This window comes from Plectropomus leopardus, chromosome 10, assembly GCF_008729295.1.
Source record: "Plectropomus leopardus isolate mb chromosome 10, YSFRI_Pleo_2.0, whole genome shotgun sequence".
NCBI classification, from domain to species: Eukaryota; Metazoa; Chordata; class Actinopteri; order Perciformes; family Serranidae; genus Plectropomus; species Plectropomus leopardus.
Window position 1 is genome coordinate 23,158,570 of NC_056472.1, and position 237,115 is coordinate 23,395,684.

At 38.9% G+C, this 237,115-nt stretch overlaps 15 protein-coding genes across 20 annotated transcripts in view; 5 read left to right on the forward strand and 10 right to left on the reverse strand.

Moving 5' to 3' along the window:
• Positions 1 to 22,842: 22,842 nt before the first annotated feature.
• Positions 22,843 to 29,850, reverse strand: tmem182a (transmembrane protein 182a). 2 transcript variants are annotated; one of them, XM_042495071.1, is made up of 6 exons: positions 29,465 to 29,850; positions 26,892 to 27,015; positions 25,624 to 25,722; positions 25,395 to 25,532; positions 24,353 to 24,613; positions 22,843 to 23,077 (listed from the first exon to the last, which is right to left on the reverse strand). In XM_042495071.1, the coding sequence occupies exons 1-5, from the start codon at positions 29,621 to 29,623 to the stop codon at positions 24,387 to 24,389; spliced, it is 747 nt and encodes a 248-aa protein (XP_042351005.1). In that variant the 5' UTR covers positions 29,624 to 29,850; the 3' UTR covers positions 22,843 to 23,077; positions 24,353 to 24,386. The 2 variants fall into 2 exon arrangements, with proteins under 2 accessions (XP_042351005.1, XP_042351004.1); XM_042495070.1 differs by having other exon boundaries at positions 22,843 to 24,613.
• A 2,940-nt stretch (positions 29,851 to 32,790) lies between these two features.
• Positions 32,791 to 41,094, forward strand: mfsd9 (major facilitator superfamily domain containing 9). The gene is made up of 6 exons (XM_042494674.1): positions 32,791 to 33,131; positions 35,292 to 35,379; positions 36,488 to 36,531; positions 37,549 to 37,678; positions 38,235 to 38,444; positions 38,523 to 41,094. Exons 1-6 carry the CDS (start codon positions 33,045 to 33,047, stop codon positions 39,380 to 39,382), a joined length of 1,419 nt encoding a protein of 472 aa, XP_042350608.1. The 5' UTR covers positions 32,791 to 33,044; the 3' UTR covers positions 39,383 to 41,094.
• An 877-nt stretch (positions 41,095 to 41,971) lies between these two features.
• On the reverse strand, positions 41,972 to 57,536 carry slc9a2 (solute carrier family 9 member 2). The gene is made up of 13 exons (XM_042494321.1): positions 57,005 to 57,536; positions 56,108 to 56,322; positions 55,777 to 56,025; positions 52,601 to 52,851; positions 52,291 to 52,508; positions 50,963 to 51,162; positions 50,352 to 50,441; positions 50,200 to 50,270; positions 47,662 to 47,829; positions 47,442 to 47,547; positions 44,560 to 44,676; positions 44,256 to 44,343; positions 41,972 to 43,045 (listed from the first exon to the last, which is right to left on the reverse strand). Exons 1-13 carry the CDS (start codon positions 57,267 to 57,269, stop codon positions 42,624 to 42,626), a joined length of 2,460 nt encoding a protein of 819 aa, XP_042350255.1. The 5' UTR covers positions 57,270 to 57,536; the 3' UTR covers positions 41,972 to 42,623.
• A 1,072-nt stretch (positions 57,537 to 58,608) lies between these two features.
• inpp4aa (inositol polyphosphate-4-phosphatase type I Aa) lies at positions 58,609 to 81,238 on the forward strand. Its single transcript, XM_042494322.1, has 24 exons — positions 58,609 to 58,687; positions 66,414 to 66,657; positions 66,762 to 66,806; positions 67,825 to 67,943; positions 68,024 to 68,140; positions 68,266 to 68,345; positions 68,449 to 68,566; positions 69,575 to 69,665; positions 69,783 to 69,930; positions 71,945 to 72,075; positions 72,973 to 73,077; positions 73,465 to 73,573; positions 73,678 to 73,695; positions 73,814 to 74,000; positions 75,460 to 75,741; positions 75,834 to 75,981; positions 76,403 to 76,444; positions 77,443 to 77,615; positions 77,738 to 77,861; positions 78,349 to 78,616; positions 79,565 to 79,662; positions 79,761 to 79,873; positions 80,501 to 80,655; positions 80,741 to 81,238. The coding sequence occupies exons 2-24, from the start codon at positions 66,558 to 66,560 to the stop codon at positions 80,871 to 80,873; spliced, it is 2,904 nt and encodes a 967-aa protein (XP_042350256.1). The 5' UTR covers positions 58,609 to 58,687; positions 66,414 to 66,557; the 3' UTR covers positions 80,874 to 81,238.
• A 4,222-nt stretch (positions 81,239 to 85,460) lies between these two features.
• si:dkey-4e7.3 (uncharacterized protein LOC402865 homolog) lies at positions 85,461 to 92,768 on the forward strand. Its single transcript, XM_042494570.1, has 7 exons — positions 85,461 to 85,528; positions 87,439 to 87,533; positions 87,738 to 87,925; positions 89,080 to 89,259; positions 89,335 to 89,446; positions 90,452 to 90,588; positions 91,896 to 92,768. Exons 1-7 carry the CDS (start codon positions 85,467 to 85,469, stop codon positions 92,241 to 92,243), a joined length of 1,122 nt encoding a protein of 373 aa, XP_042350504.1. The 5' UTR covers positions 85,461 to 85,466; the 3' UTR covers positions 92,244 to 92,768.
• Positions 92,769 to 92,858: 90 nt separating this feature from the next.
• LOC121948987 (cytochrome c oxidase assembly factor 5) lies at positions 92,859 to 94,601 on the reverse strand. Its single transcript, XM_042494571.1, has 3 exons — positions 94,378 to 94,601; positions 93,567 to 93,650; positions 92,859 to 92,946 (listed from the first exon to the last, which is right to left on the reverse strand). Exons 1-3 carry the CDS (start codon positions 94,477 to 94,479, stop codon positions 92,905 to 92,907), a joined length of 228 nt encoding a protein of 75 aa, XP_042350505.1. The 5' UTR covers positions 94,480 to 94,601; the 3' UTR covers positions 92,859 to 92,904.
• A 1,290-nt stretch (positions 94,602 to 95,891) lies between these two features.
• mgat4a (alpha-1,3-mannosyl-glycoprotein 4-beta-N-acetylglucosaminyltransferase A) lies at positions 95,892 to 139,084 on the reverse strand. Its single transcript, XM_042494458.1, has 16 exons — positions 138,327 to 139,084; positions 118,851 to 119,018; positions 117,667 to 117,807; positions 109,169 to 109,302; positions 109,004 to 109,050; positions 108,096 to 108,209; positions 106,982 to 107,057; positions 105,015 to 105,129; positions 103,713 to 103,843; positions 103,518 to 103,625; positions 103,350 to 103,424; positions 102,182 to 102,300; positions 99,649 to 99,727; positions 99,273 to 99,333; positions 97,798 to 97,910; positions 95,892 to 97,679 (listed from the first exon to the last, which is right to left on the reverse strand). The coding sequence occupies exons 1-16, from the start codon at positions 138,418 to 138,420 to the stop codon at positions 97,653 to 97,655; spliced, it is 1,602 nt and encodes a 533-aa protein (XP_042350392.1). The 5' UTR covers positions 138,421 to 139,084; the 3' UTR covers positions 95,892 to 97,652.
• A 1,308-nt stretch (positions 139,085 to 140,392) lies between these two features.
• creg2 (cellular repressor of E1A-stimulated genes 2) lies at positions 140,393 to 144,926 on the reverse strand. Its single transcript, XM_042495006.1, has 4 exons — positions 144,432 to 144,926; positions 142,466 to 142,635; positions 141,040 to 141,153; positions 140,393 to 140,944 (listed from the first exon to the last, which is right to left on the reverse strand). Exons 1-4 carry the CDS (start codon positions 144,849 to 144,851, stop codon positions 140,803 to 140,805), a joined length of 846 nt encoding a protein of 281 aa, XP_042350940.1. The 5' UTR covers positions 144,852 to 144,926; the 3' UTR covers positions 140,393 to 140,802.
• A 1,289-nt stretch (positions 144,927 to 146,215) lies between these two features.
• Positions 146,216 to 156,189, reverse strand: cracdla (cracd like a). Of its 2 annotated transcripts, XM_042495141.1 has the most exons (10): positions 156,159 to 156,189; positions 153,336 to 153,395; positions 152,981 to 153,125; positions 152,754 to 152,889; positions 152,109 to 152,249; positions 150,180 to 150,416; positions 149,153 to 150,086; positions 148,065 to 148,978; positions 146,639 to 146,759; positions 146,216 to 146,550 (listed from the first exon to the last, which is right to left on the reverse strand). In XM_042495141.1, exons 2-10 carry the CDS (start codon positions 153,382 to 153,384, stop codon positions 146,354 to 146,356), a joined length of 2,874 nt encoding a protein of 957 aa, XP_042351075.1. In that variant the 5' UTR covers positions 153,385 to 153,395; positions 156,159 to 156,189; the 3' UTR covers positions 146,216 to 146,353. The 2 variants fall into 2 exon arrangements, with proteins under 2 accessions (XP_042351075.1, XP_042351076.1); XM_042495142.1 differs by lacking the exon at positions 146,216 to 146,550 and having other exon boundaries at positions 146,655 to 146,759; positions 148,058 to 148,978.
• Positions 156,190 to 158,915: 2,726 nt separating this feature from the next.
• On the reverse strand, positions 158,916 to 164,956 carry mitd1 (MIT, microtubule interacting and transport, domain containing 1). The gene is made up of 8 exons (XM_042494605.1): positions 164,939 to 164,956; positions 162,930 to 163,106; positions 162,752 to 162,853; positions 161,842 to 161,978; positions 160,965 to 161,051; positions 160,271 to 160,383; positions 160,101 to 160,161; positions 158,916 to 160,014 (listed from the first exon to the last, which is right to left on the reverse strand). The coding sequence occupies exons 2-8, from the start codon at positions 163,072 to 163,074 to the stop codon at positions 159,919 to 159,921; spliced, it is 741 nt and encodes a 246-aa protein (XP_042350539.1). The 5' UTR covers positions 163,075 to 163,106; positions 164,939 to 164,956; the 3' UTR covers positions 158,916 to 159,918.
• On the forward strand, positions 163,393 to 166,204 carry mrpl30 (mitochondrial ribosomal protein L30). Its single transcript, XM_042494607.1, has 5 exons — positions 163,393 to 163,684; positions 164,702 to 164,788; positions 165,077 to 165,223; positions 165,605 to 165,678; positions 165,862 to 166,204. Exons 1-5 carry the CDS (start codon positions 163,643 to 163,645, stop codon positions 165,992 to 165,994), a joined length of 483 nt encoding a protein of 160 aa, XP_042350541.1. The 5' UTR covers positions 163,393 to 163,642; the 3' UTR covers positions 165,995 to 166,204.
• A 1,353-nt stretch (positions 166,205 to 167,557) lies between these two features.
• txndc9 (thioredoxin domain containing 9) lies at positions 167,558 to 172,363 on the reverse strand. Its single transcript, XM_042494790.1, has 5 exons — positions 172,295 to 172,363; positions 170,595 to 170,801; positions 169,829 to 169,947; positions 168,765 to 169,019; positions 167,558 to 168,227 (listed from the first exon to the last, which is right to left on the reverse strand). The coding sequence occupies exons 2-5, from the start codon at positions 170,766 to 170,768 to the stop codon at positions 168,107 to 168,109; spliced, it is 669 nt and encodes a 222-aa protein (XP_042350724.1). The 5' UTR covers positions 170,769 to 170,801; positions 172,295 to 172,363; the 3' UTR covers positions 167,558 to 168,106.
• A 1,529-nt stretch (positions 172,364 to 173,892) lies between these two features.
• Positions 173,893 to 190,977, reverse strand: rev1 (REV1 DNA directed polymerase). 3 transcript variants are annotated; one of them, XM_042494499.1, is made up of 22 exons: positions 190,692 to 190,977; positions 189,142 to 189,217; positions 187,923 to 188,055; positions 186,657 to 186,825; positions 185,827 to 186,339; positions 184,058 to 184,899; positions 183,005 to 183,103; positions 182,783 to 182,899; positions 181,993 to 182,110; positions 181,775 to 181,903; positions 181,271 to 181,425; positions 181,065 to 181,184; positions 180,754 to 180,974; positions 179,828 to 180,000; positions 179,490 to 179,707; positions 179,215 to 179,408; positions 178,859 to 179,131; positions 177,924 to 178,023; positions 177,599 to 177,804; positions 177,371 to 177,521; positions 177,165 to 177,267; positions 173,893 to 176,627 (listed from the first exon to the last, which is right to left on the reverse strand). In XM_042494499.1, the coding sequence occupies exons 2-22, from the start codon at positions 189,205 to 189,207 to the stop codon at positions 176,516 to 176,518; spliced, it is 4,212 nt and encodes a 1,403-aa protein (XP_042350433.1). In that variant the 5' UTR covers positions 189,208 to 189,217; positions 190,692 to 190,977; the 3' UTR covers positions 173,893 to 176,515. The 3 variants fall into 3 exon arrangements, with proteins under 3 accessions (XP_042350433.1, XP_042350432.1, XP_042350431.1); XM_042494498.1 differs by having other exon boundaries at positions 177,599 to 177,807; XM_042494497.1 differs by having other exon boundaries at positions 177,599 to 177,807; positions 179,215 to 179,707.
• Positions 190,978 to 194,603: 3,626 nt separating this feature from the next.
• On the reverse strand, positions 194,604 to 218,791 carry aff3 (AF4/FMR2 family, member 3). The gene is given in 21 exon segments (XM_042494082.1): positions 194,604 to 195,439; positions 196,042 to 196,071; positions 196,074 to 196,246; positions 196,357 to 196,406; positions 196,521 to 196,614; positions 196,721 to 196,792; positions 196,898 to 197,034; positions 198,779 to 198,842; positions 198,966 to 199,069; positions 199,159 to 199,315; positions 199,436 to 199,563; positions 200,560 to 202,500; positions 206,600 to 206,704; positions 206,707 to 206,791; positions 206,940 to 206,974; positions 207,883 to 207,934; positions 209,279 to 209,336; positions 209,442 to 209,475; positions 211,104 to 211,178; positions 215,884 to 215,928; positions 218,269 to 218,791. Coding segments are annotated over 21 exon segments (3,633 nt in total). The 5' UTR covers positions 218,341 to 218,791; the 3' UTR covers positions 194,604 to 195,317.
• A 5,211-nt stretch (positions 218,792 to 224,002) lies between these two features.
• arhgef7a (Rho guanine nucleotide exchange factor (GEF) 7a) overlaps positions 224,003 to 237,115 on the forward strand; it is a 35,175-nt gene continuing 22,062 nt past the window's right edge. Inside the window, exons 1-4 of one of the 2 annotated variants that reach the window (XM_042494084.1) lie at positions 224,003 to 224,081; positions 225,204 to 225,621; positions 225,713 to 225,960; positions 231,744 to 231,827. In XM_042494084.1, the coding sequence (XP_042350018.1) occupies positions 225,796 to 225,960; positions 231,744 to 231,827 (249 nt within the window). In that variant the 5' untranslated portion in view covers positions 224,003 to 224,081; positions 225,204 to 225,621; positions 225,713 to 225,795. Of the gene's footprint in view, positions 224,082 to 225,203; positions 225,961 to 231,743; positions 231,828 to 237,115 lie in introns of both variants that reach the window. The other variant, XM_042494083.1, reaches the window with a different exon arrangement.

Consider the following 237,115-nt stretch of genomic DNA (forward strand, 5'->3'; position numbering starts at 1 on the left):
ATTGCGATGATGCTCTCTCGATATGATTGATGTCAAGTGGATGTCTGGGCTCCTTTCAGTTTATGTTTGTGTGCTAAGCTGCTGGTTGTTTTTTTCTTTTCTGGTTTAAAGCGTCTTCTGGTTGTCAAATTCTGGTCTCGTGCCACCTAACTACAATGTTGCCGTATTATCTGATATATTTTCATTCTAAAAGGCAGCTGAATTACTCTGGTTATTACCAATATGTCACAAAGGACCATTTTACAACTTAAAGCTATGTTCAATATTTTTAAGTTAACAGTGGATCACAAAAGTGTCCCTAGGCAAGAAGATCGTTAATTTTTTTATATTGATACCATTATTGAGACTCCTTAACAATCTGAGTCTTTATTGATAGCATTATCGATACTACTTCTATTATTTGGTGGAAAGACTACGTGACATATTTTTTATTTTAATATTTTGATTTAAACATTTACTTTGAAAATCTTGACATCGGTAGCTTTAATTATGTATTATAATTAATTATTCAATTTATTTATGTTATGTTATCAGACCCATGGGACTCGATAACAGTATCAATAAGCTCAAATGTTATCAATTTAGAGGGTTTTGCCAGGTTAGTTTCACAACCCAACCCCTCGACATAAGATCTGCAACCAGAAATGAAACTTCAGATTCCATAATAACAATATATAGTTCGAATAGTTTGGTTAAGAAGCATGTTTAAAATAATATTTTTTGGACATTTGATACATATGAAACTAACATATATTAATATAAAGATAATTAAAAAATACCACTTAATATACAGAGCTAAGACCTAAGTTTGTTACACTCCGTGTTTGATGGCTGACTCAAACTGAACAGCCAACACTAATAGTAACATGGTGCAAAAGAGAAAGATTGCCAAAGTCAGAGGATTAAGAAATCAAATTATTCAAATTCTATTTATTTGAAACAGCATCGTGTCACCTGGCCAAAACAAACATGTCAGACTATAATAACGAGTTAAAGCCATTCAAATTGGACCCATTTGTAATGTGGAAGGGGGTTTATTTTAAAATAACATGTGCTGGTCAGTGACTTCAGTGCAGTCTGGAGTGTGTGTGTGAGTAATTTTTAAACCCCACCCAGTAATAATTACAGCCACAACTCTGCTTTACTGTGAACCTGCTGGTCATCCTGTTATTTAAATCTCTCCAAAGCAACATCTTTGTTTCAAAGTGGGTCTCTTTTTGATTTTTTTCAGCATGAAGAGATGCTTGGTCGTCTACTTTTTCATAGGATAGGATAGGAAAGAATGGGATGGAATAGGACAGGATATAGGCATCATATGACCCTACAAAACCTCATCAAATTGGCTACTGCCGTGTCAGACCACTTTTGGCTAGTCCTGCAGAATTTCTATAATAGACCACAATCTGTAGTTTCTCGATGGTTAAAATGTCTTAGATGAGTTAAATTACTGAGCAGCACAGTGGATATTTCATTTTCAACTTCCCCCTGTAATCCAGTCCAATTAGGGCAAAAGTCTAAAAATGTATTTCTGAGATGGATCAGTCTTATTTTTTTGTAACAGTCTGCAATGATTAGTAGCCCTCCATCACTTTTTATCTAGTTTCTTGTCCTCTCCTGTTAGCTCCCCTCATTCTCACCGCTTGTTGCTATCATGACCCTCCTTCCATCCTCTGCAGCTTTCTCTGTGACATGGGACATTTAGACAAACTGAAGCTATGTTGTTTGGACAGTGTTTCCTATTAAATGGCCCTTCCTTTATATTCACACATGGTGCATTTCCAGTCCCAGAGCAATTATACACATGACTACACTTGGAGCTAAAGGAACAGGCTGAATCTTTATCACCAGCCAAAGAGCAGCAGCTCTGTGACTCCTACTGAGCAGTCAGCCTTCTGCGCTTGTGTCTGCACTCCCAGTCAAAGGAGAGGGAATATTGTTTTGTTCTAATCAAATGACCAGAGCTCAGACAAGTTACAATAGAACTTAATAAGCATTTTGCATTCTTTGCAAAATCACTCTACTGAAAGCTGAGATAATAATTCACTATAAACTTGAAGTTAATTTTAACCGTGTACGCAGTAACATCACCTTACAGCTCTGCATAAAAGACATAGAGTGACACTGACAAGAGAACAACAGAGAGACGAGTCTTGACACCACGTTTGTTTCAGCCGCTGTTCTAGTAGCTACTGTTACTCAGAGCAAACTCATTAAATGTATATTATGCAGGATTTTCCTACAATTTTAAATGTAAAGACTCATGCAAAAGTAACCCCCCTCAATCACTACTTGTGACCCACTAGAAGTGCGTGGCGGTATATTTATCTACAAAGACTTTCCTGTATTTTCTTCTCATTTTCTTTTTATTTGGCTGTGTTCGGTGCGCTCCTGGACACAGCACTCAAGTAATTAAAAGGTAGCGAGCAGGCGCCAAACCATAGGCAGCATGTATCCAAGACGAAGCCATGAAAATCGTGAACACATTGCTGAAAACGTGCAAACAAAACAAGGCGAAGTGCAAATCGGGATTGACCCTCACTATTTGCTGGTATTACAGTTTACAATCAGTAAATAACAACCTTTTTAAAAATTTTATACATGTTCCTTGAGTTTCCTATCCATATTCTAAGATAGATGACCATCTACTAGCAGCAGCCCCTCAACTCTCTCATGCGCGTGCATCTTATGTTGGGCTGTTGACTTTTAATGTAAGCTGTGATGTGACATCGTCATCACGTCAGGTCAAAGGTCGAAGGTCAGGGTTAGTTCACAGGTCAGCGTAACTTGGGAAAAGATTTGCGAGAGATCTAATCAACTGTGTCGACATTTTGCGAAAGACTATTATATTGCCAGAACACTTTTTGAGCTGCTTTTTAGATTCATACAATGTTATGGATGTGAGAACTTCCATTAGCAATCAGGATGGAGTGTTATGGTAACTAATGTTACTGATGGAGCAGACAGTCAGACGATCAGACAGACGTAACCCTTTTCGTGCTGCTTTTATTCACAATACAAAAATATGTACCTGCATTATCCCTGAAATGTTACCACTTGAAGATGGAAATTGGCAGTCCAGATTTTCCTGATCCGTACTCACACATGATCTCATACAGATAGGGATAGACTGCATGTATGTAAGGGGCTTTAGTCTTGTTAAAATATCACCATTCATGTCTAGACAAAATGAATGATTAGTTTGACATACTGTTGAGTAAGGTTATGTTAAATTTTAGTAGTTTGCATTTATACAAATTCCAATATCATTTTGAGTGAGATTTCCTAACTTCTGAGGGCTCACTGAGTCATCACTCACTCCTGATGGCCTGCGTTTAAGTGCTCATTTAAGTGCTCAACATTATTACAAAGTTAAATTAACAATGGGACACCAATGACTTGCTGGCCCTTTATTTGCCTTTTGCATTAGGTTACTACGAACTTGAAAACGTAACTCCAGAAACGCCTAAAAATATCCAAACGTGCTTCAGCAGCCACGTTGTCCATCTTTCTTATTCCCTCTCCAGTCAGAATATCACTGAATGGTCTCCAAATCAAAGAGCCTTTCAGGACAAGGACAAACACTGAAATGAGTGGCATCCTCCTTTAACAGACATTCCTTTCTGATATTTCCAGGTCTAAGCAGTGTCAGAAAATCTGGCAGCAGCTAAGATGAAGGCACGGCGTTTGAAGATGAGGAAAGACGTTTGAACCTGCACCCTCCTCTCAGTGTCCCAGTGGGGAGTGTATAAGGCAAGTCATGTATTATTTACAGTCTGAGCTTCCTTTGTGCTTGATCAGGGCTTGATTGAGAGAGGCTGTGACTGGTGGTTTCTTACCGTGTGTAACAATCTGAATGTCTGCAAGGCAAGGACGGTGAACTTGTAACCTCCACAGAACTCGGTCAATATACCTGCAATAAAAGCAAAGTTCAGTAAACATGTTACATTCCACTGTTTTCATGTGCACAGACGGATCATGTCGCCCAAAACACATTACTGTAGTGCATTAAGTTATTGGACAGCTATGGGAGTACCTGCTCTCCTTGTGGAGTTGTTTCAAGCACTAATAGACTAGAGCACATGATTATTGGTAATGTGTCAAGACCACAGGGAGCTATGTTTTAGCCAACCACTAATTAAAGTAGAAACTCCAAGCGGTCTGTTCAGCAAACGAGCCATAGCTGATATGCTCTTTAAGTCATTAGCAGCTCTGCTTCGTAGCCACAGCAGCTTGTTAGCAGAAGAGGGGCTCATAATCCCAAGACAAGACGCTCTGGTGCTTGTGGAGCAGTTACTTCAGTTCAAAGTGGAGTATCAGTTTAGTTTATAAGGTGTGTAATTGTTGTATCAGACTAAATTATTATAAGCATCATATTTACAGCGCTGTTTATGGTGTCATGATGAAACAAGGTGAGAAAGGACTGTGAAACTACCAAGCATTTTTGCATTAACAGATGAGACTTCATGAACCTGATTTGAATAGAAATTTATAAATTCAGCCTTGTTGCCTCTAATCAGTGAACCCTGAATTTGCTCTCCAGCATCAAACACAAATTTATCCCGCAACAAGCCCCTCTGAACATTAAGAAAAATACACTCCTCTTCAAGAGATTTGTTGACACATTGCACTACACAGTGTAGACATCCGCCAGGAAAATTGAAATTCTAAATGTGGATCGTTTAGCACCAACAGCACACACTGCATTGCCTAATGTTCGGGACACGCTGAGCTGTAACCTCTCAAAGACTCTCAAGTCTTGTGTACCTTTTACTGCATGTTTATCTACCCCTGGTTGGTTTAAATAAAAAAAGGGAAATCAATAAGGGAAAATGGCTTTTACCTCGAGTCACGTCAACAGCGTTCTGCATGAAGTGCACTTAAAATACAAAGATGTTGCATCCTCATCCCTGAAATATTTTGTATGCCTTGTGTCAATACTGTTTTGTCAAATAAACTTTTTTAATGTGTTTATCTTTTAGGCCCCGTCTACACACATACAGACATTTTTTGTAAACAGATATTTTCCCCAATATTTTGGCTTCTCGCCTGCATGCAAATGCAGTTCGAGGTCACTAAAACTGATATCTTTTTAAAAGCCCTAAGAGGAGCAGAATTTTCAAAACTCTTTTTACTTTGCATCTTTATGGACATTTGAAACTGAGCATTTCAGAAACAATGGCGTAATTTCCTCAACTCGTGCATGCCTGTTGTTGCTCTGCGTAAAGCCCATACACTTGAAACAACAACAATAATGGCAGACTACCAGTTTAGTAACAGTTTGTAAGCACTGATTCTTCTTATGACTATTTCTTACTTAAACTTAGTATTGTTGATGGACGTATCTGCTGCACCCAATGTTTTTGCTCAACCTCAGTATCCGCGGTTTAAAGTCCGCCAGACATGACTATTTTGAATCAGACCCGAGCGAACCAGCAGATGGTAGAATACTTTCCAAACTGGGATTGTTGTCAATGAGGAGTGGAAGGAAAACCTTCAAATGTCGAGAGCATCACTTGTATTTTTGATTGAGCTCCTTTTAGCTCATATTAAACACTAATAAATAGTGATGAGATCTCTAGCGGGTGTTCTGAAAAAGATAATGGTAGCCTGTATACTTCACTGCCTTTGTGACAAGGGGGAACTGCTGAAGACAGCTAACGCCAGTGAGAGTTTGGGGTCGGTTTTGCATTTCAATAGTTACTTAATCATAACAAATTTAATTATATAGTACCTTTTAAACCAAAGTGCTTTGACAAGCAAAGCAAAAGCAGAAATGGGATACTTGGCAATATAACATCAGAAAGTCAAGAACTCTGTATGGACACAAGTGGGACAAAATTAGGCTAAAGTTAAGACAAAATTTAAACAAGCAGAAATAACGCAGGATGCAAAATGTCAATATCAATTAATACAAATAAAAAGACCAAAAACAAATAAGCAATTCCAGCAATAACACCACAAAATGAAAGGAAATAAAATATAGAAAACATAAAGATAAAAAAAAGACATCATATAAGAGCAAGTCTATAAAAATGGGTTTTAGAGGTGATTTAAAAGAAGTCACTGAATCCCGCAGCCTTTTCTCCTCAGGCAGGTCGTTCCAAAGCCAAGGGGCATTTCAGTGTGTACGGAGATATTTTGTAAAACAAATAAAATCTTTGTGACAAGGGGAGACTGCTGAAGACAGCTGGCACAGTGAACCCTTTGGGGTTGTTTTTGCATTCTAGTGTGAAACGAGATATTTTGTAAAACAAAGGAATCCTTTGTGACGAAGGCAGACTGCTGTACACAACCAATACAGGAGAGTGTTCGGGATCGTTTTTGCGTTACAGTGTTGGAGATATTTTACAAAACGAAGGAAACCTTTATGGCGAGGAGAGACTGCTGAACACGACTAACCACAGCATGCGTTTGGGGTCGTTTTTGCATTCTAGTGTGATGAGATATTGGGTCAAAAGAAGCAAACCTTTATGATGAGGGGAGACTGCTGGAGAAAGCTAATGCCAGCGAGAGTTTGCAGACATTTCTGTGTTCTAATGTGGATGGAGATATTGGATAAAACCAATTAAAACTTGGTGATACATACATATATATATTTAAGCAGGTAAAAGACTCATTGAGATTTAAAATCTCTTCTCCAAGAGTGACCTGGCCAAGAGGGCAGCTTAAAACAAAGTTTTAAAGAGCGAGCACAATCTCCAGGTGATGAAGGGAGACTGGTGAAAACAGCTAACGCCAGTGAGCATTTCTGGACGTTTTTGCTCTCTACTGTGGACAGAGACATATTGTAAAAACGAAGATCGGGTAGACAGAACTATTTTTTAAAACAGAAATTATTTCAAAATTATCTGGATTCAAAAATATCCCCATACATGTAGGCAGGGCCTTTGTTTCAGGGGCATGATCAGCTCAGGCCTTTCCAAGTGCAGTTTGGATGTTCTGCATGTGATGCAGGTTTGGTTAATTGGCGACTCTAAATTGCCTGCAGGTGTGAATTAAAGCATGAAAGTCAAGTGTCAGTTTATGGATTTTTTTTAGTATTCGTTTTTAAAAAGTATATTCCTTTATTACAAACACAGTCAGTAGTTCACTACCAGACTTCTGTAACCCATTACTTATTTCTGCTGGAGGCTAGTGGCTCAAGGCTACATTAGCTGCTACTAGCATAATATTCCCCCATTAACTGAACTGTCAAGAGTCCTTTGCTGAAGCCTTGGCTATTTCAGTTGTATGATTTCCTTTAATAATAAATACACATTTAAACAGATTTTAAAAAAAACAGGAAATTGGATGTCTTTGGAAATTGGATGTCATCAATGTCTTTGGGTTTGTAGTAATTGTTTTCTTCAAACCATTTTTTGAATATTGACGCTTATGTTTGGACACGAGAGGAGGCCCTCAGTGTTAAGAGCAGAGCAAAGCAGAGAGTCTTTAGATGTAGGATGGAGTACAAAGGTTGGAGGTCAAACTCTGCAATCTGTCCCTAAGAATCAGCTGAACTGTGGTCTGAAGAAATAATTGTAATAACTAAACAAATCCATTCAATTTAAAGAGATGCATTTAGATGGAAACCTCATTTCAAATAAGCTCATAAAGTTGTTTTAATTCCTTTTTACAATAACTCACAGACAATAAGTGAACCAAGCAAAAGTGCTATGAATGGACAAAGGATGCCATATCAGGCAGGCTGCATTTGAATAACAAATATGAACAAAAAAACAGGTTAACCTTCAAGCTACAGTGTACATTGATTCACTGTTAAATATGCATTCAGAAGATTTATTGTCCTGCGTCGATAGCTCTGTGAAGTTGGACAAACGCCACCAAAAGACGGTTTATCCTGCTCCCCCCGCCCCTTCTCCCTTGTCAACGCTCGGATCTACAATCAAGATAATCCATCATTGTGGCACATAATGCAAAAAAAGATATTAAACTCACTCTGAGAAAATGTATTCCCAGGGACTGAAATGAGAATAAAATGCCGCTTAAGCATTTAGTGAAGGTTAAAAAAGGAGAAGACTGCAGTTGATGCACATTCAAACCTGACAATCAGGATAAATATTCATTCATATTCTGATGGGCTTTAACTCCATTAAAATGCTTATTTACTGAAACTGGTGCCAAAAGTGTATAAATTTGTTCTAAATAAATGACATGTTGCAATGGAGAAAGACATGCAAATCATTAATGTAATAATGCAGAAAAAACTTAATCCTTCTGTTATAATGTCAGTCAGTGTGCAATGGCTTAAAAAATGTGACAATGATAAATAAAACATGCACCCAAATCGTTACATGTTGCAGTCTATATCTTGGCATGATGATTAACCTGAGCAAAATACACAGAAACAGATCACATATCCTAACATTTTAAACTTTTTTCATTCTTAAAATACATGAATTTTAGAGCAACATTAAAGGCTGCTAAAACAAGAAGATGCTACAAGCAACAGGAACATGATGAGGGAACAGATGGCAAGGCAGGAAAGGAAGAGTTCAAACAAGAAGAGATGACGAGAGGCGAGAAAAGTCAGACGCAGATTGAGAATCTCTTCACAGCAAATACACATCATACTGGCTAGTATGTTTTCAGACAGATGTTGCTATATTCAACACCTTTTACAGAAGTGTGATCATTAAAAAAAAAAAAAAAAAAAAAAAGTCTTTAGTCTGTTCATGTATAAAATTTTGCTCAGCAGGGTGGAAGAAGCAGGATTTGGACCATCACATCACACCAAACTGCTTCATCAAATGTGTATTAATTAAATTATTTTATGTGAGTTAGCAGGGTGACAAACACCATGGATTCAACAGCAGAAGAATAATCTCAGAGAGCTTCTGTACAAAGATAGATTTTACAAAAATGAAATGGAAGAATCTAATTTGTACTGAAAGGTGCAAAGACAACTAAAATTTCAGATCTTACAAACTAGCTAGATGGCGTGTTACATAACAACAGGCCTGTAACAGGGCAAATCATTTCCAAATCACACTGTGAAAACCCTCCTCATTTATCCAATGTGTGTGTGCAGATGCCAAGTCCTGCTCAGAAGCCTGTCGCTAAGGGCAACCCGTTCAGCCCCTCTGTCTGCCGAACAGATGCCCCTTTGCTCGTCCCACAGGCTCAGATGTCGCCATGCCAACAAGCAGGTGTCCTGTGTGCCGATGGGCAAGAAACTGGCATGACATCTTCTGCTTAGGACCGGACCGGGGTTACACACAGGCCAATACAAACAGAACACCAAAGCAACTAAATCCATTTACCATCCTGAAGAGTCTAAGGTCAAATTTGCTGTTTGGTGCACACCAGTGTGTTGATTCTCAGTGGGATCAGCAGCCACTTTTACATGGCGGGGAGTCATTTCATTGAATCTCATAACAAACTTTAAATTTTATAGGCCCACAGAACTTTTTCCATCTCTGCATGCAAATATGCAGTGACACACATATGACAGTATTTGTGGGTCCTCCTTTGAGCTCCAATTAGTGAGGTTTTGAGGATGAAAATTAAAAGATCCACAATTAAACCTTAAATAGGCTTCAATATAATCTTGAGTCATGACACGCATTTTGCTATATTTTCATTGCCTGAAAATGACTCAATGAGGATGCACCACAACCTGCAACATTTCTGTTAAAAAAAACGTTGTTTTTCTTTTTTTTGCTTCTGTGCATTTTGTCAGAGCTGAACACAGTCGCAGGGTCTACTGGCTCTTTCCAGTGAGAGAAAAATCCCCTGCTGTGGACTTATATTGCTTCTAGAAAGCAAAAGCAGCGACAGAACATTCAACTTCATTGAAGGATATTTCAAGAAATGAGATGTTACTGAATAGTGCCCACAACAGTGGTTGAATAACAGTTGATCTTGTGCAAAAACACCACAACTTGAAACATGCGAAAACAAGAATCTAATCAATTATCAATGTAAAAGGCCTCCAAAGGCCTTCAAATACAGTTATTTAAGAACTTATTTTATCCTGCAGTAATAATAGTACTTTTATTTTTTAGATTTGAGGGGGAACAAGGGGGGAACTATCATCCGCCTTGTTAGCAAAATTAACAAAATGCGTCAAAATACCATCCCTCAGGTCAAGACCGAGACCTATAAAATCAATATATAGTTCAGAATTATTACATTTTAACAAAGTAATTCTACTTTTACCACCTCTGCATTTTAGTACAGATTTAGCAGACCAGGAAACAGACAAATTGCATGCATTAAATCATCTCACGTGATGCTACTCAATTAAAATCTGTGAATTACTGAAAGCATTTCGACTTGAGTGAGTGAATTGAACATCGGGAAGACAAGACGAGAGAAAACAAAGAAATAAGAAAAGTGATTTCACATTGCATGCTCTAAAAAGAAAAAATAGGAAAGTGAAATGAGAACACTTTATCTAGAGTGGACACTCTTAGGTGTTTATTCTTTCCACAGGCAGTTCAAACCCATAGTATGTTCCTATACGAAGTATGTGAAATGCAGTATGCCAAAAATACCAGGATGTCCTACTACATCCGGCCGCATTTTGCATTATGCAAGCCAGCATGCTTTTCTGGCTATTCTTACCCACAATCCTCTGCGCAGCTGCAGCTTCGTTAGATCTTGACAGCTGGGTGACAGCTGACAGAAGCGCCACTGATGAATGACAGTGCATTCAAGGGACTGATGACTAATCACATGGTAATAATAGAAATATATACTGTTTCAGTAAATCAGACGCAGACACCTTTTAGTCAAAATCATCAAGAATTTTGCTTGGTTTTGTATTTTCAATTCCCCCTTGAAGCATGACAGAAAAACTAAGTTTCATCACAAGTGCAATGTAACACGGTGTGAGTAATATTATTATTTTGGGCAATTTTTGCCCTCATTTTGACTTGACAGTTATAGCATGAAAGGGGAAGAGAGAGGGGATGACATGCAGCAGAGAACAGAGGTTGGACTTGAACCTGCAGCTGCTACAGCAAGGACATAGCCTTTGAACATGGGCCCGCTCAACCAGGTTAGCCACTGGGCGCCCCCGGGCTGAGTAATAGTTAAACTAGTGCTGTCCCCAGAAGTAAATGTTGGCATTGTAAACTTCTGCAACCATGAATATGTTACATTTGTGCATTCATGCAAATCATGTCAATGCTTCGAAATTCTAAATTGACATATGAACTGACTTTGTCATCCCGGGATGGAGGGGATGATGGAGGGGATGGTGGAGGGGATGGTGGAGGGGATGGTGGAGGGGATGGTGGATGGCTTGACACCTGCCAAGCTACAGACAGTTGCTGCCGACCAACAAACAACAAAACCATCTGTTTTTTAGTGAATCCTCGCTGCCTTTCCAGTGGAAAATGTGGGTGTTTTTGCAACCCGTTACTGTGTTTCCACTGTTGATCACGCCATAAAAGCGGGTGTTTATTGACAAAATATCGTTACTGCAACATGAAACGATTTGGTTGCAGGTACTTGATATTTTCCTTACCACTACCAAGTGTTATTTTTGCCTAAACCTAACAACATATTAACCACAGAGTTGTTGAAACGTAAATTGATTAAAAATTGAATCATCTAAAAATAATAAGCAGATTTACTGATGATAAAAATATATAGTTGCGTCAGCCCTATAGTTTGGTATATTATTATTAGCAAAATAGATAAATAGATTTCTCTACAGTTTCGTTTACACTGTATGTCCGAGTCAGTTAGTTGGTAAATCTGCTTTAGGACAAACACAAATAATGTCACAGACCTGAAAAATGAGTTTCCTTTTGCCTTATATCAGCATTTAGTGTCTGGGTTTCTGAGGTCTTAGCAACTGAAAAATTAAATGAAGGACAAAACAAAGACGCTTGTTTATGAAAAAGCATTGCTGTTTCTGCAAAAAAAACTACACTGATGTTTTACTGATGAGTTGCAAAGATCCAGCACTTAATTAAAAGTTTTCTTTAACTGTATCTGAACAATAACTGTAATGGTTTGTACAAATTATTCTAGAAAGAGCATGTAACATTGAAACTCTGTATTGTTTTTACATGCGCAAATTCAAATCCTTAGTATGTAAATCTTAAACATCAGCGCACCAGTCATCCTTAATGTGCGCTTGTGGCTCCAAGAAAATGGTGTCTGTGATTATTCATATCATTCAGAGGAGTGATTAAATATTCCTTATACCCTCAGAGCAGCGAAACAAATGAACCACGGCTACGTTCTAACAGGAGCTGACAGATCTTTTAAATAATGTTTATTTATCATCGGTAACATTTACCAGCCTGCGTATGGTCCCTCTGGCATGCGACTTCCACTGCCTGAAGCCCGGCAGCATCTCCTCAGCTGGCATTTCCTTTTTACTTTGTAAAACTTTGCAGAACTTTGCGGCATGTTTATTGAGGCGTTTCTTCTCTTCAGTTCATCTTCAGATATAAAGAAGAAAGAGAAGGAGAGAGGGTGAAATGAAGGAAGGAGAAACGCCAAAGATGTTTTACACAAGCAGGGGAGAGGGAAGGAAAGTGAGGGAAAAAAAACAGATTTAACAGAAAAGTGGAGTGTAGCATTTCCCTTGTTTTATATAAAGAAGCCCCCAAAGTTTAAATTATTACAATCGAGATCAACCAAACACATGATTAATGACTGATAAAAAAAAGATATATTTTACAACTAAGTAATGGAAATATAAGTGCAATCTAAATTGCAATTCAAACGTATAAATTAATAAATGAATATATGAAAATATTCATCTATTATCTGCATGGAGATACATTATTCACCGCTTTCTCCCTTCCCCAACATCCAAGCTACGGATATCATTATACTTCAATTAATACAAAGTCTACTCTTACCATTGCAAAACCAAACACCACACACTCTCCGCACAAGATTTTACTTTCAAGGAATGTCAGCCCTACTTGGGGTCAAAGGTATAATTTTGCAAGTTAAACCAGTATAAAAGCACAGCAGCAGCCACCGGATGAGGACACACATGAAGCCCGTTGGTGAAGAAAAAGGATTGTAACGTCACCCTTGCTAACTTTAGGCTTTAATCGGAAACTTCAAGCAAGAAGAGGATTGTTTGTCAAGAAAGCTGCTGCTAAATTTCAAAGGAAATCAGCAGGTAAAACATTCAGTCTGTGTCTGAACAGACTATTTGTTTCTGTTCTGCAGTATATTTTCTCTTGCCTTATGTGTCTTTTAATTTGACATAGAGTCTGTTTTTGTATGAATGCCTGAGAACTGTCAGATTAAACAGTGTTTTCAGTGATTGTGCTTAAACTACTAAAGCTAGAACCCTGTAAAATTGACCTTTTATTTTGTAGTTTTATTCTTCTTTTTCACTTGTTTCCTTATTTTACTCATCTCCTAATCAAAGCCATGTTCCTGCAGTGTACAGACAATCTCTACAAACAGAAAGATTCCCTGTCCTTGCTGTATATTCATGTCTAAATCTCAGCACAAGAAGTCTGGTCAAGACGTTGTAACTTTAGCGAGATGTCACCTACACTAACATGCAGCCGATGTGACTCTAATGTCTGTACAGATGTAGTTCAAGTGTTAATAATAGGCCCACATTTGCTTTGCTGTAATTTCAATACATAATACATAATTTTCATAAATGTTACTCTAATGAAGTGAGGTTGCATACGAAGCAACTCTTATGAATACACATGAAGAGTGAAACAAAGAGAGTAGAAATCATTTGAATGGTTACATTAGAATTGTATATTGTTTTTCTATTAAATATGGTAAACAGTGCTTGTGCCTGTTTATTTTGTAGAATCCGTTAATGCACGCTGACATGCTTTAAGACTAACAGATATGACAGTGCCCTCTTGTAAAATGGCATTAATAAACATGCGTAACATTAAAACAAGACTTAGGGTTTGTGGCTCAGCAGAATGGAACAACGTTTTTATTGAGCCGTTGAGACTCGCTGGATGGAGAACTAGAGGTTTAAAGCTGCGTGAAGTGAACCTATGGGCAAGATATTAAAAATGAAGTCAAACGTATTAGTTTTTAGTCAAATGGTGAATTTTCTGTATTATAAATTAATGAATTCTTGAATGTATAAAACAAAAAGAAATAAAAAAAACACTATTTCAGAACAGACAAAAAGCTTAATCAACGTGATATACTGTTCTTTTGAAAATTATTGAAAGCTTAAAATGGTGGTGCAAATATTACAAACAATTGTTTGTGCTTTATTTAAATGCATTTCATAAACTGTTGTTTATTGTGAGGGTTTTTTTTTTTCGAATTAATCTTTTTATTAGAAGATGAGCTTTTCACGGTTTTGATCCTAAGTAAAGTTCTTTGATTATGGGAAGCTGTTTGAGAACTGTGCACCACAGATAATTATTATTATACAGGGTTTTTTTCTTGGCCTGTGCTTTTATTTTTTAATGATTCTTTTCATTTATTATCATTATTTTTTTATTATTCAATTTTTTTTATCTTTGCATTTTTTCAAATCTTTTGCCTTTACAGCACTTTGAATAATCTTTGTGTATGATAAGGTGCTATATAAATAAACATTTCTTTCTTTACATCTAGTCAGTGCCTACTTTATAAGGCACAACTATCTTTATAAAGTTTCTAATGCTTGTTTTTTTGCTTACATTGGCTGAAATGTATAAATTAATTTGTATGTGTATTGTTGGACTCATAGTTGACGGTGATGTAGAACTGGACTTAATTTTATCAAGAGGTGTTTCTTATTTTAAAGCAAAGAACAGCTCTAATTATAACACCAGTGCCAACATATAATTTACACCTTTATGACAGTGACAAAAAAGGTGAACAACAACAGCTGTATTGTATTGTGTTAGACTTTACGGGTGTACCTAATTAAGTGAGTACTGAAGAAAATTACAGACAAGTATAGTTAACATTTTAAACTTCTAAAATGATTACAGAGCAAAGTAAGAGAAAAATAATAAAATGTGAAACATACTACATTTAGGAGTATGTAATGTCACATTTCAGCCTGACATTTTGTCTCATTTTGTAAAATAAATGTGAGGACTGACTTTCTGTTCAGACGGGGACAGATTCGGTACAGAAAAACCAACTGGCTTTGAAGCCCTGATGCCTGCTTCTCTAACGCCCTGTGTTACAACACTGCATAAGAAATGATATGCAAGAGGTATATTTGAATATTCATGACCGAATCCATCGGCTGTTTGTACTGTGGCATTAATTAATTGCTCGAGGGGAAGCTATACCAAATAAGAAGCTGAAAGTAGTCTGCTGAAAACACGGCAATCCCAGGAAAGAATTTAAAAGTGAGAAATTTTTAACTAGTGGGTGCTAACACAGTATGGATCTTTCGAACAGCATGGGACGTATGTACTGAAAGATTTTACTAATTTATTTAACACTAATAATTTAGGTGACAAAGACAAAACTCTGAGCTGAAACCATCTCTGATAAGTGAATGAAATCTCTTTTTGTTTAGGATTTGTGGACATATATGTTCCATTAAAAATGTATGAATATTCAAGAGGAAAGATGGTTGAAGAGTCCCAATCATCTCCTACACAGTTGCTCTGGCAGTTAAAAGAGGGCCGCTGAGAGGAGTTTCACTGTGAAAGACATTAGCATGCCTTTGAAACAAGAGACCTTGAGTATGAACAAGGGCTATCCATACACACTTTGGAATGTAATTTATATGCACAAACTGAGGTGTGAGGCCAGAGGATGTTAGAGGGGCAGAGAGGATCCACTCAGTACAGGTGTAACTTTCACCGGCTAACAATGTAATACCCGTTTTTATACTACCGGTGCCTCTTTACACATCAGTGAGTTCCTCTGAACTTACAGACTCTGCTGGAACTGAAAAGATAATACACCAGGTATATAGATAATTGGATGCTCTGCTTGCACGTTGTTATATTTCCTTTATGATCCTGAAGAATCGTGTTTCCTCATCAAAGAGATTTTGTTCAACGTTTCAAGCCGAGCGCCAATAAAAGTGTTGATTTTTCAGCTGTTTGTTTGACGACCCGAGTTACTTTTTGTGCCACTGCCACCGGTGACCTATGTGCTCAACTCTCTGAATTATGCATGGTGATTATACGACGTAGTCCTCTGAATTGTAAATTCTTACAATTATACAGCCCATTGTCTATTCATTATTTCAAAACGAATGGGAAATTATGTAAAACTATCTCTAAAGAGGAAAGCAGCGTGTAATATGACTTGCCATATTGTTCATGCAATTCAAATACTTTGCTTTTTCTGAGAGTTGAAAGTAATCAGATTTGGATGAAATCTGACTTGCATGTCATGTGGGATTATGATACATTTGGAAGATAAGCTATGATAACTACACTACGTGCCATGAGGTGAGAGCACTCAGGCAAAGAGTGTTTTCCAATTAACTTGAACCTCCCTCAAGGTTAAATATACAAGTGTTGACTAAGAGTCGAACTTATCTTCTTTTCTCGACCAGACGAGTGAAGGACTTTGACATGTCTTGCAGCGTCTCTGAGGACTTTATCTAATTCATTCACACAAGGAGCACATACAGTATACATACTGTGTATTTACATAGATGCCAAAGTTACTATTATCATATATATTTGTTTCATCTGTAAATAGCCAAAAAGGTATTTTTCTCTAGTTTAAGGTCACGCAGTGTCCGTTTAAAACATGAATGTTCTGTGGGATTGCCTGTGGGATTGCTTCTTGAAGCTTTCTGGAAAACCGCTCATACAAACTCCTTCACACTCAACACAGCGCTCTCTTGACTCCTGAGCAATACACCTGGGCCTCAAACAGCGATGGATTTAATATGATGTTTAGATATGAACAATATTGAATTATGTTGTTTTTCTAACTTACTGTACCCTGAAAAAAATGTACGAAAAACCCCCAAAGCACTTAAAACCAAAACTACATTAACCTGACACAGACATTTTACTGGTTGTGCTGTAGAATAAGGTTTTACACACAAAATATAACAATTTAAATATGATGCATTCATTAATCTCAAATATCAAACAATATATTAGAATTGAAAGTCCACCTTAAATAATTAACGTTCTACTCTGTCTGTACTTTTATTTTATGTCTTCGTGTCACTTTTTCTAACTTCTTTTGTCTGTTTATATGTCCCTGCACTTGCCTTCACTTGTTTTGTTATCACTGCATTTCACAATAAAGAAAGTTTAAAATAAAAAACCAAGAAACAGGCTGCAATAACTTGTGGCATTTGTGCACCACCAATTTACATCTACTGAAAGTGTTTGTTTATCCACTAACAGGCTCAGATTGTTATTATAAGTGTCTGACAATATCACAGAAGGGATCCCTAAGGAGACAGACCTTTTTGTTGATGAGCAAGATTATTTTTGTCAAACCAAAAAAAGGCACAATATTGCAATCGCCAAATCCACCAGACTCCTTTTTAAAGAAAACTAATTTTAGCATGGATCATATTTTGACATATATCCTGGTGAATTTAGTGTTTATTTCAACCAAACCAGAGTTGATAGTTATTGAAACAGTGGGAGAGGAACCAAGATTTCTTTAGTGTGTTTTATTTTGTTTCTGTTGACCTTGACTGAAGAGTGCTTTACAGTGATAAAGTAAAAAATACTGTTTATTTAAATGATGCCTGGTGGCTTTGGTGAGAGCAATTTCAGAGCTGTTGCTGGTTAAACAAAAGGCCTGTTGCTGTAGGGATCCTTTCCATAATGTTGTCAGATACTTAACATAACAATCTGAGCCTGTCGGTGAAAGAAAAACACACTTTTAATGAAAGGAAATGAAAAATGGTTACACTGCAGCCTGTTTCACTGCTGTCGGCTGCAGCAGTTTTTCTCAATCCTGGCCCAATTTCTAAACTGTTGTTCCCATTAGTCACTTTTGCACAAACCATCAGAAAATAGGGTCCAGGTTGAAAAATACTTAAGTTACCAGTTTAGTAAATGTGCTGCACATTGTGCTGATACCTTTAAATAAAAATGTTAATGCAGGACTAAAATGACATTATTGTTTTACTATTAATAGTTAACAGTTTTCCTTCATAAAAAAAGAGTTTTGAGCACTTCTCCTACCACTGCCAATACCAACACTCCCAGTTTGAGAGAGGGTGAAAAGTAGGGATGCCCAATAATTATCTGGACCAATAATTATTGGTAATGGGAATTATGATGTCATACCTATAATGACATTTTTCTAATAAGCATACATTTCTTTGATTCTGCCCGTTTTGCCCATAGTTTTGCTCCGGCAGTACAACACACACTGCATTATGCTGCGCATGATGTCAGCCTGCTGCGCCTGCTACATCAGTCGAAAACATGTCATCGCAGTCAGCAGCAGGGTTTCCCCCATTGTCTCTTTTTCTTTCTTTTTTTTTTTAACTCTTCACCGCCATTGACAATATTTTCCTTCAATCTGTGTTTTCACTGTAGTGTATGGGGTTCTGAGGCCCTCCTGCTGCTGCACAGAGCACCGTTTGCTTGTTTATTCAAGTTATTCAAAGTTTACTCATATTAAATGCATTGCATGTCCAAATCGCACCAATATTAACACTGCACTGATATGCAAAGGGCACACATACTCGCAGAAATTGATTTAGTTTGCTTTGGTTAGAAATGGCTGTTAGTCCCAGCACACATTTTTGAGCTTTACAACGATATTGTACGTACCCACACTCACCACAAATCCTGCAATGAAACTCTGCAAGCAGCCCCCTTGTCTGGACTCAAAGGTGCATTTGCTCTCAGGGGCCCCAAACTCTGAAACAGCCTGTCTGTTGTAACTGTCTTGCTAACTCGCCACTAAATCTCTAATAAAATCTACTTTTTATATACTTGTTTTTCTGCATTGGTTGGTCTTTTTGCAGTTTGCAACTTGTCAAGACCCCCCCACTCAAAAATGTGTTGTACCCACTGTTGGATGTTTGACCTTCACTGTGCATAATGATATATGTGCAATTTGACACTAGAAGGCTTATTTTATATTCATCTGTTTCTCTGTGCTCACATTCAGCATCGCATGTATGTGCGAACAAAATTTTGTACAAAAAGTTTACAATATTACGCACATCCAGATAATGAACACTAAGTGCTGGACAAGAGATCATTCAAGAGACAAAAAAGACAGAGTCTGCACATTAGACTATGCTCTAGTAATAATATTTAACTGAATTACCACTGTGCAGGATTTTGTGACATCACAACTAGTTTTGAAACCAGTTGTAGTTCAATATGCAACTAGTACAAGAATTACGTGGAAACTTTAACCTCCAGCTCACAAGACTTTTCTGTGACGACAGGAAACTTCTTGTGTACAGCATCTTAACTTCTGAAATTAACAATAGGCCTCTTTGCATATTCATAGATGCTGTATTTGCAATAAGGTATTAGGTGTTAGTGTCATTCTATCATTTTTAATGGGGCAACTGGACTATTTTGTAGAAAAAGCCTATCAGATTGTTGTTGAAAGCAGAGTATTTATGTGTCTTAAAATATCTCTGGAGGCAAACTTTAGCTCCTGCTTTGTATCCTCAATATAGTGATTCCTATTTAAATTTTGGTTTAAAAAGTGCATACAATTAAAGGTTATCCCTTCAAAAATGTGTTTTCCTCATGTTTATGTCCACCAAACTATCTGACCTTGACCTCTGACTTTTTTATCTGCAAAATTTGTCATTAAAGAAGTGCTGTCACAATCCTCTACTAAAGGGAGAGATGTCCCTGCACTTCCTTCAAATCTGCCATTACAATGTACAAAGCGCAAACTAGATTAGGTGCGAGACTAATACGAAAAACAATCACAGTATGACATATGTAACAGGTATTGACTGAGGAACAGATTTAAACACAACCCCTTAAACCTGCAGCGCAGTGCAGTGCAGAGTTAGCATTAGCATGGTGAAAGTTTTGACACTAAACATGGTAGTGTGTGTATGTGTTGGGGTGTAAACTGGACACCGGAGCTTCCTTCACTATCTACTAAAAACCCAATGCAGCCGATATTATTGCATGTTTAACAAACACTGACACCGTGTCAACCACTGCCAGTTACAAGCTAACAAGCTAACAAACAAAACAAACAAATAAAAGATGCTAACTCCACTTACCATTCTGATACATCTGTCAGTCAGCGATTTAGGAGCACAATGGACTAGTCCACTGAAGCTCGGTCCGACTGAGGCTCAAACGTGTTTGGTTAAATCAATCCGATATTTCTTCCGATGCTAACGTTAGCCATGTTGATGCGCACCGCTCCTTTGCCGGTCAAACTAGCGCGAGCAGAGCGCGTGCGGAGCTGTAGAAAGCGGAAAGCGAAATCCGGCGCGAGCAACATTAGTGGGCGGGGCAAAGCGCTTCCGGGCAAAGTTTTTGTTTTTAGTTTTGTTTAATTACTTTTTTATGTGGGAGGAAAAATATTTTTAAAAGATTTTTCTAGAGAGGTATCTTTACATACTTAAAAATATGTCTGGAGGGGGACGAGTTTTTTTTTGTTCATTTTATTATAATATGTTACGTTGGGGCTTCTTTTTGCTATAGACATGAGGGGTCTGGATTAGGTTATAATGAGAGAAACTTGGCAAGTGTAATACATTGATTGTGTCTCTTTTACTATGTTGTGTTCTGTTTCACCCTGATATATTCTGTTGTGTTCTATTTTTGTGTTGTATGCTGTTACGTTTTGTTTTGACCTATTCTTTTTAATTCTATTCTGTTCTGTTCTGTTTAGTCCTGCTCTATTCTGTTACATTCTATTTTTATTGTTCTATTCTGCTTTTTTTTTCTATTGTATTCCATTCTGCATTGTTCTGCTCTGTTTTGTCCTGTTCTAGTCTGTTCTGTTCCATTCTGTCACGTTCTACTTTTCTGATCTTTTCTGTTGTATTCTATTATGTCCTGTTCTGTTATGTCAGTGTTCTGTTCTGTCATATTGTGTTATTGTCTGCTCTGTTCTATTCTGTTCGCAGACTGTCTTCACACGTGTCACGTTGATTAATTTCTGCACAATCTCTTTTAGTCTATACATAAAAGTGAAGAGATTTTAGTTATTATGAAGTGCAGCGTCTTGCATGGCTTTGCTTTGGCTGCATTATGAACACACTATAAGGACCTGCAGTGAGACCGCTGCTTCCTGTCCCTCCTCCTCCTCCTCCTCCTCCTCTGGAAGTGTTACCCTCTCATCCTCTATCTCCCCTCATCCGCTATTCTCCTCCTCACCTCCTGCTGCACTCCATCCCTCTGCTGAGCACAGGTATTTGTTTAGGAATCTCTCGGTGGAAATTATACTCCATCTCCGGCGCTCCCTATCAACACACAATTATCATGGGCAATCATGCAGAACAGTGCTGAATTCAGCTGGGAGTCTGATGACATTACTGACTGCAAGGCCGGGCTTCTTCTGGAGGTAGCCTGCGCCACACCTGCATTAAACCCCTCTCTCTCTCTCTCTCCTTCTCTCTGTCTCCCTCTCTCTCACACACACTCTCACTTGGATATGGATTGAGAAATGATTCAACTCTTTTTTCTTTTTAAATCTTATTAGGATTTCATTTAAACCAGGAAGTCCACTAGATAAGAAATCTCTTTCCTCAGGGAGACTTGGATGAAAGGACCACTCCAACCTGACACAGGACAAATCCTGTGATCTTATCTTACAATTTATTAGCATCTGCCAACCTCTGTGGCCTCTCCCTGTGACCTGCAGTGATGTACCTCGGTGTAGCTTCTCGTACGCCTGAGCTAAAGTTTGGTATGGATTCTCTCTCAAAGTGTGGACCGCAATTTGAAATTTTAGGAATTTGGAAGTGTGAATCTCCATCCTAAGTGTCTTCTGTAAAAAGGCAAAGTCAATCTCACAAAGTAATCAATGCCTTACATTGTGTCGCTTCCTCCTGCATTCTGAGGCAAAGCACAGATGCATTTCCCTATGTATGATAAGCATATTATAAAGCTCGAAAGGCACAGAGTTGATACAGACACATGAGAATTCGACACAGGAGTCCATTCAGATCCTGATCAAATGCTCCATTCATGAGTGAAATTACCATCCGTCTGTCAGCCAAGGTGTGAATTCTTTCATCTACAGATCCTACCTCTGAAGTTGTGATTAAATGCATAACACCACATACACTCCACATAGACTTGAGATAAGCAAAATAGGGTTTCTGCCTCTCAGTTTGTGGGTTAATGTGTAAATCAAGTGAGACTGCAGTGCCCTCTTGTGGTGCTTCAATTGAATGTTTTGTATTTTCCGCAGACCCTTATTACTATAATAACTGTATCTGCATGCAAGAATCCATTTATTATGTGTGCAAAACATGTACTCCTGATTGGTCACTGCTGTTAGTCTGATATCTCTATAACTACACAGGCTGAATTATGATGGTGCTTTGACTGACTCACTTTTTGTCACCACAGTTCACATTGTTACACACCTGAAACCTGAACTTAAGAGCGCATATGCTTTCACAGTTCTCTGATTTTGTTACAATAAAAAAAATGCTAAACTAAGCTGACCTTCACCTTCATGTCCTTTTATTGGCAAGCATAACAGAGAAAAAACATTACAGACAGAGATTATGTTACGTCAGAATCTTACATTTAACATCATCACAGGAAAAAACAGACGACAAAAAATGCAACATTAGACATTAAACAGATACTGTACATCAGCTCAACATAAAAAGTCAATCATGCTTAAATCTCCATGTATAAACAGAATAAACTGTGCTGGTCAAACAGAACATACAACAGCACAGTTTTAGGTTATGTACAGAAACAGTAAAATAATGCTGAAGAGAAAGCAAAAAAAGCATGATACAATCAGTTAAATATGAATATTTTATTATATTACTGAATGAGACTGATTATATTCTATGATTTTTTTTGTTGTTGTAAAAAAAAAGACAAAAACAACAATGAATCGACCCCAACAATAAATGTCAGTGTGGCCTAAGTGTGATATAAATTCTTTCTCTGTGATATTGCTGCACATTGTTGTTGAGTGATATGTTTCTTTACCACGTTTCTGCAAACCATGGATACATTTGGACATTATTTTGCAGCAGATACGCTGAAACTTTCCATTTCTCAATTAAGCAGTAGAGCTGTGGACACAAAAACAACTTGGTTACCATAAGGAAAAGATTGTGTTTTAGCTTAAAACATCCACATTTGGTGGCATAAAGCTGCTGGAAAAGCAGGGACAGGTCAATGAAAAACATTCAAGTTCAGTGGCTCAAAAGGCAGTGGGAAATGTTGCAATGGTTCACTAAAACACCCAGGTTTGGTGCCACAGATGCCGTCTTAAATGCTGCAAAAAGTAACAAAACAACAACTGGTGTTTGTTGCACTTGAACAGTCAAGGTGATACACAGGTTATAGATAATGTCACTTTAGAAACATTAATATGGTATGTATGAAATGTGCAAATGTATCATATTCATGGTTTGCAAAAGTATACAATGCAAACATTTTCCTCTGGCGTTCAGGCTGCATAAATACTTGACAGAATACCAAATGTAACCAATATTAATGTGCAGCTAAAAATGTGCTACTTACTCCCCTTTGAGTGAAGCTTGCTAAAAACGACAGCGTCCAGTTATTTCACAAAATGATTTAATCATTTTTTTAAATGATTGTTTATATTCATGATCTGCTTTGAATATGGGCTTGGAGCTGAGTGACACAGAGTTGAAAGGTTTTGGTTTTTGTCTTTTCATTGGATTTGTTGACACTAACAAAAAAAATGTAGAATATCATCAACTTTAAATAACTCAGAGAAAGTTGCTGGTCAGGCTTTCTTCCCAAAATTACTGACTACAATCACAGTATATACAGAATATATAAATTACCATGCCAAGTTATAAACTGTTCACTATGCACCATTTTAGATTCCTTTTATAAACACTAGTCAAAGCAGAATATGCATTTTTAACTCTTTAGCATATTGGCAAGCTAATAAAAATACTTCAATTAACATAATTTTTCCGATTAACATTTACTGGTGATTGTGAATTTCATGAGCACACACTCATGACCCTCACAACCATCAACACACAAGATTCAAACAACAGTGTTGTGACCACAGGTATTTTTACTGTCAGTGGTCAGGCTTGTTGAGAACAGCACAGAACTATATGTAACATAGCTCAAATAAAAGTAGCTCAGGCTGGAGTGACTATGATGCTATTTCTGAACTAAACAATGGCTGCAATGTTTTCATCCTGGACCAAAGAGTTCAAGACCTTCCGATCATTTAAACCACAGAGCTTCCATATAGTTTCTACAGAGTCCTACTTTTAAATGACAGACAAAATGGGGAATATGCCAAAGGTCTGGTGGTAAAAAAAAAAAAAAAAGAAAAAAGAAAACGCTCATACCTCCTCTCTTCCTCGAACCTGCTGCCAGTTAAAGTCAGTGGTAATGGATCTGGATGGTTTGGCCAATGAGGAGGAAGAGAAGGCCGGCCAGGAGGCAGAAGAAGATGCCAACAGGGGCAAACATAAAGGACAGACCATAGTTGAGGGACAGCTGGAAGCCTGGACACACTGTAGAGCGCTGATGGTTGATGTAGGCATCCACCACATCCAACACCTGTACCCACAGGACGTACATCACCACCACACAGAGCAGGAAAAGACCTGGAGCAGAGACGAGCAGCAGAGGAAAAGGGATGATGACTGAATATTTAATGGTAAGTAAAAAGCAGGATAATGGAAAATAACTCAAGAAAAGTACAAATACCTCAAAATGGTATGTAAGTACAGTGCTTAAAGGTCAAGCGTGTAGGATTAAGTGGCATCTAGTGGTGAGGTTTTAGATTGCAACCTACCGAAACTTCTCCCATGTGCCAAGTGTACAGGAAAATTGCGGTAGCTGATGCAAAAATATGAAAACACAAAAATGTAAATAGCCCTATCTCAAGCCAGCGTTTGGTTTGTCCATTAGGGGCTACTGTAGAAATAACATGGTTGACTCAGTGGATGAGGACCCACATCGTGTGTAGATATAAATGGCTTATTCTAAGTCTAGGTGCTATTTGGTAAGCGACTTTATTGAGTTTCTTGACGACATTTCACCTCTCATCTGAGAGGCTTCTTCTTGGTCTTGTCAGGAGTGTTAAGCAATAACACCCAACGAGTCTGTTTGAAGTGATGAAGCCTCTTGGATAAGAGGTGAAACGCCATCAAGAAACTCAAGCAAGTCCAGTTGCATTGGATATAGCACTTAGGATCACCATGACCTGGATGACTGAGAATCCTCACCAACATACGACTCATTCTAAGGTAATAAAAACACAACAATTCTTATTTTTCTATTAATATCTAATTAAATTTCCATCAATGTATCTCCCTAAATCCTCCACACTTGGACCTTTAAGGTTAATTTTCACCACCAGATTTAAGCATTTAAAAACCTCACCAGATGCCAGGAAAAGTCCACCGCCTGCTTTATATAAACGGTGGCTGGCAAACGGAGCAGCGCAAATGATGAAGAACCCAGCGAGCACCACAGCTGCGACACCAATGAGCATAAAGATGCTCCAGAAGCCTCTGTAGACTGGACAATAGAAATTTTAGCAAAGTGTTATATCACTGAAGAACTCAAACAGTAGAAAGAGGCAAGCCTAAATAAATAAACAGACACTTACTTATGGCTGTATCATACTCTGTGGCATTGTGGGTCTGATGAGATATGGGGAACGGGAAGAGGTAGGCATGCATGCACACTTTTGAGTGAGGCTGATTCGCTGAAAAGAAAGAAGAAATCAACACAGAAAATCAATTTAACTTAAGCTCACAAGTAAACAAACACAGTTGGCTATTAGAGGACACCACTTAAAAAATGCAAGTTACAGACTCTGACCACAGTCCCTTTGTACATTTTGGCAAGTCTCCCACAAATTGGGATCTAAATAAATTTGACAGCCACTGAAAAAGTTATGATTATTTTTCTCTCATGCTTTTATAATCTTTCCCACTCTCTTCTCTTCCACCATGTGAAATTCCACAGACCCTCACAAGGTCCCTTCAGTGCCAGAGGCTTTTTCTGACAATGACTCACCATTCAAAATCATAAAATAGACGACGCACAATCACCTGACAAACTACCAGAATAACATCACATGGCCTCTAAAAAAGTCACATGAAGGGGTTTTCCCCATCATGGCATTATAAGAGTTTGTTTTTTATTCACAGACTCATTAGACAAATCAGCAAATCACAGTCTGATTTTTCTTTTGGAGCAGAGTCAGAGTGCTGCAGTGTGACTGCATGAAAGGGTTACACTGGAGCACAGTGGTTTCCTGCACTGAACTATCAACATTTTCCGAAGACAGAGACCATTAAAGAGAGATTAGACACATGGTTAAATATATTAATGTTTGATTGGTGTTAGAACTCTGAATGCAATAATGCCACTTTCAAATCCCACCCTTAGTCTATTTGGATTCCTGTCAATGAAGTTCTCTTACAATTTTTGGATAAGATTTCTAAATGGGAATCAGACCTCACTGGAGTCAAATGACACAATCTACGACAACATACTGTAGCCTGCATTTCTCTGTCTGTGAATGACTTTTTGGCAAAAAAGGGAATATATATTTGTTTATGCATAGCCCATATAACCTATAAAACATAAAATATTTCAATTTTTGATGTAATAACTACTCTTTATCTCTAATTTCCTTACTCTGCCTTAATTCCATGTGCAAGCACAGTTTTTAGCAAGAGAAAGGGTTGCCCCTTACTTTTATCTAATTTCTTTACATTGGGTTTAAATAAGGTGAGGAAAAAAAAAAAAAATAGAAATCCAATTTGTTGTTTTTTCTATTAATCCCATCTTTTTAGATATAAAACAGTGGAAACATTGACAAATGACAAAGGGTTTACCACTGGAAGAACATCATGTGTTACTTACTGAACCAGAGCTTCCACATCAGGTCGTCATCACCCATGTTGCCTCCAAACGAACACTTCCAGAAAAAACCTTCATGGTACAGAGTGATGTCTCCAGTGTCCTGCTGCACCACCACATCTCCACGCTGAAAGAAAAAATCAAAGTAAGGTTGCAACGGTATGAGTTTTTTACTGCACGATAACTGTCACAGAAAATACCTTGTTATCACAGAATATGGTATTACATAAATAATTTTTATTATAATTAGTCACAATGACCCTTAAAAGAATGAAAACATAACAGTTGTTTTGGTTCAACAAATGCTTTATACTACTTAAAACTATGTTTTTATTGGAAGTATGTGTAAAAAGTCTGACAGTGGAGGAGGAAATATCACGGAAAGCAAATGTACACGGTAGGATAACCTTCAATTTTAATACCACAGTATATCTTTGAATCTGTGTGTGCTGCAACACTAAATCAAAGACAGAATACTGGCTTATTATTAAATATATATATATATTATACTTATATACAGGCTGCGGAGTAGGGTTTGTATAAGCCTAATTATGTTAGCACTCCAAGTTATATGTTGATGTAATTAAAGCCTGAGAGCTGTCACAGGATCATGTGAGGCAGGTGTGCAGTGTGTTGCCACAGAGCAGCTGCATCGTCAGGTCAAAGGTCGAGCTGAGCCAGCACCTCTAACCTCATGCAGGTTTGGTGCCGAGCGAGCATGCAGGCGGAGGGGGCTCCCATTCAGGAAACAGTCATCAGTGGTGGACCCTATTTTTTGCATGAGAGCTAAAAGATGCATCCTTAATTGCCTGTTGTGTCATCCATAAAGCTGAGAAATGACAGCAGAGGTTGCAGGATGTGAAGCTGGACCATTTCAAGTCGAAGTTAATCTAATCAGGGGTTGTTTTATTTTGAAATCAGCTTTTGAAGACATGTTGAAGAATGACAGTGGCTCCCAACCTTGGGTGGGCGGGGGCGGGGGGTGGTGGTGTGTGTGTGTGTGTGTGTGTGTGTGTGTGTAATTGTGTGTGTGTGTGTGTGTGTGGGGGGGGGGGGGGTCGTTTGGTGTTTTTTTCATTTCAGGCCTCAAAAAATACTTGGGAAGGTGAAATCATTTTGGTTGTCTGATAAGCCTATGATAAGAGAGAGTAGAAGCAGATTCGAGCCAAAAAAGGTTAGAACAAGTGCTGGAGGATGTTGAAAGCACTACTAAACTGCAGTGGTGTGGACTCAGGTCACATGCCTTAGACTCAAATCCAACTTAAGTAACACATTTCATGACTTTAGTCTTGTCTTGACAAAATCAAATACTTTTGCAACTTGACTTGGACTTTAACACCAATGACTTGTGACTTCAGTTGGACTTGAGCCTTTTTGATTTTGAAAATACTCGATACCTTCCCCCAAAGATTAAAAAATATGTTATTTTAAAAAGTGTCCCGCAATTAATTTCCCCTCATTCATGAATCAACTAACATTAACACTACTTATTCCCAGCAAGTTGACACTTAATTTCCCAGATCTACTTTTTTTGAACCAGTTCGAAAGCATCCAATCAAGGCGCAGGAGAGAACAATACGTGACTTTACTGGAAGCCAGTTGGAGCAAAGTATAGCAAAGGGGGCAAACATTTTGCTTGTGCAAAAAAGTATAGGCGGTCAACAAAATATGAAATGATAATACGCAACAACATCTATCACTTTTTAACAAATAGGTGCAAATTTTTTAAAATACTCATCATTTTTGATCTAGCATTAAATGACCTTACATTTGGTAAAGAGCACAAGTCTAGGACTTGGGACTAGACTAGAGACTTGCCTGTCTTGATTTGGGACTTGAATGCAAGGACTTGTGACTTACTTGTGACTTGCAGAACGATGACTTGGTGCCACCTCTGCTAAACTGTCCACTAAAGAATTAAATGAATTTTGATTGGATCCTGCACATTTTCACACTTCTTGCTCCGTTATTTGTGGTATAATCGCTCTGAAAATAGTATTTGTCCAGAATTACGAAGATTAAATAAATGAATTGTATTACTACTTATACTCCACACACCATTTTGGTTTTATTGTGGTGATATTATGTTGCAATTCCAGTATCAGTGCCCACTATGAGAAGCAAAGTATGTTCTTGTCGGTGTTATTTAATACAGGACCATCCCTCTGGGACTACTGGTATTTGTATGTCTATCACAGGGGCACAAGCTATGTCTCAATCACTGCATAGCTGCACACACACAACATTAAACAGTGTCTGATTGCAGGGATGCCTCTCCACCCTGCAGCTCATCTACTGAAAGAATGATTGGAGCAACTGATTTCTAAAATAGAAGTGACTTTAAAGATCCACCATTAGACCTTATACGTTACGAATGCAACTTCACAACACACCATTTAAAGCTCAGTCGCAAAATAATAGAAATACTGCCTGCAGCCTTAGAACAGCTGACCTCATTTCACTTTCTTGGGTTATAAATATGAACATTTTTAAAACACATCATAAGTGATAATCGAGAGATATTAAAGTTTGATATCTGAACCTTCTGCTTGATCTGTCTGAAGTCCAGCACCCACCTCTACAGTCACACCGCCCAGGTCAACAGATCCGTTAGAGTTTGGGGGGCAGCTCTCTGAGGCCAGCAGCCAGTAATCAGTTCCAAAAGAGAGGAGAATGAACACAGCTGCCAACGCCCCGAAGAGCCCTGCAAAACACAACGCCACACTAAGCTTCATGGTCCAGGATTGACCAGGCACTCGGCTACTGGATGCCCACACTCAGTCTGACTTTCCCCTCCAACTACAGTGAGCACATGTGACAACCAGAGGCAGAAACAGTCGCTCCTTTTGCACTCAAGTATATCCACTGTCAGATGTGTTCCAGCTGGTTTGTGTTGTTGCTAGATCTCGTCTTCTGTCCCTCTGTCTGTGTTATGGGAGGACAAGGTTGAGCACATGACTCCTCTGGACCCTTCTGGGGTCTGCTGTCAGCCCACCACCCCCCACACCCCGGGCTATTTTTGGGGTCTGACTGAAGGCGGCTGCTTCACTCCACTGTTGGGTTTGAGTGTGTGGAGCAGTTGGAGAGTATGAAGGGAGGGGATCAACGCAGAAATAACCGGTGGCAACTGGACACCCACCGTCTGCACGGGAATGTCAGGGCAGGGTGAGACTGAAAGGACAGAAAACGAGTGGAGTATCCCACAACACCCTGGCCAAAGCTGCTGGACAACTTGCATGTAAACACTCACACTGGGATCATTTCCTGTAAATGGGGGAGATGAGTTACTGTAAATGCACCTTTACAGTCATTTCACTCTCTAAGATCACAGAGACAATTATTAGCCGAAGCTTTATGAACAATTAAATTTGCCATTATGGAATTAATACTACTATTTCTTTTTTAAAAAAAAGCTGAACACTTTAGAAGTGATTCTCGGAAAGAAAATCAAATGTATAACACAAAAACAACAGTATTCCACATTTTAAAATATTATGTTTATCCCTTTGAAACTTGAGCAAAATGGTTTGATTTTCTGCAAAAACAGAGGGTGAAGACAACAAGCAACATGGCCCAAAAATTAGCAAAAAAAAATTTTTTTTTAAAAGTTACACGAAAATAACCTAAAGAAAATGTGTGTGTGTGTGTGTGTATGTGTGTGCGCATGTGCACACACACACACACACACACACACACACACACACACACACACACACACACACACACTATTTTTTGGTGACATAATTCTGAATATTAAATTATTATAATTATAAACGGAATTCGCTCAACATTTTGCTGATAATCTTCCCTTTTTTTCTTTTTTTTTTTCAAAAAAAAGACTTTTAGGTAAGAATTATTGCAAATGTTGGGACATTTCTTGCCAGATTGGTCATTGCCTTTTTGCCTCATGTTTTCAAAAGAAATCAAATTAATGTGCTCAGTTTTCAAATGGTCAGGTAGACTGTTAAAGACATCTGAACATAGCAAAAGAAAACTGATGTCTATCAGGTTTTAAAGGGTTAAACTGTAAATTAGCATGTCAGTTTACTGTAATTGTCTTGACAACGATAACTATTTAGACATTTAGGCATTAATATGAGGCAATTTACATACCATAAATATCAGTTACTCACGTTAAAACAAACAGGTTTAATGAAGATACTGATACTGTGGTCAGTAACAGTGAGTGTGATCTGAGGGGAAGCTCTGCTGGTTTATTAGCATCTGAGGGGCACATTTAGCAGTGAACCTACATATAGACACTGTCAAATTTACACACTGATGTGAGCGGGGCCACCCTCAGGCAAGAGCACTCCACCCACATCCATAAGTGTGTGTGTGTGTGTGTGTGTGTGTGTGTGTGTGTGTTCATTTTTATTTTATCAGACTGGATTTTTCTAAACTGTGTAATAAATATGTTTGTCATTCTAGGTAGTACATTGTTGCAGCACCGTATCTAATAAGTTACTTTAAAATCCGCCTTAAATTCTTTGCAGTGTGCAGTTTATGTGTAATCTGTTGCATGTTGCATTTTGTCCAGCAGGTGGTGGAAAAGCACCTGCAATCTCAGACATTCAATTGTTAAAATTGAAAACAAAATCCTCATGTAAACTAGGTTATGTGAGTATAACAGTTGTGAGTTATTAATGAGAACAAGACAAGCACTTCAATCATGTGATTAAAAATATTTCTTTTAATTAATATGTTTAATTTGTATTCATTAAAAGCTATTAAACCCAATCATGAGCGTGAGCTGCCATCTCTTGGTATTTGTCATTTAACTTATAGATATATTTTACAGATAAACAATAGTACATGATCTAAAGTGTACAATAATAAAAGAGTGCTGATAACATATTCAACATTATATACAAATATTTATTTAAAAAAAATCCCTAAAATTAAGTTAGCAACAAGTTATATTTCATGTAATTTTTATTTAATTTATTTTTTATTTCTTTTTTAGTGCTTTTGTATACCTTGTTTAGTTTAAAATACTTGTATAAAATATGTGTTTATACATTTTCTTTGTGTCTAATGTGGAGAGGGTTTCAGTTGCATTTAATTTTGCATTCCTGGATTATAAAATGACAATGAAGCTGAGCATCAAACTTTAAAAAGTACTTATGATAATTATACCTTAAACTTTCAGGAATAAGCTTAGTCCCAATTAAACGTCCCTTGTAGTAGCCCTGGTGTGGTGGCACATTTTGACAAATAAAGGCCTGTCTCAATTAGAAGTCTGGTCTGGTTGCCATGCAGTTCACAATTCTTAGAATTATATATTCCGAATTATTTTACAGAATTATTATAATTTTTAAGATTTTTTTCCCAGGACATTTCTTACTTTGTTTTGTGTTTGTGTTTGTTTTTTACTCTATCAATTATGTTTTTTTGTTTGATTTTTTGTGGGGTTTTTTGGCAAATTTTCAGGTAATTTTTTCGTACTTGGGTCATTTCTTCTTTTGTTGCTCAGGACCTTCTTCCCATGTTTTTCTTAAATTTTGTTCTCTGTTTTGTTATTTTTAAGTCAATTTGTGAAGGTTTCAAAGGGTTTAATAAATAATCTGATTCTATTTTCCATCTTTGTTTTTTAAATAAAAGCCCATCCCATAGATAAGCCTGTTGTGGTCAATGACTTAAATTATAATTTAGTTATAATAATAGCCTGGGCTATTAATCTTAGTTTTACGGTAATGATAATAATAAAACTAATAATAATAGAACTAGAAGATAATTCATGTCATCTGTTTATAATAAATTAATACAATAGTTTAAATCCAAGTCTATTTATGATTTTTTTGCCCTCTTTTATTTATGAATAAGAATTTCCTGATTCAGTTCTGTGACGTCAGCGGACGATACCAACTGTGAAAGTAGCTACGGGTGGAGGGGACGTGGTGTCGACCAGACAACATGACAGCTCAACATCTAAGAAATCAACCACGACTCAAATAGTCAGCCTCATCGCAGAGCGGATGTTATCTCTTTTAAACTCGCCACTTCTTACACCCTCTTATTTTGTGCAGACGGTTAACCGAGCAGTTTCTGCCCCCCCTGCCTGTGACACCTCCACCGGGGACGGAGCCGTGCTCTCTGTTTGGAGCGGATGAGCGCTTCCGCCTCGGCTGCAGTCGTACTGTCACACCGTGGAGGATGAACGACCACAAATGTAGCAATTTATTTCAGAAACCAAGAGGAAGGACGAAGATTATACGATGTATCTACGTGGTGGGCTTCATGGTGAGTAGCTAACGGGGTCCTGAATGAGTGCGCCGTTACGTCATGTTTTGGTAACTGAAAATGATGATGGAAACACATTTCACCATTCAGAGATTAGACATGTGAGTCAGGTTCAAACTAAAGGCTGCAAATGTTTACCCATCTTCAGGGTGTGTGCAGGTGATTTTACATATAAGTGTTTGCTAATCATTTTAATTTCACAAAGCAGGACTTGTAATTGTATAATAGACTTTAGATTCAAATGTACGAGCGTTTAAATTAACCTTAACATTTTTTATTAACTGCTTATTGGATATTTTCCCACATGTATTGGTGTCTTTAGCAGCAAAGACATACGTGTCATGGCCTTTAACCTAAATCTTTTCTTTGCACACACCCCTTTAACTATCACCTGTCAGACTAACATGAAACAAGATATTAAACCTTAAAGCATTGTTTCTAAAATGTTATACTTGGTCTTAAAACGATATTAAAACGCTCTAAAATGTGTTTAAATTTGATATCTGCAGACATAGATTTTCTATGATAGCTACTGTACTGTAAAACATTTATGTAGCATTACGTACAGTATAATATACTTTACGAAAAATGTATAATTTAAGTATAAGGTCAGTATAAAATCCCCACAAATGATCAAACAAAAGTATTTTACTATTGTGGCTTTTGTAAAGTCTTGTCTTTTTATAGATAGCTGATATTGGATCTGGAAGTACATCAGAACACTCTCTGGCCACTCAAAATTAAAATAAATGAGTGCTATCGATACAGAAATACAATTGTTCTGTGTTTGTATTTTGAAATAGATCGCCCTAAATTAGTCAGGTGTGTAACTACTAAATAAGGGAGCTGTTATTGAACAAAGCAGATTGCTCTGACACCTTTAAGTGTGTTGAGGACCCGTCTTCAAAGCATCACTGTCAGCAAAATCTGTTACAAAGTGGACTGGTATGTCCTTGAATTTAAGTACATGGGGAAACCTCATGCTATAGCATTTAAACAGTTAATTGAAGGTTAACAAGTTGTCTTGCTCAGAGAGCTAACTTTATGATTAAGCCTAGCTGAATGAATGATCATCGGCTCAAAGTTGACTAAAAGAAGCCAGTTCAGATTTTTTCAAACTGCTGAGGACAGCTCTGAAACTGACCGTTGAGCAATTGGTGTAACAAGTAGTGTCAGAACACAGTATGAGCTGCTGTGTGACTTCAATCAAGAGTTTGGCAAGAGTGGCACCCGTCACAGCAACGCAGATAAACAGGATGAGCTGCAGTTATCCTTAAACTTTGTGTTTGGACACAATGGTTTTATGTGTTCCCCCCAGTTCAAAGGTTTCTGATTAATCCTGATCATGATATCAGTGTTCCCATATAAAGCCATAGAGGAGTGGAACAAGCTCCCCACAGATCTGAAAACTAGGGGTCGACAGACTATCGGCCTGGGGTTCGTTATATTCCAAATTTTAAATATTGACAGAAAAACTTTCATTTTTATTGTTAATGCATATTGGTTCCAAATTTCGGTTATCAGTCTCATGAACAACTCATAATTGGTGAATTAAGAAGCTAAAAAATGGATTCTGAGAAACCAGACGTGCCAGCATCAAATCAGTTAGGGAGGTAGTTTAGTTTCCACATCTCTTCTACAACTTTTAATCGCACTGTATGTTCTGATGTGCACTACACTGGGCACAGAGGGCTGGGCAGGTGAAGGTGGTGGGATTGGAAACGTTTTAGCATCTAGAGCTCTATTTTAATTGTTTTAACTGTTGCTGTATTTATTTATTGTCTCCTGTACCTCGTAGGTATGAATTAATACACACATTGCGTTAGTGTGTTTTCTTGTAGTATCGGGGCGGTTAGAAATAGGAACAGGGACACGGGTGCTACTATGTTATTATATTGTATTGTGTACCTCCTTATTGCATTTTGTACTGTTGTAATGCTCTTTATAATAATGTCTCTGTGTGCCACGTTATGTTTACCTGCCCTTCCTAATGTTTATTGTACTTATCTATCGTACTGCAGATGGAAATTAGCTAAAAGCAATATCTGGTGCAATACATCTCTTCTCAATCTGAGATTATTGTCCATTGTGCATGTCCCTGACAAATAAACAATACAAAATTCCTGAATTATTTCTCATTCACGTCCTTGTTTTCTGTAGGACTTGTTTGGGGTGAGCATGATCATCCCGCTGCTGAGCCACCACGTCAAAGCTCTCGGAGCAAGTCCCACTGTGGCCGGTGTTGTGGGTGAGTTATAATCTATTTATCAAATATACACAAAAATTAGACAGCAAGCTGACAGTTAACAGAGTTAACCAGGACAGAGGGGCAGACAATAAAAAGTTCTATAATTTTTTAAAGAGAATGAACTTATGAGGACACATAACACAGCGTTTGCAATGTGCACCAATAGGCTTCGGCAGTATCTGTTTTTACAGTAAATGGACTCGCTATGTAGTGTCTTTCTAGTCTTTAATTCACTCAAAGCGTTTTTGCACTACTTTCACATTCACGTGGCAACCATACAAGGTGCCACCCACTAATCAGTTTAACATTCATCAGGAGCAATTTGGGGTTCAGTATCTTGACCAACAACACTTCAACAATTGATAGAATAAACTCAAAATGTTAAAAAAGATAGTATTTCTACATCTATTTTTAGTATTAAACACAATAATACGACCATGCACCCTCTGCACTCAAGTCTTTCTTTCAGCAAACTAAGACTAGCTTAATGGCCTTTTTATCTCATCATAAACACACTTCATTAGAACTTGACAAAAAACTTAAAAAAAACACCCAAACTGTCTTAGTTAACTGTTCCAACAATCACCAACTCTCGTTTGTTTGAAATAAAGCTTAATGCACTGGGTTATCTGTGAAAATATGCTGCCTCTATCAATGTTTCCCAGGCTGTCTCTCTTTGATGTTGCTGGCCAGCTTTTTACTAAACCTGCGACATCATCCCCAACATTCGTATTCGCCATTTTACTCAGCTCAGCGGCCTGTTCCACCAGTGGAGACTGACCTCTGATGACACGAAATTGTGATTCACATTTTGTACCATTTTGTGTCATTTTTTCAAGTAAACAGTTAACGAAGTAGCAGGAAAACGATGGAGAGATATATTGACGATAGAGAATAATACGCTGATGTAGCCCTAGTAAATATAAAGCTGTAAAGGAATGTGCTCCCAAGCTTTAAATTAGGTTTGACTTACTGTATACTGTGTGTGTAATGAGCAAAAATGCCCCATTGTCCTGTGCTGTAATTGTTGGTATTTTTACTGTTTCGTCTGAACACACACAGTGTCCGTCTTATGTTATATCTTACAAATGTGAACTGATTTTTGCAGGATCTACATATGGGATCTTACAGCTCTTCTCAAGCACATTAGTGGTAAGTATTAACTTTGTTTCTCTCTGAAAAAAAACTGGAACTCCTTCTCTTTCTCTAACGTCCATTCAGCCTCTCCTTCCTGACAAGGCATGCTCACAGTTAGTGGCCAAAGTGGTTGCATTCCACGTTATCTCTGGTATTTCATGAAAACAATAAACACTGGCTGTTTTAGGTTGGTCGTGGTCGCACAATACACCCAGTCTGTGCACATTCACACACGCAAGCTACTTTCAGATTGCTGCAGATGCACAAAAATTACTCTTGACACATTAATTCAGTTTTTCCATTTAACGCCCTCTGACTTAACACCTAGAAGACGTTTATCAGCAATCTAATCTTAGGATGAAAAATCAAATCCTTGATTATCAAAGCAATGTCTAAACTGTTTGGAAACTACTCAAAAATGCAAAGTACTCTGCAATCAAGCATCTAAAGCAAGATTCTCTACATCTAAAGCAAGATTCTCAGCTTTCCATGTCTCTCTGCTGCCGCCCGCAGCTCCTGAAAATTGATTTAATTCTCAGGGGTCATGCTACAAATTTAACAGATAAGGAGTCATCTGTTAGTTTCCACGTGCAGAACGCCTGAATCCTGATCAACGTAAGGTTACGTGAACAGCTGCATTTCTATGATAATCCCACCAGGCTGCACCCAGAACACACAGCAAACTCAATTGGTCGTAATGTCATTATTTCATCAAGTGTGTGAGTGTGTGTATGTGCGCGCGTGTTTGTGCGTGTATGTGTGAGACTGAGAGAGAGGGCGAGAATCTGCTAACAACTTGTATTAACAGCCTGGTCTGCTTGGTTTAGAGAAAACTAGGGTTTTGGGAATTTCTCCGTTTGTTGGGATTTGTCTTAGATCCCAGATCAGTGAATTAGGATTGAAGTTTAGGCCGCAACTCAACCTGTACAAAGATCCATAATCTCTCCTCGAAATATCTTTTCTTTTTTTTTAACGGAATTGAAATTTAGTCTTTGTGGTTGAGTGTCATTACCTTTTTTGTGTGATCGGCAGGGCAGCTGGAGTGATGTGGTGGGACGGCGGTACTCTCTGCTGACCTGTCTGCTGCTGAGCGCTCTGGGCTATGGCCTGCTCGGGATGTCCACCAGCATCGCTTTGTTTGTCCTCGCACGGATACCTGTGGGTACGTCCCATACTAAAGGCCTCTGCAACAAAAGAAATTTCGACATTTCATGTTAGGAAATCATCTGTACACACTCGCCATACTGCAGTGACACCTTTGCAAATGTCCACATGGGGGATATGCCATTATTATTTTGCTTTTAACATTTTTGTATACAGCACTATAGGAACATGAATTGAGAATATTTTCTTTTTCAGAATGAATGCAAAAAATGGCACATTATGTGCATATAAACATCAGTGTTTATATCAGTGTATGTCAGTGTTTATGTTGTCAGTTAAAAAGGACTTGTTTACAACTAGCAGCACTGCTGCACGGCATAGCTTTAAATTAGTTTAGTTTAAAAGATAGATAGACCTGCCAATCACTATATAACAGAGTGACACCACACAAATGTAACTTCTCTTCTGTGGCTTCGGCAGGCTGGACACTATCGTAGCACGTTACTGCCTTTCTGGTTTAAGACTGAATTGCAACTACAGAGAACATAGAGCTATAGAGAAAAAAATCAGTCATCTTCTCCTTCTCACTGTGCATTGACTGTTTTCTGTCTCAGGGCTGTTCAAGCACTCCCTGTCCATCTGCAGAGCCCTGCTGTCTGACCTGGTCTCTGAGTCAGAGCGTCCTCTGGTGATGGGACACTTCAATGCAGCCTCCAGTGTTGGTTTCATCCTGGGTCCTGTAGTGGGCGGCTACCTCACGGAGCACGAAGGCGGTTTTTATACCTCCTCCTTCACCTGTGCATTCATCTTCCTCACTAATGCAGGTAGGCAGAAAATGGAGAAAAATAACTGATTAAATATTATCTGAAATATTATCCAACGTCATATGTTTGTGATTCCAGGGCTTGTGTGGATGTTACCATGGTGCGAGACGCTAACTCACTGTAACGACACTAACTCCAGCAACGGCAACGAAAGTTGTCATGACACCAGCTGCAGTAAGCCGATTAGCAATGGCTCTCATATGAAAAGTCGCCATCCGGTGTTGGCGGCAGAGACTTCTCCAGCCTGCAGAGCTGAAGGGAAGCATCAAGGTGGATTCAGATGGAGGGAGGTGTCTCTGCACCAGTGTGCCTGGAGACAGCTGTCCTCAGTGGGCTCCAAAATCCATATGGTGGCCTCCTCTGACATGTGGGACCTCTTCATGGTGCGTCTTCTGATGGCTATAGCTATCATGCTTTATTACAGTAACTTCTCTTTGGCGATGGAGGAGCGTTTCTCGCTTAAACCAAAGGTGACCGGTTATCTGATCAGCTACAGCAGCACGCTAGGGGCCCTGGCTGGGTTCCTGGTGGGGCCCGTTACCAAGCTCTACGGGAACTACATGCCTACTCTGCTGCTCCACTCCACAATTCTCACCGGGTTACTTATTTTCTTGTATGCGTCAGCACCCACTGTGTCGCAGGTGCTGCTCACCTCCACCTTCTTTGCCATTTCCACCACTATTGGACGGACATGTATCACAGACCTGGAGCTGCAGAGAGGGGGAGTTCAGGCCAGCGGGACTCTGATCGGAGCTGGGCAGTCGGTTACAGCCGTCGGTCGAGTCCTGGCCCCTCTACTGTCTGGTCTGGCCCAGGAGTTCAGCCCCTGTGGTCCTCCCAGTCTGGGAGTGGTTTTAGCAGTTGCAGCTGTGGGTTTGCTGTTCATCAGGATCCCCAAATGGGATGGGAGAGGAATGACAAAAAAAGCAACTGAATGAGTTAAAAATCAATGCAAATACACACAAAGAAGTGCTCTTATTTGTATGAGGCCAGCTGTGAAGATAAAACAGCAGACTTACAGCGGGAACGATGTTTCCTTCTCAAATGCCTCTGACAAACTGTAGCTGTGACGACGTCACAGGGTCAAAATGACCCGTTACAACCAGCACTGCAGTCCTTCTGTCAGGAGGTGCAGCTTCAAAAATCCAGTAAAGTGTAATGAAGTCAGGGCTTCCCTCTGTGCTGATGCTTGATCAGACAGAAACATAAGGGCCTTGTGTCGGCACAACACTCGGGGCGGCTTGGAGAGAATGCACACTTTTATTTGTAATGTAATTTTTTAAAACCACTATGATGTTCAGAGTCCCTGAGGTTAATATCAACTAGTGACGGGCAAAGCAGTTCTTTGAAATATCATGACTCACTTGAATTGAATTCCTTAGATGATTGATTCACCGCCCCGTTCAGTGCTTGCCAGAGCTCTGACTGTGCGTAGTCCCACTCGCTGAACTGAAGCTCGCTGAACTGAAGCTCGCTGAACGTCCTGTTCAGATCGCTTATTAGTGATCTGAGAACGTAGGATTTATCTTCAAAAAGATATCGTTTGCACACTTAAAGCTGAAGTCTTACCCTATTATGTATTACACATATATTTTATCGATACCTTATTTTTAAATAATACACGTGGTTCTACTTTCTACTTCGGGACTTCAAGACATAAGGAGTTGGGAAAAGGCCGGGCTAAAGCAACTTACTCAGGGTTCAGACTGGACGCTGAAGTGCAGCAAAACTGAAGGATTTTCCATGACGCGCTGCCCGCTTCCTTTCGAAGCCCATATTAGAAAGTTGGGCAGTTCACACAGGGCATGCTGCGGCCCTGATTTCTACCGCTCGCAATCTGCAGCGATAATCTGGACATTTGGTCTTTTTTTTTTACCGGTAGTCATGAGCAAATCAGACAAGGATATGATATAAATAATCTGATTATGATAAATGATAAAAACAGGCATCCAGTGCTTCCACATATCTGTCAGGTGTGTCTAAACAGAGGGCGAGACAGACTAGTAGACACACAAAGACACACAAGCAAATAAAAACAGAGCTCTACATGTGATTAGAAGAGCAGAGAAGCAGAATCACTTGCTGACCAAATGTGGTTCTGGTGTGAACGGCCAGGCGGCTGCACTGCAGTTGACATATCAGGGTACTTTCACATCCAGAGAAAACATGGCAGCAGGCTTAGCCATCCTTTTTTTCATATTGCAGGTCATATTGCACCACACACAACAAACCTCAAAAGGTGACAATATTTGAAAGATTAAAAAAAAAAACAAAAAACTGATTTATAGTCTCTGCACATTCGCTATTTTAAGGATGGGATTCAGTTCAGCACATTCACCCAAAAGATGAGTTCTTTTGCAAACGACACAAGACAAAGTGTGATACACTGTAAGTCAAAATAACCACTACTGCTTTTACCTTTTATTTTTATCTTAGGGTACGTTTAAATGGAGATATTAAGAAATTAGTCTTTGGTTTTAGGTTAAGTTTCATTTGTATACTGAGCACCACTGTTTTTAAATACCCAACCACTACCAGGTGAAGAAGGAAGATTGTATAAATTTGTGCTAAGATGTCAGTGAATCTATGACGTACATGCCAGATTCAAGCCAAAAATCACAAAGAATAAAGTTTTGTACATGAGTCTTGACTTTTGAGTTGTATATGAAATAACTGCTGCAGTTTAGATGTTGCGTTCATCTCTGTCATATGTAGCTTTCATCTTCTCCTCCTCTTTGGCCAGCACCTTCAGTGCCACATTTCTAAACTTACATAGTATTTAGAGATATTCTGATACTATTTTTCCTTCCAAATACAGATTCAGATTCCTAGACTTGCCAGATTAAATTAAAATTAAATGCCATGTCATAATTTAGTTGACTTAGGACATGGCATTTAATTTGACGATTTGCTAATGGATAAAATTACACTATTTTATCGGAAATGTATTTTTTTTGCCGCTCTAAAACAATAGTTGCCTCAGGCTGTGCAACTTTCTGTGCAGGCTACTGTTTTAGAGCGTCAAAGAAACATTTATCAACAGGTGAACTTGAACTTATTTTATTCAACTGAAATTATTTTAACCCTTTAAAACTTGATCAAGTTGTCTTATTTTCTTTTAAAACACATTGGAAGAAGGCAATGAGCAACATAAGAAGAAATGACCCAAAAATTAGCAAGAAATTGGCAGAAGTTAGCCCAATAAAGAACCCGAAAAAGTGCTTCAAAATTGTTGTAATTATGCATCACAATTTTAAATGTTATTCTGATCATTTTAAATCCGGTTTTCCAAAAAATATCCCTAGCTTTCTAGAAATCTATTTCTAGATCTCTGCTCATTGCCTTATTTGCCTCTGTTTTTGAAAGAAATCACACCAATTTGTTCAGTGTTCAAATGTTTAAATTCTTGTGAAAGGTGTTTGAATGCAGCACATTAATAGAATATCAGAGCCAGCATTTGAGGCTGTATCAGAAGTATTTAGATGCTACTATTTTCGGCATCGGAACGACTCTGACTGCATCCATGGTTTGACTGAGAAAGCTTATTAGCTTTCAAAAACAGAAAATTTATTACAGAAAAAGAAAAAATTAAATTAAATGGTTCATCAGATTTTTGAGGTCCATCAATGTAACAGACATACAAAACACCTCTGGTTTGTCCTAAGAGTTCTTTGTAATGCGCAGCAATAGTTCCTCATGTTAAACCGATATGACCTATATACAAATCCTCAAACATTAAACTGTCTCACACAAAAAGCAAAAAGTAAAAAAAAGTATAATATTTACACCTAAAGACAAATAATTACTAAATTAAAATAGTTTAAATCACACTGTCTTTAAAAGTCCTCTGAAATGATAGAAAATATTAAAATCTCATTGATGTGTATGGGTAACTACATATTTAAAAATTGGCAGAATGACTCACAGTCCATGAACAGGTCCTTCACTAGAGTGCACTGTGCTTTTGATGCGGCCGACACCTCTGACATCCAGGTAGTTTACTGTGCACTCTGGGCTCATTTTGGAGGATGCTTCACCTCTTAATAGAAATGAACGGACTTCCAATGTTAATTTAATTTTTCTTTAAGTAAATGCATAGAATGATTGTGTGCATTGACCCTGGAGCTCCTCCAGTTCCTGAGACGCAGTCCAGCTGCCTTTGAAAGCCCAAAGACACCTCTAATTCTTCTTTGGGTTCCACTGCGGCCGCCTGAGCAGCGGGTTTCGTGTTGCGTTGTCTCTCGGCTCAGCAGCCCAGGCTGGAGGAGGAGACGAAGGCTGCTGCTGCTCCTCCTCTGCTTCATGATGCCCGTTTCTGAAATTATCAGCTGAGCTGCTGTTATTGTCAGCAAAGGGGTGGAGGTGATGGCGAGGAGAAGGAATGTGGGAATCACTCGAGAAGGAGTTTGTTCTGGGCTTGCCACGCCCTGAACTGTTTCTGTCTTCCCCTTTACTTTCATTCAAGACATCAACAGAGGGTGCCTCTGTCAGGGTGTCCAGCCTACGGAGAGGCATCATGGCTCTGGAGGAGGAGCGTGCCGGCTGGCCAAAACGAGAGCGTCTGGAGGGGTAGGCACACTCTGACATTGTTTCTTGATCATCTGGGACAGGTGAAGAAAATGGTAAAATTTTAAAGTAATGATGAAGTGAAGCCATAGCATCAAAACTGAGTAAACAGTAGAAAGGAGTGATGTTTGAGCGTTGCTTGGACAGAGATGGTTATTATTTGTGGCTGAGATGACAAGAAGGACCAGAGGTTACCAACAGTCACACTAGAAAAGGGGCAAAATTGCAAGTCCACCCAGGTGTGATGTTTCCATTGCTGCTGTTCAGAGCTGCAGCTGATAAATACCAATGTCATCTGTCCAGGTAAGAATGCAAATTGTTACCTTTCCCACTAAAGACACAAGCCAGATGTTACTGTGTACTGTGTTTTTTCCCTCCAGTGGAAAATAGGCTCTAAATACAAATGTCAACCTCATGGTGGCGCTAGAGGTAAAGTCAGTTGATCACCAAAGTCAATAGGCTTCATCCTCAGAGGACCATAAATGCTTGCACAGAATTTCACACAAATCCATCCTCTGGTTGTTGAGATATCTCAGTCTGGACCAAAGTGGTGGATTGACAGACAAACTGCCATCGCAAGAGCCATACAGCAAACATGGGTAACAAGTTGAGTCTTGGGTTTTTCTATCATAATCCTTTTCCAAAACACGAATCAGGTTCTGTTACAGATCCTGCAACTAATTTTGAAACATCAAAGGCATTTTAGGAAAAAAAGGATTGGTCTGGAGCCCGGGTATGTCATATTCTGCAGGTTGTAAAGAGAGGATGAAGAAGGTGATAATGGATGGGTCTTTGACGGATGGTCTTGTTGACAGTTGATCCATGCTTGGTTTTTGGATAAAAACAAATCTTTGTAATAAAAGCTTGCAGGTTATCGATGCAATCCAGCGTTTGCTACAACTGTTTACTTCAGTTCTGCATTGTGCAACGCCCTCCACTGATGATGCATCCTGGTGTAAACACGGGCTGGTTTGCAAGATAACACTAAGGCTCCAAGAATCCTGAATGGAGCCGTTGCAAAAACAAGAGCTAATTTTTATGGTAAAGAGATATCTGTGTAAAAATATACTGGAGATGCAATGACGAGCCATGACAAGTCTGTAAGATTTGCTCAAAATTGTGGGAAAAAACTAACAAGTGAACCTTGCTTTTAAGATGTTTATTGCAAACATAAATCTATTTAAAGGGAAATTAAAGGGGAAAGCATTATATTAAGGGGTTATAAAAGTAGTTTGAGAGGCTTACCTGTATAGTTCTGCCTAACAGGAAGGAATTTTGAGTCCAGACTTTGCCCAGCAGGAAGAGAGAAGTATTTGTGGGATTTGGTCACCGCCTGAGAATAAAAGATTAGAATAAAACAGCAGATAGGATAAAGAGGAAAGGAGATAATAAAGAATGAGGGATAAAGAAAGTGACCTTTGTGTTTAAATTCAGACACTTTAGCATAATTAACCTGCTTCTCACAAGATTCAACTCTTCACTCAACTCTGCAAAACTCATGTAATACCTTGAGTCAATACCAGCCACAGTATAAAAGCTTTCTGCTTACCGATGACTGAAAGCTGCCAGGTCGGAGGCTGCGGCGGATGCTGGCATGGCGTCTTATCAGGATCTCTCTGGTGTGGCTGTCGTTTGGCAGAGCGTGCTTACTAGTGTAAGCCACAGTCTGGTTCAAGAAAACAAAAAGATACATAATTAAACAGCAGATTTGGACTCTTCAAGTGTATAGATTCGATTATTATGCACATGAAATTACATTTGAAATTCACAGGTTGCAGACAACTATATGTTTTTTTTTTTGTATTACAATCTATTGTGTAAATTATGGAAAAGTTTAAAGATTAAGTTGAAGCAATGTTCAAACATGAACTAATTTAAAAAGATGTACAAGGATATGATTTTCATGAGGTACATGGGCGAAGAAGGGATTTGACAATCAGCAGGTGTTTATAGGGATTATTGTCTAATTATTAATTTTTGTACTATTTAGTATTATTAACTTTTTCTATCACCCTCTTTTACTGTAAACACCAATGTAAATATGTTTACAAAGTTATTAATGGTCTGTATAGTTTATAGTTTATATAATTTAAGAAAATTATATTTATTTAAAAATGGAAGTAAGTCAATTATTTTTTAATAACTGATGGAGAAGGGGTGGGATTTAACAAGTTTGCACTTTTTCCCACTCCTTTTCAGACATGTCTGTATGTTTGTGTATGTTTACATGTTCATTCTTCCCTTTCCTTTTTTTTACTTAGCAAAATAAATTTCAATTCAGTTTGAATAGGCGGCCAGAGTGGTTTCACCTGAAGGAAACCTCAACTAAATGACAAAAAATTAAAAAGCTTTCAGATGAGACGGCATTCTTTACAGCTCAGATTACTCAACCAAAACCGGCCACACCTGTCTGAGCTGAAAGGGTCCGCGTCTCTGTTTGGCCTTTATGAGCCGCCACACTAACCTCTTTAATGCAACGTACCCATCAACAAAGATCTGTCTGTCTTAAAACAAACATTTCTAACTCTATAAAGGTTGCCATTGTTCTTTAGAGAAACATCTCATGTCAACAAAATGCTCACAAGAGGTCAACATGATCTAATATTCTGCTCTGTTGACATTATAATTTGATAAGATAAGATGAAATGAGATTTGGATTCTACTGTTATAACGAGCCACTTAAATAAAAACGCACAATGCACGCTTTTCTTAATATGCAACAAAACGTGTGAGTTAAAAAGGAAACACAAGATAAGTCTGGCAAATGAATTGCTTGGGATGTAAAATCTTAAAACCAATAACATCACAGACTGAAGGTGACGCAGAGTGTGTGTAAGAGAGTTATAGAGGGGCTATTGAGATAATCGGACAATTTGTCTTCCCAAGAACAGAAGCACATGCTCTCTATTTGTCCACACATCAAAGCGTCTCTGTGGGTGATGTCGTGTTGCTAATGGAAAAGTACTGCCGGCCGCAGTCTGTGGCGATGCAAAACAGCTCTGAGTTTCAGTGCTGCTGTGATTGCGTCATTGTGTGAGTAAGGCGTCACAAGAAATGTGTGTTTCCAGTTTATCAAACTGGGTGAAAAATAAGGTTTGGTCACCTTTGATGATTTCAGAAAAATAATTCAAACACAGAATTTTAGGTAAAAGAATTTGATGCTGCTTTTTGTGCTTTTAAGCTGCTATTTTGTTTTCATGATTAAAACAAAGGATAACACAACTATTGTATTTGGAAAATAGAGATGCAGGTGACTTCATTTTAGAGGCTGGAAGGTGTTCAGCTTTGTAAAGGATCATGTGAGACTGGGCTGCTGACGATCCATCGAGGCAAGAGTTCAAATTTCACACGACTGTATGTACTGTAAGCAGCTGAAAGTTTACTAAAACAACAGTGAAATGCAAATTCATGAAGACTGGAGGTGGCTGTCTGCCTTTGTTAAACCAAACAGTGCCTCTGTATGCAAAGTGGTTGTCCTTATCTGCTGCATCAGGGGTGGAAGAAGTAGTTAGATCCATTACTTAAGTACAAGTACCAACACAACGATGTAAAGAACTTTATTACACATCAACATTGTGCATTACTAATACTTAGGGACAGTTCACCCCAAAATCAAAAATGCACATTTCTTGTCTTACCTGTAGTGCTATTTATCAGTCTAGACTGTTCTGGTGTGAGTTGCTGAGTGTTGGAGATACTGGCCATAAAGATGTCTGCCCTCTCTCCAATATAACAGAACTAAATGGTACTCAGCTTGCGGTGTTCAAAGCGCCGAATTAATGAATTTGAAAAACTCAAAAGCAATTAAGGAAACATGCATGCACTGTAAAGCTCACCCAGAACCACCAAGTTAGCTAACTTTACAGCTTATCTGAGGAGGATGTCATTAATGTTTACGTCCAGCACTGTCACGAGCACGAGCCTCTCATCCATGAGCAGATGCGATAATTACGACAAGAAGAGAAGTTCTTTTGCTTAAATTTGTATTCAATTTTTTTCTCCTAATCTTTGCTGTTTTTGTGACACATTGGATAATTTTACCTCTGTAAGACTCAAACAGTTATTTAAATAAAACAATGTAAGGAGTTTAGTGAGGAAATGTATTTTTGGTTGACTCGACAACTCATCGACACCTGAAACTTGATAACGAGGCCAGAGTAGTTGAGGAAATTTCTGATCATATGCTTTTTGGGGTTAAAATTGTAGTGCAGTAAAAAATACAATTTTTTTCTCTGACATCTAGTGATGTAAAAGTATAAAGCAGCACTGCATGGATGTACTCAAGTAAAGTACAATTACCGTGAAATTGTATTGAAGTATGGTACTAAAATTAAAGGTACTTAGTTACCCTCCACGACTTGATGATGCATGATAAGAGAAGGAAAGCAGGATGGTGTGCACACAGCTGTAATCCGTTATTAAAAATCTCACCCGTTGCCTGATCTTGTACATGTTCTTGGACAGGATGTCGTGCATGTTCTTCAGGTCAGTAGCCAGGAACTTCTTCTTAGGTTTAGCAGCACTTTTCTTTTCCTCACTAAAAGACAGATATTCAGAGAAAACAAATTACTTTCTCTGCCTCTTTGATATACACAGACAATAAGGAGCCGGTGTCATCGTCAGAGACACAGAGAGACAGGATGTTTCATACTAGAGAGAGACGATGGACGGAGCAGCACTGATGTCTCCAGACACCGTGTCCAGGATCTCCATGGCGTTCTGCAGCTCCAGCTTCTTATACAGCGCAACAATACTGGACTCGGCCCTGTTATCTCGGATCAGTATCCTCCGCAGGATTCGATTGTTGAACTTCATAAACCTGGAGTAGAGAAACAGGGGATCAAACTGGTTAGTTTGTGTGAAATAGAGTTATCAGAGATCTAAACCAGCAATGTGTTTGTAATGAAGGTCATTGAGTGCAACCAGCAGGGCTTATTCATGTGTTTGGAAGTCTAATAAACAAGAGAATAAAATACATCAGGCTCTGGCCACACAAACAGTATTTCAAAATATGATCAAATCAAATATTATATATGTTTATGTGCAATTTTGGGACTTTTTGTGGCTATTTTTGTCTCATTCTCATTATAGCTGCTGTTTATCTCAGTGTATACAGTGTTTTTGAATTTGTAAAAGTTATTTATCTGCATTAAATTTGTTTGTTTTTGTAGTTTGTAAAGGGCTGTAATCCTACAGCCAACAGGTGCCTTCCCTGATGACGTCTGTATTGTAGCAATCTGCACTTTTTGCTTATTTCGAAGACTTTTGCATTCAGTCTAGTTTTCAGTGATTAAATAAATGATCAGTACGAGTGTTTGGCTGTTTGTAAGTTTAACAACATAATTCTGCTGTCCTAAAATGCAGAGGCTGTGTTTAAAAAGGCCTCTTTTTCTTTTTCTTTTTTTTTTTTTTTTTTTTTACCAAATATGAGTTAATACTCAAATACTCTTGAATCTTAAAGCCAGGTAAACCCATGCAATGTGCCGGAGGAATGACCCCAAACAAGCATTTCACTGCTCTCTTTATTTTAACACATCTTTTTTCACAGCAGGTTCTGACCTGTTAAATCAAACTTAAAACCTGCATTCTTGAGGAACCTGTCTCACAAGACAAGAATGACGAGTGTGTAAACAAAAAGCTACGAGGAAGAGAAGGAAACTGGAGTAGTAGAAGAGGCCTGGGATAAAGGGGGGTGAGCAAAGGAGATTAAAAGATTAAAGTGTGTGCCATCACATATAAAAATGTTGAAATAAATATATTCACATCAAATTATATCATACAGCATAAGCTTTGTATGTAAACAAACTGTTTAACATAGTTCATCAACTCAAAGAGTTTTTATCCCACATGGTTATGGGCCCTGTAATGCAGATTTCATACAAGATTACATTACTGCGTATCTTTTCTGTTTGTTTATTTCATACTCCAAAAACAAAAGATATTGTGTACTGTATGTATTTCAATAACACAATTTTAAACTGCACTAAATGTGTGTACAGTATATGGGGCATACACTATACTCTATAGAATATTGCATGTTTGCAATGAAAACTACACTTCCTATAAATTTCAGCAAAGGACTGTTGAGGAAGCTGCTGTGTAGATATACACAAAAACTACCATTCACATTCACATCAAATGAAAAGATAAAATCTAAAGAATATAACAAAGAGAATGGAGAAATACAAATATGTCAACACAAGTGCCTTACGCCTACTTGCTGTGACGCAAACACTGACTGGATTTATAAACACTGGGTTGGGTTCATAGCAACTGCCATTTATTTGAAGTGAATTATCAGTGTGTTTTTGATGCCCACAGAAACTTTACTTAATAAACATAAACACATTTCAAACCTTAATTGGGTTTTTCACAAAAAAAAGATGAGGAAATGTTAACATTTCCAAGTAAAGTATTGAAAATTGAATGTTTTTTTTCGCTAATGATAGCGTTTTCCACAGTCATTAACTTACAAAAAACAGTTACTAGCTGCAGCAGGTTCAATGACAATGCATCAAAACACAAAAATACTAGAATACTGTTGCAATGTTACATATTAATGTAGGATCCAAAATAGGAAATACCAGTAAGGATTTCAGGGCTTTAGGAAGGAAAAAAAAAATCTGTGTCACTGTTGATGGCAGAAGCTGAACATGACACCAAAGTCTGATTGGCCGTCAACATTCCCACACAGTCCCGCAGTGAACAATGGCATTATCAACGACAAAGAAGGAAACAGAGCAGGTAAACTAAAACTGCCACCTCTCCTTCAGTTTCACTGCAGATTCTTTCTCTTTAAACTTATTATATGAAGCAGCGAGGAGATGAAGATGAAGTGTGTACATTTTGCAAGCTTTGTGCTCTTTGTGCTCATCTGCCTGTCCTTTCTTATTCATTTTTTTATTATGTCCTATATGTATATATATCTTTTAACCATTTTAAAACTACTTTTTCTTATCAATGACGAGAGATTGTATGCTTTGATTGATGGTTTCATGGGGAACCTCACTTGTGAAGCCCCTTGAGGGTTTTCTGGGTTTCCACCTGCATGTCTCCTTTTATTGAAATTTTAACATTGCTGTTTTTTGTTATTTGTCTAAATAGAAAAGATCAAATCAAATCAAAGCTAATCTGACTGTACATAACATCTTTTTTGTTGAGCAGACAGGAGAAGAGAGAAAGTTCTTACTTGTCCTTCCAGTAGAGGTGGCTCCACTGTCCACAGAGGTCCTCGATGCCAGCTATGGTGTGCTCCATGAGCTGAGAGCAAAGTGACACCTGTTAACACTGTGTAAAAAAAACAGTACGCCACATTTGCAGCTGTCGAAATCTGTAGCATACCCTGCAGTGAATCTCTGCGTTGATGGTGTCAAGGTTGCGGTTGGTTCTGCGCACATTGATAAACTCGATCAAAGGTCGAATACTGATGCCCTGTGGAGGGGAGAGGGAAAGATCACAGAGTCAACAGAATACAGAAAAACAATGTTAGACTTTTAAAATCCCAAATAAATGAAAAAAAATGTGAATTTAATATAAAAAATGAAGAGGCAAAATTCAGAGTCCTTATTGCAACATCAAAAAGCTGTGGTTTTTTTTGGCGGACAAAGGCCTGTTTCATGTTGTTTTAATCTGACTTTGGTCTGACAGAGTTGGAATGCAAGATCATTATATCCAAAACCCACATTACTAACAAGATAATGAAATCAGTTCTGATCTGGCCTGTAAACCATACAGTGTGTTCCCAGATTTAAAAAAAAATCATGACAAGTTGTTAGAAAAAAAGATTATTTCTTTCTGACTGAAACACTTTTTGTCTATGATTCAAATACTTGTACCACTAAGACAAAACATAAATATGTGTAATACTCATATAAATTAGAGAGGCGTGAGCAATTCGCAGCAAACAGCTCTATAAACATGTTTGGAGTATGTGCACACAAAGGCTCTCTTACCTGAAGAAAGACAGTGAAGATAATTATAGCGATGGTCGCAGTGACGAAGAGCTGCTTCCGGCCGATGTTATCGGGAAGGGTGAAAACTAAGGCGAATGAAATTGCACCTCGCAGACCACCATAGGCCAGACCGAACTGATCTTTCATGTTAAATGGGATGGTGCGGAAGGGGTTAATGATCTGAGTCAGCACCAAGACACCTGGGAGGGAAGGAAGAAAAGTGTCATGATATTATTTTTAATGTTAAAGCTGCTGTAACTAATATTTCTATATCAATTATGAATCAAGAGACTATGTGAGATTTAAGGAAGAATAATAACCTGACTGTTGTTCCCCTCAGCTCTAAGCTTTGTCGCATCTTTTAGCTCATTGTTTTGATTTTATTTTCTGTTTCTAGCTGCAGCGGGAAGTTGTTTTTAGAAAAAAAAAACAACTTAGACCATTTATTCATTTACCTGTTCATTCACTGGCATAGACTGTGATTGTATCTGTTGACTGTCACATGTTTTACATGTTTTGCTTTTGTTATTGCAGTTTTTTAGTCTTTTGTTAATAAATCACCATAAAACCCTTCTGTGGACTTCAGCATGATTTTCTTTGAACTATTCACAGTTCCGAGCTTACTTTGTCTCTTAGCAGTTTTTTGTTTTGGTTGTTTTTTTAAGATTAAATTTTGGATGTTTTTGCCTTTATTGATAGGACAGCTCACATCGAAAGGAAACATGGGAGAGAGAGAGGGGGGATGACACGCAGCAAAGGGCCGCAGGCCGCAATCCAATCTGGATCGCTGCAGAGGATTCAGCCTAAACACACTACCTGATAAGCTAGAGGTCGCCCCTGCAGCTTTTTTAATTGAAAGCAGTTGTTATAGTTGGTGCATTACTGCTTCCAAGTTGTGATCAGTGATCAGTAAAACAGCGTTAATCCAACGGGAAGATGTGAATCACAAAGGGCATAGCTTTTGTTTCATCACTGGAGGCAAATTTATGACATGGGGTGTCTGGGGGTCCTCCATTAAAACATTTTGAGCATCACTTAATTTCGTGCATTGTTGTTCATTTTGGCACAGTAATTCATGCCATTTCTGCATCAATCAATGATGCAAATGACATTGTTGTAGTGGAAAAGTCCACTGCAACTAACACATATGCTTGAATGTGTTTTCACAAAGACAATGAGGACCCACTTGTAAACACACTGCTTCATAGCACTACTAGTAGTCAAAAACTCCACAGGGCACCTTTAGTCCTGCACCAAGACCAAAAGGCACCAAGACAAACAGAACCTGACCTCCAACATGACACAGATACCCTCTGCCCTCTCCTTACCGAGACCCCTCCACACGAAAGCAAACAGCAGCGTGAACAGGATGTATCCCCAGTTCCACTCATGTTCGGTTGTTATGGTGACGACCCCCAGGAAGAAGAAGATGAGCGTCTCAGAGATGGAGCCGAGCATTTTCACCACATGGCGGATGGTTGTGCAGGAGCGTTGGGAAACATTTTCCTCCACGTAGTACTTCATGGTGAGAGCGCAGGTCACAATGCTGCAGAAAAACATAAACCAAGGATGTGTTTTTTCTGTATTCTTGCAGCCATTCAAATTTTTGTAACTGTAAAAATGTTAAAATCTACTCACGCCATGATGGATGAGATGGCGAAGAGCTCGGCCACCAGATAGGCCAGGTAGCTGTACATGAATATGAAGAGTGGCTCGATCTCTCGGACCTTGGAGGTGAATCTCGTGGTGAAGGCGGCCACGAAGCCAAAAAGGATGCCAAAGCCCATCCCACCCAGCCCAACCACGAAGAACCGCGCCACCCCGAGGAACACATCCACTGGCTCTACCACCGGCATCTCGGCCACAAAGTTGAACATGTTGTACAACACCTGAAAACATGAACACACATACACACAGGCTGAAACACTCGTGCAGACACACAGTCTTTTATGTGCAGCTTTGACTGCACGCACGTGCACAAAGCGCCCAAACAGTGGGAGGTCATGGGTGGTGTCAGGGGCTGCGGCCTCTAATGACACAGTTGCAGATAACAATGATTTATTGAAATATTTACTCAGTACTGTTTGCAATTTGATAATCTCATTTCACCAAGCGGCTGAATGACTCACGGAAAAAGACCATTTGCCGAGAGGCTTTGTTCCTTTTCCTCCTGTTCTGACGATACCTCTGACACGAAACGGCAGCAGCTCACTGCCGTTTTCACGGTGATGTGGCTGCTTAAAATGTGCTGTCTGGCTGCAAACAACCATTAAAAGTACATTTTCACAGAAAGCAAGAATTTTGTAGATACTGGAAACTTTGTGAAAGCCTGAGGCAAAGGCAGATACAGTGCGTACACCATATTTAGCCTTTCTTTTGAGGTGCTCAGTCACACTTGAACTGGCAGGGAAAATTGTGATAAAGGTTCTTCATATTAACTTGGAAAAGGGCCGCTAGGCAGCATAAAGTTTCCCAGCAACAGATAGTGTTGACAAAGTCCTTAATATGCACAACTACTTAGCAAAGTGACTCCCAATTAGGGGTATTTGTACCATAGGTGGTAGTTCTGCAGTTACCAGGGGGTACATGGAAATAGAGTAGTGTAGCTCAACTAATTTGGTAGAATTTCACTTAAATAACAATTTGACCAGAATATATATATATATATATATATATATATAAATATGTATATTTATATATATAGACATATATATATATATATTGACATACATGGAGTCGGGTGTAACTTGAACACCATGTGACACAATTGAGAATGAATGAAAACTTGATAGCAAGTAAGCAGTTAAGTCTAAATAGTTGGCTGAAAGTAATGTGCAAATGCTTAAAAAGTGGTTAAAATAATGAATATACAGTTCATATTCCAGGCAGTAATTACTATATATACTGGGAATATGCTAAAAAGAAGAAACAGGAGGAAAAGAAAATCACAATCACAAAAGACAAAAACTTGGATAGCAAAAAAAAAAAGCAAGGCAATGACCTGAAATAAACTGCTTAAAATATAATAATTCTGTAAAATAATTTAAAATGATGACAATGATATAATTACTATATTAATTATAGATTTTTTTTATTATAAAGCCTTTTAAAAATAAAAAATAAAATAAATAAAATAAAAATAAATCTACTAATTTCTTGCAATTTGTGGGACATTTCTTGCCAGGTTGCTCACATCCCTTTTCCTTGTGCTTCTGAAAGAAGTCAGACCGATTTGCTCAGCTTTTAGAGGTTTAAATACTTGTGAAAGGCGTCTGAAAGTAGCACAACAAAAGTGATGTTGCTCCTTGCTCCAGGTTTAAAAGGGTTAACAAGCCCTTGAAAGAGACAAGGCAAACAGGAACTTTTTTTTTAAAAAAAAAAAAAACATTTATCAAACGCAGATCTGGATGTAGGCGACAACAGTTCCCTATTTTGAATTTGCGTGTGGAGGACACAGATGGCAGAGATGATAAGCTGATGGCTCTCTCAGTCGTTCTGACGTTCCTCTCCTACTTGTGATTGTAGTTTTCATCTCAAGTATTTGTACTTTTGGCAAATGTTACATCTTGTCTGATGAGTGCAATTCAGCTCTCTGTGCAGACCACGCCTGAGTAAATGTTTGTCTTCACTTTCTGCATCAGCTCAGCTACTGAGAACCAAACAAAAGGGTCGGACACACCAAAGCTAAGCGCAGGTTGTTGTAGGCGGGGTGGGGGGGCTTTTCAGCACAAGAAGAAGAGGGTGAGGGGGGGAGATCTGAGCATGAGCTCAGTTCAGACAAGTTTCAGACGGCGTTGTCTCTATGTGTTAACTCCTCCTGTTTGGCCAAATGCGACAGTGACCTCAGAAACTGGTTTGGCGGCATCTGAATAAACAGCATCCAAAGGCTCGGATACAAGTGTTTCATGTCTCCAACAACGTTCCCTCACTTCCATTTCTGAGTTATTTATCTGTTCTGAAATCTCACCTCTGCACACACACATTATGCTCTCACACATGCATGCTAACCCAGAAAAACAGAGTGAGCCACTTGTACAGTTGGTGAAACCTGAGCTGAGCATTTAGAGAAAGAATGAAAAAAAAGCTCCAGACAATACGATACTGGATCTGCTGTTTTTGTATAATAGCAGGCTGAAAATTCTCGATAATCTCCACAATGAAGTTTATGATTCTGCTTTGTTCTCACACCAGTTGCAGCACTTTCCCAATTAACTTTAAGTTTGTCTCTACACATGTAAGGGCCCACTGGCATGCTGGGCCCTTGAGTGTGCTCTCAAGGCATATTTGATCCCTGAAATATTATACTAACAATACTGTAAACACATTAAAGGAATACTTCACCACATAATATGACTATTTGTATATCAATTACTTGCAAAAAGTTCACAACAGCTTGCACATTCAGACGACAGAAAAATAGGTGCTGAAATGGATGTTTTAATATAGTTTTGCTGTTGTTAAACGTGGACCTCTATGCCTTTTAGTTCATCAAGAATTTTTGGATTCATCTTTCACTGGAGGCATGTGAGAAAAACAAAAGTTTCTTTACAAATTCAACATAACAAAGGCTGATTAATTGATATAAAAAAGGTCATCTGGGAGGTGAAGCATTGCTTTAAAAACAGAATGTAACGGCAGCTTGCTCTCTGCTCTGCAGGTTTTCACAACAAGCAGTAGCCCAGAGGTATCCAAAGCAGGCCAACGTGTTGCAGCAAGTCTGCTTAGAGAGTAAAGGGCACCACAAATGTCCAAAAATCCCTCTAACTTGCACAAGCTCAAACACATTTTCTCTATCTCTGCCTCGGCCCACTCACCACAGTGACGGCATCATTGAAGAGACATTCCCCAAACACCACAATGTAGAGCTGCTCGTTCACAGACACGTCCTCAAACACGCTCAGCACGGCCACAGGGTCCACGGCCGAGATGATGGTGGCAAACAGCAGGTTCTCCTGCAGGTTGATGTCCTGCACGCCAAACGCCTCAATCTGACAGATGGCAAACAGAGACATGCCGATGCCGATGCTGTTCCACAGAGTCCCCACCACTGCAAACCACAACACCTGCAAACACACGGATGTCAAACTGTCTTTAGAGATGATCAAGAAACTGTTTTGGGAAATCTGTGGCTGATTTGTAACACACCGTGCCGATGTTCTCAAAGAAAGGCCTGGTGGGCATGAAGTAGCCCGAGTCGAGGACAATCGGGGGCAGCATGTAGAGGAAGAAGACATTGCTGGTGAGCACAGCAGGGGGCTCCTCGTGGACAGAGTGCATGATGCCGCCCACGATCAGACCGATGCTGATCAGAAGACACGACTCCGGGACCCAGATGGTGATCTTGTGGTACACATGGAAACCTGAGGAAAGAGAGTTTAATTCAGAAAAACAAGTTTGCATGCACAGAGCTCACCTGCAACCTCTATGAAAATTACACACTTTTTAAAATGTATTTGCCAGGGACCAAGTTAAAAAAAACAAGACTTGAAATCTGATGCATTACACAGAGATATTACCAAAAACTAATTTCATCCTCAGTCCTGGAAATTTTCTTTAAAAAAATGACGAAAGATTTGGATTTGAAACCTTGAACGACATCACATTTCTTGTGTTGCAGCTTCACAAACATTTGAACCTTTGAAATCTGCACAAATTGGTTTGATATCTTTTGAAAACCTGGGAAAGGGCTTATGAGCACCTTAGCAAGTATTGCACAAATTGCAGGAAATTAGTTGATTTGTTTTTTGTTTTTAAAGCTTTGTCCAAAGAGCTATATTCATAATTATCATAATTAAGTATTTTAAATTATTTTAAACAACCGCTATTTTTTTAACTTGAACTTTTTCAGGTGATTTTCTCTTTCTTTCCTATTCTCTAATTTTTAGGTAATTTTCTTCTATTTTCTACTTTTTTCTCTAATTTTTGGGTCATTTCTTCTTCTATATTGCCCTTTTTGCATGTTTTTGAAAGAATTCAAGTCAACATGCTCAGATTTCAAAGTGTTAATTGTCACCAGTTTAGGCATATGTTTCTGCTACTCACCAATCTTTGCAAATGAAGCCAGCAGCACCCACAGAGTGATCTCAAACGGTATCTGTATTCTTGGATAATCCATTGTAAACACTGGTAAATTTGCCTTTTCCGCATCTGGAAAGGCCTGGGGGCCATTATCAGGCTGAACCGGGGGCAAAATCGTGACACTACCGGTTGGTTTGGATGGTACTTCCCCTTTGGAGCCATAAAGAAGACTTAAAAATGTGAAAATAAAGAGTAAAACTCCTGTTCTCCTGCCTGCACATAAATCCATCGTGCGGAAAAACCACAGTCTCTTCTTTACACGGTAATCCAAATTAATGCGAATATCAGTCACTCCATTTAACTTCACAGCCAAAGAGAGAACAAAGCAGAGGTGAGAATGAACTCAGCTTCTCCTCGAAAAGTTGATAAATTTAATTTTCCCGCATCTTCTCACTCCATCCTCAGCAGAGAAGCTTTAATTAACTTTGCTTCAGAGTTTTCGGCTCTGTGATCCGACTGAGTCTCCTTCAAACTGCAGGACAACACACACCTGCAGGACAACACACACACACACACACACCTGTGGTTTACCTGCAGCGCGGCCACGAGTTCCGATACAGGCTGGGCGCGGCCCCGAGCGCTGCTCTGATTGGCTGTCACCTGATGCAGATAAAAAAAGGGTGGGGCGCGCGGTGTTTCTGCGGGCCATTCAGGGGCCACTCTAAAGTTTCGGTGACACCAGCTTCCTGAACGACACTGGTTTCAACTTTCACCAGTAATACACAGAGTTTGTGATATAGTGATAGGGATTTATGAAGAGGGTCTCTGACTGCAGAGGATCAATTTTATACAATATGACATATAATACATATTTCAGGAGTTTTTGTTTCAGGAGTTTCAAATTCAATACTAATGAAAACATAAAAAAAAAAATATTCTGCCAACACAGGTGTTTCCAGCATCTTTAACCCTATGAAACCCCTACCTTGATTTCTTTCAAAACAAGGAAAGAAGGCGATGAGCAACAGAAGAGGAAATGACTTTAAACAGGCCTAGTACAAAATTACAATAATTAAAAAAAATTTTTTTTTTAAAGTTTTAAAAAAGTTAAAGAGTAAAGAATATGTATATATGAATTGTATAATAAAACTATATTTATGTTTTTAATTTTTTTCTTATTGTATTTTTTTATTTCCCGTTTATATTTAATGTTTAATTTCATACATTGAGAGCAAAGCTAACTCAAGTCAAATTGTGTAAGCATTTTTGGCCAATAAAGCTGATTCTGATAAAGCTGGCAGATTTCTATAAGTCAGTAGTTTTTGTTAACCTTTATTATGTGTTTTTAACATCGATATTGTCTGTAAGTTTTCATTATTATTAATAGTAGTAGAGTATTCCTGGCTGGTGCTTCCATAGTGTTCAATTCACAGAGATGTTGTTATTTTGCTCAATGTACAAATACCCACGCAGTCTCGATGAACGTGCAGTCCTCCACCCACCTCCAGCATGTGAGGTTATTCCTGGTGGTTCAGTCGAACCGGACCGGCAGCGCCCCCCCGTGGAGAGCGGAGGAGCTGCGTCCGGTGGAGGTATTACGTCTGGATGTGTCAGAGGGAGTCAGGGCGAGTCTTGACTGCAGACATCGTCGAGTAGCAACCAGGATGCGCATCAATATGAAAAGAAACCTTCGCACTTCTGCAAACGGTATGATATATTTATTTATATGTATGTGTTTCTCACATGACATGTGGTCATCTCTCGGTTTGTGGAGGGTGTTTGCTCACACTGATGGATGCTGTCGTACAGAGAGAAAGCAGCTCGCAGCAGGAGCAGAATAATACATGTTTACAGCCACAGATATCTCAAATTTCGATCGATCTGTTTTTATTCTTACATATGGCGTGTTTTTTTTTTTAAATTGGGAGAAGTATACACCCTGCAGCAGCATGCAGCAGCCTCACTGAGCCAGCATCAGCAGATATCATGACGCAATAGTTGTTATTGTGCGAGTGTCAGTGAATACATTTCTATCCACACTTGAAGAATAATGATACTATTATTGGCCAGAGCTGCCATAAATAGATTTTCACTGGATGGCCTCTTGTTTATTTCCACGCACACATCCTAGTAAACACACAGGATGACACCCTGTTTCACGCAGCTTCACAGAGGGCCAGCAGAGTGTTGATGTGGGATTATGGAGAAACATGTTACATATATGTTTTTTTTTATACTTGTTACATATTAAACCGGATGTGTTGCTCATGCACAACGTGTCACGCCACTGCAGGCCTCCCAGATGCTCCCGGAGGGGATTAGATTTGAGCTGTTGAATTATTGTTTTCACTCTTTTCATGACAAAAAATGAACTAATATATACTTTCTGTGGCTCACATCTAACTACCTTGTTTATTTTTGCTGTATTGTGTCTTTATGTAGTTTTTTTTCATTTTGCATCACCTTGTGGGTGTTTTGTGTCTCTAAATAGTTGTTTTTGTGTCTCTTTGAGGTCGTTTTGTGTCTCTGTGTAGTCACTTTGTATCTCTTTGTAGTTGTCTTGTGTTTGATTTTGTCACAGTTGATTTTGCGACTCTTTAAATTATTGTTTGTATTTGGGGTTGATTTTGTGTTTCTGTGGTCATCATTATAATCTCTTTCTTGAAGTTGATTCTGTGTGCCTTTAAATAAGGTTCTGTATTTTGTGTCTCTTTGAGGTCTTTTTGTGTCTCTTTGAAGTCACATTGTCTCTCTTTCAATTCAATTTTTCCCTTAAAATTTCTTTTAGTAATTTTGTGTCTCTTTAGATAATTTGGTGTATTTTTTGGCTACTTTGTTTCTCTTTGAGGTGATTTTGCTTCTCTTTAAAGTCGTTTGTGTTTATGGCTGTCTAGTGTCTCTGAATTCATTTTGTTCCTTTAAGTAATTTTCTTGTGTGTAATTTGTGTCTCTTTCAGGTCATTTTGTGTCATTTTGTTGTCATTTTGAGTTTCCTTGAAATTGAAGAGTTCTTTCTCAAGTTTTCCGCTGTTTGGGTTTTAAAACTGTTTGCGAGATGTTACCCACATGACATAATTAGTGGTTTGCTTCAAATTAAAAGCAATGCACAAAAATTCTACAAAAAAGCTTTCTCCGGTAAAAAAGTGAATAAGCACCCAACTAAAACTTCAATTTTAAGCCATGATAATGAAAAAAATCAAAAACCCATTCAAAAATGGCCAAACTAAAGATCGTTTCGGTCTGTCTCTTGAATCTGTGCCTCTTTTTGATTATTTTGGGGATAATTAAATATTTCTGATCCACCTACAGTCTAACTTTGTGTGTGATCCTGCAGCAGTATCAATAAGAGTTCATTCATCGCCGTCGAAGGTTCCTGTCTCCTTGTTTTACTGCTATCTGAGTAACAAGAGCTGCCTCATGATGTTACACTTCCTCTTCACATTTGCGTGTGTATTTGGATAAATCTCCTTTTGGGAATAAACTCGTTTGCATAATTTGCTCCTCTTTGATCAGTCAGATTTGACAGCAATTTATGGATCAGCCTACGTGCGGATGGAGTCTGTGTGTCCATGGTTACGCCAGACATTTCTACATCAAGCAGACTGTCGTAGATCAAGGGATGGCAGATGGGCACAGATCAGCTCGGGGAAGAAACAGAATCAATAGATTGAAATTGAGAGGAACATCAGGGTTACAGGAGGACACGGGAAGGGGAGACGACTGGAGCACAAAAAGAAGAGGGGGAGGGCTGATGACAGAGCAGAAGAAGGGGGGAGAGATTTAAAGGGACGAGAAGGAGATGAGGTAAGGAAGAGGACATCTGAGAGAGAGACAGAGAGGTACTGCAGTGCAGCCGGTGCTGACAGCATCTGCAGGGTTCCAGCTGTGTGCCGCCAGCTTGACTAACTGGGTCATTTTATCTCCAGACTGTCCCAGAGGACGTCTATACCACGAGGACCACCTGAATCCTCTCAGTCCTCTCAACCGTTACTCCTTCACTTGCGTCATCACTGCATGTGTACCATTTTTTTCTCATTCTGTGAAACCAAAACATGACTACTACTGACCTCTTTTGCCTTCTCGGGGTCAGAGGTCACCCACAGAGCAACAGCTGTGGAGCTGGTCAGCATTCAGCTTTCTGCTAAGCAGTGGATATGGATTTTAGCTGTTAATGGGCTTGAACCCCTAAATAACAGCTTACCACACTGCTGCTTATTGTCTGTCGATAAGACCTGAAACGACTGATTGATGGACAGAAAATGAGTCAGCAACTTATTTTATGATCAAATAATGATTTCATTTTTATGCCTTTTCGCCAACAGTAGCTGAGGCTGGAGGCATTTTGTTTTTGGGTTTTCTGTCCGTACATCCAGCACATTCTTCTGAACATATCTCAAGAACGCTTTGAGGGAAATTTCTTCAATTTTTACAAACATTCACTTGGACACAACAATGAGCTGATTAGATTTTGGTGGTCGTAGGTCTTTTAGCAGCCTGATGTCTGTGGTTTTTTTAGCGGCCAGTGGCTCTTTTGCCATCAAGGATAGTGCCACGAAAAGCGATTGTTTTTTGTAAGACATCACTGCATTTTCAAGATTGTGCCAATTTTAAGCCAAAAAATCACTTTCTACCTACAATCAAGTGGCTTCTGTGCCTCAACATAGCCACAAGTCAGCCACAATGTTGAACTGTAAAGAAACGTAAAGTTTCAATGTGTCCACTTTATAATAACATACGTGAAACATATCTGTGGTGTCCAGAAAAGTACGATGGCAACATTTATTCTGGTGATTGGATTGTAGGTTGCAGCTTCTCAAAAAAGAAAATGTGTTGCTTTTTACCAAATGCTTTGATAGAGGGTAGTTATGCGCACATCACTGCGGTGCAAGGCTTTCAAAAAACAGCGTATGAGGAAGGTAACACCTGCACACTTACTCTACTGCCATACGTTTTGACCCAAAGAGGGTCCAGACAGGATCAAAATGTTGTCTGAAATAAACTTGTGTAACATAAAGTAAGTGTGCAGGCTTTATCTTTTTACTCTTTACCAAATTATATCCTTATATTGAAATATCTTTAAAGTGGCTTTATGCCATATTTAGATTGTGTGAATTGTCTAAACATGGTTCTTGACGTGGATGTCACTGATAGCAGCTCTTTTTAGTCGTTTGTGGCTCGTTGTTGTTTTCCCCTCTTTTGTACAAGTAGTTATGTGGGTCTTTGTGGTTCTTATGCATCTTTTTGTATTTATCTGTGGCCATTTCGTGCCTCCCCCGGTCAGTACGTGTTAATTTGAGTTACATTTTGCAGGTGAAGACACTCTGGGCCCCTGGGCCTGTGCAGGGTGCATCTGCTCAGTAATCCATCCATGACTGTGATGAGATTTTTTTGCTATTTTCTGGGCACTTTTTAGGCTAGTAATGACTCAGTTAAAGAAGAAAATCCTCTGCAGTTGGACTGATAATACAAACAATATTTCCATTTTCATTTAGTTTATCTGGTCAATATTTTTTCATGAGTCTAATAGTTGTTAACTCCATGAAATGGTACAGTACATCTTTGACTGTCTTGTTTTGTCCGACCAACAGTCCAAAATCCAAATATATTAAGTTCAGTTCATTTTCAATTGTCATTACCAGATTCAGCAGCGTACAGAATAAATAACAAAGCTAAAAACCTATAATAAATAAAACACCATTTAAACAACAACCAGCATGTTAAAGAATAACACATAGCAGCAGTGAAGGAAGAGGGCAGACTTTAGGTCAGGGAGTTCATAAACCTCACAGCCTCTGTGAAGAAGCTGCACTTCTTGCTTTGAGGCTGCGCAGCCCTCTGTGTGAGGGGAGGGGCGTGAACAGTTGCCGGGTGGGTGGGGTCCTTCATGATATATGAAGCTCTGCTTCTGCATCTGCTGATATACATGTCTTCCAAAGAAGGGAGGCTGCTGTTGGTGATTTTTTGAGAAGATTGAACTAGTCAGGATGTCAGTACGCAGTACGAGGTCAGGACAGCAGCGCTGACACCAGCCTGCGTCAGCCTCCTCACAAAGTACAGGCGTTTGTGGGCCTTTCCTGTTATGCTGGCTGTGCTGGTGGCCCACGTGAGGTCGTTGGAGATGTGCAGGCCCAGATATTTAAAGGTGGACACCATCTCCACAGCTCCTCTGATGAAGAGGGGAGAGGGGGTGCGGCCTCTCCTCCTACAGTCCACAACCATCTCCTTAGTCTCCCCCACACTGATGCAGATTGTTTGCTCTGCATTAGTCCACAAGATCTTCCACCTCCTGCCTGTACATGGTCTCGCCGCTGTTGGAGATGCAAACTTCACTATATTTTTGCTCAGGTTTAATTGATTTAAGTTAGTAAAGTTAAGTTAATAATGATAAAAAAAAAACAAAGAAAAACAATGAATCTTCACATCTGAAAAGCTGGCTTTAGAGAAAATTTGTCATTTTGAAATATCTGTTACTCATTTTTACTATCCACTGAAAAATCAGTCAATTGACAAAAGATTTCAGCACCACTCCTGGACATTTTCTCTCTTTTCAAGCAGACTGTATGTAGCTGGTCGTCAGACAGATGTGACTATGATGACGATCCGTGGCTCCCTGTGGCTTCACATTAGACCCACTGAGGGTTTCCTAGAGAGCTTCCCAGCGTGCCCCGGGCGGTGGAGATAATGCAGATTACAGCGTTTTAAAAGACAGCTCCCATTGACAGTCACTCCCACACAGCCTAATGAGGCAGAGCATCCAGCGCTGTAATTGTCATCTGCTTTGGTCTCACATGAAGGTGCCAGAGCGGAGATTAAACTGGCAAAGAGCGTCACGTTTAAACTCTGGATTTAGTGTCTGTGACTATGCAGATGAGTTTTGTTTGTGTCAGCGAGAGATCTCATTTGTGTACGGTGTGTGACGTCAAGAGAGATTCACGTGTAAAAATAGAGCTCCGTTACACACATGAATGCACAGTGGTACACACACTTTTGTTCTCATTATGTCCACACAAGACAGACAAACACAGCGCCAGATATGCCCTCAGTCATTCATGATTTTAAGTGAATATTTGTGTGGCACACATGCACAAACACACACAAACACACACGAAAGAGGAAATGTTAACTGACACACCACAGGAAATGTAAACATTTAGCTCATAGGTCAATTTAAAGCACCTTTCAGCTCAGGTCAGTCATCAGAATACTTTCAATATACTTTTTGTCTATCCTTAACCCCTTAATACCTGGATCGGCATCAGTTTTCTTGTGCTGCATACACACGCCTTTCACAATGATTTTAACCTCTGAAACCTGAGAAAATTGGTTTGATTTTTTTCAAAACACCAGAAAATCATGAACAAATTTGCAGGAAATTTGCTCATGTTTTGCTCAAAAAGGTGACAAGAAAATTATCTAAAAAATTAGCTGGGATGGATTATTTGATTTTATCAAAAAAAAAGGGGAAAATGTCCAGAAAACTATATTTATAATTCTCCTAATTGTATATTTAGAATTATGTCACAGAAAAAAAAATCCTGAGCACTTTCTTAAGATCATTGTTCTTTTTGTTTGTTATACTTCACTGCATTTATTATTTTATTTTATGTATTTATTTTTTATTTTATTTATTTATTTTTTTTACTTTAATCTAATTCCTTGCTAATTTTTGGGCCATTTCTTGTTAAGTTCCTTGTTGCCCTCTCATGTTTTTGGAAGAAATCAAGCTAATTTGCCCCAGTTTCAAAGGGTTAACAGTTCTAATTTCTTTCTTCTTCCACTTTGCTGGAGATAAAATCAATATCCTGACAGCTTGATTGTCTTGTTGCTGATTCTCACTCTCACACCAGTGTTTCCATAGCGTGCCACATTTGGCACAGCATCAGTTTCCTGTTCTCTCACTGTTGCACACAGATTTTGGCAGGTGCAGTGAGGTAACAACATGAGCAGGCCTTTTACACTGTGGCTTTTGCATCATCATCTTAAATGAATATCTGACATAACAAATGAGTGTCTCGGTTTCACTGTGAGTTGCACCACAAGCACTTACTGGATGTGGTGGAATAATAATAGTTATGTAAGTGTGTGTGGCTAAAGTGAGGTTTTAATAACCGAAGCATTGTTTATATCATTAAAAGGTGAATTTATTTTCATATGTTCAATGCGGTGTATTAGATGTTAAGAAATCAGTTAATCGCCTCGCGTATAACGTTGAATTTGTGAAGAAAAGTTTTCTCGCATGCTTCCAACAACAGCAAAAAATATATAAAAATATATATTTACAAACGAAACTTTGTTTTTAAAATAGTTTTGCTGTTTTTAAACGCAGCCCCATTTTACTGAAATTCTTCTAGAATATTCTAGATTCTTTGTTTACTATTGAGTAGATTTGTGTTATACATTGATATGATGTTGATTTCGGGATGTGAGACTCGACATCATCCAAGATTTTGAATATCATAATATCATAAGTGTTGTACAGTAAATTAATGCAATTTTCGGAACTCTGTAGCTGCTCCGTTATTTGCTTTTACCCATCTATTTATTATACCTACATTATTTATAAAAATCTCACTGTGTAAACACCTTGCAAAAGCACCAGTACTGTCACAATATTTATATTGAGGTATTTAGTGAAAAATAATGTGATATTTGATTTATTCGGTATCGCCCAGCCCTAACATGGAGGCATGCGAGAAAAACAGATAGAATTTTTTTTTCATGAATTCAGTTCAGGGTAAGTAATTGATACTTAAAGGATCATTATATCCTTGAAGTGTTCTTTGAAGCAGTTTTAGTGAGTTTGTCTGTTTATCTAACAGTTTGTTTTCAAGCAGTGTATCTTACTTACTTACTAACCAACTAATCCTGACTCCTGGAGGAAAATTCCTGGTGATTTTAGCAAATGTCTGGACATTTATCTCATAGTCTAAACGTCTGTGCATGCGTGTTTGACTTCCGTTTTTCCAAAAGAAGATGAAAACATCAGCAAAGCACAAACAGCATCAAGAGCCAGAAGGTGAAAATTCAGTCTGCCGCAGCTCTGTTTCATTTCCTACAGCTGTGTTAAAATTCACACTGCTGAATTTTCTTCCCAGTGACTATATTAGCACTTTATCAGAGGGAAAGAAATAAGTGGAGCACTGACAGAAAACTGCACAACCTCTCAGACGCTGCTTTTCTCAGAATCACACTAAGAGAGACAGACAACTTCCATCAGTTATTCATCCCTTTGACCTTGTGTATTGAAGACTGATACTGAGCCAGAAGCAACATTCGTAGTTAATTACGAGCAATTTTCTAATTTTGTCTCGGCTGTTATGATGATAAAAGCATGGCCACTGTATCAAAGGGTGGAGGGAGTCCAGTCTGCCTCAGCTGTTTGTGTGTGGACAGCAGATGATCTTTTTGTTGTTTTCTTCTCTCTGTCTTTCAGATTTATCATCGACAGACTTGTGACCGCTCAGATCAACACGCAAGGGAGACCAGCGAGCAAAGAACTGACGTGACAGTTTTGTTTTCTGCTCTTCAGCACTTTTTCTTCTAAAAATCCATCTTCAGCCTCCAACGTGAAGCCACCATGTCCGGGAAGGAGCGCAGCCCCCGCCACCGGCCGTGGTCGGTCTACCGGGCCAACACGTTTGATCTCTCAGCTGAGATGATGGGGCTGGCTCTCTCGGGTAACTAAGTAACTGCTACCATGGTTACCTGTTTACTTCACTGATGATGAAATAGCAGGGCATTAAAACAGGGCTCCCCCTCCTCTTTTCTCTTTATCCTACAGGCAACAGTCAGGATCCAGACGAGCCTGTGCTGGAGTTTAGTGTGGGTACGTTCATTAAATGCACTGCTGCACAATCAGAGTGTGTGTGTGTGTGTGTGTGTGTGTGTGTGTGTGCGTGCGTGCGTGCGTGCGTGCGTGCGTGCGTGCGTGCGTGCGTGCGTGCGTGCGTGTGTGTGTGCGTGTGCTCTGAGTATTGACAGAAGCAGTTACACTGGTAGGCTGAATGACAGTTGATCATTAACAAATCTCATAACCAGACAACAATTAATTGATGCTAGTAACTACACAGTCAAGTATTAAAAAATATGAAAAAAAAAGTCAAAAGCATAAGAAAATAAAACCTAGAAAACAAAACAAAACCACACAAGATAAAACAAAAAAACCCAACAACAACAAAAAACAAAAAGTTAAAAAATAATGTAAATTACTAAGAATACTGCTTCAAAAATCTAGCAAGTCTGTTAAAATAATTTTAAATACAGAATAATGATTATTATAGATATAGTTCTCTGGACATTTTTCCCCAGCTGTTTACATCTTTATAATTTTCTAATTGTTGTTATAAAGAGATTGTCAATACTGACTGTTTCATAGGGAACGCCACTTGTGAAGCCCCTTTAGGGTTTCCTGTGTTTCCCTGCATGTTTCCTTTTCTTGAAATGTATAAAACTGTCATGTTTAATATGTGCTAAATAAATCAAATAAAAATAAATAAATAAATCTGCAAATCTTTTGCAATTTGTGAGATATTTCTTGCCAAGTTGCATTTGCCTTTTTTTCCATGTTGTTCAAAGAAATCAAAGCAATTTGCTCAGAGTTCAAAGGATTAAATGTTGTGAAGGGAGTCTGAACGCACAAGAAAAGTGATGTCGGTCCAGGTTTTAAAGGGTTAAAGGAACTCTTCTCCAACCTGAACACATCACTGTAAACAACTGCTGCTCATTAAGCACCGACAACTCAAAAAACACTATATTACATTCGTCCCATGGCCGAGGATTAGTGACCATCCCACCATTAAATCCCACCGTCTGTAATCTCCTCCTGCATTTGTGTGTTTCTGCAGCCTGCAGCGAGCTCGTCACTCCCTCTCTGGACCGTAAGCCAACCAGCTTCGTCGCCGTCAGCTGCACCACACCGCCCCAGGCCTTCTGGACCAAACACGCTCAAACTGAAATCATAGAGGTACAACACTGTTCGCTCGCTTTCTGTCTGCTGTTGGAAACTTCAGAACCGTTTTCACCTCTCTGTCTCTCTGTCCTCAGGGCACCAGTAACCCAATCTTTCTGAGCAGCGTGGCGTTCTTTCAGGACTCTCTGATCACTCAGCAGACTCAGGTCAAGCTTTCAGTCTACGATGTAAAGGACCGCACACAGGGCACGGTAAGACCCAGCACATTTCTTTCTCAAATTCTATATAAGAAGTTAATACATTTATTATCTGCTAAGCTGTTTTAGTCTACACTTATCCACTAAAACGTTTTGGTGTGTTTTCTGCTATGCTTCAGATGTACATGCTGGGTTCGTCCATGTTTTCTGTGAAAGAGCTGCTGCGGGACAAACACCACAGACTGCACCTGACTCTCAGGTAACAGGCGGACACACAACACACTCAGTCACATGATGATAGCCACTGCTTTGAGGATTTGGGTTTAGGGATGTTTAATTTACTTTCTGTCATCGTGGGTCAGGTCAGGGGAGAACGAGCGCGTTGGGAACATCACCGTCATCGCCTGGCAGATAGAGGAGAAGCGTGAGCAGAGAGCTCCTGTTGCGAGGTTACAGAGAGGAGACACTGTTAATGGACGGGTGAGTGAGCAGGACGAAGTTTTAATGAGGCAGGATGGAAATACTTAAGTCTGCAACATATTTTTTTTCTCATTAAGTAATAGAACTGTAATGATTGGCTGATAAAACTATCAATAGATTGCCAGAAATTAATCTGCAACTATATTAATCATTCAATTCATTGTTTAAAGGTCCAGCGTGTCAGATTTAGGCTGATTTAGTGGCATCTTGTGGTGACGACTGCAAACTGCAACCAGGAGAAACGTTTCCTGGTTGGAATTCCTTCAGTATTAAGGAGGTTGTTTTTAGGGGTCGAAAGATTATCAGCCTGGCCGATTATTAGGGCCGATATTTGCCATTTTGCCAATTTTCTGCATTGGCATTTTATTTTAATGATCGGCGATAAAATTGATTATTAAAAAAATGCAAAGAAAGTGACAACATGAGAGGAACTTTTACTTTGAAAAAACCTCAGGGAACTATTTTTATTTAAATTTTCTCTTACTTAATAAAAAAAGTTGCTGGGAACATTATGATATATATGATGTTGAAAGTCTCAGTTTTGTTTTTAAAAAATGGTTTAAGGCATTCAAACAAAGTTTTGTGTTGGAGTTTGTTATATTCCATATCCTAAATATTGACAGAAAGATTTTCATTTTTATTGTAAATGCATATCTGTTCCAAATATCGGTTATCAGTCTCATTAACTACTAATATTCGGTATTAGTATTAGATATGCTTGGTCTCTATTGTCTTCTGGTGACTACTACTACTACGACCAATAATAATAATAATAATAATAATAATAATAATGAGAATAGTAAAGTAAATATAATAGTGGCAGCCGTAGGAAAGCTATTAAACCTCCTTTTGTTTTGCATGACTAGATGTCCTTAGCCTGTTTCTGCTTGTATTAGTAAGAGGTCACAAATCAATGAATAGGGAGTTAAAGACATTAACATTAACATTAAAGTGAAGGTTTTCTGTAGGCAAACGAAGGCTAATTTTCTCTGTGCATGTGTGTGTCAGATGGTTCTCCCCGTGGATGAAAGCCTGACTGAATCTATGGGCATTAAATCCAAGTCTTCATCTCTGTGTAAAGACCCGCTGCTAAAGGCTGGTGAGCGTCTGTCTATATGAATTAGATATCAGTCTCCTGTGTGACACTGTGAGACAATAGAAACAGGTGACATCATGGTGACTCACGGTAATGATGGTGTGTTTCTGTCTGCCTCAGTGTTCGGTGGCGTCATGTCACGGACGTATCGGTTCCCCACTACGGACGGTAACCACCTCCGCATCCTGGAGCAGATGGCGGAGAGTGCGCTCTCCCTGCACATCCCTCGACAGTTTGTCAAGCTGCTGCTGGAGGAAGATGCCGTCAGGTGAGGACTGAAAATCATATTGATAGTATTGATCGGACGCTTAAATATCTGTGCAGAGGAGCAGCAGGGAGTATTGGTGCAGTGACCCTTAAACTGTTTAAAACCTATAAGCAAATTAGCTTGACGTCTTTCAAAAACATGGAAAGAAGGCACTTAAAAATTAGGCGAAAAAAAATTGTTACAAGCAAATTACCTGAAATTAGCAAAAAAAAAGTAAAATTTATCAAATATAAAAAGCATGACAAAGGTGCTTAAATAAAAATAATATAAATAAATTATTATTTATATTATTTTTCTGTAAGTTAATTTTAAATATAGTTATAAATGTAGTTTTCTTGATTTTTGTCCAGTTATTTCTAATGATTCTCTTTGTCTTCTGTTTTGTGTTCTTTTTTTTTTTAGATCATTTTAAGGTCTTTTGTTACATTTTTTCCCATGTTTTTGAAAGGAATCAAACCAATTTGCTCAAGTTTCAAAGGCATAACTTTTGTGAAGAGCGTCTGAACGCAGCACAAGAAAACTGATGATAATACAGGTTTTAAAGGGTTAAAGCAAAGTCACATGTCCTTGCCACTTATTGTCAGGGCTGTAGGACTTGAGTCCAGTCTCGGCCGTCCCCAGGACAATTTCCAAATTCACTGTGTGGAAAGATGTGATACTTTCACAGCTAGTTTGCAACATTAGGCAAAATATTTTTGTCTCTAATTTAATCATATTTTTAGACTGGGCCACTTATTTGGACTCAACCTTGATTTGAAATTGTTCTAAACTGTCCTAAAAAAATGCTGTGGTCTTCAAGCCATTCACCCTGTAGTGGAGTGTTAAAAGCGACGTGTGTGAATGGGTCCACTAAAACCCGGTGCAGCCAGCAGGAGACAGCTCTGAGCATGGATGTTAACACTCACACACATTTAGGCTCCCTCTTGGCAAATATTGAAAAGTTCACGAGAGGCCTTAACACATGTCCCGCACACACACGCCGTGTGTACTTAAATACTTAAAGACTCCATGAACACTCATCTAAGGCTGCCAGGGTTTGGATGCCTGACCATATATCATTGGAGAGCGAGCATTCAGCTGCCAGGCTTAAAGTGAGGGATGTGTGCCTACCTGTGGCCCCGCAGTCTCGGCCCGCAGCTGTCAGCTGTCACTCGGTCAGCTCACTCTCCGTGATCCAACGTTGCTTTATTTCAGCACTCTGTTGACAGTTCATTTGTACATATTAAACACATGCAACCTACTGCCATTTAAAATAAAAAATATTTGAAAAAATGAATACATTTAAGTCGAATAAATAAGCTATTTGGTAATGAAAAGTCTCATAACATCTTGATTTAAAATATAATCTTTCCCAAAGTACAAATGGGCCATTTTTAAATAGTTTAAAGCTATCTTTTTTTTTACTACAGGGTACACATTTTCTGACAGACTTTATATTTAGAATTGTGTTTAACTTAAAAATTACTAAACAATTCTGTAATTTTCCATTTAATAAACCATTAGATTACTGAGAAATGTATTAAATAAGAGATAATTGTGTAATTAGAGAAAATATTAAATTTGTTGAGTTGCACTGTAACTGAAGAGCGTTGTTTCCTTCTCAGAATAGTTTTTAACAGCCTAAAGAGATATAACTAACCAATGTTTAAATGAAATCATAAAAATCCTGCAAACTCTCAGATTTAAATTGCAACCTCATACAGAACATGTCAGAAACAAGAAAGCTTTTTGATGTCTCCTTTGTAGACATTAAACTGAAATGTGTTTCCCCCTTCAGTGATACGTTGTGAACTGTATCTTCTTTACGTTCTCTATTATTATACCATCATCATTCAGTTGAAGAAACATCATAATTATGGCTCCCTCTGCTGCCGTTCTCATTATTGGCTGCAGCGTGCGTTGTTGTTGCTCGGCTGCAGGCGTTAATTGAACAAGCAGCGTGAACTTCAAGCTGTAAGATCGTCAGTACCTCGGCTGGATGTCTTGATCGTAAATGCCCTCGTGTGATGTGCAGGGTGTGTGAGCTGGAGGAGCTGGGCGAGCTGTCCGCGTGCTGGGAGAACCTCAGGAGGCAGATCATCACGCACTATCAGACCATCATCCTCACCTACCAGGAGACCATAAGCGACCTGCACGAATACAAAGGTTAGAAACACAAGCTGTTTATAATGCATCATTTAAAAGGGACACCCCGCAAATTTGACATGTTGAGGTCAATCAGTCACAGGAAGTAAGGAGGTTGGGAGAGCTTCTTCAAGTCAGAGAAAATCACCAATGTGTCTCAGCTTGGACTCAGATTTAAAAAGAGTCCAAATAAAGTAAAAAATACAAACTCTAAAAACAAATGCCACAGAAAAACACTGCATATCCGACCAAAACAGCGGGATTTTAAAAGGAATCTGTTGCTCTTTTATAATATTGTGAAAGACTTAAGCCAAATGTTAAATAAATTACATACATTGTTGTGTCACCTTGTTTCTCCAGTTTTCTTCCCTTTTCAAAAACATACACTCTTTTGTCTGTTCCACTTAGCGCTGCCTCTAGATGCCTGGAGAACTTCTGTTGTATCTACTGGATATTTAGTGTCTCTGTTGTATTTGTTTTCGGAGTTTGTGCGCTTTTGACTTTGCATCCTTTCTGTATTTGCAGATTATTTGCGGTTAATATATTTATTTCTGGCTTTTTCAACAGGTTTTTCTTGACTATTATTTTAAATATTTTTCCATTTTTGTATTTGTTTTTTAAAGTGTTTTTAATTGGCACTGTCTCTGAAGCTGCAGCATGTTAGTCCTAATGGAAATGTTTTGGGCTGGTGTTGCAAAAAAATAGATACTTTTTAACAATTTTACAAAAGTGCAATACTAAACTGTCCAGTGCCTCTTTTAGTAAAAGTAAATAAATGTTGTCAAAGTGCATAAGTTAATCAGTGCGACATCTTATGTATTTAGGTTTTCATGTAAAATACTGTATCACATCATGTATAATTAATTTAAGTATATACAGATACAGTGAGCCTCTTTCCTTCTCTCTGCTCCCTCTCAGGTCCGTCGTTTAAGTCGAGTACGTTGAAAGCTGAGAGGAAGTTAGAGTTTATTCCTACTAACCTGCACATCCAGAGGATGAGAGTACAGGGAGAAACTGGCTATGGTAAGTATTTAAACTGCATGGCTAAAGTTTTTTTGTTTTTGTTGTTGTTTTTTTTGTTTTAACTCTTTTCAACATAGCAACTGCAGTACAATCACTACGTAATACCGAAATATAAAAGCTTGGGTTGGGGGTTGTCCCCCCGCCACAGAAACTGAAAGGCAAACTGTATAAAACTAAAATGACAGTCTCCATTCATATTCATACATGTATACATTTTAGACATACATAAGTAAACAAATAAATCAAAATGTAAACATAAATACTCATACAAACAAATATATATATATACATTTGTCACAGTCATCTATAAACACTGTGTCTAAGGTTTTAAGGATGTTGTTTATACAGTATCTTACTTCATCCTTTTCATTACTGTCTTCTGATCAGACCGAACATACGATGTTGTGACTATTGGTGCTCCTGCAGCACATCATCAAGGCTTTAAAGGCTGCGGCCTCCGAAAAATGCTGAACAAGCTCGAAGAAGCCAGGAAACAGTGAGTAGAGCAGAAAATACAGGAGCTTAATGGTGTAGTTTGATTTTTTAGAGTGACTGATAAATCTTTTTTCCTGTGATTTATCTTTTTCCTCTCTCCATCAGCACTTATGAGGAGGAAAGGTAAGATCACGTATGGTGTAGTATAAATCTTCTGTGTTTTGGGGTTTTTTTGCTTTGTTTGCCAAACTTATCATCTCTTTTATGTCTTCCACACACACATCAAAACACACACACAAAGCTCCGCTGGCTCTGGCTTTAAAGGAATGACGTACCAGCCTCAGGATGTTGTGAAAGCGAAGGAGCTGATTGGTCAAATAAACACTCTAAAGACACAAGTGTGCTACTACACCGAGCGTCTGTCTCGAGCTGCCAAGGAGCGCTCAGCTAACGCTCTGGAGAGAACGCTGGCCATCCTGACGGAGAAGGTAAGAGAGCACTCGGAGGAGCTGAAGGGTGTTAATCAAGTGCTGTGTTACAGCTTCTTCTCTGTTTCATCCCAGTCCTTCACTCTCTCTCTGCTTCTGGTGTCTGTTCTTTATCTAAGCTCTTATGATCTGAATAGAGACAATCAGTTCTTGTAAGCTAAATATATCTTTAAATTCAATTTTTGCAGTTGAGTGCAGTAAAAAAAAGACTACCAGAATACTGCCATGTCCTCAAAATTAGACTTACTGCTGACTAACAGCAGAGTCACAGAAACACCAAGACAAATACATTTCTTTAATTTGATTTAATATGCTTTTTGGTTGCAGTAAAGGGTAACTTTGGTATTTTTCAGTAATTTCGACTTGCATTTAAGTGACTAATGGAGACAACAATTTTTTAAAGTGGTCCTGTATTAAGCGAGACAGCTACAGCCGACATCAATGAAACAAGCTGCAATGTAACCACTCTGGGAATGTTCACACTGGGCGGGTTTTCATTTACCCTCGTATTGTGTAAAACTGAAATTGTGAATATAAAATACGTCTAATGGAAACAAGTCAAAAACTCCCATTTATCCAAAAACACCAGAATCCATTTGAGTAAACACAACTTTTAGCGTATACAGAGCCAGCATAGTTTTACATTTAATTGTATGAATTAAGGGTTTATTTCAACCAATCCAGAGGTGGTACTTGTTCAAACAGTGGAAAGACAGACCAAGACAGACGTTTTTTGAGTTAATTTTTGTTTGTTAACTTTGAACGTAGTGTGATATATGAGGATAAAGTTATTGTTGATTCAAATGGAGTTTGGTGTGTATGGTGACAGCGATTTCAGGGCTGTTTCTGGTTAAACAAATAAGATCTTACGCTTTAACAACAAGTATGGATCCTTTCTTTAAGGTTTCGGATACATTTAATAACAATCTGAGCCTGTAATTGACAAAAACAAGCACTTTTAGTGAATTAATAGTGCATAATTGTCTATCAGTGTTGTATTACAGCCTGTTTCCCTGCTGCCGGCTGCAGCACTCTCACTTAAAATACTTTCCAATTTCCAAAATTATTGTTCCCATTAGACACAATACATGGTAAAATAGGGTCCACGCTGAAAAATACCAGTTAAGCTTAAGTTCATATAATTTTTACTGCTGGCACTTTCATTGAGCAGGAAAATATGCAGTTGCATTGAATACTAGTAAAAAATGTTTTAATGTAAAACCTAATGTATCATAACAGAGATGGGATGATATAGTCAGTTATTTTATAACTAACCCAGTGGGGGGAAATAAAAAAGTTCCCCAAATCACCCTCTGCTAACAGAAAATCAAGTTAAAACATGTATTCTGCCTTTTCGCCCACATTTTTAATGTCACGGTTTATGAACTTTAAAGATCATTTTTTGCCTCAAGTCACTCTTAATTTAATAACCACATTTTCACCGCCTCTCCTCCTGCAGACTCGCCAGCTGGTGACCGTGTGCGACTCCAAGCTGCTGTCCTCAGCCATCCTCGCCCTGGCAGCCGCCCGCCCAGAGTCCACTCAGCAAAGCACCCCATCCCCGTCCTCCTCCTCCCTCTCACCCTCCTCTCGCTCCCCTTCACGCTCCCCCTCCCGCCACCCAAACTCCCCGTCTCGTGCTGCCACCTCGCCCTCCCGCCATGCAGCTCCTCCCGAGGGCAGCGACGGGAGTAAAAACAAGCGTGCCTCCTTGCAGGCAGATTTGCATGAGGAGGAGTGGGTAAGAGAAAGTTGTTTTTTATTTTTGATGTCTTTATTTATTTATTTATTTTACATTAACTAAAATTGTAATGTGTGTGTGTGTGTGTGCAGGAGAAGGTTTGGCTAAATGTTGATAAGAGCCTGGAGTGTGTGATTCAGAGGGTGGACAGACTCCTGCAGCGAGACAAACTCCAGAGTGACAGCAGCTCTGAAGATGTCTTCTTGCTCGCCAACGAGGAGCCGAGCAACACTAAGAAAGGTACACACACACACACACACACACATACACACACACTGCTGCATGGTGCGTGCACTATTTCGTCTCACTGCGGACTACAAAGATCAGGGGCTTGATATGAATGAGTCACTCTCTTGAGGTATCCATAGTAACCAAGAAACTTTCTGCATACATCATGAGCATAAAGACAAGGATTCGCCATCATCGCCATGATGTCAGCCTCTATTATCATCACCTTCCTCACAACCACCAGAGCCATCAACCTTCATCATCATCATTCTCTCACTCCTGCACGCCTTTCACATCACATCTGTAGCTTCACTCTCATAATCATGTCAGCTTCCTCAGTGTTACTGGATCTTTAAAATCTGAAATGCAATGCTGAGTTATAACTAGAAGTGACATTATGTGCGTATCCAAACAAATTTTCTCTCTCTCGTAGATATCAGCCCAGATGTAGAAAAGGTAGAGAAGACGTCTCCAGGTGAGATCAATATTTCCTTTATAAATAATTCTGTATGTGCTTGAATCATTTTGTCTTATAAATAGCCGAATATTTAAGGTTTGTGCTTTTAACTGTTGATGTAATGTTGATTATTTTCATATTTGACACATTTCAGGATTCACCGTTTAAAAACTGTTTTCATCTGTTGTGCCCTCCCTTCCTCGTCATATTAATAAATGGAAGTGATGTAGGATTCAACCCAAATAGTCACTATAACATTAAAAAAGTATTCCTGAAATTTGGTTATTGTTTGAAATGTTAAGTATTTTAGGTGTAAAAAAATAACTATTCATCATACAGAAATATTTTAAGAATAGGACCACCTATATAAAAAATTGTTGTATGAAAACTTTTCTTTTGATCAAAATATTCCAAGCCATTATTTAAATTATTATTTTCATTTGCAAGGACATCTGCAAGTTTTCTTAACTATGAATGTGAAATATTAGATTACAAATTGAAGATATTTATTCAAAAACAAAACGAATAAATAAAGTTCCTTCAGGGTCATCTGTCCCTGTGGGGCTAAAAATTTCTTCTATTAATTTAACATTAAGCATTAAACAAGTCTGAAATTGAGCATACTTGCTACCCGCTACACCTGGCAATCCCTCTATTCTGTTATGAACTACAAGATGTAAAATCAGCAGCGTGACAGCTACTCTTAGAGGACTGAAAAGGTCGAGAGACCCTCAACTGCTTGGATTAGTAAAGTAACATGCATGTAAACTGATAGAATAAGGACATCATATTATGATAGTTTACTGTGAAGTATATTGTAGAATTCATGCCCTGTGTGGCCCAAATATAATGTGATTGCTTAATCATTAAATGCTGATTTTACTATGATTGGATTTTAAATACTTTTTGAAGAATAAAAATTCTTTAAATGCAGATACACGTCTTTATTAAACTTTTTATGTACAGTGTCTCAGCTTGTACGTGTGTGTATTAAGTACTGTGTGCTGTGTGTGCAGGTGAGTGGAGCGAGGCTCTGTACCCGCTCCTCACCACGTTGACGGACTGCGTGTCTTTGATGAGCGACAAAGCAAAGAAGGCCATGGTGTTCCTGCTCATGCAGGACAGCGCCCCCACCATCGCCATGAGCCTCCCCCTGCAGTACCGCCGTGATGTTGTCTTCTGCCAGACGGTCCGTCAACTTCTGCCTCCCCCTTCTAACTCTTAGGTTTTTCATACATGTAAAGTTTTGGAGAACTGCTTTAAAAACATGGTGATACATTGCTGTATTAATATAAACTGTGCTTCTTTTAGTTGACGGCGCTGATCTGCGGCTTCGTTATCAAGCTGAGAAACTCTCTCTGTGACTCGGGCTTCCTCAGACAGCTGCACACCATCGGCCTGCTGGTGCAGTATGAAGGCCTCCTCAGCACCTATGGTAACCTGAGTGTACGGATGTGTGTGTGTGTTGCAGAAATACTTTTCTGATGTTTTGGGGGGTTTTTTTAGATTATTTGTACAGCCACTGCAGTGAGGATGTAATCTACTCTACTGGGCGCAACCACTTTTTTCTGTATTTGCCAGAAAATGAGCCATACTAAATATAAAATATTTGTTAACCAATGATAGGAAAAAGGTAGAGCATAAACAAAAACAACAAATGAAAAACATTGGATTCCAAGAGCTATTTACCAAATTGTAAATTACCATTTTTAAAGCCATAAATTGGAACTATGTCGTAAAACCTTTAGCCCTTTTCACCCTGTTTGACCGAAATATGTTCAGCAATTTTTTTAAATTTCCAAAGTCAAAAAAGTAAACATAAAACAACAAAACCATAACATCCTCAGGTGAGGTAATGATGTCTGTGATTAGTGTGTTTTATAGCGTTTTACCTTTCTGTGACGACCCCTTGTGTCTTAAAGGTGAGGAGCTCGCCATGTTGGAGGACATGAGCGTTGGAGTGATGGACCTGAGAAATGTCACATTTAAAGTTACCCAGGCGACTACAGCCTTCTCCCCGGACATGCTGCCAGTGATCACAGGAAACAGGAGTGGCTTCAATGTCAGGGTCCCGATGCCCGGGACGATGTTCGACACGCTGCCACGAGAGATCCAGAACGGGATGCTGCTGCGCGTGCAGCCCGTCCTGTTCAACGTGGGGATCAACGAACAGCAGACGCTGGCTGAGAAGTGAGTGACTGAAACTAAAGGACAGAAGGAAAATGGAAAGGAGAAAAGGAAAAAAAAGCAAATTTTGCTGGATCGTTTTTAGATGATGTAAATCTGATCATTTTTAAATAAAATATTTCAAAAAATCTCCAACTATTATACATCCATTTATCTGAGGACCTTTACCAGATAAAACAGTCGCGTGGCCACTTTCTCAAAATCATTATTTTGTTTTCAAAACACTATTTAAACATTGGGTTTTAAACATTTTAAATAATTCAGCATGTTGCATTTTTTAAATAGCTTGGAGTTGTTTTGGAGTTTTTTATGAGGTGTTGTATGTTAAAACAATATATCTCACTAAACTTTACAAAAAATGTTTTGATTATTTATCAAGAAAACATATCAAACATATCAAAAACATATTTTTCCTCTTACCTGTAGTGCTATTTATCAGTCTACATTGTTTTGGTGTGAGTTGCAAGGTTTTGGAGATATCGGCCATAGAGATGTCTGCCTTCTCTCCAATATAATGAAAAAGGGCCTGTGCTGCCCAAATTGGCCGAAAATACATATGAAAAGCTCAACAGTAATGATTTTTTTAATAAATCATGACCTGTTTTTTTTGTTGTTGTTTTTTTTTTTGCTGCTTTTAGCACCATAAGCCGAGTCCCATGTAGATCCATAATATTAAAGGGAAGGCAGACACCTTTACGGTCGATATCTCCAACACTTTATCTGCAACTCACATCAAAACAATCTATATAGATAAATAGCACTAAGGGTAAGAGGAAGAACATGTAAATTTGATTCTGGGGTGAACTGTCCCTTTATATTTAAAATATGCATTTAAAAAATTAAAGATAGTATCACCCAGTCTGACTGTAGAAAACAAAATTTAAATGAGGATTTAATAGATAGACTGTTGACATTCATGACCGATTTTAACCCTAATATCTCTGTGTTCAGGTTTGGAGACACGTCACTACAGGAGGTGATCAACATGGAGAGCATGACTCGCCTCAGCTCGTACTACGACCAGTTTAAAGAAGTCCTGCCAGAGGACAGTGAGTTCATATACGAACATACAAAACACTTTTAACAGGAGAAAAAATGTGAATCTTCTTCTCATATTTAACTCATTCCTACTCTGTGTTCCCCTCAGGCCTGCCTCGCTCCCACAGTACCACCAGTCTGCCCGATCTCCTCAAACAGCTGAGCCAGAACGTGAATGCCAAGAAAAACAAGAACGTAGAGATTCTGTGGCAAGCAGCCGAGGTAGACTTTGCCTCTCATGTTCTCTCTATGCAAATTTAAAAAGGCAGAAGTTACAAGGTAGATTCCTTGATCCTGCTACATCTTTGGAATTGAAGGATGAGTTGATTAAAATCACCAGCTGCTTTGAAAATTATCTCCGGTTGCCTGGGCATGTTGCTGCTGGTGGCATTAAACAATTCCTGCGGTGAATTATTTGAATTAGCCTCACAGTCGTGTGTCCTGTCGGCTCTGAGCAAGCTTCTCACATTCATTGCAATAGCTCGATCCGGGATGCTAACGATGGATTAACAATGTCTCTGTGAATATGTGCACAGCTCTCAGTCCAAGTCGGGCCAGCCTCGCCCTGATGCCAGCTCTCCTCTTTCTCTTCGTCTGACACTTTCAGTTTTGTTTCTTTCCTCGGGTCTGACTGGCTGCTCGGCATATGCAGTCCAAACCCCACACAACTTTTCCTGATGTTGATAAGTGCTTCTATATTGTAGAAAGTCATGCTTCAGGAGAAGGGGCCATGGAGTCGAAAAAATACAAAAATAAAGCAAAAAAAGTAGTAAGGATTTGAGGAGCTACTGGCTGCTGCATCTACTGTAAATTTGCATCTCCTCTAATCTCTTTCTTTGAACCTTTAAGGCATGCCGCCGCCTGAACGGAGTGCGTTTCACCAGCTGCAAGAGTGCCAAGGACCGCACAGCCATGTCCCTGACCCTGGAGCAGTGTCAGATCCTGCAGCAGGAGCACGCCCTTGCCCCGCAGGTCTTCTACCAGGCTTTGGACTGTATGCGCAGGTCAGCTATGATAAAGGTTATGAATCTCACAGATGATATTAGAAATTTAAAAAAATAAAAACACATAGCTTGTGTTTCTCCACAGTGAGGGCTGCAGGAGAGAGAACACTATGAAGAATGTCGGATGTCGTAAATACGCCTTTAACTCTCTCCAGCTCAAGGCCTTCCCCAAACAGTATCGCCCTCCAGAGGGGACCTATGGGAAAGTCGAGACCTAAGTGGACTCCTTGAGGAAAACCAAAAGACTGACAGGGATAATGATGATAGCACCACACAGAAAAACCAAACACAAACTGGAACAACAGCCCTTTGTTTTGTGCTTAGTCACTGTTAAGATGATTAATGTCCAAGTGCCAGTGCCACTGTAGATTGTTTTATAGCAGTTTCCCCTCTCCTCAAGTAGGACTAGAATCACACACTTTTCTCAGCCAGAAACAGTAACGGGGGCTCTTTGTGTTACATCATAGCCAGTGTGCAGACAACACTGTTGCCTGCTAGTCCAGTCGTAGCACCAGGAAGCGTTCAGCTGAGTCATTTTAACTTGTGTCCCTAGAGATAAGACATGCAGCCTTTAGAAAGATGATGATGGAATAATGTTTGTACTTGTCCTTGCTGCTTTTGTTTGATTTTATCAGTTTGTCAGTTAAAGGATAATGTTGAATATATTTTACATTTTTGTTATTGTCAACAATTACCAAGCTAAGACCAAAACCAAGAATGAATTGATCTTACTAAGAGGTACTGGTTTCTGATATAGTTAATTGTATTATATTATATTATATTATATTTTTTAAAAAAGCCACACTGCTGCACAGGCTGACATATTTTCTTCATTACAATGAACATGGACATTGCAGTTTATTATGATTCAATCCTACATGCACTGTACTGCTGCAGCAAAAAAAAAAGTGCAAACAAATGCACAGTTCACCACACAGCTTGAGTGTAGGAGAAAAAAGAAAAGTGAATTCCTGCAAACAGTCGTCACCTCTGTATTTTCCTTTTTAAAACATTTTTGGTCATACTGACCTTTCTCAAGATACATTCAATAATCATAAAGTGACACAGTGCTTAAAAACAGGCCATAATCACATGTTAACCACATGTTTTGTGTGCGTGCGTGCGCAATGATGGGCTATTTTTAAACACTGTAACTCTAGGATTGTTGAATATCTCATGAGAACTTTCCTTGTGGAAAAAAGAACATCTTTAATAATCAATGCACAGGTGAGAAGTGTGTGCAGGAATTTTTTTTTCTTTGTAACTGAACTATTTATTTGTGAACAGCTTTTAAAAAGGGAAGTGTTCAGGAGAAACAAATAGGCCACAGCCTGGGCAAGGAAGTCAAAGTTTTGAGGAAGGATTGTATTGTTGTTTTTTGGTCTTTTAATGGGATTTATTGACAATAAGGAAAATAAAGAATAATACCAGTCTTATCCTTTAAGGCTACACTAGGCAATTCACTCATTTACAGCAAAAAAAAGTGAAACTGCACTGAGAGTGCACAGTTCTTTTCTTGTTTGTAAAGACAAGTCAGAAAATATTAGCCTAATGGGAACAGCAGCAACATATGATTGTCTGGAGATTGACAAAAATGTGACAAGATGTACTGAAAATGTGTTTTTAAGAAAATGACTATCTTGCTGCCATTTGGAGCTGAAGTTGTCTAGTGTTGCTCTTATCAGGTTTGTCAAAACAAATGTCTTTGCCTAATGACATATTTCTCTGGACCTAAAGACAGAGCACATATTGTTTATTTCAGTGTTTTTAGCCTGTTGTCTGTTTCCCTCCCACTGTCTCTCCTTCTCTCTTGTATTTCTTCTTCTATCACCTAAATATGCACCATATCACTCTCCAAAACAAGCACAGATCTTAAATATAACATATGTGAAACCACTGTCTCATCTAATGTGATATCTGAGGTGCCTCTGATGTTACGCTGGAAGCATCATTGAACTGGTTCACACATCGTGGGCTTCAGTTGTGGTGCATCACATTATTCTACAAACATATCTACAGATATTTAAGATGTTTCTGCAGGTTATATGCAGCACTATAGCGGTTCAATAACCCTACAAACTTGCATTTTTATTTATTACAAGTGTATGTTCTCAGTTTTAAAGCACTCGGTTGAATTATGCAGAACTTTGTGACTGAAATTGAATAAAAGCTTCATTTATTTAACCTGCATGACGATGAAAAGAAACTGCTTTCTACTATTGCAATTGTATACTGTTGCAATTAAGAGTACTCATGAGCACTTGATAGATGTTTTTAGACTGAAGTGAAATAATGCATATTGCATTTTTTTACCGACCATCAGCAACACCTCTTCTGTTGTCAGTTTACCAGCTCTGGGCTCCGATGTACCTTATTGTACAAAACTTACAGAGACAGTGGATTTTATTTTGAAAATGTTATTTTGCTTACAGTTGTTTTTGTTCATATGGCTGCTGTTGCCGAATGCTGTTTTATCCATTGTTATTGAGTAAGTTAGGACCTTGTTGTGATCAGTTGTACATGCACACATCAGGTTGGAGACAGGGGAGTCTGGGAGACGCCTGCACCCCCACAGAGGTACGAAGTGAAACTGGATAATGAATAAAGGCCTGTCAATGCCAAATGAGTGTGTCAGTGAATTCTGGTTTGTAAACTGAGCAAATATGTTTAGGATCATGCACCACTACATTAGAATGACAACTAAAATGAAAGATAATTGCATAATTACCGTAAAACTTCAATTATATGCTTAAATCATTCACCTGAACAGGCTTATATTTGGGACAAGCGTCTATGTAAGATGGGAAATACAATCACGTCATTTATTTAACCTTTTGAAACCTGGGCAAGTTGGTTTTATTTATGTATATATGTCTGTCTGTATGTATGTATTAATTTTCAAAAACATGGGAAGAAGGTAATGAGCAACAAAAGAAGAAATTACCCAAATACAAAAATTGCATAAAAATTAAAAAATAAAAATAAAAAAGTCAGAAATGACCTGAAATCAATTCATAATTCATAATTAGCAAATATATATATATGCTAATTTTGAATGTAGGTCACTGGACATTTTTCCTCAGCTTTTTTTAAAAAATAGTCTTCAACATCTAATTATTTCTCACTCTACATTTACAGATGTAGTCTTTTTTCATTGTTCGTATGTTATTTAAATATTTCTTATTTAAGACTTTTCCATTTATTTCAACCTTGGACAGTATTAGAGTTAAGCTTCCAGCTTTTCTAATAATGTATTTTAACTCTTACCTTCATGAGCAACAGCTAAACCAAATTTAGCCATCGCTAATGTGATTATTTACACCTGTGCATTTCCTGCTGTGGCTCGTCAAAAAAACAGTTAAAGCAATCAAAATCACCTGTGTGTATTTAGCGGTGAATCTGTCATGTGGAGCATCCTGTGACGAAAAATAGTTTTGAGCTCATCAGTGTTCAAGTTTATATTGTGTTTACAAGCAATTCTCATTTATTTCTTACTCCAGAGGAATATTCACCAACAAAATGTCTATTTTTAAATGAATTAATCATGTCTTGTTACCTAAAATTCATGAAGAAACCCTTCTCTCTCACATGCCTCCGCATTACTCTTTAAAACTGAACTGAAACTTGAAAGTTAGGCTCTCTTTAAAGACAGACTCAAGTATTAGTTTGTTGTTGTTTTTATGGCAATAACGCATGTGTTTGTGAAGGACTGAGCACACGACTGGATTAATGAGACTGTTATACTGCGTGAGTTGTGTGAGAGTTTCTAAATAGATGTTTTGATATAGTAGTTTTGCTGCTGTGAAACATTCTCCTCAATAAATCAGTGTGTTTGCTGTAATCCATAGAGGCATGAGAAATTTGTTCATGAATTCAAGGTAACGTGGCATTGCTTATTGGTTAACAAATAGTCATTTTGTAGATGAAGTATTCTTTTAATTGTTATTATGCATAGACAATGCACAAAGATGTGGCAGTGATAAGAAGTGTCAGAAGAGGCCTGTGGCCTCTTGAACCCCATGGCCTGTAGGAGGATTAATCCAGCCATGCTTCTGACTGTCTTGTTTGTGCCTCTGTTTAATTTTTTTTTTTTTTTTTTTTTGTTTGGTTGTATAGTTGCTTTAGTGACGTTTGTTATTATTAATTATTATTATTATTATTATTATTATTATCATTATTTATTATTATTGTTATTATCATTATTATTATACTAGACTACATAGAAAACTATAACAACACATAAAAGAAAGCAAAACTAGAAAAAAAAGATGTTTTAAATACAAATTTTGAAAACAAAATAAACTTCTTGGTGGGCTTGTTAATTTAGAAAAATCCCCAACTATTTTTATTCATGAGGGCAGGACCAGTACAGCATTTTAAAATATTTTTATGTCACAGAAGTTTTCCTTCACAATAATAACTAGCATTTTTGAAAAAAAAAAAACTTAATCTATTAGGGAGCGTATCCCTTTAAGGATATTGCCGGAAGTGACGTCACTACCACAGATTGTTTAGAAGAAGAAGAATCACCACAATCGTCAATGTCCATCATATGGGCTCAACTAAATGTAACATCGCTTTCCCAAAACCCAGCAATGTGATAATTTAACTATCAAACTTCTGCATTTGCCCGAACTTTATTGCATTAGCACCTCTGATTATATTTTATATAAATCTTTAACAACACAACATGAGTCTCCTCACAGGTGCTGCTCTCACCTGTTTTTCTCGGTGCAGCTTTTGGTCCGCAGAAAGGACGACAGAGTGAGACCTCTCTTCGTCGTCCTCCTCTCTGGTCCCCGTCTGTCTGCATGGCGCTGATGATCCGATGTGTCCACAAAACATCGCACGTTTTCAGCAGCTCTGTGGGGAGGTGAGACTTTATCTCTTTAACCTACAAACTGAGGACATGATTGAGGACGTTCACACTGACACAGAGCTCGATGTCTCACGTGTTGATGTCTCTGTCTGATTGCTGTGATGTTTGCTTGAGTTTCTGTGGACACATTAAAGACGTCAAAGGACGCGTGAAAGACATTTTCATGCTCGTGAATAGAGAAATGACAGAAATGTGACTTGTAATTACAATTAAACACACATCATCAGCATTAGACGTGTTCAGTGTTTAACAGTGGTGACATGTAACTAAGTAGGCTACATTTACTCAAGTACTGTACTTTTGATTAATTTTGAGGTACTTGAGCATTTTCATTTTATGCCTCTGGATACAACTACTCCACTACATTGGTGTAGAAGCTGTAGTTATTTTTTTAGAGTCAGATCATTAACATAAAATAAAAATCAACTGATAGACCTATTTTAGGATTTGTTATGAGGTTAGCAGTAGGCCTATATTAGAGGTTGACAGATAATCGGCCGATATTTGGCATTTTGCCGATCATCTGTGTCAGCTTTTATTTTAATCATCGCCAATAATGTAAATTAATGAAAAAATGTGTGTATTACACTCAACCAACACCAGTAAAGGCAGTCTGCAATACATGCCAAAAAAGTGTCAGCATGGGAGGAACTTTTACTTTGTAAATCTTGTAAAAATTCATTTTTAATTTTTAAATTTTAAATTTTCACTTAAGTATATATTTCAAAAATTGCAAGGAACTTGGTGAATATGTTGTTGAAAGGTTCAGTTTTGATGAAACATTTGCTAAAGGCGTTTTTGTCAATGGAGTCTGGTGAATTTGACGAGCGTAAATTGGGAATTGAAACCGTGAACTTCTTCCCCGCTGAAACAGGCTGTCTGACATTAAGGCAAGTCTATGAAAATACTTTGAATATAGCACACACTTAAACAGATTTTGATGATTTTTTTTAACTTTTGTTACTGGCCCCTCCACAGCAGTTCATTGCTGAGCTTATGTGTCGGACTCCAGTCTGCTTCTCCAAACTGGAGGCATGCCGACTGTATGTAACAGACTGACTTTGGAGAAGTACCTCATACAGCCCCTCTTAAAAAAAACGAACTATCCCTTTAACTGCTTTTTAAGCTAATATTTATGTACTAAAGTAAAAGTTAGAATGCAGGACTTTTTCTTGCAAGAGAGTGTTTTATACTGCAGTATTGCTATTTTTACTTAAGTAAAAGATCAGAATAGTCTTCCACCACTTGTGTCCAGTATTTCCTTTGAGGTAATTTACTTTTAGTCACACACCGTCTGACCTCTGTGGTAATTATCAGTGACATGTGATACTGAAGCATGGCTGAAGCTTTTAACCCCAGACCAAAGCATTGCAGTAGAACGTATACACAGTACATGTCCTTAAGCACTGTAGCACAGTTTTAGGTACTTTGAGTATTTTTATAACTTTACATTTCACATTTAAGAGGGAAATGTATTTTTTTACTTCACTACATGTTATATTTCTGACAGCTGTAGTTACCAGTCAACTTTTACGTAAAGACAAAATACAAAAGATAAATTTACGCATTTTGATAGATTAATTATTTTCAGTACAAATTATCTCTGAAGGCAGAATTTTAAATTCGGAATTATGAGTGGCTGTGCAGTATTTTAATACAATGATAGGCTTTATTACCAATATTACTAATAAAAAAGCATTGGAGGGTTTTCACCTTTGACTGACACTGCAAATCTCTATTAGAAATGTTTAATGTCTCATAGAGAAACTGTGTACTGTTTTTATTCCACAACCGATTAAATTTTCCAACCAGAATCAGATTAATCATTCACTTTTACCTCGTGTAACTCCTCCCTCTCTGTGCACTCTCCATTCAGTTTCTGATTCTCTTCTTGCTGTTCAAAGGTTGTTTGCAGCTGACCATCGCTGGTTCCTGTCTGTGAGAGGAAGAGTAGCAGCTGCAAAACACGACAGTACGTCTTCTTCACTCTCAACCACAGGTAGGTGTTGTCTTGTTAAACGTGTCTAATAGAAGTTTACTACATTAAACCACCAGCAAAGATTATTATTCTATAACCGTGATGTTGGGGAAATGTTACGTTCAGATTACTAATTTACTAGAGTTTAACATTAATGAAAGTGTGAGATTAACAGTCAGGACATCTGTGTTTTGCTCTTGTTAATCTAAAATCTTTGCTCCTCAGGCTGCACGATGAGTAAGAAGCTGCTGGTGGATGTGGACTGTGGGGTGGACGATGCTCAGGCCATCATGTTGGCGCTGGCCGCCCCCAACGTGGAGCTGCTGGGCGTCACCTGCGTGCACGGAAACACCACAGTGGAGAACGTGTGTAAAAACACACTGCGGGTTCTGCAAGCCTGCAATAAACTCGAGGTGAGTGAATAGTTGATTTTCTACATAGTGTAGTTATTTTATGATCGCAACACCACTTAATTACTGGTGAATATGGACCGGCATTAATGTGACTGCTCAAGAGTGTGGGAGGAATTTACCGGTGTCATGTGTTCTGCCTCACAATGAGTTGCTGTTCCTCCAGCCGCATAACACGAGGCAGCAACTGGACCAACCACACAACACAGTATGAACTCAGCGTGAGAAAAAAGCTGGAAAAGTTTTGAGTTGCATGAGAAAATGCGGAGGAATAGGGAATATTTTCCAATTTTGGCTAGGTGCTCTGAAAAAGGAAATGAAAACAAATATCTGACATGACATTATTATTATATTAAGAAAATCCCTGCTTATGATATACATTATTACTCATAAAGCGCCTTTTCTCACCCAATGAAAAAAATCTCTGAATACAAATTATCTATTAATCAACTAGATGGACATGAATCACACACTACCAGTACATAAAATTAAAAATATAACACTTAATTTTGAGTTGTTCCACATCTCACCTCTGTTAACTACTGTATCTATTTAAGGCATTATGTGTTACTAAAATCTGCATATCACACAAAGTCTTCTAAATACTGGGGCAGAAAGTGGCAATATTAATGTTTGATATTAGGTTTTCTGATTATTGCTTGTTTTTTTTTTTTTTGGACATGAAATAATTTTGTTGTTCACTAAATATGTCTGCTGGGTATTCTGGTCTTACTTAAACAGTAAAATTAAATGAAAGAAAACACATTTGTAACAGACATATGAATAATACATGGGAAGACGTAATTAAGGAAAAAAAATAAGCTAAACAAGAATAAATCAAATCAAAATAAAGCCCAATAGGTATCGATAAAAATACTGAGACACGTGAGTTAAAGACCTATGAAATAACTAGGAATAAAATAAGAAAAAAATAAACATGAGCCACTATGATATACATGTTTTGCTAAAATTTGAGCAATCTGAGAGTCGACAGATTTCCATGGCGTCATGTTCTGTAACATCATGTAGTTGTAGTTTGTAGCATTTTAACTACGATTGTTAATGTTTGCATAAATCAGTGTAGAAGTCGTGTCATAATAACAGCAGTTAAACATGTTTAATCTGCTGTGCTCCTCTTTCTGCTCCTCATGTTTCAGATTCCCGTGTTTAAAGGTGCAGCTAAGCCCATCCTCGGGAACAGCCTCAGTGCGGGACACTTCCACGGGCAGGACGGGCTCGGAGACGCTCCAGACGCCAGCGCTCCGGGTGTGGAGCTGGTTCAGAAGGAGGACGCCGTGTCTGCCATGATCAGGATCGTCAATGAGAATCCAGGAGAGGTGAGAGGGGTGACGTCGTTCTGTGTGCGTTTATTTGCTTCTTTCAGTTTTTTAACGTTTGGGTTTATTCTCCAGGTATCTCTGGTTGCTACGGCGCCCCTCACCAACCTGGCTCTGGCTGTGAGGATGGATCCATCTCTACCGAGCAAACTGCGAGGGCTCTACATCATGGGAGGCAACACTGAATGTCAGTAAAAGCGTGAATTAGTTTCTTCATTCTGCATTTTAGCAGAAGTTTGTGAATGTGACGCAGTGTCAGAGGGCGAGACAAAATACGAAACTTTTAAGGAAAAAACGTTGAATAATTTTCCTCTTTCACTTGTTTCGTATGTCTGTAGAGTTAAAAAGTGCCATCTTTTACAGCATTCATTCATTCAGCCTACTGCGACACGAGCTGAGGCGATTATTTATTCGACAGAGAATTTATCTGCAGTGATTTTAACCCTTTAAAACCTGGATAGTCGTCAGTTTTCTTGTGCGGTGTTTATACATTGTTCACAAACATTTAAACCTTTGAAAAAGGCAATCTGCAACTTGGCAAAAAATGTCCTACACATTGCAAGAAATTCTTAAATGTGATAAGAAAAAAAATCCTGAAAATTAGCTTTAAAAAAAAAAGAGAGAAAATATTTCCGAATTATTTTTTTTAATAGGGGAAAATGTTCAAATGTCCATAATTTTTAGAACCATTATTCTGTTTATTATTTTATATTAGCATGTTTTTTTCAGTTCATTTCCTGTTTTTCTGTTTTTTTTAGTTTTATTTTTTTGTGCAAATTTCCACTTTTTTTCTTTAAGTGTTAACGTGTTGTTAAGTTGCTCATTGCTGTCTTCGGTTTTAAAGAGTTAATCATTTAAGTCACTTCTCATGCAAAACTGCCAAACATTGCTTGGTTTTAACTTCCCAAATGTGACAATGTCCTGCTTTTGTCTTTTCATCTTCGGTTTTTGGACTGTTGGTCGAACAAAATAAGCAAAGTCCAACAAGTCGATGATATTTTTCATTAATTTCTGCATCATTTATATTATCAGCACACAGAGATGAATCCATTATTCAAGACAAAATTTATCAAAAAGGAAAATAATCATTAGCTGCAGCCCTAACTGTGAACCCAGTTATCAAATTACTTCAGAGTTCAAATCCTTGTCCATCAAGTGTTCTTATTATTCTGTCTACATCCTGTCTGTCCAGCTCGAGGGAACACCACAGTGTGCGCCGAGTTCAATTTTGCAGCTGATCCAGAAGCTGCGTACGTTGTACTCAACGACTACCACTGTCCGACGTACTTGGCCTGCTGGGAGTTCACCTGCTACAGCAAGCTGTCCTGGGTAAATGTCCCTTTTACATTGAGCACTTTTGTTTTTGGACACATTTTTACAGTTTTTTGACACAAATTTGTTAAAATTGTTTTTATGGGTTATTCCTTCCACCTGACAGGTGTCACAAATCAAGATGCTGATTAAACAGCATCATTACTCCACAGGTGTGCGTTGGGATGGTCACTATAAAACGTCGCTCTAAAATGTGCAGTTTGATCACAACACAGTGACACAGATGTTTTAAGTTTTGAGGGAGCGCGTCATTGGCACTGCTGACTGCAGAAATGTCCACCAGAGCTGTTACCTGTGAACTGGAAACATGTCTTCAATGTTGGCACTACATCCAACCGACCTCACAACCACAGATCACATGTAACCGCACCAGCTCAGGACTTCCGCATCCAGCGTCTTCACTCGCGAGATTGTCAACAGCGAACACCTGATGCAACAACTGGTTTGCATAACCGAAGACGCACGCTCGTCATCTGAAGGGTCTTAACCTGAAAGCAGTTTGTCACCGTAACCAAACTGTGGAGGTGTGAGGATGGTTGGATGTAATGCTAAATTAACGGGAACGATATTGGAGGAAGCTTATAGTAGTGAAATGAACATTCAGCTGTGGTGGACATTCCTGCAGTCAACATGCCAATAACACACTCCCTCAAAACTTAATAAAAAATATATTTTGATTTTTTTATACTTTTTATTCATCCAGTATACATATTATTTTTTATTTCTTTATGATGTACACGTACATGAATTGAAGAATTACTGTGATTCTGTGCCTTGAAAAAACGTTGGCTCCCCCTGCTGGGATACACTTTATAATTTGACTTATAATTAACCCCACATGTGTGCTTCCTTTGTAATATTGCCAAATCTACACGCTGAAGAAGTGTGTTTGGCCTTAAGTTTGGTGACAGAAAAGTTATAATTGGAGTGCTGTTTGGATCTTTTACTGTATTGATACCCAGTCTCAAAAAGTTTACTCCCGAGTGAGCGCGTTGTGTCTTATTTTTACATTGTGTTGTGACCATCCCAACGCACACCTGTGTAGTAATGATGCCGTTTAATCAGGTTCTTGATTTATCGCACCTGTCAGGTGGATGGAATATCTTGGAAAAGCATGTGCTTACTAACTTGGATTTTTACCAAAAATATTCCCAAAAATTAAGATGAACTGAAAGTGCATAAAAAATGTCTGGGATCTTATGAAAATTGGGAACAAAAACAAAAGTGTGTAAATTTCTAATACGTTAATGCATTAATGAATAATACTGCTGCTCTTCTGTTTACGTTTCTCTTCCCGTCTCCAGGAGTTTTGCGACGCCTGGTTGGCGCAGGACACCGACAAAGCTCGCTTCATGGCACGGATCTTCCGCCACAGCATCGAGGCGTCGCAAAGCGAGCGCCTCCAGAAAGAGTTTGTGGCCGGCACGGGTTTTGTCTCCTGTGACTCGTACGCCATGGCAGCCGCAGTGGACGATTCGTTCATCACAGAGAGCGACCATTATCCAGTGAGCGTGGAGCTGACGGGCACACACACCAGAGGCATGATGGTCGTAGACACTGTGGGCTTCCTGAAGAAGACTCACAAGGCTTTTATCATGAAGAAGGTGGATATGGAGAAGTTCAAGCAGATGATGATGGCGGCCTTACAATAAGGCAGCGTTGGTGACCAGCACGGCTGTTTCCGTCCACTTGTTTTGGCTCAGTTTTTGTTTTTCCTCTGAATGAGCTTTGAAGTTACAACTCACAATGAGTCATCTCTCTGTTAGTGTTTTTAGTAATGAGCCAACATACTAACTGTAACGGTCTCTCGCAGGAAAGACTGGGACTAAAGACTAATTTTGTACAATAAAATATTAATTCTTATGGAAGACTTATTCCTGTATGGATATACCTCATTTGTATGATGACACCTTCATTAAAAGTTTTTAATTTTAAACTAGAAATCTTCTTCGTCAGTCACATGATTTTGATGACAGGGACTAGTCCATTTTTTTTAAAAAACTCTTTACATTTTATTTATTATTTATGTTGAATATATATTTTTTCATAGCACAACACACTGATTCATTCAGAAAAACGCCACACACGGTGACAGCTCCAGTTTTTTCAGCACTAAATTTTGCCGAAGGTTTGTTTATCCTTTTTTTTCCGTCGGTGTTTATTGTTGTCAAACATTTTGTAGTCCTTTGTTACCTTTTCTTTACACGTGTTCTTCAGATAATAAAGTCGCTCATACACTGACCCGCGAGTATGTACAGCTGCTCATCCAGTGTTCACTCGACCACACGGCAGCATCAGCGTCCACGTGCTTCCTCAATTTCCTTTCCGTCCTCTGAATCTTGACCTTGTGTCCAGCTGTCAGAAGAGAGAGACAGATGTTGGTTAGTGTGCAGCACAGCTCAAAACAATTAATTCAAACATTATTTTGTATGACATATAATTTTTCTCACTGGTCACTTTGGGAAAGCACAGAAAATTGGTTTCTTTTTTTTTTCATTTCAAAAGCATGGGTAAAAGGCAATGAGCAACTGGGCAAGAAATGTCTCACCAATTTGAAAAAAGAAGTAGTTTTTTTTTTAAAATAAAAAAGGCAAGTAAAGACCAGAGAACTATGTTTCTAATTATTATAATTTTATATTTAAAATTATTTGTACTGATTTTTCAGAATTTTAAGCAAAACAAATCATTCAATTAGTTTTTTCTTTTCTTTTTTTTTACTTGTTTTCAGGCAATTTTCTTGCACTTTTTGCTAATTTATTGCTCATTTCTAGGTTATTTCCTCTTTAAGTGCTCATTGCCTTCTTCCAATGTTTTTTTTTTTTTTTTGATAAATGAAGCCAATTTGCTCAGGTTTCACAGGGTTAAACACACACCAGCAAAGAGGGAGATAAAGCATTCACTGTTTTCTTCACTTCTCAACAGTTTCCAGATACATAAATGCTTTCAAAAGTGGGATGTAGTTACAGCGGACTCACCATTGACCTCTTGCACTCAAAGAAGGCTGTCTGCAGGGCTTTACAGTGGCCTTCCTTCAGACACTCACTGGGCATCTTCCCCTCCTGACAAATTAAGAGACCAGTCAGATTACACAGGACACTTCCCATGAGCAAAATGTGCATCCTCTCCCACATTTAGACAAATACATCTGATGCTAAAACAGTCATAAATCCCAATAACGCTCCGCATCAATGGCGTCAGTTTAGCTGACGGTAATGGTTGCCCACATAACGTTAACTAAAATTAAAAGTATTTATGGAGGTTTTAAAAAGTTAATTTTAACGCCGAATTGAACACCGTCTCACATCGAGTCGATTGATATATCATTCATTATATTTACAACTCGGGTAATAATATTTGATATTAAATTGTAAGTTTTTACAATTGACTTTGGCGTGACATGTAACGGCAGAGTAGCGGTGTGACGTTACAAAGTTGGCTATAAATGTGACTTAAGCACTAAGTGGGGTTAGTCGTACAGTGACTGGCTGGGATTAAGGGAAACACATGGACAGACGATTTTGACTTCAATTCTTAAATTTATTTTAACTATTTTTTAAAAAATGTCTTGACTGAGATTGGCCATTTGAGTAACCTCAGAGCTACGTCTTGGGTTATGGTTAGTCGTTACATGGATGACTGCTTGGGGTTAAGGGGGACAAATCCACAAATTATCTCGTAATTCATCTCCAAGAGTCTGCAGACGTCTTGCCAACATTGTTATGAACCGCAGCGCCTTGTTTCACGCACCTGTGCGTTATGACCACTGAGCAGAGGACGTTTTCTTACCTTTACGACGCAGTCGTGCTGAAGGAGACACGCTTTGAAGTCCTCTCTGATGCCCGCGCAGGCTCTGCTGTCTTCCTCTTTATCCTCATAATATTTCGGCATTGTGCAGAATCCACTTTAATACTAATATTCTCGTATTCATGAATTAACAAGAGCGAGAATCGGCTAGTTGACGGCGCCACTGTTATGTATTGAACCAGTAAGCCACCATGTTTTTAAAACTGCATGATGGGAAAACGGATGTGCTTTGCACAAAAAAGTGCATGCTGGGAAGGTTTGTAGTTTTTTGTCCCCCCCGTTACTTTGTTTAACCCTTTGAAGCCTGAGCAAATTGGCTTTATTTCTTTCTAAAACATGGGAGGAAGGCAATGAGCAACGAAAGAAGAAATGACCTCAGATTTAGCAAGAAATCAATAAAAACGTCAAGAAAAGTACCTGGTAATTTCAAAAAATGTAATTATGATCATTAGAAATATAGTTTTTCCCTTGGTCTTCTTCTATTTTACCTATACATTTTCCCAAGCTTTTCAAAAATTTGTTGTTGTTTTTTTTGCATTTTGTAGTACATTTCTCACCCAGTTGCCCATTGCCTTTACTCCCTGTTTTTGAATTAAATCACATCAATTTGCTGAGGGTTCAAAAATTTAAACGTGCTGCTTTCAGATGCCTTTCACAAAAGAAGTGACGTCTCTCAAGGTTTCAAAGGGTTAAGTGAAAAGGAAAAAAAAAATACATATAATTTTCTGGTCGTGTTTGTAATTATAATTTACTTTGCTTTTTATGCAGCTGTTCTAAAATCAACCCTGGTGATGCAGATGGCATGAGTAAGTATAACAAAATCACAACACAGAAAAATGGCCATGACTTCTAACAACATTTTATCATTTATTTCAAAGATGTCCATGAAAAATGATGTCAAAAACATCAGAGGCAGGCATACACATGTACACGATGAAGGCACATGAACTGATGGGTGTATGGGGTTGTCAGTCAAGGAAAATTGTTTTTTGGTCTCCAGTTCACTTTCCACAAATACAGTAGGCGGAGGGGATCAGAGGGATCACATGACCTGTCCATGCTGTTTTCATGCATTCAGTTTCTGTTTGTATGTGGATCCAGGACGAGAGGGACAAGCAAATCCCGTTAGCAGTATTGAACATGTCTTTCAGAACAGTTTCTTCCTCTCATATTCTCCCAATAAAAAAACAAAAAATTCTGATGAAGAGGCAACAAACAAGCAACTTCAGTTTTCTTGAGTACAGCTCTAGCATAGATGGTTTGATCAGGGGGTGGAGGAGCCTGCTCTGACCCAAAAACATGTTTTCTAAATTACAAATAATCATGCAATTGAACATGATGTACAAAAAAACTGTCCTGCCTTCATTTCAATTCCACCAAAAGGCACTTCACTACCCCCTTGAATAAACCATTGAAATGTAAAATGAGTGAATTAAAAAATAGCTTCCACTCAAAACATTGGCCACACACACAAACAAAACAAGTGGATTTCAAAAAATGAGGCAGAAGAGAAAGAGAGAGTGAGGGAAAGAAAGAAGTAATGTTCATTGCTTTGTTTATATATTTACAATCAGTGAAAGTACTACACAGCCAAATCATACAACAAAAAGGCGCACACTGCAGTGATCAGTAGTCTTAATGTTCTGTCCAATCGGAAAACAGAGACGCAATTGGACAAAATACAAAGATTTGGAGGAGTCAGTGAAATGAGCAACTAGTGTGGGAAGATGGGAAATTTAAGTTCAACGGTGAAGGGTGTGATGGCAACAAAAAATAGTGAAAAAGCAGTGCAAATCACGCTGTTTCAGATGCTAATCTGGTACAAAACCCCCCTCTCTTTTTACCACGTTCACTTAGCACAGATATTGTTCTTAAAATCCAATCGCTAATTGGACTGTGTGTGTTTCTTTAAAAATATTAGTATATCCAGCAATCAAAGTGTAGGCAAGAGTAAGAGATTGGAATCATGTTGCTGAGACAATTTCAAGGGACCTGGATTTAAGGCACAATTTTTCCAAATTTTGACCCACTTCAACAGAATCTATTAACAACTGTCCTACCATTCGGTCTAAGAAAAAAAAATTAATAGTTTTAGTTGTTTCACTTCAAGTGAATAGAAACCGGTACAGACTGAACCGAGCTACTTTGCCAGCAGCTGTAATAATGAAAAGAAAATGTACAATTTAGAAAAAAAAACAAAACAAAAAAAAACACAACAGTACACAAATAAAACAGACTCTGAACTACCATAAACATCTCTTAATAGAATAAAAATATATTTTACCTCTTGTACAAATTAAAGATTTATTTCAAATAAATTAAGTCACCTTCATAGATCGTCATAGCTGTAATAATATATCAATATAACAATATATTCCTTCGGGAAAATGACGCCAAGGCAATGTCTGATTGGTTTACTATAAATGGACACTGAGGTCAAACACGGCCTGTCAGACACGAGGTGAGATAGATATGGTGTCATGGTTTTCTCGATGGATCGGGGTAGTTACCACGGCCTACAGTTTGGTCAACGTTGTTACTGACTGGCTACAGGCAGGATTTTGGAAGCTCGTCCTGAGTTTCAGGAGGAGTGGAGTATTTACGAGTGGCTGACAATACTCTGGGAGTGAGGGAAACATTGTTGTTTGGGCTGGTGTTGATCTAGAGCTCCGTCATCTCGGTCGAGAACGAGGGCAACTGGCCATTAGTGACGACAACATTCTTGATCATGGTGGGCTTCTGCTGGGGCGCTAGTGACAGTGCAATGCCCCAGCTCGCCCGAAGGTGGCAGCATTTAGTAACGGAGGAGGATTTGGCAGCATCTACACCAGTGGCCAGGTGACTGGTTCTCCCCAGACGTGATGATTTGTCCTTGGTCGGTCCGAGCGGTTTTTCTGATTGGGTTCAAAGCTGCTGAACAGTCACTTTGAAAGCCAGAGCTGGAAACGGATGTCTTCACGCACTCCGCCGTTGTTCTTTAGGACAGTAGTATTCACATTCTCACAAATGAATTAAGAGCACACGAGTGAGGGGGAGAGATGCAGAAAGAAATCGATCGATGAGAAGCAAAACAAAGTACATTAGGGGGGGAAGAGCGGGGACAGAGAGGTGACGCTCCTCAGACAAGCTCAGACGAGCAACTCTAGTGGGCTCTAATGACTTCACTGCTGGTTGCTAGGTGCCAGAGGCCCTGCGTAAGCAGTCTAGGAGATTTTGGTCCCCCAGGGGCCATGATTCATGTGCCCGCTCCAGAACAGTCAGCCAGCTACCCTCTTTATATGGATCTGCAGGAGGAGAGCAGAACGTCACATGTGTTATTGGACAAAAACAAGGAGGCAGCATGCGTCTGGAGTCATTATCGTTCAACTGGAGATGAAGAGGAGTGTCGTGTGACTGTCTTACCTCACTGAGGATGGCCCACACCGCAGAGTCTTTGAGAACAGAAAGCCGAAGTGCGATGACAGGATTGAAGGCAGGATCTACAGCTCCCTCTGCCACACCCTTCTCAAACTGACCTGTGTGTTAAAAACAAACACACAAGCACATATGAAGCACTGTGAAGCTTATCTTATCTATAGGAGCAGTGCTCTGCCAATAAGTAACCAGTCACAGGTGCTCATGTGAGGAAAAATCACTCACTGACTCACTGGAAGAATGGGAACTTTATTCTACCACCATATTTCAAGGCAAGGGCGTCTTTTTTTTGTTTTTTTTAAAGGTCCAGCGTGTAAGTGTCTAAGTGTGTTTTCTTTAGTGTATGATCACCAGAAAAAAGAATTGTCATGGGGTTTTATTACCCGTTGTAACCTGTTTTTTACCTGATGTGAACACCAGACGTGGCCACACTCGAGGAGTTTACTATCATGTTAATGTAGAGATCAAGGCAGAAAAGGCGTCAGTAGCGACAACATCGGTGGAATGCAAGGCCTCTAAATCAAGCCCATCGGGAGTACGTGTCTCTCATGCTGCCAATGTGAGAGATTGATGATGAAAAGTCCCACCAGTACTTCTGCATGTGTGCTCCAGATCTAAGCTGCCCCTGCTGTTTATATACATACCAGTCCATTTGAAAACGACTCAGGAACACGTCAAGTTTGTAAAAAACACTCTATTTTAATGTGAATTCCCAGCATAGAGCTTTTATTTTGAAAAATGGACAGCTACATAACAAAGACAGCAAACTAGATTGCGTCATGGCCAAATGCAAGTATGACGCTTATTATATGAAACTTTGTGGACCTTGAACTAATGACTCAGGAAAAATCTGGACCTCGAGGCTGGACCAGTTCAGGACCACAGCTCTGGGGCCATTTATGTTTTTGCGGCGGCTAATGCGGTTTAAGAGCAGCGTTGCCACAATCAGAAAAAAAGGTGAGCACAATTAGCTGGTGCACGGCGAATGGCTTGTCTCTGACATGCCAAACAGCATCAGAGAAACACTGATCTGACACGTGAAACAGCGTTGTTCAGCGTTTTTACCCTCTTTAATTCCCTGGTCCATTTGTTTTGGAGAGGAAGAGACCTCTGTGGTAAAAACCTTCTGAGCTAAGAATAGTGAAGGAATCTTTACTGGCAGTTCCCATGAAAAGTTCCAGTTGGTTGCAATCTGCAGTCCTCACCATTAGATGCCACTTAATCCTACACACTGCTCCTTCAACAAAAAAGCCATGGAACAAAAAACTAATTAGGAAAAACGTCAGCGACAAAATAAAGATGAGAAAAGGGCTGTGGCTGAGAACATTTCACACACTTTTTATATAATGTCTGTGACTGCAGGCACCATCAGTGTGTAATCTGATCCTGATGTTTCAGTGTGTTTTAATACACGCACGCGCACACACAGATACACACACACACACACAGTCAACTCCACTCACCAATCCTGTAAAAGCGGTCTTCAGTTCGCTTGTACTTGTCTTTGGTCAGCAGTCCAGGTTCCTAACACATGAGCACAGTGAAAGATGGCCGGTAGATTAAAATATGAAGTGAAAATGTTAATGATTTCTCATCTGAGCAGCACTTAAACAGATGCCAACATCTGTGCCTCCGCTGGGAGTGTGAATCATAATGTGAGAATGTATCGCCTCTGGCAGAGCAAGCGATTCTGTCACGCTCACATTCCTGTCAATAATCAATATGCTACGTCCCTGAGAGCAACCACTCAATGTAATTTAATCAAAACCGTTTGCACAGCACACCACAGACGGGTGACAGACTGTGCGTGCGTGTGTGTGTGTGTGTGTGTTTCCATACCGAAACAGGCAGTATTTCCACTGTGGTGTTCTCGATCTTGTCCCCTGGGTGCTCTTGGTTACCGCTGCGAAACAGGAACCTGCCAATCAAATCAGGCATTCATTTCAATATTTACGTCAATGAATCAGCATTCTTGCACTTTTCCCCTCATGGCAGCTGCCACACAAATACTCAAGTCGGTTGTGGAAAGTACGTTACTTCTGCAAGTTATGTTCATGAAATGAAACTCTAGGTATTCAAAAGTATGTACACCTCTTGTGTCATCAGGGGTTAACTTTCAGTAGGGGATATTTTCAAAGGCTATGTTTCTTAGATCTCATATTCAGGTTATAGCTGCAGGTTTTGAACATATAAAATTCCTGTACTTCTGCCTTTTTAGCCAGCTGAAGAGTCTCACAAGATTTCAGAGCAACTGGAGGATGATTTGAATTCGCAGAGCATGGGCACAGTGTGAAATACGAGCTTTAGTTTGGATTTGGGGTTCAAAGTTTGCAAGATTTCAAAGAAAAATATATTATCATGCTTCTCTTACTTTATCCAGGGTTCCTACAGATTTTTTTTACCTATAAACTTTCAAAACTCCACTTCCACAACTTTTTCATAAGTAGTTTAAAATGGAGGGTCCTATACAGCGTTACAGACACAGATTATTAAGCACACATTTCCCAGGCATTTTTGGAGGATAGAAAACTGAACATCTGACAGATAGATGTCAATGCAATTCGACATGTTTGATTAGAATTTTGAAAAGTCTGGATGCATTTGTTTGTTGTCAACAGTCATCTGTTTTATGGACGTGTGTAAAAACTGTTTTGCGACCTTCCCTGAACCCGAGCGTCCACGATACTTTAATAAATGATACTTTAATAAATGAAGGTTGATCACCTTTTTGTCCCTTCAAGCTTCCCCCGTCTAAGTGGACGACCCATCACACATCTATGCATGTATAGATGTCCGTATAACAACAACCTTCACCAGCATTATTAAACGACACTGACTGTTAATGTTGGGAATCAACAGAGGCCTCATGATAATGACATTACCTGGCACTTAAGTCACTACACAATATTATTGCCATTTTAAATGTTTTGCCATATGCTGAGTATTGGGATAACATATATTGCAAGTTATTACAGTTTTTACCATACAAATTATTTCCCCAGAGGAAAACTTTGTCAACATATTTTTTATCATATAAGATAAAGTTTTCAGTCTGCTCATGTCTCCTTAGTCATTGTTTTGTGGCAATATGTATCTAGTGGAAGGGGAAAAAAATATTTTTTTAATAGGCCATCAAAAGTTTATCTTTTTATTAGTAATTTTTAAAATTCAAATAGTAAAAAAGCGATACTTTGTGTCTGTTTATCGATACAATATTGTATCCAGTCCCTACTAACAGTGAAATTTCACACATTTTATGTGCTTCAAATCTCAGTGTAAAAGCATTCAACCGCTCCATAACAGCTTTTCTGCAATATCCCGTTTCTCTCTTTATGTGACAGCTCGTTTCTCTTCTCTATAAAGGAGCACTGCTTTAGAGACGATGTGACGCCAGTGTGGTCCATGTGTATCTTGTGATGCTGGTGACGTTTCAACAGTTATGCACACAACACTAGTTTTTGTGTAATGTTAGACATATTTGGCAATTTTAAACATTAACCACAGTTATGTATATTCAAAACGGTTTTCCAATTCTAAACCATTTCCAGGCATGGAAAAACTGTTTTTCTCATTTAATAGCTTCTGTGAATTACAAGACTGTGGGAACGCCGTTAATCTGGGGAAAAAAAGGCTGTTTTGACTTAAATGTTTACAGGTGCATTGTTTTTACTTGTATTAAAATATTTACAGAGAGTTGGAGACAGAGGAAGAATGCCAGCCAGTGACGGATCATAAAGCACGCTGTAAATCTCTACAAACTGCTGATGAGATGTTGTCTAATCAAAAGAGTCTGAGTCAGTGTAATTGGTGTCATTCAAAAGCAGAACAGACACTTCAGAGCCAGACAGTGGAACTCTAGATGGCCCCGTTCCCACTCGCTGCCACTTACATGCTGAGTGACTGACAGTCTCTCACACACTTCTCGTCTCGCCATCCTAACATTATCTTTGCGAAGAGCAGTGGATGCATTCATCGCTGTAAAACGAATCTCCACATGACCAAATATTAACATCCCTTTCAGGTCTGCTCAGATCCGAGCCGTCGGTTTCGCTTTCAGCTCTCTTTATATTCACTGTCTTGCTCCCTCTCTGCCGCAGCTCCACAGAGAGTAGGAGGCCGGCCCGAGAATGCTTATTTTAGAGCACTCTCATTAGCTCAGCCTGATCCCTGAAGAGACACACAGCACGCACACACAGCGCACACACTGAAGCTAGGCCTGAATCACATAAGGGCTGCAGGTAGATATACAGAGAAAGATTTTTGCATGTGCAGATGTTTCAGTCATGATGATAAAATATGCATGATGCTCACCATATCTGAATGCAAATGATATCCAAACACATCACTTACAGTAAAAGCCCCTCATACGTACTTCTCTATGCTCACAGGGCGGTCAAATTTGAAGAGGATGTAGTCTCCGGCAGTAGGAGTGATGGCCCAGAAGAAGTCCTCTCCTAGGTACGTCTTCTCTAGCGTGTGACCCTGATACACCTGTGTGACATGGAAAACATGTTAAGTTCCACAATGATCATTGATTATGAGGTCAAGGGACATAGCATTAAAGGTCAAGTGTGTAGGATTTAGGGAGATATATAGTATGCAGTATTGGAATAGTATGTTTTCTTTAGTATATAATCACCTGAAAATAAGAATCGCTTTGTTTTCATTACCTTAGATTGAGTCAAATTTATCTACATAGGGAGTACTTATCTATAGAGTCCACCATGTTTCTACAGTAGCCCAGAACGGACAAACCAAATACTGGCTCCAGATAGGGCCATTCGCATTTTCGTGTCAGCCCCTCTGTAACAAACAGCGTCGGAAAAACAGATTTTTTTCAATTTGAAACTGCTTTATTCAGTGTTTTAATCCTCGGGTCCGTTTGTTTTGGAGAGGAAGAGACCTCTGTAAATAATTTAGCTCTCAGTAAAAACCTCATGAATAAAAAAAGTGAGCATACATTTAGGGATGTGTGATGATATCGCCAAGTCATAAGCCGATACTAGCTTGTTAATTACTTAGACCTGATGATCACTAATTTTTAGGTGGAAAAAAAAGGTTGATATAACGATATCGATATTGCTTTTCAGCCAAATGAGTTGTTAGATATTGGCATAATGGATATTAGCAAAAATCCAATATAATGCATCCCTACTCACTTTAGCACGTGCTGGACTAGCGGCCTGACTCTGATAAGCCAAATAGCGTTGAAGAAGCATTAATTTGTCACACAAAACTTTTATTCAGTGTTTTTACCGGTTTAAATAACCGGGTCTTTTTGTTTTGGAGAGACAGAGACATGTTTGGATAATTCGGGTCCAAGTAAAAGACTCCTGAACATTAAACACTGAAGGAATCCTAACTAAGCTTCAGCTGGTGGAATCTGCATTCTTCACCACTAGATGGCACTAAATCCCCCTAAATGTTACACACTGTTCCTTTAAATGTATTGTAGTTTTTTTAAAGAACAGTAAAGTACAGATAACGACAATTTAAAGATCCAGAGTTAATATACTTTCAATGGGGCCCTGTCATGATACCTTCACTGAAGTGGAAACCTCAGCTGGGGGGTTGACGTGCATCTTGTGGAGCAGTGGCTTTAGGAAGTCCTTGTCCTGCAGACAAAGACAGAGGAAACCAATATTTCTACACCGGAAGAAACGTCTAATGTTGTTGCAAATAAATGACTGTGAATGTGTGAGACTCACTGTGAGTTTTTGGATCTTTCCAGCAAGGGAAGAATGGAGTCCCACGTGTTGAAACAGGGAGGGTCTGAACCGCACACGCAGGCTGGACTTCTGCCGCTCGCAGTGTTTCTTTTAAAAAGGAAAATGAAGAAATGATGAGACCCATTTCCCTTACAATGACACTCATCATATCAATACAGTAATCACAGAACATACCGCATCTTTCTCTGGATTGCAGACTTTGACCCAGAGGATGTGGTCCAGCAGCCAGTCGATGGGCTTCTCCTTGTAGAACATGAAGATGAACTCAACAATGAGGTTTAGGTCTGGAGCCTGGAACATTTTTCCTGAAGGAGAGAAAGAACAAGGACGGTTTATAGATATCCTGCACAGAAGCAGTCAGCATCCTTTACAACGAGAATATTAAAACATTAATCTGAACAAAAACAAAACGAGAAAAAAACAGATTCACTTGGGTTAAAAATAAACAAATTCCTCATTAACATATTGTAGTGATGAGCTTACTTTGGATTTGCTTTCCCCTGCCAAATCCAAAGTTCTCACACCTTCTGAAAAAATAAATTCAATTACTTTTCAAGGACTTCACAAGCCAAATTCCCTCAAATTCAACACGGATTTGAGACACGGATCAAGGTTAATTACTGTTACAACACTGAGAATTTCTACAATAAGTGGCCGATTCTACAGCTGCTCACAGACAATTAAAATGACAGAAAGAGGCTTGAATGTGTGAAGCATAGGCTGTTTATAAAGATGGATAACACATATCATCTTCTTCTCAATATACAAAAATGAAGCCAAAATATCCTAGATGCTGCCACTGACATCTCGTGCTTTTGAAGCCACTGGCAATCAGGAAGTGGGGTTATGGTATTGATTCCCGATTCAAAATGACTATTTTCACTTTTGGGATTTGATCCAGAAGAGCCTCAACATTCAACAATTTTATTCCCCTCCAAGTTAGCGGAGGGCTAAACCAGAAGTTAGCCGTTTGGCCGCTTGGCTGTGATTGGCTGCCGTAAGTCTCTTATGTTCCTGCTCTATGGGCCCCATACTGCAGAAGATTCGGGCAATTTCGCCACTGAGAAACATTAATAGGAATGCACAGGGACCCGCCTGGAATGCAATATCTATTCCAATATCCATGTCTATTTATGTCTGTTTTCCAAAACTTTAAAAGCCTCGACTTTCTCCCTCAAATTCCCACACTTTAAAGTATTTCAAGGACCTGTGGGAACCCTGAAAATCACAGCATTTCCTGTGACCCAGTTTCTAAAGTAGTCAATAAAATCTCCATATTTCCTCAACCAGCTGCTCCGGATCCACAATAACATTTGACTGTTTATCATAAATCCTACGAGTCTTAAAAGTGGTTTTGAAAAACTTAATTTGAGTTAAGGGAATCAGTTAACAATTTAGCCAAAAAGGTCACTGTTCTGCAGATCTTGTTTTTTTGACAGACTGCAGAGTATTGATCAAGTGCTTAATGGACTGTACCGATGAAGCCCAGCTGAGAGAACTCCAGGATCATCCAGTCCTCTGACGAGAGCTGCAGGGCAAAGTTCTTCATAGTGGCAAAGTAGTTCGGCTTGGCCACAATGTCGTCCTCCAGCTGAAGGAGCAGAGAGAACAAAATGTAAGACAGGAAAAACCACTCCAGGAGTTGGGGTTCATTCTTGATGGAGAGGGTGAGAGGCAGAAGGGGGACTCTGCTATGTTCACTCAAGGACAAAACTCTGGACCGCTTTAGGGAACACTTCTGAGCTGCTACACTAAACTAGATTGGCAGTAGAAGTCAGACAGGAAATACCTCTTCCCTCCAGGTGAGAGCAGAGAATGGAGATGACATACCCCATGCATGAGACATAAAGATAGGAGATTAACAACACAGTGAAACTAAACCATGAATGGCGGGCGTTAGCACTTCAAATCTGCTCAGAGTAAACATTCATATAAACATTCCCAAATTGGACGCCTAGTTTCGCCAAGAGGACAGATAAGAGCTGTAGAAGTCTAAGAGGATTAGGCTCAGAATAAGTGAAACCGGCTCCGGTCTGATGAAAACAACGCTGGCTCTGATGAATGACTGTGACGACACGCATTTGCTTCAAGTACCCGGCATGTTTTAATTTGGTGTGACACGCTTCAAACTAAAACGAAACCAGTGTTTGCCTGGTAACAGGCTTTCACGCTGACACATATGAGTAACTGTCTGCAGAGGCCTCCTTCAAAATGTATTCCAACAAGTTGCTAAAGGAACATTTATTTTATTCATTTATCTATTTTCAGGGGATCTATTATGCTCTTCCATTTTTTAGATCTTATATGTAATATGTAATGTCAAAATGAAGAATGTTAATGTGAAATATGGTCAAAGTTTCAATAACGAGGCAAGCGTGTGTAAAATTGATCCCTTTGAGCAAAAAACTCAGGTTTCCTGCTGTTCTGAATACTCCTTTTCCAACATTTTTTCCACTCTGGCGACAGTATGGCATCATAGTGTGCCGGATATCTTTATATGGTCGTCTGCTCAGAGCATTGTCAATGCAAGTGTTTATTTTATGTAGCCTACACTGCTAAATGAAGCCACAAGCTAACATCAGGGAAACATGTAAACCTGGTTGCTGGTGTCGTAAATTTCTCCTCGATTTCAGATCATATTCCTGCTGGAACATGTCTGATTGTGTTTCGAAGCTTTCATCCAAGGGTGTCCAAGCTTTTTAAAATACCGGTGACATTAGATAATGTGAGAATATGTGGGGGCCATCTGCTTTTCGTATCATATGGGTTATTACAATTTTTAAAAAAAACGGAACGGTTTCATCCTTCAGTGGAAAAGTAGTTATCTTTCCACCATTCCTAACAAAAAATGTCTGTTGCTAGGTACCCGTTCATTTGTTTGCTTACCATCCAATTATGAAAATTAGTTCCGCCTACGTTGTTCCTACTTGGTGCATGTCTACAAACTGTATGACAGTCCTTCCATTGTCATAAGAACAAAAAAAATACAAGTAAACTTAACAATTAACCAGTAATGCGTGGTGAGCCACAAACAGTATATTGTGAAATACAGTACAAGCCACGGGGCGTTTAAAATCAGTTTGTGACCCACAACTGGCCTTTAGGCTGGACTTTGGACATGCTTGTTTTTGTTGGTGATTTTTTCAGAGTTGAAAGAGTTTTTTTTCTCTGTGGCAGTCATCACCTGGCTGCAATGGCAGTGTAGAGACAACAAGAAACCGAAGACCCAGAAATGCAAGCCAATCAAAGCAGACTGGGCTTTTTGGGGAGGGAGACTTAAACAGACAGGCACTAAAACAGAGCATTTCTGACAGAGGACTTGTAAAAGTACATTCGGGCATACAGCATGTGTATAAAAAGTGTTTTTTGACTATTAAAGCATGTAAATATGTTCTAGGAGAAACCTTAAATATGAGTATGAGCACAACAGGTTAAGGACATACCTGGACATAATAAACTCCTTTGCTCACAGCATACATCATGAGGAAGGAATAGTCCAAATTCTGCTTTGTTCGCCATCTAAACAGAAAAAAAGTCATCAACGTACATGATAAAAATATATGTGCATAGAAAAGTGAAGTAATTTTTACTGTATTTTAAAAGTCACCCTCAGCGAGAGACATACTGCTTCACATTCAAAAGGTGAATTGTGCAAATCAGGTATTCCCAGGTACACTGAACAACAGGCTCCATTTGAATAATTTATAAACCAAAGCTGTCACACTAATTGTTTGATCTGAATGCTCTGCCCTTGTTGCAGACTGACTCGTGGCTGCAGGTGGTTGTGATGCTTCCAGGGGCCAGGTGTGGAAGGTGTTAGACAAACACACACACACACACACACACACACATTTGACACACAGGTGAACAGACACCATAAATGTGAGGGCATGCCGTGCAGTTTAACTCAGCCAGGTGGTTGCTGCAGTTTCAGCAGTGAGTGAATGCAAAAAGCTTTTTTTCCGTCCCATTCATTCCGATGCATGCACACACACATATAAAACAAGGGTCTGAAAATATTTACACCATGTCTAACAAGAAACTAACTGTTCAGATTGCCATCAGAAGCATCTATGCTCACAAACACCCACATACAAACACAGCACTCAGTCCTCTGGGCCTACAGGCTATTATCACAGAACGTACTGTAAGTAGTTGGCACAAACTGCACCATAAACAGATTTCTAATGGAGCCAGTTGTTAGCCGACTATAAAGGGAAGATAAGTACAGAGGATAATAAGAGGGAGCACTACAGAGAGAAAGAGATAGAGGGTGCTGCTGCTGATGACCTTGATCTGACTTTGAGAAATGCCTGTGGAATACTAAGTACCCAGGCAGCCTACCTAAAAGCTCTCCCTCCCTCCCTCCCACTTTCCCCCTGACTCATCCTTCTTCTTTTTCTGCAATCCTCATCACGGCTCTCCTGCATTTCAGTTCTCTCAGGGCTGTTTTCTCCATGATTACCATAATGATTTCTATCTGCATTTTTGTCTAATTGAATGCCGGAGCAGTGAACATGTGATAAGAAAGACGTCTTGGCTTTGTAATTTGCTTACTTGACTCTCTCTTTGGAGTCTCCAAAAGTCTCTTTGAGGTTGGTGAGGTCGGGGTAATAGGCAGCCGGCGGTGAGATCACCTCCAGCAAGCCTGAATTCAGCTCTGTAGAAAACCTGGGGAAAAAGAAGAAGAAGAAGAAGAAGAAGGTGATGTTGACAGTGTAACACACTTTTCTCACGTTCACCACTTTACAATATTTACACCGTGTTGCTTGCCAGGGTCCAGACCTCTGTATCCACCTGTCCCAATAAGTTCGAGTTGACTAATTATGGTCTGAAAGTGTAACATGAAACGGCGGTTTCTCAGTTAAAATGAAAAACAACCAATCAGCGCCATGGGTGTTTCTGTTTATTCTGGCAATATGTTTTAATTCTTTGTTCTCTATATCAATGTGTTGTTTTACAATTTGTGGAATTAAACTGAAAATGTGGTATTTTATCCAATGTGTGGTAATCGAACTAATGACTAAGGAGAGCTCTGGACCCCGTGGATGGACCAGCTGGGAACCACTGATGAAATTAAAGCACTATGTATGAGTGTATCGAAATTAATATATATGTCAAACTTAAAGATGTGCTATTGTGTGTAACTTTTTTTTACTGATTATGAGAGGGGTACCCTTTTTTCGCATGAGCGCCTACCCCCCCAAAATGTCTTTGCACGGCCCTGGTAAGGACTTAGTCTTTGCACACACTCTGGTGTAGCAGTGGTGCTGACCCATTCAGGAAGATATATTGGTCTCTTGTGATTAGTTAGGGGAAAATAAAATCCCCCTCCCCCACAGAAAGCGGTTAGGGTGGAAGCTATGTCAGACGATGGAAATACAGTGAAACAAGTTGACAATTCTGTCTGATATCTGAAAACCTTTTAAAACCTTTATCTGTAAGGGAAGCAGATGTGTACTCACTCTTTCTCCAGGCCAGCAACCACGCTGTGCACGTAGTCCACATCAGTCTGCAGACACAAAACCAGGCAGACACATTAGACACACAGACCTGCTTCACATCATGTTTTAACTCATTGAGCAGAAGCATCATGCAGGGATTCATACTGTGCAAAGGTGATATCTCACCTCTCCAACGAAGACAATAATGACACAGTCAAGTTTCTCCTCTGGTGACAGCTTGTCTATTAGTGAACGCAACGTCTCTGACAGATAAGACTTCACCTTCCGCTTCACTGTGGGGATCCCCATCACCATGGTAACTGAGAAGAAGAAGTAGTGTGAGGTGAGAACAGGAAGTGTCGAAGGCTGCAGGGGTGCCGGTTTAACCGAGTGGATCCAAAAATCAAATAATCTTTGCTTGTTAGACGACGGCTAATTACACTGGCCTGAATCCACGAGAACAGAAACTCGTGCCCAGACTGACAGATGGCAGAGGGAAGCATGACTGATGGAGGTAGTTTGGAATGCATTTGCACTACCTACCAGGCTGCATGTTAATACAGCAAGCCTTCTTTAGCTACAGTCTTACACAATGTGAGTAAAGCTATTTATTCCAAAAACATACATTTCAATTTACAACTTGAGCAGAGAGTCACTGAATCACCACATAGAGGCAGCAGTGTTTGGACTTTAGACAGAGGTAACAAATATTTATGATAGCTGGCACTGATTCAGTATCATTCTTTATCTAGAGATCTGTAACGCCTAGCTAAATAACTTCATGAGCTTTTACTGCCATCTAAGTAAATAAAGGCAGACGTGCCAATGACAACTGCAATAAGACAAACAAACTAGAGAGCAGAAGTGAAATAGAGTTTCAGAGATTGTCTGGCAACTCTGTTCTTATCAGCATTCACACATATTTTTACCAATAAAATTTCAAAGCTGATGATCACCTGCAAGCTAAGAAATGTCACAAGTAGGAGCAAAATCAGCATTCAGCTGAGGACGGGCTGATGAAGAGAGACAACGGTAACACAGGAAAGAGTGGAAAAGACAGCAGCTATTGTCATTTCCTTACTGCTTGATGGTGGTTGCAGCTAAACAGACGGCCTCTTCTTTAGTGTTGAGAGATTCCTCACAACAGAACAGACAGTCGCAGATCTAAAACCAGTTCATTTCACTCTCTAGGAAACAATGATCACTTTCACAATCAGAGAGCAGAGAGTGTTACAGCAAGCCCACACTTCTGCTAGTGTGACAGTAATTGTGAAGATGAACAAGTTATCGGGCTCGTTATCTTACAATGAATCAGTGTTTTCCTCACGCTGAGGAAAATAAGTCAAGACAGCAATGTGAAATTGCCTATTAGCTTGTGTGCTCTCTTGTTTCACGTTTCTCTTTCTGCATGGTGTGCTTGCCCTTTACTCAATTCAAAACCTACATTCACAATCTTTTTTGCTTTTCTTTCAGTGAAAAAAAGAAAAGAAGGTCAAGTGATGTATTAATGGAGGTTACAGACAACCAGCCCTACAGGCACAGTAATTATTGTGAAGCACATGGACCGGGGCTAATGCATGCATGAGTTTTAAAGCCGTAGCATGCTGACTGAGCTGATGTGGGGGTGGGGGGGCTCAACAAAACAAACTTGAGGTGCAGAATGAGTGAGCAGCGCAGTGGTCTCCTCCAGAAAGGCTGCAGAGTGATCTGTGCAGCGTGGAGAATCTGTCCCACTTTTGCTTTGTGTTTCTCACACTAAGCTCCGTGTCGTATAGCGACACCCACCACCACTAAGAAAGTAGGTCGAGGATGAAAAGAGAATGTGGGAGGAAGGAAAAGAGACAGAGAGTGACAGAATAAGGGAGGGTGGCAGACAGTGAATGAGTGATAATGCATGCAAGTGCAGCCCCGGCACGACCGACTCTGAGACTGCCCCTCCCTGTGTCCCTTGATCAGCCTGGACGCCTCACTCTGTCATCCTTTCATGTCCTTCTGAGAAAAAAAATAAAAAAGCAAAACTATCTACATTTATGTCCGCTTCTCTGTCACATCTGTGAAAAGGACTGATCTGGTATGCTATGCACACAAAGGAGCTGGTGTTCAGCTGTGTTTATAACATCCAGCAAAATATTGCTTCATAATTTGCTTAAACATAGCATGCAAATGTTTTGTTTTTTTTCTGATGAGGGACCACAGATACACATATTGGATGAGGTAAGAGACAAGGAAGAAACTGACATCACTGGATCCTTTAAAAAGATACACGCTTCTGTGTTCAGGCAAATAACAATTATTTTGACTTGAGAACTCAATTTAAGTTAAATATGTCAAATTTAACAAATAAAGACAACACTTATTTAAAATAACTTAAGTATTAGGACATGTTAAAAGAACCATAAAAAATGACATATCTGTAACATTTAAAGAGAGCATGTATTATTTATAGTACTATTTTGAGAGGAATGCCCCAAACATTGCAGTTTTAATAGCCCAAGGTTTTATTATGTTATATTATTATTACAACTTTAAATCTTTTAAATAATTTTTGCATTCCTCTTATCTTTTTTCTTTCATTTATTCTGTATTGTCTTATCTGTGAATTGTGTTGATTTAACTTCTCTGTTCAGCACCTTGAACGTACCTCTATGTATAAAATGAAGCAGCATTAAATTAATTAAAAAAGAAGCCTTTTTAATGATCAACTAAAATCTTGTTTTGGTAAAATTCAGGAAAAACGCAACTGTCAGGCAATTTAGGAATCAACGGTCTCATGTTTTCATACTAACAATGTTTTTCTGCTAAGGATGAGAGGCATCTGGGTACGGTATTTTTAATGAAAAAAAAGCTTTCAAGGTCTTACAAATTACAAAGCCTGAGGTACATCTTGTGTGTGTGTGTGTGTGTGTGTGTGTGTGTGTGTGTGTGCGCGTGCGCAATCCACAGCCTGAGTGGATAACGTATTAAAAGTCCTTCTATTTTTATAAAAATGGTCATATCTCTCCCACTCTAAATTTATCCTGTTACTTAAGTGGTTCGTTCAATAAATTGAATCTTCATAACAAGGGGCCTAGGAAAAAAAGCCATCAATTATCAGTCGAAGCCATCATAAATCCAACTCTCAGTTATATGGATGGAATCATCCAAATAGTCCTGCGTACCTTTGCAGAAACAGTCATATGCTCCTTGTTGTATTGGTCCTACTTGCGTGGAATTTAATACTTCACAAAACAGCTTCCCCAATGAAATAAAGAAATTTAGGGATGCACCGTTTTATCAGCTGAACATTAGTATCAGCCAATATTCTTCTTGTTGATTGCCATCAGCCTAACGACAAATATGATCACATTTACTGATGACAGCGGCCGATGTTTTTCTGTTGTGTCACAGCACTACTGCACAGCTCAAGACTAGCTGCATCCTAACAGGACGATTGGAAATGTGTTTGGAACGAACACAGATCTTCCCTGGGATGCCTACAACAATGTAAAAATGTTAACCTCTTTTTAGGAGGTGACTTCAAATAAGCCTGCTTGGTTTTCTGCTTCTGTCTGCACCGTTTACTATTTGTTATTTTTGTCATTTTGTGCATGTTATATTGTGCAAAAATAAAAAGGTCATCATAAACATCATTCCTATGGACAGTGTAAACTCACTATCGACAAGTACTTTTTTCCTGATCAATGTTACTACAAATTTGTGTTGAAATCAGCAGGAGAAGGGCCTAATTAACATTGGGTTTAGCCGCTAATGGTGGGAACTAACAGCAAACAGAGGTTTCATTGAGTTATATTATGATGTGCTCAAGCTCGGTTCATGAAAATAAGTATTGGGTGAAGGTTAATTACAATGTAATCACAATGTGTGCAAATGGTATGGAAAATAGTATTATATTAAAACGGGAATTATGATGTATTATATATGGCAAAAAGGCGTTCAAAGCTGAATGTTATCTTTTTAATATGTTTTCTATGTAAAGGAAAGCCTGTTTCATAAATGTGCATGGCGGAGTTTGAATTTCAAACAATTCCATTAAAACAAAAACAAAATGAACAACAGCAAAAAAATCGGTATGGCCCAATGGTTACTTAAAACATTGGCACAGTATATCAAAATTGTTCCATCCCTAAATAATTCACAGTATTCTACTAAAAAAAACATGATCAATGGTGCTAGCCTCACAGCCTGTAGGTAAACAGTGAACATACACAGAGGTCACACATGCACACTGCCTGACGAGAACAGCGCCCAGTTGTTGGCCATGGGTAAACAACTAACTTGATCATTAAATTCAAACATCAACATGTGGCCACTCAGCTCTGATAGTGACCCTGTGTGCAGATATTTGAAGGTGAAATGCACCATGCAACAGATTTGACATGCAAAGCTGCTTTGACATGTGTTACAGCTGACAGCTGGAGAACAGAACCATGTCCTATTTTTCTCCCTCAGTGTTGCATTGCAGCGATGCAGCCAGCCAAACACGGCCAACACATAAGAAAAAGGAGGTGTTGTTTTTTGAAATCTTTTTTTTTCTTTTTTTTTTTTTGAAATCTGAAAGTTTTGGTTTGTGTTTGCAGATGCAATTTAGCCAAAAAAATGTCTGCACGAAGGGTTAGGTTTGATGTAGGTACAAGATTCCAGCACAGCCCTGTGTTAGAAGACAGGCTTCGTATGTTGACAACCTACAGAGGTGTCATTAGTTGCAGATTAGATGTTGGTGATTAGATTGTGTTTGATTAGTGAACTGAGATCACAACTGCACCTGTTCAGGCTGACTGAGTCATCAACAGAATCAGGGGTTTCTGTGCCGATAGTGTACAAGGTATGAAATCAAAGGCAAGAAACATAATTCAGGTTAACCAGCAAAGAAGCAACATCATATTAATGTCAGTTGATGCCTCTTTTGCACAGAAGCAAAAACCAGTGCTGCATTATAAAAAATACAATTGGCAGCGCAATCAGCAGCAGTGAGTGGGATGCCGGCGAGGTGTCAAAGCACTGGAACTGCCAACAGTTAGTCAGGACGCCTGCACTGACAGCAGTGTGATCTGGAGGAGACTGTGTGAACCTTTACATGTGTTACAGGTTCAGACACATGAATGTCTGCACTCTCCTAAAGCCAAATTGGGGAGAAAAAAATCTTAAACTGTATATTTGACATGTTAGAAAGCTGGTCAGTGTAAACAAATGGTGGTGTTGCTTGGCAACAAAATGAGTGCTGACTGTGTGTAAAAGGGCACAAGTTGGCAGTCTGGAGGCTCGCTAAAGGCCTTATGTGTGTTTGGAACAAGCAAGGCTGCATTTACAATAATGTTCTTTTGTTGGTTTCAGTCTAAAAGCGACTCCATCAGGCTCTGCTCCAACCATCTCAGTCTCTGAGGTTGTCTGAACTGTTCCTTCCCGTAATGCTTGTTCAATTTAAAGGGAGATGGTGCCCTAATTTGCACGGCTATAAATATCCCAATGTCAGATATGCTTAGACCAGCAGAGAAACAAGAGGGAAAGTGAAGAAAGAATAAAGACAGAGAGAGGTAGACTAAGGGCCACTGACACACCAAGCCAGAGGTCAACCTTTGGTCAATGTTGGGCCATCAGTGAGCGTCTGTTGCCTAAGTTTTTGTCGCATGTCAGTGCAAATTATATCGTCTTTTTCAAAGTGAAGGCCGGCTGGACTGCAGTAAAAAACACACACGAATAATGTAAGTCACAAGCCGCAGCCAAAACAAGCATGTCCAGATGTGTGCATCACTATTAAATATCCTCTGGAAACGCCTCTGCTGTGTTGTGATGTATTATGTCACATTTTCTTAGTGTTGTGGGATTTGCAACATTTCCTTGTGTTGCATGATAATGTGTTGTGGTATTTGCAGGGCGTTTTCCAAATGCTGTATCCCTCTTACACGACGGACAAACGAACAATAGATGTCGTAAATAACAGTTGAATTACAATAATGACAAAAAGGAAAGAGAAAGAGAGAGGGGAAGAGAAAGGGAGAGATGCACAGAAGTAATGGTTACAAACGCATGTCATTTAACAGTAATGATTGTTGTAAAATTACTAAATGCACTCACTGATAGCATGTTATGTTATGTGCAAATATTGTGGGTGTTGATAAAAGTCGTGGAGGCGTGACTCATAATAATGGTAGTCTAAGGTTGTGTCAAGCAGGATCACAGCATCGCCACAACCAGGACCCACAACACAGACGTAGCTTCTGACAGGACAACAGCAACGGCAAAACCAAGACCACAATGTTTAAAAAGGACTAATGAATGATAGAGAACAGGGATGGCTGAAGGCACTTTTGCCAGTGGCTAATCAAGTATGTCATGCACGGGAGCTGGACAGGCAAAAACTTCTCTGAGGTAGTCGTGTGGGTTTCTGTGACCTATCACCACTACAGAGATCCACACAATCATTTCCCAGTAGCAGTACCTCTTGCTTGGCTGTGCATTCCAGTGAACACAACTGATAGTGTTTAAGAGTGGGAAGCTGGTGAGAACAAAGCAGTGGGCAGTTACTGACATTATCAGTGGCTAGACATCCTCTAGAGAAAGCCAAGAAGAGCCTTAAAGGTAGCAAACACCTGCCCACCTGTCATGAAACCAGACAGACCGGCAATGACTAAGGCAGCAGTGATAGGCCTTGCATTTTTCCTTGCATCCTGTGGGAATACCTTGCACTCATTGATGAAAGAGGCTAAGGGCCAGGGACAAGAACCTCCCATTTGTTCCCAACATGTCTCTCCTTCTTCTCCTCTAATTTGTCTGGGGCCTCTGTTCTTCCCCGAGGTCATTGTCATTAGGAATGTGGAAACACCACTTGAGCTGTTCAGCCCCTAAACTTGCGCCCCAAATTCACTCCACCTATCACACTTGCAAGGCCAGATAAGTAATCCTCTTAGAGAGAACTTGATATAGCAGAGGTCACATGCTGAGGGGTGAAAGAAAGAAACTTTAAAAATAAAAATGGGGCTGCTGAAAAGTGCAGTGAAAAGGGAGAAAAAATAATCATATGAAAGAGGAGGCTAATGACAGACAGCAGCTTTGCCAGGACATGTTGTATCTTTAGCTGCATTTCCACCAAAAACATTCGGTACAGTACCTTTAGAACCTTAACACCTACGAACACATACCTAGAACTTACATCTGTTGAGCATTTCCACCGCAGACAGTACTCTTACATGTGGGCGGGGTTATTGACATTCACTGCTGCATCCAGCAACACTCGCTGTATTTCCTTCTTTACTGGTGATACAAAGGGAAGTCTGCACCCCGTTGATTATCAACAGAACAAGGTTGCACGCCAACATTTCCAGAACATAAAAGAGTAGGCTAGAGTGAGAGTCTCTTTCCATAGGATATTTAAAAATAGTGAGTTTGTGCATTAGGATAGGATAGGATTACTTTATTAATCCCCAAGGAGGAAACTGGTCTGCCACCACAGACATAACATAAAAACAACAAAAACACCAACAGCAACAAGAGAGCTACTAAAGACCAAAAGGTCGATAGTCAAAGGGAAGGGTGGTCAAACAAGGGGAGGGGTGTCATACAAAGTGCAAAAGTGCTAAATACCATCATGTAAAAAGACTCTTTGTCAGGCAAGAGCAGGGGTTTAGTACTGCTCGAGCACACTGAGTGACACTCTGACATGTTTTTTTAACAGGTGAGGATTAGAATATGCTGTTCACATAATCTGGTTGTAATATACATTTTTTAAATGCCTGAAGATCCACTTATCACTAAGAGTGCATGTCATCCAACAAAGACAATGAAAAAAGATGGAGTGGTCAAAGTTCTCATGCTTAAATTTAAGGTATATTGATGGATTAATGTCGTCAAAGAATGCACTAACATTACAAGGAAATGTTCCAGCTAACTAGTTGCCGGCAGTCGGCACAGTGAATGAAATAATTTTTTTCTCAGTATAAAGCTGCTGCTAGAAGGTGCAAAACATCCTTTTATTTTATAGTATAGCCCTGAGCAGAGAATGTTAAATCTCATCTGGCCAATAAGCGGACTGCAGGGTTTCTAGCTCCACCTTTTACTACCTGACCATGAGGGGTGATGAAAAATGGGGACGTAAGGAACGGTTCTATTGGTACCGTCCACAACTTTTCACAATAGAAACACAAAATATGCTGAGCTGAACTGACCTGCTTGGTGGAAACGCTGCTTTTGTGAGCTTTGTAAAAGTTTTGCAGTGTGAACTAGTATTGATGGAGTATTTGCCAACGTAAACTTGCTTGGTAAAGCACTTTTCAAAATGGTACAGTGCGCCTCTCAGGTTCAATAAAAGAGAGGACAACAGATGAGCAAACACAAAGTGCATGTCATAAATATAAAGTAGGATAGAGATGTGAAAGCAAAAGGGAAATCCCTGTTCAATCAAGCTAAGATATACAACTTGTAAAGTAAAGGTGGGAATTTACACTGTACATACACTATAATTATCTTCCTCTGAATATCTTCTTTAGAATGATTCTGCTACAGAGCTCGGTCCAGAGGGGATACTTGTTGTGAACAAGTCACTTGTTGAGGCTTGGTCCTCTCCCCGGTGTAATGAGGATGTCTAGAGGTTTTTACCGTGTTTGTGTAGTGTGCAGATTCTGGCAAAAAGCCTCATTAATCATGGAAGTTACTGCTGTGTTGAATTTGCTGCGTGCGTGTGCGCTTCTCACCTCCTGTGCGGCCGAGACCAACCTGCACGGCAGGGTGCAGGCTGCCCTCATTGTTGAGTAGATGAGGCAGGTGGTGGTAGATATTTGGCACCTGGAGAGGTTTTCTATTTGCGAGCTCCTTCAGTAGTTTCTGTGTCTCATCTGAAAGCAGGCACACAGGGAAATAAGTTCAGTAAAGGCCTTTTCGAAGTTACCTCAAATGGAGACAGGAGTGAAATTATGCTGACTTTTTAAGGCACCACCTGTTACTGTGCTCCGGTAGAACAGTGATGCTTTATCACAAAATCATTAAATAAAAAATCTAACTGTACACAGCAGAATTTCTGACATCTTTATATGTACATGAATTCTCACTGGCTGCAGGAGCTTGTCTCTTGTGACTTATACCATACTGCAAGCTGTACACATTCATATTGTATTTCCCCTTATGCAGGGCTCTTGATGTTTTGCACTTCCAGCCAATATTAAGACAGAATCATATAATCTAATTGAGTATGGCAAGAAAATTAAAATCTAAAAATGTCTGAACAAGCAGAATAACTGCCATAACATCAATTCAAATAAAACTAAAATGACATAATTTTCAGTTTCAGAAGCGTAACACTGGCATTATGATAATGCAGCTGAATATAAAATGGACTTTTCATCTTAAAACTGGCAGACAGTATGCAACATAAGCTTAAAGACAAAAATTGCAAACTAGACTTTTATTTAATCATGTGCTGTGCCAGGCAGTGAAATGGTCTTGAGATTGCTGTGTTTCTGCCAGCGGGGCTCTCTCACCAAGGTAGTGGTTTTGGGGTTGACTGGAACAGCTATGCAATAGAGGCCTGTGAAGATCCTGCCACTCTGATAACAAGCGCAATAAACTGTCCTTTTATTTTCATTAGAAAAATGTAGTTAGCTCTTTAAGAACCAGAACATTTGCATTTTTTTCTGTGTTTTTTGAATGGAAACTCCCACTCAGCCGTTATCAAAAAGAAGGTGAAGTACGTTACAGCGCCGTTCCCCACACACAGCGACACATTTAGATTCAATATAATACTGTCTTTGTACTGTATAAACACATTATTGGACCCATAGTTAGTGTATTAGCTACAAAATCAAATGACTAAAAAGTGTAATGTTTTAACAGAGTAAAAGCTCAGTTGGAGTTAATGAGTCTTAGTGTGTTTGTCAGTTACCTGAGAAGTTTGTGAGAGCATCTTTGCTGTTGTTAGTCTCAGCGATGGCACGTCTGAACTGCTCGAGGATGTTGTTGAGTTCAGACGAGCGCTGCAGCGTCCTGTGCTCGGCCACACGAAGGCGCTCTTTCAAGGCATGGAACTCCCGCTGGTATGCTATCAGCTTCTCTATAGGGAGAAAAAAAGAACGGAGGCGGCATTAGCAGATGCTACATAAAGGTCCTATGAACTGAAAATAAAAAACGGTCAGATAAAAGCATCACTTTCAGCTCAAGGGCCAGGGTTTAGCCACGAAATAAAAACATCTAGAAAGACGTGGCAGATCCAAAACTTAAACAAATCTATCACTTGGAGAAGTGCAGTAGAGTAAGTCTATTAGCATTATTGAGATTTGGCTAAAACATAATGTATCTGAAATCTGAATGTTTTTATATTACACTGCCTTATCAAAGCAATCAACTGCAGCTTACGTTCAAGTGCCGGCTAAACCAGCATGTTCCAATTTTAACTATTCAAGGGTGATGAAGACTTTGAATTACTTAAAAAAAAAAAGGTCAATGTCGCAGCAACAACATACAGTAGAATGGCTACAAATCCATTACTATAAATCACTCAGAGAGCGCTCACTTCTGTCAGTGCTGAAGAGTACTAAATGAGTTATTTGAGCTGTATGTGACTTTTAGAGCATGAACATGGCAGCAAACTATTTGCTATGCAAATATATAGTGCACAGTAAAGGCGTCCTAAACAAAGGATGACGTCAGACTCCCTCTGGGTGTGTTGTTATCCAGTCCTCTCTTCTTTCTGTTGTGGTGGACGGTACTGCCACACATGCATGTTGATGTATGAGGGCCTGTGTGTATCCCACTGGTTAGTTATTTGCTGTCACTTAACACTGCAAACATATAGCGATTGCTGCTGATGACACTGTCCCAACCCACAGTGGTGGAACATTGTCTTCACAGAAGTGTAGCCTCCTACCTTACGGTCCTTCCCCAAGCTAACATATTATCTCTGTCAGCACTTTTTTAGTTGTTGGTGCTGTTAGCACAGTTAGCTGCAACAACCAGCATTAGCCAACTCCATGTTGAGAGCCATGTGCAGGCAATCCTAGCTCAGAATCATACATTTACTCTAAATGTCATATACAGCTTATTTAATAAGATATGTTGTAAGGTTTTAGCTCTGCATAAAAAAAAACAGGTCATGATAAATATTGATACTTAATGTGTACCAGATTGTTTTAATTCAAGCAAATATACAAGTTTATAAGTTTATAAGAAGATTAGCTGCAGCATTCTTCATGAGGTCTGGTACATACTCATAACATTTACAGTGTGTAACACATACCACACATAACATGTAACAGTAAAAACAAAACAAAACAGTGCTCATAATCACATGGTAACAAACATTCCTATGTGGGAGCTTCCCAGTAAAGACGCTCCTTATTTGACCTTTTTTGATCCGTTTACTGGAGCAGTTTGGAGCAGAAATGCATTGGATCTGCAAGTACTATCAGAGAGCTACTTTTTCAATTTGCTCACGAGAATTTCTAAGATTCTAGAGGGATTTACAGCACTTGTCCCACAACTGCTTTTCAAATCTCTGGACTATTGCTGTACCATATGATCAGCGACAATAATACAGCACTCAAGAACAAGCCGCCATTTACCTGCAGCATGTTTTTTTTTTAAACTGAAAATTACTTTTGAGGTTTAGAGGCAGTTTACCGTGAACATGCCAGGGAGCCTGTCCCTTTGAGGGTTCTTATCAGAAAGCAGAAGTTTAGCGCTTAGTGTAGGAGTATTGTTAGTACAGGCTGTGAAATTCAAAGAAAAAGGGAGCACCTGTGGTCTGTTGGTGGGCTGAGATCATAGATATATATAATAAGTTGGATACTGTGGAGTGAGTTAATCTAGCAGTGAATCTTACTTTTTTTGTGTTGGGTTTCTTTCCTTTTCTTCTTCCTTTTCTTTTCTTCTATATGTTAGATATTGTTCTGCCATTCACCTGCTTTGGTGTTGCACAAGTACTTAGTTCATTTTTGAAAAGCACTTTATGAGTTAAAGTATATAAAGTATATATATAAGGATATATCATTTTAATATAGTATTTACTATTTTTTTTGGAAATTATTAGAAGCAAAGATTATTTAAAGCCAAAAAGCACGTGTGGCATTGATTGACAAGCCTAAAAAGCATGTATTAAGGCCCTTTCACACCTTACTCATTTGATTTTCATCATGTGTGATAAAAACTAAAATTATAGGTGTAAAACCTCGACCACTGCATGGACCGCACTCAACAGCTGAATCTCGGTGCGACGAAAAGAGGCGGTCTCAGCCCGGGCTAAACTGAAACATGGTTCAGTTCATTTCTGGTGTGAATATATTTTTTGGATGGTTCTCATTTAATTGTAATTAGGGCTGGCCCCTAAAAGAGATTCAAATCATCAGTCGGAGACAGTAAAATCGAGTGAGATTGCTTGAAGTCGAGCCATCTTCTTTTTTTTCTGTGCAGTGTACTTCTGGGGATGTTTTGGTCCCCAGATTTTGCTGCGAGTGAGTCTTCTTGACTTTTAGACTACTCTTTGCTATAGAGCTACAGACATGCAGGCAGCTGCAATGAGAAGGAGAGACCTTGTGCTGAAAAGTGGTGAATTTACAGCACATAGAAAGTAAATACAACACAGTCTCTGGCTTTTGCTTGATAACTAGTCATGGCAAAAAATGTTGTCACACATTTGCGATCCTTGTTTACATGAATGCTGCTGTCACACTGAATGTCCAACAGAGCCCGTTCAAACTTTTTAACATTGGATGGAAAACCAAACGAATCTGTGAATATTTGTATTGAAAAGCCAAATCCAATTCGAGCCCTACTTGTAATGTGAAGACTAAACAGATCAAATGTATAAGATGTAACAGAAGTGCAAACTTTGATTTGGACTTTCAAGTGTGAAAAGGCACTTAGTGTCAATATTAGGAGTCCAGACTTGATTTTGTTCCAAAATTCATGAGGTAACAGGGACAGTACAAAGAACACCTCAGGTGTGTATTAGTGTGTGTGTTAAGTTTGAGTTTGGCCAGTCTCTGATCTTCCTCCACTGGTAGATTTATCTGGCCCTTTCGACGAGCCCTTCACTACAACAAAACCCAGGCTCCCTTTATCTTCCCCTCTCCACCACTCTCTGACTGAGCTATTGTCCGTCCACTCTGCCCCGGCTCCTCTTTTGCACAGAACGGTGTTGTTCCTCCTGAATGTTGATCTCTAAGACACACGGACAGATGCTGTCATTTGGCCCAAAACCTCATGAAAAGGGCAGCTTCAAACTAAAAACAGACTTTCATCTTCACATCAGTCCTTTGATTGCAGGACTCCAGGCCTGCTAAGATGAAACCACACCTGTAATCCCACCGTGCAAAGAAACAAAGACACATAGAGCGCCACAGGAACAGAAACAAGACAGATAAGGTTTCTATTGATCTATATGTATCCCCTGCACAGACGAATAAAGTGGTGAAACTGTTGCACTTTTGCAAATATTGACGTACCACATTCTCTTTTGAGAAAGTGGCTCTCTCATTACCTGAGCAGTGTGTTGATGCCGAACATGTTGGGCAGTGTTTACACAAGTCTCTTGACATTTTCAGTTAAATGTCACCCTTGATATTCTTTCATTGCTGCAAAACAAGAGTTGACCTTGACTTCACAAAAAAGAACACAGGCCCCTTTCTTTTTAACAAATTCGAGTGGTATTAAGATAAAATTCAACTTATATTATGAATGGAAAACTACTGGTGTATAACCACTGGATGACTGACTGGGTACACATAATGCATTAAACAATTACCTGAGGTCTGGAGCACATCTATAAAATCTCATTATTCTTCTCTGCTCTCTAAAACCATGAGTGGTGGGGGAAGGGCTAAGTGGCCGAGCTCGACCTCTGAGCTTAACAGCCTCTCCTTTCTCCTTTTTTCATCCAACCTCAGATCGCAACATCATCTCATCCCTGCCTCCTAATTTTTATACCGTGTCTCACAATTTATGTTTTTCTATATGTGTCTAACTTTCTGCACTTTCTGAACATCAATCCAGGCTTATACTTTTGGTTTTTCCTCTGTACCCGTTTCCTCTGCTCTCCTGTGATATTTCGCCTCGACGTGTCATCCTTGATTCCTTTGCTCCATTTCTTTGATTTATTAATGAGATACGTGGGAGGAATTGGGAGTCAGAGATATAATAGCGGTTCAAACAACTAGCCTTTAAAATGAACAGACTCAGGGCCTCAGACACACTTCTGGCCAAAAACGTGTTACACTATTCCTTATGAAGTCTTTCATATGATAAAGTTTAGGCATTAATTCTCATCTTCTTACAAATTAGTTTTGTGTAGGCAGGCTCTAATGAGCTGATTAGTTATACTTCTGAGTAATACTAAGAAACAGTTGTAAAATGGAGCCCAATTAAGAAATAGCACTCACATGCACAGCAACACGTCATGAGTTTTGCATTAACGTATACAGTGTGAGGAAGGTTACTTCTAAAATGCAATAGGTTAAAGATAATACGTGCCCTGTTAAAAATGCAATAGGTAATGTAAATTTTCTATTTTTTTTCATAAAAATAATTAAACTTATTACATTAGATTACTTTTTCATTATTTTTATGACAAATGTTTTTAACTAGGCAATAAAGCTGAAAAGTTGTCCAAAATTAGGTGAAAAGTTACAAAGCAGCAGGCCAAATGTTAGAGTCGGATGTAACCTCTTTGTAACTGCCAATATTCTGATTAGTAACTGTATATAATGTAACTAAATACTCCCATTGACTGTAACTGAACTACTGGATAATAACATGAAGTAGACTAAAATGAGCTACTCATCATGCTTAAAATAAAAAGTCAGTCTGTTTGAAAATAATATAAATTGATACATTCACTGAATCTATTGCAGAAACATCAACTTTGGCATACATGGCGAAAAAAAAACCACTTTGATCTAGCCTATTTATCAGTTTTCCATCTGTGCTGAGAATTGGTATCAAAACTGACTGTTGCAAATTTGGCACCAAATGTTTTGCTGAGTTAACTGGATCCAGCCATCACGTTGAACTTAGATGAGACAAAGAGCTTTCTGACTTTATGTTTTAAATGGAATTTTTTTTAACTTAATACAGATGTGTGTAGACCTCCTCAAGATCTTGCAAGAATCCTATATTAGGTTAAGTCTTGATGTAAGCTTCCCATCTCTATTTTTTCTTAATTAAGCTCCCATAAACATAAAGGTGAGAGAGCTTCCTCCAGCCGGTGGGCAGTGCTTTGTTCTGACTTTCAACATGGTAGCTGGGTCACAAACTCTCATTCTACAGCTAAACGGTACACTAAAATATGTTTCTGAAATCATTTATGGCCAGAAATAGTCAATACAATAACATAATCTTGATTCAAACTTGATCAGTGCTGCCTAATTTGACAGTTTGACTGCAGTTCAACAGCAGTGACTGACGTGATTGACAACTGCATCAGAGACTCCTCGGTCTGATTTTTTTGCAAATGCCATTAGATGCAGTAGAGGATGGACATGATTTGTTTTCAGAGACTATCTGTCTCATGTACCATCTTTAGAATATAGTGACAGTTTTAGCAAATTTGACACAAAGTTATTTTTTTAATAAAACTTAGCAACTGTAGCCTCAAACATGTACTTAAAGCTCTCTTTTGTAAACAGTATTTAAAAGCACTTGTTGATTCATAATCACAACATGCTTGCTGTGGTTGTTATGACACTGTGCTTACTCACTATGACCTCAGTAACAGCGTTAAAGTATTTGTAGACTGGATGTCAAAGAGAGATGACAGCATAAGCTCGACTGCATAGTTCTTCAAACTCCCGTCTTCTGCACTTCATAAGAGAGGACGAGGATGATCTTAGTGCTGAGAAATACTTTACAGAAATCAACCCTGAACTCACCAGGGTGTTAAGAGTTTTATCAGTCAATCCATTAGCTCATCAAAAGCCCTCACAGCGATCTTGTCCTTGACCTCGCTCTCTGTTGCTGATGCATGCTGCTGACTGCAGGTTCATGAGTGCTGATGAAGGACTTGTGCAGTTTATGTTTGCATGAGTGAGAGAGTTGCAGCACATAATATTCAGATCTCCTCCTTAAAGCTTCACTTTTCCAGCACATTTTCACTGTGAAATACTCAACTCACCAATGAAACAATCAATACCAAATAATGTCTTCACAAACAACCAGGAAATACATATAGTTAATGCTGGCCTATGAGCTGAAAAATGCTTTATCTCCTAACCCCTATTTTACTATATATACACACACTTAGTTTCTATATAAAAAAAAAGAACTCAAACCTTACCTATATGTTAACATGGTGTTTGAATTATATTAAAATGCTATATGCCGTATAAAAAACACTTTGATTTCTTAATAATGTACAATGAAAACACAAAGAGAGGCATTTAACTGAGCTGTTTCCCTACATGGTGATTAATTGTCCTTGAAATGGAAGCTGAGCTACAGTTTACTAGAACTACAGATGATTCACCAGCTGTTCAGAGGAAATTCTGCTTGGGGGTGACTTAACCCAAATTACCAAAGAAAAAAAAGCTCACTCTAGCCATGGTTTTGGTTTTATCTGCTGAGGTTTGGAGTTCTGCTGCCAGTCCAACACAATGAGAATAAAGAGCGTTTTTGTTTTCCGTGCTCACTGAAACATGACATTTGAAGAATTCTACAACAATGTGCCTTTACAAGAAAATGTCAGAAAATGACAGGCTGTTTCTCCCTGTTTCAGGTCTTTATGCTAAGCTTAGTTAGCCAGCAGAGTTTCCTATTTGCCATACAGACATGAGGCCTTTTTTCAATACACTTTTGTTTTGTGTCCGTTTTTACGCACACCTCTAATGTCCGGAGAAAGAAAATGCAACTTCTTATCAATGGATAAAAACTTCACCACCGAAATAGCACAATAGTTCATTTTTAGTGTTTTTAGCCGTCCAGTCTTGTAGAATATTTGCATGGAGAAGCACAGGGACAAAAATAGGACCTTTAATGCATCGCGACAAATAAATGAGGAGGTTCACCCATAAGGTGTATAGCCAGTTTTGTGAAATATTTTTTTAAAAGACATATGATCCACCATGCATGCACTATGTAACACATCTATTATTGTATTACACTCATCAATCTGTTTGCACATTCATGTTTATGCCAATTTTCTGTGGCAAAACGCATATGGTCTGTCCAAACTCTGCCACAAAGTTCAATTTTTTCAACATACTCGAGGCAATTCTGGACCAAAAAAACAAAAAACTAAAGGAGTTTAGAAAATGCATTAGACATCACGGAGGTTCTCACAAGAATAGATGGACTTAGTTGACTCACATATATACAGAGAGCTATGCAGTAACAAGGCGTGAGTAGTATCAATCTTGTCTCTTAACTCTTCACAAAAGACTAAATAAGCTCTCACTCAAAATATTGCACTTTTCCTTTAAACTATGGAAACTGCCTGCCAACTGTCTAGACCTCAGTGCTACAGAACTTGGCAAGAATTGGATAAAAGATTTAAAGCGCTACAGAGAAACTAGTGAGGCATGTCCTGTGGCCTTCCAGCCCAAACTGTTACCGTCATATACCACAGACTGGTGGAGGCAGATATTCTGAAAAATCCAGCATTTATAGAGAATTCAGTTTTCTTGGAAATGTGGATGTTACAATTTGCTTTGCAGATGACAACACAGTTGTATTTTCTGTTTCTCCCAAGAAGCTATTAGGTGTTCAGCCAAAATGATCATCCTGAGTCCATGTAAACTGAACATCTTTGTCCTTCTTTCCTTTAATGCACCCTATATAAACTGTGAATCAGGCACTTTGCCAGAAGTCCCATTTATCAAAATACTTTTTCCCCACCTAATTTCCACCTCAGCAGACTGTCTCAGAGTACTGACAGAAAGCCAATTCACCTCAAAAGCACTTCAGATTTTATTTACAATGGACTATAAAAATAAGCAACCTTAACTAATTAAACAGTACTTAAACTTGTTTAGATTGCTGAAAAGATGCTACATCACTGAGCCTTTTCTTAAGGACTCGCAGCTACAGACTCCACCTGCAAGACATACTGTATGAATAAGATGTACATGTATGCAAAACATGTCCACATACATTATGCATGTATGAAGATCCTCAAGCGATGCACCTGCCAGCCACGTGGCTCTACACTGCAGCTGCTATGTGCAACACAAAGCATTTATCCTGGCTGTTATGTATTAAGGAGGACAGATGGTACAAAACATGAATTTAAGACTAATCAGATAAAAACAGGAAAAGCTGTAAAATGGTTTTGCTCCCGTTCAGGGAACAGCTCTAATAGATCATGGATACCAAATTATTTATCTAACATGACTTTTGGAGTTAAACTGGAGATGGTATGGTTAAACATCAATTGGCATTTGTCATTCTGCATCCCCAGTCTAAATTTTGACGTTTGAATACATTACCAGCGGGACTCTTCATGAGTTAGTTTTTTCCTCAGCAGCCCCCTGTGGAGTATGAGTCATGGGATGGATCCAATACAATCACAGATAATAAGATCAATGGATGAGAGGAGCAGCTGCTACAGAGCCAGTGAAAGCAAACTTTTAGACCCAACGCAATGAACAATTAAATTTGATTTTCACTGCGTCTGGAGTTCTGCTGCTCCATTTGTGCCCAGAGTAAGCTCTGAGCTCCAAAGGGTGTCTTGCAATGCATAAGCAAATGGTTTATATATTCCAATAGTGCTCCTAATGAACAGTCAAGCTTCAAAAATATAAGCTCAGTTATTGGTGGCAGATGTTTTGATCACGGCGGGCGGTTGCAAATAGCTCTGTTAGCACTGTGAGCAGTGTCTGCACACCTAGTGCAGAGCAGCCAAGGCTTACATTAGCTGACCAGTGGAGACCAAAGGCTGGGAGATGAGCGCCATGTTTCCACACTTTAACAGGGCTAACCGGCTGTCTGTCAGCAAAGTCAACAGAAAATAGAATAAAATGCTATCCCATCCCAAAGTTAAACAGACATAAGCACACCTCAGAAGTTATTTCTTGTGGACAAAAGTCATATAAGAATCTTACTGTATTCTGATGCTCATATCCACTGGCCCAAAAAAAAGATCAAAATAATGTGAAATTAAGTGATACTAGTTAATTTAAAGCTAAACATTTTTGATTAAACAGTCTCACTAGGTATAAATCATGCAATACTTTTTTCACAGAGAAAAAGCACACACATAGATGATACTGCACACACACAGAGTAGTAGTATTGATCTTTGGTGGTATTTTCCTGAGGAGAAGTGCAAGTCGATCCATGAGTAGGCGAGTGATACTCCCTGAACGCTTCCCTGTAGTTTGCAGAAAGAGAAAATGCACACCTTTATCTCATTCTGTCCTTTTTTTCTTCACAATACACCGCAACCCTTTCACTTCACTTTTGAAGCAACGTGAGGGGTTGTGGGGTCAAAAAGTGAAGCAGTATCAAAAGAAGCTGGACTAATATGTACCCTCTTGGCAACTTTCCAACCCAGATTTTTCATTTTGCTTTCTCACCATGGGCTCATTGTTTCTCCTGACCTCCACCCACATTTCCCCCTTTACTGTGCTGTAAGTCATGATAAGCTCCTGCAGCCTGCTGTGTCTCTTTGTGGCAGAGCACGCTGCCTGACAGCGCCAAGCTGAGAGCGTGGCCCAGCTCTGCTTACTTCCACTCCTCTGGCTCCACTTGGCTCATGTAGGGCTTCTGTCGGCCAGGCTTTCAGTTTTTTTGTAAACTGCACTTTCTGGGATGTCACCAATCAATTGTATAATGATATCAAGCAGAAGTCCAGGGGGCCCACTACAAAAGTTAATTTTAGAGCTGATTTACTGATGAGTGGATTGAAAAAAAAGAATCTGAAACCATTTTGACAATCATCTAATATATTTAGACATTTTTCTGAGCAAAAATATCGAACATTTACTGCTTCCAGCTTCTGAAATGATCACAAATGTGAAGATTTTGTGCTTTCCCTTGTTTATATGATAGACAACTGAATACCTCTGAGCTTTAAAAGCTAAAAAATAGCACTCTGAAAATGTCGCTTTGGGCTCTGGGAAATTGTGATGGGCATTTACACGTCATTCTGTCATTTTAACAACGAATAACTAATGAGGACAATCGCTTACACAGAGATAATAAAAATGTATTTGGAGCCCTTACTATATTCTCACATAATTCAACAAAAACTAGTATATTAGCGCAGGTTTCAGGAGGTATATTTATTAAATTTATTATTCCAACACTGGAAATTTTTCTGTGACAGTGAAATCACTTGAAAAGTCATTTGGTGAAACACTAATACAACTGTCAGTGAATTACAGTGGCTGATGAACAATGTGTTAAGGAGCAACAGTAGGAAACTAAGTGAAGTCTGACCATAAATTAAAATTTAACGCCACATTTGCATGGCCACAAAGATTCACATGATGAATTTTGTCCTCTCTACATACTACGGAAGTTCTGCATGGACTGTCTTGTGTGCAGCCCAAAATTTATGAATTCTTGCAAAATATTTCTGGCCTTAACCTCCTTAACTACTCATTTTTGGTAAAGGAGAAGGCTATGGCCTTGAGTACAGCTGTCACGATGCTTGTAGGTATGCATGACCACATCCACACAGACAAACTACAAACTGATCCTTGAACAGCAAGCATCTGCCACAGATTAATCAGCAGAGAGCAGTTAGAGCACGAAACAGTCGCCATCTCTCCTCACTGACACTGAGGAGACACTGTGTGCCGTCTGGGAATTCTGTGCAGAAAAACAGAAGCAACATGCATGAATGAATGAATGAATGAATAGCAGCGTGGGATGCAGGAAGTGAGCAGAAGCACGAGGTGGGAAACGGCGGTGATTGTTAACTCACTGGCCGCTGAAGACGCCTGTTCCTGTTTGGACAGAGTGCAGGCTGTCTGGGATAAAGGAAGGTGGGTATGTGTGTGTGTGTGTGTGACTAAGCAGGGTACAAAATACAGAAGAAGAAGAAAAAATAACTTATCCCACGGTCTCACTGCCTTGTCAGCACTCTCATCCTTTCTCTCCATCATATAGCCCACCTCAGGCTCCTCTTATCCTCTCTCTTTTAAGATTTGGCCTTTCTGCTCTCCTCTTCCTTCCAGGCCACTTAGGAGTTGTCTGGCAGATTGCCCTGCCCCACAGTGCACACAAAGCAAATGTACACACACACACACGCATATATACGACCAGACACTGCAAATGAAAAAACACAATGCGCAAGCTCCCATTCTAACTAATAAACCGTGTATCTTGCCTAACACCTTCCTTATCTGCCGGCTCAAATGCCCCCTTTCACTGCAATCACTTGTGCTATTTTTGGCCCATTGTGTTTGCAATGATGTGATGATGGAAGAAAACCATGCCTTAAAACACAGAGGAAGAGGAAGTCACATTTGCAAAAAAGGAAGTGTTTGTGCTTAGTAACGATGTATATCTCTCAGAAAATGCTAAAACAATAAGCAACTTGAAACAGTGTGAAATCAGAGCTGGAAATCAAAGTGGAAGCACTAATACACTCACAACTTATCCATATCAATATACAACCAAAGTAATTGCCAGTAAAAACATCTGGAACACAACCTTTCTATAGCATACCTAAAAATAAAGTTTTGTATTGGATTCTTAAACAAGAGGAAACACATGGTGCAATTCACTATACACTGTGTGCTCATTCTAAACTTAAATAAATGAATGCCAGTCACCAGAGTGGCATTTAATTCATTTTCAAGATACTGTATGTATCACATTCACCTCTGGGATTTATATGAAAAGTCCGGATGGATGATCATCACTTGCAGGTAGAAGGCTTCAACATACAGTACATCATAGATTTTCCCTCATATTCATTTATTTATGGCAGCACGCCATGATGAACACATCAGCTGCTACAAATAGATTTTCAATATTTGTGGCCGGACTGTTCATTAGGAGCTCCACTGAAACATATTTACTGTTTGGTTATGCATTGCACTAAAATCCCGGAGCAAAGAGTGTACTCTGGGCACAGATGGAGCAGCAGAAAAAGGTCATTCTGTGAGGGCTATAAGTTTGCATTCACTCTCAGCAGCTGCTTCCTTTGATCTAATCCAATCTGATTTAGCCCACGAGTTACAATTTCCTTTCATGCTAAGGAAAAAACAGACTCATGAAGAGCTCTGCCTATACTGCATTAATCGACCTGCGATAACCTTGAAAAATCTAGATATTCAGAGGGGGATGCAGAATGAAAGAAGGGGAAACACACATTAAAAATAAAAATGAAAACGGTCATTTGCTGTCACAAACACCCCCCACCCCCACGTATGTCTGAAAATAGCTTGCTAACTCAAAACCACTGTGTGGCACCTGTCAAAAAATGGCGAGGTGAACCAGTTAGCTTACAGCTACATATTACTGAAATATATTGCCGTTTTGGATCATTTGGAAACTTTGCCTCTGACACAACATCCACCTCAGCAACCACAAGGGATAATGCAGAGGATGAGGCTTTCACACATAGCTATACTACCTCTTAAACCAAGGGTCGACCGATATTGTTTTGTCAGGGCCGATAACGATTATTAGTAGTTAATAAGACAGATAACCAGTATCTGGAACTGGTTGCATTTACAATACAATTTAAAATCTTTCTGTCAATAATTAGAATTTGGAACATAACAAACACCAACACAAAACTTTGCTTAAATGTCTTTAGCAAATGTTCAATCAAAACTGATAAGTTCAACATCATATACAGAAAGTTCCCACCAACTTTTTTTTTACAAAGTCAAGTGAAATTTTCAGTGAAAAAAATAATAAATTTAAATAGCTCCCTCAGGTTTTACAACAAAAAAGTTACTCCCATGTTGACACTTTCTTTTTAGTTTTTCATTAATTAATTTTATCAGCGATCATTAAAATAAAATGCTGATACAGGTAATTGTCAAAATGCCACATACTGGTTCCAATAATCGGCCAGGCTGATAATCTGTCAACTCCTAATTTAAACGTCAGGGAGGTTAATCATTAGGAAACATCTAGAAAGTCCCCTAACTACTGTAATTAATCACAAAACAGTTAAGTTAAGTCAGAAACACTCACTCCTCTTTGGCATTTCAAAGTTCTCCTTACAAATATTTTAAGAAAACTTGTGACTGTTTTAATTAGAGTATGTGTCGGTGCTGACTGTTTTGTGAGGCTGACTCATCTTGCTGTGATACTGAGGATAATGCCTGTAAAAGAGATCTTGATTTTCCTGAACTTCCTGAATACAATTATCTAAGTTACTCTAACTACGATGAAGGCGGAAAATTATTTTTAAAAGCAACATGTGGTGGCATAATGTGGTAATGGTAGTTAAGCGCCATTTTCTTCACATAAGGTTGACAACAACTAAGGTTGCTAATGCGTGTTTGTTGTGACAACAGTGTACTGTGCGGTCAGGAGGGAGTTCTTGTAGATGGGGTTGTCTTCATCAAGTGTGTTTGTCTTATCTTAACCTATTGCAAATGGAATTATCACACTACGTCAACGTTTTGTCCCACCCGCATCTCACACTCCTACATTATTATTCATATCTATCCGGTACTAACAAGATAGTTAAGGTCTATCTGAGATATAACCAGGGAGATACCAGAGAGCGGCCTCTCACTGGGGGATGAGGCGGACTCTGACAGAGAAGTACACATTCTGGAGAGTCATTCAACATGGAGTGTTTGGACAGCTGACTGGCACAGCTCTCATTCACAGCAGTCAAGTGACCAGGAACAAGACAAGCTGTCGGAAGCAAAGGCTTAGGCAAAAATACAAATAAATAAAAATGTTGCCCAAGATTACCTCTCCACCACAATAGCAGCTCAAACAACTGTCTTATAAACTACATTAACTGATTTAAACAACACAGTCAAGAGCCTTAATACAGATCTGTTTTCTGTATACAACTACTGGAACAAGTTTTAGAATTTTTTCATTTTCAGAATGACTCAACGCCTGAGGCCAAGCACACTCTAAACACCCACGCCGGGCAGCATCAAGAGAAGAAGCCATCTATAACTGCAGGGAGCAATGATACGGCACATGAAAGAGCCTCATGTGTTAAGAAAAAGAAAAGAAAGCCAGAAAAGCTGTATTCGTGCATCTGATGTTAAGACAAGTAACAACATAAGCACAGAAAGCTGAGGAGCCAGTGCATTACAAGATAGAGCTTGTGATGTTGATGCAGGAAAAGCCTACACACTAATCAGAGTTTTATGCAGCCTGCAGTTACAATACTAAAATACAAGATAAAGACAGACTGATAAAAAAAAAAAAAATCCGCTTCAGGCATCTTAAAGTGACAAAATCATTTTCTGCAAGCATGTAAGTGACTAAATTGTATTCTCTTTGGGACCTTTGAAAGAAGTCTTTAGTGTCTAGCTAGAGTACTTAGTGTTACTTTGGATCTCTGTCACTAAAAGAAAACAGCCCAGTGTTGTGCACAAATAATGCAACTTTTCAGCACAGAATGAGAGCCATTTGTGTCAGTGGCCTTCACAAAAACAAATGCTGCCCAGAGTTTATGGTATAAATCGATACTCTAGCTTTTACTAAAACGCCAAAAAGACATCCTTATTACTGTTCACATCCTGTTTACCCCCAGAAGCATGAGACTTTTTTGGTCCAAAACTGAGATGAACCTTTGATTAAACAAATTGCTCAGTGTGCTGAAGCTTAAGAAAACAAAACAAAAGCAAATAAAACACAGAGGCTGAACTCAAGAAGTAAACGCTCCCAATAAACAAAAGTTATGCTTGTTGCATTTACAGACAATACAGAAACACTACACTAAAAAAATGTTTATTTTAATTCTAATTTGTAGATGTTGTCTTTATGTAGGGCTGGATATCATTCAAAAATTATGATACCAGTGCCATTACCCTCACAGTGATAGTGATACCAACCAAGTATTTCATTTAATACCTGTAATGTGAATGGATTGGTATGTAGTATAGCCATAGTTTCTAATGTTTTGGCAGCTAATAGCATAGTTTCTAATGTTTTGGCAGCTAATAGCATAGTTTCTAATGTTTTGGTGGCTTCTCAGCACGCTGAACTGCCAACTCAATCAAATATGGAGTGCTTGACTTCACCACATCAGACTGTGTTGGTTGCAGCTGCTGCTGTGGAAGCTTGAGCTCTGCACCAAAGACAGAGAGTCACTTCCACACACAGTGACAGGGCTAAATGTTAGCATCACATGGCTAGTGTTACCTAATAGTTATTAACGGGCTTAACAACAGAGTCAAGGCGTGTCAGTGCTGGTGTGAGTTTGTCGGGAACATTTAATGTTCCCAACAAACAGTGTGTTAGCTCATGCTAACTTAGCAGATGCTGAACTGATCATTCGTCAAGGAGAGTGGCAGCAACAGGAAGTGTGCTGATCCAATGCAAAAAGGATCAAATGAAGGTAGCTTTTGACCAAAGAGGTCTTAATACTTCCTGGTTCTGTGTTATTTGGGTTGATACCTTAAACATATCTAAATGCCTACTATAGTTTTGCCCTTTAACGATAGCTGGATTGGCCTTCCAAGGAAACTTCTGCTTTGTTCTTAGTTTAGTTATGTTGTTTTATATAACCTCCAGCCTTATTATACTTGCAGCTTGTTTCTTTATGCTTCATTTGACCAAATAGAAAACATTTCATTTAAGTGATAACACATAAGCAGTATTCAAGCTAGCAAATAAAAAAAGAGAACAGATACTTTAAAGGCCCCAGAGAGAAATTTTGATTGGGCAAAAGTGCTACACCAAACTGCAATCAACTTGAGGCAGTACAAAGTCAAAGATGGCAGTACAGTGGTACACCATAGACATAATAAACACATAGAAAAATAAATAAATAAAACCCTTAAATATATTTTGTATTGCACCTGCATTGAGTAAAGATATAAACACATAAAACCATAATCAAATCCACAATACTATTTGCAATAGTGCCTACTATTTGCAGTTGTGCATGAGCAAGAATTAATCTGCTTTTTTGTTGAGTAGTGTTACAGGCGTATAACACAAGGTTTTCTTCAGGGATGCCCCGTAGACCTTTTTCGCCATAGACATTTTGCCATGTCATAGCAAAAGCAGAGAGTATATTTAATAACATTATTGATTATGTTGGCTTACTGGAACATCTGACTGGGACACTTAAACTAATCTAGCCATTTTTAATGTTATCAATTTCATCTGTGCATTTCCTACAATGACAACTCAAAATGTCAGCTGTGAAAAAGGTCTATCAAGTTTTGAGTTTGCTCTGCCTTTTTCACTGGAGACATTTTGGCATGTCACAGTAAGAAAAGCACTGGAGCAAATAATAAAAATGATGTTGGCTGGATTCCATTTCTGCTTCAGCCAGCATGCTGGCTCACTGTCATGGTTTACTGGGACACTTGAATACAGCAGATCCATCGTTAATGTTAGTAGTTAGACCTGTGATTGTCCCACTGTGGCGAGTCTGCTGTAAAAAAAAACAACAAAAAAACAAAACAACTAAGCATCCTTAAAAAGTCCAAGTTTTTTTAAGATATTAAGGCAAACCAAACACATCTTCTAAATCATAATTTATAGGCTGCTACAATTTAAGTTTAACGCACGTCAAACGTATGGGTTGTAGCTCCTTTGAAATCGGTGAAAAAAAGGTATTTATCTACTTAATGTTTCAAAAGTTGCATATTTCCCCATATGGTGATATAATAACTTTAAGGTACAGATAAAAGGGTGCCTCCTGTTCGGAAAAATACTTGCCAATTATCGGGTTTGTTCGGATCTCTTGAAAACACATTTAACACAAGAATCTGCCTTCAATATCCCCGTTCTGAGGACAGATACTGGACTGAATCAACAGGTGATAGAGACAGAGTAGAGGGCATCGTCGCTTGACCTTTGCTGAGCACACACGCACTTTCATCTAGCATGCTCTAGTACCTGGATTCATTGGACTCCATTTAAAGGAAACTATTTCATCAACCTGATAAGCTCCACAGTAATCACAACATGAAGCCTTGGCTTGGAATTTATCTAAAGGCTGCAATTATTTACACTCTGCTGATAAGAAGTGGCTAAGGCCCTTAACCCTCCCACATGGTTTGGGTTAACCCTGGCAAGTAAACACTCTGCCCTTCTACATTACCGAAACACACTTGTGTAATCCTGAGCAATCATATTTTACAGGAAAAGTAAAAAAAAAAAAAACCTAGACAATATTCAGAGGAAATGCCTTCAAGTAACAGTTCAGTTTTTGGAGGTGAGATTGTATGAGGTACTTATCTACAGTCTGTATATCAGTATATTACATTCAACAGATGTCAGTCAGCATGTCCCCCATCTGGAGAAGCATCCTTAAGTCTGACATGGAAGCTAACCAATGAACTGCTGTGGGTGGGGGTCAGCAACAAAATATATTTTAACCATCGAAATAAAGCTCAGCCTTATCAAAATTCAATATTTTAACTGCTTTACCTTGATGTAAGACAGCAATTTCTGCTGGAAAAATTAAGCCATTGTATTGCTTTTTTCCAAAGCCAGACTCCATTGAGAAAAAGTCATTTTACATGGTTGAAAACAGGAGCTGCTGGTCTCCCACTGCCTTTATCAGTTATTTAGTTTTCTGTTATTGTGTAATTTTGGCACTTAAAAGGCAATCTTTGGAAGTCACACAATAACGCCCGGGCCACAATGCCTGCGTGAGCAGCGCAAGAGCTCCGCAAAAACTGTTTTTTGTTCAGTGCCCTTGTTAACAGGTTAGAGCAGCCACACTGCCGGCGTGACTCTGTGCTGTTCAGGTTCCACTTAGCTGATTTTCTCTGAGTGACACCTACAGTTTCAATGTGTTTATCTGTCAAAGAGGTGAGGGAATGCAAATATATCTGTTTTACTAAACTTTTCCTGTTTCCGTTTCAAAATGCAAGCACTCTGACAAATTTCTGTTGACAGAAGCCCTGCAGCTGTTGACACAAGCATTTTAATGTGAACCACTTGCAGGACAGTGCTGTTGAAAATGCAGGGGCTTATACAGCTTCATAAATGAATGGAGTAGGTACTTTTAATTGTGGAAATAAAGTAGTTATAACAATGACGCTGTAGGTGTGAACACATGTTGCTGTCACACGCTGGTCATGAATTGCAGTGTGCTTACTTGTTTTTATCAATGGAGTGTGGTGGCTTTTACAAGAGCATAGATAAGGGACTGAACAGGCAGTGTGATGGAAAGGTCAACCAGTGGAAATACTGTCCATATAGTTTACTCTTAAACTGTGACCGATTTTTTTTTTTCAGGTTGAACTTGTGTTTATGTTTTGTTGCTGACCCCAATCTACATCAGTGCACTGCTTAGCTTCTGTGTTTGACTCTAGACTGCTTCTCCAAACTGTGTGTTACACACTGATTATGGGCCTCGTACACAAAAAAAATCTGAACTCTCTGTTAAATGGTTCTACAGAAAACAAAATGGCATTGAATGATTTGTTTGTTAATCCAACAGTGTTGCAAACTGTGCTGTCTGGTGCTTTAACCCTTTGAAACCTGAGCCAATTGGCTTGGATTCTTTCCAAAGACATGGGAAGAAGGCAATACACAACTTAAAAAGAAATAACCAAAAATAAGCAAAAAAAAAATGTGTAAAAAAAGTACAAGAAATCTATCTAAAAATTAGAAGAAAAAAACAAATGAATTTAAACAAAGTAAAAACAATAACAATTTACAATAATAATAATTCTGTAAAATATTTTCAGATATATAGTTAACAGAATTATAGATGGACTTTGGGGGATATATGTCCCAAGCGTTTATAAAAAAAAATTAATTTTCTAATTTACTTATCTCTTATAATTTGTGTAACACCTCTTGCCAAATTGCTAATTGCCTTTTTCTCCACGTTTCCAAAAGAAATTACCAATCTGTACGGGTTCAAAGATTTAAATACTCGTTAAAGACGTCTGAATGCAGCACAAGAAAAGTGGTGTCGATCCAGGTTTTAAGGGGTTAAACTGACTTCACTTGACTGAGGTTGAAACACAACAGTGTGGAGATGGAGCAGTGTGACTGACTACATCATCTGCCATGCTGTCAAAGTGTAAAACGCATAGATCACTTTAGAAAAACAATGCACAAATGACTTTAGGCAACCACTGTGTGGTGTGTACAATGATGCAAAGCATGTCACGTTGCCTGTTGGTACAAATTGGCTGAAACTGGATGAGGTCCCGAGGTGGTCGGTAACACCTGCTGTCCTACGACAGGCTCCTGGACCCACGTCAGCTTCATGTTTTTTAACGAGGCCTCGCAGCTTCTTCTTCTGAAAGCCAGTAATATGCGTGTGGTAGCCGAGATGATATTTCACCTACCTTTGCCATTTTGCCACGCTGTGTACCAGGACAGGCTGAGGAAAGACGTGAAGAAAATAATCGCAGTGGCCACAGTTCCATTTCTGAGCCTCATCTCATTTCAGCGATGCCTCTCCTCGGCTGAGTGTCGGGGACCCCGGAGCTGCCGTTGCCTCCCTCCCTCCGTCTCTCTCTGCCTTCAGGGTGTCGAGACGGGCGTAGGCGCCGGCATACGGGGGGCGTCTAACGGTTGTGAAAAACGGCAGTTAACCGGACTGTGAGCACGGACTTCAGCCCTGTGCTCGGATGTATCCTCAGTCTCGGTGCGTCTTTTTCTTGTCGTTGTTTCGGAGGGCTGCTGGCTCCTCCTGTAACCGTCCTACAGTCACGAGTCAACTGATACCCACCGACGAGACAGCTTACATGGTCGGTTAAAATAAAAACAAGCTAGCTGCCGTTTCAATCCATTGTATTTTAAAGAGCCAGGCGTTAGCTACAAGTTACAAGTAGACGGCATTTCGAGTGTGTGACGCTGGATCCTCCGGGATAGGCTGTTCGCTCTCTGACGGTATCCGAAAGGCAACGCCTCAAATCACGTTGATTCCGCTTCAACTGGCAACAGATGAATTTACCAAAAAAAAAAATTAAAAAGCAGCGGCGTGTTGCCAACTAGCCGAGATTCACGTCAACGCAGCGACTGTAGCACATTTTTCTGACAGGAGAGCAATGCTGTCTTTTCCTATCTGTGGAAATGACGGCAGCTTTGTCGTTCATGTGGAGGTAACTTTTGATCAACGGCTTCACTAAAACACACAACGTAGTCGCGCGATATTTGGCAACTGGTGTGAAAGGGAGAGCAGCAGTGAGTTTTAAATAATTAAGGGTGATATAGATGTAGAATACTTTTTATTAACAATTTTGAGCTACTTTAGTGGCCGATCCAGACATTTATAAATTACATTAATGACATAAGTAGGTAAAAACCAGAAAAAATAGACACAAGTATGAACACACATAAGGGTTTAACTAATTAGATATTAGCTGCACGAGCTATACGATTTGCATAGATCAATAGTTTTGGTAAAATTTGTATATATACAGTATATATATAAAGACAGAGAGAGAGAGAGAGAGAGAGAGATATGTAGATATGTTATTTTCTCATAACTACCTAACAACAAACTAAAGGTTTGCACAAGTGGGTCTTCAGAAAACAACTTTCAAAATAAAACCCACCTGTGGGTTGGCCTGTGGTGCAACTCGAAATTAGGAACAAACTGCATTTTATCAGTTTTAATTAATTGCAGCGCCATCTGCTGTTCCTAAATCGACATTCAAATTTTAAAAAAAAATAATAAAATAAATCAAGGTTTAACACATTAAACTGCGTGATTGCACATTGAAGTGTGTGTTAACATGAGAAGTATTTGTGAACACAACAGGAAGACGTTCAACACATTTCATTCTATATTCTTTATTTGTTGTGCTCTGCTCTGACATCTGTTTTTGTATGTTTTTATGCTGTTCGCATAAAAAAGTCTATTTTTTAAAAAGACCCCAAGTACAATCTGCACCATCTAGGGGCCAGGCCCTCAACCGCATTAATGTAGACGTCATTTGCATTATCTGCTCTATTAGACGTGTTCAAATTAAGTGGCACTCCCTGATAGATAATAAAAGCAGTGCCCTTACATTTGATAAGAATAAATATTAAAGCAGTAATTACTTACAGTTTTGATTATTGTACTACTGTTACACCCAGAGAGTTGGTAAAACAAACTTTACCACGCTCAGTATTTGACACAAAAAGGGGTTTCTTTTGTATTGGAATCTGGCTTGCACATGAAAGCGGAACACATTTTTTATTTTCAAGTTATGAGTCACACAACACTATATATAGACAGTGATGCTTCATTTGTCTGCATACAGTATCAAAAAAATTTTTAAATTTAGGATCAGAGTTCCTTTTTTTTTAAGTCACTTGGACTCTATATCTTCAATTTGAATTGAAAAACCAGAGCACTGACGTATTAACAGTATAATTTTCTTAAAGGGGTGTAAATGTGAAATAAACACAACAAATTATATATTTTTTTAAAAAGTAGGCACAATAATTGCATGTGCCAACATTCATTTATTTTCCAAAAAGCACACATTTTGATGCAAACCCATAAGATAGTCAATGTTGAAAAGAATACATTGAAATCACATTGAATTTTCCATGCCAGCTGTGATGACTGTTACAATTCGATAACTAGCTTAATGACTTTACATACATTCACACACCCAATACAGGAGACTCATGAAATGATTTTGTGTGATTAACAAAAAAGATTCACTTTTAAAAATTAAAATAGCAACAGTGTTAAAAAAGATAATGAAAATTTCTTTGCACATTGCTGCTTTGGGAAGCGTTGATCCTTATTAGAGTGACGTCTGTGCTGTCAACAGCTGAACCGATCTGAGGAGGCTGAAATGATGAAGTGGAGGGGTTTTCTCAGAAAGGCGTAGCTTTAAAGTAGTCCTCCAGTGGAACGACTGATACGCCTCCAACCCAGTCCTGCAACCACACCTGGATCAACTCCAGCTTCATGAAGAACCAATTGTGCCCCACTGGCCACTTTGCCATCACAGGATGTCTACAAAAACAAAAGCAGCATGTGAAGATGCACGTGCCAAATGTTTTCACCTATTTCTCCGTGTATTCATGCACACCTTCTGTTTGCTGAGTTACCTTGTGAACATTGCCTCTTTTGCAAACACGAGCTCCTCTGGGGCCACCTCCACCATCTTGCCTGTTAGACTGAGTCGAGCACATCTTGGATCTTCTGGATCATAAACCATTTGCCTTGAAACACAGAAAACCATGTTACCATTGTGAATACACACGAAAAGAGCTTCTAGCTTTTCTGAGCCTCCCAGTAACTTGAAGTCATTTAATTAAGGTCCAGATCAGATCACTAACCAGAAAAAGCTTTCGACAAGGGTCCAAAAAGTACTTGGATTCCTGTATTAATTATATTATAGTTGTCTAAAAAAACAGCACTAAAGCACAATATCAACTGACGTGATAAAGTCCTTAACGTGCGTCCTCCTGCTTTATGTTGATTTCACAACTATATATATTATAGATTATTTCAGTTTTGAGCTATAGTACATATTCTTCAATTAAGTTTAATTTAGTCCTGACCTTGGGGCAGTTTGTAATGTAAGAAGTAATAATACTTTGTTTTAATACTGTATTTTTGGGAGTATCTGTACTTTATGTGAGTTTTTATATTTCTGTCAATGTTAACTTTTACTCCATTATATTTTCAAGTATTTTAGTTATTTACTATAAAATAAAGAAGGAAGGAAGGAAGGAAGGAAGGAAGGAAGGAGGAGGTGGACACATGAATGACAGAATGGTGGGTAAGGAAAAAAAATGGATTTTGTTTTTTATTCCTTAAAGTTGTAAAAAAGACCTTTTTTCAAGTGTATCTTAAGTTCCATTTTAAGGGGGTTTACAAGTTAAGAAGAAATAAATTGAGTTTTTTTTATATTAACAGCATTTACTTGTACTTTAATTTTCAGCACTTCAGTAAAAAGCTAAAAACGTTCATTTTTTACACTGCCTACTGCACCCTGTAATGACTGCAAACATTTTCTAAACTTTTTATATCATTTTAAATAAACTTCTTATCTTTGCATCTCTTGTATGCACTTTCTCTATTTTACTGGTGAATTTTATTTTACGATTTTTAAATCATTCAGAAATGAATTTTACCGTCTTTATCTTATCTCCTCTTTTATTTTTATCCTTTATTTCGATTCAAACTTTATTGCTCTGTGAAGCACTTTGAATTGCCCTGCCGTATGAAATGTGCAATGCAAATAAAGCTGCCTTGCCTACTTAAAGTACATTTAATATCATAAAATTACTTTGGATACTTAAGTACAGCAAAGATCAATTACTTTAAGATTTTTACCTTAAATTCTACCAATGTCATTTCCTGGTAAGATATCTGTACTTTAACTCAAGTTTCAGGTACTGCATCCACCACTACCAGCTACATTATGGGAAGAACTAGGGGTTATTTGGGGTTAAGTTTTTGCCTCAGGACCCTTTACCAAATCAATGTGGCCATGAGTTGAGGAGTGCATTAAAAGTCAATGCTCACCTGCAGAATTCTCCCTCGGCCTCTGAAAATGTGAGAGAAGCGTAGGGGTTACTCTTCAGATCTGACACGGTGTTGTCCATCGGCGTCACATAAAAATAGATGACTCCAGTGCTGTTGTCCAGCGGTCCATCACTGACCGAGAAGATGTTCCCAAAGGGGAGACCTTTGATCTGTGTAATAAAAGATGGATATGATTACACATGTCTTGTAATAGATTGCTTAAAACCAAATTAACACAAAAACAAGGACATAACCTCAATGTCCTAAGTTAAATGAATGAATAAAATGTAAAATATTGTGATTGGTTTATATTGTGGTTACTGGGCTGTAGGTACTGATGAGATAATGTCCTCAATGATGTGATGAACATACTTTATACACTGAATCCACTATTTTTTTAAAATTTTGAGCATTTAAATGTCAAAACTTTATGACCAATGAAATTACTGAATAAAGTCCAAATGAAGTTTTCAATATTTTGCCACCAGAGGCCTTTGAAACAGCATTTAAACCTCAGAATAAATGAAATATGCAAAATCATAAACATTTTGGTTAGACAATGGGGTGCACAGTAGGATTACATGAAGTTACAGTGTATGACTTCAGTGGTGGAAGAAGTACCTAAATCCTTTACTTAAGTAAAAGTACAAATGTAAGAATAAATTGCAGAAAGTGAAAGTCCTACATTCAGAATCGGTCCCTTTCAGAGTTTTAATTTTTTTTTAATCAATGCACTAGATGATAATTTGTGCACACAGGTTTTTGGGACTTCAGGGGCTTCTTGTTAGTCTTGTTGTGGGACGACTTACAACTTTGTCATTGCCAGTAGTGCACAGTGACCTTGCGTACATCCCAGCATAGCTTTGCATAATTTCAACCCAGTCAACCCCATCACTGAAAATACCTGTGTGGGTGTGCAAGTCTTCAAATGTATAATAATGCATCATATTTTATGAAGTGAATATATATTTTGTTTGTAAAAGCAGAGTAATTAGCAGCGGTGTAAGGTAGTTACAATGGGTCCCAGTGCATGCTAGTTACTAGTTCTGTGCCTAAACTATTAAACATATTTTTAAGGTGGCCTACTCTCATGGGCCCCCTCACTTCCTCGTGCAACCGCCCTGCCTGGACTATTTAGTTACTATAGATGATTGTAGTGGACTAAAAAAGATTAAGTTTTCCTCTGAAATATAGTGAAGTGGCCCTAACTCATACGTATAAAATTATATAAAGTGGAAATACTGAAGTGAACTGCAAGCAGGGCTGCAGAAAACAGTTACTGTCACTGCTGATTTATCTGTCAATTATGTCCTCCATTAATCAGTTTATTATTCTGGTCCATAAAATGTCACAAAATGTTGAGAAATGTCAATTAGTGTTTCCAAAAGCCCAAGATGACATCCTCAAATGTCTTCTCTTGTCCACAACCCAACTCTGTCTCATATTTTAAATCACTTTTAACAACCCACAATTTTACTTATGTTTTATGACATCTTATTAGTTTTTATTACGTACCTAGTTTTTGGCTCTGAGTTTATTTCGCTCTCTGTTTTTTGTGTTCTGGTTTTATTATAAGGTAAACTGGGACTGTGTTTTGAAAGGTACTTCTAAAATAAAAGTTATTATGATTTATCATTATTATTATTATTATTATTATTACAGAGGAAGAAACCACAAATTATTTACATTTAAGAATCAGAACTCAAGAGGATTTTGTCTTTTCTCTCAAAACAAATTATTTTATCTTTAACAAATTATTCTGCTATTAATTTCACAGCTGACAACTAATCGATTAATCGTTGTAGTTTTCGAAATTGCAGACTACTTACAGTAATTGCAGTACTTGAGTAACTAGATGTACTTGCTGTTCACCACTGGAGCTCAGCGTCTCTAAAACCTTTGCTGCAGCCCTGAATCCACTCAAACCTTAATATTACACAAGGAGCACTCCCCCTGCGTGGGTTACCTTGTCTTGAGTTGAAATGGTGGACAGATGTCCCCAGTCACTGTAGTGAGCGATGTATCTGGCTGTCCTGGCGGTCTCCTGGTGCGGGGGAGGACCGCTGCTGCTGCCGGACTTCTTCACTTTCTCCAGCCGGTATGAAAACAGACGAGAGGACAGCTGAGCCACATCGTCGGTCTCGGGCTTCACCAGCTCTCCGGGGCTCTCCACGCTGTCTCCGAGGACGTTTGAGGACGGATAAGCCTGCTTCCACAGCCCCGCACTGTCCACAAGCAGCGCCGGGGCGACCTCCTCCGACAGGTCCGCGTCCTCCACCACATCGTTGGAGGAGACCACCCAGGACACGGAGCTCCTCAGGGTGTAGCTGTGAGACAGACAGAGGACACTGGCAAACACTGCCAGGGGAAAGAGACAGGCCCTCATAGCATGGAGCTCTGTGGCAATGGCCGCCCTCACTCACCACTCGTTTGTTTACAACCTCACGTGTGTTTGATTTCGTAACACGAGGAGGTTTAGTAACAGACAGCAGCTTCACAGCGACCCCTACTGACAAAGCAAGGACACACACTTTACAATGAATGACAAAAATCCTGGTATTTGCACCCAAGATTTGCACTGAATAAGTGCATGTTTTAAGTAGCCCACTGGTGGAAGTACCTTTACTCAAATACAGGTTTACTACTTTTAGATAGAAATATATGAGTTTGCTACTGACATGTTATATACTTCTTCGCTAATGGACTTTAGAGAGAAATGTGCATTTTTTTACTAAGTAAACTTATTATTATTATTATTATTATTATTATTATTATTATTATTATTATTATTATTTTTTTACTTTTTATGCACAATTTTAACTAATTTAGTGGTCAATCCAAAATGTATAAATGACTAATAACACAGGTAGGTAAAAACTAGACAGACAAAAAGTAATATTAAGCACAAGGGTTTGCCTAATTAGTTATAACAAAAAGCTAATCTATATATATGTGTGTGTGTGTATATATGCATGTGTGTGTGTATATATTATATATATATATATATATATGTATATATATGTACAATATGTATAATATAATATAATATAATATAATATAATATAATATAATATAATATTATATTATATTATATTATATTATATTATATTATATTATATTATATTATATTATATTATATATATTATATTATATTATATTATATTATTATTATATATAATGATATAGATTGTTGTTTAACTAATTCAGTGGTCAGTCCAAAAATTAAAGATGGCAATAATGACACAAGTAGGTCAAGGCCATTTATTACACGTGGCTGTTTTTACTTTAAGGCCTTATCAATCAGATAAGATCACCGGTACTGCACACAGCATCAATATAAGGCCTGCAGGAGGGGCTGTAGGCCAAGTGGGTTAGCAACTTGATGTCCCATGGTACTAGGAAACACTGAGGCAGTGTTAAGGCTTGAAGAAATGTTACAGATATATAAGAAATTCTGTTCTTATCATAACTAGTTAAGTTTTTGACATAATTTCTGATGTCGAGGGAGCATGAAGTCCATTACTGTATATTGTAATTTAGTGTAATTAAGCTGTTTTACACTAACACACTTGACAAATGACACAAAAACTTAACATTAGAAATTTTATTATTTAACATAAACTATTAACAGCAGTGACATGCTGAATCACATAAAACATTATTCAGAAATACCATTTAACTTGATGTGTTTGTGGTGAAGAGGATTATAATAAACTTGGGCCTTTTCAATATATACTCTTGTCTCTCAATATAGCATTAATACAATTAATAAAATTCACAACACAAACACAACAGCCTCAACAGAGCTCAATCAACACCTTTATGACTCCAATTCAACATAACAATTTGTCTGCAGGTCTGTTCATACAGTTGTGTCTGTTTTCGCTCTCAGTCCATAGACTTGTCGCTCCACGCCATCGACTTTCTTTTTGCTAGCTCCATCCAGGACGGCTGGCCGCTGTCAGACATGGACTGCAACACTGATGGCATTGTGGGTGACGATGAGGGCGATGAAGATGGCGCCACATTTTTCCGCAGCCATTTGTCCTCACGAGGTCTCTCTGGGACTTTAGTGGGACTTGACTCTGAAAGGAATAAACTGTGTCATGTTGTTGCACATGAAGATACTGAATACAACATGAAATAAAGCTGTATTAATGTGTGTCAACATACCTGCAGGTTTGACCCATTGTCTTCCCTCTGGTTTAACTTCTTTGCTCGGAGTCAAGGGTTTGACCGAGGCAGTGGATTCACCGGATGTCTGCACCTCTGTTTGAGCTTTTTTCAATTCCACCTGAGAAAAAAACGTGAGTTAGATCATCTTCTCTGGACAACTTGACTAAAAAGGAAAGAAATCCCACAAAAAGACCAAAACCAACAAGCAATTGATCCTACTAACAAGAGGTTTCCATGTAGCCAAACCTAATACAGCTTATTCCCCTACACCATAGAGCTCCATTGTTGTCCAAAAGCTATTTAAACACACAAATGAGCCACAACATTGCATGGACCGATATATTATGTTTCGTCATTATGTCATTAGGATAAATAAGTGCACTGTACTTAATTTCTTACTTAGTTTCTCTAATGCTATTTGGCATGTCAGAGATGAGACGCTCGCCCAGCACCTACTTATGTGTGCTCACCTTTTTTCTCTGATAACTGAAGATCCAGATGTTTAGATGTTTTTTATGGAATTATCTGCAGAGATCTCTTCCTCTCCAAAACAAATGGACCTAGTAATTTAACCCTTTAATAGACATTGTAAGCACAGGGTTGACTTGTTTTTTGTTTTTGTGATCAAATTGTTTTTCTAAAAACTTTGTTTTGATACGATGTTTTTTAAGTATTTTGATTATACTGCAATTCTGTTTTTATTACACTAAATTGACTTTGTTTTCTACAGTCCATTTTAAACAGATTTTTTAAATAGATGTATTATTATTTGTATTTATTTTCTATTTGTTTGTTTATTTGTTTATTTTTTTAAATTACTTTTATTTCAATAAAATAGCACTGACAAATTGTTTTTTCTTTACCATGTATTTTATACCATATTTTTTATTTGTAACTATTTATTTTTGTTTATATTTATTGGTTTACTGCATAAAGTTACTTTTATTTTCTATTAATTTCTATCATATTACATTGACTTTTTTTACAATGCAAAACACTTTTTTCTTAATAAATTGATGCATTTTATGATTTTTTGCAAAGGCATTTCCAAGTGCAATTGTTAAAGGGTTAAACCAGTAAAAATACTGAATAAAGCAGTTTTCACATATAAAATTTAAAAAATCAGTGATTTTGCAGCATTGCTCATTGCAGAGGGGCTGCTTGCTATGGTGGCCATCATGAAAATGCAAAAGGCCCAATCTCAAGTCAGTGTTTGGATTGTCCATTCTGGGCTGCTGTAGAAACATTGTGATGCAACATGGTGATTTCCATAGACGAGGACCCTCTCCCTACATCGATATAAACAGCTCATTCTAAGGTACCAAAAACACAACAATTCTAACTGTCAAGTGATAAGCTAAAAAAACATAAATATTATAATCGAACACAGTATGAAAGACAGTAACAAAGAAGTACCACAAACCCCCTTGGTTCCAGTTGCAGGGTTCCACTCTGCCCGTTTCTCCAAAAAAGCTGCCCTCTCGCTCACTGACCCGGCCCAAACTGCCCGTCTCCCTGACTGGGACGCGCCCTCTTTCTCCTGCACGGCAGCTTCTCCTTCCCCTCTTCCTTGAGTAGAAACTGGAGGAGAAGCTGTAGCTGATGAGGTGGTAGAAGCTGAGGTTGTCGATTTGAGCTGGTTGAGGGGGTGAAGACCTCGATTGCTCCAGGGGGGTTGCTGCTGGCCCGAGGAAAGGTAAGACTGTGCGAGAGACTGTGTGACACTCCCTTGTGCAGACTGAGAAGCGGTCTCTGTCTGTGAAGAGGAGTGCAGGGGAGACTGGGCTGTCCATGGGTTGGTCTGATGAGATGTGGGCTGATGATCACTGGTTTGTTTTAATGTTTGTGCTTCTCTGAAGATGTTTGACTGAACAGGAGACATCCTCTGCTGTACTGCTGATGGTTTGACAGTCTGTGCTTGACTTCTACTTTGTGCCGTTTGTGCTTTAGCTGCATCAGTCAGTGGTTGATTTGCAGGCTCTGTTGCACTTTGTTGTGTTTTTACAGTCTGTGTTTGTGCTGCAGGCAGCGTCTCTGTCTGCTCTTGTGCTTGTGGCCGAGCCGCCGCCTGCACGCCTGAAAAATCTCTGGGAAATCTGCTGCTAAAAAGCTGATGAAGGCTTCTGGTCTTTTCCATCGCCAAGCTCATCCAGGACACCTCAGATGAAGCCGTCTGGGGGACAGGCTGTGGCTGTGCGGGATGTTGAGGCTGCTGGGACGCTGCAACAACATTTTCTTTGAGGTTTGAGGAGGTTGTTTGGACTTCTGTCGCCATGATGTCACCAGTAGATGGAGGGTTATGCTTGACTGGCAGCGAGAAGCCAGACGGGGCGGGATCTAAGGAGTGACACAGTTCAGTTAGACACACTTGGCAGCACTGTTAAAGTTTGTCTGGTACAAAGGTCCCCTGTGATCAGTACAAAACTTATCACTCTGGAGTGATTATTTACTATGTGCAAGTGTGAAATGTTTAACCCAATAAGGAACTGAAAAAGTTCCTCAGAGACTTACCTGTTGGTCTTATCTCTTGTCTTTTTTGCTCCTCTGGTGGCTTTGAGTTCTGGTTCGCAGAGGTATCAGAGCGATATCTCATTGACAGAGTTGTGGAACGCAGTTTGACACCAAACGCTGTCTTTCCTTCGTCCTCCTCCACCTCCTGTGCCTCCACTGCTTCCTCCACCACCTCTTGGCTGCTCTCCACCTCTGCAGTGCCTGTATCTGTTTTAGACGGTGTCAATGATTCCATCTTTTTCAGGCTGTCCCTCCTGTCCCAAGGATGAACAGAGCTTTTCTGTTGAGCTCCCTCTTGTCTAAATCTTCCCACAGAAAAGGATTTATCCTCTGCTCCCCTGACCGTCTTGTGCCTGGCTTCAGTTTGTTCTACCACCCCCACAAAACTGCCCGATCGGGGTCTTTCTCCATCTCTTTTTTTGGCAGTGTTGATGGAGAAATGGAAGGACCCAGATCCTGGAGAGGGTCTTTTTATTCCTCTCGTGCTTTCTGTCTCACCGTGAACCTGCTGGTGAAGCGATGGAGTGGACAGCTGTTCAGAGGAGACTTCAGCCTTGTTTTGAGTATTTCTTTTGTCATAATGGGACATTATTTGTATCTCGAAATCCCCGTCTCTGTTGTCCTTCAGTTCTGTCTGTATGAAGGATGAGTGTGGCCGCTCACTGGACATTGAATCTGCTGCTCTGTGAGGCTTAACTCTTAGCACCTGGGAGGCTGCTTTCTCGGGAAGAGCTTGGTCCTGTTGGAAAACTGTATGGCTGGATGATTTGGATGCTGCCTCCTGGGAGTTTGAAGGCTCAGATGTATCAGGAGTGACGGCATCCACTTGTTCTGTTTCCAGTGTCATCTCCTCTTGAGCATCAAGCCGCTGCTCTTCTTTTCTCACAGACTCAGGGTGATTGATGTTGTTTGGGGTTTGTAAGTTGGAGTCATTCTGCAGAAAGATATGGAAAGAAGGTTAAGGAAGCGCATGATGTGAGTGTTTGTCCTCATAAACTATATACAAGGTGACAAAGTGTCCACTCACTGCAGCAAGCGTCCTCTTGGTGCTGGCCCTCTGGTTTCTGGGTTTGACAGACATCCGATGACGTGCAGCAGACGTATCCAGGCATGGGGTGAACTGGGCTGGAGAGCTGAAGTCCAGCGGGGGCTCAGCAGCAGAAGAAGAAGAGGAATTGGAGGAGACAAAAAGAGGCGGTCCAGGTTTGGTAGGTGCAGGTTTGGGGTTGGGTGAGAGCGGACGAGACGATGGTTGTGATATGGTCTGAAAAGAAAGAAAATCATAATGTAAAACTGCAAATAAAGAATAAACAGAAAGACATATCAAAATACAGCCAAAAAATGTTTCATTTATGTATTATAAGTTTATTGATTGTATTTATGCCCTGTAACACCAGACTCATCATCTACCTCCCCGACTTTAAATATTAAGGCTGGTAAAATTCTGTTAAAACTGTTCAAAAGCTATTAAAAACAGCCACACTGTTGCACTGAGTGACATGTTCCTTCATGAACATGGCTATTCTAGTATATTTTGAGTCAATCCCACATCACACTAGATTAATCTGAGTCTGAAAATAGTCCCAGTGAAATTCACTGTTTACTATTTAGCAATGTTTGCTAAAAAAAACCAAAAAGTGCAGTGAACAGATTTTTGGGGATTACTGTGACTTTAAAAAAAAAAAAGAAACTACGTGTGTGACCTATTTGCACCTTAAAGGGAAACTCTATTTTTCAGCCTGGACCCTATTTCCCCATGTTTTTGTGTCTGAGTGACACAGTTTAAAAAAAAAAGTTGGTCCAGTTGTGGGATAGACTGCTGGAGCCGCAGCGGCAAAACAAGCCACAAGGGGCAATTATACACTGTCAATTTATGTCCACTAAAATGCTTACAACATTACAAAATAAAGACCATACAGAACATGAAACATTTTTTTATACCTTTCACTGATCTGTGTCTAAATCTCACTCAAAGAGTCTCATCCTAAAATCTCATGGACTTTTCCACATTTTCGAAGTCAGCTAAACATTCAGGCATGACACTGAAAATCTTTTAGATACAACTAAGCTACACTTTATGTGCTCCAACACAATAAACTCCTCTCTCAAATGCTCACTAACATTTCCACTGTTGTTTTTCATGCAAAAAATCACCTCTCATGAGATTTCAATGCAAAACGTCTTCTTTAGCTAAACTTGTTCACAATAACAAACACAACAGTGAAAGATAAGTAAATGCGTTTCTTTATAGTGTCCGCTCTGTAATGTTGTCAGACACTGAACCTGTCGGTGGCAAAACATCACCTTTAACATTTCAAAAATGGTTGCACATAAAAACATGGGGAAATAGGGTCAAGGTTGAAAAAAAGTTTCCTTTTCAGTAGGAATAATTGAGCTTGGTTGAGGGAGTGTTTTTAGACTAGGTAGGAAAGTCATATAGTATTGAGAGACAAACTGTAATATTTTGACCTTTTGATGAATTTGTTGACAATAAGAATGATATTTATCCTTTAACACATACATTAATCCAGACCAAATCCAAATTCTAATCTCAGACTTGAACCCATAAGAAGTTAGGACTTGCGAAATGTCCCAGATTCGGAGGACTCCCTCCTTGCAGAGTGTTAGGTTTGCATAACTCAGAATCATACGAGAACAGAAATCCACGCAAAGAAACACACAACACAATCACACAAATACTGCATTTACTGCATGACTTTGCAGACATTGGTAAGATGTTTGCATGAATGTTGCACACTGAGATCACAGCTATCTGTTCCTCTTCTTCATTTTAGATGGATTTGAACCAAAATAGTTGGTGAAAAGAAAAGAGAAGTGAAGTCTGATTGATAAATCCACTCAGAGAGAACTCTCAAAATCATGGAAATGTACCCTCAAATACTCCTAAACCAGCAGATGACTGCTCATGTATCACCTCACTGTGATAGTAAATCACCTTGTTGAGGGCTCCTGACATCTCAGGGGGGCTGTGGGGAAGACTGTCATCCTCTGAGCGGCTTCCCACATCCTCCGGACGTCTGATTGGCAGAACCAGCGGCGGTGGCCCCAAATGCAAATTCTGCTGCTGAAGCTTCATCTGTGACACCAGATGCACATGTGTTTTATTATTATTATTAATTGTAATTTTCTTTTCGATTTTTAACAAACATAAACATGAATAATAATAGTACACCAAAAACGAGTAAGAGGGGAAAAATACAAAAGAAACAACATGAAAAAACTAAACTAAACAAATCAACAGGCTAAGCAGTGGTTTCAACAAACACTATGCCGTCACTCCACACCATCTTGACATTATGATGAATGGATAATATTATCACCACTCCTATACCATCTTAAAGTGACAAACTGGGTCAGTATATTTAACCCTTTAAAACTAGAGCAAATTGGCCTGATATCCTTCAAAAACATTTTAAAAAAAAATAGCAATGAGCATCGAGAGCAGACAGGACCCAAAGATTAGCAAGAAATTAGTAAAAAGTAGAATTATCTGAAAATGTGAAGAAAAAAAAAGAGTAAAAATAAATAAAACATAACTGAGTCTGTTCCTCCCTTGATGCACATGAACAAGACCCTGTACCTGCAGAGCTTTAATCTTGCTGTGGACGTTCTCCTGCGATAAGACCCTCGCTGGTTCCGCTTCTGTCAGGACCTGATCAGCCAGAAAGATGCTGTCATGGGACAATGCCCGAGATCCCATCATCCTCTGGGAGCATCTGTGGGGTCATGAGGAGGGAAACAGAAGAGGGGTGAAGGCACAGACTAGAAAATCTGAACAGAAATATTTACTATCATGCAGACACTTACGCCAAATCTTCATCTGATCCGAGTCCCTTTGCTGCTGTGATGTCACTGGCGGACTGGCTGAGTTTGGCGTCTCCCTCTCCTCCGGTTCTCTTACTCTTCCCAAAGAGACGAGTTCTCAAAGACTTGATTCTGGACTTTTTACGTCCTGACGAAGATTGAGAAGGAGACAGATCCAGATCACAGCAGCTCATACACATACGCAAACCTCACATTTACCTCCTTTTTTATGTCAAATGCATGTCAGTGACAAAAAATGGTCCTGGGTTTGTGCTCATGTTAGTTTGACAGCTCATTTTTGTCAATGACTTGCTTTTTCTTCACTATGACACTCTCATATATGGACAGATAGTCTCACCTGGAATTTCCTCTGCGCTCTCTTCTGTGTCTCCAGAGAAAGACTCCATCGGTCAGATCACTGAAAGATGTCCAGAGCAGACGAAAATAAAAAGCACTGATAATGAGAACACAACCGTGACAACAAAATCCTCAGGCGTAGTTTTTAGAGCCCCGTTATCACGTGCTGGAGGCCATCTAACGTAGTGTGAACACTCGAGTGGTTTGTTTTCTGACAGACACACACATGCACCTGATGCTCTTGTGTGATTGCCTGAAGATGTGACTTTGGACTTGAGGTTCAAAGGTTTATTGGCTTTATCAGGAACGGTTCCTTTACTGTTACCGGGTGGGGCGTGCTGAGGGGTTTGTACAGTCAACATTATATAATCAAAGAAGCTTCTACAACAAGACTATATACATTAAAACAGTGGTTCCCAACCTTTTTTATTAACCCTCTTGTTATGTTGTGGGTCAAATTGACCTGTTCAAAATTAAAAAAAACAGGAAAAATATTTTTAATAATTTTTGGAGCATGAAACCAAACACTCACAAATGTGCGCGCGCGCACACACACACACACACACACACACACACACACACACACACACACACACACACACACACACACACAAACGAACAGATGTTCTTTACACTTTGTTAAAAAATGTAATGTAATTTTAAGATGTAAATTGGAATTTAAAGGGTCAATTTGACACCCAACAGAAGAGATGTGTTTGAATCACTTAATGGTATGTTAATAACAGAGCCTATTTCAAAAATGTTGTGTTGAAGAATATGTTGAAACAAATGTGGGTGTACAGAAAATGAGCTTGGAAATGATTTTTTAATGAAAAACAAGTAAATTCTCAGCAGTAAATCATGACCTGCAAGAGGTGTTTACAATAATTATTAACAAAGTTTATATTAGCTGAGCTAAAGATAATGTTCATGGAGAAAATAAATACTACTTTCAGATGGTTAGACACGCACAGAGTCAATCTGATCTGGGAACACTGCTATTTCTTAAGGATGAACGTAACAGGAGGGTTAAGGGACCCCTTGTCTATCACTGAGTAACTGATTTCTCCTGACTAAGAGACATATTTGTGGATATTTCATATTATATTCAATGTATAGCAACAAGAGAACAGAATAACTTAAAACTGTAATATTAACCCAAATAGTGAACGCATTAAGTGTTGGAAGTTTGTGCAAAATTAACAATTTTGATGAATTTTGAACAGATCGTTTTCTCGCTCATTCATTCATTAGTTGTAACAGCTTATCCTGTTAAGGGTCGCGGGGAGCTGGAGCCTATCCCAGCTGACACTGGGCGAGAGGTGGGGTAAACCCTGGACAGGTCGCCAGACTATCACGGGGCCAGCACATAAATGTACTGTAATTAATTAAATATATACATACACCCACATACTCAAATTCAAATATTTATGATTTTTCACTATTATTTACAGAAAAAGAGGAAGATAAACTTGGAAAAAAAAATAACATTCACACAGGACACAAACAGCTGGCTCCGGGGTGAAAGTCCAGAGTTTTTTTTGACCCACCTAACCTCCCGCCATCCCTGTTTGGACTTTCTCTCTCTTTATATTACGGTACATGCAGGCAGCACATAAACTGCCAGCACTCGGTGCATAATATTCTGCGATAAAGGGTGCCTTTGTGTATCCATGTCTGACGCTGACGCCGACGCCCACTGACAAGGCGGCAATATTTGACTAGTTAGGAGTGAGAACAACCTGAGCTCTTCACTGTGTCCTTATTCTGTGAATTTGTATATGTATATATATATTTATATTTATATTTATATATATATAGAATAAATATTTCAATTTTAAAATAACTATTCCATTTGGTTTGCTTCACATAAATGAATAAAATGCTGAGATATAGATGAAGTGTTTATATATATATTTTTAACTTTTCTTACACCACTTGAAATTACAAAGACCTCCCAACCCCCCATAAAGCTGTGGACCCCCAGGATGGGAATTGGTGCATTAGATAACACATTAAATGTAGTGTCATGAAGAAAAGCACACCATGTGGGTTGCAAATATTAGGATCTCTAATATGACATAGCATTAGTTGGAGTACACATAAATATCACAAAGCAGTGCAGCCTGAATAATATTTTGTGCCAAATCTCTACTTATGCAACTCTTTGTCTGACAAAAACATCCAGATTTGGGTTGATGTGTTCCTGAGTGCAAGATATAGTACTTTTGTTTTACAGACTTTTTACTTGCACCGTGCCCTGCAGCTGGTGTGCTATTTTAGATACACCATTCATTTTCAGAAAAACATACAGTTCTCAGTGTGTAGCCAAGGAGCGGTTAACAGAGCATGAATCTGTACGGCGTGTGCGCCTGATAAGACAAGATGAAGCAGGATAAACATGCAAAGTCCACACTGCACCTCTCGTATCACTCAGCCTGCTCTCAGAAAACAAGCACACCCTATTAAAAAGGATATGACACTCACAAAAAAAGTTGCTTGTGACTAACACAACATTTGAACCTCTTGCCCTGTCAACACCTTTCAACCTGTGTGTGAATGAAAATAAAGTGCTCCTGATGAATGAGGCCATACCTCAGAGTTTTGTCATGCACGGAGCCAAACTACAGCCCCAACAGAAACAGCAGATAATCCAGTGGATTACTGACATTGCAGAGAGATCCTTGTGAGATTTCGCAGCACCATAATCCACAACAACGGCTTAATCACAAAACTTCCAATGCCAGGTAATGCTGTCACAGGGAAAGTCCTTCTCAATATTACAATCACACACTATTTACTGCAAAAAAATGAATGAACTTACCCAATGTCTTACAGCAGCTCCTCTTCCTCCTCTTTGTCCTCCTCTCTGGGCCGAGTTGTCTCGTCTCAGATGTCCTAATGTTTAAACCTCAGGCTCGAGTCGCCCACATCTGCAGACAGAGGAGGATGCAGAGGGAAGGGAGCGAGGGGAGTGGAAGGAGAGCGAGAAAGAAGGGGCAGGGAGGATGAGAAAGAGAGAGAGAAGGACACTCCATGACAGGGTAAGCAAATGCACAAAGAGAAAAGAGGACAGAAGAGAATAAGGGAGAGAGAGCGAGAGCAAGGGAGAGAGAGATACTCTATTACATTAGTGGCACACTGTGGCCCTCTGCGCTAAGCTCCTTATAAAACGCTAACCTGATTTTAGGCCCAGAAATGAGAGTAGAGGGAAAAAAATAAAGCTCCAGTTGGAATGAGGGCAGGCATACAGGAATTACGGCTCACAGGACTGTTTGAACATTACACCGGGCTGCTGCTTACACACCCCGGGCGATCACTGAGAGTGTGTGAATGTGTGTCTAAGAAAGTTAAAAATTAAAACACCAGAGAGTGAGATCCAGAGTTCAAACCCAAATGCACCACACGCTGGAGCTAAAATAATCTTTTGTGGCATTACAAAGTAGTTATAATAAGTTGTGTGTGGTTTTATAAACACATGAATGTACACGAACCAATAGTCATGTAGGACTGGGTGCTGGTTGGCACACAGGTATTTTCTGTTTGTTTTTGTTTTTTTAAGGTCATAGAAACAAAAAAAATGAACATCAGAATTGTTGCTTTCTTCACCTGTACTCATCTACCGTATTAAAGGTCACTAACATTAATGGTAAGGGGACATTTCAGTTTTATTGTATCAAAAGATTGAAGAAATAATTGGAAAAGAGGGTGCTCAGAAGTTTCATGCTATATGGCAGCATTCTTAATCTATACAGAAAAAAGGACATCACTAATTGCATTCTTGTAATTATTTCCTTATAGTTAATTTTATTCTTAATTTTACTGTTTTTATTTGGTTCTCGTTTTAAATTTACATATTCTTTTCTTTTTAAATATTTATTGCACTTTTTAAATTCAATTTATTTTGTGTCTCACCTATGATTTTTGTCACATTGAATTTATTTATATGTGCATTTAACTTTTGTGCAGTTGATTGTGTTTGACTGCTGAACAGCACAGCGGGCATAGAGCTCAGTTGGATCAGAAACATGGAGGGGTATTTTTCCAGTTGTGTCTGTGATTTATTGTACTAGTATGACTTTAAATGTCAATTAAAAAAAGATCTTGAGCAAAAGTTGTATAGAGATATTAGAAATATATTACTTTGTTAATAGAGAACGAAATCAGCTACATTTTGATATTAGATATGAAAGTCTGCTATGAGTGACGGCAGCTGGCCAACCAATTCGAAAATGAGCAATTATAACTGTAACTGTGTGTTGAGAGATAAAAATGTTTAAAAAGATTATAAACGTTCATCTGAATGAGCAATGGCAAAAGTCGTATGAGAGGGTGAAGCTGTGGTTGGACACTTAATCACAGGCTTCAATATTTTCAGTCTTGGTGGTTGCTGCTCAATGCCAATTAACCCTTTGAGACCTGGATCAACATAAGTTTTCTTGTGCTGCATTTAGACATCGTTCACAGCCATTTAAACCTCTAATAAACTAGTTTGACCTCTGGGAAAAAACATGAGCAATCGGGCCAGTAATGGCCCAGAAACTTCAAAAACGTAGTAAAAGGTGATTAAAAAAATTACCTGAAAAATTCCTGAAATGGATTATTAGATATAATTTAAACAACAACAAGGGGGGAAAAGTTTTTCTTGATGATATATTTCAAATGATATTACAGATTTTTTTTTTTTCTTTCTTGAGGTCATTTTCCTGTTTTCTTTTTTGTTTTTTTTATCTCACTTTTTTGTGCTTGCATGCATACATGTACTTATTTTCCAATCATTTTCTTGTGACTTTTTAACAATTTTTGCTATTTTTTGGGCCATTTCTTGTAAAGTTTCTTGATAAAAAAAAAGAGAAATAATCATAAAACAGAAAGAAATGAATCTTCTGGAGAAAGCAGAAGATGTTTCATATCAAACAGCTGGAGGATCTTTGTGCTGCAACAGTGAATCCCATTCTATGCACATTCACACAGGACTGTTTTTTGGAGACAGAGCACTATCTAGGCCACTGGGCTACAGTCGGCGAGAGGGAGGGCAGCAGGAAGAGGAAAGCTTGCATCCATATTTTTTGTGCGTGTGTGTCTGAGTGTGTGACCGAGCAGCTTCTCTGATGAGGCTCCTCATCACACAAATCTTTATCTCTTCCAGCGGAATATAAACCAGCCGATGACATCTGGATTACATGCAACCAACCTCATGTTACATAAGAGTCTGGGATTTATTTTCTGTAATCTATACATAAGGGACAATATGTATGTGAGCTTATATCTTATCTTTTAATAAGATTTCAGTTCACATATGAAAGCTGTCTGCACATATTGAAATATACAGCACATTTAGTGCTCAAACTGCCTGTTTGTCCTCTGCACTCTTAAACAAAGACACAGACGTTTGTTACTGGTCATCTCTGGTTCATGTGGTTCCCCGCTAGATTATAATTTCTTTCCCTCAGAGCCCAGATGAGGACTGTGCATATCGAGATTAAGGCCGATAGATAATCCGATCATGCCGCTGTTTGAACTCACGCGGGTCTCCATTCATTCATTCAAACGGTTTCCCATGAAATCTTAATGAAGGGGGGATTTTTTTCCCATTATTGTTTTTTTTTAATGGGGTAAATAATTTCATTAAACTCAGTATGAGGAATGACCGACATTTGAAACCCTGAACATGTCGCGTACACTAAACCATCTTTCTCATACAAATATACAAAGCTGTAGGTTCACTGAAAATGACAGATATTAATGCATGTTTTGATTATTTAGATTTCTGTATTAACCATATGTCATAGATGTTAGCCTGTATGTCAATATTTAATCAGTGTTTGTGAACTACATCTCACAAAACTAGTAGTTTAACTACATGTTTGCAGTAACTTGCTGGTATTTCAACATTATATTTGCAGAGCATTACAAGTAGTAATGTTAACAACTTCAATCATTATGCAAATATGATGCTGAAATACCTGTTAAATTACGTTTTTCCCTTTTTTGTTTTTGATAACTACTGAAACTACAAACTTTTGGGGCCATAAAAAGTTTTTTTTTCAAATGTTACCTTTGCTTCTTTACTGTAATTGAACCCGCTTTGACTAGCCCCGCCCACCTCATATTTCAACCTGTGAAGGCATCACCAGTGATGCTTTCATCGGGCAGAATTTGTAAAACTAAACTTAATATAATGTTTTTGGTGTCAATTAGTCAGAAGTATTGATTAATGTAATTTATTAAAATTATTTTAAAATGTCTTAATAAATTTTTCCACCAGGTGGCAGTATGAACAACAGAAACGTGTAAAAAAAGTTACAGATAAAAAGCTTTAAGAGTAAAAAAAAAAAAAAAAAATCAGTGTTTTGCATTAACCTCTTGTGACATTGAAGAAATGTCCAATAACAAAATCACACAGTTGACTGAAATTAGAGACATACAGGGCCAGCGTGACACGAAGCAGAACTGTAAAACCTGATAAAAACTGCTCAGTTAAACAGCTGTTAACATGCACCTGTGTGTTAAGGCAAATCCAACCGCACAGCAGATCTGTCTGTGCGTTTTGAGGGCAGGTAGGACGTCCAGTTATATAAATCTCATAGTGTTTTCGTGTGTTTGGTGTGAAAAATGTCTACGCTGGTCTCGTGGCACTGCCTCAGGTCATAGTCACAATATCCGATAGAGAATCGTCCCTGGAAGATAAAATAAGACACAAACATTCAGCCCCAAAATTCTGACAACAGCAGCAACAGAGAGGGATGAAAATAAGAAGTCGCACCTTTGGTCTCTTGAAGTAATCCAGCCCTCTTCCTATCTTGATGATCCAACCATTGTTAAACCTAAAAACACAATTAATTTTATATTACTGCCATAAAATCGAGCTGCAGTCACATTTTATAGTCGTGCTGTTTTGATATTAAAACCTTCATGTGTCCGTTGCAGCTGTACCTGATCTCCCTGTCGTGTATGGAGGACGAGTACTGCAGATCCAGAGTGACTCCCTGAGCACTCAGACTGTCCTTCAGCTCGGCCAGAGCGCTGCTCTGCTGGCCGCTATCCGCCTGCAGGACGGGATGAATAGTATTACAATAACAGCACCGCACTGAACACAAGGCACCACAATGGCTGTTGTGCATTCAGTACATAATAATAATAATGATAATAAACTTTATTTGTATAGCACCTTTCATACAAGAATGCAGCCCATTTTGCTTTACAAGAAAGAAATTGAATGCATCAAGTGCTGCACATAAAAAACAAAAAGACATAATAAAACCTGCATGTAAAAATAAAATAAAATCAGAACAGAATACATAGAATGCACCTTCAAATTGATAAAATCCATTTGATAATACTAGTAAAAGTAAAATAACGATAAAAAATGTAGTCCACAGAGTGCATGACATAAAATGGAAAATAAAAAAAATACAACCAACTGACATTATTAATAAAATAAGCATAAAAATAGAGTAAAATCAAGGAAAATACAGCATCTTAATGAAAGCAAAGCAGCCAAGTTAGAGCAAGTTAAAGACTAAAGTGAAGAGAAAAGTTTTTTGTTTTCTTTTAAAAATATTTAGTGAGGTGGCTTCTCTGGTATCTGTATAAGACATAGTGTGACCTCAATGGTTAAATAACGTACTTCATCCTGTGCAGTGAGCAGATGGATCTTTTTCACCTTGCAGGGCGCTTTAACCAGCATTTCACAGAACCGCAGGAAGTTGTACAACTGCAGTGGAGAGGAGGGGAAGCAGTGTGGGACAGTTTCATGTTAATAACGTCAATAAGCTGAGGTTTATTTTCAACTAAAGTCCCCTAAACTATAAATCTAAGTTAACTGGATTAAAACAATTATTGTTTTCTCATTAACACAACATAATTAGACATGAGCCACTTTATCAGTCACCAATCTGAAAATCAATGAATCCATTGATCCAGAGTACATCTCAGAGCTGCTTTCAGTTTGTGAACCGCTCGGATCCTCCGACTCTTGTTTTTTAGCTGTTTCACAAAACAGAACTAAAACATTTAGTGATTCTGTTTTAAGCCATTATCCTCCAAAACGCTGGAGGACCTGAGAAGATCTGAAAACTGATACTTTTAATTCAAACTAAAAACTTTTTGTCTGGTTTTTACATAGTGCCTTCAAAGTGTTATGGTTTTTACTTATACCATTTTTTAAGATCCATTTTTGCTTATTTCATATTTTGTTCTTATTTTTTTCCTCAATCAAACTGTAAAGCACTTTGAATTGCATTTGATTTGTTTGAAATGTGCTATATAAATAAAATGTGATTGATTGATTGACACTGGAGCTTTGGGGGTGCAGGTACTTGCTTTGCCTGATTATTAATTGTGCTTTGTATTAATTAACTAACTAAATAGATCATTTATAAACTGATTCATAATGAAAATACTCAGTAGTTGTTGCCCTTTGAAAAGGCACGTATAAGAAGCCAAATCCAGATCGAAACAAGAAAAAAAAAACCCGTACAACAAAACACTGACGGAGAGCTTACCTGGTGGATGTGTCGTATGTACGGATCTTCCACCCAGACCTCTGTGAGTAAACTGCTGACGTACGGCTTGAACAAAACCTCGTAGCTGTAGCCAGTCGCATCCTCTGCTATTCTAATCTGCTCGTGGTATTTCCCATCTGACAGGAGCGAGATCACAGAAACAGAAGTTCACACAGACAGCAGCTTCAAACAGTCAAACCCCTTATTAAGACCCACAACTTACACATATGATCAAACATAAATTTATCCACATGTAGCTTTTATAATATGAACTGAAACAGCTTTCAAACTAGATTTTTACTTTGGGCCTCAAAAGTGGGTAAAAATACAATACTTGCTTACATTGTTTCTCCTTAATATGTTTATGTTATGAACCAACACTTCAAAGCAAATGCTTTGTATTCGCAAACCTGCAGTGAATTGGATTGTTATTTTAAATGCTTATTAAAGGTCCAACGTGTAGGATTGACTGTAATACGCACACTTTTTCATTAATTAATTTTATCCGCAACTGTTGTTATAATCAGTAAAATGCCAAATATTGTCCCCGACAACCAGCCAGGCCAATAATCTGTTAACCCCTACTTTTAACTGCACACACAAGGCTAACCAGGTAAATCAGCCACTTTAAACAGTTTCTTATTAAGCCTTTAATGGCTGTGTTATTTAAGTGCAATTCTTCACAAGTGCAATTATCCTCCATGTGCAAATGATGTAAATATTTTAAATGTTGAGTTTGCACCTCGATTTTGACTATTGCACCTTATTTTTTTCTTTCTTTCTTTTTTTTTTTTTTACTATTTATATTGTTCTTTTCGCTTGCATATCTTGCACGCACCTTGCTGCTGTAAAAATACAAATGTCCCCATGGTGGGACAAATAAATGATGCTCTTATCTTTTCTTAATGACCTTCTTTCAGCTGGTTCACATGAGCTTTGATCTGCTCTGCTCTGTCCATGTAGCCCTTTATCTTCCCCCTGTAGTGTCCCTTCTTTGACTCATCTTTCACAGCTGCAAACAGGAAAAAAAAAAGCATAAGTTACGTTTCTTGTCTTCATCGTGCTGCCTCTTCTGTGTGTTTGCAAACCTTTTAACACGTCCATGAGCAGCTGGATGCCCTCCTGGTAGCAGACCAGAGACTCCTGGAAGCGGCTGCTCTGGTCCAGCTCCACCGCCCGCTTCAGGACCGAGATGGCGGATGTCTCCATCCCTGACACGTGGTTTTGGGTCATTATTCTGCCCTTTTTTCGTCTTTTTACAGCTTCTATAACACCAACAGGGTGTTCATGCTTATATACTGTCAGGAAATAGCTATGCAAGTGCGCCACAAAAATAATTCCCGGAGAAACTTAACGGTGTAATTTCATGTAAAGTTTCGTGGGACTAATGTTGTGATAGGTGCGGTTTTTAACACAAAAACATACTTCTACTGAATATACGTTTTGATCACGTTCTATATTTTTTAAATGGTATATTCTCAAATATAGCTTAAAAATAGCTTGGGGACCCTTGTTAGTGGAACATTTGTCATATCGGCGCAGTTTCAATGTAACTCCTTAAAGCTTCCGGTGTAGAGGAGACAAAACTGTCGCGCCGTTAACGTGACAGTCTGTTTTCGGCTGTTTTTTTGGCCTTTTATTACATTTTTTTCGTGTAGCTTTGATGCTATGGCTTGGATAGTTTGATTTATTACTAACATTTGGTTACGTTTGATGCACGCGCGTGTGCAGCGGTCAGCAGGGACGGATTTTAACGGTAACCTTGGTGGTCGTTTCCGGTCATTTTACCCCAAAATAAAACATGTCGGGGGTCTGTCGCGGGATGAGCTCTGTGTCATTCAAGGTAAGAATATTTTTTTTACTTAAAGCTTCACAAAAATTGAATGTCAGTCGATGTCATTAAATGGTTAAGAGAACATGACTGGGTAATAAAATTAATTTGTCTCTATTTTCATTCTAAAAAATCAGACATTTTTATTTTATTATATGTTTTTATTTATTATCGCGATTTATATTTTGTAAGTTTTGTATTTTTATTATATGTTTATATGTAATAAAATCAAAATATTATTTATTTATTATATATATTTTTTATTATAATAAATATTGTTTTTTATTTAATTTTTTTATCAATATTGTCATGTTAGTTTTCTGTTATTGTTATTACTTTGTTTATCTACTTATTGATTTATTTCTATTAATTTTCTTTTTATTAAAATTATATTTGTTACCTTAAAATGAACTGTTAATATCTACATTTAGACCAGGTCCTTTTCCACATGGTCCTTCCAATTTTATACTTCATGTGCAATATTTTTATTTATTTTTTTACTTTTACTTTTAAAAAATATTATTTACGATTTACTTTGAATATTATTATTGCTAGACACTTTGTATTTCATTTCAGACACTTTTTTTATCATCACTTATTTGATGCTCTGTTTTGTTCTTTTTTGCTACTGTATTTATGGAGAAATTTGGTACAAGAATTCGGGATTAATAAAGTTCTATTGTATCTCTTATCTTAGTTCTCCTACATGCTTGGCACACTAAAAAAATTCAGTTGCTTGTAATTTGTAACCTCACTCATAGATGCCACTAACTCCTTCACTCTAGACCTTCAAACATTGCTGATAATGGCAGTACAAACCCAAAAACATCACAGTGATATCCACCACAGTATAAACAATGCAGCAGAATCTGACAGTTGATATGTTCAGCTTGTGTAACGTCACGTTTGCCAGCCTCACAGGACAATGTATTTGTGTTGTCCTGCATCAGGACACAAACCTGCCTTGTAACCTTTGTTACATTAACACGCTTGGATTTAAAATGTGTCATTATTTGTGCATGTTTACAGATCCTGACTGAAGCTACACGTTTGTCACCATGCGCGTCGTTTGTGCCGGCACGCAGCAAATTCTCCAAAGCAAGAATCCCAAAAGAGGTAAGAATCGAGACAAAAGCACCAGATTCGCTGCATGTGAATTAGTTTAACGTAATGTATTGCAAATTTCAGAAGGAATCTGCACCATTTTAGTGCATGTAAAATAAATAATAATATAAATAAAATAATAATAATAATGTTTTTGCTCACCTGGTCCATATTGGTAAATTAGGTATAGTGCATTTCCAGTAGGGCCCAATGTCTAAAACCATCAAACAGGACAGAAGGCATTTCTAAATGAGCATCACTTCAGCTCATTTGCTCTGTTGTTGAAATTTTTCTTCACAGATTTTTGCAGAGAGATCACAAGAACATGAGAAATATGGAGGAGATCCAGAACAACCTCACAAACTGCACATAGTGACACGAGTCAAAAGTGTGATGCGAAGACCGTACTGGGAGAAAGACATGGTGAAACATCTGGGGCTTGAAAAGGTACGGCTGTTGTCCTGTCGACAGTTAACTTATCGCACCTATTCTGCCTTTAAAGTTATAGAGGATCAACAAAGGAAAGGTTGTGGAAACAAAACACTTTCAAGGCAATTTGTAAATTTACTTTAAAGAAATGCATTTTAGGAACCTAGGGGGCGTACTATGAGGTGAGATTAGTGCCTTTGTTTTATACCCCCCTGAGAAGCATCATACAATACATTCAACCTTTCTCTTAAATTAACAAACAGGATGATCTCGAAAAGTTAGCTGTGATTCAGATTGATTATCTGTCCACTAAAGAGGCACAAAGATCATTTAGATCTAGAGGCAGTATTACATTTGCAGCATGTTACACTCACAGACGTTTTTCTCTCCTCTCCTCAGGCACACGTACCTGTAATCCACAAAAACACACCAGCAGTCAATCACCAACTGAAATTCATCAAGCACCTTGTAAGGTAAGAAAAGAGGGGCAACATATCTGCCTAAAACTCTGGTTGTCACGTCTGCAAATCATCACCGCGCTCAGCAAAAGAAAATCTAACGACATCACAGAAGTCGATTTAGTTTTGTTGAACATTCATTAAATGCTTACATGTAAAGAGACGGTGTCCTGTCCCTCTGTTGTCTCTTTCTGTCAGGATCCAGCCGCTGAAGACGCCCTATGGGCTCCCTGCTGAACAGGACATGGCGGACACCTACATCAACAGCAAAGGAGAGCTGATTGTTCGTCGCCTCCTCCAACCTGTCGAGCCCAAAGCTGTCGAATCATAGCCACGCTTTCACTCGTGTTAATTTATAGTGAAGTCGTTTATCAACATTATGGAAAATCTTGTGCGTCAATCTTTCTGTTCTGGTTCCAAATACACAGAGAAAACTTGTAATCTGTCTCATGACAGTTGAGCTACAGACTTCAGGTTCAGATTCTTTATTAAACACGACCTGTAAAAAAAAATTAAAAATTAAAGCTCTTTTGAAATAAAATGCAGTTGTCTCTTACTTTCTCTGAGTCAGCAAACAAATTATTAGACCTTGTTTCAGCTGTGCACAGAGGGTCCACTCACACGTTTTCATTTATTCTTTAATGATTAGACCTCTACACAAGACTGTAGCTGTAAAATTACCAAACTTTACTGTTTTATACTGAAAACGGTGCAGTGCATGCACAGTGCAAATCAATCGAACCATATAAACAGGTTCAAGGTTTACTGACATCCCAAAACATGAGGTACATGAGAGGAAACGAAACTTAAGTGCTGAGGTCCCAGTGAAAGCAGCAATGAAGCTGGACAGTAGATTCTAAAACGGTGACTTAATGACACTAAAGACAAACCTGCAGGGAAAACGTCATCCACACATTATTTTTTCCCACTGTGTAAAGCTCCTAAATTTCCTTCGTGCTTCACATTGTGTGAAAACAGCAGAACAGTGCATTAAAAAATGTCTTTTTTTAGTCTATTACAGATTTGAAACATCTTAAAATGATCGATACTTGTACTGTCCTGTTGCACATTAAGGCAAATTTACACTGATTATTGTTAAATTTGAGTTTGACCTCAAATGATTCCAAATCTAACTGCAGCAAACTTCAGTCTGAGCTGAAGTCTAAATCCAGCAGAATAATTGAAAACACCTGTTGGTGTAGTGTCCTCAACATCGTCATTTAATGTTTTTTCTGTCTTGCAAAGCTTTTTAAGGTGATGAAGTCTGAACCAACATTAAAGGTCCACACTGACAGCAGTGAAGACTTCTCAGCAGCCAGAAAGACACAGGAGTAAATAATAAAATTAATAACAGCTGGACTCCTTTTAGCTGCTTTGACTTGAGGATCCTTTCAGGATCTTTAGCGTAATTACTAACAGCTGAGCTTCTCCTGCTATAACGCGTCAAAATATCTGCTGTGAGAGCCAATTATACACCAGTGTTTTCCAGGGAGGAAGGGTCTAACAAACAATAGGCGGGTTTCCATTACAGATTTGCACAAAAATTAAGCACTATTTTCGAAATGTCGTTAACACGTTTTGTTATGCGACGTTTCCTCTGGCGATAACGTTCCAAGATGCATGGCGATGGATGTTCAAAACATTAGCTGGTTTATTTCTATTGCAGCCACCGCACTAGCTGTCATAACGTTTTTTAAAAATTCACTTATGTACATTAGGCATATTTTATTGCAATTTCAATTTGCACAGTTTGAGGGTTAATGGAAACCAGCCTAGAGTAGCCCTGAATTACAGGAATGGATCCAGTGTTTTCACCCATACTAGAAACTGAAATCCACTTCTCATAAGTACCCTAGCTGAAAAAAAAAATCAAAGATGCACAAATTTTTGCAAATTCTTTTTACAGTTTTTTAATTAAGTCTGCATTAGTCAAACTTGCTACAAGGAAATGTGTAAAAATGTATTCTGACGCTAAAGGATGATCTTGGCACTCATGCATCATAGTTTCTGTTCTAACATCAGACCCACACGGTTATGAGAAAACACACATAAAACGAACAGAACGACATAAATGAGCACGTCTGTGATTCAAGACAAAGGTTTTAGCTAATGAAAGACCAAATCACAAACAATAAAGCTCTGAGCTAATCGATACATGATTGGTGGCTCAGTGACAGACTTAATCCTCTTGTGTATAATGTTTCCTTTTATTTGAGGTGCATATCAGTCATGTTTTATTTGCTGTTCAAATATAAATCATGGCAGACAATTTGTTATATAAGGCAGGAATAAAAAATGATTTTGTAAAAGAGATATGGTAAAGTAAAATATGTTCATCTGTAATGAATGGGTCACTGAGAGAGGGGAAAGTAAAGCGGGCTGTTTGCTAGACTTTTTGAAGAGGTAGCCCTGAGAGAGAAAACCAAACGACCGTCGGTGCTTTTCAGTCGTCTTCAGAGTCAGAATCTGAGTCGTAGCCTCGCCCTCTGATGGTTTTCTTCTCCACCTTCGTGAACTTTGTGCCGGACCTCTGTGTCACTGTGGGAGGCTCCATCAGGTTACCGCTGCAACAGAGAAAAGATGACGTTTAAATCAGGTTAGATGGTGTTTTTATTAGCTCATTACTGTGATTCTGTTGTTATGATCAGGGTGTCTACAGGTATCAGAAATGTCTATTTAATACTTTATAAGATCTTTTTTTTTTTTTTTTTTTTACAAAAATTTAAGAAAAATAATATTTTTCTTATTTAAGCATTGCAGGTATAAAGAAAAGCAGTTTATGTATGTGATCCTATACAGGGTTAGGGTTTATGCACGAACATGGTTATTAAAGTGAGCCATGTTAAGCTAAATGTTGCCAACAGGTAAAGAGGACTGAGTAAAAAGACAGTATTAGGTTTAGTGTTAGGTTTGTAACATTAGAAATGTGGACTTTGATGCTTGACTCATTTTGACAAAAAGAAATTAAATTAGATTAAATGTTTGTGGAAATTAACACTTCAAAAAAATCTAATTTAAGACAAGTTAATGACTTTTAAAGGACCAGCAGACCCCCTGGTTATGACGCCTAAAAAGGTGAAGGAGGAAGTCCACTGTCTCACCTGTAGTTAATGACACCTGCACAGCCGAGTCTCCATTCAAGCATCTCCGTAGGAAACTCGTCTGTGTTTCCCAGGTCGGTGAATCCGACCACATAGTCCTTTGTTTTTCCGTCTAAGACCAGAGCCAGTGTGGGAATGACCTTGATCCGCAGCCTCTCTGTCAGAAACGGGGCCTTTTCCACGTTCAGTTTGATGAATTTGGTCTCAACGTGTTTCTTTGCCAAGATGGCCAAGTGTTTGTCCAGGATCTTACATCTACGTGTGGAGGACAGAGGACAGAATGACAAGTTCAGCAGGCTGACCAAGATGTTCTCAAATTACTACGATACAAAACCAAAGAGATCTGACGATAAAGGAAACATGATCATGTGAATAACGCTACAACACCAACAAAATGAACAAAAATCTGGCTGCTACTAAGGTACTGACATAGACTCTGGAAAATATACTTATGCATTTTTTAAAGTGGATAAATACGGGTGGTACTAAAGATTTATATTATCTTTTTTTAACTCATAATTGAGTACACAAAATGTCAGAAAATAGCGTAAAAAGACAGTTTTCCACAACCAAAGGCGATGTCTTGACACTGCATGTTTTGTGAAACGAGTTAAAAAAGTAAACACCCAAATATTAAACAAAAACAGGAGCACACCTCACATCTGAGAATCTGAAAAAAGGGAATGTTTCACATTTCAAAAAGACAAAAAGGATGAATGAATTATCAGTACTGTTAAGGGCAGCACAACTAATCAAAACACAGTCAAAATCACAATATGGCCAAGCGCAAAATAACAATATTTTGGAGCAGCAACTTTTTTTGATAACGGCAAAATGTGTCAAAACATAATCATCATCATTTATAAATAAAGCATTATGGTGCTACAGAGATGCTCCAGCTAAAATTTAAAATTAAAATAAAAAAAAGACTTCTGCTTAAATCACGAGTCATGTCAACTGCAATATCTTTAAAAACTATAACAATATGATTGTTTTTGCATATCGTGCAGCCTTCTACTGACTGAAAACCAATTAATCGATGGAAATAAATACGATGGACTTACCTGAAGGTTGAATTTCTGTAGAAGTGGCAGACAACATTCTTGCTGTCTTTGACCTCGCCGAAAAAGTCTTTCTCACTCGAGATTTCTCTGTACTCTCCGTGACCTTTAGACAACCACTCCTTCAAAAACAGAGGACCGGGGTGAGTAGCAGAACAATGAATTTCAAAAAGGAGAAAAACTGGATTTCACATTCGAGCACTATGAAAACATGTAGTCTCTTTTGTTAGCTGATCTGGGATGTGTGTCATCAACATTTTTTCCATGGAAGATCCACTTTGACTTCTGATGTATCGACAAAAATTCCAAGTATTGAAAGATTTTTTTATTTTTATCCTAAATGCATATCGGTTCCAAATATCGATTAGCAGCCTCATTAATACTAATAATCAGTATTAAAAAAAACAAAAATCAATATTTGTCAACCCTTTGAAAAAAAAAAGTTTTAGATGTGTGACCAGTTAAGATTATCCATCAACCTCTTCCTCAAAAGTCCAGAATATTTGAGACAACCCATAACTACTCAAATACGACAACAGAATTCAAAATCAGGCTGTCACAACATGAGAAAATTCCTGCAAGAAATAATATAAATAACATAGGTACCACTCCACACAGCAGGCTTTGAGATGCATTGTGGTTAAAACAGTATCATGAATACATTAAAAATACTTTGCAGTAGGTGCTGATGTTATGATTAAATGCTGCACATGTAACATAACTGAATCTGCTTCAGACACAAACAGTTAAAAGAAAACATCCCACATACCTGCTTCTGTTTCTGGGCTTTTTTAAGCGCCTCTAACCGCCTCTCCTTCAGTCTTTCCAAATCATCTTCATCCATTTCATTCAGTTTGCTCAGCTGTGCGTCCACCTGGTCCTCCACCAGCTTGGCCGACTGCTCCAAAACCTTTGTTATGATGTCTATCGATTGGTGGGCCATGGCTGCCAGCTCAGTGTCAAACTCTTTCTGAATCTGATGGATTAAAAGAACATATAACATAATCTGAGACATGACACCTGATAACACATAAACTCTCCTGAACTGCCTGACCATGCCACAATAACAATTACATCATAACAAACATTTTTACCATTTTCCATTATGAAAATGCACAAAAACACAATGTAAATTACATTTTGTTGAACTAAGCAGTAAACTAGGGTTGCTATATATTGAGAATTTTCTGATGCGATAATTGTCTCCGCAAAAAAACGCCATTTCACAGTATCATGATATCACCAGTGGCCAGGTCGCTCTTGAAAAATAGATTTTAAATCTCACTGAGTCACACACACACACACACACACACACACACACATACATACATATAACAGAATTATTGTTATCATCAGTTATAGTGACCCTTAAAGAAGTGATAACAGTAGGTTTTTTGTTGGGTTGAACAAATGTCTTGTTACTTTAACTAAAACTTGAAACCATTTTTTAGAGGACCTATGCATAAAAAGTCTCCCTTAAGAAAAAGACGGTAAGAATTTGTTTCTAATTGCAATTTGTAAATTGCATTTTTTCATTATCGTAGATAAGCAAACATGAACATAACTGTGAATTTGTATACCACAGTATAAAGCCAGTATGCAACCCTGCTGTACACTCATTTGCCAGTTTATTAGGTACACTCAGCTGAAACCAATGCAGTTTAAAGCAACAGCTCAGCATTAAATATTCCCATCATGAAGAATATAATGTTCATCTTTGGCTGAAACTCACTTTAGAGGCTGCAGCTTGTGACAATATTTCACTGTAATATTAAACTGGGAGATGTTTCTAATATTAAGTCCACTCGCACTGATTACGTATAGTGAAGAGAAAATACTACAAACAGCAACACTATAACCATCACAATATTTTGCAGGATTGTTGTATCAGACTGCATCAGATTTAAGCGGATGCACCTAATAAACTGGCATCTGTGACCGATTATTCAACTGCCTTAACATGAGCTACGCAGAAACTTACTACGATCACCACTTGTGTGACTAACCAGGCGTGTATGTAACGTAACAATCAAATCATTGAGAAAAACGATACGCCGGCAGCTGTCAGACTGCGCAGCATCTTTCAGGTGGAGACAAAGCCCGGGCACACCTTCTTTTCGCCGGTTGTTAGCTAGCATTAGCTTAGCTGCGTCAACGTACATAGTTATAGTTGTCTTTTTGTTGGACATTTATTTTTTCGCTTCCCGTGAAACAAATCAACACAAAACACGTATTCGATAAAAGTAGTTAAAAACGTTGGTCAAAAATCAAGTAAAAATCCAGACAAACTGTTCGCGGCTTGCTGTCATGTTAGCCTGCTATGCTAGCTAATTATAGTACTGCGAGTTTGACGGACATGGACCGATCCTTAAACCATGTGTGAGATTATAATAAACGTCAATTATGTGTCATATTAAAATAAAAAATGTCATAAGTCATAAAAACACTGCAGTTAAATGACTCATTTACCTGATTAAGATCACCGACACTTCAGCTTGTGCGCGAGATGCAAACGGTTGCTGCGGATATGACGTCAGTAGGCCCGTTTGACGTAAGAAAAAGACATCCGGGCAATTCATAAAATAAGAGTCAATAAATAAATAAAACAAGTGAGTCAGGTTTTTAAAAAACGTTTGCTAAAGTGTGTATATATATATATATATTTAAAGTTCTTTATGGCATTTTCTAGACTTGAAATCTCACTCACAATTATTACACATATTAAAAACAAATTGACATTTACATTATTATTTTTGTATGTAGACAAATCAAATTTACTATCATTATTTTATGATTACTGATACTGGTTTGTTTGTATTAAATAATAAAATATTATTAAAAACATTAGCCACCATTTTACACTACTCACACATCCATACACAGTATTGAACTATTTATTACATCTGAACTATTTATTATATCTGCACAAGGATTTACTGATCCTTGACCCCACAGTGTGTTTATTGGCACCAACATGTAGCATTTCAAGATATATTGACATTGAATTTAATGTCTAACTGTTTAACTCATTAAAAATACATTATGCTGACATCCAATTTTGAGCACAGAATATCAAAGTATTGCATGCTGCTGTATTTATCTGCTCCTCACAGTGAAATAAGAGACACGGTGTAGATGCACATGGACACCCTTGATCTTTCAAAACTCTTTCATCAGATTCTGACATCTGACACCGTTTTTTCTGTATTTTTATTTATCAGAATCAGAAATACTTTATTGATCCCCAAGGGGAAACTGCGGTTCATTAGTCGCCCTGATGTCAGCATAAAGATTTATAGCTGTTATGTTTATTTATTCAAAAGGGACCTTGTCCAGTTTAACACATAAATGTTTCATCTTAGAGCTAATTTGTATCTGCAGTTCCTCAGCAGGTCAAGACACAGCACAATAACATAATAATACAAAGTTGTAAAAAAGAGAGAGAAAAACACACACTGGACAAATACAACAGCAAATATAAAGTGATACAAAGGAGATATGAGATAATGTAACATAAAACTACACAAAAGACACATCACACACAAAACACACAATGAAAAGCTACACACAATAGTGCATCACAAGTGAATGCTTGTCAAACTGAAAACCGGTTATGAAGTCCAGATTTCAAGGTCAGTGGGTACAGAGCTGAGTGGCTTTTAACGGTCTTTTCAAGGTGCTCTTAAAGGTGCTGATAGAGTTGCAGCTCGTCACATCGTCGGGCAGCGTTCCACTGATTTGTAGCTTTTACAGAAAAATCTGAATCCCAAAATGCAGAGCAATGAAACAGTATGTTACAGTCTCATTCAGAGGACAATCTTGAGGATCTAATAGAACTTACTGAGCAAGTAAACACAAAGTCACACAGTGGGGGATGGGCCAAAACATGTAGAATTTTATAAACCACAAATACCGGTGAAAATAATCAAAAATCTTCGGTCAGTAAATTGTATTTCCTTGGTATCCTAAAGTGATGAAAATGCAGTGGCTTCTTGTCTGAAGTTTTTAAGGTTTGTCTGTATAAGGGCTCTACTACTCAGGCTGTAATAATGACAAAGACGTATAAATTAATACAGAGTTTACAGTTTATTACCAAGATTTAGAAAACTTACAAACAGGTTCACAGCTTCAGGTCTTCAGGCACAAGCCAGTTTAGAGAAGACAAGACTGGCCAATTTTTAACTTCTGGCCATTCCCTTCTGGAAAGATATGACAGGTGAAGAGAAGCTTGATAGTGAGCGGAGACGACTTGCACATTCTGAATTACATTCATTTCAACAAGTTGAAGAAAAAAGAAAAGAAAAAAAGACAAGATAGATTTGGTTTGCATATCGTGGATACTGCTTTAAACAAACTTGTCAACCACACGCACGTCATGGTGAGATCACAAGCCAGCCAGCCGAGAACTTCGAATCACCAATCATGAAAGTTAACTTCACAGGAACACAGCGATGTAGCCACAAGCCATACAAATGTCTCCAAAGTATGAAGTACACACATGTTGAGTTTTAAAAATCCCGTCACCAGTTTCTCTGCATTATCCCAATATTCAGATTTGTGAAACTGGTAAACACAATAGAAAAGATTCACTCCGGATACAAAGGCTGTATGAAACGTTACATTATCTCGTAGGGACATCTCACTTGCTAGTGAAAAAAAGGAACTGCATAGGCTACTTATTGATTGCCATAACCCCTGTCAACATCTTCCCGAGTCAGAGTGCTACTGAGAATCAACAGTTAACCTCACGTGAAGAGCTTTGGCCAGCTTCTGACACGAACAATTAAAGAGCGAGAAGATTTTACAATTTAAAGACAGTTACTAAGAATTCACTACATGTAAACAATACAAGAGGTAAACCCCTCCACGCACATCTTTTCTTTTAAAACTTTTAACAAGTATCTTTAAAAACATTATTTACATACTATAATAACAGGGTTTGGCACTTTTTTTTTTGCAAGAGAGACGAGAAAAGAGATACTTCTGTACGCAGCAGGCTATATTTCGTTTGCTTTTTTGTGACACAGCAGTCGTAGATAGTTCACAGGTCAGTACAAGTGGCATGGAGCACCAAAGAAGCGTTGATGAAAGATATTTTATTCCTACAATTTCTGGTATTATCATAAGTCTGATGTCTGATGAGGAGTGCTACACGACTAATTATAAAATTGCTAAAAGGTGTGTTGCAGTTTAACATGATAATTGTGTTTACTACAGTCATTGTTTTAAACACTGACTGATGTAACTGCATACATGGAAAAGAAAAAGCTGAGAATGCACCTGTTTAACATTATTTAAACCTTAGCAACACATAAAGTCCACTGCTATTTCAGATAGATACAGTCAGTATTTATGGAAACATTCACACAATATCACATCCTTTTACACTGAGGGGGAAAACAAAGCAAATGATACCACATTGAGGAGTTGCTGTGCGGCTTTCTGCACGTCAAATAATCAAATAATTTTTGACATTTTTCGAAACTGGTCCAGCATAAAGCAACAGCAGCTGCAAAACAGGCTGCAATGCAACCACTCTGGGCATATTTACGCCATCAATTTATGCCCACTACAAGTGCTTGCTTTTGCCACTGACGGACTCAGATTATTTTTTCAATAGTTTGACAAGATAGACCTTTTTGTTGAGATCCTTTTCGACCACAGACAGCCCTAAAATCGTTTTCGTCAAACCCACCAGACTCAATTTAAATAAACATTTTAAATTGTTCTTTCTACTCTCGAACAATCACCAAATCTGATTTTGCTGAAATTAACTTGTAATTCACCCCGTTGAATGTGAAAATATGCTGACTATACATGCTAAAATTACTTTTTATTTAAATGGAGTCTGGTGGGTTGTTGTCAAGGCTGTTTCTGCTCTAGGGCTTAAAAAGTCCTGCATGATAACATTATATTTTCAAAACATAGGCGAATAGTGCTGAGTAATGTTAGTGCTGCTCTATTGTCTTGAAATGTGCACGAAATTCAATAAAACATTAAGCTAGTCTATTTCATGATAGCGTTAATGGCTGTAGGGTACTGAGATTATGTTAAGTAAGTGGAATAGTGTATCTTACATGAGTTTAAAATAAAAAATAAAACGTACGGTTTCACAGCATTTAAAGCCTGGAGGAAAGGACAGTTTTCCCTCTTGCTAACTCCTCCACACTCACCACGACCCCTAAACTATGACCACTGACTGTATCTATGGGAAACACTCATCAGGATGGAAATTTATTTAGCAATGTCGGCAAAAAAACAAATAAACATTATATAAAATTTCACATATTTATAAAAAAAAACTCCACATGAAATGATGAATTAGCGAAAAAACTGCTACGATTTTCTCTGTTCTGAGTTTTGGTGAGTAGATTCTAGGTATATTTCCTGCCTCTCAGTATGTGTTACTTGTCTTTTAAAAGAGCAAGTACAGAAAATAAAGCACTGTTCAAGCTCTCATTTAATACTGTCATGGCTCTTGTAACACTGTCTGATATCGTGTGTGTGTGTGTGTGCGTGTGTGTGCGTGTGAGTACAATTCTCACTCTCATTGTGATGCTAAGAGAAGGAAGATGATTTCATCATTACTTAGACGTCATAATTTCTTTTGCCAATGACCTTGTGAAGGTATCAAAACAAGAAGTGTTGGTGCAGTGGTTAAACACGCCGAAAACCTTGACTCCTCCCTCTTCACGCTACCTTCAGGGTGCTACCATACGCCTGCTGCACAACCACCTGCACGTTGTCAACGATGAAGTCGAAAGCCATGCTCCAAACCGACTCCACCGACTGCTGCATGAGCCTGCAGGGAGAGGATCAAAAGGCAACATAAAGAATCGAAACAAAACAGAAAGGGAGGTAGGAGGTGGTATGGAGGGCAAAAAGTACAGTTCTATTTTTATGCACCAACAGCTGGAACAGACCGCCCATACAAATAAGAGATGCAGCGTCAGTCAAGAGTTTGAAGTTAGTTTTAAGAAGCAGCTCAAGACCCATTTCTATGCTCTTGCTTTTAATTAATTCCACCTTCCATTTATTTTTTCACGTATTATGGTTGTTATTTCTAATAAACCTACTTTATGCTTTTTATGCACCTTTAGCGTTGAGACTTTTGATGTTTAATATTTGTTTTCCACCTCTTGGCTTGTTTGCAACTTATTTCCAGAGTTATGGTACCCATGTGCTGTTTAATGATTTGATTTATTTTATATTTATAAATATATATTTCTCTATATTGTTAGGTTTTAATTTTTAGCACGTAAAGCACTTTGATCTGCATTTTATGCATAAAAGGTGATATAAAAATAAATATTATTATGTTTATTAGACCGTGGCATACCTTTTCATGTATTTTATAATCAAATCCAGCTTCTCCAGATCTTTATCCTCGATCAGATCAGTGCAGTATTTCACCACCTGCAGGATGTCCTCCTCCATGGGTTCTAACCAAAAATTTGATAAAGTATTTTAAATGCATGACAACATAGGCATGTGCATTAGTAGGCAACTACTAACTAACTAACAGAGCTGTTCTTCAACGTATACCTGTTATGGTGGTGACCCATTCTCGTAGGAGTGTTTTAATGTCCGTTAGGTCATAGGCTCCAGCCAACGCTGGAGCAGGGCGAGGAATGAATTTGGACAGAGACTCCGGGATGTCTGGGTCTGAGCTCGATGTGGAGGGACCGTTTTCCGTCTGGGAGGGGAAAACAAGTGTCAGTCATAAAGTGTCTAACTTCACATAGTGCCACCATCTTCATGTTCTTGGCTCACCTTTAAAATGTTCATCGGTTCCCGTGGTTTCATAGGAGATGGCAGGGTTTTGGCCGGGCTGTTTGTCACGTGACGCTTCTTCAGAGGAGAAGGACCTTTTTTAACAGGACTCCCTGCATTTTTTCTCTTGTAGTGCCGCTTCACCCGACCAATGCCGACTCCGAGTCCTGACTGTTTTAGCTGCAACAATGGATTCTTCTGCTCTGCTGCTGAGACACCAAGAGGAAAAATGTGATATAAAAAGAATAGGATTCCTGATAATAGTAGGATTAAAAAAGCAAAAGCAAAATGCGTCAATTTACCACTACTTCACTTTGAGACTTACACATTTTTGTCTGGGGCTGGACGTTTGTTACACGGTTGTAGGCAGACTTCAGTTCATCCTGGAGCTCTTTGGGAAGGGCAGCAAATACATCAGGATCAACCTGCAGTCCGAAAACGAAGAGACAAACTCTCAAACAGTGACATCAGCTTTGTACAGTGTGAGACTTATTTGCACACAGGTGAAAAGCTTTTATCCTTTCAGTAAAGGTGCCTCTTACAGATATGATATGAAACTTTTCTAATATGTAATTTTTCAGTTGTGTATTTACATTATCCCAAACATCCCAAATCCTGACAAATCTGTAATTTTATTGAAGGACACGATCCGTGTCATTTGATCGATGTTGCCTGTCAGTAGCGTCATATTGATTTTGCGCATGAGTCCGGGCAGTCTGCCAGATGCTGTCATAAACTAACTTTTTATTCAGGTTTAAGCCACATTTTAATGATAAACTTTTTAGATCTTGGTTGTTTTTCACTGCATGTTTTAATTGGATGAAGGATGAGGAAAAGTGGCAGCTTGGCTCCAGCATCTGCTACACCCAGCAGTAAGTGCGAAACACTGTTTAACATGAAACTAATTTATTGTTTAAATATCAGTTTAAATCATCAGCTCTGTCTGTTCTGGAGAGGAAGAGACCTCCACAAATAATTCTGCTGCAGGTAAAACTCGGCCAAACTATGAACACTGAAGGAATCCTAATCATGAGAAACTGACTGCAAATGATGTCACTGCTCTGACTTTTGTTATTGTTTTGATTAAGAGACCAGCAGAAGCAGCAGAAAATTACATATTGTATGTTTAAGGATTAAATGCATCTAATTTCTTTAACAGACCCCATATCAAATGTGCACATTTTTCTGTGACAATTTGGGCTTTTGACAGATAAATCGATTATTTAGAAAAGGCAGAATCTAAAACGGTTACATCTTTACCTGTGAGAAGTTTGGTAGTTCCAGTACAATTCCTGGACTGTCTGGCTGGTTTGGAATCTGGAGAAGCAACGTCCCTACAGGTGGAGTGTAGAGAGCAGGACCAGGAGCAGGACCGGGGGCAGGAGGACGAGATTTCAGAGATGGAGGCGGAGGAGCGGAGGGCTGTGGACTGGGTGACTGACGGTTACTTGGTCTCCTATCGCGATTAGTCCACGACTGCTCCACTTGTTCTCTCAGTTCTGCGGGCAACGCCTCCAACACAGAGCGGTCCACCTTTGACATCATGAAGAAACAGAAGTTGTCGAAAATATTTCTGCTTCTGTTTAATCAATCGGACATTTTCTTCACGTCTTTACCTGCGAAGGAGAGGGGACCTCAATACTGAAGTTGAGACGTGCTCGAGGATTTTTTGGAGTTTGTCTGCACGCCTGCTGGTCTCTGCTCGTCCCTGGGACCGGCTCAGGAGAGGACAGAGGATGGGAAGAGGAGCGAGATGACACGTCCGTGTTTGAGGAAGTCTTTTCTTGATGTGTGTTGTTGTCGGCAGCATCTGTAACGTTGATTTTAAAGTTAACAGATTTCACAGACAACAACAGAGACATAAACTGAAACACAAAGACTTTACACAAACCTTTGTTGCTGGATTTGGCAACAAGCAACATGTCTTTGATGGAGCGTGTCCCCGGGCCCATGGAGTCCTGGGGGACAGAGTTATGTCCATCAAGAAGCTGAACCTGGATGCCGACCCCTCTCATGTCCTGAACCTGCAACTTCATGGCGTGGAACAGCTTGATGACCGCAGCGGCAATCAGCTGACCGCTGTCAGTGGACTGAGCGAGCATCACAGTCCTGAGGGAAGAGGGGACAGACACAGATGAGTCTACAGAGACATAATGACACGGACAAGCAACTGTTAAAGGACATTCATCAATCTCTTGTAACATTCAGGGATTACAGTCTCTTTCCTACCTGGCTAGATTATCACATATGCCATGACCACCGTATTTAGCCGGCTCCAGCGGCGCTCCAACCTTGCGAACCATGACCTTAAGGGTAACTCTGCGACCTCGCAGCCCCGCTTCGCGTAAACGTTTTTGCACCTCCATGGCCAAGTTTGTCAAGAAAGACTCTGCCTCATCAACCTTGTCACAGAAGAAGAGAGACATGAGGGTTAGAGAGACACAGGTGGGAAACACAGGGAAGACTTAAAGATTCAAGACCTTTATTTGTCCCTGAGGGGAGATTGGATTTGGCGCAGTGGTAATAAACACAACACACAGCTATACACACAAGATTAAAAAAAAAACCACACATAATAAAAAAAAAAATAAATAAATAAATACAGGAGGAAAAATGTGAGAATTTGAGTTAAAAAAAGTTTAGTGAATAATAAGAAAAACAAAAAGAAAAATAAGGAAAGAAGTTAGTTACTTAAGTTTCAGAGTTGAGCGGTGAAATAACAGAGTAATAAGGAGAATTTATACTCATTAGTTCTGGCTGTTGTTTATAAGAAACCAAGTATAAAAAAGATTCTTTAACAAAAGAAAAAAAGAGAAAGAAAGATAAAAGAAATATGAAGAAATACAGAAAAAAATAAGAACAAAAATACAATAGGAAACAAATAAATACAGAAATAAATAAAAACTAAAAATTAAAAAAAATACAGACAAAGAATAAAGTGCAGGAAGAAATACAGAAAGAAAGAAATAAAGACAGAAAGAAATACAGAAAGAAAGACATGCGAAAGAAAAAACAGAGAACAGACAAAAAAAGGAAAGATATATGAAAGAAATACACAAAGAAAGAAAGAAATACAGAGAGAAAGAAAGAAAGAAAGAACAAAATGCAAAAACATGGAACAGAATATGGCACAGGAGAATGAAAGCAGGTCTAACCTTTGTAAAACGGATGTTGTAGTTCATCTCAGCAGAGACCGACTTCCTCTCCTTCTCGTAGCGGACGGGCCGGTCATCGAGGCCCCTGCAGAAGCGGAACAGGGTTTGTCCGGTCCGAGGACCAAACTTCTTTTGCAGCTGAGACAGAGACACCTGCTGGAGGTCCCCACATGACCTCACACCCATAGCAGCCAGCTTCCTGCCCATAACAGGCCCAACACCTACAGAGAGAAATGACAAATAATCAAATATTTACTACAACAAAGAACTGCATGCTGATGGTGATGACCAGCAGGTGGAGCTGTATCTACCTGGTAAGCTGGTCACAGGCAGGTCCCGGATAAAATCATCCACCTCCTCAGACTTTAAGAGGTGCTGCCCGTCTGGCTTGGCCTTGCGGGTCGCCAGCCGAGCCAGCAGGATGTTGGACCCTGAACAGATGAGCAGTCAGTTTGAGTTTGTAAAACAGGCTCGCTGTCTTGATGTATTTTACAGCATGAGATGCACATCAACTCACCCATGCCCACTGAAGCACAGCATCCCGTTTTCTCCTTGATGTCCGCTCTGATCGCACTCGCCAGATCTTCTGGGTTGATGCCCAACTCGGCCAAAAGAGAAGAGCCGTCTATCAACACTTCATCACAGCTCAGAGCTTCAATGTCGTGGGTGTAACTGCAAAAACAAATACACGAGAAGGTGTGCTTTAGGTGATTATAATGATATAATAAACTTTATTTATATGGCACTTTTCTTAACAAGCTTATGTGTTCTTTAGAAAAAAAAACAAGCACATAAATCCAAAAACAACAATAAAACAGTAATAAAATAAAATGCAAACAACAGAAGGATCATAAAAACATAAAAGCACCAGGGGAAAACATAAAGCTTAAAAAAGTACAATAAAATGGCCAAGGAGGGATGATAAAATCCAGCTACATATTAAATATTCAGAAATGCTTACCCATAAAATAAAGTTATGTGAAGGGATTTAAATTCAGATCCAGCAGGGAGGTCTTCTTACCTGGCCAGAGTCTCATACATGGTGAGCGCCACCTCTTTATAAGCCTCAAAATCATACGGGACAGACTGCAGCGAGGGACACAGCTGCTTTGCTTTGCCAAAAAACATCCCATTTCTGACGCCTGCCTGCCTGTGAGAGACAACCGATTCCACTTAGTACAAAATGCAGATATTTGGGCTGTTTAATATAAATGTCATGAGCGTGTGTTTATATCTTACCTGGCCTCGTAACTGCAGGATGCGATCTCTGCCATAGAGAGAGTGGAAGCATCCTGGTTGACTCCGTTGGTGTGTGACTCCGGACTCTCTTGTGAAGGAGTTCTGTGTAAATCTTCATCTGAGGGGCAGAACAAGGGCAATCTTAGCCAAATAAAGCAAGAGATGTACAGCAAAATGCAGTGATAAATAAAATGTGTTTTTTGGAAAAATAGTAGTGTTAAACTGGTGCTTGGTGCTAAATTGTTATAATCTGAATGAATCTGAAAATTAAACAACTAAAAATCCCAAATCTAAAACACAAATGTCACACCATGAGTTGAGGAGAGAGAACACCAAAATCCCGAAACCACTATCAAGTATATCAAATGTGACATACGATCGTGATAATACGTGATAATCCATAAAAATGTAAATGATCTGCTGTTCACATTTAACATTAACAAGTGGGAAATATCTGGTATTTCTTGGCCTTTTTCTGGGCCATTTGGTATTTCTCACTCTGCATGTGAGATCCCAAAGCTTTGATTCCCATCATGAGTTGAAGAAAAGGAATGTATTAAATTACTGAACAAAAAAAAGGATGTTAATTATTATTTTGAGATTTTACAATGCAATGTGAGAAAAAATGATTCATATATCTTACTTCCTATGTCTGAGCATTTTCAGACTTTTGAAAGATTAATTTTTGTCAATTTAATACCAATTAAGGCATTATTTTTACATTTAGAATTTCAATGCCTTTTAAGACTTTTTAAGGATCTGCAGGAACCCTGGGGTATGACGATCTCACCGGATTGAGGATGAATATGTTTATTCTGGTAGTACTGCTGCTCCAGCAGAGGGTGGGCCCCGGGCCTCAGGGGCACTCGGCCCTGTCCACGGTTACTGGTCACAGCTACTGGCTTCCCTGCAAGACAACCATGAAGTCAGCAAGCAGCACTGACTGGATGTATGAGAGTATTCTATGAGCACGTTTCACTGGCAGCACACAAACAAACAAAAGGCGTCTTACCTTTGAGATCTGGTCGATGTCGGATCCCCACAGACACGAAGAAACAGTCCATGTCCACATGAAGAATACAAGATTTGATACTTGAGGTTGTTGACGTACCTGAATAAATACATACCAGATCATTAGAGGAGAGCTTTACAAAAAGGCATGAACACAGCATCTAAGTCCGATTTAACTGAAAGGGGAATACACATGCAACACAAGTACTGTGGCAACCTCCTAAATTAGCAGGAACACAGATACAGGGTTCCTGCAGCTTGAGCAAAGTAATATTTAAGGCTTTTTAATGTCACTTGGACTTAAGTTTAAGACCGAACTTCTAATAACCAAAATTGAAGGACAGTTTTATTTTGCACAAATGCTTATTTCAACATAAAACATTATGTTTCTTGTCCAGTGCAAACAACAAAGACAATAAAACCATTATATAATAAAAAATGTATCTATTTGTTTTACCAAGAGTAGAAGGAAAAATCTGGCACTTCTGGTCAGTTTTCTTTCATTTTGTGTTTCTGATTCTGCACGTGAGATTGGACTACTTGATTCCCATAATGACGAGTTAAAGATGACTTTACTAAACTATTTCATCAGAAATAGTTATTACAAGGTATTTTGAGATTTTACATTGAAATGTTAGAAAAAAAGATTCATAAAATCCTACTTCCAATGTCTGAGCATTTTAAGACCTTTGTAAGATTAATTTGTCATTTTAATACAAATTAGGGCCTTATTTTTAGATTAATTCGATCAATGCCTTTTAAGACTTGTTAAGGATCCACAGGAACCCTGCAGATATTGTCAATATCTGAAATCGCAGAGAACATTTTGTTATTATTTCAGTACTAGAACATGGACTTCTAGATCTTAGGAGTGCTTCTTTGCTTATTCATGATGATTTATCCCATTTTTAAAGATGTGTTTACACACAGTGAAATTGAGAAAGAAGAATGAAGTGATAATACTGTGTCTGTCTGAACCTTATCTGGAAGAGTTGCGGTTTTAGCAGGCAGGATTGTATGAGAAAAAACAATGAAATGAGCCTTCCTTTCCTACCTCGACTATCAGCAGAGCGCTGGGCCGCAGATTTCCTCAGTCTATCTTTCCCAGGGAAGGAGGCGCCCCCCGCTGCTTTTCGCTTGCTGTGCAGCTCATTGACATACTCAGAGAAGCCCGACCTCCATGTGGAGATCTGGTGTAAACGTGAGTGAGAGTAGAACTCAGAGATCAAACCGCCTGTCTGGGCCAGCAGCTGTGCTGAAGACTTCGATGACAATGAAGACTTCTCAGAGGGGGGCTCTGGTTTGGCTGTGGCGCTGGTCGTGTTTGGCGTCGCAGGATCAGATGAGAAGGCATTGTGGTGACTTCCATTGAGTCGGATTGGAGAATGTGAAAGGGAGCGAGACTCAGGTGAAAGAGGAGTCTTTTCTGGACTTGAATCAACTTGACGGGATGGCTGAAACTGTTTTGGGATTAGTTGGCTTTCGGTGGCTTTTACAGCCTCCTGGTAGGAGGGTGGTGGAGGTTTAGGTCTCTGCTCATTGGCTCCATGTGAGGTGGATTGCTTCTGAAAGACAGGAGACTTATCGGACTGCTTTGGAGGACTGTGGGGGAACTCATAGGGGTCAGGTTTGCTCTGATACTGCACTGGAGGACTCTGGGGTTTATCCTCTGAACTCTTGAGTCTGCATTGAGGCAGTTCCTTGTCATCAGAGAGTTCATCTGTAACAGGGGACAGATCCTCTGGCTTTAAGGCACCATTAACAAGGTGAGTGTGTCCGTTTGTCAGGTGGGTTTCCCTCAGCACCTGTGGGAGAGGATCTTCTTTGCCACACTCGTGCATTTCATTCATTTTTGAATGGCTCATCACATCCAATGAGGTCTGCAGTGATCCGTTTCTGTGAGATGAAGAGAGAAAAGAGGAGACGTCTTACTGAACAAGAGTAAAAGATACATTTTCCAACAAAACAATGACATAAGTAATCCCTTTCAGTCATAACTTATGACCCACTAGAAGTATGCAGTAGTGTATATTTCTGCAGTAACTCTGCCCTCAGCCTGCACTTCCTTTTTTTAAAGATTTTTTTTTCTGTTTTTTGCCTTTATTGTGTATAGGACAGCTAAAGCATGAAAGGGGGAGAGGGGGATGACATGCAGTTTGCTGCATGTCATCCCCTCTATTTCCCCCTTTCTCCCCCTTACTGCAGGTTGGAGTCGAACCTGCCTCCGCTGCAGCAAGGACACAACCTCTGTACACGCCCCTGAACATCCCAAACACAGAGAAGAAAGAGTGTGTACCCCCACAACACTGACATGAGGTCAGGGCTTTAGTAAAAGGCTGCAATCAAATTTCAGAGTGTAAGCAGCAAACATGCAAACATAGAGAGACGAATCCATATACTGCAAAACATAGTGGATGTGACGTTGCCGCTATAATGCAAGCTATCAAAGACTAAGAGCAATCTGTTTCTGTAAAAATACACAACACTGAGACTAAAATGTCCATGCAGATCGTGTACGCGTGATTATGATTATTTACAACTAGATATTGCTATACAAATGCAGGTCTATTTACAAGTGCAGGTCCATATGGAGACTGACTCACTCACCGGAGCCAGCCTCAAGAGGCCACTGAAGTAACTGGAGGTTGCTGCTTTGGTGAATCGCCAGACGGTAGCGAAGCTTTCATTTTTACTCATGACCGTTTTTACAAAAAGTAACCAACTATCCTGCGTAGTATATCTTTAATGTGACAAGATGTTCCAATTCTGTGAGCAAAAACTCGATAATCTCTACTTAAAGTTTAGAAAAGTTTGCATACTCACATTTTTAATTCCTTGCAGCCACTCTGGGCGCTGTTGCAAGAAGACTTGATCTGAGGTTGTGGTTGGCTAGCTCTGTGCTGCTGGAGATTAGTGTGAGGTGTTTGAAGAGTAGACTGTAGGTGCTTTTTGGGGCTCGGATTAGAAAGCAGGTGTTGAGCGTGTGCATTGAGGTAAGTGGATGCCATGTGACTTGGTCGAGGGTTAATGAACTGTGCTGCAGAGTTTTGCTGGATGGACTGAGGTTGGATGTTGTCTTGGTTGAGTCGACTGTGGCTGGGTTTTGGGGTTGAGTTATTCTGGCAGCTGGACGAGGACTGCTCCTGCTTGAGTACGGAGTGCTGAACGCTGAGCTGTGGCAGGTGAAGCTTTTGATGGACGTTTGGCTGAAGCAGGTTGTGACTGGGTCCTGCCATCTCTGACATCTGGCGCAGAGTCATGCCAGGGAAGAGTGGACCCTTGTGTTTAGTGTAAAGCTGGTACTGCAGGTAAGGCAGGAGACGCCCAGCCTTGATACTGTTTTAAACAGATGACAACATAAAAACAGTGATTCATTTCACAGTCACAATACTAAATAAGCAAAAACATGCTCCAATCACACACCTGCTAAAACTCCACACTTTCATTCCTCCTTTATTGATTCAGTAAAATCTGTATTTTCTGATCACTGCACCTGTTTTTAAATTAGCTTGTCTGGAGTCCTGTACATACTGTGACGTTTTAATTTCGTCTTTTATTGCACCAGCTGCATCTGTGTTTTCCTGTCTTGAGCTGACCTGCCTCCTGTTCTGCCTCTTCGTTAGGTCGTCAGGGAAAATATTCAATATAACTACCTGTCAGTGATCCAGTCTGGCTTGATGATCTTTTCCCCTTTGAGCTCCTGAATTTTGCTGTTTGGCAAGTTATTGGCGATGATGTGTGTGGTCTTGGAGCGAGAGTAGTAGACGTGGAACTGGCCGCCGTGCAGCATCATCAGTCTGCGTAGCTCATCTGAACTGGGCTCTGCTCACAAACAGGCAAACAAAGAAAAAATAATTAAGAATCATTAATTATCATTAATAATTAAGAATCTAAACAAAAGTCCTACTTATAGAGCTGCACAAAACGTCACAAACACAGGAAACATATACACGTGTTAAGAAAAAATAGAGCCAGTATTCACATGAACCAGTACCTACGAAAAGTGAAGAAAAAATCTTTACATTTTTTTAACAAGTACACCGAGCTCTGTAACCCATTTTGGATTTTTTTTTCCTTTTGCATTACTAACGATTGATATGCTAATGACAATAAATATTTACATAATCATACCGTCGAAAGAATTACAGACTCATCAGAGCATTTCAGTGAGGCTGGTGTAGCCAGAGGATATGTGGGCAAAGACCTCCTCTTCCATGTGCTGCTTACTGTTTACAGTTTGATGAGCAACTTGAGACAGGTCCAGACAGCATTTCAGCTAATCTCTATGAACAAAAATCTGCATATGAATGCACATAAATCAGAAAAAAAAGTGAAATTTTCATCATATGATAGACTACATTTAACTATTATTATTACTATGTTCTCTGCTGTGGTTTTTTGTGTTTTCAGCATGTCTGTTTAATAACTTGAAAATCTGAAAATAAAGTTTACCAAAAAAAAGAAAGAAAGTTAGTATTAGGTAAAATCACAGAGAAAAATACTTATCTGGGTCATTCTTGGAAAACATATACAGTAAATTACCCTTCTGTCTTAAGGACCATCTGATAAAATTATGAGGTGGATTCTTTTTCTTTCCTTTTTCGTCTACCTTGTATTTTGTACAGAAAAAAATAACACTGCAAAGTATGGCTTGCTTTTTTGTCGACCTATCGAGATGCACAGTAGAGATTATATATTTTTATGTAAGTATGTGTATGTATATATGTACATATGTATATCTGAGTAAATGTCTAAGTGCTTTTTTTACTGTGTCTCTTACTGCTGTATTGTAACTACATCTTTTGTAATGTGCCATATTGTTCAAAAGAAATATTAAACAAACAAAAAAATTACGAAGGGGAGAAGAGAGACAAACTAGGGATTTGTAAAATTACAGATGTTCTATAGCATGGGGTTACCTGTGTATCCATTGACATAGATGGCCACTCCACTGAAAATGTTGGAGCATGCACCGTCCTTCTGTTTTTCTCTGGGGGCATCGAGTTTAAACTGCTCATCCAGCTTAGAAACTTTGGCAGCCATGTAACCTCCCTGCAAACATAAAGGAGAGCAGTGACAGAATAAGGTTAGAAAATCATTCACAACTGTGCCTGCCGAATCCCGCTGCTAAAACGACCACTTAGGACAGTTCATGTCAAGTCATATTCCTGCCACATATACATGGTATGTAAGTTTGTGGTTTGCTAAATAATGCCCAAAAAATGATGTTTGGCCATTCAATGTCAATATCAGGGCTGCCATTAACAATTATTTTCATTGTCAATTAATGTGCTGAAGATTTGAAAAACATTGTTTTAATTATATATATATATTTCATTTTTTTTCCTTTATAGATTCACATACATAACACATACATGTTGCTGTGTGTACATTAGGGCTTTAAAAAATACTTTACCTCTTCAGCTATACACATATTAGATATTGTCAAATTACTGTCTTCCCCCTATGGTGATACTACTGTTATTATGGGATGTTATTGGGCTTATACGCAGCTCCTAAGCCGTGTTAAAGCTTTGTCTGGCAGTGTAGCATTTAGCTAATTAGACAGTGACTACTGATCTGCTTCAGGCTCTTAGCTGCTTTAATGAAATTGCAGGGGGTGTAGAAAAACAGGATGGTTCCTTTCCAGTTTCCCAGTGACACTGTGCATCTCACTATAGATAAACCAAGTCATATATTTTTGCATTTCTCCCAACACAGCATTAACAGCTGCATTCAACTATCTCCCATAAGGTCACACTTCTCAGACAGCCTTAAAGCATACCCTTTTCCTTTACACTGCCTACTCCGCCCACTAATGAATGAAAACATATTTGAAATTGTATTTTATATAAATTTCAATAATCTTATCTTTGCACCTCTTGTCTGCACTTTTGCTATTTTAATGGTGGTTTTTATTTTATTTTTTTTTTTACATGATTTAGTGATTATTTTTTACCTTTTATATCTCATCTTATCTCTTTTATTGAGAATCTGTATCTTTTAATATTTTTTATAGAAAACACTTTGATTTGCCCTCATGTACAAAACGTGCCTTGCCTTCAGAGCAGTCATGTCCTCAAACTGGGGTCATCTCTGCCTTACATTGTTATTTATGATGACAGGACAGATACTCACCCTCTCAGCCCAACCATTGTCACCACTGGCATAGGCTCTCTTCTTTGCCCACCCATCTCGACTCATATTGAGCTACCTGAAAGCACAAGAGGAGCCAATTATCGATACTGAGTCATACAAGGTCCATCTGGGTTCAGACTCTAAACTGCACACAGTTTAATGCTTTGGTAAGTGATGGGGTTATTTTTAGAACTATTTAGAGGATAAATGCCTTTGTGATGCACACAAATAACTTCTCATTCATCCTGAAATGATGCTGGCTGTCAAAACTAATCAGATAACGGACTTTTCAGAGGAGGGGAGTGGCTAGGGTGAGACTTTGTTGGGGGGGTAGTCTTTTTTTGATCCTCTCTACACCATTAATTAGTTATTTGATTAATAAAAAATACTCTTATGGTTTTTTAATGCTCAGATTGTATTTTAATCTAAAAGAAGCATTTGTCACATAATATGTCCAAGGACCTTTAGAAATGTAAAAATCCAATAATAATTTATGTTTTGCAAGTTTCTGACTATGATGAATAAAAAAAATTAGCAGTAAATAACAATAAAATAGAACCATTTTCAGAATCAGAATCAGAATCAGAATCAGAAAAAGATTTATTGCCAGGTATAGTTAACACAATACGAGGAATTTGTTCTGGTGGGTTGGTGCAACATAAATATAGAAAAAAAAACAACAAAAAAAAAAAAAAACAAATAGAAGATACAATAAAAAAAATATAAAATATAAATAAATATAATATATATAAATGATATAAATAAAAAATATAAAATATAAAAGTACGAGTCTATACAATATATAAAATATAATATAAATTAATTTGTATGCCCCTCTCCTGAGCCATAATAAACAAACAAATTCACTCCCCAGTGTTTGAAATCATTATCACACGTGCCTCCTCCTCTTTGCACCACCCGCTCCCCTCTCATAAATAACGACCAGTCCCAAAATGTTTAGCAATCATTTCACAAGCCCACTGTTTTATATGGGTGAAACATTTTTTGTGTGTTCGGCATTTCCTGAGTGCTGCTAGTTTACAAATCTTTCTCGGGTGCAAGCCAAATGACAAAGAAAAGCACCGGCAATAGCTAATATATATGGAGGTTGTGCTGTGAATGTATTACTGTGGTTTAATTTAAATTTTGCATGACTGGTAGGATACTGGTTTTGCGCTCAGTGTTGAGTCCAAGGGCATGCCCGGACAGGTCTTCAGCCATTGACAGGTAGGTTACAACAGAGCCCCATGTGGCACTTTGTCACATTATTTCATGTAGCTGCTAACAGTAAGTTAGCTTAGCCTCTCTAAAGCGACGCTCTGCTAGTTAATCGAACATGTAACTGCGCCACGACACGACCGTATTATCGTGTCAATTCATGCCAGCAAAAAAAATATAAGTGTGTTGACTGCACTCACGAACAATGCTGGCAAAAGCAGCTAGCAAACAATAGGCACTCTATCTGACTTTGTAACTTCAATTCGGTGTTAATCTGTAAACAAACAACAGTGCTGAGTGGTTGTTGGCTAACAGAAGTCACTTGTTTTTACCTTTTTATCCTGTCAGACTGGGTTGTTCGCCACAGACTTCTCTCTGCAGATACTGAGCGACACAAACGTTATGTGCGCGCTGATTTCGAGGCAAAAGACCAAAGCAAAGCGAAATGGAAATCGTCCAGACTGTTAGCTCGACTCCTCAGCCTCGGCTCTGTTGTTTCGTGAACTCCTTTTGGTGAACTGAGATCCCCTTATTCTGCGTTGCTGCCACGCCATGTCTCTTCAACGTTTACGCTCTCCCTCCCAGTCCTTTTGCTCTCCATTTCTACCGCCTCAGTCCTCTGCTTTCCCTTTTCTCTCTGAGCGTCAAGCGAAGAAGAAGAAACACGGTGGTTCCGGAGAAGTTTTTCAAAATAAAACATTCGATTCGAATTGTCAATGAGAGGGGTAAAATTGAATGAATGTTTTGAATAGGGGTCAACAGATTATCGGAGTCGATATTTGGCATTTTGACAGATATCCGTATCAGTGTTTTACTTTAATAGTCCCCAATAAAATTAATTAATTAAAAAATGCAAATAAGGTGTCAGAATGGGATAAAGGTAATTAAAGTTTTGTGTTGGAGTTGCTTATGTTCCATGTTATAAATTTTGAAGGATAGATTTTGTAAATGTAAATCGGTTTCATTAACTATTAATAATCGGTATTGGTATCGGTTGCATTGCATGGTTTTGCTGTGCAGGAATGCTCTCTTTTGGCATACTCTGTTTACGGACATTTTGTACTTTATTGCCCACATTAAAACATTTGTTAGAAAAGAAATCAAAAAGTAATACAATTTTGTGAGTTTTATTACTTTGATAAAGTAATTGCAATTGTTACATTGCTTATAATAGGGTATTGTGGGGCGGCTGTGGCTCAGAGGTAGAGTGGGTCGTAATTGGAAGGTCAGCGGTTCGATCCCCAGCTCCTCTGGACAACATGTCGAAGTATCCTTGGGCAAGATACTGAACCCCAAATTGCTCCTGATGCTGCGTCATCAGAGTGTGAGTGTGTGTGTGAAATTACTGAGTAGCAGGTGGCACCTTGTATGGTAGCCTCGGCCACCAGTGTGTGAATGTGTGTGTGAATGGGTGAACATGACATGTAGTGTGAAAGCGCTTTGAATGGTCAATAAGACTAGAAAAGCGCTATACAAGTATAGTCCATTTACCATTTATCTGGTATTATAAAACCTATTACAGTTCAAAAACAACTTTCCCCACACTTTTATAATACAATAATAAGAAAATTATGTTTAATGGCACATAATTTATATTGATTATACTTTTGTTGTTGTATTTTAGTCTGACCATTACCCATTGGCTTGTCAAATTCAGAATAGTAACGTGTATGTGTGGGGCAAAACAAAACAAAACCGAGTTTTATATTGAAAAACAATGTGCGCAGAGCTTCCTGTTTTCTTGTAGCTTTTTGTAGCTAACTTGACGCAGCTCGTCCCCGGCTTCTTGTTTTTAGCATCAAGTTGTTAATGCTGCCACTATGCGGGCAACTGAGTGCATGTCACCTGAAATGACTGTAACAGCTCTTGGGAAGCTTTGTACAGTTTTTAAAACCACCCACTCTGTTACTTTCACACCGATTTACTCATCGAGGCTCGACGTGATCAGGAGAGCCGTCGGTGTGAAGCTGTTTGGTGTAAATCTTTGGTTATCGCTCTCTCGCAGATTGATCACCTTTGAAAATGTGTCTCTGTGGCTTAAATCGGGAGGTTTGTGCTCTCAGGACGCCCACACCGCCCGCTCTTCTGCGGTAGACAGTCGATCAAAAGCTCCAGTCTGGATTTTTTTGGACTGTCTGGCTCGGAGTACGGTTGTCCTCAGACGGCCCGGCACACGGGTACTAACGGCCGTGACGCAGAGGCACGTGCAGAATGAACGAGCCAGCGGCGTAACGGCAGGCTGTGAACACGTTGGTTTACTCCAGCGATAAAAAAAAAACACATAAATGTAAAGCAAAAATATTTAAAAATAGCACATTTGAATGTTATGTCGCGGCTGTTCACGTTTGACAGCTGCTCGCGGTGGAGTGAAATAAGGTCACGCGGACAGTGAGCCAAAACACTACCTGCATTTTAGCGGCTGATTTGATTTGGGCTGATGACACGTGATCTATTAGCTTTATAGCATTAAGGAAGCAGCTGAAATTATAAGTATATTTTCTATATATTTTTTTATTTTGCACATTTTTTAAAATGTATTTTCTTGCCTATTATTATTATTTATTTTATTTTATTTTTATTATTCCTTTTATGTGTAAACCTACTTGGCAATAAACCGGGTTCTGATGCTGTTGACCCAAGTCTCGTCGTGTCCCGAAGAGCCCCCCTTATTGGTGGTTCTCTGTTGCTATGGTACCAGACATCGGATGCTGAAGTTTCATGCACGACGCCGGTGTCGGTGCAGCAGCAGGAAGTATAGTTGCAGTGATGGAGAGTTTGAGAGTGATTGATGGATGCACGAGAGAAGGAGGGAGAGGGATGGAGATCTCCGCACAACTGGACCGACTAATGAGTCTGACTCAAACAGTCACTCACAGCTGTAGTGTGTCTTTTTTTGTGTGGCAGAAATGGAAAAAAATAAAGACAGAGAGAAAGAGAAAGGAAATACAGGATCCTTTTTCTTTCCAAGACAAATGCACTGATACATTAACACATGCATGATTGATTTAAAGATCAACCCTTCCAACAAAGGTATGATCAGTGGAATGAAACATAAAAAAAGACACAATCAGAGCAGGATACTCAGGAGCTTCTTCCCAACATTGGTGGGTGATTGTTATTGGTCTAATAGTTTCAGGGAGAGACGTGTGCATATAGAGCCCAGGTTTGCTGCAGGTTCAACAGGAAATGGGATCACTTTGTGTATTTTGTTGCATCCTTGTTTGTAATCCTGAGATGATCTACATGACATTTTGACAATGTGGTTTGCATGCAACCAACTGCGGGAGATTTAAAAACCCAGAGAAGCAGCTAGTGGCTAAATCACAGAAAAACAGCGTCCGTGAATGTCTGCATATTGGGAAAACAATAAGATACGGAAGCTTCTTACCCTCTGAACAGAGGACAAGATCAGCCGCTTTATAACAGGGCAGTAAACGACTGTTAATGCCATGTTGTTATTGTTTAGAAAGTGCTGCTAACATGTATGTTATATGTCACACTAGAGGCCCAAACTGTTGTGTTAAACATCATGCCTGTCATATGCCTTTTTTGCCTCTGGGATGCCAGCATGCCAGCTTAATATGTTTCTGTGTAAAAATGCAAAGGCAGCATAAAGAAGGGACTCTGTAGTGGTCCTATAGCCAGAATAAAAATAGTGAAAAAAAGCACATCCGCACACTTAAATCCGTGCAAAAATCACTATACAAGCACAGTAAACATGATTTTTGGACAGATTTGAGTGTGGGGATGTGACTTGATAACAACTCGGCTACAGCACCTTAGTCCAAGTCCAAATACCGAGTGAGCTGTGTTTTTCAAAGATATAACTAGAGTAAAAAGGGCCTAAGTGACATTTTGCAGGTGAACTCCAGGGGGGCCCCTGACACTTTGGGCCCCTGGGTCTGTGTCCTTTAGGCCCGCTCAGTAAAATGTCACTTTCATAGCTCTTAGCTGACTGCATATTTTAGCAATTTAAATAATTAAAAATAATAACACTACAATTCAGTTTTAGTCAGGCTAACCCTTTCACAGGGTCAAACAAAACAAAAAATGGGATTCATAGGCTGTTGATTTGAAGAATGTCCCAATCCACAGATGAGCTTGTAATCCCTTCAATTGAAGTATGGAAAATAACCCAAATTGGAGATTATCACCTCTTAATTGATGCTGTGTTACCTGTACCACTTGTGCTATAAGACACTAGGAATTTAAAATACATAAAGAGACCCAAGACAGTAAACTTGTCAGAAGTGAGTGACCTCTTAACCTTCATTGTTCATTAAATTACATAATTCAACACGCAAAACAGGGACGAAAATACATTTTGCATTAAAAAAAGAACTGTGAATGTTGACAACTACACTCACCATTTTTTCCAGTTTTTTTTCTAGAAACAGATAAGCCATCAAATATTGCACAGTAAAAACACATAAAAGTAAAAACATCAGAGTTTTAAAAAGAAGAGTCAGTAAAACTTCATTAGAAAAAGATGAAGACGTCTTTCCCGCTTTGGAGAAAGTGTTGTATGATTGTTTTTTTTCAGCATCATCTCCAGTTTTGGCCGCATAGAAAAAAGTCTGTCGGTTAATTACTAATTCCAAAGTATTAAAAAGGATTCACATGTGAAATTGCACATATAACTGCACTAAAGTTCTGTTTCTGTCACCGTAGGACATTTGGCAAATGATCAGACTTCAAATCCATAGCACGCACGACTCCTCAGATTAATCCAATGATGAGGAAGAATGTAGTTCATCTGTGAGACGATGCTCCTTCAGAAGGCTTTGCACACAGTAAGCACCCCAGCATCCTATGAGGATGATCACGCTCAGTGGGATTTGATCCACAGCTCAGTAGGTATCAGTGCTGTCCAGTCAGCTGCATAGAGATCCAGAGTTTGTCTCCTCTAAATGAGGCTTGAAGAGCCAATGGGCGGGTTACAGTAAATCTTCTGTTTGTTAGTTTAGTTTGGCACTAATGCGTATCCACTGAAGAGCCTGTCTGGTGTACTGGACAGCGTGAGCGATGCTACTGTGAAGAGTCAATGGCCCAGACAGCGTATTCAAGTAGTTGAAGAACTCTGTAATGGAATAAGAAGACAGTGCACTTAAAGGTACAGTGTGTTAGATTGAGGGAGATTTAGTGACGTCCAGCGGTGAGGATTGCAGAACAAATGATTTATATCAGTAAAAACACTAGATAGAGCAGTTTCATGTGAAAAATCAGTGTTTCTCCAATGCTGTTTGGCTCATTGCTAACGTGCGCACAACTTTTTTCTCTCATAATTTGAGATCCAGACGTTCAGGAGGTTTTACTATTACTATTTTTCAAGTACATCTATATGGCTTATAAATAATTTAGCAAAATAAAATATAATTCAAGAGATTAATTAAATTAATAATAATAATAATAATAATAATAATAAAAACAAAACTTCAGCTTTGAGTATGGATTGTAATGTTAGAACAGAATATAATAATGTTTGATTTTTTTTAAAAGGTTAAATAATAAGAAAAAAGAGAGAGGGGAAAAAAGGGGTGGATGGGGGGGTCGTGTGTGAATGTGTGTAGTGGTATGAGTGTGTGTTGCATAAGGAGATAAGATGAGTCAGGATGAAATTATGTGGCTTATGTGCCATGTAAACAGAATTTTTCATTGCGTACATTGCATGCGTCCTTGTACCTTTATTCTCCTTTGCGAGGTTGTCTGCCACTCCCAGTACTCATAGCTGTACAGCACACTGTTGGTGATGTTCAGGTGATTTGCTGCCATCTGATGGATGCGTTGGGGAATGCTGATGTGAGAGGGGAAGGCGTTGCCCCCGTGTGAACCCCGGCTGAGGTGTTTTGCATCGGGTGAGAGTGAAGACGGGGGTCCTCCTGCACCCCTGGGAGTGAAAACAGAGCAACAGAGTGGTGTTGACCAACGAAAGTTCAGTGGGTGGAATGCAAATGAATAAAACAGAGAGCCTGTAATATAAAATCACTATCCACCTACTTCCCAGAGTCACTCCAGCAGGGTGGTGTTGAAGGCACTTTGGGAGAACTCTGTAATGACACCATAAACAAGGCTGAAAGTCAAACCAAAATGTTTACATTCAACCCAAAACGGTCCGGTTTTGTATGTAAAAGACACCTCAGACTTGTTACTTCGAGACATACCTTGAAGTAGTCGAGCAGAACTTTGGAGTATTTCAGTGCGTGGTCCTTCTTTAAACGAAACATCTGCCAGTAAAGGAGGGCAAGGCATCGGAAACTGTGGACAACACAAGCCAAGGAGACGGACCACAGATCATGCTCAAAATGCAGCTCCTACAGCGCGATGAAAGATGTGGCGTAAACAAAGGAAACGACATACGCACCACAGAACCGCCAGCTGTTTGTCTTCCTGTCTCGCCCCGGGGCCGGAGTGGCTCTTCAGCCTCATTGCGTACCTTAAGACACAAGACTGTTAACAACGGAGCTGCAGCTCATGTATGTCTGTTTGTCTCTCAAATCAAAATGACTTTTGTCTGTTTTTGCATGAATGTGTAGTTCACCTAATGAGCTCCACTGTCTCTGAGTACATGGTGTAAGGAGATTTGGCCTCCAGTGGCCCTTCTTCCATCGCTTTCCCACACTCCATGAAGGACAGAGCAGCGTCGACGTAGTTCACAGCTTTCCCCAACTTGTCCACCTGGAAATGAGACATCCAATAGAGGCAAAGACGGGAGTAAATGTGTGTTGTTGGGTTTTTTTTTTAATTTGTAGGTGAATAATAATACATATAACACAGATGACAACATGATGACATAACAGCATAATCTCACAAGCAAACAAAGAAAAAAAAGACCAATACAGAGCAAATTGAATAACATAAAAAGCATAAATAAAAATTAATAGGATCACTTCACTGACCTAGAAGAAGTGTTTAAAAATCTAATCATTGAGTTACATAATTTAAAAATGTAATTATAATCATTTTAAACATAGTTTTAAAATTATTATAAAAATAACCTTCTAAATCTACTAATTTCTTGCAATTTTGTATAACATTTCTCAATAAGTTGCTCATTGCCGTTTCCTCCATGTTTTTGACAGAAATCACACCAATATGTTCAAGGTTCAAAGCTTTAAATACTTATGAAAGGCATCTGAAAGCAGCACAAGAAAAGTGATGTCACTGCATGCTTCAAAGGGTGAAGTATGGGTGAAGATGTTTCCATGTATCGCAGCATGATGACACAAACACAAATAGACTACAGTGATAACTTGATGAGAACATGAAGTGATCCCATTTGATTTAGCTGTTTATGTTGTGCCATGCTTAGTTTCTGCTTACAGTGAGAACTGTTTGTTCCCACACCTATCCTCAAAATGACTTCCATGACCTTAAATTACCTGTGACCAGTGTTATACACACACTACCATCTAGTGGTCAAAAATGTTGTAGTCTTTAAATACAATTCATACACAACCATACATGAGAAAAATATAGACACACATGCTAAATCCTACAAGCAGAAAAGATTGAGATCACAAAACTATATTTGAGGATGCAACCTACTCATGAATAACAGCTGCCCTCTGTTTTTGTGTTGGGAACACTATTTGTCTGAATCACTGAGTAACATATAGTTCAGAGATTATTTATTTCTGAAATTCTTATCAGAACCTTCTTATCAAAGTCAAGTTTTTGCTCCCTAGCTATTAAGATATAATATATATGTAAAAAGATTTTAAAGCACTTTGAATGTGTAAAAATGTATTTCTATGAAGTGCCACATACAGCCAAGCAACAACATTTCATAAACTACAATTTAGCATTAATATATATATTAATAAATAAATTTACAATAAGAAACTTCTTTTTTCAAGAAATTACAAAAGACATATACATGATTGGGGTGGGGGGAGAATTTTGCAGCAATACATGGATGCCAGGTACAGAGTTTTATCAAATAGAAATGATTAATATTGCAAATACAAATAAAAGGTTTTACCAGAATATCAAAATTGATTTATTTTTCAGTTAACTAAATACATTTTGCTGAAATAAAAAGGACTGTAGTGATAACATTGTTTACAGTTGAATAAAAGTAATAAATCGCAATTTTTTTATTGTGATACTTAGCATATTGCAATATGGTTAAAATCGCAGTAATACTGTATTCTGACTACAGTATTGTGATATTTTTTCATGGAAGATGGTATTTGTATCTTCCATGAAAACAAATGTGCTGTGTAAATAAAGTTCTTTGTGTGTTTGCTTTCTGAACACAACACAGGCATTCAAATGTTGCCACCTATCATCGTACTTCAGCCAAAAAGCAAATCATTGTTTTTACCAAAATGTTGGAGTATATGTTCAGTGACTGTGCAGCATCTACCTTTTGATCCACTGTTAATAATTTGTAATCAGTCAGAGATCAAGGACTCACCATTGCGTCTGCACGGTGCTTCATCCTTTTAGCTTCATGTAAGTAGTATTCAGCATGGTGTGGACTAAGATGGACAGAAAGACAGAAAAATAAGCACAGTGCAGGCGCAGTGTTTTAAGTCAAAACACACAGGTGTCTGGTGAGTCTGTATCTAGCAAAGCCGCGTCGGCTGTGCAGTGATGCTCACGTTTCATGGTTTGGCACGGTCCCCCTGTGTCCTGCAGGGCCCCAGGACTCGGACGGTGGTTGAGGCTGTTTGGACACTTTTACACATTCCACCTCCATCTTGGGCTAAGTGCAAAGGTGAAGAAAAAGAGGTGAAATAAACCCAAATACCGTGAGGAGTTGGGATGACTTAAACAAGTACTTTTTTGTATCACCTTTATCGCAGAATCTCTATTCTTGTCTCTGTTCTTGTTGAAGTGATGCTGCTCTGAAGTTTTTGTTTTAGAGGGTGGCTTAGTGGACTCGGGGCTGTCAGACAGAGGGGACAAGGGAGACAACGGCCTCTTGCTGTCCAAGTACTCTTCCAAGTACCTGCAAGTACACACGCATTGACACAAACACAGATAACATGGCGTGCAAATATTAAAACAAATATTGCATTTGTGCATACAGTGTGATTACACATGTGAGACAAAGTGGTCTTTTTTTTACCCATTGTGTGTTGTCTCGGTCACAAAGTTGCGCTCAGCTGTGTGTGACGAAGACTCTGTGTGGCCGGAGGGCTCATTAGCGTAAGAAATACTCCTCTTGCTTTCTCTGTGTGACACACCGTTCTCCAACTGCTCACAGACAAACACACATATACATGCTTTGAAGAACAAACCTGTATCAATGCATTTACAGTCATGCATTAAAGGACCAGTGTGTAAGATTCAGGAGGATTTACTGGCATCTAGTGGTGAAGATTAAAGACTGCAACCAGCTGAGATTTCTCCCTATTAGAATTCCAGGAATTTTTACTGTGAGACATAATATCCTTTCATTTATTTGTGGCGGCTCACCACAATTAAAAGATCTGTTGCTCCAAATAGATTTTCTATATCTGGAGCTGGACCGCTCATCAGGAGCACTATTAAAATTAGGGATCTACAGATTATTAACCTGGCCAATTATTGGAGCCAATATTTGGCATTTTGTCAATTATCTGTAGCGGAGTTATATTTAAATGATTGCCGATAAAATTAATTAATTTAAAAGTGCAAAGACAGTGTCAGCATGGGCTATTTTTATTTATTCATTTTTTAAAATTTAGATTTTCACTTGACTTTATGAAAAAAAAACAGTTGCTTGGAATTTGCTGTATATGACATTGAATGTTTGAGTTTTGATTAAGCATTTGCTTATGGTCGTTGAGTTATTCATGATTCCACAATCTTGGAGCACAGAGAGCACTCTGGGCACAGATGGAGCAGCAGGACATCAGGCGCATTGAAAGTTAAACTTAACTGTTTATTCTGCTGGGTCTAAAAGTCTGCAGTCACTTACAAACAGCTGCTCCTCTCATCCATAAATCTGATCTGACTAGCTGTGAATGGACTGACAGATCAATTATCTACTAAAAAAAATAAATAATTCAGGAGGTTTTAACCATTCCGGGCTACTGTAGAAACACGACAGTGCAACATGACAATCTCTGCATACAAGAAACCGCTTCCAATATTATATCATATTCAATTTCTGCCACTAAATCCCCCTAAATCCTCCACATTGGAGCTTTAAAACGCTGCAGATACACATAAAATCAGGAAAGAAAAGTAAATATACATGTTCTCTACCTTACGTTTCCTTTTGCCATCTTTTGTCACAGTCTCAGGGACATACAGGTGTTTCATATCCTCTCTTTTCTTGTCCTTGTTGGATGAAGAGGAGGAGGAAGAGGAGGGGTTTTTAACAGGGGAACTGGTCGTGCTGTCTGGGACCCTTTTGAGAAGACAGAGGTTTATCTGCACCACCAGATTTCTGAGCCCTCGCTGGGATGGCGCTGTAGCTTTTTCAGCTCGTCCAAACGGGACCAGGGTGTAGAGTTTCTGCCTCCCCTCGCTCTGCGGCGCCTCAGTGGCTCCTCTGGGGTGAACCGCCTTCGGCCTGTTGGCGTCAGGCCTCTCCGGGCCGTGCTGCCCTCTCTTAGGGAGTTTCTTGTGAGAGGTAGAGTCTGCTGGGACTTTGGAGATCGGAGCCTGATATTCAGATTCTGAATCTGAATTCGAAGAGAAGGAGGTGGAGGGCGAGGAGGAGGATCTGTGAGGAGTTGGGGAACATGACAGAGGAGGTGATGGATCTTGCTCTCGCTCCTCCTCACTTCTCCCTCCCTTTTTTGTCCTCCCGTGATGGTGTGAGTTGTCTTGAAGGCGGTGTCGCTCGGTGGGCAGTCTCTGTTTGGTCTGGACTGTTTGCCATTCGTGTCTGTGCTCCTGCTCCCTCCTCCTCCTGTCCTCCCCTCTTGCTGTCTCCTCTCTCCTCCTCTGCTTTTCTATCAATTCCTCCTCCTCCTCTTCCTCCTCCTCCTCCTCCTCTTCTTCCGCCGAACTATGGATCCAGGGACGTCTCAGTAGCTGCTCCTCCGCCAGCCTCCTGTCTTCCTTTCTCTCCTGTCTCCCTTGTTGTTTTTCCCGATGTCTCTCCTCTTTTCTCTCGTGTTTTCTCCCCTCTGCTTGATCTCCTCTGTGTTCCACCTCCTGCTCCCTGGACTGGGGTTTCTTCTGTGGTGTTTTTGTGTGGTTAACATGCACAGGAGCTGTGGCCTCCACAGACTTGGCCCTGTGTTTTAGGCTAGGGTTTGATTTAGGGTTAAACCCAGTGTTGGGATTAGTAGCAGCTTTAGAGTTAGATTGGGAATGACTCGAGTTGGTTTCACGACCAGTGGGAGCTGAGTTTTTTGCTCTTGTGGGGCTGTGCTGTGAGCTGGACTGAAACGAAGGCCTGGGCTTGTGTTTGGAACTGTGGTTGGGTTTGCTACTCTGGATTTGCTCAAAATGTGAAATGTGTTTAGTTTTGGGAGCTTCAGAGGGTTGTTTAGAACTTGGATGAAAGTTAGGCTTGGGTCTAGATTTGTGGTTAGCTGAGGGGACAGGGTTTAAACCAGTCTTGGGTTTGCTTTGGTCTTGGTCACGCGCGGGTCGAGTCTTGGGCCTGTGCTGATGAGCTGAAGGAGGATGAGTGCTGTTTGTAGGCTTGGTTTTAGGCAGTGGGGTAATCCATGACCTGTGTTTTTTTGTTTGCGTCAGGCTAGGTTGTGTTGTCTGAACCTCGGGGTGGTGTCGAACCCTGGAAGGAGCAGGTAAACTTGGACTGGGGCTTCTCGGAGGGTCTCTGGGTATCGGGCTCGGGCTACGGCTGGCTCTCGGGCTGCCACACGGACTGGGGCAAACACTTGGAACCGGACTGGGGATCGGGCTGCGCCTCGGGCTAGGGCTAGGACTCGGACTTGGGCAGGTGCTTGGAAATGGGCTGGGGCTGGGGCAGTAGCTGTAACCCGGGCTGGGTAACGGGCTGTTGTGGCTGTAGTTGAACTGTGGGCTGGGGATGGGACTCTGGCTCGGGCTGTACTCCTGATTGCTGTCCCAGGACCTGTCTGGAGATGGGGCCCTTTGTGTGTTGGGAGAAGGAAGGCGTCCTGGAAAGCTTTGGGAGGGATCCTGGTCACTGCTGGCAAATTTTTTGCGGGGCTTCTTCAGCCATTTATCAAGCTGCCACTGGGCTGCCGAGGGGTGATCAGTCTTAAGAAGCACAGAAGAAGAGATTAAATCATATTAATTTAAATTAATCTTTGGTAAAAGAAGCAAACACAGAGGTGGAGTAAGTCTAGATAGATCTTTTTCTTTAAGGGATAATTCACCCCAAAATAAAAATATGCGTTTTTCATCTTATCCATTGGTTTCAATTTAGATCCACAGAGGATGCATTCAAAAGCGAGAGTGACCCTGTCATGACATGCAAGTGTCCCCATGCACAAATTTGTATTTCTTATGGTGTGTTCACATAGAACGTGATGTGAGCGAGAGAATTTTGCATCTTCGCGCAAGCTGAAATTTTTCAACCTTAACGATAATTTTGCATGAGGCTGTGTTGCTGATTCTCCTGAAGTTACTGAAATAAGGAACTGAATAATATAAACAATGTCGCTGCTGTCTGGACCTGAAGGGCTTGGAGATCAGTGCGCAAAGCTATAAAGTTACATGGTAAGCTCTGAAAATACAACTGTTTCATGTGTAAACTATTTTTGTTCAGTTGTTTCTTGGCAAAACTCTGAGTAATAAGTTGATCTTTTATTGTGTGAAGTAAACAACAGAGGTTGTGTGATGTGCTGCAGTGACAGTCTATTAAATAATAAAAAGCATGTCTTGGTTCGCTCTGCCTCTGGGCACAGAGCCTGTGTGTTTACATCCAGCTTTCTCATTTCACTGCTAACCACATTAGCTGTTAGCTGCCTAGTAACTCAACGCAAAAAATGTTATCGCGTTCGGTGTGAACACAGCATTAGGATGTGAAGAAATTACCTGCCCTGCTCTGATTGATTGGCTTACCCTGACAATCAAACCCTAAACTCCAACAATCCCTCTCCTCAACCACAGACAAAACCTGTCTCCACACCCTTTAAATTTGGCACAGAATAGGTGCAAGAGTAGCATCCAGCACGCAACCTCACATTTTCCATTTGGTTCAGACTGTTCTCACAAACTGTTCACACATTTTTCTATAAAAATGCACCCAAATTTGTACATATCCCATGTAGTGTGAAAGGCTACATTCACGTGACCAATATGCTGACGGGAGTAAACAAGAAAGCAGTTTGCCAGCAGTTTTGTAAGGAGGCAGGTTGGGGTGGATGGGTCACACATATCCGAACTTTTCCTTAGGACTTTACTTTTCCTTCACTAACCGTGTTAACTTTCAGTGGACTTTGAATCACCTTAAGGTGTGTCCTCCCCATATTTCTTTTCCTAACTTTGCTTGCCTAAACCTAACCTCCGTAACTTTACGTTAAATATGTAGCTGCACATGAAGGACTTTTCATAGGATATCATATGGGCCTCTCTATGAGGATACATCCCTTAAGCTCTTAAATATATGCTTACATAAAATGAGTGAAGTACAAGTGTGAAAGAGCAGAATAAGGAAATGCCCAGGTAAGTTACAAGTACATAGAAATTATACTGAACCCTTTGAAACCTGGGCAAATTTGCTTGATTTCTGGGGAAGATGGCAGTAAGGAACTTATGAAGAAATTACCCAAAAATTTGCAAGAAATAAGTAAAAAAGTACAAGAAAATATCAGAAAAAAATCCCCAAACCTTGAAACCAACAAAAAAGCAAACAAATAGTCAAAGGAAATTACCTGAAGAACTGCTTTAAAACAGATAACTAACAATTATTCTACTAATTTCTTGCAACCAATTTTTTCAGAGTTCAAAGCTTTGCAGTGAGCAAATTAGCAAGAAATGAGTAAAAAGTACAAGAAAATAAATATATAAAAAACACAACAAAAAAGAAAATAAAAAATATGCAATTAATTATAATAATATAATAATTATAAAAATATAATAATTATGTACAATATTTTTCAAATGTTTTAGCATAATTATTAATATAATTTTCCTCAACCAACTTCTCTTTTTAAAAATAATTTTCTAAATCTACTAATTCCCTGCTGTTTGTGAAACATTTCTTAACATGTTGCTCATTGCCTTTTTCCCTGTATTTTTGAAAAACACCAATTTGCTCAGGGTTTCAAGGCATCTGAGGGCAGCACAAGAAAAGTTATATCGATCCTGGTTTCAAAGGGCTAAGTACAGAATGTGAGAGTAAATTCCACAACTTACACATATTTTTTATGTACTTGGTCAAAATAACAAGGTGAGCAAAGACGTTTAACTGTGTGATGAATGACACATATCGCAACAGTCTCAAACTGTAACTGAACCATTTAAACTGCACGACACTCACTGCATGTAACACATACCTCTCTGACTCATCTACTGTTAAAACAATTCAAACTCCAGAAACACGATCTGGATTACGATACATGTCTAAAAAGTATTTAAAAAATTTCCAGCTGACACTATACCCTCCTTTCTAGTCTCACAGTGCACATCTGTGCTTACAGTAGCTCAACCCCCATCCAATTATGCCAAATGACTCACTTAATGTTTGCTTAACAACTGGCTTGGTAACCAAAAAAGAGACGAACACAAGAGAAAGCAGGCGTTTCTACTTATATTAAAAAAATAACTCAAAGAGGACACTCACATCTGGAAACTTCTTTCTCTCCCTCGCGTTCTCTTTTCCTCTCGTCGCTGACCAGGAACTAAATTAAACCTCTACTCCTCAAGTCAAACAGTGACCCCCCCTTCCCCACATCCCTCGCCCTCTTTCCAGAGAAGACACTGCATCTCTTGTACCGTCTCGACTGCCCTCCCTCCTTCTTTTCTGTCCCTCCCTCTTTCTCTCACTACCTGGAACTCTGGATTCGCTGCTCCCATAACTCCAACCCCCATCTCTTCCTTTGGAGACATTTAAACAGTCCACGTAAATGAAAAACACATGGCGTGCAACCCCCCTTCGCCCCCCTCCAGCCCCAAACACACACTCAACTCCCTCGCTCCCTATAGGGGCCCAATGTAGTGCGTGTTTAGTAATACAGTCCACTACAGGGCCTTCCATTCATAAAAGAGGAGCAGGTTTCCCCTTCATTCCCCACATTGCACAAATCTCAACCCCCACAATGCCTCCAAACACCCCTCATACCTCTGCACCTTGGCACCCGTTCACTATTTATCCAAGATACCATATTTGTATTGCTGTGTGGAGTATTGGGGCAACACCTACAAAAGCACCCTATAATCAATATGCATACAGCAAAAAATGACCAATAGGGTCGTAAACAATGCCGGATTTTGGGAACACATGAACAATTTGTTTTTAAAATCATAGGGACCGAAATTCATGGATCTGGTGAAATTTAAGACAAATAATATAAGACCAAGCAATACACAAAAATGTTCTTGGAGAGAGAAGGGGGTTATAATTTAAGAGGTAAATTCAATTAGTTTGTCTTTTAATTTATCTTTTAATTTATTCTATCTTGACCGTGTTTAATTCTATTACTATTACAATTATTTCTGTGTTTACTATTATATTCTTTGATTTTATTTACTCTTATCGGTATGGGTTGTTATTGTTATTTTTGTTTTATAAATGTTGCTATGCTGGCTCTTATAGTCATGGAAATAAACCCTTCTTGCCTCTGTTTGTCAAAACAATTGGTAACTCTTTTTTTTAAAAGTGCTATAAAAGTAAAGTTATTATTAATATTATTATCATTAGTGTTTTTTATGTACATAGTATATCATTTATTTATCTATTTATTATAAATGTTCAAAATAAAGTATATTCAGTTTCTATTCAATTAAAGTCAATATTCAAGTAGTCCAACTTCTCTATGTGCACTGTTGTTTTAAAGGTAACTCTAGTCGTGGATGTCAACATAAACTCGAGTCTTGGTGACTTCCACCTCCCGAGGGCTTTCCTTTTTAAGACTGAGACTGTTGACATGACACCCAGGCACTAATTCCCAAAGCTACCTCTGCCTGCCCCCCCCCCCTCCTCCTCCTCCTCCTCCTCCTCCACCTCCTCCTCTCTAACCCACATGCATTCCTCATTCCTCTGTCCCTCCCCACACCTGCCGTCAACTGCCTCGAGGCCACCGCTCCCTGTAGAGAGTTCACCCCTGAGGGCGCGCAACCAGAGGAAGAGACAGAGATAAAGAGAGAAGACGCAGAGAATAAGAAGGAGGGGGCTGTGGTTCAGTTTTGGTACCTCCTTGCTGCTGCACGGTGGCTGCACGTTGGCAGGCGACGCAGGATCTGGCTGGACGTCTGGGCTTCGGCTGGGGCTCCGGGAGTGAAGGCTGCTGCTGCCCGAGACTCAGCCGTGGAGTCAGAGCCAGAGGAGTCTGAGCTGGAATGTCTCACTCGCCTGCCATGTGTGTGCGCTCGCTGTGCTGACAGGCTGTCAGTCAACACACACACAAACATCAGTGAGGGGTCAGCGTACGAACACGGCCCAGTGGTGCACACACACAGAGGCAGACAGATGCTGTTGTTATTTACACAATTTAACATACAAACATTCAAATTGAATTCATGATATCACATACCTGTTTCCATCCCAGGAAGCTGACTCATGAGTGGCCTTCAGGGACACAAAACAAAAGACTCATCATCCACAGCAGCGGAAAGAACAGCTCGCTTCATTCATTGTTTTACCTCTAAAGTTGCAGCAATTTACCAGTTTTTACGCTGGTATAAAAACTGGCAGTTACCATAATATGTACATTAGCTTATCAACAGTATTCATAATAAAAAAATACACCGGACATAATTTTCACCTGTATCCTCCTCAACTGCCTGTCAGACCTTTTAAACATACTTGACATGACCTGGCACCAATTACTTAAGGTTAGGGAGAATTTTGCCAAAATATTCACTTTAATATAAACCATGACTTTTGGGTGACAGCAATGCTAGTCATATTCTGTTTTTTTTATTTTTGTTTTTGTTTTGTTTGTTAAGTTACCTATTATTTTGATATTTAACAATGCGATGTCAGAAAAAAATGATTAATAACATTGTACCTTTTATGTCTTTGCACCTTTAAGACTAATGAAAAATTAATTTAAGACATTTTAAGACCAATTTAGGCCTTATTTTTTTAGATTGATTAATTCAATGCCTTTTAAGACTTTTTAAGGATCCACAGGGATAATCATACAGAGAGCAGGTCTTTATTGCGAAATGAACCCCGACAGGGTCATTCTGAACCCTGGCACAAAGTGAAATGGGTTCATTTCGCAATAATATCACACTAATTACACAGCTACTTTCTAAAGAAATTAATAATTTGACAAACTATATTGATACAAAAATGATTTGCTTCTGCTTCTATGATCAAAGCTGTGTCCAAAGCACCAATCTGCTTTAGAAACAACAGACTGGAGAATAATATTGTTGATCAACCAGAATCAAATTGATCGTTCAGAATCAAGTATTCATCAAAGCCATGAAATTAACATGATAACTTTGAAATTTAGTGTCACCTACCCTTTGAGTGTCATCATCATCACTGCTCAGCTTCAAGTCATCAGCAAGCATGCTGTAAGCAAAAGAAATACTGTAAGAAAAATGGCAAACTGTTGTGCATTCAATCAATAGGGTTGATGAAACCATTTTTTTTAAATCTCTCACAACCAATTCTGATAGCTCACCTCAGGAAATCTGCTGATACAGAGTATGAATCTGATACCAGTGCTCTGTTTTTCACTAATCAAAAAAAATCTGCATAAATCACTGACTGTAACTTATTGCTGTCATTATTATATACACTAACACAATGTCAGTGAATACTGTGAATTTTAAATATATTCATTCATACATACATTCATCGTCTGTTACCACTTGTCCTCACAAGGGTTGTGGGGCTGGAGCCAATCCCAGCTGTCAATCTTTATATATATATTATATAAATAATTATAACTTATTATCATTAATAAATAATACTTATTATTATTATCATTATTATATAATTGAATTATTATTATAATTAGAAATATTGACAAAGAAACTTTATGTAACGTGGACATCAACGGCAGTGCTAGATCTGATACAGCTTCATTGTATCACATTGATACATCAACTGTTTTCAACACTTTTAGGTCCTTGTCATCAATAACAAACACAATAATAATTTTTTCTTAAAAAAAACATGTTTCTTTACATTTCTTCCAAAATCAGTGTGCCTCTGTAAACCTCTGGAAATGTCATGAAACATAACTAAGAGACTGTATAAGACAGTATTTTTACTTCTTATCCACAGTTAGTGAAGACGTGGTACAATGTGGCTCATTTGCACCTCAGATAAAACTTTCCACATCACTTATATTTAAAAAAACAGAGATAAATCAGTGTTTAAAGCCAAGGTGTTAAAACAGTTTATATGCACTGTACTAGTCTATTGTTTTTGTATATATACTGTAGTATTATATAGTGTGTAGCTGAGCACATGCCAGCTAGATTTTAAAATATGCTCAAAATTTATATATAAAAAAAGACTTCTTCAAATGTTTTAAAAGTTACATAATGAAGTCTGTGTGATAATGTGAAACGCACAGTTGGCTTTCAACACTGAACATGTGTTACCCAGTAAAAGGAGGATGTAAAGAGGTAACAAACAGGAGCACATTGCTCTCCACTGACAGCGCTCAGGAATGCTAACTGACCTTTGACCTGACCTTTGTTATGGAGCCTGAAACACAGTGCTTGACTATTTGCGCTCACTTTCATTAACACTCCTCCCTGTGGCTCTACAGATGGCGATGATTTGTATCTAACTTTATGAAAGCTGCTGAGAGGAAAACCTGAATGATGTGTGTCATATATTATATCGTCTATATTTGATATTTGACCCTCTGTGGATCGTGTTTCCTCATTACACACTTACGATTTGTGAGGTGCCACGCAAGGGTGACGGGTCATTCGCAGCTGAACATCCCCCCGACCTCACAGAGAGAGAGAATATATTCAAAAGCAGGAAACAAACCATATTACAACAGAGAGCCACTTATAAATTATTGCACATATCAAATGACTTTGTAAATACATACTTTGCCTTTGTTGTGCAGTCGGTAGTTTTGTTTCCTTTGAAAAGAGGGAAAACAGATAGTGAGCAAAAATCTCTATTTACATGGTTGAACAATTAACTCCACAGATTTAGCATCCCAACGTTAAAAAATTAAGGATAAAAAATTGTGCAGCTGACACAGAGATATTGGGCCTCGTGCAGCAACGTTTCTCTTAAATTTGTCTATATTTTATCTTCATTTTCTGGTTAGAGGAAAAATAAGAGAACTCAACTCCAGAGGCACCAAACACTCTTAATCACATAAATCTGCTCTGACCCAGGTGTGCTCAATGATGAATCCCACTTGATCATATGTCACAGATTAGCACATGAAACGCCCCCTAAATACTATATGACGACAGGTTTGTGCAAAGACTCTGACACGCAGCTGAGACTGGACACACGACACCAACAAAACCTGCAAGAAGAACTTCTGAAGTAGTGAAACCGATGTAGGCCTACTGTTAAATAAACTTAAATTAAATGTGATTTCAGGAAAATGCATTGAAGTATTAAAAGTAAAAGTGCACATGCAAAAAAGGTTTAAATAAATCTTAGAAATCCAAATAATTAAAATAATTAAAAGAAAAAGCAACAAAGCAGCAATTCCTCATACAAACAAGGAAGTAATGTATTAAATTTACAAAAATCATGTCTGCTTTTTCAAAAGTATATGTATTTAATAAAACAAGCCTGTTAAAGGTATACAATGCAGGATTGCTGGTTGCTGTTTGTAAACACTCTCGCCAGCAAAAGTGAAAGTAACACCAAATCCCAGATATACTCTCGTTTGACATTTCGCCTCACTATGCATTGCATTCTTCTCAGATCCATGTCTCCTGGATATCTGCTGCCTACAGTCAGACACCTGGTCTCTACCTTTCTACAAAGCCTGGACCTCACCTGAGCACTGTGGGGGCACATGCCCATAAACATCCCAAACCCAGAAAATAAGAAAACACAGGCAGAGGGCAGAGTTCTACACTACTCTGTACAGCGTGCACACTTATAATAGGTCATAAGAGATTACTGTGAGGGATTACCTTTGTATGAGTCAGTATTTTTTCAGAAAATCCTAGTATATCTTAAGAAAGGTGCAGCTGACCTTAATCATAAAAAAGTAGTGCTGGCATTGCATTGTCATTTAGCATGCTGCATGTTTTTGTGCCATATTTCTTTTGTATGTTCTCCTAAAAATTGTTTGGATGCTTACGGACGGGTTCAAACAAAGTGGATCTGGGGAAATAAATATTAACCTACAGAGAGTGAAAAGCATTAATGTTGGCTGATTCAGGAAATTAATGGAAATAATTTGATTTGTGGCATACTTTTTGATTAATAAACTTTTTAACCTTTGGGCTTGGGGGGAAGATATCAAGTATTTTCAGGTCAAAAGGCTCAAGTCTAAGTGAAGTCACAAGTTGATGATCTTTAAGTTGAGTTGCAAGTCTTTCTTAATTTTGCCAAGTCGATGCTAAAGTCATCAAATTTGTGACTCCAGTCTGACTCAAGTCCAAGTCATGTGACACCAGTCCAAACCTCTGGTACTCCGCAAGATCTATAAGCAGACTTTAATAAGTAAAACTATTGGAGTTTCCCTTTAATTATTCAGGACGATAAAAACACAACACACACACATGCATACCTTAGGGGTGTAGAGGATTCGCTGGGCCTGGTCACCCCTTAAGGCTTGCTGGGACGGCCAGGACTGAGTCATGTCCTATGCAATAGAAGGGAGGTCAAAGGTCAATTGTGAGATGCCACTGTGAGTGATGGTCTTCACATGCAGAAACTCCACACATCCTAAATCTGCCACTCCAACTTTCTTCATTTTTCTTTCATTTAGGAGCAACTCATGTCTCCTGTTTCCACACATACAGGCTGAGAGCCTCATCTGACAGCCGACTGCTGTTACCAGCACTGTTCCTCCCCACCAGGGGGAGCGTGACCGGCTATAAATACAGGCTCAGAGAAAAAACGATCCATAATGAACATAATTACATAATTCGAATTATGTTACAGAAATATATAGTTTTTTAAGCACTTTTCTCCAGGTCTCGTTTGTTATTTTTACTGTCTTTAAAACTTTTAAACTAATTTTCAGGTAATTTTCTTGTTTGATAATTTTCTGGTCATCACTTCTTTCGTTGTTCATTGCGTTCTTCCCATGTTTTGAAAGAAATCAAAGCAAATTTGCTCAGGTTTCAAAGGGTTAAAAATAATGTGAATCAATTCCACAGTATGGGTTGAAAATGTGATCATACAAACCTCAAAGAGGCATGATTTTTCATTCCAAGAGGACAGATCTGAGTGCCACTAGACTGACGCATTTATTCGCTTTTCAAAAGGTGGAAATCTCTGAGGTGTGCAGTCAGTGAACCAGAACTCAACAACGCTCATCAAAACATTTGTTGGTTGTAAGGCGGCTCAGGGGAAATGAACGTAAAAGACTTCAGCTGGCTCGTGCCACAACAAGTCATCATCAGTACCCAGAGCAACAGCGGGTTACAATATCCAACTGAAGAACACACATTGATTACAAATCACTTTGCAGCATTTAATTGTTTTGGGAGGAACTTGGAAGCCATCACCCCAGAAAGAAATCCTAACACAGTATCTCCACAGCTGACTTTCAGCCTGCAGGTCCTTTGTGTTTGTGTTTATACACTACAGATCACTGATAGAACTGCAATGACTCATCAACTTAAATAGGTGACGTTTAAACGGAAAATTATTCAAAGACAAATCTTTGGACTGATTATTTTTCCTATTTATAAAAGAAATGAACATTTGCTGGCTGCAGTCTCTTGAATGAGAATATTTGCTTGCTTTTATTCATTTCTTATCAATTTTAAAGAGGAGAAAAATAGAAAGAAAAAAATGCAACTTTAAGACATGAATTCATGCTAAATTAACCCTTTGAAACCTGTATCGACATCAGTTTTCTTGTGCTGCATTGAGACACGTTTTGATAGGATTTAAACCTTTGAAACTGGAGCACATGGAAAAAAGGCAATGAGCAACTTGGTAAGAAATGTGCCACAAATTGCAAGAAAGAAAAGAAGATCTGAAAAAAGAAAAGACAGAGAGAAAAAAATATTAGAAAATTAACACAAAGGAAAAAGTAAAAGTAATTTTGAACAGGGAGAAGGACACCATAGGAAAGATAGTCAAGATGCATGAGGATCAGATGAGGCATAGAGAGGTAAGAGAGTATTCACAGAGGAAATAATAGGCTGCTATCTTTTGTAGAAACTGACAGATGAACCTTTCAGAGAATATTTCAGCTTGACCAACTGACCGGTGCAAGAGGTACTCCAAAGCTATCAAGGGACTGCGTTCAAGAATGATATCAAGGACTTTACTTAATGGATTAAAGAAACCAAATCTCTGCTAATTTTGGACAAAAAATAATATATGAGTATAAATGGCTGGTAATAAGCCACACCTATCACATATATTAGTACCTGGAAATAAGCTGCTTAGCCTAGCTTTCACCTCAAATAAAGTTATTCAAATTTTGGATGCATTATACAATTATAGTAAAATTTACTTTAAAAATTGACACAAGAATGTAACCATCCTGCAAATGTTGATGGTATTTTACCTCTAGGTGGTGCAACATGTTATATCTTTATGAACATAACTTTCTCGTCGTGAGTCTCTCTTTTCTTCATATCTCACCCCATAACAAATCTATAATAGCCTATTCACAATTAGTTATTCTGCAGAGATCATGTGTGCCATCTCCCAGTCAGTATGACTGTTTATTACTTTGTGATATCATTGCAGATTAAATCCTGGTGTGATATGAAATTAAAAAGACAGAAAGGATAATGTAGAGGTGTGCGTTCTCTGAGCGCTTCTATGTTAACAACAGATAACAGTATTTACTAAAACATGCTCAATTAAAAATAACAAATTATCCAAGGGTAATTATTTCGGATTTGAAATAGATGCGGTGCATGCTCACAGCTCAGTGACAGCACGTGTTGCTGCTCACCCTGATGGAAGACTGAGGTGATGATTACACATGATTATACACCTGGACTATTATGAAAATTGACCCTGTTTCTTATTTGTTCTCACTGCACAGCGCTCGAGAGGAAACCAGCCACATGGAGAGAGCTCTGCATCCACAGAGCACTGTCTTTGCTGTCGCTCTGATTATAATCTCTGCTGATTAGATTGCCTGCAGTCACACTCAGACAACCCAGGCCTCGTGGATGCTGACAAAACGGCCTGATTTTGTACCGTTCATTTACCATGTTAGCATGATCTGGCTCCTCAGCTGGGTCATAATTTGGTAGCATGGGGGTTCAGGGTGTAAAGTACGTGTGTGATGATCACTGTTTGAGTGATGGAGAAGATTGACTGCTAAACCTCTGGAAAAAGTCATGTTTTATCAACTTAGATGTATGTGTGCGTGTGTGTGTGTGTTGAATGCAGATTAGGATGTGTGGTAATGGACACTTAACTCAGCCGTAGCTGTTGGGGTCTAAAGGAATAGTCTATCATCTTGAAAAACATGCTTAGATCAACACCACTTTCTAAACTAGGGCTGTGCGATACATGACAAAATATATCATCTGACAATGAAAGAAAACAAAACGCCTATCGTTTTAAAGTCATATCACCCGGCCCTACACTGCACATGAAGCTACAGCGTGGCTTTAGCCACCGCAATGTCACCCTTTGATATACAGACATCCGTTTAGAAGCCTCAAAATTGGGCGTTTTGGCTGCCACCATTTTCGTCTTTGGGTGCCGGATGTGACTGCTTTAAACACATGCACTTAATATCATGCGATGACTTGAACCACAATGCCACAATTAAACCTGATGCTGCCATTTATTTATGGATGTGTAAGACACACTTCACATTATCATTATCATTACCATTGAACTCCAAAAGGAGTCTGCTAGAAAAATGATCCCAGTTTCATTCTCTCTAATCCAAGATGCTCATGAGATGACACATTTTTATGACCTGGCAGGTGATTCAAAAGCTTTTCTTCCTCCTCTTCCCTCTACAGAAAACCCCGGAGGGCATATGTTTCCTCTCGCTGATCATCCTTTTACTTCATTATCTCTCCTCCTTCAGTCACCAAGGACACAGCACCAGCCCGTACCCCTTTCCTCCTCCAACAACAACAAGGTCTCCCAGGTGGAAAACATTATGTGTTGCTATCTTCCTCCCACCCCGTGTTCTGTATCTCTATTTTCCTCCTCCTCCTCCACTCCTCCTATCTGCCCCACGCTGGTGACAGGACGCAGGGAGCAGAGATCCTCTGCATTGTACAACCACCATAACAGAAGAAAGCGGTAGAAACCTCATGGCCACTGACCACAGTCTCAGATATCTGTGAGATAAGAGCTGAAAAGACTGGCCAATTAATTGATTACTTGATCGATTAGAAATCTACAACTTTCGGGGTGCGCAGTAGCTGGTGGGGCTCGTAGGTTCGATTCCAGCCTTGGCCCTTTGCTGCATGTCATTCCCTCTCACTCCCCCTTTCACCTTTAAGCTGCCCTGTTAATAAAAGCGAAAAGCCCTGAAAAAATAAAAAAATAAATCTGCAACTATCTATTAATATTTTAATTACGTTTTTTAAAGCAAAATACCAAACATTCTCATGTTGCTGCTTCTCAGAGTTTAAGATGTGAGGATTTCCAGCTTTACTAAGTGTTATAGCATCTCCAATCTTTAGATCTGTTGTTTTTCTGTCATCTGTGATGACTTTGCCTCAGTTTTTCACTTTGATTACATTTTTTTTTTACATTATTTTTTATCTCTGGTGCTTATATTTTTTCTGTTCTTTTAACTTTTATTGATTAATTTTTATTTTTTATGACATTTTATTTCTTGAAATAAACATAGGATAAAGAGGAGGTGCTTTATTTAATGTTTCAATTTTGCTGTATGAAGCACATGTTCATATGAAAGGTGCTCTCTAAATAAAAGTTGAGTTAATATTATTTGCATTCAGAGATTTGGATTCAGAGAACCTTAAATGCATATTTTTTTACTACATTTTGACATTTTATCAGTAAACAGCTATTTGAATGATTAAAATGATCAACAGATCCTTAGTTGCAGCCCTTTGTCTTATGTGCAGCTAGTGTTTTCTCCTCTGAGCAAAGATCTGCTTTCATTATTCCTCATCTGCTGTCTGCTGTTCATTATTATACATTATCTGCTGTCCACCCTATGGCTGTTCAACCTGATATAATAAAACTAAAATTATTTAAAAAGCATAGCGGAGATATCACCCATAATTTGACTTGATTCACTGAATGAAGGATGAATCTGAATTACTGCACATGTTCAAAACCCAATTAATGCACGGGGGTTACCACCAACACTTTTAACAATAAAAAACGTACCATTAAAGTCAAGAAATTAAGTTATAGTTATTTGTTACCTCAAGAATGTCTTTGGCACTACTGTTGTGTTGGCTTCTTGTTACCTGTGTAAATAGAAGAAAGGAGGCGATGGTAAATGAGGAAGAAGCCACAGGAAGCTAAAACTGATAGAGGGGTGTATCAGAGATAACATGTTGACACAAGTCTAGTAAGTAGCACATGAAGAAAGAACTTTAGGGGCACACAGACTATATTTAAGCATAAATACAGTAAATACATAAATTACATTAAGCTCAGAGTGTGTCTAAAATTCACTCTTATGCAAGTTCAACAGCAAATACAGCCATGCACATGTACTCACACACACAGTTCGTGGAGTCATTCATTTCTGTCACCAGCCATTGCTCAAGATGTGAACTTTCAGTCTCCTTTGCCAAGATAGCACACACACACACACACACACACACACACACACACACACACACACACACACACACACACACACCCTAAAAAAAAGAACTGTCTAAACTCTGCTTCCCGCCTTTTTGCTGCAACATTCACAACTCGGCGTCACACTTTACTGCAAACCTTACAGTCTCTCACGCTCACACACACACATGCACAGCAATTGTGAGACTAGAGAGAAGGTTGAAAGCGTGTTGATGACTCATATCACAGAAATCACAGCTGCAGATGATCAGACGGATGTTGATTCTGTTGCAAGCAACTTTCTGTTTCCATCCGCGTTAGGCAACCCTGCTCTCCCTCCCCCAACGTTTCTCCTCCTCTTCACAACTCAGCTCACAATTCAAATTCACCTCGTTGGCACGAAAGCCAAGACTGCATTGCTCAAACATTAAGATAAAGGAGAAATACTTTATATCACTGTGTTCACCTATGTGTAGGTGCTTTCTGTGTAAGTGTGTGTTATTGTGACTGAACAGATGATCCTCCTGCACAAATTAGCACCAAAACATATTGTTTCCTTTGGTTCCTCATTCATAAAAGTCTCATTATGTCTGCAAGGTTTGGTTTTTGTGTGACTTTTTCATCATTTTCATTTAGGCGATTTGCTACTTTCTCCTATGACCCACTCTGTCTTCTGTGCCATCTGTGCAGCATAAGTATGCACAGTAGAAAATGTGTGTAGTGCAGTGTGCATGCGTGTGTGTGTGTGTGTGAAACTGTCTCTTCTTGCATGCATGACTCACTAAGGTCAGTGTCTGAGTGGCTGGACTCTCAGCCTGCGGAGGAAAAACAGCGTGTGTGAAAAACTGTCTGATTATTACAGCCACAAGGCAGTTATGGGGCCGTGGGCATTAAATGAAAAACACAAACACAGACAGCCAGTATTTTGCCTCCCTGTGGCTGTGCACAAGCAAAAAGCCTGGCCTGCTTCCTCAGTTTACACTCACATGTCCATTAGTGTAGATATTATTATGTGGATGTGTTTCACGCATCCATTGCCACTATAGCACCACAGGCTACAGCTCTGGTGCAATACCCTGATGAGTGGACTCCCCAGAGGCCAAACAAACCACAAACCATCATAACACCTGCTACGGGCAGCATGCAATCTAAATAGACTACTAACCACCTGTTACATTCTTAAAGTATCAGCAATTACTGAAGTCATTTTCAGCTTCAATTCAGTGCTTCCATATGTATTGAAAAAAAAAAATTCTAAAAAATCCCCATATTTTTAACCTTTTGAAACCTGAGAAATTGGCTTGATTTGTTTCAAAAACGTGGAAAGAAGGCAACAAGCAACTTAGGAAGAAATTACCCCCAAAATAGCACAAAACTAGTAAAATAAAAATAAATAAACATGAAGATTACCTGTAAATTAACAAAATAAAAAAGGACAAGAAACTTTTTAAAAGCCAAGAAAATTGCCTATAAATATGGAAAAAAAGAAATAACAAAAAAATAAGCTGAGAAAATAATGAAAAAAATAAACAGAGGAAATAAAAACTAAGTCTTTCACATAATTTTAAAAACATAATTAAGATAATTATAAATACATTTGTATGGAAACTTTCCCCTAGCTTTAAAAAAACAATATTTTCTATTTGAAGGCCATTTCTTGCCAAGTCACCAACTTTTTCCCATGATTTCCAAAGAATTTAAACCTTTTTTTTTGTTTTTACAGGGATCAAAGATTTGAATATCTATAAAGGGCATCTGAGCCCAGCACAAGAAAACGGATGTCAATTCAGGTTTCGAAGGGTTAATCTGCAAACAATCTCTATGAAGATAGGAGCACAAAATGCAAAACTCTGCAGAAATGATCCCTTCATTTTATATCAGTATTCAGTAATGTTTACACAAAAAAAACCCGCCAGGTTCTTCATGTGTAAATTTGCGACTTTAACCATGCATCTTGTGCTAAAATATTCAAAGAAAGAAACAGGATGTAATATACGGTCCATGCACTCTCTCACCTGAGAATATGCGCATCTGAGTAGAAAACACACAACGGAAAGTTTCCCTTTGCCACCGAGAGCAGTAGGCATGGTTCCTGGTTGATCAGTGCTCTCCCCCGGTGTCCATGCCAGTGAGGACCCGCGTTCGGAGCAGCGGATGCGGTGCCCTCTCCTCTTCACCGCCGGAGAGAGTGTGTGTGTCACCGGGGGAGACAGGGGGCGATGTAGGCGGGCCAGTAACGTCAGAGATGACACACACCCAGCTCACGAAGGTACATCACGACTCACAGCGGCCCCGTGGATGATCATCACCGGCGCTGTCTGCTTTTTAAAGGCGCAACTAGGATGTCAGAGCTGCTCAGTGAACCGGCGAGACGGGACACTGGTTGATGGAGTAAGTTTTACTACGTGAGTTTAATTTAACGGCTAAACGGGCGACGCTATGATTTATGAAAGACTTCAAACTAAATTAATTGATTTTTTGCCACTTGGGGGCAACTAAAAAGCTGTAAACACAATATGTGACATACTAGAACCTTAAAATAATAATAATGATGTATAATCTTTGTTCATATAGCACTGTTTAAACCTAACTAGCATAAGTGCTAAGTGCCTCGGCTAAAATTAGCTAAAGTTGTTACGGTTGACATGTTAGCAAACAGACCTTGAACATATTTGATATTTTTGGTCACTTTGGGACAACTCAACAAGCTGTAAACACACTTTGACTTACTATCACTTACTAATAATACTTAATTAATTAATAATCTTTATTTATGTAGCAACTTTTAAAACAACGTTCACGGTGCCAAAGTGCCTATAACGCCTATAATGTCAGCTAACGGTAGCTAAAGTTGTTATGGCTAACGTGTTAGCAAACAATTGTCCACACTTTTAGGAGAAACTAAACATTTTTTTAAATATTTTTGGCCACTTCAGGGCAACTCAACAAACTGTTAACACAAAATTTTGCATACTATCACCTTAAAATAGGGGCGCCTGGTGGCTTAGTGGATAGAGCAGCGCCTCATGCCTCATATACAGAGGTTGTATCCGCCCTGCAGGATAGATTCCGGGTTAGATTCCGGGATAGTCGCGGGTTAGATTCCGGCCTCGGCCCTTTGCTGTAGTCGCCCCCTCTCTTTCCCCCTTCACTCTTCTCAAACTGTCCCGTCTTTTAAAGGCAATAAATGCCTTTAAAAAAAAAAAAAAAAAAATTTAAATACTTACTATCAACTTATAATAATAATAATAATAATAAATTAACTAATTACTTAATTACTCAATTAATTAATTAATTAATTAATAATCTTTATTTATATAGAAACTTATAAAACAAAGTTAATGGACAAAGTGCCTCCAAAGCCTAAAACGTCAGCTAATGGTAGCTAAAGTTGATATGGCTAAGGTGTTAGCAAACAATTGCCCACACTTTTAGGAGACACTGAAATTTTTGATATGTTGGGGGCAACTCAACAAGCTGTAAACACTATATTTGGCATACTATCACCTTAAAATAATAATTAATTGATTCATTAATTAATTATCTTTATTTATATAGCAACTTTTAAAACAAAGTTAAGGGACAAAGTGCCCACAATGCCTAAAATGTCAGCTAGTAATACTATCACCTTAAAATAATAATAATTATTAAAATATATTAACTTTGTTGATATAGCACTGTTTAAAACAAAGCAAAGTTAACATACATGCTAAGTGCCTCAGCTAAAGTTAGCTAAAGTTGTTATGGCTTATACAGTAGTAATCAGCTGCCCACACTTTAAACTAGTTGATATTTTTGTTCACTTGGGGTTAACTCAACAAGCTGTAAACACTATATTTGACATACTATCACCTTAAAATAATAATTAATTGATTAATAAAGTAATTATCTTTATTTATATAGCAACTTTTAAAACAACGTTAACGGACAAAGTGCCCAAAGCGCCTATAATGTCAGCTAACGGCAGCTAAAGTTGTTATGGCTAACGGGTTAGCAAACAATTGTCCACGCTTTAAGAAGACACTGAACATTTTTGAAATTTTTGCCACTGGGGGGCAACTAAACAAGCTGTAAACACAATATCTGACATACTATCACCTTAAAATAATAAATAATTATTAAAATATATTAATTTGTTGATATAGCACTGTTTAAAACAAAGCAAAGTTAAAATACATGCTAAGTGCCTCAGCGAAAGTTAGCTAAAGTTGTTATGGCTTATACAGTATTTGACATACCATCACATAATAAATTTGCAAGAAACATCTCCTGGATGCACTGGGACGCATCCTCAATGATGTATCCTGGGGTCATCGGGTGTTTCGGGTCTCACAACATCATACACCCTCACCCAGGCGACCCAGGCCAGGCCCTGTCTTGTGTACAGTGACCCACGGATCAGTCCTTTTAAACCAAAACCACCTTGTGGCTTTCTCTGCGACTTCACTTGCAGATTGAATGGCCTCTTCTTAGCCGTTCCAGTAATGCCCAACCGAGTGAGGACTCTGCAGAGTGAGCGTCCTGCAAAGCCTCTGCAGCCTACTTCTACGGGCTCATAGAAGGTTCTCCAGCCTCTGTCCCCTCACTGCTCCACCAGTTACTGGTACTTGGTGCATTATCTCTCATTGGCTTCCTCAATACGCTCTTCCCAGGGCACTGTAAGTTCCAGCATGATCAGGTGTTTTGAAGCCTCAGTGGTGATGATCATGTCTGGCTGGAGTGATGTTGTGGCTATGTGCTGTGGAAACTTCAGCTGCTTTCCCAGATCGACCTACAGCTGCCAGTCAGAAGCTGTGTGGAGGAGGCCTGTTGTTGTTTTTGCCTGCATGATGTTCGACCAGGGGATCCTGTGCTGCAGTCTGCTCTCCCACCTTGTCCGTGCTCCCTGCTGCCGGAGTCCTACCACTCTGCTCACTCGCTCTTCCTCCACGCCTGCTCGGACCTCCTCCTGGAGTAGATGGTGTCTCTCCTTGCCCTGGGCCCTGCCGACCTGGGTTTTGGGCAAGTAGCCCAAACCCGCTCTTCCTGTTGCTAGGGTAACAACAACAATATATTATCTTTATTTATATAGTAAATGGATGACCGAGCTTCTCACCCTATTTCTAAGGGAGAGCCCAGCCACCCTACGGAGGAAGCTCATTTCGGCTGCTTGTACCCGCGATCTTGTTCTTTCGGTCACTACCCAAAGCTGTGACTATAGGTGAGGGTAGGAACGAAGATCGACCGGTAAATCAATAGCTTTGCCTTTCGGCACAGCTCCCTCTTCACCACGACAGATCGGTGCATTACTGCAGACACTGCACCGATCCGCCTGTCGATCTCCCGCTTTATCCGTCCCTCACTCGTGAACAAGACCCTGAGGTACTTAAACTCCTCCACTTGGGGCAGGATCTCCTCCCTGATCTGGAGAGAGAACCATGACCTCAGATTTGGAGGTGCTGATTCTCAGAATCTGTAAAGTAATAAAGTCTGTCTCATAAATGGGGTGAAGTAAAGAGAACACTATCTCCCTCAGCAATGCAACAGAATATAAGTCAAAAGTAGCATGAAATATAAATACTCAAGTACCTAAAAAATGTTCTTAAGTGTGCAGTACTTGAGTGGATGTACAGTTGCTCTCCACCAATGATAAATATAGTTCAGTGACTGAGAGCATGTCGTGGGCCAGTGGCAAAACCTGATAATCTTTCCCTCCTGCATCTCGGTCTTGTGTGCTTGTCTTGTACATCCATTATTATGCCTAATGCATTCTGCCCTGTGAAGTGGCTCTGGATTGCGTGGATTTTGCCTTTTCATGATAAAATATGAGTTGTCTCTCCGGCTCAGATGGCTCTGCCTGGAGGAGGCTGAGAGAAAAGGGAAAGACAGACACAGAGAACATGATATATGCGAGCATGCACTGCATTGATTTGAGGGACCATAGGTGAAACCTTGTTCCTAATAATAACACATTCTCCTCTAAAGGAGCATATTCTTTAGTAGGACAAATTAGATTTTTTTTTCAGTTGTTGATATCTGAAATTTAGCTTTGGCTGCACACCCCTGAGACCACAGTGTCCCTAATTTGTTTATGGCCACATGTCAAAGGCTGCACACAGGGGCAGCCCCTGTGGATATCTGAGAGTAGATGTAGATACTTATTTGATCTGCAGAATATTGCATAGACAAAAAAACACAAGTTAAGCAGACAAAAAAAAGAAGTGAAATGCTTTTGCTGAGGAAAGACATGGTGGGAAACAGGGTTATTGTTAGTACACGAGTCAGTACAATTTGAATATTTCTGTTTTGCACCAATGACAATGTGAGCGGGAACACTTCTTTTCTTCGTCATAACATCTCCTTTTCTCACTACAAGGCTGTGCTGTGACAGACATACTCTTGGTGCCAGTCCTGTATTGCTATGATTCCAGTGTCAACACATTTTTATTGATTAATCAGTAAGTTGATTAACAGTAAATTAATTTAGCAGCAACTGTCATAGAGGTGTTTTTTTTTTCATTTGTATATTCCCTATTTACATACATTTGCAGTGCACAATATTAGAAACACCTCTGAATGCAATGCAGTACACTACAACACCACCATAAACTATGATCTTGAAGTTAAAAGCGACCCAATCACCAGAAAAAAAAATGCTGGCATTGTAAATTTATGCAAACCACGGATCTGTTGCATCATAATGTAGCACATACGCTGAAACTCTGCATTTCAAAACAGGGTGTGGTGAAGGTCTAGGCACAGATGCCACTTGGTAATGTTTAGGACAACCTCATTATTTGGCTTAACATACCCTGTTTGGGGGCCAGGCTGGAAAATCAAAAAACTGACCATTTAAGGGATCATGACTTTAATCAAGGGCAGAACGGTTTTATTAGATGCATTAGATTTTACAGGTGTATCTAATATAGTGTATATGACTGGGTTGACTCAAAGCATGGAGTCATGGTACTACAAAAATGCCGTTTTCTAATGCACGCTCACAAAACCAAGGTTCCTGGGGGTCCTAAAAAAAGTCTTAAAAGGCATTGAATTCATTAATGTAAAAAATAAGGCTTTTATTAGTATTAAAATGTCTTAAATCAGTATTTCAAAAGTCTTACAAATACTCAGACATGGCAGGTCTTATTTTATGAGTCTTTCTTTTTGGACATTGTATTGTAAAATCTCAAAATAAATGGAAACTTTTTTTTTCTTTTTTTTTTTTTAAATAAAAACCACAAAGAAAGCTCAGGTAATTCCCAGTTCTAAACAGTTCTAACTTTTTTGCTGGATTGGAATGTTTTATGTAACAATAACCATTTGGGCAAAATTGTCCATAACCTAAAAAATGTAGAATTGGTCTTAAATTTCATCCCTGGTGGCATTAAAAAAACGTATTAAAAAGTCTAAAATCTAACATGCATCAATCTGTTGAAACCCTGAAAATTAGGAAGCAAAGAGCAGACAGAAGCAGCAGTGTTTTCCTGCAGAACAGAGTGGAAATGTAGGGATGAACTGGGAATGAAGGGATAAGAAATGCCTGGGGCCAGTCTCCAAAGTCACACAGTAGCACCCTTGGTTACAGACCCATGGCGACAGGACCTCAAAGGCACAGCGGCATCCCCCAACGCTGCCTGTTTGGAACACAGCTGGCCTCAAGAGTCACCCTTCCTGACAACACACTTATTCTCTGCATCTTTCTGCCTCTCTCTCGCTCTGTCTCGGTGTCTCTGTCTCTCTCTAACACGCAGCCTGGAAGATGGAGATGGAGAGGTTCTGGGAGAAAACATGTACACCTGAGTTTACGTCATCTGTTCCTGATTGCTTTGGAGATTCCAGATTCCTGCAGGTAGAGAGGGAAAGGTAGACAAGAACACCCTTTATTGAGCTCTAATTTATTATTTTTTTCAAATAGTTAATAAATAACTTACTTATGCAATCCGCGCAACACTGGAGGAGTAGATGATCACACCAGTCAATGATGCCTCTCAGATCAGTACACAGCAAGAGGACAGCCCCACCATGTGGCCAAAGTGAGAAGTGAAGCTTTAGTATATGACACTGCCTGTTTCTTCATTACAATAAGTATCATAAATGTTTAATTTTCCCTTTTGCCCTAGGACAAACATAATGGATTATGCATTCTTGTTTAAAAACACCTCCTTAACATGCACTCAGAAACACACATGCTGTGCATATGATGATGTCGTGTGACATGATACATTGTAGGGCTCCAACTAACAATTATTTTTATTATTGATTAATCTGCCAATTGTTGTCTTTATTTATTAGGTAATTAATATTCAAATAATACAGATCATAATTTCACCAATCCCAAATAAACATATTTAAATTGCTTGTTTTGTCTGAGCATTAGTACAAACCCAAAGATATCCTATTTGTTATCATGTAAGACAAAGAAAAGTTGAACATGACTGAAAATATTTTTTAAAAATGTATTTAAAAAAAATCTAGAAGTGATTATCTAAAGATTAACTATAACAAACATGCAGCTCAGGCTGGACAGAATCTCTGAGATTGAGAATGTGTTTGTCCAGCTGTCTAACTTGAGGTGAGTGTTTTTTATGCCCCAAGTAATGTGTACTTGTGACCCCACATCACAGGTTATAATTGTAAGGATAATTATAACTTTATTGATATAGCACTTTACAGTGTACAAGCAAACAACAGCATCTATGTAGATATTTATATCATGTTTCCCCAGTTTTTTGATAATTTTCTAATAACCCCCCCTCCCCCCTATAACACATTTTTAGGTTGTTTTTTTTGTTGTGTGTGTGCATCTTTTAATAATTTCTTGCAATTGGCAGGACAGTTTGTGCCAGGTTGCTGATTGCCTTTTTTTAATGAAATCAAACCAATCTGCATAGATTCCAAAGGGTTAAATTATATCTTTAAATGTGTCCACATTTAATAAATGTATAAAATAATGTCCGACTTCTCTTCCCAGCTGCTTCCCGCTTTAAATGAAGGCCTGTCCTAAACACCGCAGCTCACAGCTGATAACAACAGATAGCCTGCAGTGTGGTCCTAATAAACGGATAAAAAAAGAGCAGGATATGCAAAGCCACGCGGAGTAAAGCCTGTTCATGTCATATTGAAGTCCACTAACAACTGCTTGGACTGGCTTGTCCCTCTTGTGTGATGTCATCCAATGGATGAGGGCTGGCGGCTGCGATGCGCATGTATGCAGTCCACTGCCTCAACGCATCACAGCGAACCGCACTTGACAGCTTGCCAGGTTAGAGGGGGAAAACACACACACACACACACACACACACACACACACACACACACACACCATTCAAGGGAGGAAACCAGACCTGCTGAATCTCCACCAGCCAGCCGTCATCCGCATCCAGCCCGAGGTAGAGGGTTTCCTGCAGCCTGTCGCTCTTTCTCATCGACATCTCATGCATCGTTTTCGGGGATTAATTATGTTTCTCTTCTAACGCACAGATGACAGCGTAACCGGGGCGGTAAGCTGTTCAGATACACAACCACACAGCCGCTTTGTTGAATAGGATCTGTTGTGACTGGACATGAATTCGGCGGAACAGACGGTTACATGGTTGATCACGCTCGGGGTGCTGGAATCGCCAAAGAAGACCATCTCGGATCCTGAAGCCTTTCTGCAGAGCTCCCTGAAAGATGGGGTGGTGTTGTGTCGGCTACTGGAGCGGCTCAGCCCGGGGTCCACGGAGAAAGTAAGGGCACTATATACACCCCCCCTGTCCCCTCTGCATACACCAACCGCCCGCCCCGTCGGCGTGTCTGTGCTGCTGTTGCCCAGATCCGTGAAACCGACGCGGGTTGTTGTCTGGCTTCTCTTTCTGCCCACTGGTCCATGAGGCGATTTCTTTTGTAGGTCACGGCAGTTATTGTCTGCGAAAACAGCACTATGTTGCTGCACACACACACTGATGTCAGCGCGTGTGTTACAGAGAAAGGCCGCTGTTTCTACCGCGTATTGATCTGCTATATCACCACAGAAAAAAAGGATTGATCAAATGATCATAATAAAGGCCTCGTTTAATATGCTTTCAATGGAGCTTATTTAAACACTCCACACATCTGCGTTATCGTGTGTTGCCCCTGTTTTAAATTCCTCTTTAATCCAGGGCGATGTGGCGTGTATGTCAATGTATTTTTCTCTCTCTTTCACACACACACACACACACACACACACACACACACACACACACACACTCTGTATGGTCACCCAGGGATGACTGGCTATCTGTACACAGACCACAGCAATAAGAGTGGGCCGCCATTGACTGCAAAGGCGCACAGACAGAGATGGACCCTCTCCCCATTTAAAGAAACAGCGCAGTGTTTGTGTCTGTCAACGTATAGCGTCAGCCAGTTTAGACAGCCACCTAAGGGAGGCAATGTTTTCCTGAAAAGAGAGGCGGCTGCCTGTACCTCCACATACGCAAATTAGACATTTGCCTGTTGGATGGAAACATGTTCCTCCATTTTCATCCTCTCAAATTGACAATGCTGGTGTTGTTTAATCTCTGAGACGTATCCAAATGATGTTTCACAGTTTTGCACACATGAGAGGGCTTAATGTAGGTCAAAAGACATACCCAAACACATTGGCTCGATTTCTTTCAAAAACATAGAAAGAAGGCAATGACTATCTTCAGGAGAAATAACCCAAAAACAGCAACCAAAAGAAAAAGAGAGAGAGAGAAGAAAGAAAAGAAAAAATAGAGGACAAAAACAGAAAATGACCTGAAAAAGTCTAGAATAAAAATAATAATAATAAAAACAAATAATAATAGTAAGATTTTCTCTGCTATTTAATTTAAATATATAATTATAATAATTGTAGATATAGTGTTCTAGATATTTTTCCCTAGTCATTTGTTCATTTTCTTTTTTTTTTTAAATTTTGCTAAGTTTTAGGTCATTTTCATGTCACCTTTTCTATTTTTTTACATTTTGAGGGGCAGTTCATATGAAGTTGCTGACAGCGTTTTTTTCAATGGTTTTGAAAGAAATCACTTTTCAAAGGTTTAAACACTGCAAAAGGCATCTGAATGCCAAGCAAGAAAACTGATGTCCAACCAGGTTTTAAAGGTTTCAATAATCTATAATTGAGAAAGGGGTGGGGGTGGGGGTGGCTGGTGCCTCATTTTGATTAGTGAAATCCAACATTGCTGATCTAAATTCTGTTAAATCTGCTTTCATCTCATTTAGGGAGGATTTTTTTTAACCGTTTTATTGGCACATTCCAAGACTTGGGAAACTGTCATGTTAAATGCCACTGCCCTGCCCCAAAATGATATGTTAATATTGTCAAACAAACTATTACTATGATGAATTAATCCAAATACTATGAAATAGCAAAGATTGGGTTACAATACAAATCTAATGTCTTGTTATATAAGTAGGAGGAAGTAGTAGGATTTAATTACATCTAGTGGTGAGGTTGCAGATTGCACCCCACTGAAAATCCTCTTGTGTGCAAAGCATGCAGTGTCCCTTTTCCACAAAAATTGGCACGTACATGTGGGTTTTTTAAACACGAGAAACCCGTTAAAAATAGGCTACAGACTGCTTTTCATTGCCAGTAGAGCAGATCTGTGTACATGGTTTGCAGCAGACAAGCATGTGTGTGGAGGGGTTGTTTTGGTTTGTCCGTTTGATGTCACAGACAAGCTGGAGAACAGGTAAACAGCAGAAAGCAGCATGGACAGAGGTCTGTGAAAACTTTATGGTGGTTACTTCTCTTTATATATGTATTATTTATTCAGTCTCTCTTTTTAAACTTGGTGCAGACTAATTTGGATCGATGTTTTATTGCTGCTTAGGAGGAGATGGACAGTAATTAGTGGAAACGCATCACTCCATCTCGCTGGTTAATGAGCTGAAATTTGTCTGTTCACCCGGGTGTTGTGTTTCCATCAACGCCAATCAGAGCCGGAGGCGAGTCTGTGACTATTGTACAGGTTGTTGTTGTTGTTCCGGGTGTGATTGCTGATTGTGCATGATATAAACAACACCTTCGAAGGTGATGAAAACACAACAATTATTTGTTTTAGGTGATTATAAACTAATAAAAACATGGCTATGAATATTCCATTTCTGCCAATGTATCCCCCTAAATCCTACACACTGGACCTTTAAGACTGTGGCAACCTTAAAGGAAGAATAAAAAAACTCTCTGACAGATTTAAAGAGACAAACTTTAAATGAATATATAATCAAAATGAGCTGATTATAGTAATATTCTACATCCAGTCAGTGAGGCTACTGTGTTTTTGTGGTTGATGTAGGTGTTGATATTTGAGAGTTTAATGAAATGTAATTATGAAATATAGGTTAAGATTCTACCTCAACATGTAATATAAATGCATAATTTAATGAGGATCCCATAATGTGCTGATAAAACAACTGTGACTACAGTTTATAGGACATTTATAGTTGAAAAGTCAACTTATCGGTGCTCTCTGGTGGACAAACTATGTAATGGTGACACTTTATAAATTAACCTCAAACATTCGGTATCTTTGGCACTTCTGCACTGACATTTCTTGTTTTTTATCAGCCGTGTAGTGGTGCCGTGACAGTTGATGAGGTGGTTGTGCTTGTAGGTAGAATGGATAAGTTACCATGAAGGAAATAGGCATACTCTTATGTATATTTCAATGGCCTTTTGGCAGATAGGTTGGTATGCTGTTAAAGGCCAGAAAAACATATTTAGCTTCTATAATAAGGATCGGGGCATCTCTAATTGTCATATAATGCTACTGTCTGACTGAGATTTGGTCCTCATTTGATTCTGTTTTCACTGAACAACTCTGTATGTGGGCCATAACAAAGTGGGTGATGTGGGTTAAAGCTGGGTCAGATTGCTATATCAGGGTAGATAACAGTGCTGTACAGACAAGGGATGATACTGTTTCATTATTCTTTCCGAAAATTTATAACAGGCCTCTTAGCCTCCCTGGCTTACATTTCATCTTCACCTTTTAGATTCCCTCTAGTTGTATTTTAAGGGAGAGATGATGTTAAAATGGTGACCTGAGGCAAAATGTAGCCTATTCCTTAAATTCCACCTATATTCTTCATTTTTAAAGGGACAGCTCTCCCTAATATTAAAAATACATATTTTTCCTCTTACCTGTAGTGCTTTTATCAATCTAGATTGTTTTGGTGTGAGTTGCAGAGTGTTGGAGATATTGGCTGTAGAGATGTCTACCTTCTCTCAAGTATAATGGAAATAAATGGTGCTATGCTTGTGATGCTCAAAGTGGGAAAGAAATACATTTGAAAATCTCAGCAGTAATGTCTCTTTTTAGAAATCGTGGCCTAGTTACTAAAGATAATCCGCAGACCTTGTTGTGATAAGTTTCATGTAGGAACTATTTCCTTTCTGCCAAACTACACCCACCAACCGTATCCTCTGTGTCCTCTTTGACTGAGCTGTAACATTTGCTAGATCAGCTGTGGTAGTTAAACTAGCAGTAGATGCACATCTCCTGATATTAAAAAATAGTAAAATAAATGCCAGAGATGCAGCAACATTGCAAAGTTTGTCCACCAGAGAGAAATGACCAATTTATTTTGCAAATACAAAACATTCTGATTGGTACACACCTTTGTCGCATTTCTGTTATAATCCAATTTGAGTGATCTGTATCAAGAATTCTTATGTTATGAATTATTTATTTAGCTTAAAATTATGTATCAACCTGGCTTTTTTAGCTTTTGCCTTTATTTGAGGCAGGACAGATACAGAGTGAAAGGGGGAGAGAGCGTGAGGATGACATGCAGCAAAGGGCCGAGGCCGGAAGTGAACCCGCAGTCGCTGCGGCAAGGACACAGCCTCAGTACGTGGGATACCTTTCTTCTTAGTAAACTGATACGAAGATGCTGTGTTGAGGTGATGTATCGTAATACAAAGCATACACCACTGGTGGTCAGTTTCTACTCATGGAACAGGCAACTGGGCTGAGAAAGATACCATACGCAAGTGGTGGGGATACAGGGCTAGTAAAAAGCTGGCCAGCAGTGGCAGAGAAAGACAGAAGGAAAAAACAATAGTAGAGCCAGCATGTTTTCACTGTACACACATCTGCACAAGTAAATCTGTTATTACTGATTGTTAGGCTGACGACGGCTCATGGGATAATTATTTTCCAACCCCATTGTAGGTTAGACAATGCCAACAATGACTTCCATCACCAGTACTAGCTTTTAGTTTGTTTGTTTTTTTGTTTTTTTTTAACAAATAACATCATCTAGGGTATACCCCAGTGAAACATCAGAAAAGTATGAAAAAATGGATAGCCCCAAATTGTAATATATTCAATTACCTGTTTATTATGTACACCTAGATAAAACAAATGTAATCTGTTATTCATCTGTAATCTGTGTTTTTATGTAGGGCTTAACAATATATTGATACTATATCGACATTGTTGTTTGAGAACAGATATTGTCATAAGTTTTGTTTATTGTAATATCATAAGTGTTGTCTTTTTCTGGTTTTAGAGGCTGCATTACAACAAAGTGCTGTAATTTTCTGAACATACCAGATTGTTCTACTATCTATTTGCCTTTACCCTCTCAGACATTACATTACAACAACTGATGATTATTTATCAATGGTGGAAGAAGTAGATCATTTGCTTATGTAAAAGTACTAACACCACCCTGTGAACCCTGTGTACTTAAAGTATGAAAAGTGAAGGTACCCAATGCAGAAAGGCGTTAAAAATGAAAAAAAAAAACAAAAACACACACACACCAAACCCCCCTCAAATTCTTAATATAGAAATAAGGGAAAAAAAACCCAAAACTCAAAATTATTTTTTTTTAAAAAAGACATAGAAAAGCATCTACAAACTGAAAATAATAATGTGATAGAAAATAAACCATGGACAGCAAGGACAACTACATAAAATGCTACTTATGTAGACATCACATTATACAACGCACCCAGGGACTGATTATCTTTAGAAAGTATCTTTATAGAAGATGAGTAATTGTTGACTTCATTTTCAAAGCAGTTTATGGAGGGCTGGCTGTTGGTTAGTTTCCATTTGCACTTATGAATATGATATTCACCCAGAATAATTATTATATTCAGCATTTTTGAGACTTTCTTTGGAAGACCATCCATATAGATCAAAACCTGAGTTAATACAAAAGAAAGGAGCACTTTGTTAAAGTCGTTTGTCTATAAAAACCAGTGCACCCATAGGCCACACCAACATCAGTGGGGATCCCGATTTGTCAACGTCATTTCCCTTGACCCAACACTGCAGCCTCCTCCACTTCCCCGCTGCGGGACCAGTGTTCAGCCTCCCGGAGTGTCAGGCCCGCGGCAAACACTCACTGTATAATGCGTGTCGAGGGAGAAGGTACATTTTTAGGGCTCATAAAGTCACAGAAAACCGCAGTGTGAAGCGCGAGAAACCCGCCGCGTGAACTGGGAGATTATCTCTAACCAGCGTTTCCGTCTTTCCAGATTTACCAAGAACCGAAGAACGACGGCGAGTGCCTGAGCAACATAAAGGAGTTTCTCAAGGGCTGCACATCGTTTCGCGTCGAGGTAAGTACCTTTTCAGATATGGGTTTATCTTGTGTTTACACCACACCCCGTCTGTGCGTTGTAACACCGAGAGCTGCTGTTTGCAATCGCATGTTAAAGAGGAGAGACAATAAACAATAGGTTCGTGGAGTGGACGGTGACAGGGGGAGGAGGAGTGAGCTGCAAGCCGAGAACAATCACCCATCGCCCGGCTGAGAGAGAATACCTTGTCCGTCCAAGTGCCGATACATTTGCAACGTTTTGACAACCTAAACTAACACTAATTGCTAAAAGTCCCCCACTGTAGCTTGCTCACATGTCCTGCTTATGTTTAGAAGCGCCTGGGTTATGTTGTGCTTTCTAATTAATGCAGAGCTTTGTCCTCGGGCTCATGCGTGGCTTTATTGTCACCACCGGTTCACACTAGTCCTTGTATAAACATTGTTTGTTTAAAATTGCTGAACACTGCAGCACCATGGTTATGTAAGTAGGTCTTGCTCTAACATGCTAATTACAGTCTTATTATTATAAAGTGTAAAGTCTAAACATGCCCTCAGATCAAGTGCCTCACCCTTAGAGAGCTGTAAAGAAATATTTGGTTATGTTGTGGCTAGTGAGAATGTCTCTATAATCTTAGGCAAATGGAGGACAGCGTGCTGTTTTTAAGGCTGTGTGCTGGTCAGTGCACAGAAGGGTCATTGAACCGCCAGAGTTTGACAATACAACTCAGTGTTCTTTAGCGTTGCCTCTCCCTGCCGAGTCTGCAGCCACAAAACAAGAGCTGGAGATGGGGTGAGACAGAGAGCACTGTCATATTAAGTGTGTGAAACATGCCATTTACACGGTGCACGTTCTTTAAAAGTCTTAAAATGTAATCGATTCCATTTTTTAAAATAAAGATTTGGCCTTAAAACCTGTTAAATAGTCTTACATTTTAATTTGTGAGGTCTAAATTCTCTCAGAACATCTTATTTCTTTCAGCCATCTTTAAATGTATTTTTGCTAAATGGCCACTGTTTGAAAGTCCACATTTCTAATGTTACACGTCTTTGAACCTAATACTGTCTTTTTACTTTAAACTTGCACTTACCTGCTGGCAAAGTGTAGAATCTCACTCTTATAACAATATTTGTACATAAAATGATGATGATGACATGTATACTTTATAATTACCTACAATGCCTGAATAAGGAAATAATAATAATTTTTCTGAAAATTGGCCTTAAATCTGGTTTAAAATGCTCTTGAAAAGGTCTAGAAAGGCATTCAATTTAAGGAAAGACCAGACAAGTATATTTATGATGCACTTCAGCAACAGAGCAATTCAAAGTGCTCCCATAAAATAAAGAGAGCATTGAGACGTAGTGTAAAAGAAACATATTATAAAAAAAACATTTAAATGCAATAAAAAACTTAATCAAAAAGCTACAAAATTGAAAGTTAAAACAAGCTAAACATTGCTTTGACAGGTATGAAATACAAAAATAAAAGTGCAATATAAGAAATGAATATGTATTTGATGTAATAAAAGGTAGCGGTGAGGAGAAAAGTGTCTGATACTTGTAGACACCCTGATTTAGTAGTTACAGACTGCCCAAATGTCAGGAGAGTAAGAGACGTCTGTCATGTTTTTTTGGGGAAATGGTTTCGGTTTTTTTGGCTCACTGCAGGAACTGGTTCTGGCAACAAGGCTGAGCAATAATCAGCTTTTATTGGTGACAAATAGTCAAATTCCCCATCATAAACACTCCTTTATGCCATGCTGACTTATTCCTTCACTGGCGGAGCTACTGTGCTCTATACGTCACTGTTTTCCTGTCTTTTTTTAGTTCTTATGTGAGGTCCTTGCGTGTGAGAGTGTGTTCAAATGCATGTTTTTTGCATGAAGCAGACAGAGCAGGATTACAGTAGTTTGGGACATGGCAGTCCTCCCGCTCGCCATCTGCAGAGCAAAGATGGACCTTCTCCAGAGCCCAGAGCGCTGCTGGCTCTGACCCCAGGTAGCTGCGGCTGCAGATTAGAGCAGAGGCCGCTTACATGAGGAAGACAGACAGATAGACGCTGTGCTTTTGCAGTCCTGACCTACCTTTTTTTAAAGGAGTTGAACTGGATGTTTGACTAGGCACGCTGTGTTTTCACATCTAGGACATTTCAACAGGACTGATCTCTTTTAGATCAAATTCGGATACCTCATGCAGACTTGACACTCAAGAACATGTCTCACACTTTGGCAGCTGCTGTCACTGACCCTTGACCCCTAATGCTTTTGACCACAGGAAGTGATCATTGGAGTTCCCATGACCCCACAGCTCCCAGTAACCTCACCCCTTGTCTGCCCTGAGAATAATCACAGATCCATTTGTCTCGACTGATGGGGGAATTTGACTCTATATCCATCAAAAATGAAAACAAGAAAATGCTGTTGTGTATAGCTGCTGTTGTATATATATAGTGCTGTTTGAGGTATTTGGACACTGACATATTTCAATTGAGTAAAACAGCGAAAAAATGTCCTTTAAAATTGTCAGAAAACAATGTAAAATCTTTAGATGTGTTGCTAAGTCTGACCAACAGAACAAAGCCCACAGATTTTCAATTAGAAACAATATTTAGCACAGAAAAAGCGGGCAAATCGTAGAGGATTACTTCACCTGCAAAATGGCAATTGTATATCAGCTACTCACCTCGTGAAACCTTAAATTCATGAAGAAAACTTTGTGTTTCTTGGATGCCTCCAAAGTGACCAGAGAATCAAAAAAAAAGGAAAAAAAATATTAATCAATTGCCGTAAATGGGGGCCACCTTAAACAGCAAAACAATATCAAAACATATATCTACAAACAATCACACAACGCATGCAGTATAATTCCAGTGTTGTTTATGCGGTCATTTTTGCTAAAACAGTAAAATTTAAGACATGTCATTTCAAACAGTCCCAAGCAGGCCCCAGTAGCGTGTCTGGGTATGCACATACGTTGAATTCTGCTCTAGTGGAGCTCATATGCATGCACAGGGCACACTGCTCGTAGGCGGAATTGTTTTATATCCTAATGGTTTAGCAAAAAATGTGTTTTGGAAATACTGAGCATACAACTGGATAAATGAGACTTGCATTATACTGCAGGGATAGTTTGAGACTTTTTTAAATGGATGTTTTTATATAGTTTTACTGTTGTTAAACACAGTCGCCATTTACTTCAATTCATAAAAATGTTTGCCCTTTTTTATTTTTGGTCACACTGAAAGTATTTGAAGAGGATAATTATTGATATACAAATGGTAACAATTTGTTACAACTGTAACAATTAATCAATTATCAAAATTGTCAATGATTAACTTATCAATGGACTGAGCTTGAAATTGCTTCTTCACTGAAGCAGTTTGGATATGAATTAAAGCAATGACCATGAGGACAAGGTTCTGAATGATAAGTTTTAAGTTGAGGGTCCTTACATCTACGACGGTCAAACCAATATCGGAGCCATTTTTATTCACAATTTTGTATCCTGAAATTGCCAGACCAAATCCTTAATGCAAATTAATTTGAAACCCTGCAGTTCATTTTTGGTTTCCAACTGAGCGACAGAAAAATGTAAACAAACAATAGCATGCAGAGCTGTTTTTTTTTCAGTAGGTATATCAAACTTTTGCCAAATCCTGTTCATAGTACGACAAACACATCTTTCTTCTCATGAGAAGTTTTAATTGTGGTTAATTGTTCTTCCTTTTGCAAACATATACAGTCCCGTTTGTGCAGTACATGAAAACAGATGCCTCAAATGCTTCAAAAATGCCTCAGTGGCATTAGTCTTTCAGGTCTTCGTCTCAAACATAACTCAAATTTGAAATTAGAAATTGGAAACCTGTTAAAGGCGAAGGGAGACCAGATGCATCTGCCAGAGCAACTAAAACATGAGCTCTCACATTTCTCTTGTTCCCAGAGAATAATTTTGTGTCTTACACCAAAAGTAAGACACACATATAGACAGTTATATTTGGTTGCAAATCTTTTGACATCAGCTTTGCGCTGCAGCTATCTTTGCCAGATTTACACCCATAAATCTGCCCGACCAATACAACAAATAAGATTTTGTCAGCTCTCATATCGATATTGGTTTCTCAGTTGAGCTATAATCTTCACTTCTTGTTTGTCTGTGGAGACTTTTGTTTTCAAGAAATGAAACACATGATCAGTTGGATTGGGATCAGCTGACTTACTTGTTCGGAAAAGAATATACCACTGTTTGGCTTTAACGAAAGCTGTTTGGCTGCCTTGTCTGTATGTTTAGGATCATGTTCCTGTTGCATTGCTAAAGTGAGTGTCAACCTTGAAACTCCCTCACTATAGACCATTGTACCATACTGGAAAACACATAAGTATTAATATTTTAGTATATTTAAGTAACCTCTCAAGTATGATTTGTATCTATAAATCATTAAGTCTAAGTACATGTAGTGGTTACTCATTTCCTTAATCATGACAAGTGTGGGAGCAGTTCGCCACGCTGTAGCGGCTTGCTGAGTCACAGAGGGGTGTTGCACTATTGTCTCAGCCTGCTCTGAGGGATCATTACCTGACTGTGATGCTGAAGCTTAGCGGACATGTCGAAGCGTGTCATATTCATTATCTCCATGAATTAATATTTGGTATACGTCATTATGTCTCACTGTAGAAACTAGTAACAGTTTGGGGTTTTTTTTTTTTTCAAATGGAGACAGTAGGCGGGTTTCTATTAACCTTCAAACTGCGCAAATTGATATTGCAAATATAAAATATGCCTAATGGAAACACATCAATTTTGAAAAAACTCCTATTCATTGCAAAAAAAAGTTTTTATGCGATGATTTGAAGAAAGCCATATTTCGCAAAATTTCAATAGAAATACTGTTTTTGCTTTTAAAGGGTACATGATGCAATGGCTATGCGCTTGATGGTAGGAATTGGCTTCCTCAGGCATGATGCGGCAGGCGCTACAGGAGGCGTTATTTGAAACCACAATTCCTCTGTGAAATCTTAGACTATCATCTTCCAGAAATCCCTCATTCTTGGCCGCTCCTATGTAGAAGGGGCTTGCCTTTCCATTATCGCTCGCATAACACCTCTACGTCGCCTTCGATTGGAAATAATAACGGCCAGAAATATTAATATAAATATATTTTCAATAATAAAAATATTAGAAAAGTTGCNTATGTAGAAGGGGCTTGCCTTTCCATTATCGCTCGCATAACACCTCTACGTCGCCTTCGATTGGAAATAATAACGGCCAGAAATATTAATATAAATATATTTTCAATAATAAAAATATTAG

Excerpts from the sequence above, each read along its gene's own strand:
- tmem182a (XM_042495071.1), bottom strand. The coding sequence starts at position 29,623 with ATGAAGCTTAGTGTGGCGTTGTGTTTTGCAGGGCTCTTCGGGGCGTTG. Across the intron at positions 25,533-25,623 it reads AGAGTATGATACAGCCATAA|TCTACAGAGGCTTCTGGAGC; the intron begins GTAAGTGTCTGT and ends TCTATTGTCCAG. Across the intron at positions 24,614-25,394 it reads TGGACTTTTCCTGGCATCTG|GTCTTTTCCTGCTCTGTGTG; the intron begins GTGAGGTTTTTA and ends TCTCTGCTCCAG.
- mfsd9 (XM_042494674.1), top strand. The coding sequence starts at position 33,045 with ATGAACGACCACAAATGTAGCAATTTATTTCAGAAACCAAGAGGAAGG. Across the intron at positions 36,532-37,548 it reads TCTTCTCAAGCACATTAGTG|GGCAGCTGGAGTGATGTGGT; the intron begins GTAAGTATTAAC and ends TGTGATCGGCAG. Across the intron at positions 37,679-38,234 it reads CCTCGCACGGATACCTGTGG|GGCTGTTCAAGCACTCCCTG; the intron begins GTACGTCCCATA and ends TTTCTGTCTCAG.
- slc9a2 (XM_042494321.1), bottom strand. The coding sequence starts at position 57,269 with ATGGATTTATGTGCAGGCAGGAGAACAGGAGTTTTACTCTTTATTTTC. Across the intron at positions 56,323-57,004 it reads GGCTTCATTTGCAAAGATTG|GTTTCCATGTGTACCACAAG; the intron begins GTGAGTAGCAGA and ends CTCTTTCCTCAG. Across the intron at positions 51,163-52,290 it reads TTTCGTGTGGAGGGGTCTCG|GTGTCTTGGTGCTGACTCAG; the intron begins GTAAGGAGAGGG and ends CTTCCCTCCCAG.
- inpp4aa (XM_042494322.1), top strand. The coding sequence starts at position 66,558 with ATGTCCGGGAAGGAGCGCAGCCCCCGCCACCGGCCGTGGTCGGTCTAC. Across the intron at positions 66,658-66,761 it reads GATGGGGCTGGCTCTCTCGG|GCAACAGTCAGGATCCAGAC; the intron begins GTAACTAAGTAA and ends TTTATCCTACAG. Across the intron at positions 79,663-79,760 it reads AGAAGTCCTGCCAGAGGACA|GCCTGCCTCGCTCCCACAGT; the intron begins GTGAGTTCATAT and ends TGTTCCCCTCAG.
- si:dkey-4e7.3 (XM_042494570.1), top strand. The coding sequence starts at position 85,467 with ATGGCGCTGATGATCCGATGTGTCCACAAAACATCGCACGTTTTCAGC. Across the intron at positions 87,534-87,737 it reads TTCTTCACTCTCAACCACAG|GCTGCACGATGAGTAAGAAG; the intron begins GTAGGTGTTGTC and ends TTTGCTCCTCAG. Across the intron at positions 90,589-91,895 it reads GCTACAGCAAGCTGTCCTGG|GAGTTTTGCGACGCCTGGTT; the intron begins GTAAATGTCCCT and ends TCCCGTCTCCAG.
- LOC121948987 (XM_042494571.1), bottom strand. The coding sequence starts at position 94,479 with ATGCCGAAATATTATGAGGATAAAGAGGAAGACAGCAGAGCCTGCGCG. Across the intron at positions 93,651-94,377 it reads AGCACGACTGCGTCGTAAAG|GAGGGGAAGATGCCCAGTGA; the intron begins GTAAGAAAACGT and ends TTAATTTGTCAG. Across the intron at positions 92,947-93,566 it reads TTGAGTGCAAGAGGTCAATG|CTGGACACAAGGTCAAGATT; the intron begins GTGAGTCCGCTG and ends CTCTTCTGACAG.
- mgat4a (XM_042494458.1), bottom strand. The coding sequence starts at position 138,420 with ATGAGGCTCAGAAATGGAACTGTGGCCACTGCGATTATTTTCTTCACG. Across the intron at positions 107,058-108,095 it reads GACTCCAAAGAGAGAGTCAA|ATGGCGAACAAAGCAGAATT; the intron begins GTAAGCAAATTA and ends TTTTCTGTTTAG. Across the intron at positions 103,425-103,517 it reads GAAAGATCCAAAAACTCACA|GACAAGGACTTCCTAAAGCC; the intron begins GTGAGTCTCACA and ends CTTTGTCTGCAG.
- creg2 (XM_042495006.1), bottom strand. The coding sequence starts at position 144,851 with ATGAGGGCCTGTCTCTTTCCCCTGGCAGTGTTTGCCAGTGTCCTCTGT. Across the intron at positions 142,636-144,431 it reads CCATTTCAACTCAAGACAAG|ATCAAAGGTCTCCCCTTTGG; the intron begins GTAACCCACGCA and ends TTTATTACACAG. Across the intron at positions 140,945-141,039 it reads AAAGAGGCAATGTTCACAAG|ACATCCTGTGATGGCAAAGT; the intron begins GTAACTCAGCAA and ends TTGTTTTTGTAG.
- cracdla (XM_042495141.1), bottom strand. The coding sequence starts at position 153,384 with ATGGAGTCTTTCTCTGGAGACACAGAAGAGAGCGCAGAGGAAATTCCA. Across the intron at positions 146,760-148,064 it reads CTGCAACTGGAACCAAGGGG|GTGGAATTGAAAAAAGCTCA; the intron begins GTTTGTGGTACT and ends TTTTTTTCTCAG. Across the intron at positions 146,551-146,638 it reads ACAATGGGTCAAACCTGCAG|AGTCAAGTCCCACTAAAGTC; the intron begins GTATGTTGACAC and ends TATTCCTTTCAG.
- mitd1 (XM_042494605.1), bottom strand. The coding sequence starts at position 163,074 with ATGACCCAAAACCACGTGTCAGGGATGGAGACATCCGCCATCTCGGTC. Across the intron at positions 162,854-162,929 it reads GCTCATGGACGTGTTAAAAG|CTGTGAAAGATGAGTCAAAG; the intron begins GTTTGCAAACAC and ends TCCTGTTTGCAG. Across the intron at positions 160,384-160,964 it reads TGCTCACTGCACAGGATGAA|GCGGATAGCGGCCAGCAGAG; the intron begins GTACGTTATTTA and ends CCCGTCCTGCAG.
- mrpl30 (XM_042494607.1), top strand. The coding sequence starts at position 163,643 with ATGTCGGGGGTCTGTCGCGGGATGAGCTCTGTGTCATTCAAG. Across the intron at positions 163,685-164,701 it reads TGAGCTCTGTGTCATTCAAG|ATCCTGACTGAAGCTACACG; the intron begins GTAAGAATATTT and ends GCATGTTTACAG. Across the intron at positions 165,679-165,861 it reads TTCATCAAGCACCTTGTAAG|GATCCAGCCGCTGAAGACGC; the intron begins GTAAGAAAAGAG and ends TCTTTCTGTCAG.
- txndc9 (XM_042494790.1), bottom strand. The coding sequence starts at position 170,768 with ATGGCCCACCAATCGATAGACATCATAACAAAGGTTTTGGAGCAGTCG. Across the intron at positions 169,948-170,594 it reads AAGCCCAGAAACAGAAGCAG|GAGTGGTTGTCTAAAGGTCA; the intron begins GTATGTGGGATG and ends CTGTTTTTGAAG. Across the intron at positions 169,020-169,828 it reads TACAGAAATTCAACCTTCAG|ATGTAAGATCCTGGACAAAC; the intron begins GTAAGTCCATCG and ends CTCCACACGTAG.
- rev1 (XM_042494497.1), bottom strand. The coding sequence starts at position 189,207 with ATGAGTCGAGATGGGTGGGCAAAGAAGAGAGCCTATGCCAGTGGTGAC. Across the intron at positions 186,826-187,922 it reads CTATGTCAATGGATACACAG|AGCCCAGTTCAGATGAGCTA; the intron begins GTAACCCCATGC and ends GTTTGTGAGCAG. Across the intron at positions 176,628-177,164 it reads ATTATAAAATACATGAAAAG|GCTCATGCAGCAGTCGGTGG; the intron begins GTATGCCACGGT and ends CTCTCCCTGCAG.